Here is a 288358-nt window from a genome sequence, read left to right as displayed (position 1 = left end):
TTTTTATGTTCATATGGGTGAAATCAGCAGGAAAATAGCACATTTCTTCCAAGATGAAAGTTGCAGAGGGCATTGCATTTGTGGGAGAGATCAGGCTCCCAAGGGGTCCCACTGTTCTCTCTCAGCACTACCATGAAATGCAGAAAAATTTGGTAGTATTAGTCTAATTAGGTCTTGATGTTTGGGGATTTTTGTTTTTTCTCCCATAACAGAGAACCAGTGTATTCCTCTTGTGAATTAACCAGAAAATAATATGGCTATAATACAGTAGCTGTGCTTGAGCAGCTGATAAGTATAAATCATTGGAAAGCCACAGGTAACACCTACCTGAGCTCAAAATCTCAGTTTTATCCAGTCATCTGTGTTCTCTTCAGTCTGCTGCTACCTTAGAGTAAAAATTTGGGGACAGTGAGCTTGTAGTGCATTGCTCACCTCCTGAGTAAGTTGTCTCAGATCCACTGAATCCAGTGCAACAGTTAGTTTGCATGTTCCCTGAATAGCCACAAGCCACTAAATAAAGTTTCACTACAGGACTGTAAGAAGTACAAACAGTGGGACTGTGTCTGCATAGAGTGGATTAAAATCCTGGCAACATCTGAATCAAACTCATCAGGCTGAATTATTCCTAAGCCTGTGGATATAATTAATCAAAAGAGAATCCAGAATTGCTCTTTGCAATGTCATTTTAGGGGACTGGCTCCTTGGCCTCATAGTGCTTTTGAAAATATAGCTAGATTCACACAAATAGTGGTCTGCATATGATTAGCTAGGAAGCCTGTAAATGAAATAAAAATGTTGGCAATTGATATATTTTTTGGAATTAATCTATACATTAGTTTGTTGTTGAAGTGTAAGGAAGAGCATGGGCTGTGTGCAGAAAAATGAAATGGTAAGATCACAGTTATTAAAAACATAGAAAACATCGCTGAGCTCAGTACCTTGTACAACCAAAATAAGGAGCCATACAAATTTTCACACTGGGAGCTATCAAACACTATCATGGTCCATTTGAAACTGTAATACACATGAAAGACATGCATGATGAATACCTAAGTTGGAAAGCTGAGAGAAGCAAAATTGTCTGGAAACCATAAAACTAGAATTTGCTTAGCCACGTAACATTTGAGCTGAATCAAAGAGATTTGGTGCCTCAAATCTGCTAAAGCTTACAGATGTTTTAGCTTATGTCCCTCCCCTGGAGTTACAATATCAAAGAATTTGAGCTGCTATATCCAATTTTCATAGTTGGTGGGGTAGGTACTGTCACATTCAGCATTTTTATAAGTGACTGAGCCATCTGCAGAGAAATACCACATAGGCATCTAGAAGAGCCATTATCATGTATAAAGGCACCACTGTCTTAATGTATTGACACTGAAATTACTTTAAATCTCAGAAACATAGTCCCTTGCTGCTGTGGAAAATTCTACCAGAGCACCTGAAGTATCCAAGAGTGTGAGTGGAAGCTACACAAGGTACATTTCTCTCAGGAGTTTTCCACTTACAAAACTGGCATTCATCATGAACAACATGCAAAGGTTATTAATCATTCTTACAGATAACCAGACTGGCAGAGGATTGGCTTGTTCTGAAAAGAATGCATGAAGATTACTTTGATAGGCTGGCTCTTATTTTGTGGCTGTTTTTGATGTGTTTTACCTTTTCTTAGAAGCTAGCAGAAAATACATAAAAGAGTTGTTTCTGCCACTGGACATAAGAGGACAGAATATGTTTTGAAGGGGTATTGTGATTGACACAATCAGTTATTATCTACTCAGAAAACAGATTGCAATCTCAATCTCAATACAATCTCAGAACAAGGAGGATCCTGAATTGGACTTGACTTTTTCACTCCCCTCTTGGATATTACAGCACCTTGAGATGAAGTTCAGCTGGTGCAAAATTTTAAGTGGGTGCTGAGATGCTTAGGGTAATTTTGTGCACAGTCTGCAACTGAGAAAACCAAAAAGCAGTTAGAGGAGCATGAGTTTTGTCCTGCTCTCTCTACTTTCTCTTGTCCTTTCTGCTTCTTTCTTCCCACAGGCTGGGAATATCTGCAAAACAGATGACAGAGAGCCATTTTGTAGGCTTTGTGTCCCTTGAAGTCTCTGCTTAATAAGAAAATCCATATCTTTCTGACTGTTTTGATTAGGTTCAACCTAGCTAAATAATTTCCCTTCCTCTTTCCTTGTGCTTTTTCTCATTTGCTTTTATGGCACTTCCTTTCTTCAAAGCACAGTTCCCTGCTGTGTTCACTGTTCTCTCTATTTTTTCCCCTATTTTTCTCCCAATGTTTCTCCATTCATCTATTCACTTGCCTTTCATTTTCCCAGTACTGTACCCTTATGGACCTCCTGCTGTCTCTGATATCCTATTATTTCTCCCCTGCTTTGTCGATAGATATCAGGTTATATACAACAGGCTTGCAAGAAAATATTAATGTAGCAAGAGTACTAAAAAACATAACATTCCTGAAATACTGAAAGTCCAATGTCTTACAGGAACACAAGGCCTCCTTTTTAGTAGAGGCTTTGATGTTGTGGGCTAAAGTGCTTTTCTTCCATTAAAATAAATTTTTTTTCCACTGAAAAAAAATCCAGAAATAGTGCTTAAATCCTTAAAACAATTTATGTTCCAAACCCACAATGTTGTACAGGAATCTTTCAAATATCCTTCGTTATTTAGGAGGTCTTGAAAGTTCAGAAAATAATTAATTCACAAGTTTCTGTCACCTCTGTATTAACCATGTTCCAATTTACTTATGTCTGATCTCTTTGTACTTTGGTCTCTAAGGCAGGTCAGTGGTTTTCAATCTGTTTCTGACATGCTGTCAGAAAGGTGTTACAGATTTTTCTCTTTTTTTTTCTCTATTGGATAACTTACTTTATTTATATTTAACATTTAGTATTTATTAGATCTTGAACCATTTTCTGTATTAACACTGGCAGGAATATTTCTCTCAATCTGTCATATTGCACTCATTTTTATTATTTTCCCTTTCATTCCTATCTTGGTATTGGTAAAATGTAAATAATTCTCATGCAAAGTTATTCATTAAAATGTTAATTTTTAACCATACCTAGTATCATCCTCTCAAAAACTGTCAGAAAATAGTTACAGTTTATTGTATGACTTTGGAAGAGATCATGAAAGCTTTCTTCACTGGGCTTGGTAGAAGTCTCATGGGACTGCAGCTCATATGAAATGATAATGACTTGTCTTTCATTAAATTCCTTCATTTTACGCTCTAAGTAATACATTGTTGTCTAGTGCTGTGATTGAAGGAGATGAGTGTGGAGCTGGTCCTTTCCTGGGCTGATACAGGATACCAAAATACAGTCAATTATTCTGTGATTCCCATACATAAAATACCAGAAATAACAGGTAAGCAAAGAAATATTTTCAGTAAGTGCAAGACCCTGGGATGGACCAGGTCTGAGAGTCTTCTCTGTACCAGCAGTTTGTTACTCTACCTTCTTGCTGCTCCAGCAGTGCTGCAGTGGGAAACGTTTTGTGCTATTTAAGTAAGAATCAAACCTAAAACAGCTGATTTTTTGACCCCACTCTCACATATCTATGTTTTCCATTAAGGATGGACTGTTCATAACCAGGTATTGATTCAATAGTCATTCCACAGGGTGCTTGGACAGACTGCCTACAGCTCAGTGCTCTGTGAGAGGCAACAGTCTACAGCCTGCAGATGAAAGCTTCTGCCAGGAGCCACATGGATATCTGTAACCCATCCTGATATACTGTCTTCCTTCTGCAAAGAGGGCAGGACTCCGCTGAAGCCAAAAAACAAACATTAACTCTTCTGCATCCTGTCTCCAGAAAGTACCAAGTTAGGTTTGTTTGCACTTCCTTCATGGAATATTATTGGTTGGAGATTGATTTCCTCCAGGAATTTGAAAATCTGTGAAGTAAACTATATACTGGCGTTCTTTACAAACAACATGTCAGGTATTAATAGTAAGAGCAGCTTTAGCACTTGTCTTGACATTAGGGGAACTGAGGATCAGCAGAAGCAAGGGGTACAGACAGTCAGCAGGGAGAAAACACTGATGAGAAGCAGACAAGTAAGTCAAGAGAGAAAATAGCAGGCCAGAAGCTGGATGCAGAGAGAGAAAGCACAAGGGGTTCTGAAAGGATGAGGGGAACTGGAGGATAAGGAAGGGAATCTCCTTGTTTAGCTCTAGGCTGTGTAAAATGGGAGGTGTGCAACCATCAGGCAGACATCCAATGCCTGTCATGTTTCCAAATGCTGGAGTGCCTCCAGAGCAAGTTCTCTTCTTTGGCAACAGGAAGGTGTCTTTGGAAACATTTTTACCCAAGTTTAGACTCGTGGAGTATTGTTTAAAACTAGCAAACAGACTTAACTATGTGACTTCTCTCCATTGACAGACTGTAGAGGGAAGGTGGGAACTTACTTCTTTAAGCGCCTAAAGTTTCACTGCAAGTTGTGTGCCAAAGTCAAGCAGACAGATTGTCACAGAATGGCAGTAGAATCTGGTTAGCAGGTTTGAAATCCCTTGTTCACAGCTGAGAAATTTTTTTTAAGACAGAAAGAGGATGACAAATATTCCTAGATTTCTCCAGTAAAAGTGACTTTTTAGGTCCCAGATATCAGCTTTCATCTCAGCTGCTGTCTGTTAAGAGCACACTTCACTCTGGGTAAAATGTTAAAATTACAGAATCAAACATGTGTAAAAACTATGGGGAAAGGTTCTTATGTGGTTTTTATCTTGTTAGCTCAAAATTATTCTCAGCACTAAAAAAGAAGGGTTCATGCAGTGATTAACAAGGGATGCACTTTCCTGTCCTGGAGGAACCTTGGCCCCAGCTTCTCAAGTCCTAGACCTCAGTAACCTAGCTTCCCATTTTCCTTGTGCCTGCCTTTCAGTCAGGTGTCAACTATTCCTCCTGCCAGGACTGTACAGGTTGAGGCTGTACATTTCACACAGGTCAGCCTGAGGGAAGAAGAGTAGAAAGGATGGTACCAAACACTAGGAACAGAAAATGAACAAGCATTGGGATTTCTGTCATTCTTGTTTTCTTCACTGCTTCCTTACCACCAAAATGTAAGTTGTTCCCATTTTGCTAGTCTCACCTGTCTTCCTCCACTTGTTTTCCTTCATATGTGTCCAGATGTTCAGTAAACCCATAATGCCTGTTAAAATTACAGTGAACAAAGGAAGTCAGAATCAGAGGCACTTTTCTTCACTAGGAGAGGAGTTTGCTGTCCTATGCCCTGTCCTTTATCTGCTACTAAGGCAATTTCTCTCCTGTCTTTTGGAAGTATTGGTTCGCTTTTCACTAAGCAGGAATAAAATGAGGGGTCTTCCTCTCTGTTCTCACATTATTCCCTTAGTGTTTCCAATAACTCACATCCATACAAATTACTGTGATGTGTATCAAACAGCCATAGCCAGAACTTGCAAGAATTGAAGGGATAACAGCAAAGCAAATCTATTTAACTATGAAGTTCACTGCATGATCAGATTTGATTAGTTAAAGGAGTCCAGTCCTATTGTTCTGAAAATTTAAGGTATTTAGAATTGTGGAAAGTTGCACCAAATCTGAGTTATAGAATACCACATAGATAAATCAAAGCTAAATCATGCAAGTCTGACAACTTCCTCTTTTCATTAAAACAGATGTTTTAACCATGACTTTTAAATTAACATTTTTCCTAGTGCATTTAAAAAATCACTAACAACTATTGTTGTTAAATCTTTCTCTGCTTCCAGGTTCTTATCACCAATGAGGAAGATAAAACAGGTAATAAAACAGAGGGAATGTTTTTTTCAGGTAACCAGTCCACTCTCATGAAAAATCATGAAAGAATGTAGCTTTTTGCTTATTGTTGATAAGAAAGCTCTCATCATATTCCATCCACATCCTGGCTGTTCCTTCTTTCTCTGTGAGAAATGATGTGTGAAAAACAAGTTTATGAAATGGAAAGAGTAGATGAAATAGGCTGAGAGGGCACTAAGAAGTTTGGCTGATAGTTATGGGAATATCTTCATTTGTCCTTCTGTATTCCTGTGGAAACGACAATGTCTGCATGTTCTCTGACAATGTATAATGGAGTCAGAAAGCATCTATTAATGGAAATTTCTAATAGCATCATTTAAATCTGGTCATGGCCCAGAGACTGACTTCTGTCTAGCACAGACTAACAAATTCTATCTGTTTTCTAGATGTGCCTTTAATAACTTATGCTTGATTGTATGTTTGATTATTTATCTTAGTAAACAAAGATGTTAGCAGGTATATCAACAATGAAAACCTCTGTCATTCAGATGTATATACAGTATGTAGAGAAAAACTTCACCCATAATTAAAAAAAACAGGTAGGTGATTATAGGGAGTAGATAATGAAACATGCAAGGGATTTATAAATCTATATAAAGTTATGTGAAAGAAAATTGCCTTTAAAGTTTTGGTTTTTTTTTTTTTTAAGAGAAGAGTTGATATTTGAAAACTCCTGCAGATTAAAAAAATATTTTGAAATGCAGTCTCTGAATCTTATCTTGATACGCCTTAAAAATATGTTGGGAAAATGAAACTACACATGCACAGAACCAGTTTAGATTTCTGGTTGTGAATCGTCTGAAACCAAAGAGAAATTAGGCAAGTAATATGGAAAATAAAAGCAGCACCTAGAAAAAAGTACTGTGCGACAATGATGCTAGGAGATTTGGGTTGGGATTATTTTTGGGGGGAATACATGGTAAGTAGTTCCTTGAAGAAATTAATATGGAGTCCATATAGGGTAGGTGACTTTGGGCAAAGTCAGACAGCTCCTCTGGAACATAAACAGACATGATCATTTAACATAAATTCATTTACTGACCCACAAGGGAAGGAGAGGCACTTGCCATAGCATGCTGATATGTATCATTTCAGTTTGTGTGGGGAAAGAAAAAGTAAATTTTCTTCTTCTTGTACCTGCCAATATTTTAAGTTGTTATCATGTTTCAGAGTATTTTGCTCCTGTGTGCCTGTCACTGCAGCAAGTGATGACAGGCCTGTTTCATGTCTGACATCCAGCATCTCTTAACAGTACTTTGAAGAATGATTCACATCAACTCTATATAAGATTAGTCAGCTTGACAAATGCAGCCCATCTACTCAATGAGTGTCAGAGGCTCAGCCCTCTAAAACTCTGGACTTAACAGCTGTACTCAAGCATAGAGAGAAGGTCATAAATCTTCCAGGGATGTGGGAGCTGCAGTTTATTTGATAGCTGCAAGTCACTGAGGACTGCACTGAACTCTCTGTGAAAGACTCTCATTCTTTCAGGGTAGGACTTGGACCAAATCCAGAATTGTACTGTGCAGTTTAATTGAATGAATGAAACACAGTGTTGATTTGCCAGCTGTTATATTAGAACCCAGGCTTTTAATTCCTTGCTCACAAATGACTCTCTGCATGCAGGCGGGACTAAAAGACTGTTCCACTTAACACCCAGCAATTCAGAGCCTGTAGGGAGTTCCAATTCCACACAATGCAAATACCTGGAATAAATTGCAAAACATTCCCTAGTGTGTAAATGAAACACCTTCAGAGCTTTTAAGAAGTAACACAGTCTTAAAGACTACCAATCACATTCTACAATGAAATATGTGCAAAAGATATATGCATATATACATATGTCATAGTGAGATACTTTAGTCTGGTCTTTGACTGCTATGATTTGTCTGTCTATTCCAATTTTGAATCAGAAAAAGGATTAATTCAAAATTCTCTCATCTTCACCCTGTCCAGTGTCATGAATTCCAACAGGCTGTGCCCAGTCTGGCATCTTTTCAAATGAACTCCCTGAATTGCTGAAAATGTGACAGAATCTAGAACAAAGATTTAGGTAGGCAGAGGAACACAGCTTGAAGGCAGATAATGGTGTTGAAATGTAGCTGTCATTTCCAAATGGAAAAATTTGAAAATAATTCTTCATCTACCTGTCAGAATGGTTTAGATGAAAGAAGAGAATAATCTGTACTTCTTCCATAGGTGAAGACCTGAGGAGGTCTGAGCTCTTAACTTTGTAATCTGTTCTAAGAATGTAGCATTAGAAAGTAAAAATGAACTTTAGGAATTAGATGTTTTAGCCACATGCATAGTTATTTGCATCTTGAATAATGGATTTCAAGGTCAGGTCCTGGAGACCAGCATAGCTGTTGTATTCAGTTCAGTCACCAATGCCACACTTTATTGACTATAGACCATAATCCAGTTCCCTTTCACTGCATATAGCTAGATGCAACACTGTGTAACCTCTGAATGAAGATAGAGAAGGAAACTTATTAACTCTGAATACAAAAGATACATACTTGATATCATAATAGTTCATAAATTTTTAAAATCAACACCTTTAAAACCAAGAAGATACTGTGTTTTCAATAACATATTATAATTGAGGGATATTAGAGTTCATTTGCATATGTTAGGGTGTTAGGATAAATAAACCAAACAAATTTCATTTGCTGTTGCATCTTACCTGGAGGCAAAATGTGCCTCTGGCCAAACACTCAAAGTTTAGACCTGTTACATTATTTGAAAAGCATTAAGCAACAGTTTTAAAGCCAACTTCTAAACATATAACCCACACATTTAACTGAGGGAATAGTAATTTTGCAACAGAGACAAAATTTAGGATGCAGATTTTATATTCTTTAGTAAAATATCACTTTTTGTCCTACCACTGCAACATATGTATTATGATTCAGTTAAATTTCTATTTCAAAGAAACACTCATCCTCACAGTGTGGATGATGTGGTCATTATGTCTGTCCAGTAATTTCTAATAATGTTGATAACCTGTGTCTCTGTCACTTCTCATGCATCATACACTGCTGAAAAGACAATTATTTTTATCCTTGGTAGTCCATTTATTGGAGGTCTTCAAAGATATCAGTAAATTGGTTTTCAACTGTTATTTTCTCTGTTTTACAGAGAAATTCAGCAGATAAAAAGGAATGTATGGATGCCCCTAGGAGTATTCCACTGGATACTGGTACTGGATAGTTTTCTAGTCAATGAAGTAGTGTTCTGGATCTCTTAATATGACTGCAGTGGGAATCTAGACATTTAGCACACTTACAGACACATATTTCCACACACTCATGTAAATAATCTGAAACATGTTGAAAATATATACTTGTAGAAGACACAGCCTAAGTCATAGGAGACTTGGAGAGGCATTTTGCTTTCAGATTTGTTCAATTTGACTTGGTCAAGTCATGTAGGGGAAAAAATCATCATTTTTTTTTCTGTCCTTTTGCAAAGTAATTCTTCTTTCAGTAACATGACCAGTTTCCAGCATGGGTACTGAACAAGACAGCATCTAATAACACTTTTTTCCTTGTATGTAGGGATTGGTATATCCTCTTTTATGATTCAGCATTCTTTTCTAGCTTATAGAGATCACCTGCATGCTCTTCTTTCTCCTGACAGACTCAGAATGCAGCACAAGCAACCTGTTAATATATAGATATACATTACAACATTGAAAGCATCAAGAGCAGTGCTGGATGCCGAGAATTATGAATTAGGAGGTATCACAGATTATGTTGGCCGTACGGACAGTCAGAAACTAAAGCCAAAGTGGAACCACAGCAGCAGTGGAAATAACGTTCTTGTGCCCAAACATCCCTGGACACCAATGGGAATAACAATGAGGAACACCATCTGCTGAAATAATCTCTTTATACATGCTTGGCAGACCTGCAAAAAAGGAGGGGGAAGGAAGGGGTGTGGAGAGTTTCTAGCCAAAATTTGCAGCTAGATAAAGGTAAGCACAGCAGATGTTGTCAGCACTTCACTCTTGGGGTTTTGTTTGCCCAGCCACTATTTTTTAGTAGGAGCTAGAAAACACCATTCAAAGGTCCCAGTGAAATAAGCCTGGTACTTTTCAGCAGTCAGGTGTTAACAACACACAAATACATGCTGCTGTGAAATAAATTTAGATTCTAACAGAATCCAACTGCAATAATTGAGATGGAACTAATGTGATTGTGATTTCTGCAAGGTTGGCTAAACTAAATGCTTTGTAGAGAAGAGAAGGGATATTTTCTCCTATAGATGCATGGAAGTTCAGACCTCCATCATTTTAAACATTAGTCCTTGGAACACTGATAGTTGAGCTCACAAATACATAGCAGAGATCTGTCAGCTGAAAACCAAAATAAAACTCCTATTGGACATCTTTCCAAGTACCAGAGATATAAAGCAGATTTACAGAGCATTGTACAGTTTTACAAAGGATTTAAAAGAAACACATAACACTGAAACTGTACCCCCATAAACATTATTTTTTCCATTATCAGTAAAAATCTGCAACCTTTGGTTTAGGGTCTAAGTAGTTTTTGGCCTTGCCTTTGCTAGAGCTGACCTTAGCTTGCTTTAATGACTGTGTTGTGGTCAATGGACTGGCTAATGCCTCTCTACTTATTCCTTCATTTGCAGGAGTATTGTATGAGGCAAAGGACTGACAAACCTTGGTAGTCATTTTAGGACATGGCCCTTTGTGTCAGGTGTGGCAGATGGAGGCTTCTGTTCAGCTTTCATACTTCTTTCTGGAAAATATGTGAAATAGCACCAAGGAGACACGAAAAATTTGAAGGCTATTACTGATGAGATATCTCTGTATTAATCTGAATAATTTTTGTAACAAAGTTAATTGTTAAGACTGTTAAGATATTAATTTTACTAACAATAAATGCTTAGTTTCAGGTATACAATATGTTTCCCTCTGCTCATAACAACAATTGCAGTGTACCAAGACCATTTACTACCAATTTTATGCCCTCCTGGAACAGCACTTTAAAGAATTATGCACATGTGAATACATTTCTGCTGAATTAGCCAGAGCATGGAACATGAGTTTTATGTTAGATTTATGCTGGTGTGCTGACTTTATGTCAGCTGTGGAAAGACAGATGACACGTGATAAAGCCTGTTAATAACACAAAGTTAGCATACTAGAAGTTTTGCATTAATTTGAGCCAGCACTGAAAGACAGTCTGGGATCAGCACTTTGCTCCTTGCAGCTGCAACAGTTTGATCTGGTACTGGGAACCTGGAGACAAGCTTTCCTAAATTTGCAGTCTTAGAAACTCTGATGTTGCACTTCTGACTGATATCCTATCTTGCTCCTTTTCAATTCATGTAGGCTCTGGGATGTTCATGACAGAGAATGCTCCTTTAGATTCAATAAGTAGGGGGTATTTTGATTAATATGCTGGTTGTTTATCTCCTCAGGGCTTTTGTTGGTCACCTTCCCTTCTTTCCATCTCTGTTTATCATTCTCCTTGATTTTCTCCTTTCTGATTTTGTTTTTCACTACTTATCTCTTGGTCATGTCTCTCTCTTTCTCTTGCTTTCCCTGCTTTTTGATGAGTCTCTCTGCTCTGGCTTTCCTACAACCCCCTCCACCCCTCCTTCTTGCTGCTCTCTCTCCATTTGCAAGCTCTGCAGACTGCTCATCTGCACTCCTTTGCTGAGGAACACAGTGATGGACTGGCATGCTGCTTCTGGTTTGAATGAGACATTCATGTTTATGGAAATAATTGTTGTGGGGATGGCTTTGCTTTGACTACAAAGCTGTAAGTGGTGCTAGTAGTTTAGCATTTTCAATTTCCATTAAGTGAGCAAATGAGAGATAAATAATGCCATTTACATAATGAATATAAATCCATTGGAATTTGATTATATTCAACAAGTACCTGAGGAAAAATGTGTAACTATTTGAGAAAGGTTAGGCTGTCAATATAAAAATGTATTCATTTGAAATTAAACCCCAAGGAGACTAATAATAAAAATTGAAGAAAAACAGAAGATATTGTAAGTAGGGAGGAAACTCTCAGTTTGTAAAAATCAGACAAATCTTTCTTGCCTCTCTGGGGATGGAAATTACATTGAAAAAAGATGGTTGAAAAATAAAAAAATCAAATCCACAGGAAACAAATTAAAACTGATCAGAGTGGGATACCGACCTTGTAAAAGCTGTAGTTACCCTATTCACACTACTGGACGTACTGCTGTATCACAGGATGACTTTTGGTTATCTCCATGAAGGAAGCTGATGACTTTGATCCAGCCTGTAAAGCAAAGTCAAAACATACAAGAAACATGAATGACAAGAAAAAATGACATTGTAGTTGTTCCCGCCAGAGCTAAAAGGAATTCTTTCTATTTGGCAATTGTATCACAAGAGAAAAATAACATTTTAGGATTGGTAATATATCCAGAGGGCTAATAGGGTGAGATTGCCACATTAGCAGAGGAGAACAATAAAATAATGCAGTGCCATCTGAAAATGTAAAATGGAAAAGATTTTTATGGAGGGCAAACCTTCATCAATGATTATATTTCCTAAGGGGATAATTTCATACTCTGTCTGTGGCTGTCAAAGGACAGAAAACACTCAGGAACTCTACTTTCATCCATCCTTTCCCTTAGCAGTCAGTGAACTTTCAAATCACCCCTCCCCTTTGTTTGGGCTATTTAATCCAGATCATAACCAGAGAATTTTATTCCTGCCCTAATCTCTCAAGCTTCAGTATGAGATGTGCACAGACTTGTTTCTGTATCCCCCAGTTCTACCAGACTTCAGAGACCCAATGAAGGCACCTAAATGAGGAGCCATTGCTCTCCATTATAGCCTGGTAGAAATACCAACACTAACAAAGGTGACTCAGCTCTTAAACTGGTTAAATCTATTTTAGGATTTCTCTGTGAGAAACTACAGGGGACATGTATTCCTACTTATTGTTCCAAATTGACTGAAATTAGGACAAATTGATTGAAATTAAGAGGTCCTGAAATAAATATAATCTATAATGAGGTTCTGTAAAATCAGCAATTCCTCTCAGGCGTTTTTCATCCCAGCCTGCTGGGAGACGTAGGCTCACACAACACGAAAATCAGAGGGTGTGTTGTCTCTGGATCCAATTCAAAGCATGCTGAGGTAAAGGAGCTTTGCCTGATTTCAGTGGGCTTTAGCTGGTGCTTCTGCAGAGGTGAGCCATCCCCCTTCTCCTGCAGGGAGCGAGGTGTGATGCCTGCCCGACTGGCAGGCATTGTGTGCTGCAGCTGGCATCCCTTGTCATGGGTAAAACAGGTTTCTTTATCAATTCTGCTTGCTTGTTTGGTTTGCTTTCCTGTTGTACTTACACTCCTGCCCTAATCCTCAGCAGCATCTACATGTTGTGTGAGCTGTTTGCATATCCTACTGACCTTTCTGAAAGGCAGGATCCCTCTGCACTGCTGCATCCATGCTGACAGCTTCAGCCTGACTTTTACATCTGCTGTCATCTCACAAACTACTTTTCATTACTCTTCAAAGAAAGAAACCCTAATGACATGCCTTATTCAAAACCAAATTATCCTGGTTTGGTTCACAACTGCTTTACTGAGCTTGTATAAAACCTTGTGCTTGTGGAATGCATAGTAGAAGAAGAAAAGGGATATAGAAAAGTAAATGCTTCACTAGTTTATTCCTCCCCAATCTTTAGTTTAAGAATGAGAACACTATTTAAATGCCAGATCTGATCAACCACTGAACCACAGAGGTGAAAACAGATTGTAATTAATCTGCAAAACATTTTTTCTAAGGAAAACTTGGGAACATTCATTATTGTTGCTTGTTCTGTGCTCAGGTTTCTGGTTAGGCTGAGGCTCTGTCTTTCCACAGGTAAAATTTATATTGGCACAGTACAGCAAAAATCTCTCAGCCACTTCAGCAAAGAAATGTAAAAAAGGATTGTTCATCCTCTTCATCATCAGCAGGTTTTGCTCTGGTACTTAACAATATTTTTATGCACTGTGATCTTTCAAGCTCGAAAAATGTTCTTTTTATGTATTTTTGTGCAGAGTGTTTTTTTTGTAGAAGTCTCTAGGATTTTAGGAAGGTAAACTGTAACAACCAGAACTTTACCAGAGCTGTAATTTGAAGTAACAAGCATTTAGCAATAGCAGTGATTCACAGAAGTTTGACACAGAAAATAACTGGAACTCAAGAAACATGGAAAATGCCAAGCACTGAGCAATGTTAAATATAAATATTTGAGCTAGCACAGGCACCAGGAAACTGAATTGTAATTCTGTTAGTATGTGGTACATTTCCTAACCTAATACCTCCTGCTGACAAGCACAAATGAAACAGCCCAGAGAGATCTGTGGGCTTGCAAATTTATATTAGTTCAGGTATGGAATATAAACATGGTCATGGGTTGTGCAGTTTTGATTGAACTTTTTATCAAATTCAGGCTATGGTTGGAGTTTTCTGCTTGCATACAGGCTGTTCTGTTGACTACCTTCTAATTTAATTTTACCTTGCCATTTGTGAGTGTCCCCATCTGCAGTCTTTCCCTTGTCTGTCACTCAGTCTCATCATAGCCCCAGGCTGTCTGTCCCATTTCTCCAATTTTTAATATAAGTGAAAACCTCCTTGTCTGAACAATTCTTTTCTCCCCATTTAAAAAATCAGGACCACCTCCTGAGCCCACAGCCAATAACATTTTGAGCACTTTCCTTTTTACAACACTGAATCTCTAGTACCCAGACTTTGTTTTAGTCTAGCTCCTTATCCATGGTTGTTCCCTGCCCCTCAACCTTGCCTCAGTGTCAGTACATGTCTACCTGCTCTGTTACATTTTTTCCTTTGGGACTCTGATTCACGACTTGATTCTTCTTATCCAGATGCCTAATGAGCATTTTTTTTTCCCACTGTAGACATTAATTTCCTTCTTCTATATTATCTCTTCCACTTTTACCCTCAGTCTCTACCTTGACAAATGAACTATTTCAATCCTCAATTCCAGATCCACTTTTCCCACAGCCTGCAATACAAGCTTCCACCATCTTCAACCTCCCATCTCATCCCATGCCTCCCACCTTGTTTCCATGTGCTGTTCCATGGTCACCCCTGCCCTCCAATGTTATTTTAACTTCTTGCTTTATGAACAAACCAGAGTATTTTTACAGATTTCTTAGGCCCAGTAAGAAAGTTCCTACCAAACACACAGGAGAGAAAAGGCATCTAAGATCCATAACCTGGACTTGGCACAATGAGAATAGATCACAACTATGATTTTGAGAATAGTTTTTTTTCAACCACATGCTAGACCTGCTTCAGCTGGGATTTTGGGAGGCTGTACCCTGAAAAGCTGTATGAAGAGGATATCTCTGGAGCATAAGCTAACTGTGGCATTTCAAAGGCCAAAGCTGAGCAGCTTTTTACATTGAGAGAAAAGGTACTTGCCTGCCAAAACACACAAATGCACACATGCATGATGGGTCTTCTAAAGGAAAAAAAAACCAAGGCTGATTTTTTCAACATGAGCAAAATAAATGTATTTTCTCGTTCCATTAATGTTACTAAATAATTTACAAGCTGATTTAAAAATAAATAAATCTATTGGGCAGAAACAGGCTTTCAGCTTGGAAAATTTGAGTTAAAACAGCTCTATCAAGGAAGACTTGTAAGCATTTTTAAAAAGTCTTTTCATAGGAAGCATGAGACATAGTGATTGCTAACTGACAATAACAACCCCAAATCTACTACTTTTCTGATTTTTTGAAATTATCATCTCTCTCTAAATGTATACAGCAATCTGATAACAAGAAGGTGTGAGAGACTCTTAAGTTCTAGGCTTTCAGAAATTACTTAGAGGCACAGGTCGAAGCAGAAGGTAATATTTTCTTTGTAAGAGTATTGATGAAATAGATAAACCACATACAGAGTCTAATCTGGAAATCTGGAGATGTATAAATTACTTTGAAAACAAAAATGAAAAATAGAAGAGAAAATATCGTTCCAAAGCCTGCTCATTGATTTAAGCATTTCAGATGCCAGTAGGAATAATAACAATGAAAACCATCTGCTGATCTCTGCAACTAATTCTTTATCTATGCTTGAAAGACTTATGCAGAGATGGGAAGCTGTGTAGGAGACTGCAGACAAAACCAGTTGTATATGGCAGTTGTTTGGAGGGTTCCACTCACAGGAATCCAGTTGCCATGTAGTTAAGACCTTTCCTGGGACTGTAGATCAGCTTCTTTTAGAACTACTGTCATCAAGATAATAACACATTTCTTGTGGTTTAATTCACAAATCAGTAGTTAAAAATAAGATTCTGAAAAGTACGAGGGTTCAGAAAAGGACATCGACATAATTATTTAATATATACTGACCTAAATATATATTGATGAATAAACGGAAAATTGATAGAGGATACACCAGGTTATTTTTCCCTCCTGTGGAAAATTCCATAAATCCCTGACATCAGCTGGCAGGTTTTTTATTGTGTGCACTGCCTCAATCCAAACCAGGCTGCTGTCAGCTTACAGCAGTTGTGATTTCTAAATATTTTTCCCAAAGTTGTAGCATATGGAATATTTGGGCATGGTCTATTTTCATTCACATGAAAAGAGATTTGACTGTAGAATGGGGAGAAGGGTGCTGCCAACCAAAGGGAAATAAAAACTGGAGATGATTTTATTAGGGTGGCAGAGGTAAGCTTTACACCACTCCCACACAGTTATTCACATGTTGAATAGTCACTGCTGAATAGGTTAACAGCTTCTGCTCACCACCACTGATCACACAGTGCTATTGCACACTAATAAATGTAATTTAGTCACACAGGACCACGGGCTTGGCACAGAACTGACGGTGGAGGCACTCAGGACTTCTCTGAGCTTGAGCCAGTTTTAGCAATAGTCAAGGGACTAGTGGCTGTTTTATAGCTTTTGGGAAGGCAGCTTTCTGTGTGGTAAAGATCCAACAGACCTGGCTAGCTGCTGTGTGATGCACAACAGCCCTTCCTGCTCACAAGGGCTGCCGAAGGATTTGGGGTGATGCCCTGTGAGTAAGAGTAGGTCTTGTTAACAAAACATGTTAACGTGATGGACCCCAAGATCAAGGAGGAATGTACTCCTACCAGCACTGTAGTTCTCCTCTCAAAGAGTGCAGGATGTCCAGGGCTCACAGAATCATGGAATGGCTTAGGTTGGAAGGGATCCTAAACATCACCTAGTTCCACCCCTCCACTAAGGGCAGGGATACAACCCCCCTAGGTCATGGACCTTTCCCCCTTCCTGCACACCCCTCTGCTAGGGGACAACTGGAGCTATTTGCTGTAAGGTCCATAGGGACACTGCAAGAGTGAGCATAGCTCCAGGAAAAAGGTGAGATTTTACTAAGCTGTCTTTCAAAATAATTTAAAGAACATTATTGAGGATATTATCTCAGACTATAACAGTTAATATTACTGGAATTGACTAATAGCAATTAGCTGTATTTTGGTTTGATTGTTATAATTTTGATTATTCTAAAAATAAATATGTATTCTAAAAATATATATGTATATATATATGTATGTATATAGAGCATTCCCTTTTGTACACAGCAAGATTTTAACCATAACAGTAGCAGGGATGTTTTCCCACATCCTTCAAAGAGGAAATAACAGTGAACAGAAATAACAGATAGGCAAATACTGATTTTTTAGTGACAAACATAGTATTGTTCCTGTTATAACTGCAATCAAGAACAGAGCTGGCTTCCTACAGGGACAGATCAGTGCTTTTGGACTGCAGCTAAGCAATTCCAAAAGATTTCTGTTGATTCATAACTGTTAGGTGTAAGATGTGAACTGAATTTATTGTAAATCCTGACATCAACTCACAGGTAAGACTTGGTCCAACTGGTTGTTTCTAAAATGCTGCAGCTCTTTGTATGCTTATGCTTCTATGGCTGCATATGTCTCTACCTATCGTGTCCGTAGTGCCAGGTTCTGGATCCAGCCTGAGATCTACCTGGGGCCTGGGAACAGCAGAAACCACTCTCTTCCCATCACAGGAGAGAGAGAAGGGAGCTTAGGTTCAACCCCTAAAGAAGAAAAGCTTCTTTTTATAGTAAATGTTGTGTTTTAAACTATTGGGTCAGGTCAAGGACTTCTTTTGTACAATGTGGAAGATGACAGATCTGTAATTGTCAAATTCTTTCTGCTTGCTACAACCAAAAGAGACTGGAGTCTACTTTTCAGCAACTGAGGAGTTAGAATACTTACTTCAAGTGCTCTGATGTCACTCTACAAACTGACCAGCAGAATATATGAGAATAAAACCTGTCAATGAAAAATTCACACAAGTAGAAACCCTGTGAAAATACCTCCTTGCTCATTTTATCCTTCCTGCTTTCCCAGGTGTTGTAACAAGAGGCATCCTGCAGTGGTGGCTGTGGACTTTTTGTTTGGACCTCACAAGTCAGATTTGGCTTGGAACCAAGCACTACAAACTGAAACAACTGGTCCAATCCTTGTGTTGTTCACTGATGCATTTACCTCTCTACATTGCAGCTCCCTGCTTGGTGACTCAGAGTAAGTCCTGGTGGCTAAATTGGTTGTGTTGGTGGCTTTTCAGCTGTATTTTTCTCACTGGTATTAATCTTGAAGATTATCTGGAGACAAAGTCAACAGAGACACTTTTCTGCTATTCCTACAAAATAGGGGTTGAGAAATGTCTCTTTTGCAGACCAGTGGTCCTCCTCAGAAATTAAAGAGCCAATCTATCCCATATCATTGCTGTCCTAGATCAGTCCTTTAACAGGTGGTGGAAGAGCTTTCCACAATAGAAAGCAGCAGAAGTATCAAGAAGAGCATTCTTCGACAAGCAGAACTTTGGGATCCTTTTGGGCAGAGATGGGGGCAAGTCATGATGCCTACTAAATAAAATCAACACAAGCACTTGTCCCAGCCCTGCCTGAGCAGATCTGTGTGTATTTCAGCACTCTTCCTCTACAAATTCCTTTCAAGTGTGCTCAATATTCAGTAAAAAGACTATGCACATCTGCTGTTCCAAGAAGCAAGTTTAATTGCTGATGGGATTTTTTCCCACCAGCATTTCAACCCATCTGCATGTTGCGATTACTGAAGCCTAATTTTGTTTTTGTCTACTTCAACCTTTTCAAGTGATATTCATTAATCCCATCTATGGGATCTCTAACATGTGGGAAATCTGCCTAGAGTAATTACAAAGTATTTCCTCTGTGCTTAGTTCTCATATAAGAGCATGTGAAGATAATGAAGGCTGATTGTAGTGTCATCATTCCATTGAGGAAATGAATGATGCTGTTCAAATAACAGCTGGCTTGTTACATAAAAGAAATGACAGATCAGAATAATAAAGACAAACTCCCCTTTAACAGATCTTTCTAATTTGAAAGTCTCAAATAATTGTCTGGAATCCTAGAAGTACAGAACATCATGCAAAAAAACCCTTAAATTTGCTCTCTATATGGTTGTGTATATACCCACATAGATATAGATGACATAGATAGATGATATAGATATAGATATAGATATAGATATAGATATAGATATAGATATAGATATAGATGATATAGATATAGATATAGATAGATATAGATATATTTATGCACTTATGCACACATGCCTAAAAACATATACTATTTTAAAATTATTTTAAATTATATATATATATGTATAAGTAAATGTGTACATATATATATATACAGCTGTGAAACAGCAAGGAAGGCCACCAAGAATAATAATTTTCAATCTGGAATATCCATGAAGAAAATAAAATACAATTTAGAAAAATTACCTTGTTTATTGTGAAGTGGGCATCTAGGAATGTGAATAATATGTATTATAATTGAATTTAAGGTGCAATGAAATTTTCACCATATGATAATAATTTACACAACAGTAACAATATAAAAATCTTGTGGGGCCTTAATCTCCATCAGGTATGTATATATGCAAAAAGCAACAGAGATTCTTCTGTTTTATATATGTTTAAATACAATTTATATAAAAAATATCGCATATATAGTCATCATATACAGATATATATACATATATTTGTATATACAAATAGAAAACCTCAGTTGATAAATGGTCTGTTTTGAAGTCCTTACTACTCCACAGATTAAATTTGCAGTGTCCAGTGCATAGTCTGTGAAGTCAAAGGGGTAATTTCACTGTGTCTTACTGGCTGAGGGTGTTCCTAGGTAGTCTTCCAGTTTAAACCTGAGAGTTCAACTCCTTTGAGAAGGAAGATAGAACATCATATAGCACTATCAGACTACAACATTTGATTTCTACTGGAGTTTGAAATAAAGGCCAATAACAACCAAAATCTGATATGTTTCAGGTCTAAGAATTTCCTTGGATGATCCAAGGAAAATGTCAGGGTGTGACCTCAAATGATGCAGAAGACAAAATTAAAACCAGTAATAACATCAAGGTATAATGAAGCACAATGGTGAAACCTTTGAGACTTTCTCAGCAATGCCAGCTACATTCCTAAAGATATTGGAAAAAATTCTTCACATAGTCTCATTTTATGTTTTCAAGATGATTTAAACTTGGTTCTTGCAAACTGCAAATAAGATGGACCAAAATAAAATTACAGAATAATCCCAGTCCAGCCTCTTGCTTCAAGTAGCATTTGCTGGGATGAACTCCAAAGGGTGAAGTTTATCCCAACCTGTCTGGCCAACATGTTCCACTGTTTAACTGTCCTATTAAAATGCTCTACATTGTGCATTTATGCATTAATATTTGCCAATGGGATAGCATAAGCTAAAATCAATGCTTAGAGCTTTAAAAAAAGAACCCCAAGTAGAACATAAAATCCTGTTAAAGGCAATAAAGTTGTTCAAATTGAGTGTATACAATGTCTTCATGAAAGTCTAGCTTCAGGAAATGTTGGAACAAAAATGCAACTAGATTTAATTATATTTTTATTATTATTCATAAATGGAGAAAGAGAGATCTATATTGCCATAGCAACAAAATGCCTTGTGTTTTTTCTATATAAATTTGAAAATGTAGTGCTTTCACATGAAATTAAAACCAGAGCCCAGAAGCACAAAAATATTAAAGTAGTGCATTTATAATAAGAAACTGTTAATTTTCTGACCAATTGGTTTTGTCTCCAAATTAAAATATTGTTGAAAGGGATATTTAACACTGAAGACAATTTTTGAAAAGTAACCTTTCACTCCATAGCTAAAAACTATCTCATAGTCCAATTTTTCTCTAAGAGTCACACACATAGCTTTGTAGAAATAGTAGCTGCTTGTTAGCTCAGGGCATAGCTCCTTTTTAAAGAAATGATTGTGTAGACAGAGGTGTAATCTATGCTGCACACGAAAGCTGTTTCTGCCTCTTGAAAATGTAGCTTCTAAAGATGCTGTTAATTACAGAATTAGTGAATAAATTTCAGGAAAGGCTTTTACTGAAAGTCACTTTATCCAGCAAAGAGGTATCTGCATGCATTTAGCACTGGATTCAGCAATCCTGAGTTGTGGACCCCTGCACATACTGAAAGCCCTCTGACCTGAATGGCTCTTATTGCCAAACTAAGCCCAATTGCAAATTTAAGGCAGCAAGAGTTTGAAGCCAAAATCAGAGTGAAAGTAGTCTGCAATCTTTTAGCTGGTGGACAGCATTTGCATTTAGCATTTCAGTATCCCCTTTGAATTCATACATCACATTAAACTGAGTTCTTAATGGTTACTCAAAATGCCTTTTCATTAGCAGCAGACTCTTTGCAGCTCTCATGAAAGTGTCTAAGCAAGGAGACTCTAATAAAAAGCTCTTCTACTTCTTATTCTTTTCAAGTCCAAATCTTAAACATTTCTGCTTTTATTAAAAATCACATCAGACTTTAAGAGTTTGGGAGCTTTCAGGAAGGGATAAAAGTAGGCAATTTTAATTCAAAATTTTTCACCTGACTTGCTCTTCTTGATGTCACTGGAAGTTTACCAGACTGAAATGTGGCATAACTTGTACAAAAGTACTACACTGACACTGTTTTTTAATGAATGTCCCTAATTCATTAAATGACCAGGGGTCTCATCTGATGCACATTTTTCATTTTCAGTAACCAGGATAGATCACTTGTTCTTTTCTTCGTTGATTTGACCAGAGTAGCAATTTCAGATTTTATCTTGAATGTCATATGAAAAATTCATAATTGAGTTGTGAGAGTGAATAATTATATCAAGACCAAGAGAATTAAGGAGATAGATGTGACACATTTCATTTATCGAGAATTTATTTCTTTTTATAGTCTTTTTGTAAGTCTTTTGCAGTAAAAAAAAAAAGAAATTACTGCCATTTCAGCTCTAACATTTAAAAGTTCTTCGAAATTTTATGCATCTGTCCTCATGACATTTCTTCCCTTCTTCACATTTTATTTATATAGTAATTGATGCCAAGTGGCCTTATCATCAATGTCACAGACAATTTTGACTGATGAAATCACCCACTGCTGTTGTTTCAGTTGTCCTATCAGTTACAGAGCAGCCACTGATTGCAGGGTATTTCCAATTGACCAAGGAGATAAATGTACCAAAACATTCCCTGTTTCAAGTAGCAATCCATCTAGGCATATCTAAATTCCAGGGAAAAAAAATTTATGCTATGTGCATTGCAAAATTGGTAATTGCTACCATTTCTGCACTGGACTCAACAAACATGGAAAAGATGGGGTAGAGAGAGAGAAGAAAAACTCTTCTTTAAATTGCTTTCATTTTGGACCACAGATGTGTCTGAGGGTTACTGCTTGATATAAATCTACAATTGGACAGAGACTTTTGCAACTTCCAATAACATTTTCAAAGAATCATAATGAAATTGAATACGTACAGATAAATTGAATCAGAAATAAGATGTTTGAGTGTTTTAGTTCAAAGAAATAACTAAACCCCAAAATATATAAATATGTCTGGTTTAGGTACCAAAACAAGTAAACCCTAGATCTGAAATCAAATGCCCAGTTTTCACCTTATACGAAAGATAAAGTGATTTTTTACTTTGAATATCCCTAGACACTTCTAGTCCTGCCCTTGATTATTTCCTTCTCTGTTTTCCAGAGTCTGAGCACACTTTGCCTAAACCACATCTACACTCTTAGCACATAGCATAGTCACAATCTTGCCACAGCAAGCACGAGGCAGGACTGTCCCTTCCACACTTAATACTGGAAGCAATATGGCCAAGGTCCTGCTTGAGCAATCTGTCCTTTGGTATCCTGGGAGTTTCCAACAAAGAGGATGGGCAAACTCAGGGTACCCTGAGTGCCTGTCACAGCACTCTGCCTGCAGTAACACAACAAATCACTTTAAATTAGTGGGGATGGGAAATCCAGCTCCTGAGTATCAGTTCACTCTTGTACTTTTCCTTATGGGAGGAAGCCACACATGCCCTGCTGAAGTGCACACCTCCATGACTCATTCTGGACACCTAACCTGAGTACTCCAGACACACAGAGGGCAAGATTACACCCTAAAATGGCAGCAAGACGCCTCTCACTTATTTTTTTGTATTAGCTGGTTCAAGTGGCACCTCCTCAGATCCTACTCACCCCACGTTGACCCCAGGTAGGAAGCCTAGTCATAAATCTGAGAGAGGAATTCAGCCCTCAAACTGCTGCAGCAGTATTTGTTTCTTCAGCTAGAGATTAACCAAGCCTTCCACATTACAGATGAATCCTACAGCACTCATCAGAAGACTGCTCAGGCACCGACCTTCTTGAAACCTTTAATTATGTTTCCAGCAGCTGTAAGCTGAAGGCTTTTTTATCAAAAAGTTGAAGCATCTGATCCACTAAGGGATAAAAGAGAGCAGAGTCTGTCCAGGGAATTCTGACCTCCTGATTTGAATGTGATAAGGCAAAAGAGGTAAATGAGATAAGTATGAACTTCAGGAATTAATACAGCAAAGCAAACCATCCCTGAAATCTGGATACATCTAGACTGAAATCCAAGCCAGCCTGACTTACAAACACAGCAAGCTAATGACAAATTTCTAGCAAAACAGCCTTCCAAAATAGCAGTTGAATTTTCCTAGAGAGTCAATGAAGACAGGGAGATAACTTCAAAGGACTCTAGAGGAAGTTCCTGTAACACTAAATTTTTTCCCCTAAGCTACACAGTCAGGGCAGCAGTGGGTCTGCTCTTCCTATGCATTAATTTATTTTCACATGATAAATAAACACATGCAAGATGTGCAGCAGCTCATTTCCCTCTCAAGCCTGGGCTTGGAAGTGCAGCTACTGGATGAACCCTGGAAAACATGAAGTTGTCTCTAAGTTTAGCACATTCATATGGGAAGCTACATGGTGACATAGTGGAGGATGGCAATAGAAATAACTCGGTCTGTTGATGCAGCTCTGAAGAACAGAGTGGAATAGAGTAGAATAGAATAATTTTAATTAGAAGGGATCTGCAACAATTATCTAGCCCAACTGCCTGACCAATTGAGGGCTGACCAAAAATTAAAGCAGGTTGTTAAGGTCATTGCCCAAATGCTTCTTGAACACTGAGAGGCTGCAGGTATCAAGCATTTCTCCAGACAGTCTGTTCTAGTGTTTGACCACTTCTCTATAAAGAAACAGTTTCTTACATCATGTCTGAACCTCCTCCGACACATCTGTGAGCGACTCCCATGGTGGATGTCGTGCCTTATTTCCTTTGCAGTATCCAAGGAGGAATATGCTCTGCTAAACTTCATCTGAGGTTTTTTTGTGCATGAAATTTTTCAGCTTCCTACATGTCTGCATACCTACCCTTTACACACATTCATACAGAAACACCTACAGGGTACCAAGTATATACTTGGTATATACTTAGATCTTTGAGTGGATTATGCAATTCTAACAGGCGTAGGCTATATGAAAACAAAGGGTACCAGCTTAAACAGAAAAGAATTAGGCAGAGCAAGCTCTAGAGAGTGAGCAGACTATTAGTATCAAGTCTTCTCTTTTTACTAATTTTGAAATAAAAAAAAACAAGTTCAAATTAAATTTTGAACTAAGATGTCCTTCCAGACAAATAATAACAAGCCTTTTGGACGGTGCTTGACAATGATTCTCTTTTTTCACCACTTGCTTTTTTTAGCATTTTAAATTTGACAGTGAAAGTAGCACTTTGAGGAATTTCTCACAAAAAGCAACAGAAATTAAAAAATGAGAATGTAATTAAGGGGTGCATAAATATCAAGTCGAAAGAGGAAAAGAGCCACAATTATTATATTTTCCTTCACCCATTGATTATGTCATCAAAGATAATTTCTGTTTACTTTCTGTCCTTCAGTGAAACATTGGAGAATAGAGCTTCTTGCTTGTGTCTAATATATTTCACATATGAGCCATTAGTCTGGTGCTTTTGTTGTACTTCAGGAAGATTTGGAACAAGCTGATTCCTTTTCCTGGTACAAAAGAATTTCCCCAGAGAGGTGTGATTAGACTGCTAAGGATTGCTAAGGGTAAGTCATTGCTTACTTTATCCATATATTTAGAAGTTTGAATGACTAAAAAGACTGAGGCTTAAACTATGTTTAGGGTATAGCCAGTCAAGCAGGGACTTAAAACCATCCCCCCCTCCCCAATTTTTAACAACTTTTCATCTCTGTATTTAACAGTCAAATGTGGTTTGTATAAAAACAAGGTAACCAGATCTGCTGGAGAACATCAGTATATGACAAGTCTCATTGATCTTACACCCTAAGTTCAAACTAAATTTTAATTTTTTTTTTCCTAACTACCAGAAAATACAGTCTTAATATTTTCCTTAAAAAGTTACATTAGACACCCACTCAGAGTCTTAGCAATGAAAGTTCAAGAGAATGAGTGGTTTCTAAATAGTAGGAGATTTATTAATAATGAGACAACAAGGTATCTTAGATGACTTGTGCAAGTCAGGTTTGAGATAAATTGTGACAACCAAAAAACTTCATGCAAGCAGTGCTGGAGAAGTATTAGATATGGTTTTATGGTTTTCATTTGGTGCTATTTTTTTTCCCCTTTCCTTTTCTTTTTTATTTCACTTAAAAAAATCAGTTTTGATTTTGAAGTAATGGAGCACATTTTCTCAAAACTCTATATAAAATTGTGGAAGAATCTATGGTGCTGTATCTCTGTATCTACATGAGTATCTCAATCAGCCTAAAACATCATTGTACTCAAACCCCATCAAAATCAACTGCAAGTTTCAGCAGAAACTGGAAAAAAATGACACTTTCACTGATTTTTATGATTTAATCCATGCTTTTAGCAAACCCACAGTTAATTTCTTACTAGTAGCCAAACCAAAGATAATTTCTTGATTAGGTGGTTTTCTTGATGCAAAGATACAGGGAGAAAGTCAACATGCTGAAACAATCAGGCAAAACAAGCCAGCTGAAAATAGAGGTTTAACATTGCTAAGGTATCTGAAAACATAATCACACTGACACCAGTCTGTAAATTCTGCACATTTCTAGGCATTAACACTAGGTTAATTTTCACTCCAATACAGCTAATATTATGAAGTTATGTTTCCTATTTGTGCTCCAGTTTAAAGCCAAGTAGCTCCCCTCCTTGGAAAACTCCAAAATTGAAAAACAAATTCTTCATGTTCTTCTTTCTCTTCATTATCTCAGAAAATTTCATATGGCTTCATATTAAAGTTAATACCTTAAGGCTATCACATTGCTTATCCATCCTCAAAAAAATCTCATGTCCTCAGCTAAAAATCTTATTAAACATAATGAAGCAGAAATCAATCCATTTATGAAGTACAGAGATATTTTTTAGATAAAAACACCATACATCACAGTGCTGTGCCAAATAATATTTTCCACTGTTACTTTGCAAATTCCTATTTTTTTACAATCACAGTAGAATTCGTGTCAGAAGAATACCCTGAAGACCATCTAGTCCAAATGCAAATTGAACTCCAGCTGTGGTCTGAAAAATGTCAAGTGAAGGGGTACAGTCACACTCTTAGTTCTCCTGCTTATGCTCTCACCAGCATGGCCCAGATGGCCAATCTTCACTGCCACACAGACATTGACACCTTGGCTTTAGCTTTTATATTTTTCTGATTCTCTGCTGCTTAGTGTGTAACTCTGAAACTTCATATTGGGTGTTGGTAGGTTCTCTTTGCAGGTAGTTAGCAAAACCATCCCTTCCTAGCTAGAAAATGAAGAACACCCGTTACCCAAAAAGCAGAAACAATGGCAAGAGAAAGGGGACAAGCCAGGGGGCCAATACTTTATAACCTGTGGCTATAGTTGGACAAGTGACCCCAATATGTGGATGAACCAAAAGTTATAAAAGTGTAAAGACTCTTGACTGGGATCCATCTTGGATTGCATTTGGGTGTAGCTTGGGCTCTTGCACCCCCATGGTGTATCCTTTCAATAAATACTTATTATACTCCTTTTTCTCTGTCTAATCTCTCTTCCAGGTCAGCCTTTCCAGGCATCAGTTCTGGCAACCCAGATGGTATGTTAAGGCATCTGGAAAACCCCTGGACTGGAGGAACACCAAGAAGGGCCCAGCTGCAGTCTAGAAGGTATCAGAGCCCAAGAACCCCTGGGATTGGTACAGAGACTCATGAGTAATTGATAAAAGTGGCATTCTGCTTTAGCACCTAAGTGTTAAGAGGTGCTGACTCAGGATCATTTTGCCCTCTATGAGGACCTCAAGCCCTTCTCAGCAAAGCTGTGACCCAACCAGTCAGCTCCCAGTCTGCATGGCTTAACTTGGTGGTTGTGCTCCAGAACTTTGCATCCATCTTTAATGAACTTCTAGAGGTCCTTGTCAGCCAGTTCCTCCAGCTGGTCAAGGACCCTAAAAATAGTAGAGGTTCTTGCCAGACATTTACTCCAGGTGTAGGTTTACCACTAATTTGTTGAGGGAATATTCCTTAACATAGTCCAGATTGGTCATGAAGAGCATTGGGCCCCACAACAAAACCAGCAAATATCTTATTCCATTGCCTACCTGTTAAACTTTGAACCATTGGCTCCTTGAGCCCAACAGTTTAGTTCATCCAGCATCTGTCACAAATTTGCAGGCCTCTTGACTTGTTTCTAGCACTCATTCCTTCTCCCAACTACAGATAACTCAGAGGAGTATGATTGCAAAACTTAATTCACCCCTGTTCTTTCTATTTCAAACAAATCTGAAGTTGTCTTTAGCAACAAGTTTGTCTTATGCAACAAGATCTAACCTGGAGCATCAGATTTCCTCATTGAATTATTTGTCTTGTATGTTTATGTGTGTCAGTTTTTTGAGGTGTGGTTCTACTCAATCAAAAATTACATTTGATGCAGTAATTCCTGGAAATGAAAGTCTGCATTACACAGTGTTAATGAGAAATCAAATGAGGTGAGAAGGATCTTATCTTGTGGCATTAAAAGTCAATTACATGGAGGACACAGAGAAATGATTTAGTTAAAATAAGAATCCTTTTGGCCTCCTGTTATTATTCAAGCCCAAACTCAAGCGAAATAAAAAAAAATCTTCCTTTTCTTTAATATCTTTGATGAAATCTAAAGAAAAGTTATCATTTGGTTATGAAAAAAATTGAATTTGTCTCTTATATTTCTGATGCAAACAGAAGCAGTCAGAAACCTGAGAAAAACTTTTAAGTGTTTTCACACAGTCCTCTGCATTACTGAGTGCTTGTCTTAGCTTGCAGCTATAGTCTCTAGAAGTTGTGGAATTCTATGGAATTCTTGGAAGTGTTTGAGGCCAGTTTGAATGGGACTTTGAGTGGTCTAGTGGAAGATGTCTCTGCCCATGGCAGGGGGACTAGAACTGGGTGATCTTCAAGGTCCCTTCCAACCCAAGCCATTCTAGAATTCTATGATAAAGAGAGCAAAATATAAAAAATCCTAATGTAAAATGTAAAGTTCTCCTACTAGCATTGTCCAAAAGGACACATTCCCAGTAAAGCTGAGTATCAACAACACAGTGGTGATATAGAATCACAGAACTATTAAGGCCATAAAAGACCTTTAGGATCACCTAGCCCAGCCATGAACCCATCACCACACCCATATTCACCACTAAACCATGTCCTCAAGCACTCTATCCATGTCTGTTTTATGAACACTTAAAAAAAAAATAAATCCTAAAATCTAATACAATCACCCCCCCCCCGGCAAAACAACACATCCTGACACTTGTTAAGTGGGAGAAGAGACCAACACCCATCTCACTGCAAGCTCCTTTCAGGTAGCTCTAGAGAGCAGCACAAAAGGAAAACAGCTTACCTGTACTTGCATCTACACATTATTGTTGCAACATTTGGCATTTGACTCATGCTATTAACTTCTCACACAAAAATTGTCAGATGCACCTTTGATCAAAATATAAAGGCCATCCCCATTTCCACTTCTCCTTTGTTATGTGCTTTCATAAAAGTTCCTTTTGTCTCCTTTCAGAAAAGTTTCATGCACAGTAGATTTTTTGCTAGATTTATGGACTTTGGTCTTAGCCTTTGTGAAACTGAAATTTTGTCTCAGCTGCAGCATCCCTTGTCTACCAACATAATCACAGATGTGCTGCTTTAATGTTCTGCTGATACTGGGAAAATGAGAGCAATGACCTTTGTGATAATTGGTTAGCCCTCAGAAGCTACTAAGACAGAAAGTGTGGAACCGTATGGGGCAGTAGTTTACATATTCTACCCATATCTTATGTTAATTGTGGGCTAAAAAAATGTTTCCTTATAATTATTTAGCCTTATAGTTCCTTTATTTAGGAAATAAATAGGTTTAGAGTTCCTTTATTTTAGTTGGGATAAGCATATAATACCTATCTTTTATTTCTTTTTTTCTATTATTATTTTTTTTAAATTCGGGTGAACTAGAGCAGTAGAAACTGATCAGTGGATTGTGGAAATGGTGCTGAGTGATTCACCATGCTATTTTCTTCTTTTCCAAGGTACTCTCATGACACATTCCCTTTGTATTTTTTGATAACACAAAGAGTTAAGCCATTATCCATGTCATTTCAATAAAAAACCCCCTCATAAACTTGCAAATTGGATCTTTTCAACATGCAAATTGTGCCTTTTCAAATGCCTCAGCAGAGTATCTACCTGAACTATAACAATAAAATTGCAATACACTTCTAAATAAATACAATTGTCATATTCTTCACTCTCAGCCCCACTCTTACAGTGAAAGAGCCCAGCTCTAAATGCTGTTCTTGGACAAGTCATCAGTTCCTTAAACCTTTATAAATATCCATTTTGCTGTGAGAATATATTATATTCAAGTTATTACTTGAAAGGTGATTTGGCAGTGAAGCTAACAGAGAGTGTCAGGTGAGACTGATGCTGTCAGCCTGAAAGCAGAGTCATGCAGCCAGTAAATGCTGCACAGATACAGAGCTGAAACTGCAAGAGCTTCCACTGAAACAGGACCTGTCAATCTGTCATGCTATCTTCTCTGATTAAAAGATTCTGTGAGCAGGCATCTGCAAGTGCAGCAAAGGTTTTCCAGAAGGTAATGATGCAAAAATAAAAACGTGACTGATGTGTCTATCACAGAATGGTCAAGGGCAGCAAACTTAGTTTGGGAGCTTGTTTATCTGCATGTTTCCATGTATCAGATGGCTTTTTGGTGGAAGTTGTCTAAGAGGCCTCTTTTGACTCACTAGTTCCCCAGAAAATACTTACTATATATGCCATCAATATATACACTTCAAGTCCTCCATCTGGCACCTTTGCTGAAGAAAAAAAATAGGCTGAAAAAAACCAGAGAACTCCTTCACTTTAATAAAATGTGGGAAAGAAAACATATTTCTGTTCTTTTTCTTGCTTTTCAGAATTTTTTCTGCATCAGGATTACATTTAGTCCCCTCTCCAAAAGAGGTCTTCTCACAACCAGGACCCTTCAGGGAAATTAAACCCTAGACACTTTGGCTCTAAATCATAGAGCCCTCTGGGTGACTTAGAATAAATAGAGGAAACATCAAAGGAGGATTAGAGGCTGGCTGTGAAGAACATGAGCAGGAATGACAAAAGGAAAAGCTCTAGTGTTAGCTTAGTTATGTACCCACCATGAAAATAACAAAGGCAAAAACCCCATCACCCTATTCATATTTGTTGGATTTATTGCCTAATAGAAGAATTCTCTATATACCTGTGCTACTAGTGTCCTGTTATCCTCTATATCAGATGGGAAGAGACAATTGCAGACCACTCACAAATGAATACATTAAATGTCCTAAATTCAAAGAATAGGCAAGAGTAATTTAAAATGTTTTGTTAAACACTGTAACATCTTAAGATTTAGAAAAATACACACATAAGAGAAAGTGAAAAAACAGACCTCTCTCCTTGACTTTTTCTTCTTTGCACAGCTGTGTTTGTTCAAGCTTCTTGTAAGAAAGCACATAGAAAAGAAGAAGATGGGGAGAAAAAGGGTGAGGAGTTGTAATCAGGGCAGAAACTCCCATTTGGAACTCGGAAGTTCCCCCAACCTGCTTCATGTAGCTGAAATTCTCACAATGCCTAAAGCAGGCATATACAACACCTGGCCAAGCATTCCTCTAGGGGACTATATTGTGCTTCCTACATCAACTTTCATTTGAGGATCCATAATGTGTTACTGAGGCAAACTTTCTACCTCTTCTTCTTAACAAGATGGGAAGCTGGAACATAATGAAGTTAAGAAACTCCTAATAATTGAACCACTTATCTCTGTTTGCAAGGTCAAAGATAGTAAAGTAGTGAGATAGCTGTTCCTGGAAAGTAATGATTAAATGATGAGTTCATAGAAATTAACCATCATTTTCTCTTTGTCTTCTGCAACTAAGCAAACAGTCAGGAATTCAGGTAAAATCTTTATCTGACCAGCTGCTGTTTTGCATCGTGACAGAACTTCACTCATCTGATGGGGGCTGGGAAATGTCCTCCAAAATATTCTCTTTTATGATAATGTCAAAGAACAGAGGAAATCAGAAGCTCAGATTTCTGAAATATATTGATTTATGTCAATAAATTCAGCAGAAACTTATCCAAGTCTTAAGCCTTTTCACTCTGTGTAGGCCTTGCAACTCATAAAATACAATTGATGGAAAAAGTAAACGCTACCTGATGTCAGTAGGAATTTTTTGTTGGATAATGTCTGTCAGATGCAGTTAAGCTTGATCCTGTAATGATAAGAATGCAAATCAGCTGAATTGAGTAATGCCAAAGATCAGTTCTGCTCAAGTGCCTGTCTTGAGCTCAAGTGGCTTGAAACTAATACTTGGGAAAATGGGCATGCATAAGGATCTGAAAGATTTGAGTGGACTACAAAGTTTAAGTTATAGAGCACAATAAGTACAAGTACAATAAGTATAAGTACAATAAGTACAAGTCCTCTAACTTTGAGAGATCTGAATGGACCTTGACATACTTCCTCCATTCAGCTATTAGAGGGTACTGCCTACACCAGAGACTGCATCCAGATAACCATTTTAACCTATGCTGAAGGATGTGAACCCATTTTGGCCTCCACGGTATCATGTGACAATGAATCATGCAGTTTAATTATTTATGATATGAAAATAATCTCTCTAGAGAGAAAGCAATGGTTTCAGTGAATTGTAAGGCAGCTTGGTTAGTCACTCTGTGAATCAGTGCCAAGTACCCCAGACAGTGGTACCACGAGAAAAGGATACACATTAGAAACTATCTAGTTCCACTTTCTTGCTATTAGTATCTCACTGAAGTGTGATCCTGCAAAGTTTTTCATACCAACAAACCTGACTGAATAACTTGAATTCTTATTCCCTGGTGAAGTAGCAGGCATGAATTCCCAGCAGTATGGAGGGATCAGAACAATCCTTTCTAAGTTCCTGCTGTGATCCTTTAATGTGTCTTGCAGCAGGCAGTGAGGAGACATTTGTAGGGCCTAAAATAAGTTTTCCCAGACATGGTTGCTGAACAAACAAGTCCCTGTGAGTGGTTGGGAGAAGCGACAGATCTCTGCACAGCTGTATCCAGGACACGGTCTGCTGCAAGGAGCCATGCTGGGTGAGATGTTAAAAATCCCACTTCTCCATCTGAAGAAGCCTATCCTGTATTCAGATGGCCTTTACTTGCCCCACAATGTCTAATGAAACTTTGGGACAAATGGCATTGGTTTATTCTAGTTAAGAGCTCAGGTTGTGTGATCATTGCATTCAGGAATAAGGGAATAAGACATGGTAAGTCTTGCAAGATTTCAAGCTGAGCTTACAGGTATCACTCATGTTGAACTCCAGAACTTAGAGTGGGTTTCTAAAACAGCATTGCAAAGCTATGCCTCTGCCCAAAATCCTGCTTTTCTACAATTCCTGTTTTCAGCCAGGCACATTTTCTTTCATTTGTTCTGAATGACAGATATGTAACTCTGGATTATGCACACTTGACAATTCTCTGCATCATCATATATGAGGTGATGGGTGTCCTGACTGTAATGCCAAAAAAGAAAAAAACCTCTGTGGCAGACATCCTTCTCCCAAGAGGCAGGAGGTTTGTGCTGGGAAGTCAAAGTCACATAATCACAGAATGAGTTGGAAGGGACCCTCAAGGATCATCGAGTCCAGCTTCTGGCCCTGCACAGGACATCCCCAAGATGATGTGACCATCATGTGCCTGACAACATTGGCCAAATGCTTCTTGACCTCTGTCAGGCTGGGGCTGTGACCACTGCCCTGGGAATCCTCTTCCAGAGCCCAACTACCCTCTGGGTGAAGAAACTTATTCTGCTACCCAACTTAAACATCCCTTGACACAACTTCAGGCCATGAGTAATTCCATCCTAGATAAAACAGGGGTTTTATCAGAATCTTCTGGGAAAAAAAAGGAGAACTACAAAATATTTTGATTAAAGGAATATAAAACAGCAGGGCACAACAGAAAAGCAGAATCTATAAAACTAGCACTGCTATTAGCACTAGATCTGAGCTTCTTGGATAAATGATGCTGGCCTCACTTCAAGGCATCAGGCTCTTGAGAGAACATGATGCCCAGGAACATTGTTTTCAATATTTTGCTAATATAATGCTACTATTCTAAAAAACAAAAACTGCTTTGTGGACTTGAACAAAGGAGGCCAAATTTGTTTGGACTATCTGCTTCTAAAAATTACTTTACAAGCACTTTTTCGTCCTACTTTATAAAAATTCTTGGATCTACTTGAAGGTTTTAGCAGTTAGGGTTTTTTTATCCAAACTTCAACACTAAAGAGTTATTTATATTATAAAATATATATTTATCTTCAGAAAAAAAGAATAAAAATAAATCAGAGGTATTATAGCATAAAGGGAGCATCACTGTCCTCCTTGTAGAGCCTGAAGCCTAAGGGAGGTTGTTTCAGGGAGATCAGAGCACTTGGATTTAAAAGCAATATTCAGAGGGGAAATCAGATGAGTGAATCATCTGCCTGTGGAAAATGATGCACCAGCATGAGTAGGGCCATCACCATTTTTCAAGAGGAAGAAGAAATGTGTCAGTAAGGTGGCAAATAACAGTTCTCACAACAGCCTGGCAAACCACCTGTTGGAGATATCCATTTAAACAGCTGGTTTTTTGTCACTGGCTGCAATGGTGTCACTAATTTAGGGTCCCAAAACTGGTAGCTCCTGACTTTTTAGTGCATTTTAGTCAGGTGAAAGTATTTTTTAATCTCATGGTAAATGTACCTTCTCACACTAACAGAACTTCTGCTTCCATCCTTTTATAGCTGTAAACCAGGGTAAGATTTATTTAAAGACATAAGTGAAGTATTTGATTGCAATTATCTCTAAGGCTTTCATAGAAGGGACCATAAAATGTCTCTGAGGACAGCAGGCTAACCCAGTTCAAACATGTTAATTTGGGATAAAAGAGACATTACTTAATCTATACCTTCTACTTCCTGGGTGGCACAGAGCAAATCTTTCAAAAATACTTATATTGAAATGGCAATTAAAGGCATTCTGTCTTGCAGAGAAACATGATGATGTTTCTCTGAAAATGAAAGTAAGGGTTGTAATATCTCAAATACCATCACAAGCACTTTGCATAAATTTAATGCTGCACAGCCTGGGCATTTGGAATTGCTCCCTGTTCAGTGAGCCAAGTGAGCATTTGACTTCAGTTCTACAACTGAAATGTTATGGTGTTGGCAAAGGCAGAGCAGACCATAGATATCTTCAGGCAGCAGTAAGCCAGCACCCCATCCTGATATTTTTGCTTTTAAAAAAAATCCAAAAATTAAGAGAAAAGATTTTTTTTTCAAATAGCTCATCAATGACTAGTTGAAGAACTAAAGACTTTGAAGATGTGTTGGTTCAACTGCCTTATATAGCATTATATAAGATTGAAACTACCTTAGTCTAATACAGGGAAAGTATTTTTAGGCAGCATGATTCACTAGATAACTATGACAACACACTTCAAACAACTGAAAAGAAACCAATTTTCCTATAAACTATTTTGAAAAAGAGCAGAATTCAGGCTCTCTATAGCAGACATTGTAACTCAGCAGGGCCAGGCTAGCTCAGACAAATCTCCCTGCCTTAAGACACTCCATGGGTGTCTGTATTTACTCTCTGTTCTTGCCTGCAGGTCTCAAAACCAATGCCAAACTTCTTTAGCCTATTTGTGACCTGAACCTAAAAACCACACAGGAATAAAATTTGCAGCATTCATGGTTCATCTAAAGTAAAATTGCTCCTGCTTATTAGGAAGGAACACACTTTTGTCTATTTGCATGAAAACAAAATAAGATAATATCAGTTAGGGATGCTAACTCTAGCTGACAGTGCAAAGGAATGAACCAAGATCCTTGTCTCCATAAATATGCAAAACCACAGAGGACAAAAATAAAGACAGTCTGATTTTTATCAGTGCAAGAGAGCATTATTCTGCCAGAATTTCACCTCTCCCTTGTCTGTCTAGGGAAATGACTCCTTTTGTTTGTTATACTATATGCCAGGCACAGCAACATGTGCTCCCCAGCCTCATGTCTGGAAAACAGTTTTGCATGTTCATCAGAAGAGTGAGAGAGACAGGAGAACAGGCACAGGGGCAGGAAATGGCATTTAGTCCTGCAAAGCCACCATGCAGCCCAGCAGAACTATGGACCCAAATAAGCAGCTCTGGGCTGTGCTTCCTCACAAAGCCATAACCCTAGGGAGAAGCATGGCCAATTCCATCTCCTTGGAAAGAGGATGCCTTGCTTCTTTTTGTTTCCTTGTGACATTGCTCAAGAAAAAATCCTTGAGATCAGATCATTTGCCAGTGGTACTGCCATACCATGAAAATCCCATATTTTGGATCTGCATTATCACACTTTGCCACTTTTCCCAGGATAAATGATAAAAATTTAATTTCTATTGTGCTATATAAATAAAAACAGATTATTTAGGGAAAGTTTTTATAGAAACAAAATAATCAGTAGATACAGTCAACCAAGAATTCATTTGTCCAAATTTAATATTTAGTTAACTTAAAATTGCATACCTGAAACCTAAGCTTGTACTTTTATATTCCCTTTGAAGTAATGAGGGATAGCTACATTCAAAAAGCAATTCAGTCTATCATAAAATAAGATTTTAATCTGAATATTCCTCTGTAGGTGAGTATATCTCTCAAAAGGCAGTATAGTTTAGGATGACTAACTTGGAATTGTATGTCTAATTTTTAGTCTTACATTTTGTCAGATTGATCCACCATGAGTATGCTAATCTAATGTATCTGTGAAAGGCACTATAAAGACGTGGATAAAAAAGAATTTAGAGAAGCTAATGATACTGCAGTTCCCATTACAACAATGTTTTTTCTCCTGCAATTATTATACTTGCAATAAATTTTTCTAGTGATATCTCGTGAAGTGAAGTGCACATGCACCCGAGACCACCAGCTGAGCTGTATAGCCCATAAGCTTTTATGTGAAGAAAGAAGCATCAGGTACAATATCTTTACAGTCCCTTTTTAGCACAGTATTATGACCTAAAGAGCCTATGATATAAATTGAAAAAGAATGTGTGGCAGCATGGATGACAATGGCTCTTACCTTCGCTGCATTCAAGCATCTTGGTTTTAGACATTTATAAATAAATCTCAAAGAATAAACTATAAAAATAAAAAGGAAAAGTGTGTAATATATTAAATTGTCTGTAAAACATTACAGAACATTATCTCAAAACCTAGACAAGGGAGTTGTAATCCAAATGCCTGTAGCTCTCAAATTCTATGTTTCTACTGCATCTAAATCTGAATCCAAAATTATTCCTAATTCTAATTCTAAATCAAAATAAAAATATTTCATAGTCCAAGTAAAAATTAAAAGTTTGTCATATATCCTAGTATTAATCTTAAGAATCTCACTGCCATTATTTTGAAAGGAACTCTGAGAGAGGAGTAGAATGTAATTTTTGCACTACTTAGTAAGACCACAAAGACCAAAGATTATGGCAGCATTTGGTAGAGAGACATGGAGTTGATTTCTATTGTATAGAACAACATTAGTGGCCTCAGATATAGACACAGGGAGCCAGCATTGTTCATTTCAAAAGAAAGAAGATACTGGCATTCCATTGATACAGTCATGAACTTGGAATGTTAAAATACCCAAGGCACATTATTTATGCAGCATACCAGGTGCAGGCAAGCCCCAGCACTGTCCTGACACCAGACACTGCTGACACCACTGCCAGTGGAGATCTGAGGGCAGCAGCATCCAAGACATACATGAGGTCCTTGTCTTGGGGGAAAACTGAGATGTACTTAAATCTTCCAGTCTTTAGGGAATAGCTCCTAGCTCCTTGACAAGTCTGAAAAATTTAAACTTTGTAACTATTAAAAGCTAACTATTAAAGCTAAATGTTCTCAGTCTGGGAGAACTGTGGGCATCTTGCACCTGAGGATTTCAAAACAACAAGAGTTTCTCTCCCTGCACGTCTCCCATCATGCAATTAAAGAAAAAAGTAGGGCAAGCTGACCTAAGATTGAAGAATTGGTAAATATCTGTCTTTAGGCAACTAAACTGAGCCTTTGGGCCCAAGTCAATTTCAGACTAGGAAACTCAAAATGTCTCCACGTAGGTGTCTGTAGATGTCTAAGATCCTATTACAGGCAAAGAAGCCCAAAAAGCATTTCAGCTCATGGTAAGACAGACATCTAGAGGATGAGTCAGCTGCCCACACGTGGGTTTGCAGAGGCATTTGATAGGTCTGTAGGCATGCTTGGTGTCATATGGACCTCCAGGAGACCCTTCTAGAGCAGCCCCAGATGAGATTGCTGAGGACATGGGAAGGGCATTAATGACCTGTATTGGGAAGGAATAATATCCCTCATGATGGCCAGCTGAATTGCATCTCACATCTCCACCAGTTCTGAATCCATCTCCACACATCTTTGAATTCTCCTCCACAGACACCACTGGGTACCACTAAATTTATCAGCCTTGATCTGTCTTAACCTCGAAATGAATTCCATCTGTCAGAACCATTCAAGGAAAAAGTGATGCCACAGTCACACGGAGCCAGTTTTTTTTTTCTTCAATGTAAAGACAGAAAAAAACATTATGCATCATGGTAATGAATGAGTGCAATGTGACAGCTTGTAGGGCAAATGGTATCAAACAGGAGGAGAAAGGTGCTGTTGCCTCCCCATCCATCAAAGCTTTTGGAGTTCTGTTGTCAACATTTTTAAAGAAGGTAGTGACAAGTGGGGAAGGATTCTGTAGAGAGCTGGTCATGGTCCAGAAAAAAGTAATAAAAGCATGGGAGGCATTCTCATGCATTGTTGTCAATGTTCATTGCATGTTCACACATGTTCACATGGAAAGAAATTTCTGCCAGCAAAACTCTGTAAACTATCAGGAAAATGTTCAGAGAGATGCCGTGTTTAAGAACTGATAATTTCTGTTTTCCTTTAATAAAGAGAAGCTAGCACATAGAGGCAGGGAGTTTCAAGCCTAGCTTGCCTGGTATTTTCACAGAGATGTCCCAGGTTGATTCATTCTGCTGCTGAACAAGTAGTTGTCTGCAGGAGGTCAGAGCAGAAGAGCAAATTATCCCCCTGTAGCTGTGATACTTATGACACTATTTAGTGGTGCTAGCACATCAAAGTGTAACCCCCAGAAATGTCCCCAGGCTCTGCATGAAACCTCAGAGACCCTGGGGAATGCACTGAGAGAGAAGAGGCAAAGTCTGCCTTTTGGAAGAGAGAACACTGTGTCAATTAGCACAGAGATCTGCTGAGGTGCATCTTGGTGGCAGAGCTTTCCTTTCATCTCTCACTGAATAGCCAGTCTCCCCCAAAGCCATGTCAGAAGTACAACTAGTAGCACATCCCAGTATTTATCACCAGAAATTGTTAATAAGACTGAAGATTTCCTATAGGGGACCTGAGGAAACGTTCCATTACTAAAAAATTTCCATTACATTACTTTAACAAAGTTAACTTTTAACAAAGTTAAAATAAATCTGTATCATTTAAGGAAGATCTGTAAGTGTCAAAGCAAGATACTCTAGAGTGAAACCCAGTAATAAAGTGTCTCTGATTAAACAGTATAATTTAGAAAAGGATGTTTTCCTCACAAGCTGAGGAATTATTTCCTTTTTGTGCAGTGAAAGAAAGATAACAAGGAGCTGCTGGAATAATGTCCATTTCCCCCCAGCAGTGATTGGAAATTTGCTGCAAAATTTGTGGGCATCTCTGAGGGAATCAGAGGGGATTGGAAGAAAAAACATTGTACATATAAAGTAATGTAATAATTATTAGTTTCAACTCAATATAATTACAAATGAGCTTCCACCAGCTACTAATTATCTTCTTGGTTACAGAGGCCATATTTTATTTAAATGAAGTGGAATGAAATGTTGGTGAAAGCTGTACAAGTAGTGGTAATGAGACAACACATTGGAGGAGATACATTTCCCTTTTAGGCCCTTGGATTAAGGGTTTTTAAAAGTACTGAAAGAAAAAGAACAAATAAATAGAGCATCTGAGAGACCCCAGGTCTAGCTCAGACAGAAATTTACTTTCCTTGAATGTGTAACAAACAGTACACGTGAAGTTCATTTGTGATAGAGCTAGTTGCTCTTGAATTATTTCTGAAAAAAACTAGAAAACCAGCCAAAATAAACTTTTTGGATGGGGACCTTGGATCATATCCCTCTCACCTGTCTTCAGACATTCATGGTAACCTTCAGCATTTTCTTGACTCGTGAAGGTAAGCACATCTTTGTTGGGTGTTTAGATGCCTAAGTTACCTGGGAGGAAGAATTCACCCAACTTCACTTTAAGGAACTTACAAAACATTCCACGTACTGGAGTCAGACCTTTTCCCACCACAAGCATGCATAAACTAATCTCTGTCCAAACAATGGTATGCTATATATAACTCTGAAAACTAATTAGCATTCATAATCCTGGTTCTTGGAATGAACCAAGGATGAAACAGAGCAAGACAAGGTAGCCTGCAGTGCTTGCCAAAAGAACTGCACCCTAAACAGACAAGGCAGGAGGGTGTGATAACACCCATCATCTGAGATGATCCACACTCTCACTTCTGAGTGGGAAGACTCATGGAAATAGAGGAGAAAGGAAAAGATGTGGGGAAAGGAAGTCAGGGAAGGAAGAAGGATGTGACTAGAGTGTATGCAAGGAAAGAAGTTGCAAGGATCACCATTTTTCCAATACATTGCAAAGTATGTTGGGTTAATACTGGACTTAGTGCATCAGATATAAATCCACAGTGAAATTAAAGGATTGAAAGACACAGACAGAAATACCAGAATGATCAAAGACAATTAAAGTCTTGTAAGAATAGCATATCATTTGACATTTAAATGTCAAAATTATTTTATGACAACAAGAGTAGCTGTCAGTGCAAATGCACTGAGCTTTCCATTCACTTTCCAAGTAGCAATTTAATCAGTAGTTTTAATATTTTTCTCTTCATAGACAAGGGGCCCATATTTTGTTTATGGAATTTATAATTCATATTCAAAGTGCCATCCTTACCATGAAACATTCATTCAATAAATTTTGTTAATTAATATTCCAAGCAAGATGAATTTTCTTAGGATCAGGGCTGCTGTGGCTAAGCATGGTCTTGCTGTGAGATGTTCACTACTCCAAGCAGGTTTCCAGCTGAAGTCACAAAGCCTGCCATGAAGTCCACTAGCAGACTGCACTCTGCAGTCCAGCGTGGCTATAGCAGTCTGACAGGCATGAAAACCTTGCTGGTGTCTCACAGTCCAGTTAAAAAAACCCACAGTTAAAAAGACCCAGACACAAGCACAGTATACAAACCCTTATATACACACAGTCTTCTTATTATAGCATAATGAATGTATGTTATCTGTGTTTGCAGCTGGTTCAGCTTACTCATAATTAACTGGCTCATTTCTTGTACATCACACTGGATACATAAATGTAATATCCAGAGAAGTAGCCAAGTGATAAAAACACCAACATAATTCCTATGAAAACAAAAAAAGTGAAAGGCAATATTACTGTGCTGATGAAGATTCCAAGTTGAAGAGTATATATATTTTTGGAATGTTTCTTTCTTTCTTTTTTCTAAAAGAGGAATAGACATTTGGCTTCAATCCTCCACTATTACAGCCTGTTTTATTACACACATAAAATAATTTTTCAGTATTTAGATATCTGAACATTAAGCACCAGATGCCCTACACTCTAGATTTTATAGGAAATATGTATTCTTTTAGTATCTCTGGTGAAATTCAGTAGAAATAAAAGCAGGATTGTTTTCAGGGTTTCTCTAGGTAGCAACCTATGCCTCTTGTGTATGGACTACATTTCCATATGTGATTAAAATGATAGGTGTCTTGTGGTTTATAAAATCCAATCCTATTTACTTAGTTGTATTTTAATTAAATGTGCTTTGCAGTCAAAGTCTCTGTGACTTGTATGAAGAATGCTATAAAACTAAAATGAACGACTGAATGTAATATTGAGTAGGGATTGCAGAAATGCGTTTTAATGTTTTTAAAGCATGCTCATAAAACTTCTTTTGGACAGGCTAAAAATTCAAATTTCCTGAGGAGAGGAAAGTTTTTTTCATTATTTAGCCAGACTGACATACGATTAGTTATTATAGTCTACTCAGAAAATTAAAAAACTCTTTTATACCACTATTACCTCTCTGAGTTTCAGGAATTTCTACTTACAGCTGTTTTCATCAACCATAACAGAGCAGGCTGTAAATGAGTCCCCTAGCCCTGCTCACAGATTTGCAATGGTGGTGGCCCTGTGGCAGGAATGAAGGACTTGGAGCACCGGGTGTTTGAATTCTGCCTATTTTCAAACCATGTGTATGTCTTACATCTGGAAACACAAACACCCTTAAATTACTAGATGGCATTGGGTAGGAGATATATAATTATCTGGAAGTATATTCAGTACTTTGTTCTTTTATTGTTCTTATGCCCATGACTGGAACATGCAGATCCTCAATTTTGATCCCATTCAGATAATGTCACTACCAACACAAAAACAAAAGATGGTCTCTGCCCATAGCAGTATATGATCTCAACAAGAGATTATACAGGGATACAGGGTGATGCTTAGGTTATGCCAGAAGGAATGACAGGCATTAAAGTAGTCACTCTAAAAATATACATCCACTTGAGAATGAAGCGGGCAACGTTCTCCAAAATGACCCTTCCTCTCTAGCGACTATGAAAGGAATCTGGGAATTTGAGAACCTTACAGATGTCTAAAGTAAAAGGAGAGGAATCCCAAGGAGTCAGAACAACTACTGTGAATTTTCTCTGATAAGGACAAAGACAAGGCTTAAGGAAAACTGTTTGCCAGAAAAGAAAGCAAAGGAGTGATTTGGGGCATATTTACATGGAGCCTATTTGTAAGATTGACACCCCACTATGATACCTGGTCAGGCACTTCCCAGTAATGCAATACTGCAATCTATGACTTTGCAATGTAGTTTTTTCAAATACATAACTCGATTTTGTCATCATCTTCTGCAGGAATAAAACAATACTTTGTTTATGGTAGAAACTTTAGCAAGTTGCAGGAGCAGAATGTACAGCTATTGCTGCAAGTAGTGAGCCAACTTCCATGACTCATGGCAAACCCTGTATTATACTGCAGCTGGGAGCAGTGAACAGAAGGTTCATGCTCTTTCTGGTGGCCTCTTTCCTTTCTAAACCACAATTTTCTGTGTGATCCTCTGTTTGTAGTTTGTCTACTACACAGTCACAGTGGACTAAGCCCGCTGTTGACCCAGGCCACATGCTCCCCTGAATATTTGTTGAGAGTGCAGTCAAAGATTGTTTTACAGTCTGACAATAGTTCATGTTCATACAGTGTAAAATGACTAGGCATGGAGGGACTCATCAAGACACAGCAAAATCAACCATCATCTTAAGTTTGCCTCTTTCTAAGCTGCTTGGGTTCTGTGATCCTCAGTTGCAGCTGTGACAGTAACTCACAGGACAAATAGAAAATGTGTGGATCAGGCAGCAGCTTGTTTATGCTTATTTTTCACCTCTACACTGAAGTACAGAGTCATTTTTTGCTTGTCTGGATATCTGCTTTAATCACAGTTCTTCACTTGCAGAGTAGGGGACTTACCAGCTTCTTTCTCAACTTCCTTTTCTATCCTGGTTTACAGAAAGTGAAATAAATTTGCACACAAATACTTCAGTGAGTGTTGAAACATCTTCAGTAGTTTTTTGTGTGCTTTTAGAAGTTTCAGCTGTTAGTTTTAGTATCAAAGCAGAAAATTCTTAAGCTGAAGAAGGAAACTGTGTTTGTGTTGTGAACCTAAGTGTAAGCTCTTCACTCTTACACTTGTGATGAGCATAATAGTCTAACAATTGAAATTACCCACTCACTGCACTTTAAATTTCCACAATACACCCAAACAGTGCATAAAGTCATGAGGGAAATGGTATAGCTATTGCAAAGATACACTTTTAAAAATCTACTAATCCCAGAAGAGGTGAATATTTCTTAACACATTTTTAACACGTTCAGGACACTGTGTAGGCACTGCTTGAGTTGCCTACATGTTCTTTGTCTGTGTACAAATCTTCAGATTTTAAAACTGAAAGTATTTTTAATTGTTGCATCAAGCTGTTTTGTAAAGAAAGCAATGAGCTTTGACAATATTAAATTTTGAGGCTTAAGGGCATAAACAGAAGATGAATGTCCATCCAAAAGGGAGAGGTGGGGAGAGCTCTGCCTGTTTGCCATTGATGAACAAGGGGATGCTGGCCAAAAGAAGGCATCCTTTGAAGGATAAGCTTCTGCTCTACTAACAGCATTCTTCTCTCAATAAATAGGCCAGTATTTAATTTTCAAGGATAGTGAAGAATACAAATTTAATCTTTCATTATCTTGTTCTGCACATCCTAGTTAATTTTGCACTTGGATGGGTTTCAAAGGATTGTGAATGGGTCAATGTTCTGCAGTTGTCTTTTGTAATGTTGCATTACCAGTGTTCTTTCCAGGAAAAACATAGCATCCCACCAAGTCACAAGAAATGCTCAAAGCAAGAATAACAATGTTCTGTTTTAGAAAAGTACTCTCAAAACCGATTGAAAATGGCACAATATTGATGAGTTATGTGAAGGCCCTTGCTTATATGCTCAGCTGATAGAAACTGTGGTCAACATAACACAATTTTTTCCATGTCTTCAGTTTCTTTCACCATTGGACTTTGAAGAGGAACTAGCTAGAGCATGTGGCATATAACATCTCTATTGCTTAGGATTGGTATGTCACTACTGATTACTACATACAAAAAAGCTTGTACCAGTCTCTGGCACATATAAAAACAATAGTGGGATATAAAGCTCAATATTACAGTGTGGGTTTTTTCCTGGTTTTTTTTTTGTTTTGTTTGTTTGTTTGTTTGTTTGTTTTTTAGTTCTCTGTAACTTAATACAATTGTAGGGTATTTAATGAATAGGGGATATTTGAGGCAAATAGTTTGGTTCTTTCTGGTGTGTTATTTAGGGACAGGAATCAGAATTGGTCTGCCTGGTGTCTGGATACTCTTGCTCTGATTTGATGCCTCCAAAGCTGGGTTCTTACCAGTGCTGATGGTTGCCACCATTGGTGGAGAGGAGCAGTTCTGTACCTCCAGGAGAGACAGCTGAACAATGGTGCAAGACATTATTAACCAGCTCAGCCACACCTGGGGCAGGAAAGGAGCTGGAAGGTGACAGAAAGGGCAGTTTGGATGGACAAATGGAAAGGTCAGGAGCAATAGAACGTGGGTTTTTAGGATATCTAGAACAGAAAAAATACAAACTACTTACCTGTTTCCTGGTGCAAGGAGTTTGTGCAGAAAACCTGTTTCCTTCCACTTCAGAAAAAATCCCAGCCACCATTTGCCTGTGCTCAGCTGCCAGGCCAAAGACTCCAGCTGAGAATTGTATATCCTGCAGCATTAGTGAAACTGAGCAACTTCAGGTGTGCTGCCCTTACTCTTCTTGGTATCAAGTGATGTTGTCTATCCATCAGCCACACTCCCCAAGTGTGACTGTGTCTGCCTTCATTGCACACTCAAAATCAACCTGCTGGGTATCCTATGCCCTTATTGTAGCTATAGCACTGAGTAGGTTTCATATATCCACACAGTTTATTTCATCTTCTGTTCCTATTAATGTATATGTGTATCTCCTTAATTCAATGTAGGCAAAATCACTCAATTTCTCTCAGTCCTTCAGCTTCAATTTGTTGCTGGTATTTATCTTGTCATGTTCTAGTAACAAAAGACATTTACTAGCTGCAGTTGCAAGCATTATAAATGGGTTTCTTGCTTTGCTTAATTTCATCAAATCAGGAGGTTTGGTGGTACCCTCATAACAGGAATTTGCAGGGACACAACAGTGAAATAACTTCTGTGTCAGTTTGTTCATATCACAGCAGAAGTTTTTCAGTGTGAGAGAATCTCAGGGGAAATTAGGAGGAACACAGAGCAGATAGACAGTGAAAAAATAGGCATATAACTTACTGATTCCAAGGCACTCTACTGAAATACTAGCTACTTCTTTTTGCTCCAGAGGGAACTGTGATGAGAAATACCTTTACAAGCCCATTGTTTCACTCACTGATTTGACAAAACAGAATGAAAAATTACATTTGGTACCTGATTCTTCCAACTGCCATGCAGATGCTTAATCACAGGTGACTGCAAGAGCCCAGGTGACTCAAGCTTACATGTCTGTTAAGTCCTTCATATTAAGACCACAGATACATAATGGTACTTTCTTCAATTATGCCCCTAGAAGTGGAGGTCAATCTATCAATTAGATTATCACAATCAAACTGTTCTAATCAGTATCACATTATTTAATCAATAAGAATAAAAATTATATTTTTTAAACATAAGAGCCCATATGCTAGAAAAAGCATGGTTGTTTCTTAGAGAGGAAACTTTAGATATCCAAAATCCATACCAGATGAACAAGGACACAACAATCAAAGCAGAACACAAGAATCAAAGAAGGACTTTGCTGTTTTTTCAAAGTGCAAATCAATTGTCGGATACAGCAGTGAGAACCACAAGATCACAAAATATATTTGAGTTAGGTGCCAGGCAGCTATAAAAGCTTTTGTGAATTCATGGACATCCTAGGGCTTCTTACAACAGTCTCTTTAGAGTTGTTTTTTTTCCTTTTCTCAGCACCAAAATAAGCCTAATAAAACCAAAAGGGCTGTAATGTCATCCCTGCTAGTACTGCAGCATAATGATCTAAAATTGAATAGATTAGCTTAAATTGAAACATTTTTTGGCATCATAACAGAGCCATTATGGGATATTTGGTTACCATAGAAACACAGGTAATGGAAAAGGCACTGTCACTAAATCATGAAACATGAAATAGATTAATACAGACATCAGAAACAAGCCTCATGTATTACATTAAAGGACTGATCTCACTGACAGACCACTGTGTCTGGCATGTAAACTCTCACTTTACTGATTGTACAAATCTAAAAGACAGGCTGTGCCCAGATGTCATTCAAATGAAAAAAATTAATCTTTGTTCAATGTTTGGAAATAAAAATAAGTTTTAAGAAATTGCTGCTATGTATTTGTTGCTCACTCATGTTAAACAAAAACTCTTGAACAAGAAAATAGCACTTCCTAAAAGGTAATATTTAACAAAGAGGGCAAAACCACAACATTTACAGCAACACTTTAGCAGAAGCTGTAATTGCTAGAAAGAGATGTTTTTCTAGCACATCTATTTTCTGAGTTCTAAGGTTAAATACCATTATGTTGTTACTGGTTTTTTCCCCAAGGTAAATAAGTTCTTTGCCTTTATCAAACAACAAAGTTGTTGTCTTTGTCAACAACTATACAAACAAGTTTCTACTCTGCTCGACCACATTGAAAAATCTCAGCCTCTACAGCCACCATACAAAAGGTGAAACCCTTTATGAAGATCTGTGTAGTGAGGCAAGGGTGTGTATACTTGTGTTTTCTTTTCCCTTACACAAAATTTAGCATCAGCACCCACATGAGAAAATTTTAAACTTTGAATCTTCAATGAAATTGCAAATGCACAAATCTGTCCCTTTCAAACTTTAATAATGTCTGCCATTCTCAGCCTACCCTTCTCATTCCTCATTCTTCCTTCTCTTGCTTGTTTTTCCTCCAAGTATCCCTTGCACACTGACTTGTCTGCTTTGACAAAGAGGTTAGCCAGTACAAACTATAAACCTTCTTGTAAATAACTTTGCTCAAATAATTTCAAGCATATTTGCTTGGAATTAAATTTTTCATTACTGCATATGTTGTTAATTAGGGAACACAGTGTCCTGCTGGCTGAAGTTTATTATAGCAACATGAAATATAGCAATCATAACTTGAGAAAGAGAGTGAAGAACGAGGAAGGATGCAATCTAATAACTTTGGTGTTTACCCAAGCCTTAGCAGTCTGACACCTAACACACAGCACTTACATGAAGACTGGGGTTATACACATTGCAGGACAGGGGAGATCCAAAGATAGGGTTGTGAGGCACAGGGCATTTATTACACACATGACTGGTCTCTGAAGGGCATTGACAGCTTTGCCATGCCACTCGAGAAGAGGGTCTGGATTTGACTAGAGAATTTAGAAAGTATTTGTTTCTGTATTGTAGTCACACTTCAGCCATCTTCCACTAACAGAAGTTAACAGCAATATGTTAATATTCCTTATTTCTGATTCTACTATTTCATAGTTATAAGAACAATTAAGGGAAAAATTAGTCTTCATTAAAGTTTTTAATTATACTTTCAACTTCCACCCTACTCCTGAAATATGACAAGTCATGTCACATCTCCACCTTGCAGGCAAAAAGAAACCAAAAAACTCCAACCAATCACCACCCAACTTATTTCACAACTGTGAAATAAGGAAGTTTACACTATATGTGTCTGAATTGCCTTAGAGCCAAAAAGGTTGAATTTATTGATCTTCTCTAGTCTGTGTAACGCTGATCTACTGTCAAAAGAAGGGGAGAAGACAAGATGTACTGAGTCTAGTTGTACTGCTGTTAATTTTCTTTATAGCACCCCATTTTGGATTTGGATTGTGACTAAAATAGCCAATAAGACACCACTGTTTTGGATATTGCTGAGCAGTGCTTCTACAGCATCAGGGCTTATTTTTCCCACTCTGCCCCAGCAAGCAGGTTTGGGGGAGCACAACACTCTCAGACAGCTGATCACTGAGTAAAGGGATATTCCATGCTTTTTAATGCTGTGCTCAGGCATAAAAGCTCAGGAGAAGGAGGAAGATGCAGGGACAATTGTGATTATGGTAGTCGTCTTTCCAAGTAGGAATTACATGTGCTGAGGCAGGACTCCCAGGGAGGTGGCTCAGCATCTCTCTGCCAATGGGAAGCAGCAAATCAATGCCCTGTTTTGCTGTGCTGGCAAGTCTTTGCTTCACATATTAAATGCCTTTTTCTTGAGCAGTCTTGCTGTTGCTCTTGTGATTCTCCCCCATCCTGCTGGGGCATGGCTGAGTGACTGGGTGGACTAACCCACCACAAGAATACAGAAGATGCATACAGAACTGAGGCTCCATGATGATATTGTTTTGTATTTTCTGACAAAAGGAGGCAAATCCCAAGGCTGAAAAGAGCATGGGAGAGCTAAAAACATACTCTGTTTCATGAGTAATACCAAAGGTGACTTCCACCACATTTTTCTGTATGGATAGCAACTTAGACGTGACTATACTTCTCCTGTGGAACAGGATTTAGAAACTTTGTGATTTTCCATTTCAGAAGTCCTAGAAATATTTCTGCTTTTTGTAAAGGATATCCTGAATTATTGATGAAATATCCTTTTGGCAATGTTCTTGATGGCTTTTTTAATACTGTTAAAATTTTCTCTGTGGTCAGATTTTTCTTCAGCAAATTAAAGAAAGTAGGCTCATAGTTCAGCTAATAAATATACATAAAACTTCTCTTCATGTCTATAAAATCGAATTGTGGTGAAAGATCATATTTTAAAATATTCAGTTTTTCTCTCTATTGATCCAAAGAAAATCCTTTACAAATTGACTGTCGTTCTACTCTGATATCCTTAGATGATGACTTATAGGTAATTATGGTCAGTTGAGTATTAGAAGAACAACTACTCTATTAGCTGCTTTTGTAAAAATTTTTGCACAAAGGACATTTGTAGTCTGCAGAACCCAATTACTACACAAAGCAAGAATTGCAAGGCAAGGAGTCACTGCAAACAGCTGCAGGGCAAAAAGATGTGAGTGTCTCTGTGGGCAGAGGCAGCCCCATATAGGCATTTAATAGAATCACAGAATTAAAGAATAATTTGAGTCAGAAGGTACCTTAAAGATCATCTGGTTTCAAATTCCCCACCATGGGCAGGTATCCCACCCCCCAGATCATATTGCTCAGAGCCCCATCCAACCAGGATTTGAATAGCTTCAGGTACATGGAGCCCACAACTTCTTTGGGCACTTGTTCCAGGGGCTCAACACCTGCTCAGTAAAGAACATCTTCCTAACATCTAATCTAAACCTGACATTTAGTTTCTCTGAGGCCCCATGCTCCCTTGCTGGTGCTTTGGTCCTGAGGATGGCAAAGGAGACCAGAACAGGGGAGAAGAAAGGACCAGACACTTGAAATAGAAGCAATTCAAAACCGTAAAAAAGCAAATCCGAGATCTGGGATCATATTTTCTAGGCTGAGCAACTGTGTTTACATTGCAGGCCACTACTTCAAGTGTGTGGATAAACATGAGCCATGGATACATGCAGATTTCTGCTCTCCCTGCACATAGCTCAAAGTGCTTTCAAAGCACTCTGTGACCAGTAAATAAATTTGTCAGACCCTCTGCCATTTGGAATGTAAGTATAGCTTACCCTAACATAACCTAACTACCCTGATGAACCTACCTAATATACCCTTAGCTAGCCTAATGGAGCTGCATTTAGGCTAAAAGGGCAGCATGGAGATACTGAAGTTGTAGGAGTACACACCCATTTTTAGCCTTTCAGACCACAGTGTTCTAGCACAACAGCAGGGGACGGGAGATGCTACTTCTGTAATTTCACATTTATTTATTTTAAAGGAGACTGATGTTCAATGGAAATTTAAAAAAAAAATATATCATAAGGACCTTCTTGACTTCACCAAAAATTGTAATCAGCATCATCCAACAGCTTTAAACTCCCATTCCTGCTGTCCACATATCAGCTGCTTCTATTCAATTTCTTTGAGGAGATGACTACATTGCAGCAGTAAATTTCACCATCTGGATGGGGAAAAAATGGAGAATTCCTTCCACACAGAAATTACAATTGAGCACAATTGTGCCACAGAGGGAAGGCAGGAGGGAACAGTACAAATACCCATTTTCATATTTCCATGCACCTAAATATATCATAGCTTTCCTACAAAAACCTCTCACGAGGAGTTTCTGTTTATTACAGCAGCAAACAGCACAGTAAAAAATACTGGCTGTAGGCTGCCATCTGCCGGGTTTTGTGATGAAAGGTCGCTTGCCAGCAGATTTTGGCAGATTTTGCCCTAACACTGCAAGCAGCATGACAGATCCTTACCCATGGGAGGCTGGGGGCATCCCATTCGTGTCAGTGGTAGCTGATGAAATTTCTGGAAGCCAGTGGGTTTTCTGAACCTGACTTACTGCTCCCCAGAACACTTTAAAAGGGCACTGCTTTGCACATATATTGTTTCTGTACTGACACTAATTTTAAATTAATATAATTTGATGCTGTCAGTTTATGAATTTTTCAGCCACACAAACACACACACACACACACACATACACACACAAAATCCCCTTGAAACCGTGTTAATGTGCAAATTCCAGTTTTTGTGTAACTTCACATCACATGTGCAACCTGTAAATTGCTTTCTTGCAGTAGGATTATAGTTTTATTTTCACCAGTTAACATGCCCTAAAGGTTCTACATCTGTTTTCCTGGGCTCTTAACATCATTTAATGACTTATTGCAGCTTAGAACACAAGCATATTATTGGGTTCAATGGCAGCATGTAAGTTAAATGGACCTGTGCTGATGGAGAGATATTGGTTCTTTTATTTAGCTGACATTTATGCAAACATGTGCAAGAGAAGTACTCATAAAATGTTCTAGAAATAAAAGCCAGGCTTGTGTGGATCAGTAGAATTTTTGCCTGACTTCAATGAGTTCAAAATTTCAAGCAACATATATTGGTGTTGGTGCACAAATTCCTCAGCCTGCAATGAGCTCCATGAATTCTCCACAGTGGGTTCAGACTGAAGACAGTGCCATTAGTTTTGCCATGGAAAGTAAGGGACATGGAACTCTCTCCACATTGATCACATTCTCGGAAAAATTCTCTAGTATCATTCCATTTGCAGTGTGTACCTCCATCTTGTGGCTGTTACTTTTCAGAGACAGTCTCATTAATGCTTCAAGTTTTCATCTGAATTTTCACCAGCTTTTTTAAAAGTCTCACTCGCCCTTGTCACAAGCCATATTAAAGTTTGTTCCAAAAGATACACAGCAGAGTAACTGAATATCTAATGAGCCAATAACACAGTTGAATTTTGCAATAATTGAGACTCACAATCATGATGTAATCAAGAAGATATTGTCAAGATTAACAGACCTTATACTAACTTACTTTTGTATTCTCTCCAGCCTTTCACAGAATGGATATAATTCTTTTTAATATGAAAGGGTCTCTCCTGGCTTGCTGGCTTGAGTGCTCTAATGTATCTCAGTGGAAAGTAGAGAAGTTGGTGATATTATAATGTATATGCATTTGTAAGTAGATGTTTGCATTTGAAACATATTTTGCAATTTCTCAGAAAAATGAGAATAGAGTTTCAAGTGAAGTTTTTGGAAACTAAGGGCATTGTGAAATTTCCTGTGGCTTTCAGTGTACACCAAATAAGTGTTTTCAAAGACTTATGCTATCTCTGCTGGAGCCAGAGATTCTAGTATCAATTCTAGTATCTAGTATTAATTCTAGTATCTCTTTTTAGATACACCAAATCGATTAAAATTTAGCATGATGCTTCTCCATTGCTTGAGCTGACAGGAGCCTCCTGAAGTCCAGCCCAAAGGTGAATGCAGAGTCCTTCCTTTGGGATGGGATAACCTCATGTGGCAGGGCAGACTAGAGATCATCTTTGAAGGAATCACCCTGTGATTCAGCTGGAAGGTTGGAACATGACCCATCAATGCACTTTTACACCACACCAAGGTTAAGGGAATAGACTATATTCAGCATTTATGAGACAACCTCTGAAATACTGTGTCCAGATTCGGGTTCCACATTGGAAGACACTGACATGGAGGTAAAAGTGCAACAGAGGCCTCCAGGGAGTTTTGTGGCTGGATAACATGGTGTAGAAGGGGATCATGTCAGGTCTGAGCATGTTCAGCCTGCAGAAGGGAAGACTATTGGTGGGGGTATCTTGCTGCTGTGAACAACATCAGATAAGAAGGTGTAGATAAAGTGGAGTCAGATTTTTCTAGCAGGTGCATGGTTATCTATGAAGAGGCAATAAACAGAAATTGGAAAGCAGAAAAATATGGATAGCTATATAAAAAGATTTTCACTATGAGAGTGCTCAAACACTGGAGAGGTTGTCTCAGGGGGCTGGGGGATCTCCTTCCATAGAAATACTTCAAAGATAGCTGGATGTGACTGAGCAAATCCTGACTCTGGCTTTGAGCAGGGGAGTTGCATGAAACACATCCAGAAGGCGCCTTCTGGCCTGTCAGATTCTCTTCTTTACCTTCTGAAGACTTTTCTTGTTCACACAGCAGTGACAACACGATACAGGAATTCTCTGCTGGCTCTCAGGCACTTCAGCAGCTGAGGAAGAAACAGCCCATGACACTGTAACAGGATATTCCCTCGAAGCTGTCCAAGGCATCAGCTCTACGTGCATGCAATGAGACAATTCCTACCAAAGCTCCATTACAAATGGTTTGTTTCTCCTGTGAGTGTTGGGGAAGCAGCTCCCTCTCTGTTATTTAAACGCTGGGTTTTGACATCATCTGTAAATGAGTTTGCCAGCCTAACAGCACAACAACAATGAGCTGTCACGTTAGCAGATAGGAAGAACAGCTAGTTATTTTCCAGGTAGTGGAAATCAATTAAGAAACTCCCATGTCACTCCAGTTGGTACGGTCTATTGCTAATCAGATGCAAATCTCACCTTAAATAAATAAGCAGACAGGTTATTTCTAAGTCGAACATCCCCATTAATGACCCTAGAGGTGTTTTATACACTACACTAGTGTTTTTTACACAACAGTAGGTCTGAGTCTGGTCTGCACTGCAATTAGGCTGGCCCAAAGTGCCATCTCCTTTTCCTGGCCCATAAATGCTTTGAGAAGGGAATTTTTGGCAGCCTACTGAGTTATTTCTTTCCAATCTGAAGGACAGGAGAATTTGAGGGACCTTTTGAGGAGTTTTATCCCTAAAAAACAAGGTTGCAAATTATAGTTTCCAGTATTGCTGTCAGGTTAAACAAAAAGCCATCCTCAGATACACAGCAGTATTGCATGCAAAAAATAATATAAGACTAGTTTTTTATTATAAAGTAATTCCTATATTCAAATATCTAGGTTTTTATTAATTTTTTTACTATAGTTAATGGAAATACTAAGTAAAATACGTCACATCTGTCATGATAAATGAAATCCTAGTGCTACTTTGAACATCCTAGGCATCTCCATGTTAAACTGAGCATACCACATGCCAGTCAATGGATTTATCTATTAAGTCCTGGGGTGTTCAACATCATTTGTATTTGCTGTGCAAACACCATTGGTACCAGTGTATAAAGTAGGTTTTAGGATGACCTCTGTTGGTAAAAAGTCATAGATTAAAGACATTGAAAAAAAATATTTTTTTTTCATTTCACCTCCTAGAGTGCAAAATTAAGGGTATGATTTAAAAGCAGTTGCCAGTTGAGAAGAACATATGAAATTTAGTATATCAATGCCTGAAATTATCACAAGTAATGACAGCACCATAAATAATATATGAGCACTGATGATTGCTAATTATATTTGGAGTTTCTTAAATGTAGGTCTGATTCCATTAGGTCTGAAATTGCAGGAAAGCAGTAAATTTTATGGAATATGAAGTATAACAGTTTCTTTTTACATATACAGGCTTCAAAGGCTACTACAAGTGCTTTCTGACAACCTCTATCTATAAAAAATATCGACTCTGTGAAGAAATACAGATTCTGGGACTTGCACCCAGTATTTTTTACTGAAGTAGTAATATAGTAAAGACAGATACTTATTTCAGGCAGATGTTCTGTTTTTATTTCATAGAATCTAAATCTTGCCTTGATTGTTGGTTATCTTCTCAAGTAACTATATCTAACAAATATTTGGGTTTTATATATACACCTATATATATGTACAGAGAGGAAATAGGTGACACTAGAGCCATTATTTTTAATTTAATGTAAGCCTTTCAAATTTTAGTAGTGTTCAGTCCTGTAAAAATGTCTCTGGGGTTCAACATACTACTGATCTCTCAGCTTTTTGAGTAATCAATTCTTTGTCCCGGAAGAAAAAAAAATAAAAAAATAAAATGAAGCATTTAGACAGGACATAAGAACACTGGTGACTTTTCCAAGCTCTCTCATTGCCTCCTATGTGAGCAAAGTGTCTGGTAGCAAACACTACTCTGAACTCCTGAAGGAGAGGGTCTTTTGCATGGATCATGAATGGCAGGAATGGAAGAAAAGCAGCACACTCCTTTGATGTTTGCCATGCACAGCTGCTGGCCTGGGTGCTTATAAAAGTAACCCTCACTGAACATAGTGGGTTGCAGGTCCCCAGGTATTGGATTTGTAGCCCTGTTGATCCCTGCTGTGTTCAGATGCTGCTCTCATATCCTCATCATGTGGTTTGTTTAAAACTTGCCTGCTTTAAAGGACAGGATGATGTTTGTTTCGAATATTTTGAATGGCTGGCTGCTTCTCCATTGTCTTACTCCTCTGATGTCATTTGTCACAGGTGTAGATATTTTTTCATCCCAAGTTTATTTCTCCACATCCTGCAGTTCCCTTAGCTGGGAGAAAACAAGCTGTCAGCACCGCTGCAGGGAGCCTTTGCCAGGGCATGGGCATGTCTGCTTCTCTTCAGCCAAGACACTTTATGTATGTTCACTGTGCTAAGACCAAAATGACACAGTCACTTCAAACAGCAAAAGGCAAAAGAACAGTTCAGGAGAAACATAACAGGGCATAGTGCATAAAGGCCAGAGGTGTTGGATGCAAATGGCAAAAAAGACGAGTGTCCTGATTCTAGAACACAAAAAAAGACCTTGCTATTTAGATGGGAAAAAAAAAAAAAAAAAATTAAAAAAAAAAAAAAATAAAAAAAAAGAGCTGGAGTTCAGCACTACTACCATGATATTTTGTCATAAACAAAGTGGCAAAATAAGGGAACTGGCAGTTTCTCAAGGGTATCTAATATCAAGATTTCTTACTGCTAAATCTTTCTGTGAGAAGCACAAAATGTTTAGGCACTTCAAAGGTAACACAACACAGAGGAACAAGACATGAATATTAATGTAAGGCAAACAGAAACATGATTTCAAAAAGGAAACTCAGACAGATAAAGGCAGGGAGATATAGAAGGAAAAATAATCAACAAAACAACTCAACAAGCAGTGCTTTTAGATAAATGGGCTTACACATCTGACTTTGTCCCCCTGTTCCTCCAGTAAATACTTGAGCAAGTAAATTCTGCCACTTAGCTGACTGCTCTTTACTGTTCCTTGGCCTCTTTGAGTGTTCACAGTTCTCACAGTTCATGCAAATCATATCCACTGTCTACCTATACATCCACACAGAGTCAACATCCTTGTCCTTTAGTCTGACCTTTTTCTTACACACCTCAAAACTCTTGCTCTGATATGACACAGTTCAAATCATGATGCTAACTTCCTTCTATTCCTTCTCCATCAGGGAGGACTAATTACTGTTGATCTCTCAGCTGGGTCAGTCTCTGCAGCTAGGATAATCTAAATACTGATCTATGCTCTTGAGAGTAACACCAAATAAACATAGGATGGAAGACATTGCAAATTTTGAGTTTATTTTTCTAATTGTAATTTTTGTTTTTCTGCAAGATAGAAATAATTTTTGCCAGAGGGGCAGCAAACTTCTTTGTTCATATGGCACCTATCACTTTGATACTAGCATTGCAAGCAAATTGCAATGCATGGCTTGCCCCAGAAAGCTGATGGAGTGAATAAAGGAAATGGAAGATGTGGATTTCCCCACAGCATTTAAAGCAACAAAAGTGATGGAGCTAATTCTCACCAAGAGAGAAGATCACACTGCCCTACAGAAACCTATTATGGCCATCAGGAGAGGCTCTGAGATCAATAGATACTTAGAGGGTAGCCACAGTATGAGATAAATGTTTTTTGGAACAGAAAAAAAGTTTTCAGAAAGAATGTTGGTGCTTGTGGAAAGCCAACAGTTGCTTAAACAAGAACAGGAAAAAACCCCATCCCCAAAAAAACAAAAGAGCAAAAACTGTGCTTGCAACCACTTGAAAATATTTGCCCAAAACAGTGAGAGTTTTGGCTGTGTGCACACTTTTTCTGTTTTTATAATAAGTATACATCTGAAAACCATTTCTTTGACCTATTTACAGAACTCAAATTAGAAAAATAGGATTTTCTTCTCTAACATACCCTGTACAGTATAATTAATCCATCAAATAATGACATAAAGACTGTACAAAAATGCAACTTAGACAGACTATTTAACCTCTTTATTGCTTACAAACTAAGCTTATTTTGTCTCCTCTTAGTTGATTAAAACTGGCTCTTTCTTTTAAGAAATATAATTGTACCAGCATGGAAACACCAGGCTGACCTTTCAGCCCCAGTGTAATCACAACCTTACTTGTTCCATTAAAGTAGAAAAACTCTTTCAGGGACTGTGTCTGAAAATGTATCAGTGGGAGTTTTTTGTCTTTTACAACTGTCAGGAAACATAGTGGGATACTTTATTTCCTAGATGAAAATGATGCTTCCATGAATAAAGAAACTACAAAAGCTATCCCAGTAAAACAAGAAAGTGAGGCAGGATCTGGAATAAGCACAGAGCAAGAGCACCAGCCTGAGTGTGAACTGGAACCTACATAACACTGATGAAGAAAAGAAATTCTAAACCTTTGAAACAGCTCCAATCAGCTTGAAATAAACTGGACTGCTATTCTACTAATAATAGTCCTAAATAAATAGTTATGGTTCAAGCAAGCAAAGCAATCAGAGTTCCTTTTCTCTGCTGAATTCATATATACTGATTCCCTTTTATCTGCCTATCACAATGATCTCCTCTGAGCCACAATAATTCACCCTTCAGGACTGAATTCTCCCAATAAAATTTCAATTCATAAACAGGTCCTTTGGTGGCACAACACATTGCCTAAGAGTTTTTCATTCAAGGTGAATAGCAAAGGCAATTATATATAGAAACCATACTAAGAGCTGACCAAGGTCTGGAAGACCTTTTCTCCTCAGTAACAAAAGTCATAAAAATAACATTTTAACTTGTTCATCTGTTCTTCCCTATAGGGCAAACTTTATAGTTAAATGTAGAAAAAGAAATCTGGCTTACAACTCTGTTACAATAATAAGCACTGTTTTTACAAATAAACTGCAAAGATCAATGAAAGATGCATGCTGTCTCGTGATGTGCTGCCAATATTTTAACAAAGAGCTCTAACAATAAAAAGGTCCTTCCTTTGCTGGTGTTAATCTTGACACAGAAAATAAGTTGTAAAACTTTTTCATTATGACCCCAAAAATTCTCTATTAGACTTACAGAACATATGGAAACATGAAAAGGGGGGCAGTCATTTAAAATTAATTATTGCTGCAGATTTTTATTTTGTGTGAAAAATAGATTGGTAGAGAGTCAAAGAACAGGAATGAGGACAAGAACAGGAATGATAATTCAAAGCATAGACAGGATAAACTAGGGGTAGCTACTTGTCTCAATCTTCTGATACAGGTACATAGAGAATGCAGATTTAGCTGAAATTCAGACCTGGACGTTTCAAGCCATCATCCTTCACATCTTAAAGATGAACTGTCTAGGAGAGTGGACTCTCACAATAGGGATTTCCTGAGAGTGTGAATAGCTATTTGACATGAACTTAATTTGAAAATAAAAGAAGTCAGAACCTAGGCAGAATTTAGGTTCCCTAAGTTCAAAATTGCACTTTTCAAGTCCCTGTTTCTCTGCTGCTCAGTCTTGGAGACATCAGTGAGAGTTTCTCCGCCTTTGAATAATGTCCAGCATCACTCAGGGTCTAGAAATTAGTTTTTCCCCTACCAGTATCTAGTGATCATTTCCAGTCAGTAAGTGCACACCAACAACAACTACTGTCATGAATACACAGCTATGTTACACAATTTTCTTCTAAAATGCTGCTGTTGCCACGTTCTCTCCTCAGACTCTACTTCAAATTTCTACAGAGAACTCACTAGTTAAGTCACATATCAAAGGAAAAGGAGATTGAGGTTCATATCCTACGCATTCTTGAGATTGGCTTAATTACAGTAACAGTCTTTCTGAGCTGACAGGGACTGCACAAAGACCTTGCAGTACACAAAGAACATGCAGTATTTTTTCCTATTCTTTAATGTTACTATTTGCTCTCATTTTTAATCAGCTTAATTAAAACCAATACTTTGAGCTTTGTGCACAAGTTAAAATTCATTGCTACAGAAACAGCACGAAGACCATAAGAACTGTCCTGTAATTCTTATCCATGGGTTGATTAATGAATTACTTTAATTTTGCTTTAAAACCGAAGATTTGTATATTTGAAGAAACTCAGGTGAAGATTCATTGGCTCCAGATTTATCTATTACTTTGGCTTTACTCATTGCTGCTTTCAGAGACACCTAAATGGTCTCCACTTTGATACCCTGTGATCTGAGAGCCTCCTAGTTGTTCCTGTTGAGAATTTGTCTGAAAACTCAGGCTTACCGCAGTTGAGTCTGATTTATTTCACAGGAAAACATCCACTCCTCAATAGTATTGCATATGTGTCTTGATAATGTGGTTAGGCAGTAGCCTAGAGATGAGCTACAGGACTTTTCCAGCTCAGAAGCAAGGCCATTATCTTTTGTCTTGAAACTGGTAGAAGAATTCAGCACATCATTAGCCCTGAACATCAATAAATTGCAGTCATATGAAGGATTATAACCACCAGAACCAAAATCAAAATGCTTCAGGACCACAATACATGTAATTTCTCTGTTCTTGCCAAACATTTCAAAACTCATCAAGCCTTTTAGACTCCTTTTCCACCACTGATCAGCAATTCTGAGTCTTTTGCTCCCAGATGAGATACTGTCTGGTATATCATGAGTGTCCTGAGGGTGGTTTTTTGTTTTTTTTTTTTTTTTTTTTTTTTACAGCACAGCAAGGGATGTATAGGTTCCTGAAAAAGACAGAAAGAGAAAGAAAGGAAAATAGAAAGGTGTCAGTTGTATCCTTGGGGCTCTGATAATCATGAAAGGACTTCCCATTTAACTGGTTCTACTTTGGAGTATTGGATCAAATCCACCTTTTATATGTGGAATTTTTACAGTCGAGTTTTAAGCTTTCATGTGGGAGACTTGCTACTGCTCTGCTTCTGTGATTTCAATGCTGTTTCAGGGGAATAAAATGGGTTAAAGCTCAGCAGGCCCTGGGCATGGCTCCCTTTCATGGGAGCAGAATGCTGGCATTGTGACAGGCAGAGAGACACCCAAATCCAAGAAACTCAAGCAATTAGCCAGGACCACAAGAGGTTCACCACAGCAGGGTATTCCTGCTCCAGCTGACATGAGGTACTGGGAGCTGTAGGTGTTGGGAGCAGAGGAGCTCTGTGACCTCCTCTCACTGCCCAGGGGCTGTGGATGCCCAGCTCAGGGACACACAGCCTTCCTGAGGCAGCAGGTCACAGCATCTCACAGCTCCTGCTTATTGCAGGAGCAGCATTTCCCACACAGCTTCTGCATGGGCTTTAAAGAAAATCCTCTTTCCCTGGAAGTAGTGAGCATATCTTGGGAAAACAGGGTAAAACCTGAGGACGCATCACACCTCTGTTCTCCCACTTCAAGGATTATTCTTACATGTATCTACAAACAAGCTAACTGCAAGTGCAGGTAAGAGAGTAATTTCACTGTCTTAGCTCAGTGATTAGGTTGCAAACAGAAATCAGCCCCCCTGACCTCCTGACTCTGCTTTAAAGCCACCACTGCAATCACAAACTGCTCAGAAGTACTTGAAAATACAAGTCACATGTGCAATATCTCACTGTGGAAACAGAGAGTATTGAATAAGGGCAAAGACACATTACTCCCCTGTAATACTAAAAAGGGCTGGAATAGGTAATCAGTCATAAATGAGATTTCCAGTCTGCAAAATAAAGGACCTGAGTCAAGAAAAGCCAAATGGCAGGATTTGCAGTACTCAGGACAGGCAGAGTAAATGTTCATAACGATGGCAGGATGCACATTTACCTGTGCAAAGATCAGCTGATGCACAGCTACAAAGGACTGCATTCCCTGGCACAGTTTTACAGTCTACTACTCATGGCACAAAGAGCCTGCTCCCTGCAGTTGCTTTAATGGCTACCACTGGCTGCCCTTCATGGTTCCATGGCCTCACAATAGAAGAGGGAGCAAGAAGTCTACTTTCTGTGCCACTCAGGGCTGCAGATCTCTGCCCAGCTGTAATGGCACTCTCCATCCTTTAATTTTTCTCACTTCTTGCACCCTTTTCCAGTTGCAACATCTCCTTCAGAAAACTTGGTGATCAGAACTCTGCTTAGAGTATTAGCTGTGAAAAACCACAGGTTTGTATGGCAGCAAGATGATGGGGTTTTAAAATGGATTTATTTTTTCTTCTTAATGATTCCTAGTGTTTGATCTGGTTTTTTTACTGCTTCTAAGATTATGAATTCATTTTTCTATCAGAACTCTGGAGCTTTTCTCTGCAGTGGTAATGACCACCTCAGAGCCTGCAATTTACACAATTATAAGATCAGGTTTTCTCCATGTACATTTCTTTACACTTGTCTACGCAAAATTTCATTTTCCATTTTTTGGCCAGTCATCCAGACACATCCAATTTTTTGCTGTCAAAAACAGAAGTGCTGCACTCCATCTAAATATTTGTTTTGCTTTTCATTCTCTATCAATTACTTCCTCATGTAAACTTTTGTAGAATTCATACATCTCCAGCAACTCTGTTTTGCTGAAGCAACAGCTTTCCATCAAAAATATTGCATCCAGCTTTCCTTGGCAATATATTAGAGTCTTCATTTGCTTTGTACTTCAGTGACTTTATGTCTTTTCAATGTTTTGCATATAAATTAAACTGAAAAGGACATAGACACAGCTGGTTTAACTCAATGTGGTTTCAAGTAAAGTTTCTGACTTTCTTCCCTTATTTTCAGTTACTTTGAATAATTATTTGTGCAGTTGAATGGATTGTATTTAGAAGTATTGGTGGGATGTGTGCAATATCAATGTTAGAGATGTTCAAAGTCTTAAAATTTTTAAGTATTTTATCTTTCCCTTCATCATCTCTGCCTTCATTTTAACCACAATATCTTTGGCACACTGGTGTTGAAATGACAAGATCCACAATTGATAGACAATTTGCTGGAACATGTGACTAAATCCATGAACCCAGAGCAGGATCTTTTTTTAAATATTAAATTGTAACTCTTTGAGGAACTGGAATTGCAAATATAAACACTGCACAATGCATGGGGCATTTTTTACCTTATGGTCCATATTGGAGTAACTACTGGATAAGACATAGGATAATCACACTGCATGGTGTTAAAATTCTCTTCAACAAAATTACCTGTTCTTGTTCCTGTCAAATGATCCAGAACAAGATCTGCAGAACAAGAGAGCCCTAGTAAGCAATATTACATGAGAACTGAATCAACAGCTCATTTTGAACACACAAGAACATCTGCCAAACAGCGATACGGTGAAAAAATGTTGTTTTAGTAATTGAAGTAATTAATGATGCAGTTGTTAATACACCCTATTTGTCAGTGGGTTTGTTAACTTGTAGAAAAGATAATTACTTTGGAAGCTTTTGGTCCCAATTTATTATACAATTCACATTTTATTATATATCTATAAAAACCAAGATGGTAAATGCCTTGAAATGCTGACTTCCATGCTAACTTCAGCTTTTTGCAGTTTACCCAGGTAAAAAATTTAGGTGGAAGTGAGGAAAATTATCAATTACTGGAATAAAGAGGCTGCTTGGAACCATGTATTGAGGTGAGCTGTTCTAAAGACTAGGTATTTAGTGAGGGTCAAGAAGTTTCAGAGGAAGTGGAAACAGGGAAAGTGAATACTGCAAAAAAGACAATGAAGATCAAAATTAGAGAGAATGTTCCAAAGCATTCACTCAGAGAAATTTTAAGAGAAATATTGATTGGTCTGAAGGAAGCAGTGATGGAAATATCTGAAAGTAGCAAAGAACTCAATATAGAACAAAGGTCAAAATAAAAAACATGCATTAATAACCAATGACAAGGCTGACAGGAATGGACTGGTTAAAACTCAGGAATAACCCTCATTATTCTCATCAAGATCTGCAGGTCTACAGTCTGGTAAAACCACTGCACATATTAGCTCTCAGAAGAAGACCTGCATGCTAACAATAGGCAGGTGACAGTAAGGTGATACCACAGTGTGTGCTTGCTCAGTTCCTCTTATTCGAACAGGAAGAGTGAGTAATGCTGGGAGGAGACCCAAAATGAAGATATACTGACAAAACTTTGCTGTGTTTTAGGCAGGCTTAAGAAAAAAAAAAAAATTCTGAGGCGAAACAATCACACTAAGGCTTGTAAAAAGAAGTAAAAATACTTCATCAATGCCAGAAAAGAGCAGTGTGAAATGGTGAGGACTCAACTGCTGGTGTACCTTTTCCCTGTCATACACAAGTGACCCTGGGCAGACCACTTAGACATGTCCTTCTGCTTTGTGGTGGTGAGTCACAGGATCACAGAATTGTTTGGGTGGGAAGGGACCTTCAAAGGGATCTGAGAGTGAATGAAATCTATGTGGGAATGACCATGAATGTTTGCCTTTGTTTGGAAAAAAATATCTCCTTGCTCTTTCACAAGGTCTCACGAGTTAATTTCCTGTTTATCTCAGATAACCATGCCTGTGTATTTTGATCACAATTAACAGACTTAAAAAATCCAAGAATTCCCTCTAAAAAAATCTATTTAATGACGGCATATGCACTGTAAATTTTTAACATTTTCATATTACTTCTTTTTGGTTTAGATTTTCAATGGAAATAATAGGTACTGAATTGTAAGTTTGTATAAAAATTGCCAGAGACCTCAGTATCAATAGTGAACATTTACTGATGAATTTTCATAATTATTTTTAGCACAATATTTTAATGATCAGTTTGAACTCTATTCACTGTTTCTCAAAAAGGGAAAATTTCCTACAGAATGTTTTAATTTCTTCTCATCTGAATTATACAGTAGCAAATAAAATTATGTAGAAATATACAGCACAGGTTCTTAAGGAACATTATTGTAATCTTCCTACTAAAACCAAGAATATATTATTGGGACATGGGGTGTACAAATGGTGGAGAGAAGAAGCTTATTATTAAGTAAGAAGGACAAAAATAAGGCTTAACTTTGATATTTATGTTTCAGAGTTTGGGCCTGGGGTAGGGATATACAGACTGTTATTAAAATTAAACTCAAAAGACTTCCCTCAAAAAATTGTAGCTGCTTTTTCTCTGTATGACTGAGCATACAATCCACTACTAGTTCACATGCCAAAATGGAAAAGACCAAATCAATATAAAAGTGCTTTGAAAATGCTGAAGTAAAAATGCTGCTTATGCTACACATTTGTGCAAATGGTCATTATTCACAATAGTGCCTGGATTTTACAGACTGTGTGAAACTGTAATGTTCATTCATTTTGTCAAGGAAGTGTGGACCAGTTCAAAGACACATGAACTCCTAGACAGTTCTGGATTCTATAGAATTACTACCAAATTCTGCATCTAAGAGAGAGTCAGAGCAACACAGCCAGGGAAAGTAGATTTAATATTTTTTTTTTTTTTACAGTTTACTTATTTTCTTTATGCATACACACACAGAATTTTGTAAGATGGCAAAGCTCTGTTCCTTGACTCAACTTCAGCCATTCTGTTCTTGTTCTGATACTTTGAAGATTCACATGAATTTTCACTAATGTTAGCTCGATATTTCTCAAAAAATGTTCACTTTCTTTTCCGGAACACCCCCTCTTGCCAGCCTGCATGTCAATGGAGAAAAATCTTACAGTAAATATTAAATAGCTGTTTCTTCCATCTATAGTATCATACATTGCACCTTTAGAGCTTCTGTGCATTTCATTGACCCTAAAGAACACAATAAACTTCTGTGGCACTGGCAATAAATGAGGCTGTAGATATGTCAGCTAATACCATGACAGTTCACAGTAAAGCAGTTTTCTCTCTGCTGTACACATGTACAGCAAACTTCCAAAAAACATCCATGAGCTTAAGTGAAGAAAAATCCTAACTTAAAATTTCTAGGCTTCCCAAACCTAATTTGAAAATCATTTTCAAGAAATCCATGCCACAGCTTCTATATCTTAGTCAGGTGTCTGGAGCTGCAGTGGAAACTTCCTGGTTCCTCTCACCTGTTCATTTTGGTTTCCTAAACAGATGAGTTCACAGAAACAAGCAGAGTTCAAAATAGTGAAAGATGGGAAATATCTTCACGTTGTTCATATCTCATCAAAAAAGCAAATTGCATTGCTCACACTTCTCTTTATTTAGTTCTTCACCCATGAATAAGTTCCATACTGCTGCATCTTACTAACAGGAATCTTCGAATCTTTTTTTGGGAAAAAAAAAATCTTTTGTAATTTTCCAATTATTTTTTTGTGCGCACACTGCAAGGGAAACTAGAGCGGGCAAAACTCATTTGGTAATCTCACCCTTACTTTAGAATTTCTTTCAGTCTCATTTTAATTCCTCAGCATGGGCTTTTTTTTTGGCATACTATTCAAGCCTGTGAATCTAAATTTGATCGATGCATATTTGTATTCTTCCATAGATCCTACAGCTGCCAACAATTTTTTCCAGCTAATGAAACACATTCTCATAGTCACCCCCCAATGAAAGAAAATGCACTGCAGCTACATGGCTAATGAGAACATATTAACAACATTTGAATGTGCAACACAATTTTAATTATTACTTAAAGACAGAGCTATGTTATAATAGTGGATGTATACCATTAACTATTGAAATTCCTGTTGTTTGCATATTTCTATTGTCATTCCTATGGCAAACTGATTCTGTCCCAAAGAAAAAAATCTCTTCTGCAAAAGTATTTGTATGAATCACAGATCATATCTGGCCTGGAATAAGTGCAGAGTTCTACCAGATGTATGGAAATTGATTTCTTCAATCTATTGAAAGAGTTTTAATAAAGGACTCCCAGGAGATTGTGTGAGTAAGTTCCAGCACAACAGTAGAGATACTTATTACAGCATTTGCACCCTCTCTAAACTTACTCTATACTGATATCTGGGGGGGAAATGGGTAGGAGAATGAGCACTATGCAATTGCTCTTGTACTGGTAAAAATGTTACCAGTTAAGTTAAAAAATTAATGTCTTGCTTAAGATGAAAGATTTGGGTGCAGATTTTGGGTGCAGATTTGTTTTTGTGAGATTCATGGATGAAGATTCCTCCATGAAATAGCTACCATTCTGCCCCTAAATGCTTATTTTACACTGTACTTTACACTATGGGTTAAATTAAGCAAAATTTGCAAACGTCCACACCTGCTGACACAGATTTTTTCACTTTCAAATGTCTGAAGGAAGAGTAAATAATAGCTTATAAATCAACTATCTCTGTAGTTTATGGAGAAAAGCAAGGCTTCTTCCATATGCCCTCTGATATCTTTATCAGGATGACACAGAATGTCCCTTGGGAATGTATAACACAGAACTCACAAATTGCCCTCTTAAAATAATCTGTTTAACTCCACAGAAATTAAAAGGAGCTGGCAGGATGTATAACTCACAGTTGGGTGTCCAGTTTTGAGATTTCTGCACCCAGGGGTATGAAGCCATGCCTGAAAAGGAAATGTTTATCAAAGGATTCAATCCCAGCATGGCCTGACTATGGCCTAGAGAACGAGAGCAGTCCTTTAAGTTCTGTGAAGTAGTTATGTGGATTATTAACAAAAACTTGCATTAATTAGGAATTTATGGAGAAGACAAAATAATGTCCCAAAACCACCTGAAAGGTTGGCAATACAGCCCAGAGATGTCTTAGGAGTTAAAATAAATGAGTTAAAAGTTAAAATGAGTTTAAACTTAAAAGAAGGGAAAGAATACCATTACCTTAATTATATATGATGAGTACATGAAATATATGCCAGAATCCTCTGAATCTTCAAGTATGTCTATTTCACATTCTCTCAATAAATAAAGCAGGATTTAACCCCTATATGCTCTGGATGATAAATATATGGTAATCCTTCAAATGAATACAAACAGGAACAAGAGCAGGTGAAATATTTGGAACTACATTGGAGTCTTAACAGTATGGTGTCTGGCATTCTAGCAAAAACTATTTTTTACACATAGTTGCACAGGATAATGTTAGAGGAAAGCTCAGGGGAAGAATACACTTGTCTTGTTCATGATACAAAGCTCCTAAACTTGGGGATTTTTTTTTACACTGACAAAGTGCAGACTCATAGGAGTTGAAGAAAGTAATTTTAAAGACACAGGTACACACATGTACTTATTTCTTAGTTATTCTTAAGCTGCTGAGGGCCACTTAAACCCAAAATGTTGCTGCTAAATGGTTTGGGGCAGGATCCTTCAAAAAGTCAATCCACCTTGGGGACCTGTGCCTGGTTCTGTTGTGTCACATCATGAGGTGGCTCTGCATTAACAGGGATCCTTTTGGTCTTCACTGGCTACTAATCCTGCCCATTGGGCAACTTGAGAGCAGGCAAGGAGGCAGCAGGAGGCTGTTGGAGCTGCCCAGAGACTGTTCCCTGGATGCTTTCTCACCTCTGACTGAAGTGAAGTGAGGTGGGGGTACATCTGTTTATTAATTTAGCTGTGCTTTATGGGTGCCCTGGCTGGTAAATCACATAGTTCTCAGTGTCACAAAAACAAAGCTTTGACACCTTCCCACACCAGATTTTTAGCAGCTTGTCTCTAAATGTGTGTGAGTATGAACTACATTTTCACACTTATTCGGATAGCACCTGGCATGGTCAGTCATATTCTAATCTCAATATTTACTTGGAATGGAGAAATAGTGAGTAACATCTGAGAGGCAGAAAGATCCTCCCAGAAGACTGAAATCCCTGTTGTTCTCCCACTTTAATTCTGCATAGTTCTTTCCTAGGCAATGTACCTCAGGTTTTTCTTGAAGCCAGATAAAATCGTTGCCATGAATGATGTAATTTTGACAGATATCTTGTCATGAAGAGATAGTGTTATGATTTCAGGTCCTATTAATTTGATAATATATGTCTGGTATATGTAAGAATAGGAACTATATTAGGAACTATAATCACAGAAATCTTTCATTTGCTTCAATCAAGATACAGTCAGTCACAGGACTACACAACAATGGCATTAACATGGTCCTGGTGCTAAGGCTATAAACATGACTTGGTTGCTGGACTTGAGAAATCTGGATATATTCTTCTGGAAAGTGGTACTTCTGCATGAATCTGCTCTCTATATGTTTTTTCCCGCTGGAATATCAATAAGGTTGCATTGGGTCAGGCTGAGATGGAGCTCATTTCCCCAGAGCAGCCCTCCCATGCTGAGCTTTGCCCTGGTAGCTGGAAAGGTGCTGACACCAGCCCAGTGCTTTGGGCACTGCTGAGCAGCCCTGGCACTGCCTCAGTGCCTCTGTCCAGCCTTTCACCCTCACCAGCAGGATGGGCATGGGCAAAATCCTGTGAGGGGACACACAGGACAGGTGACCCAAACTGACCAAAGGGGTGTTCCAAACCACATGAGGTCAGCTCAGATATAAAAGCTAAGAGAGAGAAAAAGGAAAGGATTACATTTGATACCAATTACATTTGTCTTTTGGAGCAACTGCAAAGTGTGCTGAAGCTGAAGGGAAGTAGGGAATAAAACCTTTGGGGTTTTTCTTTTGTTTCTGAAAGCACGACCTTCACTTTTGTGTTAGCAAACTGCCTCTATCTCGACCCAGGAAGTTTTTTTTCATCCTATAATCTCCCCACCCTGTTCTGCTGAGGGAGTGATAGAGTGGCTTATGGGCACCTGGAGTCCAGCCAAGGTCAGCCACCACCAAAGACCATCAGCTAAATTTCATTCTGACCAAAACATAGCAGTGGGGTGAGTTTGCAAAGCCTGAATATACAAATACATTCAAGCATACTTTTAATAGCAGTCTGATAATCACACTCAGAGAATTTTTTTTTTTTTTTAAATTGTGATTGCTTAGAGGTTTTAATTACTGCCTATGGTCTCTTATGGTAATTACTAATTTGTGTGCTCCTGTCTTATGGTACTCAAATGTGATTTTAAGGCTAATAATTTTTGAGTGCAGTGTATGTAGATTGTATATTTGTAAAAAAAGCCTATTATAAAGAGGTTCTGATTGAGTTCAATTACTCAGGACTTGCATTTATTGAAACAATCTCCTATTCATAAAAGAAATTCATGGAGTTCTTTAATCTCTTCAGCAAAAACAACAACAACAAAAAAATTCTTAGCATTATCTAGAGTTATCTCTGGTGGATTTGGTTTTGCTTCAGCATGGTAAATTAGAGTTTGGGCTTGGATTGATTAGTAAAGCCAGGGACTCAAGATCTGAGTTTGTTGCTCACACAGGAGGTCCACCCATGTCAGAGACAAACACCTGCTTTAAGTTACTGAAGGGAAACGTGAGTTACTGCAGTGCAACTGAGAGGATAATCCAATCAATTAACCAAAATGCTGTAATGGAATTCTTACATCTTGGGCTAACTTTCACTCTAATTTACATAGATTTGCATTCATTATACTTTTCAAAAGGCATTTCCATAATTTAAAAGTTCATTATTCGGTCAGTGATCCCACTGGGTTACTCCCGAAATAAGTAACACTGTAATATTTACAACCCCTATCATCATTAGGCTGCAACTACAAATTAAGAAACTCTCATTCCAATGAGTTGAAAACATTTCCTCTGGTTTAGTCTCTTAATATACAGAGTGGCTAAGTCAAACCTACCTCAACTCACTTTTTAGTAGGATCCAGTTACATTTTCCAGTTCTTCTTGATGGTAAAACAAATAGTTTGGGGGTAACATCCATACAGCTGGAGACAGCCTGAACACATGGAAACATTAAAATGCTATTGGGGAAATATAAAGCCCTCAAAAGCTAAAAGCACATACACTGTACTCTGTTCAATAGACCAGATCCATTTCTATTACTTGGACCATGTAGTGCCTGAAGGCATTTCTGTGATTCTCATTAAGCTGAGGACACAGTTAAGATCTGGATATCTCCTGTCATTGTTGTACGATGTTCCACCTCTGATTATAATCCTGCTGTGATCCTTTTGTACCCACTCAGTATTAAAAAAAGTGTCAGGTCCTCACTTACCAAAGTTATTGTTCTCATAACACTTAGCTGAGCATGCCAAAGAAGATCAGAAAGGCAATGGACAGAAATTTCAGAAGCTAATTGGTGACTGATGTTCAGTTTTAGATGAACCTGGATTTCACACTACCTTCTCATGTGTGTGCAGAGATTTACTTGGTGGTACATCTTCCAGAGGTGAACCAAGAAATGCAGGTTTCCTCATTCAATATCCAATTGCTGCTCTTGCAAATTCTTCCCTGAGCCTGCACAGCTCTTAAAAGTAACACATGAGGTCAGTGACTGCAGAGAAGGAGGGCAATTTTGAGTAAACACTGCTGCTCTTTTCTTCAACAGTCCTCTAAAATGGCTGAGTGATAGCTAGCATGCACTCTGAATTTGACTGGCCTGTTTTCCACTCCCCTTTATATTATATGTGTTCTTTCAAGTTTACAGAGGTCCCTATTGGAAAAAAAATACCCATTAACTTGTCCAACACCCACAAAAATCCAGCAATTAAGAAATCTAGCAATAAAAAAATTAAAATGTCAGCTAAGAAAAGGTTACTATTTATGGTGTCATAAATCTCCAAGGGAAAAGAACACATGGAGAAGCTGAAAGAAGGCAGGTGGGAGGCAGAGATATTCTTGCTGAACAATAAAAAATTACTGCTCCTCACTTTTTAGGTTTTAGTCAGAAGAACAATTCAGGCAATTTAATTACCACAGGGGAGAGGCCACAGGGAAGAACTGAGATTGATTGCAAACAAAAATAGGTCTAGCCTTCCACTACATCTCTACTTCTTCAAGATAAAAAACTACCAAAACTCCCCAAACTTGCATCTCCTGAGTACTTTCACATGTAGCTTGCTCCAAACAGCCAAGTATTGCTGTTTGCACAATGTGTGAGACTTAAAAATCACAGGTTGGGATCTCTGTCAGCAGAATCCCTCTTGAAATCCAGCAACGTCTGCCAAGACTGGTCAGACAAGGATCTGACCCTGTGTCTTCTCTTTGCTCACAACATTTGCAGGGAATATAGCTGTAGTGGGATGATCTTGGCACACATCCAACTGCTCTCCCACTCCCCTCCCCAACAGGATGGAGAAGAAAATGAGATAGAAAAGCCCAGGTGTTGAGATAAAGACAGGAAGAGCACTCATCAAATACTATCATGAGCAAGGAAGACTTGAGGAAGATTAGTTCCATTCATTGCCAATTAATATAGAGTTGGATGGTGAGAAACAGAGACAAAATTAAACAGCACCTTCCCCTTGCTCCCCTCTTTTCCCAGGCTAAACTTTATTCATTCCAATATCTCTACCTCTTCCACCTCTCCAAACAGTGCAGGAAGAAGGAGGATGAGGTCTGTGGTCAGTCCATAACATCTTCCCTCAGCTGCTCATTCCTCCTCACCCTTCTCCCCTCCTCCAGCATGGAGTCCCTTCCACATGCTCCAGTCCTTTAAAACTGCTCACACAGGGGTCCTGCCCATGGGTGCAGCCCTTCAGGATCAGCCTGCTCCAGCGTGGCTCTCCACAGGCTGTGCCCAGATGCGTGTGGAGAAAATTGCCTGAGTGTATCAGGAAGTATCCCATCACCTCCACCTTCTGTCAACAACTTCCAAAAAGTATTAATTCAGTTTCTAACTACAGTGTGCTGACAGGCCAAGGCAGTGCTGAAGGAGAGGGCTCTCCCTCAAATCTGTCACCTTTTCTTGGTTTGCATCCTTTTTTAGCAATTCTTACACTTGTGTCAGTGGAACATGTTGCCTTACCAAGTGTATTACTAGAAGTATATATACAAAGTACATATATAATCTTACATTTGGATTTATGAAATGCTCCGACTGCTCAAAGAAAACAGAGGAAGAAGGAGGCTTTATGAATTCTACTCACTAAACCACTCCCTTTGAATTCTCCTTTTTATTGTAAAGACTTTACATTCCTTTCTGCTCACTTTTCTTGTTTATTTGTCAGGGAGAAATCTCTACTCTCTTCTCTCTCTCCCTCTTTCCCCATTAAAATGTTAAATTTTTCCTGTTGGAAAAAATACTGAAACACTACAGCAGATCTCCTTTCACTCTCATCTTGTCTGAATTATTCCTACTCCAAAATTCCTTTATTCTGCACCACCTTGTGTCCTAGATTCCGTGGGTTGTTGGCAGTTGCCTTCAGTTATATCTTTTAATCTTCCCCTGTCACTCACTTAAACTGTTATTTCTGACTTTTCTCACTCACCTGTCATTCACTTCAATCCCCTGACTTCAATTCACTTCCTTTTTCTTCCTTAGTGAGGCAACTTAGACACTCATCATGTCAACTCTTGATTTAATAGAAAACCCAAAAAGAAACAGATACACAAAGGACTAAACTCTGTTCTGCTATGTCTATACATACTAAATTACTTAAATGGAGAAAAGTTGTTTTAAATGCAAGAAGAACTGAGATCCCAGTCTCAAGTGTGCCTCTTGGAGCACTTTGAAAATGGTGAAGGCAGACGAGATCAAAAGGCTGAGTGGGGAAGAATACACAACTGGGCACTTGTACTCTCTTTTTTTTCCTTTCAAGACAGTGATATTTTGCAATGCAAACATTGAAAGAAAATTAAATAAAGCCCTTTTTCAGCAATGGTTCTGAAATTGCATGAGACTTCATAATCTTTCCCTACTTTAAGACTGGGTTTGGAAGAAGACAGCTTTCAAATGGATTAACGTAGACATAAAATCAAATGCAGAAAATTCTGAAGCTTCCCAAAATCTCTCCTCAACACTTTTCTGCTCACAGTTTAATGTAGACTAGTACTTCATATGTCATGGCTAGTGCTGTGAAAGTGTTGCTCCTCAATGAGCTCACAGGCCTTAGCACCTAATTCATTAAACCTTCTGGTTTAAATGCCATACTAATGAACCATAAGCAAATAAAAAAATGCAAGGGCTATATACTTAGCAAAACAACACAAAAGCAGTTTATTCTTTATCAATCTAGGTTTTGAAGTACAAATTCAGGAAACTATTCTGCTGGTAGCCTTATTTTAATTTAGAGAAGTGCTGTTCTGGGTGTTGTGGATCATCCTCAAACAAAAAAAAAAAAAACATGACATGGGACATAATTTCATAAAATACCATTCACTCTTTGCTCCCTTGTCACCTCAAGGCCATAGTACTGATATTTGTTGTATTGACAGCTGAGACACACAGATATTTAACAAATGATCCTTCTCTGCTCTGACAGCAGGTTTTTTTAAGAGCTTTGGAGTTCTGCAAAACAAAAAGGTGTACAATAATGATTTTGCTTTTCCAGCCTCTCCTGCCTTTTGATCCCATGCAGTGCAAAAGGAAAACACCTCCTTTTGTTTATGTTTATATTAAGCAAAACGACAGACAAGCCAACACAGCAGGAGACTACATTTTTGACACTAGGCTGTTGTCTGGCAGCCTGTGAAGACATTTTCTCACACACCTCCAGCTCCCAGCTCTGATCCTCCACATTATTTTGTGTTTTTACTTAATGCAGAATGGTCAGTGGCATGAATTACAAACCAGATATTACAATGTATCCGTAACAAAAGCAGTTTAAATCATCCTGTATTCAATTCTCAGTAATAGCCAAGGACACATCAGCAACCCAAACCATCCAAATCACTTACAAAACAAAACCAAACGAAACCTAACACCAGCATGAGTTATTTTGCATACTGAAGAGGTTCTTAAATGGTTCTTAGGGTTAGTGCAACTATGGTCAATTAATTATGGTGAAAGCAATCCAATGGAGATTCAGAATGCTGAATACGTATGACATTAGTTTTGCAGCTGATATTCAAAAGTGCCAGTATACACTCCATGTCCTAAAATCTACTGCAATAAGAAGCCAATATACACTCTGCAGGATCTGGAGGATCAGGAGAGCTGTTTTCAGCTGTTTTCATGTTTATGTGCCACCCATTTCCCCCACATCTGTACCCAGCAGAAATGAATCCCTGGCAGTAACTGGGTACTAGTGCTTAGCAGATATGAATTACTGCAGGTCCATCTAGGACAGCTCTGTGCAGAAAAATTCAGAGCATAGGGAGTTGATTGTTAGGCTTTTTATGTCATCCCTACTCATCCCTACCCATGCAAAAAGCATGGATGTAACATCAGTATTACACTGAGCAGTGTTTAAAATTTTCTTCATATGTTGATTGCGAAAAGATTCCAAAGAAGTGACAGAGAGTCACAGCCTAGATTTAAACCCACTGCTTTTCTTAGTTTCCCTTTGCAGACCTTGCATGGAGGTTCCCCCTCACCCTAGTTTAAACACCACCACTGCAAATAAAGCAAAAAGATTGAGGAAAATAAGCACACTGTTACTAAGGCTGGACAAAAAATGTGCAGAGACAGACTGACTTAAAATCAGACAAAAAACAAAAAACAAAAACCAGGAAGACAAAAAAAAAGACTCTTTTTCTGCATCAAAGCTGTTTTCAAGAAGACACAGTAAAGCAGATGATTCCCCATCAGCCATCAGAAAGTTCACCCACAGACAGCCAGTGCCCAAGCAATGAGAAGTCATTAAAAAACAAATTTGTTGATAATGGGATGAAGTGGGTTATGGCACGGATTTAAAGGAAAGTTTTAAATTCAGATTTACTCTCTCAGAATTCTGTCTCTCAGAATTTAGGCTTTGGAAAAAAGAGAAGTGTATGGTCAGTTTTGCTTTAAGATATATTAAGCAAATAACATATTTAAGTTATTAAATAATAACTTAGCACTGTGGCAGCCTAAGCTTTCTCAGACGCAGGACCTGAAAATAAAACTTATATTAAACAAAAAGACAAGTAACTTTAAAATGAGCAAAGTGGAGGTGAGGAAAACAAGCTGTCCACAACGTGAAGAATAAAGAGCTGTTTAATATCTTCAGTCTTGCTGAGGTAAGACGTTGATTTCAGCCCTTCTCAAATCAATGAAAAGATGTGCAGACATTTGAGGGAGTTGTGCATTAAGCTTTCCTTTATTTTAGCATATAATCTCATATGTGTTTAGCAATGATTAGTACCTTTTTAATTATAAAATTTTCTAGGATGTATTCATGTAAAGACAAACAAACAAAAAGTTAGATTCTGATATCCTTCTAAAAACTTCATGGTAACTCCTGGTTTTGCCAGAGAAGGTTTCTTTTGCTGATAAACCAATACAGAGTTTAAATATAAATCATATATACCATATGGAATTGCTTGCTCCAAACATGAAGGTTTAGGAGGGTAGGCTATTCCCAAATTAAAAGATTTTAATCTTTTAAAATTAATAAATTAAACATTAAAAGATTATTAGCAAGTATGGATAATTTGATTAATGACAAAATAATAGTAAATAACAACTAAAAATCAGAATTTTTTTCACCCCAAAGAGATTAGCTATTACCTGGTTCAAAACACGTGCAAAGTAATGTGCACAGATTCCTCTGGTCTGCAATCTCAGTACATTAGCTGAGATTTTACTTGTAAAATTACATTTGTTTCTCAAACCTTAGCACCTAAGATCAAAACAGGAGAAATCTTGAGAAGGAGTTGGGGAAGGAGATGAAGGAGATGCCCAGGATCTTGCAGCCAAAGCAGCAACCGAAATCATTGTGTTTAATGCTGGTGATGAGTACTTTGAAGTGGAAAACTAAAAGCAGAAACAAGTGCTCCAACCCACCACAGTAAGCAGTGCCCTCTGCATGTTCACAAATAGAGCAAATCCTTTTATGCTTTTCATCCATTTTCAAGTGCCCTAACACTAAAGTATTAACTTGCAGTGATGCCACTCATTCAGCTGCTGGGCTTTGTTATGGCTGGGATTACTTGAGGCCTTTTTCAGTACTCTGTACCAGAGGGAGAAATGAACTAGCAACAGAAAAGTTGCCTCTTATCTCCTTCAAGTATGTATTGAAAGAAATCTCTCCAAGAAGAAAAGGTATTTTTCCCATATTCATTGTAAGTTGGAGTCTAGAGAGTTTATGAAAATAATTCCATGTTGTGGATTACATAAAAAATGCTAGTACTCATTTCCCCTCCAGTCTAATATTTCTGCAGAAGTAGTTCCATGTATGCATAATTATATACATACATATTCTTTTCAAACCTTTTTAAACATAATTTATTGTATTTGTACTTCTTTTTTTTGGAGACGAGAAGGAGCAGTAGCAGCTTGCCCTTGTGAATCATGAGTAGAGTGATTATTGAAACTGTCCACTGTCCCTCAGAAATGTCTCCTGACTATATCATCTAACTTTAAAGGCTGAGCTGGAGAGTCCTGACTCCTCAATCAGTGAAGAAAGAAAAGCATCTGGAAAGCATCTAAAGAGGAAGGCAAATGTATATGTCATCTCAGTGTTTCAAATAATTCTCTGGAGTTAACTCTTCCCATGGCTCTACAGGGAATTTCAGCTTTTAGCCTAAATTGAATAACTAAAATGTTCTTACTGTAAATGTTGGGAATAACTTCACAAGATCCCAAATATCAGTTCTCAGCTTCCCTTCCTGCTTAAGATCAGATAAGCCAGTTAAATTACACTCTTTTTTTTTTCTCAAAAAAATTATTTTCCTGAATAGCCACCAGTGAGTTAATATTTATAATTATTCAGTACATCATAATCAGAAACTGATGAGACATATAATGCTTTTTGTAAAAGTAACTTAATAGACAAACATTTGGGGTCAATGGTGTGTATTGGTTTGGGATATTTTTTTTTAAACTGATTCATGCAGTCAAGGCCAGAAAACATGATTGCATTTATTTAGTCTACTATTCACAAGCAATAAGAGAATATAGAACAAAACAGAATCTAGAAGAACAGCTACTATTCAGCATACCATATTGAAAAATTCTGAATATCTGACAAGACTAGATGATTGGAATCAAATCTGTAGACAAAACCAATTTCTATGTTGGTTTTTATGGAAGGTTGTATGTCTAGTACTTAAATAGTAAATTAGACAAACAAGTATTTAGGGATCTCTTAAAACTTGGTTCATTTATATATTTGAACTTTTAATATCTACTCTAGAGATACATTCACGAAGTTCATAAAATGTTTATTAACAAAACTGAGGAGATGCAGAGCTTTTGCTCCATGCCGTAAAATTAAAATTCCATATTAAATATCATTTTAGTATCAAATGGACCATAAAATACCCATGAATTATTTTTACATAGACAATATAGAAAGTACAGACTTCTGCCCTGACAATCTCTATAAAAAAGAGAAACATGCTTATGTCCAAGAACTGGCTTGGAACTGCTGTACTGGGCCAGCTCTGAATTATTTTAGCAGATCAGGGAAGAAAGCATGAGACCACATTCAGAGATTAACAGCTAGATGCGATGCCTGAGCTCAGTAAAACACAGATCACCCTGACTTAACAGCCAAAGCTGTCAACCCTTGAAATGCTCTATGAAAATCCCTCCCAGGATAGATAAAACACCATTCAGCAGATTTCAGGGACCTGTGTGGTTGGGCTAAGCAGAAAAGAGCAGAGCAGCACTTAATAATCCATATTCGGGTGCCTTTTGGATACTGTCTGTGCTAGCTGCCCCTGCAGACAGACTTGCTGTTCACAAAGCCTCCAGACCTCACCTCCTGCAAACCCCGAGGCTGCATGGACAGCCTGCATGTAAAACATCTGCAGGTCACAGCATTGTCACTCGTCACATGTGTAGTGTCCCCCCACATTCACCCGTGCTGCACATTCCTCACCCAGCCCTGAGGATGGATCTCTCCAGCCTTTTTCCTGCAGAGGGAGCAGCTGCCCTGAGATTGCCCTGGGCTCCCCAGCATCTCTGTCTCTCCTGCACAGGTGGAGAGAGGAGATGCTTCACACAGCAGTTGCTAAAGGAAAACATTACACCACGTCCCTTCTTGCCTTTTCTTTCTAACTTATCACACAGGTGCACTAGGGATGGAAGCCCCAGGCTCCCCATGTCAGGACCACTCGTCTCCATTCTTACAAGTTATTTTTTCAGCCATTTTTTCTAAAGGCTAAAGATCTGCATTTTCAAAAGCAACCAGTGATATTAGGTTCCTTGACCTTTGTCTAGCTTACTTAGAGTTTTTCTCTGCAAGTAACTTATTTCAATGCTTGGATTGTAAAGCCAACTTAAGTATCTCACCTACCAAGCAGCAGTGTAAAACAAACAAACAAACAAAAGCATGGAGGCTTCCAGACTTTAGTCCTTTTCAAAAAGTCTCTGCCAACTTTAAAAATTAACATCCACTTCCCTGTGCTAGAGATGTGCCTGTTATTCTTTCCCTCTATCCATGCAAGTAAGAAAAGTGTCAGAGATAAAAGGAAAAGGGAGAAAATACTAAGCAAATCAATCTTTACATGTGTCCCTTAAATGTCTCACCAGATAAACTTTCTGAAGATTGCCACAGGCTTTTACTGGTTGTGTTTGGTTCCAAAGGCTGGGAGACTCCCTATATTTTGATTTCTTTGCCTTGCTGGTGACCCTGTTACAAGCAGCTCATGCCAGAAGTGTCTTATGAAGAATTAGAAAACACAAAGCCGGCTTGGAAGTACATGATACATAAAGGCCATGGCAATAGGGTGCTGTCATGTTTTCCTTAAAATATAAGTGGTAAGATGCCCATTGACTTTGCTGGTGACAGGATTTTATAGCATGTACACAAATATCAGGTTTAAGTGCTGCCCAGGTCTCAACTTCATTCTTTGTGAATAAGAAAGACAATAGAAATTTTTTAAATCTCAAAGCTAGGATTGATACTTTAGTAATATCTCATGTCCCCACAAGAAAACCTTGTATATCCTTGTGGGAGTTTTTAATGAGTGCCACTAAAACCTCATTCCCCTCAGTCTCACTCTGATAGTTTGCTATAACTTTTTAATCTTAGCTGAAATGGCTTAGGGCAGCTATGTTATGTAGAGCATCTCCAGGATATCAATGCAGGAAGCAAATTATATAGTTGCAACAAAAATGAGAGGTAAATGAGTGAGCTAATGTCAGAGAACAGGTATACTCAGCAACAGCAGAAACATATGGCAGAGAAATGGTAATTAACCAGATTTGAATCCATAGAAACCATCAACATAGTGTGTAAGTGCAAACTATTTCATATTCAGAACTGATCCATCTAACATCTTTTAAATTTGGTTCCTACTGGCAGAGCATTTGAGTGCTCACATGTGAAGCTCGCTGGGTCTCAGGGAATCTTTGTATTAATTACTTCATTTCTACGAATATCTGACTGCTACACAGGTATTGTTTGGAGTATTGGCTTTGCAGTAGGAAGCTCCAGACAGTTTGAGGCCTGCTAATTTGAGTCTTCCTCTGTAGTCATAAAAAAAGCTTACATGACCATGGACTAAATTCATTAAGCCCTTGGCTTAGGGTCCTGGGATTTGAATGTGGGAATCAGCTTCAGATTCAGACATTCCAATGCAGATTCCTGCAGAAGTGGCCACACCTGGTATTAGGGGAAATCTAACCAGTGTGGCCAAGGGGAGCAGAAGAGCACTTCAGAGAGCAGCTTAGGGATGCAATCCAGCTGTCTCAAGTCAGTATCTCACATCTGTAAGGCCCACACAGGTGCCTCAGATTCCCAGGATTGGTTCAAGCAGTACAAGATACTTAAGCTGCAACAACAGAATCGGGGCCCCAACTATTCAGCATCCCTCTCAATCAGTCACAATGGCTGTACTGATTATCTCTCCTAGGGTTCCTGTGGGAGCACAGACAAGTAACACACAGGTGGGATTGTGTTAGTGTGTGAGTCTGGAGCTTGGTAGGGTGTTCACATGCACCAAACATCTGTTTGAAGAGAAGCTCCCAAATTCTCAATCGCTTTTTCCAGTCCAAAGTGAACTAAACATCTATGTGTCCATGATCCTTTCCAAAATGTGTTTGCATTGATTGCAAGTATTTATGACAATCACCTACTTGTTACTTTAGTGAGGAAGATAAAAAGAAGTATTTACAGGCAGGGCATTAAAAAAAGCCCCAGATACATTTTCCTCTTTTTTTTTTTTTTTCCCCCTGCTTTTGGACCCTGTTGATATGAGGTAGGTTATGTGTCCACTTTGTCGACACATATTTTATATATATATATATATATAGGTACTTTAAACACAGGTTAATGTCACCCAAAAATTTGGAACACCTGTCTAAATAAGTATTCATGTCCATGATTGAATACAGTTGCTATCCTCTCTGCTTGATGTTGGCTGTGCTGTGACACTAGCTATAGTCACTGATACTTTCTAGACACACCTTCACAGATTATTTAAAGGAGTTTGCTTTCCACATTATCTCATCTGGCTTCAAGACTGTTGAAGATGAAGAAAGGAGAAAGAACATTTGCAGGTTTAAACAAGAACTGGGGCCAAAGGCAGGGGGGGAAAAAAACCTTGAAGAAATGGGCAGCAAAGCATTAAGAATGTGACAAGACTAAAATACACTGCAAAGCTATTTCCATGACTGTTCCAAAATGACTGTTCCCATAAGCAGCAGAAGGGTCCCACTGCTGGCTGCCCTTCTGCCCCCAAAACCTCTCCAGTGTTACACCTCTACATGCCCAAAAACCCTGCAACATCTCCAAAAAGACGACTGAGATGGTTGAGAGCCACATAGTTAATGCATATCAGTCAAGGCATGGGGCAGCTGAGCCTGGATCCATCTCAATTCATCAAAAGCTTTCAGTTCAGGCTCTCATTTGGGCCCTTTCCATCCACTGGGCATTTTCACACAATCCCCAGGAATGTATCTATTCTGAGATTTCCACATCTCTGCTATGTTAAGCAGATGTTGGCCGACAAAAGCCTGACAAGACAGAAACAATGCAATCACAGAAACCTGTTACTGGCAGGAAAGCATTAAAAAACAGATTTCAAAGGTATTTCCTGAGTCAATGGGGAACAAAATTTCACCAAGCCTGGAGGATATGTGAACTGAAAGTAGAACATTTCCCCCAGTAAAAACATTTATTTCGTACACATCCTGAAGCAAAAATTATGTTTGATGGCACACTGATGTCACAGAGAAAGAGTAAGAGCCATGTCAAAATAAATGGTGCCAACATAAATGTTGTTTGCTGGGTTTTGTCTGCTTAGCATTGCCCAGAAAAGGAAAATCCTCATAGTTCATCCAGGATTTTCTGGATTTTTTCATAGGAAAAGGCAAGGACTAAATATCTACCACACCCATCCATGGATTCACAAAAATAAATTACATACGAATCAGAAAGGAAACAGTAAAAGACAGAAAGAAGGAGAAACAGAGAAAGATAATCCTCTTTTAGGCTGGCAGGTAAAATTTAAAGTGGAGTCAAAGTCACTAAGGAGAAAATAGTGTCAACATCCAGTATCACTATACAGCCTTGCTATGTATCAACAAAGAATAGAAGAGGCAGTTTCCCTGGATACAACAGGAGTCAGACAGCAATAAGCAGCAGCCTGTCTCATCAGACAACAATTCTCAATTATGGGAAAGTTTGTTTTCTCAGCAGTTGTTCCTTTTTAAGGGAGAATAGTGTCATGACCTCTAAAAAAAAATTGCAAGACCCAGCAACTACTGTGAATATTCAGTGGCTCTGCGATCACAGTGCTTGTGTTGGACAAAGAAAATTGAGGGGTTGCACTCTGGTAGCACTCTGTGGGTTCCCTGCTATCACACCTCAGAGACAAAGCCTTCTGGCATTTGTCTTTGCATTTTTTGATCATCAGTGTAGACTCAAAATTATCCTATCTGAAGTTTCACTGAAATCCCTTTGGAAATTCACTTTAAAAAATCAGTACTTTTCTGTTGGTTTTGGTTTGTTCTTTTTTTACAGACTTTTTAGTCTGGAAAAAAAAAATAAATAAATAAATAAAAATAAAAAAGGCATTTCTCTGCTTACAGAGCCAGCCCTCTTTTTTCACCCTGAGGAATTCTGTCTATGTTTTTCTCAGGACTACATCCCTGGGCCTAGGTCTGACTTTAAGCTGTCTCTTCTGTTTTCACACTCACATGCACACCTTTCCTCAGTTATGCCAAGGACCTTTGCCTGTCACAGTCCTTAACACACAGACAGAAGTGGTGGCAACAAAGAGATACCTACCAAATGGCATGGAAATGGAGGAGGATCCAGGATAAAGTAGATGCTTTTCACCATGAGAGTTAGAGAACCCTAAATAAATGTCATGAGCAGCCCAATTTTTTAGATAGAATTGCACACATTTTCAGCACAAGCAGCAATTACAACCCTTATAAAAACTCTTTTGATCTGCTTTTTTCTTTCCCTTCCTTTTTGCCTTAGGCAGAAAAAGAGGGGAATTCTTTTCACGGATTTTGAACACCATAAATGAAAGTTTCACCATCTCCTTAACTGAAATCCTTTTACGAACATATCATGAAGTGATTCGCTTGTGTCAGGTTTGAGGTAAAGCTAAAACAAGACTTTTCCAAAACAAAATAAGGAACAAAGAACTTTTGCAATTACAAACATGTTTTTCCTTCTCTTTTCCCTCAGACAATATGTTTTCTATTGTGGCTATCCCTGTGAGTTATTTTCATATCCTAAATTTTTTTTTTGTCCTGATGATTATTACTTTGTTATGTGCAAGATTACAAAGAATATATGCCAATGAGCTTTAAATAAAACCTTTAAACAGAAAAGAAAAACAATTATCAAACTCGGATCACTCTGCACAACAAACCACAAAACATATCAAGGGAGTGATCAGGCAAGATGGGGTGTACTTACTAATAAGATAATGGCTTTGTGAGCAGAGAATTTACTTCAAGAGTAAGCACTTAACTGTTTGGGAGGATATCAGTCATTAGAGAGATGCTTCTCCAAGTTATTGCTGTAACTCACCTTTATATGAAGTGAAAAAGGAAGCATCAAATGGATACAAAACAGGTTAGCTGAAGTAAACAACTTTGAGTTGCAGAGCTTTTTTTGGTCACAGTTAACCTTCTTTTTCAAGGAGATGTTGGCAGTAGTATTGTACCCAGGAATGTCTGGATTTGCACAGCAAAGATGCATGTGGGCCTGCACTGGAGGTGGAAAAATGCTGTAAAAATGCAGTTGTGTTGAGTGGATAAATTAGTCAAAAAAAGACAGATGGCAGCAAATAAACTAACAGCTTTTTTCTTCTTCTTTTTTAGTAATGAAGAAATTACAGTTTTCTCCATTCTGGTCCCTCTGAGAGGTTTCCTCCTACACCCACAAAGACTCTATGGCTCCCATTTTCTAAGTCTCCATTCAGCACAACACACCTGAATCTTGTCAGCTCGACAGCTGCAGCCCACTGGTATCTGATTGCTGGAGTGCCCTCAGCAACAGGCTTTTCAAATAGCTGCCAGATTTCTGCCAGCAGAGAGGCTGGCCTGGAGATTTAGGCTTTATAGCATTCTTTCTTTAGTCACTAAATATTTCACTGGAGTAATGCATTTCTCCTCCACAAAGACTGTCATGTTTAGACTCTACTACTCTACAGAGAATAAGAATAATATTGAGCCATTTAAGCACTGAGTATTTTGAGAGAGGCACTTCAGATAGCTCACAGAATCACTGAATGGGTAAGACTGGAAAGGACTAGTGAAGATCCAAGCAGCCTGATCACTGCTCAAGGAGGGACCAATGGACTACCTTACTCAGGATTGTGTCCAGGTGTCCAGGTTGCTTCTGAATACTTTCACAGAAGGAGACTCCACAACCTCTCCAGGCCATCTGTTCCCTTTCTCTGTCATCCTCACGGCAAATAAGTTTTTGACATGGGTGAATTATTCCCATTTACAAGAGGAGTCCTTACCTAAGCATGATTGTTATCTTTTCCTAAGTACAGCTGCAGGATAAAAGAAAGCCTGGTAACATCTGAGGGCACAAATCCATATGTTATCTTCATGGTGGTTACACATTGTAAAGAAATAATCTGTTCTTCCCACAGGTGCAACTCCTCCACAAGACTTAGTGAGATGCTCTGTGATAAACTTGGGTGGCACAGATGTTTACTTTGCCTGAAAGTCAACCAGGAAAATTTTAAAGACATATCCTATTGCCCAGTAAAGTTGTTTTCACAGTAGCTGTCACAGGATTAAGAGGGAAGAGTAAGTCAGCTGCTTCAAAAGAAATACAAGGAATGTCAGTGAACATAGATGCATTATCAAATAATAAGAAAGTTACAAATTGAAATGCAGAGGTTCATACATAAAATTGCAAAATTTGACCAAAAACTCATGGATGGCTTAATATGCTACTCATAAAATAGCATAAAACAGCAGCATTGGTCTGATTTCCTGTTTCATGCCAAACTGTTAAAGAAAAAGATGCTTTTGGAAAATCATGAAGTGTCCTTCCAGAATCTCTCAGTGTTGAAATTAATGAAAGACCAGATCATTTCTGACAATCCACATCCATCAGTTTTTATAGAAGATCCTCTAATTACATATAAAGAAAACAAAAAAGTAGGCTCATTTTAAGCAGAAGCTGCTACCCTTTAATTTAGGACAACAGGAAACAGCATTTTTTTTGTTTTGTTTTAAATAGTGAACTCCCAGTTTCTCTCTTTGTGATGTGCACGAAACAATCTTGCAAGTGTAAATTTTTTAGAAACAGCATTTAAATTTTTCCATAACAAAACACTTGAAGAATGAATCTTGCAGACTGACTTTAAAAAGTCTTCATTATTTTAACTGCCCAATTTAATAAGCAAATGATAAAATATAACAGGTATTTTTTAATAGATGTTCATTGTCAATTATCTCTAATAGAGCAAATAACTAAACTTTATGATAATTCCCTAAAGTTGAGACACAATCACTGCTCTCCACTTTTAAATATGTCAGGAAGCAAGCTGATTATTTGATCCAGGCATTCCATTAATATGGCACAGGAAAAATATAAAAGAGTATATTTATGCATGTATATAGACTTCACTGGCTTGTAGCTCAATGTAATTTGCCTCTTGAGTACATTTTGAAAAGAAAACAATAAATCTGGTGTACACAGAGATAGAAGTGACCATTAGAAAGCAGGTAGAGGAGAATATAGCTTTATACAGTATTGTATAAAATACACAGAAATATTTCAGAAAAGATCAAGAGAATTGCTGCAGTCCTTAACCCAGCTAGGGACAGGGAAATTGCCTTATAAAGTTCCCTTTTTCTTCTAGGGGATCCCACACATGGCCAAAACCTCAGGCATCCTGCCTGGAAAGGGCTCTGTCTCAGTTCCAAGGGTGGCAATCCACTCAATCCTGTGATAAAGCAGATAAACTTCAGACCTGCAAAATACACAAATGCTTTTAGAAGGAGCAGCAGCCCCTACTCATGCCAGTAGCTGCAGCCAAAATAATGTGCCTCAGAAACCATCAAGAAAAGGAAGAATTTAATTCTGGTCCTACAAAAGAGCAATTCCCCACTTCCTCACCCCCCAGAAAAAGCAATCAAATTAAGACACACACAGAAAGAACATTTTGAATTATTAACAAAAAATGATGTGATAGTTGGACAGCCTCACATGGCATCTATTTGTATTACAGCAACCATATAGAACTACAATTTGCATTTTGTATAGAATTTAGAAGACTTAGCTTGCACTCTTTCCCTTTATCAGTATTCTAAGTGTATGCAAAGAAAATACAATTGATGACTACATTAATTCAATCTAAAAGGAAAATAAAAACTCCAATTAGACTGGTAGCAAATAAAAGAGAAACTGGTATGTTCACTTAGCTGAATATTACACTGAGCTGTTCATTAACCCCACTACCATTTCTCAGCATAAAATGGTGATTAAGCATTGCAGGTTTAAAGAAACAATTCATTCACTAAATATATTTGAATGGCATTTATGGAAAAGAAAATGACCTTTCATTGAATGGTTTTAATGAATTTAACCTGAACAGGGGAGACTCTTGCTGGCTGACAGACTTTTGAGGGTAAAGAAGGGGTAAAGGAGAGGTGATGCTATGTAAAAAAAAATTGTATCAGTTTGTTTTAATCGATGCAGTCATGTAAAATTTTTTTAATATTAACTATTTCCATAAGTGGCCAGTACACTCTGTGAGACATTCTGGGCTGGGATTTCTCAGCCACGAATTCTGTGTTTTGGATCAGACCAGAACACACAGGGGCAAGACTACTCTAAGCTTGGAAGCACTTATGCAAGAAAAAAGCTGAGTATTAAAGCCAGTTCTTAATGGAACTAGAAAGGCTGAATCAATTGAAATTCTAAAACATAACAACAGCTGAAGATAACTAAAGGGAGAACAAGGATTTCACCTTTTTAGTACTGCCTCTCTGTGTTTATTTTCCTCTTCCACCTTTAAATTAAAAAATATCAAAAATTAATTAAAAGGCATTTCTAACTCTTTATTGATTGTATGTGCCTGCAAGGCCTGAGGCATTGCCTTAAATGCCACAAGGAATGCAAAGCCAAACAGAGAGCTTAAATATGAAACTTGGGAGAAAATCTACACTTATTGAATCCAGGCCAGCCATGGTGATGGGGATCTGGAAGTGCATTGAATTGCACCAAACATTTTCATTGGTTTCACTTAATTTTAGAATTTCTTGGTTTTTGAAATTTCATTTAATATCTTCATGTTTCATTTCCTGTCTTTCCATTTCTAGTAATTTCTTGATTTCTCAAGTTATACTTTACACAGAAAGCCCCCACCAATAAATGAAACTGAATGTCTCTCTCTACCATTTTTTCCCTGTTTGAAGGAACCCCTTCTCCTTAGAAGAGAGTGCCTTTCCCCTGCAGAGGCAAGGAGGTGGTATCAAATAACATCCAGATCACAGCCATGCCCTCTCCTAGATATTGCAAAAGTTAACTCTGTCCTGGCAAGAGCCAGGACAATTTATATTAGAAGGAAAAAAAAAATTAAAATTGCATTTTGTCATTATCTTGTAAGTTATTTTCCTTAATGACCAAGGGCACAGCTCAAGGCATGATAAGGAAAATATATTTTAATGACTGCAACCAGTGACATTGAAAGCTGCCTTTTACTATCATGGGTCCAGCCCCTTCCTGCTGTGATCTGTGGTATCCAAATTCCTGCAGTCAGCATATACTGTCACACCACACTCTCTATAAACCAACACACTAACCACAGTAACACCTAAAACCAGGAACTTCATACAGTTTCCCATATTTCTGCTCTTCTTGGACATGGGATACAAGGGATGAACAGCTCTCCTGCTAAGCAGTTCATAGAACCATGGAATTTTTTGGGTTGAAAGGGACTTTAAAGATTATTTAGCTCCAACCCCCCTGCCATAGGCAGGGATGCCACCCAATGGATCAAGCTGCTCAGTCTGGCCTTGAACACTTCCAAAGTTGGGCCATTCACAACTTCTCTGGGCAACCTGTTCTAGTGCATCACTGCCCTCACAATAAAGAACATTGCCTATCTAAATCTATCCCCTTTCAGTTTAAACAGGCGTATGTTTGTACCTCCTTTACTCTAAATTACTCTAAATGCCCCCTGGAAGTCTCTGACAGCAGAAGTGGATTTTTCTGGAAATAAACAATTTCCTTTGCATGGTGGAAGACCACACAGCCAGTAGAAATCAGTAAAATCTAAAAATTATTTGTATTTAAAGCCAGTGATTTACAAAACCTACAACTTGACTTAATTATAAGGACAACGGGGAAGAGCTGCCCTCAGCACAGTGAATGCAGAAAAGGGACCCGACCACAGTCTGAATGTGTAAAGAGTAGTTGAAGAAAGGCAGAAGAAAAGAAGTGGTAAGTATCAAGAACCTTGTGGGCTAGCTGCCAAAGAGACATCATTTCTGCCAGCAACATGACTGGCAGTAAATAATCGCTGAGCCAGCCTGACAGTGCAGTAGGAAAGTGAGGAGACTACCACATTTCACTGTCCAGCACAGATGCAGCAAGCCCAAGGCTTGCTGCTTGGCAAGTGAAGCACTGCAATTAATTACTGGCATTACAGGGAAAGGCTGAGGGATGCTGAACATCAGCTTTCTTCCCATTTCATTGGTCAGGAATACAAAAATCTGACATCATTGCTGGAACGTGAGCGTGGAGAAGATGAAACCAATAACCATGATATATGATGTGTCCAACCTCTTGGCCAGAAGCACCAGTGAATAAAATGCACAGGAGAGTGATGTTCTGGTCAGAAGGTAACTAGGCAAACACATCAAATTCTGTCCAATGCAACCAACAGGGCAAATCCTATACTGGCAGAATGAGGAAAGTTCATACTCCAATGCCAAAGGAACTGGGACAGCAGAACTTGTCCAGCATTTATTTGTACTGGCTGTTATTTGCCCAGTCTTGTTTTGAAAAGCTGGCAGATGAAGGCCACTTTCTATCCATTCTAAGTGTTGACACATGTCTCAGGTGACTTAGTGCATGGGTAGACAAAAAACACTAGTCCTTTTAATCTGACTTAATTCAGTAGAGAGGGATTTGTCTGGAAATTTGTCTGGGATTTGTCTGTTTGACTCCCTAAACCTTTTAGGACTGGTGGAGATGATGTATTGCAGTGCAACTTCCCCATCCCTATCTGTGTGGAAGTGAGTATCTTCCACACAGACAAGCTGAGTGCTGAAGACAAAAAAGTTCAGATTTTGGTCAAACTTAGAGCTAAAATGAAACCAAAATAAGTATCGTCCCTTTAAGCATTCTGCTCACAGGTTGGTAGGTTGAACAATGAAGCTCATGGGTACTACAAATACATGTGGAAAATTCAAACGCAAGTCCTCATGTGGAAAATAATCAGTAGAGCTGCACAGATCCATTTTACAAACATCCAACTAGAAAAATTAGAAAATACTACTCTCAGTCTCTTTTTAAAAGTAGTGTGGGATCACAAACCCATCACTCAAGAGTCCAGGACTAGCTGATGGCTCAACATTAATTTTATAATTTAAGAAAGAATTCAACCTCAGCATATCTTTTGGTAAAGTAATCATCTATCACAGAATATATTCTGTGATGGATGGGACTCACAAGGATCTTCAAGTCCAACTCTTAAGTGCATGGCCCATACAGGGATTGAACCCAAATGCTTGCCATAATTAGCACTGGGCTCTAACCAACTGAGCTAATATCAGGGTCAATCAAAGACTCTTCACACTCTATTACCTGAAGAGACAGAAGTTAACTTTTAAAATCTATTTCTTTTGGTCTCATTTTTTCTTGTTTTAAGAAGAAAAGAAGTCACCAGGTTTATAAAAACTCCATTTACTTAGTTTGAAATCAGAGGCTTCAGGAACATCAGAAAGAAAATTTCCAGTCCAATAAAATGCAAGAGCACTGAATATCTTCCCAGCATTACAGCACATTGTTTTCATCACTCTCCTGAGTCTCCAGCTTCTCTCTCAAGCTTGCAGAAAAAACCCTGGTGATACCTGTACAAGACCTCTTCAGCACCATACAAAAATTTATAGACCAGAACAGCAAGGTAGTTGTAATTTAACCTGCACCATGCATACAATTCCCAGCTGAGGCAAACCAGTGTAGTCCTGCTCATCTTTCTAACACTCTACAGCAGCATAGCCTTTATTGTATCAGGTCAGCCAGGGTTATCACTTTGCAGCCTCACTAATGGGCCTTGCTGATCTCAATCATATTCCTGCTCTATCTGGACAGCAGTGAAGTAAATCCCCAGCAGGGCAGGCTCTCCCTTCACACAGCCACTGGGGTTTATTGAACAGCAGAACACACCCGTGGGCTGCACGGAGACACCTTTTTCCCACGCTGAGGACAGCAGTGGTGTTGCAAAGAGCTGCTCCATCATGGGAGGTAAGAGGCAGGCAGCAACTCCCAGGCTCATGTTCTTTGAGTGCTCTGCATAAAACCATCGAGGCTCTGTGGGAATCAGAGCTCAATCTACATGCAAGAGAACAGGATTGACAAACACACCTGTTTTGCTGCCTCAGCATTGAGCCTGATCAGAAGATAAATGTACTTGCTGAATAGCGTAACCATTGTTATTACTGTGGAAAAAAAACCCACTGAAGTAGGATGATGAGAGAAAAAAATTAATACTTTGATTGCAAAAACCAATAAGGGTAAATACCTGCTTCTTGAGGAACTCACCAGGGAACATATTTGCCCTTGTCTATTGTGATGTCCCAGCCTTGAGGGGAACTAGTGCCCAAGATTCCTAGATGCCAGTGGCTGAAAACAACTGAAGTCAGAGAGTCTGCAAAAACTCAGAAGTTTTATTAGTAAATTACACATTTGGCATGGAAATTGGTATGTTAGTCCCTGACCTACTATTTAAGCACATGGTAGTGGGTTTTGGATAAAGGGGTAAGATAAGGAAAAGAGAGGAAAGAAAGGATAGGAGGAGGAGAGAGAACCACTTTTGATTTCAGTGTCCGTCCAACTGATGGGATGCCTAGGGTCCTGGAGATGCTGCCTGGGTCTGGTGGGGGTACTTTTTATAGATAGAATTCCCTGCCCTGAAGATAGATTTCTCACTTTCTTTGCAAATCACTCATTATGCATAGCCTGTTCCTCTGGAAACAGGCCGAAGGGCTCCAGGGCTCTTTGGTGATCTTGATCCCTTCCTACAGATCATGCCCACTTCTCATTCCTGCACTTGCACTGTGTTGTGCTGTGCTTATTTTCAGGAACTAGGACAAGGATTTTATCTTGGAAAGTGCTGCACTACCTCTGCATGGCCCCCTTCTCCAGCCACATCTTACTCTCTCACAGCAGATTATTACTCACAGTCCTTGCTTGGCTGCACAGCCATCAGCTATTGCTCTTTGAAACATAAACATTAACCTTGTACTTCTGGGATTCTACATCTCTTTACACCTTTATGGGCATATTTCAGAGATCACAGCCTTGACAAACTGAAGGGAATAATAACTGAAATGCTCTCCAGTGCTAGGTGAAGGGACACTTTGGTTTCACAAGCTTCACAAAGTCAGCACCTTCAGTTGGCATTTTCTAGCAATCCAGATTTATGAACAATTCATGATCTGGCAAAGACATTTGGATTAAAAGATTATATAAACAGTTTTTCTGAATAGTCAGCTCTCTTGGCTTCAAGTCAAAGATGCTACAGAGAAAGAGGATTTAAGAGGACATTCAGTGTATATGATACCAGAAATATGCTATGTGGTAACACTATGTAGCTACAAAGTGCTACAGAGTGTAACCAAAAAGGGCATTATTGTAATAATGCAAAATGGATAGTGCAGCCTGTATATCCCTCCCTGCTTACCATCTACCCATACTTTCAGTACCAAACTGGTGTTTATCAACCCACTTTTTGTTTTCCATTTAGCACAACATCACTAGAAACAGCAGATACCCTGGAAAGAGTTTGGTGATGGTGAAACCAGGGTGGTTGGTATAACACAGAAGATAAATATTTTTGTACATTGACAGGGATAACCTTCAGTTCAGAATTATCTCTCCTTTATGACTGAGTTGACACAGTACTGAGGGAGAGGGAACACAAAACACTTCATTTATCAGGTGCTAGACATGCCATGAACTATCACAGGCAACAGAACACTCCAAAGAACACTGAATCCTCCAGAAACAAAAGCCAAAACCATCCAATTATTTTAATAGCAAAGAAGTGATTTGTCACCTGTTTACTTGCTGAGACCCAAAAGTACTTACATGCATTGAAATTGCTGATAGAAATGCATGCACATTTGTAATATGCATTTTGCACAGAGTATTGTGAATAGCACAACTCGTGACTGCCACTGCAGTGTGCTGTGCTCGATGGCTGTGGTTTATTCACAGGCAGGAGCTGTGCCTGGCTAAAGGCTGATTGTTTACCAACTTCCTCCACTGCAGGAGGGCTTTTCCTAAACTGTCCTGGGGTTTTCCTCTGATGTATGCAGGCAGGAGTACACTGGTATAACCCCTGGCTTTAATAGCAAGGTGCAGCACATATATATCTGATAGATGTAATAGTTACCTCAGCAGGAACTAATTTTATTTGAAGTATGACAAGAAAGTAAAACTAGACTTTCTCTGCAGGAATCTAGTTTACATGGGCATCAAAAGACAGCAGTTGTTATTTTTGCAGAGCTAGAGTTTGATGAAAGGCCACAAGCTGGACCACTCACATCAGTATCTGCCAAACATAGCAGGAACTAATTGTACTTTTTGTAGCTGACTCTTCATGCTGAGAAATAAAAATGGAATGTCATCTTGTCCCCTTGTCTGTCAAGACACAGCAGCACAGAAATCTCTTACAGGTGCTTCCCCAAACAGGAGAATTTAGCAGAACCACACAGGACTTTGGGCATGGTCATTCTGACAAAGGCAAACCAAAACCTTAGTAATCATGCAGCAAATTTCCCTTATGGACATTAGCTCTTATTTGAATATCTGCCTTATGCAAATAAATCCTTATACAGTCTCAGTTTTGGTTTGGTTTTTTTTTTTTTTTTTAATTATCTTCAGGATTATTTCTCCTGTGCTCTAAATCTTCTCCTGGGAAAGTTTTACATTACAGTTCACTGAGAGAAGGGTCTTTCAATCCACAATGTCGACTCATGGAGATCATCTTGCATTTTGTGTTTAATGTGAGCAATAAGGCTTTACATACAGGTATGAGAAACAAAACAAACCAAAAAACCCCAGAAAAACAAAAAAAAAGGCATATTTACAATCTAAGAAAGAACAAAGAGAATTAATCTAACTTTAGAAGTCTAAATCACTTAAACGAACAAAACTACAATCATAAGCTAGAAAGCTCATTAAAATAAGTTAAAATCAAATTAACATTTTTAAGAGTGCTAATTAACCACTGGAACAATTTATGTTGACGTGTGGTAGATTTTTCATCATTTGCATACTTCAGATCTACACAGAGCTGCTTTCCAGCAAAGAACACCACTGTTCATACAGTTGTGTGTTCAATATTGTTGGGTGAGAAATTTTGATGTTCGTAGTGATACAGGCAGACCAAATATTGCAGTAGCCTGGTCTGACCCTGAAATCTGTAAATTTCCAGCACAGAAGGGCCATATGAATTGAAGTAGCAATAAATGGCACATCTGGTTGAGTGCCTGAGGACAAGACCAAATTCCAGGACAGGGAATCAGAAACACCTTTTCTAGCCCAGGTACTTGCAGAAGGCCATTTAGCAGGGCACACTGTGCCAAACTTAGGCCTGCTCTCACAGGGCTTTGGTCTTGAACTGCCCATTTGACAGCCTGAGCTTTTTCTTTCTTCCACTGCAAACAACAAAGAGAAACTGTAGGTACATATGCCCTTTTACAATTTTTTTAAAAAGTGTTTTATTTCTTTATACAATGTCAACTGCTAAGGAGAACCCAGTAATTCCCATGGCACAATGAGGCAGGTCTTTGGAGTACAGGTCTTTGCCTACAGCAGGTACTTAACTGGCAAGTTTGCTTCAAGTTGGTTGAACCAATTTAAAAAATTCTCCAGGTTTAATAAACTGATACCCTACTGTTCACCCTAGAACATCCCTTTTGAGAGAAAGCACTTTACATCATCCTCACATGTTGTTTTATGTTGGTGCCCCTAGCTACCAAGAAGCATGGAGCTAAAATGAAAATACTAAAGTGCTTCCAGCATGAAGCTGCTCTTTTATGTAATTATGCCTGCTGCTAATAAGCCTTCCATTACAGCCATGGCACAGGTTTTGCTAATCCATTACAAGTGATTGGTTGGAATTTAAAACACTGCTGCAAGCGTACCACTTTTCACACTGAGCTCACATTGTCAGACTTCAAACACTTTCCCCCTCCATGACAAGGTTGGGCTATGCAAAAGCAGCTAAGGGAAGTGTTGAACTTATCACTTGAACTGTCCCTTGGGACTCACCTGGAAAGTATTTTACTGAAAATAACGAGACTGGCTCTGACCATTTCTAGTGTCAGTGTGAACTCCAAACTCAGACATCAGGCTCTAAAAATGGGCTTTGCTGCATAACTCCTGCCACTGATCGGCATTGCCTGTGGTGAGACAGCTTGCCTGAACAGGTGAACTCATAGGTAATTCTTCTTGAAATTTCTGACAAATCTCCTGTTATAAAAACTCTAAAAGAAACTCTCATAAAAACTAAGAACATTATGCAGTACCTTGAACTGTATGCCAGTTTGGTTTGTTCTTATGCATTACATGAAACCCACAGTGAAAACATTTTCAATTTTTGAAGTGACACTCTATTTAAACCTTGACCTGTGACAGAGCTGTTATCCATAGACCACTCAGTTCCAAAGCCATATTCACATGTACACTGCAGTTAGTTAGCTGACAGCCTGCAAGCCTAAAGAGAGGGGAGATTTAGCTAAATCAAAGTTTCTCAGATAATTCTGGATTTATTTTTTTAAGTCAAATAAGCATTAAGTAAACAGGTGTGCAATAATGCAGGTGTCTACATGTGGGTCACCTTCTGCATGTCTGTTAATGTCAGTGAAGCTTAGACAGCCAAGCACCTCACCTAAGAGTGGACATGTTCTCACCAGCCCATGTAATCACACCTTTGCACCACTGGCTGTAAGGAGCTGATGTTCATTCAGTTGTTTACTCATAAATCTCTGCTGCCCTCTCAACAGTACTACAGCATCGTGCAAAACCTGCCCTGGCAGCTGCATGAGTATCTCCCAGCTTGCACCACATCCAGAGCAGCCCTGGGTAGATGTTCCATACAATAACAGCCCAAGCAGCACCCTACACCTGGGAATATTGAACAGAGCATGCAGCCATAAATGTGTTCAGACTTAAGCAGCAGTGCAGAGTCCCAGCTCTCCTGCCTATCTGAGCATTTGGGGGCTGTAACCTTAAACAGCATTCTGCAGCTGATGAACTGAGAGAGAGCAATTGGTTCTCCTTCCTTGAATAGTACCTTAATAAAGAATCCAATAAAATACAGCAAAAACCTACACTAGAAATTATCTAGTTCATTTTTCTCCACAGGAATTATTATCTTTAGCATTATCCCTACCTTGTACTACTTTAAGCAGCAGCTAATTAATGAAATAGGGAAAAAAAAACCAAAAAGAAGTCTCAGATTCAGTTGCACATCACACGTCCATGATGCCAGGTGGATGCAAGATGCAAGTGATGCAAGATAAATTTCTCTTACTTTAGCATCATTTAGCAAACACAACCTCTTTTATATGATATTACAACCACGGAAGGGGCTTTTTAATGTGCAAGGTGAACACACTGCCATCTTGTGTCAATCACCAGGTTTGCTGAACTTGAGCCCAACACACTCCACATACTTCAGCAAGGCTCAAAACAAATACAACATTCATTAGATGGGCTGCTCTGCTTGTTCCCCTCCAAGGGACAGAAGGATGAAGGAATTTCTGCTCCTCTCATTTGCCAATGTGAATTAGAAAATGCAGATTTGAAGGAGCCTTGCTTAAACCAGGGAGACTTTAACACAGGGGGAAACACAGCTTCAACTCTTCAAGAGTTTCAATTTCAGCTCTTTGAGGCCCTCTAAATTTGAAATACCACCCATTTGTGCACAAGCAAGCTAATGAAATAACCCAGGTTTTTTTGCAGATGTTTTGTGGGAAAACGGAATTGGAGCCTGCATGGAAGTACTTGACACCATCTAGGAGAAGCCAGCCTGGCTCAGAGCATACCACTCCAGGCTGCAGGACACGAGTTGGGCAGCATTGCAGACCACAGGTTGCTGAATTTTCTCACCACAAGCAAATTTTCATGCCCAAATGATTCCCATGGATAGGGAAATATGATTTGGCTCAAGATATAAAAAACAGCATCGCCACTCCTAAATTTTCTTACAGTTTTGCTGCATAACACAGTACTGGGAGAGGGGGAGTCATGAATAGGCTAAGATAAATTCATTGGTTAGAGATTGAGAAACCTTGACTTGTGACTAAAAAAAAAAGTGTCTCTCAGTGTATGTTGGGATTGGTAGTGGAGACTGTAGGTATCTGGAATTTGGGGGGCAGGGGGACAGTGGTTCATTGGTTCATTATTGTAGATGCTGTCTACAAGAAATGAAGTCTGAAAACTACCATGTAGAGGGCCATCCACACCATACCAATCCAAGGTATGTGCCTTAAGAGAACACCAGATCTGCACAGCACCTAAATCAGATTCTGAATGGCTCTCAGGGAAGCAAGCAGCAGAGAGGATTCCAGAGAGCTGTGTGAGCAGGCAGTGTGACTATCCATCCACAGCTTGTACTTGACGACTGAGGTCCTTATATCCTAGTGCTCTCACCTATGGTCTACCACATGATTACTTACCACAACACTAGAAATCAAATTAAATATTTTTACCAGTCTTTAACTGAATACCAAAAACCAAGCCTATGTTTGGTTGTTGAGACATTTTCAATTTTTATGATAATTTTTAAAGTAAAAAGTAAAAATAATGTTTGGCACTTTGTAATTCAGCAGACATCATTCAGTTACAAGCAGGAGAAATTACAGCAGTGCAGGTGAAGTCCTCCCACTATGCCAAAACAGCACGATCTTCCCTTGTTGCCCCCAGCTATCACAGCCACAATCCCACTTCCCAAATCTGTGAGCTCTCCTACACACCAACCCCCCCAAAATTCCCTGAGAGCAAAGAGCACCCTGAGCTGCTTTGCAGCCTCACTGCAGCTCTTCACGGTGCCATGCACAAGCTCACACACAAGAGCCCTCCTACTCCTCCCAGCTTCCTCTTCCTCAGTTTTACCCACCAAACACTCCCCCAAATTCCTCTGATCCACAGCCTATGTTTTTTCACTGCTTCCAAGGATGTGAACACAGAAGGGTACAGAACCATGCATGAAAGGATTTGGGGAAGCTGCTGACCAAAACAATTTGGAAGCCCCCACTAAGACATAGTGCACATTCCAGCTGCGTTTTCAAGAGGAGCAGAACCGAACTCAAAAATATTTTCAGCACTTGATTTCTAGCAAAAGCAGAGAAATTTTGAGGAACACTCCCCTCTTTCCATAGTTTTTCAGGGGTGGGCATATAGTCTCATCACTGGTACTGAATGCTCAAGGGAAATAGCATGAGGAGCTTGATGAAAAAATCACAGAGTCTGATATTGACTACAAAGGAAAAGAGAAAAGGAAGAACCGTTGTTCTTGCATATATTTAGGCAAACAATTTAATCCTGTCAGAACAAATATTTTTCCCAAGATGAAAATCAAACAATTTCATATTTCCACACTTTATCTTAGACATGTTTAGCTGAACAAAAAGGACAAAAACTCCTAATAAATGCAACATCAGATTTTTTATTTACAAATATATGGTAATTCAACAACCATTCTCCACTCAGTTTGCAGAGGAAAGAGTGATAGTTACACTTCCAAATGGGAAAAGAAAACTCTCTCTCTTAAATGGATTCCACAGAATATTATGCCAACACCACTGAGCAAACAGATTATTCTTTGTATTTAGGTTTCAAAAAAGCACATAATTTTAGAAACCAGAATATGGAAAGCAAACACATTTGTGTGCATTTAAATGCAGCTTCATATTAACCTAGAGAACTCACTTTCAGTATATGTCAAAAATAAAGACAGCAATTGCAAATATATATTTATATTAGCTATTTCTCTAATGCTCATTTCATGAGCTTAGAAACAAAATACCCTCTTCATATACCACTGGAAAGTCAACTAGTTGATTATAAGCCTCAAAAATATTTTGAAGTTATTACTGAAAATATACTTATTCTCTCTTGTGCTCTCAGTACTTGAAGCTGAAAATGTGAAAGCATTTTTCCCAGCTATTTCCTTCCTGCAATTACTTTCTTATAAATAAAAATAGTTATATGAGGAATACAAGGTATTGCTATGAAGACTAGATAGGCAAGAGTTACTCTTAGAAAAAAACACACATACACACAATATATATATTTATAGATCTACATCAGCAGCAATCACCTCTTCTTGTATCTGCAACAGTGGTTTCATATCTTCATTTGCTTCACATGGAGGTTGGTTGTCCAGCTGTTAGGGAGAGACAAAAGAAACTGTAAGTGAAGTCTAGTTACTGAAGAATTTTTGTGACAACAATTAGCATTTTAAAGTTAATATAGTAATTTAAGAGTCAAAAAGCATTTTAAAATTTCAAATACTTATTGAAAATGGCAACATACTAAGGTATACATTCTGAATCGAGCAATCCAAATTTAATGAACAATACAGATTTGAGCTGAATCCAATTATAGCACTGCAAGTATTTCAGACCAAGTCATATTCCACAGAACATGCACCTTACCAAAATCTTAAGAGTTATTTTTAATATTAGCACAGAGTGATAGTTTTTCTAAATTTACCCTTCAATAACGAAATTAAAATTTGCTAAATAACTGTAACAATGTAAACAACTTTTTTTGTCCTCTCTGCATATCTTTGTAAGTATCTGCCAATACAGAGGTGTTTCACTAGAATGTTCCAAGTTTAAACCACAGAATTAACACAAAAATGTGCAAAATTGTCACATAAAATTACATAAAATTCCAAAGTGAATATTAATGACCCTACAGTTTATCAAACCTTTTAGCCAACATGTTCACATTCCAAAATAACAAATAATTAGCCAGGTTGATGTCAAATGCCAACTGAAAAAATAGTAATCCGCATCACAGGCCTGTGCTGTGCTGCCAATGCATTTTCACTGCAGTAACTGCATAGCTGGTTTTTGTGTTATTCAAATAGCTGATTTCAATTACTAGTCACTAATTTGAATACTTTGTTCTGTACCTACAAGTTCTTACAACTCCTGATTTTACTTGTATCTCATACAATTATGTTTTGAGGTGCCCACTGGCCCAAGTAGATGCAGTCTGAAGGGAAGGGAATAGAAACGTTTCCTCACAGATCAGCTCTGCTTCTGAAAGGCACTGCTGTGACTTTATGGGCTGTAACGTCAAAGAGAGACTAAATAGCAATTCATCCACAATAAAATTACTTATTCAACTCATCCAGCAATATTTCCCCCCAACAGAAAAGAAAGAGACAAAAATAACATGAGCAAGCTCCAGAGTGAACCTCTCACACATTTGGGTGGTTCAAATAGGAACACAGTCACATCAGTGTAGTCTTGTCATCAACAAGGAGACACATTCTCCAAACACTAACTTAGACATGGTATGACCCAGTGCCCTGGATCAGGTCCAGATGGGAGTGATTCTCTTCCTCCTTCCACTGATCACAGTGGCATCCTTGCATGTAACATCAGCCTCTGTGAACGTGCTATTACCCTCACGAGGTGCTGCACTTTCTGGTTTTTCATTTCTGTGACTTCTCTTCATGGAAGTCAAAAACAGCCTGCAAACAGCAACAGCATCAGATGCAGAGCTTCTCTTTTCCTGAGCTAGGTTTCACAGCCAGCAGCTGCCCAGTTCCTGCTCAAACAGTGTAGCATGAATATCCTGTTCCCTTCACTGCCTTCCAATCCACCATGAGAAAAATGTGCCAGGCTCATAAAGAAACATGGAAATTTTTCCCAGGAAGTAATTCAGAAATTATTTCCCTGATTTTTAACATCCTATAGGAATTCCACATTTGCTACATAAAAAAGGAGTATAAAACTCCTGACAAAATTATCAAAATTAGGAGGTTGTTTACCATCATTTATGACAGCAGAAAAAAAGACCTAAATACCACTGTACAAAGCCTTAACATCATGCTCCAGCAAATCAGAATTCTGCAAACCATAAGAAGGAAAAAAATTATACTGCACCTTTTAATTAAGATCTGTAAGTAAATCAATTCCTCCTGAACTTGTACCTAAATGAATAACCAATTACAGACCTATAATTCCAATAATAATAGCATCGCAAAAAGAAACCAGCATTTGTGCCATCTGCACAAGATAAACTAATTGCCTTCCAGGTATGTATTAGGACAGAATTAAATACATATTTCAGCTTGCTTTTTAAGGAAATGTAGACACTTTTTCAAAAAGGCTTCTCTGTTATCAAGACAAGCCTGTTTAGCACCTGACAGCTCCTTGACACCACTTTCTCAGATCTGTGAAGGAAGGAGGATGACTATACCATGTTGTCTGCTTGAAACAGCATAGTAACAAGTTGGTAAAATCAGCTACCAGCGAGTAAGAAATTAGGAATGACTACCCTACAAAAGACAGAAACTGGCAATCAAACCTTGCTGAGCCTATTCACTAACTTAAAGCTAAACATGAAAGCTATCAAGTGGCTCAGCTGTGCAAACACTTGAGGTTGTACAGCACAGAGAAGAACTACAATCATGCACACTTGCAGTTGGATTGCCTTACTTTTAAATCTGATATAGCAGTCGTTGCAGAAGAGTTGGTTGTTTCGGATCCTGACTTCAGCTCCAGAGCGGGATCCACCAAGGTCGCATCCACAGGCAACACACTGTATCACACAAGAATAATTAGCAACTCCTTCCAAAACACTAAGAAACAAAAATGCTGTTCAAAAGCAGCTCAGATTAAGCTCAACAAAGCCTGAACCATAACCCCACAATCACTAGAAGCAAATGTACAACGATTAGTAGATCAAAATGCAACCAACTCTGAGGAAGTATTTTAAGGCGACGACTGGACAATGAATAGCAGAGATACACCAAGTAAGCAAACATAAAGCAGATGGTTTTTAGAGATTAGTTCATTAAATCAGATTTGAACTTTGGTTTCTCTGAAAACTAAAACTGGTTTGGCACAAAAAAAAATTTGTTCTCTAGATGGCAACAGGAATTTTGGCACAGAACACCTGGGTGTACTACTTGCAGATTTCCATGTGGCACTACATGCTGCTGGTGTCCTCAGTCCCTTGGCACTTGAAGCAGCAAATACTCAGGCACTCCCAATTTCCTGAGTTTGCATCATCGAAACAAGTTCTGGTTTGAAGAGATGGGGCTGGCTTAATTGTTCTTGCATAAACACATAAGGGGCTTGACCGCTGCCATGCTAACATTCAACTATTTAGCTAAGGTGCCTAAACAAGTACTTGTGAATATCGACCACATCTGGAAGGAATGTAATCCAAAACATAATACTCCCCTTACTGAATTTACAAAGGACAGATAGTTTCCTTGCTTAACTGAGTAATGAATCTTTTGGATGGCAGTCTGTTCAAGAGCTCATAAATTTTCAGAAATTTGAAAAACAGGAACTTGAAATTTTCTTATGTAGGTTGTGAGCTACAGGTGGATTGTCTCACACAGAATATGTCCTGCAGAAAAGGGAATGGCAACTGATCACTGGGTTAGTCCTGTCCCTCCTGCTCAGGTAGGCAGGACCAGGAAGAGCCTGGAGTCAGTCCCTAGTAGTACACCGGGTGATGCACTTTAGCTGGGCACAGTAGACAAGTGTTCTGAACTAGACCCACAAACCTCTTTCTTGAAGTCAGTGAAAATATAGAGTCCAACAGCACTCCCAAGTCATAGCCTAATTCCAGTCCATTCTAGTCTGAGGGCAGGGGAACAGGACTGCTTTGCTATCTTTTGCAGGCAAACATTTATTCTTTGAGCTCTGCAAATGCTGCAAGCTGATGGGAAATCATGTAAGTAGGTTTAGGTCTCAGAGCTGGGCATGAGTTAGTACACCTAGTTTGTGACTAGGGTTTCTATCACTAAAGACACGTTCTGGTTTTGTTCTGGGTTTTAGCCTGCACATTGAACTCTTCCAACATGCCCTTACTTGGAAAACACCACATGAACATTGTCTGCTAAGGTTAGCTTAGAAAGGTTGGGTCATCTTAAATGATTCAATTGACAGGGTCCAGGCTGAGATCTTTTTTTTTTAGAGAAGCTGCTTCTCTGGGAGAAGTGGTTCAGCATTTTCTGATATTTTGCCATCTATTAGAAGAAGGAAATCTTTGATCTCACAGGCAATGTGCTCTTCTTACTTATCAAAGTCCTACTTGTTAGTTCTGGCATTTAAGAAAGACTTCTAGAGCCGAGTGACAAATGTCTGTAAATGGGACTGCCTCATGGAAATATGCACGCACCACGCTGTCAAGAGTAGAAGGCAAAGCAGGTGATTAGTAAGAACCCCTGTGAGCATAACACTGAGTAGCCATGCGTTCTCCTGATTAGTTCCTGTTCCTTCATGATGTGACTCCCAGCTCTCACCTTAAAGCAATGTAAATGATAACAAAGACCAAGAGACTCAATGATCATGGCTGCTCCTTTGCCCAGAATGTTATTACAGTATGAACAGATTTTCTTCCCACTGACTGACCTAAATATAGAATGAAAAACCTTAAAACCAGCTTGAAAATGTTTAAAAGACGAAAAAGAGTTATCAAATACTTTTTGAGATTAAAAATAAAAAACACATGGGTAAAAACTGGATTATTAGGCTGCCTGGGGGAAGTAAACTGGAAATTAATATTATTTAGAGTAGATCTAAAAGCCACAGAAAGCTGAAGTGTTATAATTTAGATCAAATTTACATAGGAACGAGTTAAGAAATTCTGTCACATTCTTGGCACATATTTCATTGTATAAAATACCTTCTACAAATAAAAAGTTTACTGTTAAGTTTGGAGGGTAAGAACACATGTTTTGTGCTCCTGCCTTCTTAGTTGTGGGGAACTATCCAGAAGGCTAAGTTTTAGCAAGCACCCCTTCCGGTCCCACCATCTGTACCTTGTTAGATAAAAGAAGGCTAGTCCTGGACATAAAATATTATGTTAATTCTTTGAACATAAGCCATACAGAGGTCAGTTTCCATAGATCTACCAAGGTGTTAGCAAACGGAAGTGAGAACAAGCTAAGCAAATATGGTTAAAAGGTAATTTTCTTACATCATAAAGAATGCAAACGACTAGCTTAAAAAAAATATATGGGGTCAATTTATCACTAAGTGCCCTAAGAGTGTAAGAGCCAGTGAAATAGTGTTCAGAGTTGTTATATATAACACATGTAATTGTGTGTGGGATGATTCTCTGGAGTACTACCCCAAGTTATTTTTAAAATGTTTCAAGTACATAAAACAGCAGAGTTATCTACCCTACCACAGCTGAATTCCATTTTTGTTTCAAAATATGTTGCAATTCTTGATTTCTCCTCCTAGATTAAAATCAACATCCTACTCTGTAATTCTCCAGGGTCATGGGTTATGAACATTCCTGAGTGCTCCTCAAGATGATATTGACCACATGCCAGGAAGTGAGGAGGAGAGACCAAGATGAGGGTCATAAAGCGTGGGTTTCAGGAATCTTTTGTTAAAACAAACCAAGGAAAATAAATGTCAGAAATGCCATCTGGAACAGGCTTTTGCTAATCATTTTGGTAAGCAACACACAGCTCGGAGACTGCAGACTGATTATCCAAGTTCTTTTGTTTTTTTAACCAATGTCAAGCAGTGATGACAAACCTGGGGAATTTTCTGAGTGACAGGAGTAGGGAGGTAGTACCAGCCTGTACTCCCACTTGTCCCCTCCAGCTAGAAAACTCCAGATACTTGTTAATCAGTGTTATGGGCAGAATACTGCTGTAAGCCCAGCATATACACAAAGTCTGCTTTTTAGCGCTGTCCAACATTTTTACCTTGCTGGAAAAAGGGCACCCACTCACCTGCTGCGTGTCTGGGACCCTGGCTGGGATGCAGAGAGAGGAGACTGAGCCCGGGGAGCTGTCTGGGGTGTGGAGGGGGCTCTGGCAGAGGTGGCCCCAGGAGGTGCTTTGCTGGAGGAAGGAGTACACATGTAAGCTCGGTTGGAAGTGGACACTGGGCGACTAAAATCCTGACTAGAAGATAGAGATGAAGAGGATGCAGAGTGGTTCAGCCATGAGTGGTGCCTCCATGACCTCATTCCTGAAGAATCAAGGTTGTCCAGAGACTCCCCTCTGTAACAGAGATACAAGCACCTCAAATGTAAATGGCAGCACAGATGGAGCAACAGAGCTATATGTGGATTTTTTTTAAGAGAAAGCCATTATCCTTGCATCTTTAGAATTTCCTAGGATGAATATGTTTGTTTGATCACTATGAGCAATATTCTTCATGTACCGATTTAAAATGTATGAGTAGCAAATTATCCTTTGTGTCCAGCCATAGTTCACATGGGAAAAAACAGGTGAGGCAAAAGAGGTGGCACTTAACAACTTAATAAAACCAAAACACTTCACTGCAGTCTTATCAGGGTGAATTATATCAAAATCCACAGTACAGCAGCAGACCTCAGATAACAGCTTTGTTTATGTTTTCTCCAAGGGATACCAGATCAAAAATAACAGTCCACCCAGACTGGATAGCATCATCCAGGTACAAGGTGTTGGCCCAATAACCAAACACTCTCCTGACTGATAATTCGGCTATTTCCTAAGTGACAAATCCAACATTCATATGTTAAATAAAGCAAAAATAAACTATCCAAACTTTATGGCATATTTCTGTGTTGAAAAAGGCATACTTCTAAGCCACAATAATTCATTTCCAAAACAGGTTGCCATGCTGAAATTCTTAAACACCTCTGTCAATGACAAGAGACTATTGATTTCCTTGCTGCTATACCAACCAAGAAATAAGCAGCTGAGTTATTTACAGGTCGCATCCAAACTTACTTGCAAAAAAACCCCATTCAGTCCCAGCTGTAATACAGCTACTTTCTTCTATCTGTGCTGCTATGCTGTCTACCTTATGGCACTTCACAGACTATTTGTTTCTATGCTCTATGTAATGCAAGCTAAAGTTCAGAATAACCAAAGAAAAATGTCTGATGAGAGACAGAGTCAATTTTTAATGTGATTCCCACCTCCTCATACTACTGCTGTACAGACTGACGGGCTCCTTATGTATACTGGCACTGCGCTGCCTAATCCAGCTGCTGTCCGTGTGTAGAGATGTTTTCTTTCTCATTTCCTGAAGGATTTGCTGTCTCTCCAACTCTGCTGCAGACAGGTTTTGCTCCTTCTGAGACTTCTTCTGGGACTCACCCATGTTCCAGGACCTCTCTGAATACTTGCTCTGGGTACCTGTGCAGATAACATGTGCAAAAATCAGCTAGGCACCTCAAGGCACAAAAATCGCGCTGTCAGCACTCTGGCTATACTTACAGGAGCTATTGTTCATCGCTCCTTTCACAACTTATTACAGTTCCCTTTTACAGCTGGGTAAATCTTGTCATTACTATAATTTTTTGTTTGTATTTCCATTAATGCAGCCTTTTACATAATGCTTAATTTAAATGCATTTTCTTTCACTTCCTAATGTGTATGCATAGACATTTGTGTGTACATGTGTCTCTTTTTAAAAGAGTATCACCTTTTAGTGCCATAATTTGGACTCTTCCTCCAATACAAACTGAACTGTGTGTAAAATACTTAGTTAAATAATAGGATACATCCTTTCTCTTAAAGAGTTCATACTCTTTTCTTCTGTAAGTTGTCTCTGTTTACAAGAATTTCTTTCTTTCTTCAATGCACTAAACACACTGCTTTATATAGATATATAGGGGAGAGGAAAATCTTTCAGTTATTTGGATTATGTGTTAACTACTGAGTTGAAATGAAGTTATGGTATAGATGGTCTTTGAAAATTTGAAAGGGGAAACAAATAAGTAATCTTTCTCCAATAGGTGTTGACATGCCAGAAGGCAACAATAGACCAGTACCTATTCTTCGTAGTAAAAATAATTAAGAAAATTATTCAGTAATAAGTTATTCAATTGAAATGCCAATCCTTTTAAATGCTCCTCTGACTATAGATTTGCTCTTGGATTTATTGGTATAGATTATCATTATAAAATACTGTTGAAGTTTACTTTCTCTTAGTTTCAATGACAGTGCTTAAATGTATGAAAGCAACAGTTTTAATCTGCAATATATCACCCAATATATCTGATTTTCTTTGATTACTTATGATTACTTTTTTTAGTGGTGTTTTAGACACAAAAGTAGCTTGCAGGCATTTTTGACTGTGACATATTTATGAAATTGGTTTGTTTGTTCTGCACATAGTTTCTCTAACATAACAAAGTCATATAACTAAATTGGAGTCCAGGACACAAGCCATTGTGATATATGGAGAGCTGATTTCTTGCTCTGTTATTCCTACACTAACTGAAATTAAGAAGACAAAAAGTTCTATTAAATACATTCATCACCTTGGTATGTGCAAATTTCTGCTTGTTGAGAGAGTAAATGTATCAAAACTATATATATCTTCAAATATATAACTGCATTATTTATTTAATCTCATGTAAAAATCAGTCATTAAAATTTAGGTATCTAAGAGCCATTTCTAATCACTGTCTTCAAGAAGATAGTTAATCATATTTGTCCTCAGCTTTTGCATGATTTCCCTCCTGCTGTTGAAAGTTCATTAAATTGGGGCATAGTGTGAATTTACAAAGCAGCCATCAAAAAGCACTCAAAAAATTAATTTTCTTAGGATGACTATATGTACAACTTTTTTTTTCCTCTTATTTTACTCTCCTCCCTCCCTACCTGCCCAAAAAAATTAAATATAATGGAAATTATACATTACTTACCATTTCTAATTCTGTTGAATTCATTCAGTTCTGTAGTTGACTTTGACTTACTCCTAAGAACACAAAAATAATTATTTCTCTGTCTTAATTACAAGATCTCATTACAGACAAAGCTCTTATCATTGCAGATGATAGAACCAGTCCTCTTTTTTTTCCCAATCCCTCCCATCAACAACTTATGCTGTGCTTAAAACAAGACGTAAGAAATAACTGAAGATCAAGAGGATACTAAGACAAAAATATCTCAATATTTAGAAGTCAACACATAATCACCAATTAAAAGTTTAAATTTTGTACTCAAAGTTACAGTGCTTCAGGTATAAGGAACTGATCACTGTACTTGTTTCAACACAAACAGGTAAAAAAACCAAGTCCCTTCCTGTGGAAGCTTTGTGGAGACTACAGTCAGACAAAGCAGTGAGAACTTTCAGAGCAGATTCACAATTGATTTGGTTTCATGAGAAAGTTAAATCATACTTCAGCACTGTAACTAGAGTGTAAGGAAAACACCTCCTCAAACCCTTTAGGCAGATTGTTTTTTGAAAAATGTATTGCTCACTGATTATACCTAGCAGCATAATATTTTAATGAGTTTTAGCCAAGAAATGGCACTCAACAAATATTAGATACAGGAAGACAAATGGCAAAAATTGATTTTCTGACAGTACAGAGCAGGAGCTCCAGCAACACCTCTGTGCTGTATTATTAGTCTCAAGTAGTGCAGCCAATTTTTAGTTTAAAACAGCCCACAAAAAAAGGATTTTAAAAGAAATCCTTTGCTTAGTCCTAACTCAAAGCTGCTAAATGAATATGTTTACACATATAGCATTGGCCGCACAGCCGTGTTTTGAAGGAGTCTTGTCCTTTATCTGAAGACAAATGAAGCATAAACTACATCATATCTTGCTTCCTTAAAGTTCTTACTCTCTGTCCTATGGTGTGGACCTATTTTATTATCTATTTAAGAAGATGCAACAGTTCCACAGCTGCCTCTAGTGAAGAAAAAAGCAGTGTCCTCCTCACACATATATTCAAGACATAACTATTTAGCACATGCTCCTTCTGCAGTTAGATCTTCCATTAGTTACACATCCATTAATTGTACCTTGGAATTTTTGGAGTTCCTCTTTATGAAAGAGAGGTATGCTCACTTCAACTATGAGAAGTGATTAAATACACAGCAGAAGTCATCTTTCAGAACTACTGTGAGATGTGATGCAAAACAAAGGCTTGATTTATAAAGCAAGAGATTGTAACTTAAAAACAACTTGTGTAAATTACAAGAGCAACGTGCACTATCTCTCTGATAAATATGCTGCTGCCTCTTACTTCCCTTCTTGTTTACTCTCTCAAGTTGCTCAACCCTAATTGGGATGACTGCACCTTAGTTTGTACAGTGCACTATGACACAACCACAAGATATCTGAAATTATTTTCCAGTCAGGTATGTTTAGTACCACCCACATATTTACCTCCTCACAGTTTTGTTTCTCTCTGTAGAATCCCATTGACTAACTGCTGCTTACAACACAGCATTAATTTGACAAAAGTTTGGTCTCTTGTTTTTTCCATATGAAAACATGCCTTAAAAACTGCAAAACACAGCAGCAATCCAGCATATACACTTAGCTGCATGGCCAAGGTTTATCAGAATTTTAAGTTTTCTAACAAAGAAATGGTGATGTTACAGTTGGTGTTGAGATTCAATATCAGACATACCTGTCACCAAATGACTGACCAGGTTGCTCCTCAATGGTTTTAGAAACTTCATAACGCTCATAATGCCTGTTGGGAAAAAAAAAGAAACATTATGCTCATATACAGAAAAAGACATACATAAACATAAACAGTTTCTAAGGGAAATATTCAAAATAGATCCTTAAGGTAAAAAATCCCAGTTTGAATTAAATCCCCTAAGCAGGTAAAATTCTAAGTATTCTTAATTTAATAGACAGAAATACAACTGATAAAAGACGGCAGAAAAAGAAAAGCTCTCAGAAAAACTGCCCAAAATTATAACTTTGTGAAGTGATAAGGAATCCAAACATAAGCATGCCGGAATGGCTATTGCTAAAGATGTTTCAACTATATATTGATTCAATTTCTTATTACCTGTCAATGACAGGATGGCCAGCTCGATCCTCTATTGTTTTAGATACTTCATAGCGCTCGTAATGTCTAGAACCAAAATAAAGATAAAATACATATTAAAAAAAATTCTAGAAATTCAGCAAACAGTATCCCCAGAGAAAACTGAGAAAGTTCAGATGTGTTAAAAGAATCCCAAAGACTGAGGTGCTGCAAAAATTACAAGCATCAGCACACAACAATAATTATCTCATTAATTTCAAATCCAGGAGGAAAATTTTGTTGAACCACTGCAATTCTCTAAAAATTACATTTTTATTCTAGACGAGTGTACAGGTGCAGTTTATAAACTCACAAAGTTCCACATAGAACACCATTCAGCTGCCTGTCCCCTCCCTCAGTGCACTTTGCAGCAAGTATAATGCCTTTGTAGGTGTTTGTATAACATTTCAGATTTCAAGTCTTATCTTTGGATATCATCTTACAGCAAATATTTAACACCAGATATTTTAAAGGCCAGTTTCACTCAACTTGCTCCTTTACTATGAAGCAAAACCACACATGTTTAGCAAAACACATCCTTTGGCAGCAATCTCAGAAGCAATGAAATCCCCATGGACTAAAAAATGTATCAGGGATTTAGATATGCAGATATTACAGCAGCTTAATAAGTTACTGCACAAAGTCTGATTTTCTTGCAACTGGAACAAGCTAAAATTGTAAAGTTACCCAGGTTCTGCTGCCAGGAAGAACCTGTTAAGCCATTTTGTAGCATTGTGTCTCTGCTTTGCTCAGCAGGCGTATCAAGCAGCAGCCATTTAGATTAAACTGAAGTAACTCTGGGTCTTACAACCTCCTCTGCAAATATATGCACTTTTAAAAATCATATTACTTTCTCCTAAGGCTTAGCTTGATACTATGTGTTCTCGTCAGCCATCTCTTATTAATGACATGAGAAAATGTGAAAAAACTCAAGAGAAATCACAAGTCATACACAAGGCAGTAAGTTAAATGCAGACAAAATATGGAAAAGTTACTGGTTTAATCAGTTTCAGACAGATTAACCTCCTGTAGCAGTAGTCTGAAAACTACTGGGCAAGAACATAAACTTGAGAACTAACAGGCGGGGATTTATTTGTTTATTTACTTTTTAAATTAAGCTGCTGAAGAAGGTAATAGGAAAAAATATATCCGCAGCAGATATTTCTAAAAGGCAATGATATGTAAGCCAGTAATGGTTCGATTATATTCCATGATATCTCTCATTGACAAATTAACCCAGTAGTTAAATTGCAATTAAGCTTTATTGTTACAATGTTTAATTAAAATGGGAAAGATATCTGAAAAATCAAGCACGTTTTTTGGAAAAGTGTTAACTTGGTATTTCTTCTGGAAGCCCTGTATGTTGAGTCACGTGTTCTCAAAATTTACAGGCTTGTGTACAATTCTTACAAAATTTTCTCATTAAGTCCTTCAGATTGCATTTTCTTTGGCTGTAATTACTGTATTTACACATCCCATTAAAAAAGAAAAAAAAGCTGAAGTAGGGTAGTAGCTGAAGTTGTGTTACACCTGATCCTGCTGCCTTTGGAAAGGAAGCCTATCGTATGGTATTTTGCACCTTCTGATTGCAGCATGACTCTTACATGAACATCCTTACATGTCCAGGACAGACACAGCCCTATTAGAAACGGATTTGAGTCTGCAGAAGGAAGAGACAGTACATCCTAGCACAAGGGCACACCTTTGGTACTGAGGCACCTCCACCGAAGCCTCCCTGTGCCTTTCCTGCCGCCTCTGCTCCTCCATCTCAGCCTGATGCCTCTGCTCCTCCATCTGGGCCTGCCTCCTCTGCTCCTCCATCTGGGCCTGATGCCTCTGCTCCTCCATCTGGGCCTGCCTCCTCTGCTCCTCCATCTGGGCCTGCTGCCTCCTCTGCTCCTCCATCTGGGCCTGCTGCCTCCTCTGCTCCTCCATCTGGGCCTGCCTCCTCTGCTCCTCAGCGTACTGCTGCTCCCGCTCCTTCCGCTGCCGCTCCAGCTCCCGCAGCTCCCGCTGCTCTCGCTCCAAACGCCTGGCTGCCTCTTCCTGCATCCTCCGTTCCTCCTGAAGCCTCCTCCTCTCTTCCTCCTCCTGCAGCAAGCTCCCTGCCAGCTCGTTTTCTCCATCTCGTTCCGGCTCCTCAGGAGCATTTGGCTCAGGGCTTGCTCTCCAGCTGGACACAGGTGGAGCCTGAGAAGTGATGGATGTTGTATTTAGAGTAAGAACGGTCTGCTCCTATAGCAAAGAAAAAGAAAAAGTTTTTAGGAAAGGCACCTGTTTTTTAAATAGATTGCTCATTCAGAAAAGGTAATTTATTCTATATGGTAAGAATGTATAAAAATCATCCCCAGCACTTCCAGTGCAAGACACAGGAGACAGTTTGGTTTCACATTCTCCTAACTCATGGCCACAACTATGTGAAACATTCTGCTTTCCAAAGTATCACTTACTTGTCAAGCCATCCCTTCCCCACTTAAATACCCAGGGAAAACAAACCCTTCCATGATACTCAGCATTTCTCCCTACTGCTTTGACTTGGAAACCTGAGACCTACTTAAGAGTGTATACACAAAGATACACACTGCAATCCATATCAGACCAATGAATTTCACATGAATCCTCATGTGGAAGCATCTCCCACTCTCTTCCATTCTCCTACCATTTCAAAGTCAAGCCTCAGACCTATCACTCCATGACTCTTCTCTCAAAAATGAGAAAAGGCTTTTCAGTGGTCAAAAGATATTTTAGTTGCAGGGAAAAAAATAATGTTTATGGGTCCATTAAAACCTCTAATGACAAAAATTACAAAATGGTTTACATTCTTGTACAACAAAGTCTTCTAACAGCTCAAAAAGCTTTCTTACTAAAGTTCTAAGTCTTAAATTATGGTCTACTTATTCAGGACTGTGTAAACACAACTGATCTAACTTGGATGCCTGATGCAGCACTTACTTAGCAGTAAAGATGAGATACCTCAGACAGTTCTCATACTCAGGAAAAAACTTGCTCATCTTCCCATAAACAATAGCCACAGAAGTCAGCATCTACAGAAGCTCCACACATTCAGTATTTTAAAATACATAACTGTAAATCTAAAGTTGATTTGGTATGTAAATTTATCAGATGAACTGTCTGCTAGTAACAAGCCAGACACTTACAAACATGATTCCTGATAAAGTATTGAAGCAGAATTCCAATAAGTGGCATCAGGTGGTAAATAAACAGCAAAAGTGACCATTTATGATCACAATAATTATTAAATGCTGTGACTTCTTGCCAACATATTTTTCATGTTAGTTACCTAACCATAAGGAAGAGGCACAAATTCAACATATCTCAATACATCCCACCTACTATTTCCATCCTATTTTTGCAATTTCTTTCTGCCAGGTCATGGACAACAATTTATTTTCCAGAATGAGAAGATAAATGACATAAAAAACCTAATTATTTGCCTGCTTGCATGCACCTAGTATAAGGGAAAAAAAAACCCCATTAAACTAGTCAGCAAAGCTTTGTTCACAACCTACCTCATCAAAATACTTGGAGCTCTCTTTTTCTGCTTCTTGTTTAGCTCGTAGCCATTCTTCCCTCAGTTTCTCTTGTTCTCGTTGATATTTCTCCTGTTAGGTTGGATTTAAGTTAAACATACAAATAAGAAACATAGTATTTTTCTATTTTCATTACAATGTACATTGGAATTTAATGTACTTTTTAACAGACCAAACAGACCAGACAAAAAACATCCCTGAGCTCCACTAGAACATTAGGTCTGACACAAATGAAATCCTGGCTCAAATACAATCCAAAGGAGTTCAGTAATTGATTTTTGAGACTCCAGGCTTATTTTACACGCTAAATCTCACAAAACCCAAACTCATAGTCCCTGCCCTCCTGTTTAGTTACCATTTGAACAAAAACCCCAGCTATCTAAGGTATTTCTGGAAAAACAGATTGGCTGTATTAACTTGGGATTAGGCACATTAATATGGTAAATATAAAGAGATCACTAAGTGAAATAGTGGGCAAGAACTCTCATTCTTTTGAAATGTTACCTAAAACAAAACCCAATTTCTGGACCTTGAAATTTGTCTTTTGACTAGATTTGGTATGAAATCAATATACTGTCTTAAAGCATTACTCAAAGCACATGGTAAATGTTTTGGTGGTTTTTTCAGTCATCACTTTTATCTTGGGAAAAGCAAAATATTTAAGGATGACAAAAGTATTCCTTCTAAGATACTGGAAATAGGAAATGACTGCCTTTGCTTCCTTTTTTTGTTATTTGAAAATTCATTTCTAGGATCATGGGAAAGAGAATGATCATCATTACTCTGGTCAAATTTATCACTTCAGGACTAAAAAACAAGAAACAAAGAAAAATGATGGCAGATGGCTGAGCTCTCAAGAAAGGGGAGACAAGGTTTACACTCTTTAAAGCAATCTCTTCAGGTATCAAATGGACCATCCAAACCATAACAGAGTCCATAGGTAAGTTTAGGCAGGTACAGCTGCTGCCCTGCAGAGTTTGCAAGCTACGAGGAACAACAAAAGATTAAACATTCAAAAAGCAAGAGAGATTCTGTGCTTGTACTTTGACATCACAGCTTGCTGCTGAATACAGCCAAAGAGGGCTCGTGCACAATAAATGATATTCACTAATGTGTCTCCTAGCCATCAGACTTCAGACAAACTTTAATTTACTTTGCACAGATGTGTCTTGCTGAACGTGGTTGAATGTGCTTACACTTCACTGAGCTGAGCTCTTTGCAGAATTTTTGTGCCATCCTAAGAGTATAAACAATGCCTATGCCCTCTGCAACACCCCCTCCAGCTCTAGCTAGTGGTTATCAAGGTGGTTTTGCATTAGCAGGTTCAGCTTTCTCACTCAGAGATCCTGGGAACCAGCTTGATTCCAACTGACTAGCTGATTGCTAAAAGACAGGATTCTAGCAGGCACCTAACCATGGTACTGGCTGCCACCTCTTCATATACGAATAGAAGGCAGTATCACTAATTGAAGGTAAAACTCAGGCTAGAGGCTAATTTCCTTAAGGGGAAAAAAATACAATTCATATTCAAAAGTGAAGACCCCTTAGCTCTTCACTTATCCTTTAAATTCTGTTGTCATTAAGAACATACCAGCCCCAGAAGACTGAGCACTTCTGGCTGTAGTGAACATACACACTGTGTGTTTGATTTTATGAAGCTCACCAAAGCATTGCCCTCATTTTTCTGTATAACTCCTACTGTGTGCAACTGTGCAGGCCAGAAAATGCAGCTGAGAGTCTCCCAGGCCATCAGGAAGAAGAACTGCAGAAGTCACGAGCTACTTTTCTTTCTTTGTTGGTACACACAACACAGCCCACCATTATGAAGATGAATGATACCTGCAACAAACGGTCCTGCTCTTTTTGCCATTTCTCCTGTCGCTTTCGCTCCTCCTCTTGATCCCAAACCCGACGACTAGGAGCACTGATGGATGGGACTGGGAGCTAATATAGCACAGAAATGAAATAACATTACCCTCTTTCCAGGTAATCAACACTCTACATTTTAAAACATATCTTTTAGAGTGAGAAATAGAAGCCATTATCAACACTAGAGCTTTATAGTGACAAGGACATAAATTAGCCTTTTCTTCAAACAGACAGAAAGCAACCATGCCTTGACAAATCTTAGCCAGTACTCTCAGGTTTGATCAAAATTTTAAAGCAGGATAAAAAGCAATGAAAAGCAGAGAGCTTCTTGAAAAGATGAGGATTTAGTAGTTCACAAATAGTACTTACATCAGGCATTGCGGGCTCTGGGCCTCCTGGGAGATTTGGAAGGCAAAAAAGAGAAATCATTAGACCCATACATAAGTACTGCAAGACTTGTGACAGGTCTGAGCTTCAGACTAATTTCTTCTTCCTTAGTAAGACATGCTTGCATTTGCCCTGCTGAACTTTCTCAATGGCAGAATTTATTAGGTGCTTTCAACTAATGAGCTCAATTGTTTCAAAGCTTTGCATGCTTACAAGTGCCATCAGCAATTGCTTGAATTAGCAGTACATCTCCCACTGTAGCAACACAAAGGCTCTTTACTATACCTCTCCTATTATTGTTGTTGTTATTATTATTATTATTATTATTATTATTATTATTATTATTATTATTATTATTATTATTATTATTATGAAACCCAATTGTTTAGCATGACTAATACCCAGAACACTGCACAAGGGTAGAGAAGCTATTCATCTACTGCCCTTGGCATGAATTAAGACCAACTGACATCCACTGGCAACTTCTCTACCACAAATCCATGTATTTCTGCTCTCCAAATTTCCTTTTTTCCTACTTCCAAAAGCACACTTGAATTCAGTGAACTTGTCACCATTCACCACAAAACTTTTGCTATTTGAGGCTATCACACTTGGCCTTAATCATCCTGAGACAAAATAATTATTAGAGAGATGTGTATTATGCTAATTTATTAAAAGTTGAGAAAATGGAGAGTAACACAAATTTAAGTATAATCATTTCTTAAGCACTGTTGCTTGACAGTGTATTACCTAGCTGTCCAAATTTCAGTTAAAAAAAAAAGCATAAAATAAAAAAATTTCAACATTATTCTGAAGTATAATCACATGAGGTGGATAAAAGGTCAAATTTAGGACACAAAAGACTCTAATGAGTCACAGGTTAACATCTGTTCTATATATACACAATTTTCTCTTCACTGTCAGATCATAGCCACAGAAAAAAATCAGAAAATCAGTTTAAACTACTGCAATTGTGCCAGGAGATATTAAAGGGAAGCATACATAGTACCTATTTTTGCTCCCCTCTTTTCTCACTCCTGTAAGCTTATGCTGGAATTTCATGTAATTGCATAGCTAAAGTGTCAAAAGTTTAACAAGCTGTACTGAACATTCACTCTAGAAATACAACCTTGTCCTCCCTCTAAAGCACAAGTGAAATACCTCAAATATTGTTATAAAAATGATAAAAAGATAAACCAAATTTCTGCCAGCCATAAAATAAAAATAAAACAACAACAACAAAACCCCAACATCAACAAATAACAAAATACCACCATATTGCAGATACAGCAGAAGTATTTAAAAGCAAACAGAACCACAAACACAGATAAATGCTGTGGCACTTCACAAATCACTTCTGACAAAAGCCAGAAACCACCACCACTAAAAGTAAAATCCTGGCCATACTCAAATCATTGGCAAAACTCAACTGAGCTTCCAGTGGGCCAGAATTTCACTCTTTCAGGCTACAGCAAAACCCTGAAGACAGCATAAGACATACAACATTAGTGGAAGTATGTGAGCTGTGACATGCAAAATGCTGAAAAGCAACCTACAAAACCAAAATTGAGTGTCTCGTTTATTGCCTTTTTAAAAAATGCTAGCATATTAAATTCAAAATTTATATTGGTCTTCTTGGGATCTTGTGACACCACCACATGGTGGAAAGCCAGAAGATGTCTTTTTACACCAATTTACACAAAAGCACAGAGCTGTAACTCAAATCCAGAGGTAAATACTTCATCAACAGCTCTGAGATCTTCTCTTAACCCCTGCTGGAATATTCACCATTATTCTTGTTTTGTAGGTAGTAGCAAACCTGAACAGAGAGTGCAACCCTTCTTATTTCTACCCAGTGGAAAAAAAAAAAAGTATGAACGACACAGAAGAGATTTAAACAGCTATAGAAATAAGAGAACACACAAAGACCCATTACCACAAAGGTAGACCCATGAATTGTAAGAATAACCTGATGACCCTGGGGAAAGAAGGGAAATTAATTATGTTGCTTCATTGTAGCTGCAGAAACAACACTGAAGAGGTAGAGCACCCAGCACCAGACTTGTTAAGGGAGAGTGTGCAGCAGGAACAATTTCATGGAAGTACATGAAATGTTAGCTCTTTGATTTACCTTGTTCAAAAAATTGTGACCGTCTTTTTAAGTTTTTCAAAGATATAGGTTCAGATGCTATTTGAAAAATACAAAAAATACAAACAAGTCAATGAGGTGCCTTTTCTTTTACTGACTATAACCACTGGATAAGAAACTTCTGTTAGATCTCCCATACACTGCAACATCACTTCAGAAAAACAAAAAGCCCCTGAAACACAAAGCAAAACCTTAGGATATTACATCATATACTAATTAGGATTTAATTTTGTCAGCAACAATGTCCAACGCAGAAGTGTCAAACTTGGACCCAGATTCTTCCTGTCTAATTTAAGCATCCTTGACTTTGGGATGCCAAAGTGGAATGAGGAGCCTAATGACCATTCAAGGTCACCAGAAAACATCTGCAGAGGTTAGGTGATATCTTGGGGAAATTCTTCTATGAATTGCCATGCGTATTCAAGCTAAAATGGAATATGAAGGATTATTTAAGGATTATTAATCCATTAGGAAATATACGTACCTGGTTTCTCTCACTGCTGCCAAGTAAGGCTATGACTGCTCATAGCATCATATGCAATTATTATTCCTATCAGAATCATCAATATTGTTCTCCAGGAATAAAAGCAAAGTAATAATAGTGAAAATACCCATTAACCCCAAAGCCTCACAACTGAAAGAGGTAGGCAAAAATAGGAAAAAACTGAGTACTCTACACTCTTCCTGGGCAGTGAAATAAGTCAATACTCACAATAACGCAGTCTCCACACAATGCAGCAGCAATCACAATAAATCACGTGCCTCCTTCTTTCACCCCTACCCCACATTAAATTTACAACCACTAATGCAGAGACAGGGGCTTTGTCTCAGCTTTCTTGTCAGTTCTCAAACTGCCTTGCAAACTGTGGAAGCAAACTACAGCCAGTCTGGATGCAACAAGACCTCTGTGATATCTGTCTGGCTTTCAGTTCATTAAGGTCTCACTTCATCCACTGTATAACGCTTCCAGCCATTCCAGTTTAGTGCCTGTGCTTGCTGCAAACCACACAATTAGCAGATAAATAGCAGCAGTGGCTTACCTCTTTGTTCATTAGAGCCAAGATCTCCTTGCATTCCATTTATCAATTTTGATTCTGTATCCTAAAATAAAATAAAATAAAATAAAATAAAATAAATAAAATAAAATAAAATAAAATAAAATAAAATAAAATAAAATAAAATAAAATAAAATAAAATAAAATAAAATAAAATAAAATAAAAATAAATAAATAAATGCCTTAGGCTCATTAGGTTCATGAAAATTTATCCAGCTACGCATCTTTCCTGACAGGAACTATATGCCATGAAACACTTCATAACATTTTCTACAAAGATACAAAACAATCTAAAACTTTCTCAATGTAATTTATAATAATGGTACTGCATGTATTTGAGGAAATCAATAACCAGCTGTGAACTGCTGCGGAAATGAAAAACATTAGCTTGCAAGGAAATGCCAGAAGCCAAGATCTTCCTATTTCAGCTCCTTGGCAGGCAGGTTTTTGTTTACAAGTAATTTGAAAGCGCATACACGCCTGTTCTTTGGGGCTGCAACTTCCATTTAGGCTAATAATTCAGGGTCAAAATCTTCTCTGAAGAATAAACACTGTATATAAAAAGACAGTCTGCACACGTTTTAATATTTATCATTCACCAGTGTTCTCTCATAAATAGGCAGTAGCAAGTCTTTAAAACATCTTTTTTACTTTAATATATACATGGCTACATCTCCATATTTCAGATGCAGGGTCCTATGCTTGTACTTGTGTAAGTACTTGTTAAGGAACAAGTTCTTTTCTCCTTCCTCCCACTATCAAAATATTACATTTTTTCTTCCTCCCCCCAACTCACATGAACCTTCAAAAACATACTCACAGAACTCTGAAGGCTGCTGGAGTAATCTCTTTTTGTGGATATGGTGGAAGCATTTGAAACTTTTTCTCCTGAAGTTGCATCAATCCATTTATTTTCAGATGTACCTATAATGTTGGTACCCATACTGGTGAGATTGAGGATTTTATGCCTTACATGTGGCAGGGAAGGCAGGTCTTTGCCCCAGTCTTTTTGGTATGTGGAGGATCAAGAAATTAATACAGACAGTAACGTCAAAGAACAGAACAATAGCTAGTGAAAACATTAAAATAACACAAAAAACACACAGAAGAGGGAGACACACAAATCAGGTGGAATTTGTGAAGACAGGAAAAAGGGCATTTATAGCAGACCGCCTTCCCCAAAAATGAAAGTGTTAGTCATAAGCCAGGTAAAAGTTTGCCAGATGTTTTGCTGATATGTGCTACAGCAGCTGAACATTAGAAAGGGGTTAGCATTCATTGGAAACTATTTAATTAGTGTTAGTAAGGATTGAAAAAATTCTACCAACTTTACTCACTCAGGATACAATGAGACTCATACACTATCCAGGGAAGGGTCATTTTCATGTCCATGCTCATCAGGAAGCACAGAGAGGGGAAAGAAAAGGCAGTCTAAACTAAACTAGCAAACTGGTGAGGCAAAGACAAAAGATGTTCTTCTCACATACTCCACCATTCCTCCCCTCCCTGCTGGAAATTTTATTCAATTAAGTTTTTTGCCACTAATCTCACTCTTCAGTTGTATTAGGTCCTATAAAGTGATTAGTTTTTGTCTCTTCCTAACCCTACTGTTTTTAACTCAGTTTGCTGGTAACTTATTTACCTAGCTTCCCACTAAAATAATGTTTTGTATTTTTACTGTGAAAGAAGTCACTGGTCACAGTTCCACCTCTACAAAAATTCTTCTAGAACTTTGAAAGGGTTTCCTGATTAAAACCATGGCAAGTCAAGACATGCTACAAGGCTCTCAAGCCAGGATAGAAACTCTCCCTACCCAGAATGGGTAGTACCATTCTGGAGAGATTACAGCACCACAATATTTGGGTCAATGGCCAGAATCATAACACAGAGGTGTTACATCACCCACAAGTTCATACCTCACTTCAAATGCTCCCTGAAGAAAGGAACACAAAATCCTCCTTCCCTGAAAAAAGGGAGCTGGTGATTGAGAGGGCCTTAAAAAATTATTATCCTCTAGAGATCAGACCCTCTTCATTCTTGTGGTATAGGAAAGAAAATGTTAGATTCCTTTTTGTGCTGGTTGCATGTTCTTTTTTTTACCTGTCCGTGCTCTAAGAAACAGACCCGAGCACAAGAGTGAGGTCAGTAGTTCAATGTTTTGCAGATTTGCTAGTCAAGACATTTCTAACACACAAGCAGTTAAAAAAGCCAAGTTGTGTTAAAATGCAACAGACATGCTGGCAAACTACTTATCTTAGATACGTATTACTGCTGTAAGGGTAATAAGGACTCTCAGCTGTCAGGTGCAGCAGAGACAAAGCTTATTTGCCTTACAGAGCACACAGTATCTGCCCAACGAAACAACTCACCGTTCTTTCCATATCGTCTGACATCCATGACCAGGTTTCCAGTTTCCAGTGCTCTGCTGATGGCCTCTTCCCACTGACTGTAGTCCATATGTGAAACCTTTGTGCCGTTGACAGCAATGATCTCATCATCTACATGCAGCTGACAGAGTGCTGCAGGGCTGCCTGCAGAAAACAGAAGAAAATTGTTATGTCTCCATTCATATCTTTTTCTTTTTATCACAGTTTTGATTGGAAGAGAGTGGATTGGGGAATCATTCAAAGAAATACTTAATAGTGGATATTTAGAAAGTCTTAAAAATCCACTACACTGTAACATAAGCTCAGTAAACTCAGTATCAAAGTAACTTTTCAATTTAGAATTTACAGGAAAAATAAAGAAATCAGTCTTGTGGACTTGTAAGTCTTCAGATTCTCACAAGCCCATTTAATAAACAACCTCTGTGTTCAGTCTTCCCTTCACTAATTCACCTTTATGATCTGTGATAGTGAGAGAGAGGCAGCACCACAATGTCTATAGCCAACAATTAGCTGAAATTTGGTCAATGTTTGGGTAGTCCTCTTATTTGTCAAAAAAAACAGTTCGCACTTAATTCCAATAGAAGCTGGATTTCTCATATTCTCATTTACATTTTCTGAGCTCTGCTGACAAGAGCATGCTGCTTTATTGCTTTGCTAGAATAGTTTGTTAGCTCTGTTGACTGGTAATTGGACTCGAGATATTGCTGGGTACTGTCCCACTAGACTTCTCTGGATTCTACTTATTTTATCTATTAAGAGCAAACTTAATGGCAGGTTGGACTTTGAATCTACTGATATTTTGCAAGACAGGCTGCACTTTATACTTTTCTTCATCTGCTACACATTGACAGGCAATCTCACTAGACTAAGGAAAGAGAACATAGAGGATCAGTTCATAAAGTTTTTCCCTATTTAATTCAGAAAATGGATGAGCTGAGAAACTCAGACTCTCCAAGAAAGATTTTACAGATTACATATGAATGGTTCTTCCATTAAGAATTACTCCCTTAGCAGAAAAGAAAATAGAAATGCCAAGTAAAAATATAGTTAAGGATTGCACAATAAACTCTCATGTTAATAAAACAAGTTTGAATTACACAGTGGAAAGTATTTTCCAAAGTAAGTAGTGAAATCCACAGATCTTACTTAAAATATACCAAGAACAATGCTCTATTATATTATTAGAAACAAATGTGGACAAGTATGACAGAAAAATTTAGACACCACATGCTTTTTATCCTTAGTATCTTTTGACTCATAAGGAAAATGCTGTTATATGTCTGGCTCATCCACGAAGGATTCAGATGGAGAAGGATTCACACAGGAGAAAGTTAAGAAATTAAGAAATGCTATGATTCCTAGTACTGCACCAAATAATGATTCATCATAGCTCACTAAAAAGCCACATTAGCTACTCTGCTGGAAGAACATGGCTCCATATATCTTTCTGCATCATACTTAAAATACAGACTAAAAACTTAATTTGTAGCTATCAGTGGAAATTGCTTTGAAGCAGTATTGCAGAAGAAAAGGCAGGGTTTTCATCTGGAGGAAGAAACATGGACAATAGCTTAATTGGAAAAAACTTGCATCTCTAGGAGTCAGGAAGATACTAAAGAATCATGGATTTTCAAGACTGTTAATGGAAGGTACTATTAAGAATACTATCAAAGATACTAATACTGAAGTGACTAATTTAAACAACATCATGTAACATTTGGATCATGTCTGATATTTAGTACCATATAGTTTAACCACATCTGGACTAAGCCTACTAAGCCTTATGCTCATGTTGCAGAGAAAGCTTAAGGCCCCAGCAGAGTGGTCAGAACTCTTAAGCCCCCAGCAACCAAAAAAACAGTTGTGTTCATTTTATTCAAATAATTTGTCAGGGATGAGACTGGGCTCAGAGGTGAGAACAGTATACCTCAGCTCAGTTTTAGGGAAGGGAGGGAGTGGAAGATTGCACAGCTCTTCCTATACTATTACTAGAAAGGCATATCCAGGCCACACTCCAACCATACAGATTGAATGAACAGCAGCAGCCTCTACATCTGGACCTAAATAGCCAGAACAGCTAACACTGCTCAATTTTTGGCCTGTAACTTTGCCAGCAGCTCTCCCTCCACAGCCTCTGGACAAAAGAGCTTCTCAAGAGGGCAAACCAGGGTGCCTGTAGTGGGCTTCTGCTTCGATTCACCTGCAGAGAAGCTCACAGATCCTGGACAGAAACTCAGGGGCCAAAAGTTGTATGGTACCAGTTGTCCAGCTCCTCTAAGACTATAGGAATTAAAAATAATTTCTTTATATTCCTATAGAGGATTTTGTTTTCATTATATAAAATATGAACTACTTTTATGTTTTTCATAGGTTTCCTTGAAGGTGAAAGGCTTTTCTTTCTTACTAGTCCCTAGCAAAAAAAAAACAAAACAAAAACAAAAACACCAAATACTCATTTTCCATATGTTCTAAGTTATCTCTAACCTATCACCATCTGTTGTTGTTACAATAGATCAACACTATCTCAATGAAAGAAAAAAAATAAAACTTGAAGGATATGAGTCAAATTTACTTTGTTGTACATGACTGCAAGTGTTTGATCAGACATGCACTCCTATATCAACACAATCTCAAAAAAAATTATTGCAAAGGGAAAGTGAAAGGGGAAGGACTGAAACAATAAAGATTTTATGGCACTGGGGAAGTTGGCAGAACAATGTCTAGATTAATGACTTTAAGGCTTTCTATTTGCCTAATTTTTAGTGGAAAGGTTGAAAACTCCTGTAAAAAAAGACAACTATCCTTTTCTATATGTAGTAAATGGGTCTCACTGAAATAAAGGTTATGAGCTTAACTCTTACTTAGCTTTTTGAGAACACTTTTATATACATATAACCAAGCAGTTTTCTTAGTGTTTTTTTAAAGGATTAGCATATGTAGAGTACAGAGTCATCTATAAGTAGTAAAAAATATGCATGCTGGGTATCATCTCAAGAAAATCATACAGCTAGTTAGGAAGACAACACAATCAGAGAAAGTATTCCTGGAAGGTTTTTCTGGGCTCAAGAAAGAAAGGTGACTAGAACAGTTGGTTTGGATTTGCCAAGCCTAAATCACCCTTGACCAACCTGATTATCTTCAATGATGAATTGACTAGTTCTCTGTGGATGGGGGAAGAGAGGTGGTTACAAACCACCTTGTCTTTAATAAGACCATTGACATGAAATTCCACAGAATCCTGGTATCAAAATTGGGATGGTATCTGGCAGAACAACCAGATGGATGAAAAACTGGCTGGGCTGTCAGGCTCTGTGGGAAGTGGTTAATGGCTCTTACTTAAGAGCCCATGGGCTGCTTACTAGTGGACCTACCCTCTTTAATGTGCTCACCAACAAGCAGGAGAAGGAGGTAAAACCCTCATCAAGTTTTCAAACCTTGTCAAAAGGAAGAAGATGGCCAATACACTGGAGGGCAGGGCTGTTCTTGAGAACAGGAACCCAACATTCAACAAGGCCAAATGCAGGGCCCTGTTCCTGAAAAGAACTAATCCCAGTGATGGTACAGGCTGGGCATTGATGGGCTGGAGAGCAAGGCTGGGGGGGCCCTGGCAGTGCTGGGGCTGTATGAACACAACATGACCAAGATATCAAGACAAGTGACTATTACATTCACTCAGCACTTCTTATGCCACGTTGACAACACTGTGTCCAGTTTTGGTGCTCCTCTGTAAGAGACATCAATAAACTGGGACAAGTTAAATGGCTTCCCATTTACTGGGATGGTCAGGGCTGGAGCAATTGACCTGCTGGAAAGGCTGAGGAATATGGGCTTGCTCAGCCTGGAGAAGAGAGGCTGCAGGGGAACCTAACAGGAATTCCCCACAGTACATACCAGGAGATCCCTGAGAAGGGAAAGCCTGTTCTTTACTGAAATTTATGGCAGGAAAACACAGCACAGTGGTTATAAACTGGGACAAAGATAAGTCTGACAGGATACATAGGGAAAATTTTCTGAGAGGATAATGCCCAGAGAGGCTGTGCTGTTTCCAAACTCAGAGGGTCTCAAACCCACGTGGGTAAAAGCCCTAGGCCACCCCGCCTGAATTCCATCTTGACATGTGTTGCTCTAGGTGATCTTCCAAGATTTCTCCCAAGCTGAATTATCATATGGTTTATCCTTAAAAATAGGAAATACAATATTTCCAAGTGCTGAGCTGAAAGCATCCATTACTGTTCCTATGGGCCATCTACCTCTTTCATCCGTCATTTATTTAAACGGAGCTACAGCCATCGAATAAGGATACAAGATGAGACAGTTTTTGGAAGAAAAAACATGCTGAACACAGGCTACAAATGAAAACACTGAGATATAATCCATTCTCAGCTCAATCTATACTTTGTGCCCTTCCTTTTGAGAAATGGTAATAAAGCATAACCAAGATAACAACCACAAGGCCTTCACCTTCTCCTTGGGACAGAGCCCATGTGAAAGACCAGCAGGAACATTCATTACCCTCAGATTTCTCTTTTTCAGCTGCCAGTGCAAATGGACAGACCCCTGCCTCAAGAAGGGTTACTCTAGAACAAATTTAATTATGAAAACTACAGTGAAGAAAAGCCTCTTTGCTTCTTGAATTTGAAAAAGAAAAAAAAAATTCAATTCTGCTCATTAACTGCTGTTAAATGGTATTGTTTGTTCTCTAGAAATCAAACTAACTAAATTAGGGCTAACTAAATTAAGTTTCCACTTAGTTCTCCTTTCTCAGGATGATCTTGTGTTAGGTGGAAAGAAGGACACAGTTCAATATCCCTCAAGTATTACAGGCAATGGGAAAGACCATTGTTTAGAAAACAAGCATTATATGTAATTTGCTTGGGTTTTTATTGCTTTTTTTTAAGAAAATTGAGCTTGTTCTCTGCAGAAGACTATTAAAGGTTAGAAATAGACTTTATATATGCCATCTCAAGACAAAAATGTTTGCTTTCCCACAGTATTAAAACAATTGAAAAAAACTGCACTGGAAATCAATTTAGAAGTTGTACATAATATGAGCTGCCTCCAAAATTCAGCATGACTAAGAAAAGAGAAATTGAACACAGAGTATTAGCTCCTATATTTTCTCTTCATGTCTTTACAAACCATGTGAAGTGAACTGAAAGAAACAGTCTGAATATTAGAAGTCTGTATTTGCCAGTAAATACTGCTCTGTAAGAGGCTTGGTGAACAAATAATCATAATCCTTGATTAGGAAAATGCATTTTGGTATTCCTGAATTCCACCTGTTCCAAGAGATGAGGATTCACAGAAATACATCAGCAAGCTAAAGACTTTTCAGTTCTGCACCCGATGTTTTAAAATGTTTGCAGCATTCTTAGCAGCTAATGCCTCAATTTAGAAGCCTCTGCAAACTAAACATAAGAACAAAAATTTGTGCATATATACACATTTACCTTCTTCAACTGTCTGTACAATGGCTCCTGAAGAACTCCAATTTGTTGTAAACCCAAAGCTGCGGCTGTGGCCAGGTCTCTGGTTTATACTGATTCTCATTTCACTGAACTGTTCCTGAAAAATAAAACATGACACTGCAGTATCTGGTATCACAGGAATCTAAATGAGGGAAAGTTTATCCTCTAAATAAGTGAGGCTGCTCACAATGTGCACTTTAATCATCTATTATTAGCATCACAGACAAAGGAAACAGTATTGAAGTCAGTTAACTAACTCATTTGCTTTTTATTCCAGCAGGTGTGTTTTCAGCTTACATTTATAGTTTCTCTACATGTATCTTTCACTCTGCATTTCTATTATGTTAAATGTTTTGCAACACAATACTAAAAAATTTAAGAACTAGGAGGAAATTAAACCCCTAAATAATTCTTCATAGATCGTCTTGTGAATTTGTGACACGTACTGCCTCCTCAGAGAGTATCAGAGATGTGAAAAAGCTAGATAACCATAATCAATCTTTTTTTTATTATTTTGCATATCCTACCATGAGAATCATCAGTTTCCTTTAGGCTCAATGCTGCAACTAGGTTTATTCAAGTGCACAATCATCTTCTTGATTTTGTGTGAAATACTACTAGCTTGCTACGGATTTTGTAAAGACACCTTAGATAATTAAAATAATCCCAAAATCAGCTAAATTTGGATTTTTTACTTTAATGGACATTTCAGAATCTGAATCAAAATCTAACATCACCATTTTAAACAACAAGAATATCTGAATGGGAAAACATTTTGTAACACTTGCTTTCAATCCCACGCTATATTAAGGGCATGTGTTGCATACATTAACATTATAATGTGAGATCATTAAAAACTATTAAAATACCCAAATGCATGCTATGCACTCCATCAGCGTGACACTGACATTGATATAAAAACAAAAAAAAATAGATTTTTCTGTCATACAACATTAATATAGATATATTCCAGCAAGAGGTGCATGGAAGGAAGCCTGCATTTTTTTACACATGCATTAAATGTATGCCTACATTTTAGTTCCCTAGTGAACCTGCCCTCCTGAAGAGTTGGATTCATTTTCCCTAACTTAAAATATTTAGAAGTCTAGAGACCTATGCCAATTCCTCCAAGCTCCTATGTTGGTAGGATGCAACAGGCAGCTACAGTGAGCACTGCACAAGCCGATGCAGCTAGCCAGAGTCTCAGGGATGTGCAGCCAGAGGTGGTTTCAGCAGCACCCAAGTACTGGATAGAGAAGAAAACAACACTGCACGTCATCATCCCAAGGTATCACCTCATGTTACAGGAATGTTCCTGGGAAAACACTCCCCATTACAGCCCAGGGTAGAAATTAAGCATTTTCTTCACAATGCAGCTACTGGCTTGCAAATGCTCCCATACAACCAAAGTCCTTAGGTGAGTGTATTAAAAGTGAATCTACTACACAGGTTAGCACACTGGGCTAGAGAACAAACAAGCCTTTAGAGTTTGAGTGTGCACCTGGAAATTACTATTGGTCTTAATTTATTTTTTCCACAATCCCAACATGACTCTTCAGACCTATCTCCTATTAGAGAATGTGACTTTGTACACTGAACTTTATCATTTTTATAGACCATCTCTAAAACAGTGCTCCACAGATGTGGTGTTATGGCCCTGATGACTAGTGAACTATGTCAATCTCTCAGACAATGATTTACAAACACATCAAATGGAACCTGCATTACTTAACTTAGAGCTTGTTAAGTTATATAACACAAATAAGATTTCTTTTAACTTAAAAAAAATTAAATACCCCCCATATTACTCACTTGTAAGAGGAAAAATTTACAATCTCATAACTAGTGACAGGGGAAAAACAAATGGACCTAGTATATGCTATTCTCATTACCTTCCTTAAACAGATACTAAGAACTTATACTGAATCAGTCAGTTTTCACTCATTAAAACAGAAATTCCTCTGCCTGTTTTTGCTACAATACAGAAAAACAGATCATGATCTCTTTCCTTATACAGCAATCACATTTTCAAACAATTATGATAAATTCATTACAATGGCCAAGAGGCATCAGGGTATTAAACTGCAATGCATTTCTTTTCCACAAGTGATTAGGAAGAAGTATATTTGGAAGTGAATGAATTTCTAAAAAGGTGGTATGGGAAGTGATTTCATAAATCAGCATCCATCTTATGACCTTCACCCAAGCACAATTAAGTTTTACAGCAGGATCAGGAATGCAAATCTGTCAAGGGTTATAAACTGAATCATCAGATAGTACAGAAATGTACCAAAAATTAAAGCTATTGTTGGTGAAACATGCAATCAATTGGAGGAAACAGCATATAACATACATTTTTCAAAAAGAACACTGAAAGACCCAACCCCTTATCCAATAAGCACATGAAAAAAGAAATGGTGATTTACTTAATTAGATTCAAGTAAATAGCAAAAATAAACCCAAAAAAAAAAGGCCACACAAAAAAACCAAAACCAAAAAAAAACAAACAAAAAACGCCCATGCCCACAACAAATGGAAAAAAGGATAATATGATACTGATATTTACAGCCGGCCTTTGAAAAGCTGACCTTTATTTTCCACCACCAGTTTAAAAGTGCAAATGAATGCTACAGCATTAAATGATATGTAAAATACCTATTCTGAATTACAATGATAAATAAAATGAAGCACATGACAAGTGGGACAGGGAAAAATTCAGAATTTTTTTTTTCTTTCCCAAATACTTTCTTTCCCCTAAATTAAATCAAAGGAATGAGCAGATCTCTGGGATGTCTTCTTACTATCAGAAAAAGACTTGGCATTAGCTGCACTTTTAGTTATTTTCTCTTTCATTCTGATGTGGCATTCAGTTACACCAAGCAATCACACTATTTCCACACTTACCATGGACTTTGAATCCTTAGGCCCTGTTGAACTCGCAGTTTCTGCAGAAGATGCAAGTGAGAGAGAATCAGGAGGGATGCCATACTCTGGCTTAGGAATACTGCTTCCAGCACCTCGGTCTTGGGACACTAAAGGTAATGCCAAACTAGGAGGAGGTGTTGACTGAACACCTTTTTCCTCCTCTTCCTCCTCACCTCTGCTTCCAAATGCACCAGTGGAGAGAGAGTGTGCAGAGTCTGGTTGTGAAAAGGACATGCTGGTGAATAAAGTTTGAGTTCTTTTACTTTTTTCTACTTCTCCATTGTATTTCTGAGCATCATCCATCTAGAACAAAAATGACAGCTTGGTAAGTAAGTGCTTAAAAAAACCCAAACAAACCCTTCAATCTTTCAGTGATCTTTATATTTAAAAAAACCACCTCCCCCTTTGAAGCAAATTCCGGTTCCTGTACCCATTGTTAACTACCTACTTAGAAAAAGGTTTTGTTCTCTTGAAATGCTTGCAGAGCAAATAGTCCAGACTTCTTAGGATAAACTTGTTAAAGTCATCTGCTTAGTATTATTTACATTCTTACCACTTTTCAAATTGAAATAAATAAGGATTTAAGAGAAAACTATGAAAATCATCACAGTAATGGGGCAGGGGGGAGTCAATTTCATTGCTTCAGTGCTTTATAGAATAAACAAAATTTAGCCTAGCATAAAATTTCAATTACAACAAAGTCAGCAGAGCAGAGGTAATTTTTATCACCTGAAAAATTTATCTTTAACACTTAATTATGTTAACCTGGCTCCAGATAATTACCTCCAACAACAGTTGTTTTGATAAAGCACACAAAGGAGACCTAATAAAAAGAATACTTTACCAAATAGTTACCAGCTTTAATTCTACGAGTGTGTTTAAGCAGAGAAACACAAGTAAACATCTAAAGCCATGACAGAACTGCCTGCTCTATTAATACAGCCTTCATCACACAGGAGCCACTTTTTAAATAAAACCAAAACATTAAAATTATTGTTCCCCCAGCTATTGAAGACCCCACATTTACAAACTTCAGGAGCGAAGCGGAATTTTACCGTGAACGACCGTGGAAGTGACGAGATTCCTCTTGAGTGGAGACCAAAAGGTCTTGGTGTAACCACAGATGTTAACCTGGAGGTATCAGTTTTCTGGTAAGTTCTCGGGAGAGAAGCTGAAACGTGAGCTGACCCAGTTTGAGCATTCACGGGGTAGCGAGTGGACAATAGCGCCGGGCTCTGCTCCTGCTCCAGGCTCTGCAGCGGGGCAGGAGCCTCGCTGGCAGCCGAGCTCTCCAGCAGGCTCTCCCTGGCTGGCTGTGTGCCATACACACTAGTGCTGTAGGAAGTGTCTTCCTCCAAACGGTGATCTCTGCCTGCTGACCAATCCTTTGCTGCTGTGGAAGGTGCTTTTTCTTCACCGAACACATCATCGTTCAGCGAATACGTCCAGTTGTGCTCCTGTTTCTGCTGCTCGTAGGAGTCCTGATCTCTCTCCTCCCTATTAAAATAGAGCCTGTTAAAACACCAAGTGACCCAACAAACAGGCAGGCCTAAAGTCTTTCAACTAGTAAATGTTTAAGGCAGAGCATAAGCCAAATAATACATCTCCAGTATATGAAAAAGGAAAAGCCTCATTTAAATATATTAGTATTTTCATAAATTTTTAAATATTTCTTCTTCCACCTACTCCCCAGTTCAGCACTCTCATAATACTCAGACGTACTACTATCACATTATCGGGCTGCCACCACGACAGAAATCTTTGTCTAGAAAATGATACAGCTACACATAGCTATAAATGATATAGATACACATAAATTCAAGCTACACATGCTCAGAAATTCAAATTTATTTAGGAAAGAACAGGAATAAGATAGTCCCATAACACTGCCTGAATTGTGTACCTGTGCTGTTACTGCTGTTTCTGCTCTATGAACATGCTATGCTGAATTTTAGATACCTAAATAAGACAGTGCCCTGAATTTCAGAAGATTGTTATTTTAATTATTTTAATTATTATTGATAATTATTCAGCTATTATTGATAATTATTTGAATTATTAATTCCTTTGTCATTAATGAACAACCACTACAAGGATAATCTAACACATCAGTTATAAGATTCTTATCGAAACTGATCACTCAATATAATTAGAATCCATACTTTTATTCAAGCAACTAATTTTTGTCCTCACAAATGGGTAAAAAATTAAAGAAATCCAAAAGATTAGACTTATTTATTTTATGAGTACATGTCATGGGCATATTACCTTTGGCTGAGTCGTATGTGCATTTGAAATAAATAAATAAATAAATAAATAAATAAATAAATAAATAAATAAATAAATAAATAAGACTGTCACCACTAGAAATGGTACTGTGCAGTTTACACTTTTTACTCTTCAGAAAGTAAATATGAAAAGGAAAAATTTGGGATGAAAGGGAAATCAAGTAAAAGTTTACAGCTCTGTGACATACATTAAAATTCCGACTGCAGTTCTCCACAGTGGCTAAAGAAATAGTAAATGCAGTGGTAGAAGGAAGAGAAATAGTTAACTTCATCCATGAGTAAAAAAGGCAACTCTCTAGATCAGTGGAATTGTTTTAACTAATTGAAAGAGAATGTTGACTTCTCAATACTTTTATTTATGGATAGCAGAGTAAAATATCATTAAGAGAGAAAACTGTTTAACATTCTAAGCAAACAGTGCATTAGAACACCATATTCAGCCCTTCAATTGTCTAGATTTCTACATTTGCTTTTGCAACTAAAATTGTCAAGATCTCTGCAGAATCAATTGCAACTTGCTGCTAAAAGTGGCTCAAACATCCAAAGGAATGAAAATGCTCAGATTTAAATTCTTAAACATAATACTCTCATTGGGACCATTACCTCTCCTGCTGCATTTCTTTCAGTGATTTGGTAGTCCTTCCAGACACCTCAGAGGCTCTCCTTTCAATTTCTTCTCTCTCTTCCTTTTTCTTTTGCAATTCTGAAGTGTAACTCTTTCTACGACTCTTCCATTTTGCTAGATCCTATTTAGAATAACATGAATGTACACCATCAGATTTTCTCAAGGTCTGATAGACTTACAGAGTCATCCCATTATAGGCTATTTATTGCCCTGATTTTATTTGCATGTCTGCATCACAGCCACATTTCAATGTACCTTCCCCCTAAATGATACAGGGATTGTCATGCTCTAGGTAGGACTGCAGGCTCACTGCCTCCTTAAGTTAACAATTGTAATTATTGGACTATTTGCTACTTGGCCCATCTTTTCCCCCTTTAACGTTTTCAATTTTATCCTACAATACTTCACCCAATCACACATAATTGAAAACTAATACAAATGCCACCTGTATTTCTTTGTTAAGAGCTTTAGAGTTTGGGATATCATTATTTTTTCAAATCAGTACTATGTTAGACTGATACACTAGCTTTAGAATAAATATGCCTTGAACTCTAAATTGAAAAGAGATATTTCTGTAGTTTCTTCATTTCTGTAAAACTGCAATACTGTCCATGAAATACCAGAACTGAGTTAAGGAAAGTACTGAATATTAGAACTGAGATGCATTAAACAAACAACTTTGAACTTCTTGTTTGGTGCCTTGTTCTTAATTTCGGCTTCTTGTGGATACTCATTGTCAAGCAAGGATTTCAATAAATTGAAAAGTCTTCAGATATGCTTATGATGCTGTGCAAAGCTACCATACAGCTTACAAGCTGGATTTAAGACAGAATTATTAAGGGATAGAAGCCTCAAGAATTTGCACAAGGAAGTATTATTTCTTCCCCTTTCTGCCAGAGGATTAAATACTCAGACATTCCAATCATTTCTCCAAAAGAAATATTCAAAAATTGTAGATAACACAAGAAACTATGCCCTAACTTCTCTTTATGTCCACAGAAATCATGCCTGAAGCTTTATTACAATACATACAAGTCTTATCCTAAAGCATTAATCAGAAACTTGGGATGATATTTTAAATAATTTCAGTTCTGTACTAAACAGGCATCCCCACAAACTCTAGTAGCTGCATGAGATGAACTGTTTCAGAAGACAGCCCCATGAATTTCTGCACACATCCCAAAGCTTGTTTCCTAGGGACACGGAAGGCAGGGGACACCCAGCCCTTAAAGCAGGACGCACAAGGACAGGTGAAAAGGAATTCTTACTTCTTGCCACTTTAGATCTTGCTCTTGTAGCTGTTCTTTTATCTTCTGCAGCTCTTCATAACGGATTTTGCGCATTGTCTGCAGCTCCTCTACATTGACATCATTCAAAGATTTACTCCTAGAAAGGGAAAAGAGAACTCAGCTTTATAACATCCCTCATTTACACGAGTGAAACCTTCAGAGAGAGAGAAAGATTTATATTAGTTCAACTGAATGCTCATGAGTGTTATTTTGCATGGAGCAGGAAACACATGGGCAGCTGAATGAGAAAGACTGGGATCTGCTGTAGTGCCAACACACAAGTCATTAGTTGGGTATTTGAGCAAACAAAATCAGGTTAAGGGAATAAGCAGCTCTGTACATCTCCACGCTGATCGTTCACATTGAGCTCCTCATAGAACACTGCTACCTCTGCTTTAACTTGTTATTCTCTTTATTGGTATTGTTTCATTCTTTGACCCAAAAGGCATCCCCTATCCCCAAACTGAAATTCCCATCCTTTGACTTCTCCCCTGTAACAGCCCCAGTATCACCTCCTGCTCTTTCCTTCCTCAGGCTAGTCATAAAATCAAATCAGTTATTGATGCACATTTCCAAAATATTAAGAGTCTTGCATTGCTAAATGCTCATGGATGTCACAGGCTCCACTATGCTGACCCTCCCCAAACCTCTGAGATGCTTTCTGTTCAAGCTGGGATGGCTAACACAGCCATCTTCCTGCCAACTTATTCAACATGGCTACACTTCCCCCCAAGAGCTCCTACTCTTCCAGTTCCCTTTAACCTAAATTCCTCAAAGCTCCTCTTTTATGCTCTCCCCTACCACATGCAATTTTTTCCTTTATTCTTTCACACTACAGTGATAAACACAACAAGACATTTAGTTTAGATACAGGACTAGTCTCCTGATGAGACTTGACCAAAAGGCTCTGAGACAGTAAGCAAAATGCATGTGTTTCATGATAAGGTTCAATGGTGTAATACAAAGAGAAAGCTAGGTTTCTGGGGATTGGGATTTTCTTTTTTGTCTGTTTTTTAGTATTAAAAAATAGCTTTGTATGCATTTGTCCAAAGTATGAGCTATAGAGGGATGTAACTAAGTTCTAACAGGACTTGAAAATGTGGCACTTCTCTGATATGATGGGAAAATCAGATAAAAACCAAAACAAATTCAGCACAGAGCCTTGCTCTAATCTGTTGCATTCCAAGAGATCTCTGAACTAACAAACCAGACTCTCACTTCCTCCCAAGAGGCTGAACTCACTTTCACTAGCATAAGACTGGCCTCTGGCCTCTAGAAATAAAGGCTTGGGCATTAACTCGATGTATCTGTTTGCTTATCTGTTTTCTGAATGAGAAGAGTGCCAAATTCAGCAAAAATCACCTGACTGCTATTGCATAAACTCTTTTCTTGTACAGTTCTTTTCCTCATTTTTTATGCCTAAGTTATATCACAAATAGAACTGGTTTGGGGTAACCAAATACCACATAAGGAGGTATCAAATTTGTTCCAGATGAGTTCAAGAAAACTTACATAACTATAGTTTCCACTTCTTTCTCTTGAGTTACTATATCTGCCTGCAACAAAACAGGAAAATCTCGATCCAAAGAAAATCTAAGCAAAGGTATATTCATACCATGGAACTGGATGTTCATTTTAATTTCAGCCTAAACTGAAAAACCTAACTAGTCACTTGAGTCTTCTGAGTCTCCCTCTCCTCACCTAACTTTTTCTGAAATATTTCACACTCTGGAAGCATTTAGTCATTTACCAGGTTTGCCTCAGGGTAAAAACAGAGAAGCAAATAAACAATTAAATAAATTTAAATATTTTTTTTAAAAAAATAATTAGAACACCATGCATTCTCAAATACTTAACATGCCATCACACAAAAAGTGGAAAAATTATTTCTGAGTCACAATTCGTCATAAACAACATCTAAGTTCCCATGACAAATCTATAAGCTTACCACTGAGCATACAATAACCTGGAAGATATAAAATAACCCAAATCCATTCACCAATCCCATGATAAATACCACTGCTGTTAAGTATTTTCAGATTCTAGCTGAATAGCCTTCAAAATAAAATATTTGTTAATATTCATTTACACTTTTTGAATGTTTTAAAGCCTAGCTTAAATACAGAACAACACATTTTTCACTTCAGCAGGAATAAAACATTAGAGCTGATTTAGAAATTGCCTGATAACCATAACTTGAATACACAAGACAGGAGAGAGAACTTTTGCCATGTACACAGCTTTTATCTCGTACATTCATTATGTAAATTGCAAAGAACAGAACAACAAAGCATCATGCACAAGTTTCCAGCATGAGTTTTTAGCTACTGTGCATGCATAAAGATGAAAAGAGGCCAAAAAAATAGCATTACAATCATCCAAGCTTTTATAAAACTTACCCTTGCTCATCAGAAAGCTTTTGAAACAGTCTGAGAAATCAGAAACCAAAAAAGAAAAGATTCAGTGTCTTTATATTGATAACAACATTAACACCATTAGTAGACTGGCACTCTCACTAAGTGATGGGGAAAGCTTGGGAACCAGCCAGCATGGAATAGCACATCAGGAATTGGACACCAGTCAAAAAACACACCAGGACTTGCATGATGGGCAAAGTTGGGCAGAATTGTCAGAACAAGGCTGCCTGCAAGTTTCCAACACTTTTCATTTAGCAATACTGCACAAATAGTGCCTTGTGTTATTTCTGCACCACTTATTCCAGTGCTGCTGAACAGCATTATGCTCAAAAGAGACTCATTTCAAGAAATTAAAATTAAAGCCAGCTTGAATCCCAACAAAAAATGTGGCTTATAGAATTCTTTTCTTGTTACTCCAACCATTTCTGATACTAACTGAAAGTAATACTTGGTGTGTACCAGAATAAAAGATCCTATATAGAAGTTTAGCACATTAACCCTTGAACACAACTAATCCTGGGAAATTCAAGAGGATTTTTAGCGTTCTTGAATATGAGTATTTCATAATGCAGCTATTTAATTCTACTGAATTCTACTGAATTTTTAAAACATGCAATATTTCCAAGCACTTCAGAAATACTTCTCAGTGAAGCTCGAACTTTGTTAACAGTATTAAGCTGAAAAATTAAATGCAGCAACATCAAAAAATCAACTGGAACACAGAAGTGTCTTAGTCACAAAGTAATGATGCACAGCTGGGAGATCTGCAACTTGCAATGCCGTATTTTCAGATCTAAGTAAACATGTGGAACCCCACTCTTCCAAGAAACAGTATCCAGTCAGACAAGAGAAATTTTGAGGATACTAGGAAAGAATTAGGGGAAAGATTGAATCAAGACTGTATGAAAGTAAGGGGATAGTGTTGGCAGAATAAAATATGCCACAGTAGACTTTAATATTACATAGACACACAACTTGCATGCACCAGGACTTTAGGCAGGCAAAACACTTTTTTTTTTCCCACCTCATCTAATAATCTCAGAACTGTGTCAGGACAGTTTACAAGCATTCATAAACTTAGGTGCAAGCAAGAATATCAGAATGCCCATTTTCAGAATTTGTCTTTAAAACATTGATGTGTTTCAGAAATAATTTTACCTATTACCTTGTAGAATAAAAGGAAATATTTCTAGCCTCCATAGTCTTTTGAATAATAACTATTTCTGTTCAACCACGGAAAGAAACTAATGCAGAACTTGGAGTTTGAAGGAATTATAACATATTTTCTCCAAAGTGGCAGACTAAAACTAGAAAACTTCATAACTTTTTGTTGAAAATATGGTATTGCAGTCATGAGCTTCTATTCAAAGCAAATAAAAAGCTAGTTTGAGGACGACACGAACAAACAGAAGACTGGCACTCTATGAATGGTTCAGCACAGGATGATGCTTTTCTGAATGGGAAGGGTTCAAGGGCACTCAATCTGTGCAGGACACAACCTGACCTCTCCACCATCTGCCGTTTCTTGTGTCTAACTTTGCTGGCCTCCCTGATTGCTTCCCACTTCTTCCAGTCTTCTTCACTGCATGGACCTGGGATAAAATTTACTGGCTGGACGTTGCCTCCCACTTTCCAAGATTCGATCTTGCGGGTCAGCATATCGTCCTTCTTATGGTGTAAAGACGGTGACAGCACTCTGCCATTGCTCTTCCTTTCCTCTGGTATCGCATTTTTCTCAAGCAAACATAGAAATTTGGACCGGATCTCTTCTGGAAGACTCCATGGATCAGGAAACAGTGCTGGGTGATACTTGTCAGGAGCGCCTGATAAAGGCACCTCTTTTTTTTGAGAGAGGACTTTACGAAAAATCATGTCATCCTTTTCCAAATCTGGAATCACAGTTTGGCCCTCTCTGGGTTGCAGAATTATCTCACCCTCTAGAGGAGGCTCCTGCTCAGATAATTTCTTTAAATACCGGGGATCTTGAAGAACAACTTGATTCACATGGAAAGCCCCAGTTTTCCGAACGAACAAATCATCGTTTTCCAAATCTGGATATAGATATCCATTTTCCTCATCTCCTTGCTTGCCTCCTGGTATAAAGGAAATATTCTTTCTACATTTTATGAGCCTAGGGCCAGAAGTGGGATCAATTCTGGTCTCCATTTCAGAAGACACGTAGTCAGTGTATTTTTGCAGAGCCTGAAGTAACGAAAACTGACTGAAGCATATAAAACAAAAGGAGGGAAGTAAAAATATCATTAACTAGCAAGAGACAAGCAGATCACAACGTATTGCAATATACATTTGGTTTAGACTTGCAGTATCCCAAGCAGAATGACGACACCACTTGGCATTCACCACCACTGACCGTAGCGCAGCACACGCCAACCAACGCAAAGGCATCCCGGCATCCTAACCTGCTCAGAAACATCACACTTACATGCTCACACACAAAGCCAATAGCCCTATGCAGCATGTTACACTTTCATATTTACAGGTTTCAGAAGGCCAGCAATTTATGGCTACATTTAAAAGAGAAAAAAACCCAAACCCAACAAACCAGCAAAACACTAATAACCAAAAAAGCACAACATCACAGGACATGGTTTAATTTCATTTAGCTGTTGCATATCCAGCCATTTCTTTTCGATGCATCAAGAGAACAGCTCATGCAGCAGTATCAACCTGGGCTGATCAGGAGACTCCAAGATTTTTCCTTCTGCAATCTGTGACAATGAGCTTCCCATATATTCAGCAGTGGGCTTATAATTCTGATCTCTTCTGCAGCTATTGTTCCAGTCAAAACTTGGTCTTGGTTGATTAGCAACAATGGCACAGCTTTGTTTGTAAGCTAATTCCTCATCCTCAGAATCTGATCTCTTTCTACTTTGCAGCAGCACAAAGAATGAGCAGAGGAGAAAGAAAAAAAAAACATGAAGTGTAGTCACAGTGCACAGTGGCAACAGTGCAACAGGTACAACAGTGTAACAAAAAGAATATTTCAATTATTTTAAAAAATGAAAAATGAAAAAAGAATAAAACATCCTGCTGCTACACTGGCAGTAAAAATTTAAAAATTCAGCGTCATAGAACTACATTTTATTTAGGCTTTGCACATAGGACAGAAACAGGCATGCATGAAAACGCACCTGAACCCTTGAATCTCTTTATACCAGGGTTTGAAAGAGGATTTCTTGATTTTTTTCCATAGCAATTCTTCCTCTGGAGTCCAAAATTTAGGAAGAAATTTGTCAAAAGCAACAACTGTATTTGGCGCTGATGAGCTTAGCTTGCGAAAATAAAGATCATCTTTTTCAATGTTTGGGATGCCTACTTCTTCCTCGTCCTCATCAAAACACCCAGATAATTGTGAAGGATTGTTAACTCTTGGTTTGTTTTCCTCTTTAGTATCCAACTGCCTCTGCCTCCTCTGGTTACTGTTCAAAATATCCAATCAGTTAAGATGTTTTAGGAGCAACTTGACATAAGGAATGCAAAAAGACATGCTTTTTGGCTCAGGAGCTCAGCCTTGTGAATGAAGCATGTTAGTTCTCAATTTCATCACTGCAGCACCAGAAATAATAAGATATATTAAATTAAAAAAAAAAATTAAAAAGAAGTTAAATGGTTATGTCAGCATCCTAATCTCCTCCAACAGAAACACAAAATTTGACAGAAAAAGCGTATCAAATTATCAGCTGTGTTAAAGTGGCGATTAGAAGACTAACTTTATGGAGTTATTTAAGGGCTGCGATTTAGGTAAGGCAATAGTTACTGGATCTTGGATTAGTATCTCTGACCTCTGTGGTTCAAGCATTGCAGCTAGTGGACCAGCTGGATAACTTTCTCGCGAGCAAGATTTAGGAGAGTCATTGCGCAACATGAAATGATGTCCAGGTGCAGCAGAGCTTACAGGGCTCTTTTTGACTAGAAATCTACGATTTGCTAAGTCATCCAAAACAAGGTCGGGCAGCCTTCTTTCCTCTTCTGAATCAGAGCCACTGTCATACTCATAGATGATCTGGAGGGAAGCTGGATTTGTGAGCCCACTCTCTGCTCTGCTATTTTGGCAGGAAGCTACAGGATTCGTTTCACGTCCACTGAGGTTGACCGAAACAGGAATAGAATTAACACAGTGAAGTCACGAAGGTAAAGGTGAAATTCAAGAACTGCCCACTAATCTCATCTGTATGCATCAAGAAGCTGGACAACCGAAATTTGGAATTTTGGAAGCTTTAACAAGTAATGAAAACTGTAGGCCTATCTCTCGTGAACTTGCATTTAAGACCATTTAAATACATGTGGAGTCTGGCCAGCTTCAAAACATTACTCAAACATTGAAAACCAGTGTAAAAAACCAAAACCAAAAGCCAAACCACACAACCACACCAAAACGTCCCCCTCAATAAAACATGGAAAATCAAATACTTGATTCTTTTTTGCAGCAAGAGCAGCTTTTCTTTAATTAATAAAGAAGTAACTTATTTAAAAATTCTAGATCAAAGCCCACTTCACTAAGACCAAACACCAGTACCTTGAAAACGTTCCATCTGACTCAGTGAAAACGGGACTTGCCCAGCTCCTCCTGTTGTCCTCATTCCTCTCTGTCCTCCTCTTCCTTAAAGGGGCTGGCACATATGCTGTCTGCTTGTTTTTGTTGGGTAGGAAACGGTTGAAGTCAGTGATTGGTTTTGGTTCAATCACAGAAATCCTACGGTAAGACCTGTCGTCTTTATGGGAATCATGCATTTTGGAAGGCAGTTCCAAGTCCGTGTCACTGTCGCAACCTTAGAAGAAAGTGGAAAAAAGGGAGGATACAAACATCATTCTCTAGACATGTGCTTGTAGCTAAAACTTGGATCAAAGTCTTCTAAAATCAATTTATCTCTGTATTTAAGATGTTTCAGCTGCAAATTTGCTGAGCTACTGACAGGACAGCAGGAGAGGTATTTTTAGAAGTCTGTGGCAAAGCTGTGATAAGATCCATTAAACTCAATTTGCTTTGCATGATCCTCCTGCATTTGTTCCATTCTTTCATTATCACTGTTCCCTGCAGGAAACAAAGTGCTGGCCAGCAGACTGAAGACAAAAAACAGCACTGAAATTTTTTAATTAAATAGTACCTGCAAGGTAAATTTACTAACAAAGACAAGTTAACAGAAAATAATATAGCAATGTGCTCATCTCACCAGATTAGTATCTCGCAGAAGCCCAGGGTACATCGCATATGTAACATGGCTAAGTGTTGCCCTGCACAGATCAACAATGCTCCATGGAGCCTCTGCTCACTGATTTTGTTATTCACATGAAACAAAGTCCAAAATCTCACAATCTTTGTGACTTCAGTCACAACTTACAAGTTGGCACTGAACTTTAAAACCAGCAGAGAAACAAAGACTAGAGTGCTACTTTAGGGATCCAATGTCACTATTTTACTGTTACCTTTATTTTCATGACAAACTACTAGAAGTAAAAAATACTATTCAGTATTTAACCTAGGTGGGAAAAACCTTATTGAATATTCACAATGAAATAAAGACACAGCGGTTTGACACAATCACCCTAAGAACAAGGCAAGGGACTTTTGCAACTGGTGAATTTTGTGTAATATCATCCAGACCTAATTTCAAGTCATTTCTCTTACAGAACTCTGGGAATATATCCTGGACATACACACACTCTGATGTGCCAGTGAGAGCAAGAGTTTCAACAACCCTTCCTAGGAAGATCCGTGTGAGCATTGCTCTTTTTCTGCCAACTGTTAGAGGTCAATATTTGCTTAAGCAAAATGAAACTGCACCAGTTGCAAAACTAGAGTTGACTTTTAAGCTGGTTTAAGTACTGGATATCCAAGTACCAGGTCCATACATTGTCTTCTCCCACACTCATAAGATACATGTCAACAAAAGAATTTAGAGAGGGAAACCATACCTTCACTGCCACCTTTCAAGGTTATATCTGATGAAAAGCTCGTGCAGGATCTTGAACCAAAGGAGTCCAAGCTATCAAAGGAGTCGTCTCTTCTATGAGTAGCTGAAGATGAAAAGGGCTCTCCTCGGTCCACGTACCAAATATCGCCGTACCCACTATCCCTGCCACTCCTGCTCGGCTGGCTGGACTCTTCAAGTGCCTACAAGAGTAAGTTTTGAAAAGTCTTCTTCAGTAATTTAGGGTGCAAATGCTACTCATGAGCATTTTGAATTCACAAACAAACTTCAAGAAAGACTACAGCAAAACCCTAAAACACATACACAGCAATACATACAATAGCTTGAACAGGAGACTTGAAAAAAGGTCTTAAACTTCTTTCATCTCATCCAAAGAGGATTGAGATAGGGCTTTTCACAATTTACCACATCAGTTAAAGCAGATGGATTCTGAAATCCATATGGGTAGCAGAAGAACCAATGTAAGCTAAAAAGCATCCCTTTCATATGGATATTGATAGCAAGAAAAACAAATAAAACTAATTACTATGTTCTCCAAACTAAAAAGAAAATGAAATCCCCAAGAGACTGTTTAGAATTGCTGCTGTATAACAAACTATGAACTTCAGGCTATTCATTTAGTTTCCTTTTTTTGGATTCCTTACCTTAGTCAATGCTTGCCCTAACAACTTCTCAAATGCTTTAAGATTGAGGTACGGACCATTATAATCAGGGTCACTTTGAGCTTTTCTCCCAAGCCAGTATAATGTAATCAAAACCTAAAAACAAACAGAATAAAAAACTTGTATACAAACTTAATTACCTTCCTCTCAAGCCATGTGCCAGTGTAAAAGAATCTCAGCATGCTGTTAGAAATGTTTCCACAATGAACTGCAAAATCTTGCATATAGTATCAGCTATGATTGCCACCAAAACCATTTAAAGAGTGTCAAGATGCATCTCATATATTTCATGTAAGCAGATATAAGTATCATTATTCTATTATTACAGTGATTTGGGAAAGTAAGCTGCACAGTCTGATTATTATATGGCAATAAGTGCATAAAATGGCATTTATATGCATCAGATAAATGAACAGTTGAAGAATAAGGTAAATACGATAGTACCACACAAAGAAGCATTTAAAAATAATTAGCCACAATTAATGTCTAACTGTCTTACATTTTTCACTCTTCTGTTGGTTTCCTCTGGTCTGAAGCAGGGCAGAGAACGAGAAAAAGAAACAAAAACAAAATGTTTTAGAACTGCTGACTTAAAATTCAATTATTATTCAAGATGTAAAAAGTTTCAAGACCAATTATTAGTCAATCTAAAACATGTAACTATGACTGCTCCAAAAGATGTAAGAAGCATTTCACTTTAAATACAGTCATAACTCTGTACTATTTCAATTGTTTCATGTTAAGTGAGAAGCTAGCCAATCTATTACAGTTTTGTTTTGAGGGGTACACAGACAGGCTCTAGGCATTTTTAATTAGCTCTCATTTAGTTACCAACAAAATAGAAGTAGAAAACAAGACTCTATTAGCCAGGGAGATGGCAGATTCATAGAATGGTTTGGGCTGGAAGGGCCCTCAAAGATCACTTACTTCCAACCCCTCTGCCGTGGGCAGGGACACTTTCCACTAGACCACATTGCTAAAAGCCCCATCCAGCCTGGCTTTGGACCCTTACAGGGATGGGGCATCCACCACTTGTCTGGACAATCCGTGCCAGTGCCTCCCTACCCTCAGAGTAGAGAATTTCTTCCCAATAACCTCTCTACACAACTTCTCAGTTCAGTCATTCCCCCTTGGTCCTATCACTACATGTCCCTGTAAAAAGTCCCTCCCAAGATTTCCTGTAGGTTCACTTTAGCTGCTGGAAGACTGCTGCAAAGTCTCCCTTGAGTCTTGTCTTTCCCAGCCTGAACAACCTCAAATTTTCAATTCCATATCAAAGGACATTCAGTTGTAACTTTTCCCTTGATTGTATTGTTTTCTTAAGTATTTGCCTTAGACAACAGAAAACACTTCAGCCAAGAGTAAACTTTTCTGACCAAGAAAAGAGAAACTGAAACTGGGACATCTGGAGAGATGATGTAGGGCTGAAAGGATGGGCTTGGGTTCTTTTACACAAATATATGTTTTTCAAAAAATATTAAATACATATGCAATCACTAACATTAGGGAACTTATACATATTTATTTATACATATTTATTTATACATATTTATTTATACATATATACCCAGTCTGAAGCACACCTTGGAAGTGTGCCAACAGACACTCATAGTGGTCCTCTTCTCCACCTGCTAATTTTACAAGCAAGAAGAAGAAACTTCTTGAATGAGAGGCTCCAAAAGTCTCCTATTCCCCAGCTGTAAATATTCACAGCTGGACTGCAGACAGTGGTTGAACAACATTGCTGCCTTCAGTACCAGCAGTTATGGAAGAGCAAATGGCTTAAATACACCAAAACAACTCTTCACCCGCTCCAGATGTTGGTTTGGAGCTGGTTCAGCTGCAAATTTCACACACAGCACTGTGTTGTCCAAACAGAAAAGCAGACTTCACATACAGCAGCAGATAAACCTATTCAGAGCTGCCTAATGTGCCAGACCAACAATGTGTTAAGGTACTTATCCTGTTTCTGTCTGTCTAGGAACACACTAGTCAATGGTTACAGGGAAAAAAAAGAGAATAAACTAGTCAGGAAACAGTTATGAGTTAGTGTAATGAGGACAGGGCCTGGTCAGCCTAAGCATCACTCTTCATGGAAATAGAATAGCAATGAGATGTGACCATCCCTTCCCTCCTCCTCTTTCTTCTTATTCTGAGAGCACCTGCTCCCAGTCAGTGGCTCAAATTGCCTTGCCCATCCCCACATCATAAAGAAACCAAGGCTATCAGGAACACAAAGTCCTGAGATGGGTCTGACCTGCACAGTCCTTGCCTGCAGCTTCCTTAGTATCTCATGCCAGAGATGCTTCTGGCTTTGCAGCCAGAGACCTCTTTCCCACAGATAAGGAAGAACCCTCCTCCTTCAATGTGAAATATTTACACTTTTTGTTTGCCTTTTAATCCCTTCCAAAACCCATTGCTATTTGTTATTCACTCGACACTAGTTTGGAAGAAAAAAATTGCCCTCTTTTTTCCAGTAGGCTGATTTTTCTGCCAGTGTCCATGCTGCAGGGCACACCATAGCTGTGACCTAAGGTGCTACTAGAGACTGGTTGTTTTCCCAACCATTGAATGGAAAACATTACACATATATCAACATTACACTTCTCATACCCAAAGGAGAGCATTTTAAAGGTTAGCATTCTTTACCCTCAATGCCTTTTGTTCACAACATTTCTGCTTTTTTTCGCCGTTATAAAAGCAGAGGCCCTTGCTAAGGACCCCCTAGAGTTTGCTTCCAAACTTCAGCAGCCCAGTAAGGAGTGGAGAACTTTGCCCTTAGCTGGCAGGAGCATGTATCCAAAAGGCTGCCAGCCTTCATGTAGACCAAAGCTGCAAGACTGAACACAATGATGTCCACTTCTGTTTTCCTTGAGCTGTCTGGGATAATTTCAGTCAACCGTTTTGCAACAAGAGAAATATTTAGCTGTCTTTATATTTCAGTAAAATTTCCTTACTGGAATAACCATAAATACGCTAGGCCTGTGTACTTGGACTAAAATCAACACAAAACTTAAGACATTCAAGTAAACAAGTCAGTTTGAGACCAAAAATACAGGCAGGGAGATATTTCACGGACTCGAATGACAGACCCTGCTTCATTCCTGTTTACTCCCCTAACAAGAGAGGCAAACAGACAAGTTGTTTACCCTTAATTCGTGAAGTTTCTTCACTTGCATTACTACTCTTCCCCTCTGAACTGCATCTATTGGTTTCTAAATCTTTTCAACAGTTTTTCACAATAGACACAGTCTGAGCAGAAGAGGAGAAGAGAAAAACCAAGAGAAACTCTGTTGATCTAGAACACTGTTCCTCATTTTTATATGCATGTATTAATTATTTGATGGTGCATAACCAAGGAAAAGGATGATTCTGAATGATGAATGTACTGTCCTAGAATATGTGTTAAATGATAGGATTATAAATTTTTTTTGGTCAAAAAAATCCTGATTAAAGAAGCATTGTTGTTACACTACTAGAAGATCTTAAAATTAATTTTTGACCTACAAATTTCACAGCTACGTCTTCTCTCGGCATGCAACTTGCAGAAGACGTAGTTTGGATCTGCTTGCTAACATGCTCCACTTGAAATAAGAGCCTTTAAAGCTTTTATATGTACAACCTGTCCAAGGTCATCTGTGTTTAGTTGCACATGCCATTGCCCAATTCCTTTCCAGGACACTTCATTTAAAATATCTATTGGGTAAATATCTATTGGTTATATGTGTGATACAAACTGAAGAGCTTCTAGGAGGAACAAATTTTTCCTGAGAGTATCAAAATAGAAAAAAAACTAAGGATTTTAACTAAATGGTAGTAAATGAAAACACAAAATGGAAGAATTCTATTATGCAGAAGTTCTTCATGAAGTGTTATAAAAATGTAACTACTGTGCAATCTATGCAAATAATTCATCTGAGGTCTTGTGTATAACTCTGAATAATTATGATTCATAGGAGGGGACAAGACAGAGGCACCAACCTCAAGCACAGCAAATTCTTTGCTGCTAGAGGAAAAAGCATCACCCTACAATTTCTGACAAACTGTTACCTAACAGCAAACTCCTCCTCTCACCTCCAACTCCCCTTTGCAATCCTGGCTCTAAATACACAGGGCTCCAACACTCAGTTTCTCACACTGTATTTGAATAAACCATTTAGAAGATGGAGTACAAGAACTTCAGTAAAGTAGCTTTTTAAACACTCCTGGACACTTACAACCTTATTTTAAACACGTCTATAGCACTGAAGTGTGCACACAACTGCTTGTAGAGACATTTCTCATACAACAGCTAACTTATGAGCTGATGGGGTAGCTCACTTGCTAAAGTATCTTCATCAATGCAAATAAATGTCAATACTGCATTTGGTTACTGTGAAAGAAGTCTGCTTTTTCCTGTTTTCATCCAGAGTTCTCATAGACCCCAGTTGATGCTAATCATTTTCTTTATGAAAACTGGTGTAAGCCCATTTCTGGTTTGCATGGGCGAATACTTTTATACTGAAAGTTTTAGGTGGGCTGCTACTTTGCTCAGAAGGGCACAGCCAAGGCTGCATCCTAAAACTAATCTGCTGAAAGATTTCAGTTCCTTCCCACATGGCAATGCAACACTACTTGCTAAATCATATTGTGTATTTTTAGACATTAATTACTCTGTCTTCCCACAGGTTCTTTTATATCTCCTTTCATAAACAATATAACTTTGCTCAAGATGTCTAAACTAAGAAAAGGAAGCTGCTAAGTAGAGGAGTTAAGATCTTGCTGGAAAAAAATTATAATAAATACTTCATCTACTCCTGCCACAGTCTCAGCATTTATGCATTCATTCTGAAGCTTAAAAGAAAACAAACACCAATCCACCTATCCTAACCTCAATACCAAATTCCAGCTAACAAAGAGGTCTCAAAACTGTAAAAGTAGAATCCTAATTCACAAAGGGTGAACCTTAGATGTTGGCAGTGGTATTAATATAGGTTTACATACAACTTCAAGATTAGCCACCCTGGAAAAGATCTAATCACACCGCGTGAAAGTCTAAAGGCCACGAGATAACAACTCGTGGGGGATATTATAATAGCAATTGTGAAGCACAACCACATAAATCCAAGTTGAACACCGATGAAAAAAGATGTGTAATAACCACCTGTGGAGAAATAATACCTTCTGTGTAAATCATCTCATCTACGTCAATCCTTGAGCAAACAGAAGGAAGACAAACGGGACAGGAATAGCTCTCACTTGTTGGTGCGTGATACACTTAGAGACTAAATACCTCTGTTACATTTGAACACAACACAACACATATTGACAAACATCACTTCCAGCCAGCATGGACCAACAGATGTTTCTCTAATGAAGACCACTCTACAAGAATAAAGCAAAGTGACATGGCAGATCAGCACGCTGAGCCATAGCTCAAGGAATTTATTCTCAGCTCCACTGTTTGCTCAAGGTTAAACAGCAGAATTAGTCATCAAGGCCCTAGCCTGACAATACAAAGGCTTTGGCAGCAGCTCTAGCTTAAGGATTTCCTGGTCACCCTCTCTTCCAGCCACTCCTGTTTGCTGCCCCCATGGTTATGCCAACACAACCCTGAATCACACTGCGGTTCCACGCTGCCAGAGGGCTACACCTGTTTCTATGGGCTTTCCCTAATATATATTTTCAGTCACCAAATTAGCTTGTTGGTCTGTTTTAGATCATGCTCATACAAGCAGCTGCACCAGCACTGTGTCAGAGACAACATGCTCTGCAGAGGAGTGGGCAGAGGGCTTGGTGGAGGAAGACTCTGCTCCAGACACCAGTACTGTGAGAATCCCCATGTGATGACCCTGAGACAGAGGCACTCTGTGCTTCTCATTCCCATTTCTAAGGAGTGAGGAAAGCTTGCTGGGATTATTGTAATGCATTTTAAGGCATTTAAAATTAAAAAGAAAAAAAAAAGTGGACAATCCTACACCTTAAAAGAACTGGCAGGCCACAGTACTTTTAAGAAATTGTGAACTAGAATTTAACCAATTATAAAATATATCCACTGACACCTCTAGACCCCTCTCCAGTGCCTCCATACAAAAAAGCAGTGCAGTTTAAGAATCTAGATTTTTTTTATTATTATTATTTCAAAACTTTTAAACAATAACTCAATAGTTTGGATTTTATTTTTCTGGCACACGATAATGGTTTTGTTTCCCCATATCCTAATATGTATTAAATCCCAGCAACTAGCAACTCATGAAGTCAAATCTACTTTAACACTTCACTTTATTATTTTTCAGGAAGAACAATGTGGATGTGGAGACCACAGCCAAGATACCAGAAGTCTGAGCAAAATTCTGGAAGATTATTTTAAAGCGTCCTGTTCAGAGAAGGGTCTGTTTCTCATAGAGAAACACATTTAAATATAGTTATCAACTGATGATTTAAAAAAAAACAACAAACCAATAAACAAAGAAGCAAGTTTGAACAGAGATTCCTCCTCCCCAAAATGGGGGTTAGCTGCCAAGAATACACATGGTCCTGTCCAAAGAGATAAGACAAATCTGAACCCATTTACGGGGAGAAAGAAGGAACAGAGACACTCCCACTGATAGAAAGGAATGTGCCAGTGACAAATGCACCCAGCCCAGTGACAAATCCATCCCTTGGTGACGAATACTTCAGAAACCCCAACAACTGCCAACCCTGTTCTGTGTCCCTTCCTCTGAGCTACAGATCTCACAAACACAAGACTTGAAGAGATTACTGTTTAAAAAGCAGTACTGGTACTCTCCCTTTGAGCTTCCATCCATCAAGGCAGCAGTCACACCTCCAAGATGCCCTTTGAAGGGCTTGAAGAGCCCTACCAGCTGACTGCAGAAAAGCCCACTCCCCAGCTCCTTGCCGAGCTCCTGGCACTCCAGCCCTACACCAACCAGCCTCACTTACGGTTCTGAGGAAGATGTCAGAGGATTTGAAGGACTCCAGCACCCCCGCCGGGTGTTGCTGCGCAGGAGATGAACGCTGCCTGTCCAACTAGCAGCGGGCTCGTGCTAAATTTCAACCTCTCTGGCCACCTACTCAGCTGCTATTAATATTGCTGCTATCGGATTTCACTGAATTCCCACGTGCTGCTGAGAATAGAAAGGCTCCAGTGGAAGATGTGGTTGCTGCATGGGTACAGAAACATGAGGACATTCCTCCAGCACTTGGATTCTTAGCAAATTGATATTCAACCCCGAGAGCCACAGTTCACTGCTGAGAACGCTGCAAATAAACCAGCCAGGCTACGGCTGCAGAGTTAGAGAACGGCTTTTGGAAACACACCTTTCTATTTGACTACAAAAAGCACACACATTTTCCATAGCAACACATCCACGGGCTCCAATGGCACTCACATCATAGCAGCCCAGAGTGTCAGGTATAAAACGACAGCAGAAAGCGTTTCTCCGTGCCCCTACGGACCCCCTGGCTGGCAGCAAGGAGCTCCGTGGGCAGGATGAATGAGCAGCCCGTCCCCACCCCGTGCCCCCACCTACTAACGCTGAGGGGTGGAGGAGACATGCTCAAGAAAGGCAGAGAGGCAGCAGAGCCAGCCAACACCCTCCGTGGGAACACATCACCATCCATGGCTTCAGAGCCTCCTGAGCATGGTGCTTCCTCGCTGATCTCACCCATTATGCCTCCACGCCATCCTGAAATCCCTTATCAAAACAAAAACAGGCACTGCTAGAAGGGTGCATCAACCCCGGCAAGTCACCAGACGATAACATTATCCATTTCCTCATGCTCTTTTCCGACCCCTCCCTGGGTGGTCCATCTCTGCCAGCTTCCTCATATTCCAGTCTAATCCAGACCTTCTCCCGAAGAGAAAACTAGTATCATGTAAGGAAGAAGGCACGCCTGTCAACTAAAAAATAAAAATAAATCCCCGAGATGAACAAGCAGAAAGAGCCTCAATATAACTCCTTGGCTCTTGTCTGAGGAGGGAGCAGGGCAAGTGGTGTGGAGCACTCACTGCAAGTTGTTGCTGTGGCAAAAAGGAGGCTGATAGGGTCATGCATCTTCCTGCTCAAATATTAACCTCTTTTAAAGAAATTACAGAAAGCTCTATTAAAGAAATTTTATGAAAGAAAATTAAAGTTGGTCTGGGTGATCTCTGAGGTCTTTACCAAAACAAATACTTCTAAAATTTGTAATAATTAATGTAGATTTTTTTTGATTGGTCCTTTTTCATGACTTTTTCTTACTCCATTTCTAACCCTGTCTAAAAACTCATCAGCTTCACTAATTACAGGCAATTAAACTGTGTATCTCTTGTATTGTTTAGTTTGCTTGTTTTTTCCAGGACAAAACTAAAATGCTTTGCCAATCTGTATTGGGCACCTTCAATTCCAGATCTAGACTGGCATCTATCAAAAAAACATGCCATCCACTGAGTTTTATGAGAAAAGATGGACTCTCTGCACAAAGTATTAAAAGCTGTGCACTTGATTCTCAGCTCACAGAGTGTTAGGAGTTCTCAAATCACTTTGTTCACATTTGAGAGGACTTTTTAATTTCAGAGGTGAAATAAGCACCTTCTCAAGGAAAAAAAGCACACTTTTTTTAAAAACCTATACATATTTCAGTTGACCTTTGCACAAGGATTACATTAAATGTTCCCCCCTTCTACCTTTTTCCTTCCTTGTACCTCAAGAATCAACACACTTGATCTCATCCTGTTGATCATCAGGATCATTATCTACATTAAGTTCTCTTGCATTTAGTTATAAAAATCCTTGACCTTCATTCCCCCACACAAATCTAGACCATATTGTATAAATTTTGTAGATTAATTTGAAGAGAAGTCAACATGGGGAACATACAATTTCACTCACAATCTTTCCAAAACAAATAGTTGGTATATCTGGGGAGTCACTGAAAAAAGTATCAAAATAGATAATTAAGAGTAAGTTTTTAGAAATATAGTCAAAACCACAAAAACGTGCAGCTGCTAGCTTGCTCAAAAATAGTTCAAGAGCATTATTTAAAAAAAAAAAAAAAGCTATGTATAAAGTCTATTATTTGCTTCAGCTAAGCTACAGCAACCATGCCAACTCATAGCATTTTTTTTCAAGACATGAACAAAACTCATTTTCTCTACTGCCTGATGCCTCTTTGTTATTATTACGTATTTCCAAAACTTTTCCAAAACCTTTCCTTTCTACTCCCAGGTCTCACACCTAACTGGGATATTTCAACATCCCCACCTTCCACACACAGATACCAGAGGTAATGTTTTAGAATAGCCCTCAATACTGACCACATTAATTCCCACCAAGCCTTGATGAGACATGTCTGTAACAACTCTAGGTATGGATAAACAAGCCACTGAAAGGTAAGTAAGGGTGAAAAATTTTCCATCTACCAACTACCTCTAACAACTCCCTATGTGCACTCTCTTACACTCAACCCCCAGGATTAACACAACTGTTCAATTTGGATAAAGCATTCAGAGGTGGTCCCTTGGGAAGAGCTAGGATTTGGCAGGTTATACAACATTTCTTACTCAGAGAGAGATATTTTTATAGCCTCTGTATGCAGGGAAGAGGAAAAAACCACCCCAACAACCTCCTTCATTCAATCTCCTCCCTTGGTCCATGCCTAGGGAAAGATCCAGTAAATGTAATCCTTTGTTATCCTTGTATCAAGCAGAGAGACAACAATGCAGAAGTGCCTTGTGTATAAACAAAACAGTTTACCACAGCTTATAACACTCAAAAGCAAGGTTTACTCAATTCCTCAGGGTATGCAAAAAAATAAAAAAACCTCCAGAACTCAAGGCTATGCTGCATAATTTATATCAGATATTTGGCAATGAACATATCCTCTGGTAAAGAAAGAAAGATAACTGATGACTTACACTGGGTATTGCTGTGTTCATACTTGTGCTTACATCCAGTTTCACCATTCCAAATAGGCATCTGCTTGGCTGCTGTTGTTATAACACATATTCAGCAAACAATTCAGCACAGAGGTGACTCAGAGTTACCAGCAGAAGCTACAGATGCCCTATTCTTGGCCCATAAAAGTAATCCAGGATTCAGCCCACTCCAGTCATCTCCTCAGGAAAGCCAAGACCCATAAATGCCACGTATATGTATGAGGGATAGTTATATCTTCTGGAGAAGAGGCAGACCCCCTGCATTTTGGGGATACATGGAATTTACAGCAGCTGGGAGTCACTTCACAGGTTTCCAATGGCTCACTTTTTCCTCTAGAGCAATTCCAATGTAGTGCTGGCCAAACTGTTGCACAGGAGCACAGAGAATAGGGGCAGCGTATACGCCAGACCCTCTTTTCATTCTAAACTTTTTCTATATTATTAAAAAACAAATGCTTTTTTGTTCTGCATTTCAAAGGGGGACTACTAAAAGCACAGCTTTTGGGAAAGAGTCATAGAGCTAGAAATTTGAAAAAATTTAGATCTATTGATAGAGATACAGAGCAAAGATGCAGAAATGGAGGTACAAGAGCAACTTAGTCCATGATCAAGATTTTGGACACAAAATAAAGTGATGCTGCATTTGTCCTTAAATAGAAGTAAATCATGACTGAATCATTTAGTTTAATCTCTACACTTGGACTAAAAGCTTTAAAAACTACTGGGTTTTCTCAGTAATATTCTGGCAAAATATTTCATGAGCAAATAAGAAGCACTGAAAAAAAATTATAATGCTTCCTTTTTGGAATTTTGCCGTATTTTCCCTATGTTTCTTTGTGTTACCTTAGCAACACAGAGAAACATCATCACTCATCACACAGAGCACAAGAGTATGAAATAGACTGAACCTGACTTCTCTCTATTAAAGTCCATTCTCTAATAACTTAAGGTGATCAGATGTCCAAAATGAATGAGATATGCAGACACAATTGAACTTTATTATTTCCCATGTTTTCTTGATCTGCCTGCATTTGTAAAAACATATTTAAAGTCACAAAAGAGCTCCTCAATTAATGCAAAATCAAATATTAATCAATGCAAGGTTAACAAAAAAACATACTGAAAGAAGATGTATTCCCTTGAACCAGCTCTCCCAGAAGACATGGTGTGAAGCAGCAGCAAAATTTAAACCGAAAATAAGATACAAAAATCAAGCAGAATTCACCAAGTGTACACTGAAGGAAAAACATGCCCTTTTCTTTTAGGGAACAGATAAGATCTAAGACAAGTATATATTTTTTTCCCCATTTCATGCAATTATCACCTCTTGAAATATCCACAAGTAAGGGACCTCCTTCAGGATTCAGCTATTCTGATTCAGATTCCTTATGGCTTCAGATTTATATTTATAACGTTTGAAATATCTAAATTCAATTTGTTGCTATCAATAATACTGGATAAATATTACCTTTTTTAATTAGCTTTTTTTAGATGAAAAACAATTTTTTCACCCCCAAAAACTCAGTCCTTTAAGGCTACTTGGAGCAGCCAAGTCAGAGGGTATTTTTAAACATTTGCTCAAAACATTAAAGTTTTTGGGCCAGGTTTTCTGGCCAAGTTTTTAATGTTGGAAAAATGAATACTTCTTTGCTGTAAAGTGAGAGAATGGGTAAAAGTCCAAATATTTGCTCTGCCAGAATGTTAGAAAACTTGTGTGGGAGGCAAAAAAAAAGGGGAGGTGGGAGAAGGAGAAAAGTTAAGCCAGTCTGTCCATATACCTCTGAAGTTGGAGAGTTTGCATTCATTCTGACCATCCCAACCAACTGAAACCAATTGTCCTATTAGTCACTTAGGAGTTTCTGTTGTAAAGTTAGAGGAGTCTGAGAATAAAAACTTGAAGAAAATTAATGATATGGGAAAACAATCCTAGCCAGGGAACTATAGATGATCTCACACTGCTCTTTCACCAGTACTCATGAAGCATGTAATTTATATCACAAAACTGATGACTGAGGGAAAAAAAAGGCTTAATACACCAATTAAGACATCACCAAAATGCTCCAACAAGCTATTACAACTAAGTCTGCTGGTAGGGAAGGAGTGAAACAAAATTATCAGATTCTGCTCCAAGTGAGGCCATGGCAATATTCCCAACATCTTTAAGGAGTGCATGAGTAAATGCTAAATTAGGAACCTTCCTTCTCATGAGAAAGAAGATACTACATGCATCAGGTCTTGGAAATTACAGTTAGCCATCTGCAGAATTTCACCAGCTGCCCAGCCAGATGAAGCACTGGAGAAGTGGGCTCCTTAAAACACACATGGTGGTTGTAAGCTATCCTTCCCAGAAGTCAATCAAACCACAGAGCCAAAATAACACAAAAGCAACCCTCAGGCTCTTGACAGGGTTATTCTACAAATTCTTTGTCCAACAATCCTCACAACTTCTACATTAAAAACAGGCACTCTTTTTAACCAAGGGAAGATTAACAACCACCTTAGACTCTCATCTAGCTTTTGAAAACTAAGAGTGTCTCAAAACCTCTGTGAAGCACAATCAGTACTGCATTTAATCATTGGAAAAATTATCAAACTAATGGTTAAACTGAAAAGTGTGTCAATAGCTCCAGTTTACCACAAACTGCAGCTTCCCATGGGACAGTATGCATGCTGCATTAGCAACTGCTACAAGACCTGTTACCTTGGAATTCTCTATGGAAGTATCCCTTTTAATCTCAAGTGTTTGGCCCTATTTTATTCTAAAATCCCAGCACCAACAGTGCTGTCACTATATCTATAGTTTTACAATTCAGTGAAAAGCCAAGACTTTATCACCATCCATCAATTAGGACTGATAATCTAGACAGGGTGAAAAATTAAAAGGCATTTAAATTAAATTAATGGGATGTTTCTCCTCTTAATTATACTTAATTCTACCTGAAACAAATTACAATTGCAGAAGAATCACACAAAAAGTCATCTCAGTGGTCTCATGACCAATGTGCAATAGTGAGACTCAAAATAATTACCAAGATTTCCCCTCCTTCTTTTCACCTCCAGGCTAACAGAGCTACAAGAAGAAATTAACTTAGTGTGGTGGAGGAATACCTACTCCAATGAAGAGAGGATACATCAATCTCTGCTGATGGCTTTGGAATAGGTTGCCAAATCACAACAAAACCCAGCTGTTTCTTGACAGGAAGGTAACCAATAGAAAGTACAGGAGAAAAGAGCAGGATGAACATACCATCCCCCTTTGACCCACAGATAGTGCACATGGATGATAAGCTTGAGCATTATCATCAAGTTTGGTTGCCAGAACTGTTGACCACATTACCCACACAACACTGAAAGCATTTTGCCACTTTCTTACTGCATAAAGTTAGACATGGAAAAGGACATGAAAAAATAGCTGGATTGCTCTTAATGTATTATCTTCTCTCCATTTCACTGTTGATGCAGTTAGTGGTCCACTTAGTCTGCCATGGTAATATATTTTAAAAATAAATTTAATAGAAATCCCTTTTGTAGTATTATGGGTTTTTTAGCAAGTGAAGGTACAATGACACACAACAGCCTTCATCATCAAGAAAACGCATTTATGGCAGAGTAGGACATCACACAAATTTCCTAAGATACTAAAAAATAGCTCATATTGCCTTTCTAAGTTATGCAAACATCATCTTTAGTAAAGGAAATCAGTACTACCAAAAGCAGTTCACAATATAATAAATCAGCCATCTGTTGCATGCTGATTTATTTGAGAGAAACGATTCAGAACTGCTCCAACAGTGAGGTATTTACTGCTCAAAGAGGAAGAAGATAAGTATGAAGCCTTCTGCCACGATGCATCTAAGGCTCTTCCCTGTGAAAACAGCACATTGAATGCATGTAAAAATATGTGCCCCTTTTTTTCAGGTAGGAAAGAATCTGTGGAAGCTTCTGCTAGGGAAAGAAATCCAGAATTGTTGCATGAACTCCAGACAGAACGTCAAGCATGTAATTACTTGAAATATTATTAAAAGTAACATAGTTATTACTTAAGGCCCTGAAGGAAAAAGCCTGACACAGGATAGGTACACAGGTGAGTATACTTGAACGTTTTTTTGCATAATAAAGTTACCAACAAAAACTGTGCAATCCTTCAAAAAGGAAAGCCACAAGGAAAAGAATAATAAATTAAAAGCACAGAGATATCATTCTTTAAAAAGAGAAAAAAATTGAACTCTCATCTCAAATGCACTCCCAAATTTCTTCTCCTTTTAAGCAGTGACATTAAAATTGATGAATGCTGATAGCATAGAAATCAACAGATTGGATGTGAAGTAAATAGGCCATTTAAAATACATAAATGCACATTTAAATTAAGCCTGGGCTGATTTTCAATTTTTAAAATCTCATACGCACTTACTTTGAGTGTCATACCAATTCCCCTCAAAAATAAATTCACTAACACATTCATGATTACAGAGTAGCTTACAGAAATAAAAACTGTTTTCAATTTCTACTTCCTTCACACAGGCTTTTATTTTGCTAATTTTAGCTTGCATAGAGGATCCTGTGTTTCATGGGTACAGCCAAGGCTTGCCAAAGTTCTTTCACAAGTTGAAGACTGGCCAGTGAGCACCACCAGTGGTAACAGAGCTTTAGTTAAAACAAAAAAGCAATTCCCTTTGAAAAATTAAGCATATAATTATCCAATGAACATAATATCACAGTATTTAGTCTCTTAGGTAATTACTAATTTTATTGCAGGTACAAAGATTAGAATGGATTGAAACTTGTTGTATTTAACGAGACAACTTTCTGCCCTCTCTCTTCTAAAAGTCTTAGGGTGACCATCTGTACCCAGTTTGTCTTAAACTCTTCTCTTGGGTCCTGTATCTTGCTGTGTTGACCATCACTTAAAAAAGAGTCACACACTTTCAAACTCAGGCCATAAGCTAATCTCTGCTGTGTCCTCTACCACTAGGGAAAGTACAAGGTAATATTTTCTAAGAACCCACTAATTATTTTTTTTGTGCATAAGGATTGGAGCATTACACACTTTAATAAGCAAATGCATAGAAACCTGCACAGCTACCTTTTGTAATACTGTTAAAGACTAACCTTTCATAACTGTCATCTGCTCTCTACTTCAAAGCATGCACTCTTTGAAGCTGACCTGGTGTTGCTGTTTGTTTTGTGAGTTGCCTGGCAGAGACATCTGAGCAATAGAAAATGAAAACAGCGGGAAAGTATCTTTACTGGCTATCCCAATTTAGCTGAAGGGTTACAGAAGGCTATTCCAAGCAACAGCAGCAGTAGCACACAGGCTACCTACAAACTAGAAGGAACTAGAAACCAAGCAGATGCCACCTCCTCTTCATTCACAATAAAAGCAGATTATGGAGTTTTTCACAGGTAAAGTAAAAAATAAATTAAAAAAAAAAAATCTCAAGGCAAACATTTTGTAACTTAAGGGAGTCTTCATAATTTAAAATGGCATTTACAAAGAAGTCACATTACCAAAAGTTGAAGTAACCTGAACTAATTAGCTGGAGGTAATTCATGTGTGAAAGTAGGAAAAAACCTCCAAAGTTTAGTAGTTTTCTTCCACTGTGTTCACCGCTGCTTACTTTAGCTTTTAAGGAGGACAGTCTCTCCTGTGACTGCAGATGCACAAATAACAGTAACATGTTCCATTAAATGTTGAATGCCAAAGCCTACATGCAATTAAGCTTGACTAAACAGTTTCTAGGAGCTTGAACGTATTTGCTTTCCTGACAAAAATTCTGCAAACAAAAGCTCCTTCTGTAAGTAATGTACACGTGCCTTTGGTACACGTCCATCAAAAAGATTCCTGCCCTGGGAGATGAAAACAGGCTTCTCTCTCTCCCCTGTGTGACTGATCAGACAGTAAAATAAGTAATTTTAAAATGATGGGATCCACACAAACACATTCTTGGGCAATAGGCGACAAGAATAAATTTCAAGTGTTCACTGCCTCTCCATCTCTCCTGAACCCTAATTAAGACAGAATCATAGAATTGTTTAGGTTAGAAAAGACCTTAAAGATCATTGAGTCTGACCATTAACCCACCACTTGTAAGTTCACCACTAAACTAAGTCCCCAAGTGCACATCTACAAGTCTTGTAAGGATGGTGACTGTACAACTGCCCTGGACAGCCTGTTCCAATGCTTCACAAGTGTTTAATTGGAGAACATTTTCCTAAACCCCAATTCTAAATGGCAAAATTGTTTGGCCATCTGGCACAATTTGAACCCTGTCATTTGTTACTTTGGAGAAGAGGCTGACCCCCACCTGGCTGCACCCTCCTTTCAGGTGTTTGTAGAGAGCAATGAGGTCCCCCCCAAGCCTCCTTTTCTCCAGGCTAAACACCCCCAGCTCCCTCAGCTGCTCCTCATCAGAGTTGTGCTCCAGACCCTTCCCCAGCTCCATTGCCCTTCTCTGGGCACACTCCAGCCCCTCAATGTCCTTCTTCCAGTGAGGGGCCAAACTGAGCACAGGATTCAAGGTGTGGCCTCAGTGCCGAGTACAGGGGGACAATCCCTGCCTGGCCCTGCTGGCCACACTGCTGTGATCCAGGCCAGGATGCCACTGGCCCTCCTGGCCACCTGAGCACATGCTGGCTCACGTACAGCTGGCTGTCAACCAGCACCCCCAGGTCCTTTTCCGCCGGGCAGCGTTCCAGCCACTCTTCCCCAGGCATTGAATCTTGAGACCCAAGAGCAGGACCTGGCACTTCATCTTGTTGAACCTATTCCAACTGGCCTCAGCCCATCCATCCAGCTTGTCCAGATCCCTCTGTAGAGCCGTCCTACCCTCCCAGATCAGTGTTCCTGCCCACATTGGTGTCATCTGCAAACTGACTGAGGGTGCAGCTTTCCTTCCCCCCCTCCTTATCTGCCCTTTCACTGCAGTGCCCCATTGTGTAAACGCACTTTCTGAGAGAAACAAGTACCAGTCTTTCATTGCAGCTTTTTCTCCTGATAGAAATCACACTGTCCATTAAAGGAAGGAATTTTAACAAGCAACTGCAGCCCACACCTGACCCAGCACGGAGCACCTGCCTTATCCTCCTGTGCTGGCAGCCTTATGTGCACTGAGAGCAGCTGCTGGCCCCACTGCTCACACAGCACCCAGGCAAGCAAAACTCAAGCACTCAGACTCGTGCTTTTGGTGCCACCATGCCCTGGATTTGTAGATTTAAATCTTATCCTAGCAATGAAAAAAAAAACAACCGAAAACCAAACAACAATACTGAACAAAAAATAGAAATAATTTAGCAGTTACATCATTTAGGTCACAATCACGATGCCAGACTTAGTACATTACCTGGATAACTAGGGATTTCTGTATAGGTTACTTATCAAACTACTTGTTGAATACATTCACAAATTATTCAGACAATATTAGAGAAAATAGAATTAAACTAAGGACTTTGTTTACAGCTCTGAGAGGAATATGCTTCAGAAAAACAAAATGTTGTTTATAAAAAGAAAACCCTTATGCAAGAGATTCTGTTCCTCTTGAGGGAATAAAAATATCACAATGAAATGGCAAATACTGCTAAACCACCAGCACTAAGTAACTTTTGTATGATTTCTCAACAGCAGCCAAGATTCAATACCAGAGGCAAGCTCAGATTTCAAAGAATAAAATGTTCTGCACACAGAGAGGGTTTTGCAGGACAAGTGGAGTATCATTACCAATGCATCTCAGTCTGTGCTTATTCAACCTGTGTGGGTGTGCCTTCTACATAACCATCTGATGTGTGATTTTACAGTTGCACTTCCCATGCCAAAATCAGTAACAAAACCTCCTAAATTAACTGATCTTTGGAGAGCAAAAGTAGCTTTTAAGTAAGGGTGCTGAATATAGCATAGGCAAATACATGTACCAGCTTATTTCAAGACTTTCAGCCATTCTTATTCATTATTCTTCTGAAGCCTTTCGTGAAACCTCCAACAGCTTAATGAAAAACTTTCATATGTTAAATTACTAATAATTAATGCTAACATTTTTTCTCTGTTATTGCACAAGCTGGTCACATAGAGAAATATAGAGACCAGTCAGATACTGGTCCGGATTAAAAGACCTACCATGATTTTATTCATCTTTTCAGATAGCTGTACACACAATGTTCCACATTTGCTGAAGCTTAACAATAGCAGATTGCTTGATTGATTCATAAAATCAAATCAATTGCTTCCATATGATTTGTGTTTGTTTTTTTCCTTAGTTTTGCTTCTTGAAGTTTTCCATAGAGCTACAAAAGTTAGAAGCAGCTTTTACTGTATGCAGCCATTCCAAAACCACACACAGGAACATCTACACAGGGCCAGATCAAAAATCTGTATCTAGCCCTGGATCTCATCCTCAGGCAAAAATAGAGCAGGAAAGATGCTTCTCCCTTGTGGACTCTCTAAGCTAGATGTGTTTTCCACATACTAAGTAACTCTTAAAAGATTTCCCCTCTATAAATTTCTCCACTATCCCTTGAACACAAGTAAACCTTGGTTATCCACATAATCTGTTGGCAAGGAAGCCTACTGCCCCTTCATTGCTTATTCATATAACATGGCATGCAGTGACCATTTGAATCATTTGTCCACACACCTGCTAGGGGTTCTTTTGTTTATTTGTTTGTTTTAATTTTGCAACTTTGTCCAGCTCTCTCCTTCATCCATCACCTCTCATTCAGGACTCTCTGTGTACTTAATTAACCCTGCAGGGGCAGCTACTTTTAGTCAGAGAGATGTCACGAGGGTGGAGACATTCCAGATCTGCTTTTGGGGGAATTCGGGCAAGTGAGAAAGTGAGAAAAGGGAAAATGATCCAAGTGCTAAGCGTCATATGGTATTACAACACCAACAAATGCCAGATTAACCACAGCAGCACAGTACAGTGCAACAGTATTATTCCTATTAGCTATTTCTGGAGTAAGGTTGGGTCCTTATCTTTGTTTGCTTGGTTGGTTGTGCTTTTGTTTGTTTGGGGTTTTTCTGACTGGCCTGAACACTGCCTTCACAAAACTTCTGACCCCTTTATCTCAAGCCTGAGCAGTACTAGCTATTCCAGAGCTCATAATTTCACACAGAAAACTGAAATTGTTCTGATTTTCTTGTTCTCATTGAAGAACACAAAGAACACAGTTTCTGAAAAAATAACCTGAAAACTACTACTAAAAGCTGTTTACAAGAGTAGTTAAGACTGGTATATTTGGACAGATTAGGATTAGTTTGTGGAATTGTACAGTAATTCTCTAACAGCATAGATCTGTGTTGAAAATACATCACAGCTCCAATTCAAACCACACATAAATAAACTCTGCCTTCTGTTAGCTCAGGCATTTTTAGCTAGTGCTTTACCAAGTACATCCCTCAGCCCCAAAAATTATCACAGTTGACGGCATCTTACAGCATCAGGTCACAGAGTTAAAAAGAATACATTACTGCATCATAAATCTGACAAGCGTATTTCAGTGGTTATTCACAGGGAACAAGTGGCTGTCTGCAATTTAATAGCCTCTGCAAGAGCAGAAGTATTTTGAACTTGGACTCCCTTTCCCCGCCCCAGTTAAATATTTTATCATATAACGCATTGGAATCCACGTCAGTTGATGCATATCTGTACGTACTGGGTTCAAAGGTGTGTGCGTGTTTACATTTGCAGGGGGTTTTTTTCTGGAAGGGAAAGGAAAGAGGAAATATCATCAGCATTAGTCAGCCTTCTCACTCTAGTCCCAGAAACCAGCTGCAGCAGCTTTCAAAATTCAGCTTTCTGAGTCAGGTTCTGATACCAGGCTCCCTCCCCGGGCAGACGGAATCGCAGGGAGGGGATGCATACACTGGAGGGCAGGGCTGCTGGGAGGACTGGCTCTGCAGGAACCAACCTCAAATGACATTCAATAAGCACAAAGTCCAAGTCCTGCCCCCTGGATGGACCCAATTCCTGGAACTGCAGAGAGGGGTGGGGAGCTGGGCCTGGCAGTCCTGCCAGGCTGAACCTCAGCCAGCAGCCAGCTCTGGCAACACTGGCCAGCAGCACCCAGGGCTGAATGGAACAGTGCAAGAGTGTGCAAAATACAGCATGGTCAAAAGGCTGACAGACCTCAGCATCCCCCCTTTCCTCAGCACTTACTATGCCACCTCTGTAATGCTGCTGTCTCCAGTTTGGTGTCTCACAGTACAGGAAAGATATTGATAAACTGGAGCAAACTGAATGGAGATCACCAGAACATTCCCAGCTGGAGATCCCGAGCTTGATCATCCAGCTCGTTCAGTCTGGACATCAGTACTCCAGTTGGGTTTTCTTTTGTTTTTGTTATTGGGTTTTTTCCTTTTGTTTCTTAAGGACAACAGATCTCTATCATTTAAAAGAAACATGCCTTTGTGTGGTTAAGCCTGGCTGCTATCTAGGGCTCTTTATTTCCAACCCCTCCGCCCCTTCTTATCATCTAACCATGTGGTGAGACATTATTTTGTTTAATTGGTTTCAGTGACGACATGAAAACAGCCCTGCAACCCTCTGGGAATGCAGTTTATAAGAATATTTGAAGTTTGTTATTTCATTACCAATTGCATTCTGTAACATTTACAGAAAGAAAAAAAAAAAAAGCATTAATGTCACTTTTAAGGATACAATAAGTGCTCCAATTAAGCAGCAATACCAATTAGAACACTGAAACCTCTGAAAGCTCAGGAATAAAAATGGCCAAAAGTAGGGTTTTGTATGAAGTACAACCAAAACCTGTCAATACCCTGTTCAGCTTTACTTTCTCTATTTACATAGTATGGTTAACTGGCAAACTCCTGTATCCATGGAAAACTGCAAGAAGTCAGCTTCCCCCACTATTTAAATATAGAAGCTCTTCCTGTTGAGTTGTCTGCAGAAAAACTAAGGAACTTCAGCAATTTATATTAAAATACAATTTAGAATAATACAATAGTGAACCTGCATATCTGTTTCTGTGCAACTGATGTTAACTAACACAAGCTTATTTTAAGTCATTCAATTTACAACATCAAACACAAACACTTTTGTGTATGGAGGAAAAAAACCACCACCAAAAAATGCAGGCTTTCTCTTTACCTTCTTTTGTAAGGTACTCACTGCTACTCATCAAAAAATGCTGTCTTCCCTCTTATACATTGTTTTATAAACTGCTTTTAATCCTGGGAAGTTAGAGGATTAAAATGAATACAGGTATTTAAGATTTAGATGGATTCCCAAGGGAATCCTAAAATGCTAGAGACACTTCTGTTAACACAAACACTGAAAAAGCATTGTAAAGGCCTTCAGTAATAATGGTTTTATAGCCTCTCCCTCCACCAAAAACAGTTATCCCAGAGACACTTTTGAAATGTAATAGGATCAAAAATGAGGACTCTGAACAAACCAACACAATTCAGCAGAAAGCTACTGCAATCTTCTTCAGCAGATCATTCACTTCTGTAGCAGAACTCCCTGAATTCCAATATAAGCCTATGGATCTGTGTCACTAGAGATACCTGAATTGCTTTTGATAACACTAACACATGCTAAATGTATTGTTATCCCAAACTGTTCAAACTCCTCCTGCACACATGTAGGTACAGAACTCCAGAGTTCTGCACTCTGACAGCAGAATCATCTTCACAAAATAGATAAACAGCAAAAGCAAATGCCATCAAAAGTATAACCTCATAAAGGAACTGTAAATTATTAACTGTTAAAATACTCAGCAGCAAAAATGGTCTCTCTCAAACATTATTCGCAATGACCACAAAATAAAGCAGACAGATTAAAAAGCACCACACCCAACACTTTATAGACTTTACACTGAAGAACTGGAGGTAAATTTCTAGCAGGTATGGTCCAAAGTCTGGAACATATTTTATTGCCTTCAACGTTTTTACTGGAATGATTTACAGTTAGTGCAGATTAGTGACAGGAACATGAGAATTTTACACTTAAGCATATCAGTTTCACAAGACTGAAGAAAACTCATTTTTTCTTTATCTCTGCAAAATTGTCCAAAGTACTAAAAAAAGTAAAACATGTGAAATCACTGATCTTGAAATTAGTTATATCCTTAAAAAAATAAATACAGCAACTTCAATACTTAGAATATAGCTATACTCAGGAGGAAAATACATTTCTTTGACAATGCCCATAGCAAAAAAAGAATTTACACACTTACAAAGTTGCAGAAACATTTCTAGAGTTAAGCTGAAGTGAGGGTGCTGCACTTTTCCATTTCAAGGGAACTGTCACTAGGAAATTTAGTTATCACAATAAAGTCCTATTCAAACCATATGTGTAAAAAATGTTATTTCCCTGAATATAAATGGGGGAAAAGCCGCATCCATTGTCCTAATTAAATTTTGGTTAAATGGTATGCATTTCAGTTTTCAAGACCCACAAAAAGCTGTTTCTTATTTGTTTCACCTCAGCTTGAATTCAAAGACAGTTTCTAAAATGCTGAAGCCTTTGGGATGGTTGACTCTTCAGTCACATAGGTATAAGCAAAAGAGAATTTAGGCAGGTACAAGTTTTGGTCCAATCATTTTTGTACTTCATGCACTGAAACTCTTGGCTTTCATCCATCTCACAACTTTCTATTCTACACAAAATAAAAAGGCAGGAAAGGGTGGTTCCATGTTGTGTGAGTGTTTTGAGTTGGTTGGGGTTTTTTTTAATTTTGAGGGCACATTAGAAAATAAGTTTTTCAACTCATTAAAATGCATGTTTCTTGGAAAAAATCACAGCAAGTTCAGATTCAGCTCTGTCATATTCTCTTATTACAAGCATCAAATTCACTCTTATTTTTAGGAATCCTATTAGACCTGCACAGTTAGTGGCTGCATCCAAAAGGCCAAATGAGGCAATTTCATCACAGAAAGGAAGCACTGGAAGTATTGTAATTTAAATTACAGGATAATGAAGGTAGGTACTAGAGGGCACTGTGTTTAGCTTAAGTCATTGCTAGAACCTTCTGACAACCCCTAAAAAGGAGATGGTTTCTCCCTCTAATAAAAGACAAGAGTGGTGATATGCAAGGTAGTGATTCTGCACATATGCTTAAAATACTTAAGGTTGGTGCAATAATTCACTCTTATATAATCAGAGGAACACCCCATGAAATATATCCTGCTCCAAATAGAACAACAGGTGCAGAATATGTGCTTACAGCCATACCACACAGCAGCTATTTAATTTTCTCAGGTTTTATTTTGAAAGCATCTATTCTCTGAACAACTTTTTTGTTGGTATTTTAAATTCAGAAAGTATTGTCTCTGAACTGAAATAGAGAGCCTGTCTCAAAAGCTCAGCTGAAATGCAGGAACACAAGGATAAACATGGCATCTAACAGTTGTTACTTCTCTCCAGTTGGTTTTAGCTTTATAGAGCTTTATGTTACAGAAAGCATGGCATTTTAGTTTTTCCTGGATTGCTTTTTGTTTAGGTATTCATGAAAAAAATATTATGCTAAAGAAACATTAAATGGATTAAGTTAAAAACTACCCAAAATTTTGAAATGCCAGGGCCAAAGTCAGAGCTCTGTTATTTCATCTCATGCATACACTTAGTCCCACTTTAGCAAAACTTATCCAACAGAGTTTTCTGTTTGCTTTATAGAAATAACTCATTACAAGATTGATAATAAATATGTGTGAAAAGTGCAGGCCAGCAAAAAGATGAAGATGATCCAAATACAAGGTTCTGCAAGGTAATGAGACACTTCCAGCTATCCTGGGAAAAAAATCACAGAATGGTTTGGGTGGCAGGAGACCTTAAAGATCATCTAGTTCCAGCCCTTCTGCTATGGGCAGGGACACCTTCCACACCAAACCAGACTGCTCAAAGCCCCATCCAGAGTGGCCTCAAACACTCCCAGGGCTGGAACATCCACAGCCCCAACTACTCCAGTGCCACACCATCCCCACAGTAAAGAATTTCTTCCCAATATCCAAAACTAAACCCATCCTCTTAGTTGAAAACTATTACCCCTTGTCTTATCTCATGTGTCTTTGTGACAAGTTCCTCTCCATTTTTCTTTTAGGCCCCTTTTATGTGCTGGAAAATCTCCTTGGAGCCTTCTCTTCTCCAGGCTGAACAAGCCCAGCTCTCTCAGTCTGTCCTCACAGGAGAGGTGCTCCTTGTACATCTCCATTGCCCTCCTCCAGAGTCACTCCAGCAGGTCCACATACCTCCTGTGGTGAGTGCCCAGAGTTGGACACAGTGCTCCAGGTGGGGCCTCAGCTTTTGAGTTTCATTCAAGACATACTCTAAATACAACAATGTGGTAATAATATTAATGGGAGCCAAGTATTTTAATTTGCTCTATTATTGAAAAATGAAATCAGTATGGTAAAACTTCAAGATCAGAATTCAGGGCTGTAGTAGCTTTAAAAAAAGTTTGCTATTTAGGATTTCGCAGTGATTTTTTTTTTTCTTAGTTTAATATTTTAATCTATTAACTCACCACTTTTTAGATTTAATATTAGAATTGAATTATATTCTTCAACTGGAGATTTAATTTTACAGAATTATAAATTTTTTCATGTAGAAGAATTAATTTGCTTCAAAGACAAATTTAGACTCTCAGTGTTCAGGCTGCCTTCTTTAAAACTGATAATTGAGATAACAAACTCCATCAGAATGGACATTTGGTGTCTGCTGATGTGAACTCTCCCTTTCAACTCCATGGTATGATTTTATTAAGAACCCTTCCACAGCTGGGAACAACTGGGTGTGTCACCCCTAAAGAGCTGGGTAAGGAAGTGCTTAACATTTTTAAATAGCAACCATGCTGACAACTGAGAGTCACTAAGCTTGTATTACATTCTTACTTTGACAGAATCAAAAAAGAATCAGATGAAGTATTAAGACAATCTTGCATCAGTATAAGTAAATTTTTTAAACCTTCACTAACTGCTGGCTTTTAAAACAACATCTTCAATTAGAAATTATAAAACTCTGCACCGAAAACCAAAAATCAAATACCAAAAGAACTGAAGAGGAACACATATGCATTTATACAAGTAACTAGCCAGTGAACAAGATGATGTGCATATGACTGCCAGAAAGGGTATGTGAGGAATAAGTCCATCTGGATGATCCTTCTTGGAACACATGACATATACCACTGAGCAATAACTTCTGCAGATTTAGAGAAAGACTGAACTATAAATCTCAGGCATTAATCCACACTCCCATTTTCACTGGCAGAAAAGGAACCATCCATGCCAGGACTGTTTTTCCACACCACCCAACTTGTAATCTTGCTGATCTGGCAATGCAGAAAGTTTGCAAGGCTTGGAGCAGCAACCAGTAATTTTAGTCAGTCTTTTTCACACAAACTTCTAAACAATAAAATTTTAAGGAGCTTTTTCTTTGCAAAAAGAATAATCACATAATCACTTGGAACTAAAAGTCTGGGTATGTAAGAGGATTCTTGCTTCTCTTGTCCCAGATTACTTCTAGTAATTATAGAGGAGGGTTTCACATCATGTCTGTGCATCATCACAGTTTCAAGAGAATACAAGTGGAAGTTGTAGCCTCCTCACCAGACAGAAAGATTATTTTCTTGGAACAGATCCTGTTCATGAGAGACTGAGGGTCTTGACCCTAACTCAGGTGACCCAAGACCACCACAAAGCAGAGTCTGGTAACTCTGAATGGCTTTGCAGTGGCGTTGATTAGGCAGTGCTGTCAGCAAAGGCACGGTGAAAGGCAGCAAGCACACTCAGAAATAAAGCACAAGGAGAAAATAACTTTTCCTGTAGGGAAGGGAGCCTGCCCAGGTGGGACAGGATGGCAGCCTGAGGGCGTGTGACTGCCCACAAGGCAAAAAGGAGATAGCACACACAAGTGCCAGGCAGCAGAGACAGCAGAAGCAGATGGAGCACTTCACAGAGCTCACCCACTTCAAAAGGTGGGTGTTCCTCCTGAGGACCTGCCCAGCACCAGAGGTGTCAGATCAATTGAACAAGTGTGACAGGGACAGACATGCAACCGCCCAGACAGTGGGAAGGACTGGTTTTGCTCTTACATAAGATGAAAACTCGTGTCCTCCTTAGCAGCAGAAGCAGACCCACCCTTTTAATGGTACCTCCCTCTGATCAATTTTTGATATCCAAGGCAAATCAAGCACCTTGTCATGCCTGACAGCACATGCACGTGTCCTACCAGCACCCTGCTCTCTGCCACCCCAGCCTGTTAAGCTGACTTTTCTAAGCAACAGTTTATTTAATCTATTTTGGGTAGATAAAAAAAAAGCCCTGTGCTAACAGTGGTGCAACAGGGAACACAGCAGTCCTCTTGTGGTGTCAAAATACACACTGCTTCAGGCACTCATTAATGTTATCCCATACAACATATCACAGCTGCTTTAAGATGTGGGCAATTAGCCTCAGGTGATAGCAGCAAAATGAATTTGCTTAGGAATGTTAGAAATCCAGAAGTTAAATGCAATCTTTTAAATAAGTCAGCAGATAAAATGTTTTTCTACTTTGTGACAAGAAATTTACTTCTAATTACAAAAGTAGGGTTAAGAGAGGATAACATGGAAGCAAGACATGAAATAATACCCCTTTTCTTAGGCCTGGCATCCTATAGTTCTGAAGACATTTGCAATTAATCTTGAATGTATGAAATTACTCATTTCTATTAAATAATAAAAAGACAAATCAGATAAAATTCCTGATCAGCATTTCCCTCCTGACACAAACATAAATCTCTCTGAAAATCCTCTGAAGAATAGTTTGCCCTCTGGGTAATAAAGTTATTTCTATAATTAACTTTTCAATGGAGAGAGTTATCGTGGTGTAACTTATTTCCTACATTTCTTGGAATAAAACTTCCCTTCCATCCCTCTCCAACCTCCTAAATACATCAAAAATGCTAGTATAGTTAGGACACCACTTTACAGCATGCTCAGATACATAAGTTTTGAATTACTCTGGAAGCATTTAATACACACTGTGGGACTGTCATATGATATATAATGTGTGGAGAAGCAAACTCACACTGAAACAAATTACAAGGACATGGTTGTATGGCTGGCAGCTCTTTTGACTCTAACCCAGACCCCCCGCATTGCTGTCCATAAGAAGCACTCAATAGTTAAATCTGCTTTTTGGACAAACACTAATTAAACCATTGCTGAGAAGGTAGGATGTAAAACCCCTGCAGCCTCGTGACAACGTGAAGTGCCAGCCCTGCTCTCTGCTCAGGGAGAGGGAAGGCCTGGCGGTGCTGAGGGGACCAGGAAGGCCGGGCTGCAGAGCAGCGGTGGATTCACGGCTGACCTCCCCCGGGCGCCGCGCTGCGGCGTCGGGACGAGCCGGACAGCATGCCTTGCACAACAGCTTGCTGTCCTGACCTCCCTGCAGCTCCAGCTTGTTGCTATTGGCACTGCTGAACGCTGCTGACTGCCTCCAGCCCTTCCCAGCCATACCCTCGGAGCAAACCTCCACCAAAATAACTCTTGCCGGGGCTCTGCGGGTAATTCAAGCACGGCAGAGGTTACCAACCCTCTGGCTTTTGGCATGACAGAGGAACCAGCAGAGAGAACACCACTGTCCTGGAAGGGTGCCAAGTCCCTAAACACCAGCTTAGTAAGAAATCACATTTTGGGTATGAGTCAAAGACTGGAAAACACATTGCCATCTCAGGTATCAGACCTCAAAACAGTATGAACTTTCAGTCTGAAACCAGGCAGAGAGCATGTCAACAGCTACTGCCTGATCCACCTATGAGAGATTTCTTTCTAATTAAAGCAGTTACATGTCATTTCACAATATTTTTTTCCCTTGTATTTACAGAAGGATTACTGCCTGTTCCTCTTTGATAAAACTGGTAATTTAAGACAGGAATCGATCCTTTGCATTTAACTTGACAGGTTACCAGCAAAACCCACTAAAGATTTTTCTTTCTTTTTTTTTGAGACAATAAATTCATCCTTTTGTCCCAATATAATAAAAACAGTTTATACTGTAACAAACCAAAATGCCCTAGGATGATTTTTGTCTCAACCCATTTGTCTTAAAACACCTGTCTACACAGTAAGGTCTCACCTTAATCTCTCAGAATCTGGTAATAAAATTCTTATTAGGACCAACAGCAGTCTTGAAATACGAAAACCCACTAAATATATTTCAGAACCAAGCCACTGCTATTTCACAGGAAAACTCCTATCTCCATAAACATGCCAACTACCCTTTGTGCAATTCAGTACTTAATTTCTACTCACACATGCACACCTTCCCCTTGACAGGGGATGTGACACTCAAGGACAAATGTCTGGTTAATACTTGGAGTAGCAAGACCAGCAGTCTTTTAGGAGCGCCATACCTAAGCCTCAAATCCATTTGGATAAGTATCAGAAGTACCACCTCAGCCTTTCAGATTTACATTGGTAATCACAAATCAGAATGAAAAGCCATGCTTTTAATATCATTTAACAATTTCGCTTCAAGTCCAAAATAAGCAGAATAGTTTCCATCTCATATTAAATGTGGTAAATATTCATTAACAATTTGTTTGCTTGTAGGGTAAGTATTATAATAATGGTTCATTTTTTTAATTACATTTCTGCAAGTCTTATCCACTAGCTTTAACAAGGCTTAAACTCTCACCACAGTATTCAGAACTGCTCATACCAGATTAAAAGAAGAATTTTCCATAGGCAAACATTAAAAAAAAAAATAGACTGTGAAAGAGCTTAGAGGGAGAAGGGAAAGGAGAAAACAAAACCACAAAACTCACTTGACTGTAACTCGATTGGACAAATCCTGAAGATCTCCTGGGTGAAAAAGCTGAGCTTCTTTCAGTCCAATGTTTTCGCACGCTTTCAGAAAAACATTTATATTATCCTGCAAAGAGAAGTAGAAAGCAGTTGCTCAGTTAAGAGCACTAAGCAGGTTTTGCAAGATGATTAGTGCGAGCCTTTAAATGTCAAAGTCCAGCTCACGTAAATAATACTGGAAAAGCAATCTTCTGGATCCTGAGTGCTGCTCGTTTCCCATGCACACAGGCAGGCTGGGCTGCGAGCTCAGGCACTGAGGGCTGTGTTAAAGATTACCTGGCACAAGGCACAGTGAGCCAGTAGGCAGCAATCTCCACTTTGATGTCAGCTCTGCTCAGCAAACAAACGCCCTCTTCCTAGCTTTGCACGACAAGCCTCACCTCTTGCCTTTAAAAATAACTCCAGCTACTGACATTCACCACCCAGAAACTCTTGGCAGGGGAGGAAGAAGAGGAGGGACTCTTCGTTTCTATGCTCACAGACGGATGAGGGAATACTGCACCTGGAGTCTGGGTTTGGTTGCTGAGCAAAGCTCCGAAGAGACAGAAACCAAACTGCACTCAGAGCTGCTGCTGCCTCACTTGGGGGGGTTTCTCCTTAGAGATCCTCCCCTTCCCCTTCCCACACCCCCCCACAACTTCACTCCAATAACAAAATATAGGTGCAGCACCCACTCTGCACCTGCTGCAGCATGGTTCAGCCCATGAGAGAAATGCTAAAAAGGAATAAATCTAATGATATAGGGAGAGATTATACAACTTGTGATCTCTTTCCACTTCATAAACAGTGGGCAATAGGCAAGAAATTCCTTCTCGTTAAGGCGGAATGCTATCAACAACAAAAGAATGTGCCCTCTTGTGCACTTGCTTCCTTCAGCTGCCAGCCAAAGGAAAAGGTACATGGAGTTACTTATTTCATGAGCTACACACAGCCCTGTCATTTAAGGGTTTGTAAGTCAAGGTGCTGGCAGCAGAATTTCATAGTACAGAGAAGTTCTGCTTTAGCAATTTAACATGCTTTAAACTTATTTTTGTGATGCATAATCACTGGATGTAACAGTTATTCCTTCATTTAAAATTAATTAAAAAAAACAATCTACAAAGAAAATAACAGCTGCTTCTAATATAGAAAGTAAATGAATCCCCACAACCTTCTGTTTTGAAGGTCCCTAGGATTCTAGTATTTCTTATCAGTCTGTAAACATGGCTTAATTCAAGGAAAATATTTGAGCAAGGTATTCCTCATGCAGGCTGCGGGCTCTGCGTTACCACATCTGAAAGATCCCAGGTGTCTCACAGTGAAGGTTGTGCCCCAAGGCCTGATGTGAGTGCCATGGCTGCTCTGCTGCAGGGGGGTGCAGCAGATGGCAAACGTGGGGCACACGAGGTGGTGGCAGAGGAGAGGAGGAAGCTGGGAGGGATGGAGCACAGGCAGCCTCACCTGTGCCCAGGCACTGGCCCCTGCAGTGCCCAGGGAGGAGCTTCATGCTGGGAGATGCAGCCTCAGAAGGGGCATTTATTTTTCCTTTCCATGCAATGCCCCTTTTTTCTTTCCATGCATTATGGAGAAAGCTGTCTAGATGCCTCAACTTTATTCAATTAATATTTGAGTGTCACATTAGTACAAAACAAGCAAGGTACATGAAAAGGCATTGTTTCCTCTGCATAGAAGAAGCCACAGGCTACAGTCCCATTGCAAGAAGAGGAACTACTTGCTAAACAACCAGTGTTCAGGGGACTAGGGAGTCTTAAGAAACTGTCAAGAAAGCAGCAGAGCAGAAAGAATGAGTAACTCCAGCCATGAACTAACACCAACACCAGTGAAGACAACACGGTCTGATTGGTCTGACCAATCACCACCACAGTTCAGAGCAAACTCCCAAGCCAGTGGGTTATGTCAGCCACAGGACTGCAAATGAGCACACTGTAAACAAGGAAGAAGAGTCAGATTTAGAAAAATAGATGTCGTCTACACCCTGAGAGCAACAAAAACAAAGCAGAGGAGTTGCTCGTCAGTGGATGCTTGCCTGCACAACCACCAAATGGCTGGCACATAAGAGAATCAATTTTGAAGGTGTTTTAGCAATTAAACCTATCAAGCATCAACCTCCTGATAAACAGCACTTACAGCCCCTGAGAAGATCCGTGCTGACAGGAGTCAAGACCATCAGGAATGGGGTCAGAAGCAGGGAGAGATAACTTGGAAAGCAGAACACTGCTAGATACAGTGCAGTCGTGCAGGATAAAACATGGTTCAAAATCTTCCTTCCCTCAGCTCCCAAGCCAGAAGTTTGTTCATGCCTGCCATCTCACAGGTTACTGCCCCAACACCAGCTGCTCTGCAGTCAGGGCCTGGAATGACCCTCACAGCATCAGAAGGTGACACCCAATGGGCTATTTACCAGGTCTGGATATTGACACAAATATTAAACAAATCAGCACTTCTAAATACTGTCCTTGACAAGTTATTCTTGACCATCCCTAATAATAATAGTTAATCAGCAAAGCCATAGGCCTCAAAATAGATAGCAGCCATTTTAAACTCTACCAGAATAATGAATGGGAAGATTCATTTTAAATAGCACCACAGAAATAAGTAGGGGGAAAAAAAAAAGACAAGTTATCAACCTTGCAATTAAGTTTATCATTAGGAATGTGAACGGGAACATTTTTCAGTGATTAATGCACTCAAATATAGAAACCATTACACTATTTCTTCTACCAATGTAACAAGACTAATGGTCATTGCCACTGCAGCTTCAAAGTACATGCTGCAATCTGAATCTCATCACACTTCACAAAAATGGTTCTATTTAAACAACCAGACCTCAAAATCCTGGAGAAGCACAATACAGTAGACCTATCTCCAGGTGACAAAAGTCACTGACAAGATGTACTTAAGATAAAAAAATTCATACTTGCATCCATCATCTTCCTCTGCCACCAATGTGTTCTCAATCTCTATAAACATGAGCAGACCATTTAAATTTAATAAATAAACAAATCAGCAGAGAAGAAGGATTATGAGGATAAGGGAAGATGAGGGACTTTAGACATACTGGAGAATTTGATTCCATTTGTCTTGGGTTGCAATGCAGAATGTGACCAAAAGTATGTATTCTACTTTCAAACCAAGGCACATTATACCAATAAAGTGGATCATGAGAGGCAATACTGGTGCCACCTATCAGCACAAGAGAAGCAAAACCAGAAGAGGAGAGAAGAGCTGCCCATTTCAAAAGCAAGGATTTATCACTGGGGACATCAAATACATTTTGGGTAAAATCATCAAGTTAATTTTGTTCATGTTATTAAGAGAGCTCAATCACTGCATTTCCCTTAGCATCTGAAGCTGGAATAAGCATCATAGAATTACAGGTTTTAAATCACAAGAAAAATAAAGCCTGAAGTCTAAACCACAAAATTCAAAAGTAATTCATTTCTGGTATGCTATTACTACTTCTAAGTGTCTTAGTGAGAGGGGGTGGGGAGGTTTGAAGGAGGCTGTGGGAAGGGCTGCTTTTTTCCCCAAACAGTGTGCATGATAGAACAGCAGAGCATTTCAAATGTTCCTAGCATGACTTGAGTTTTCCACATGCTGTACATGCTTATACTAAATGCACAACATAGAACACTGACTAGATAGAGATATTACTCTTCAGAATTCCATTTTTGCCTCAAACTTCAAAGTGAACCGCACCCGAAACCTCTGCAAAGTCATAACATAGGAGAGATGGAGCTGCCAGTGGGAAGCAGGTCATCCACAAGCAGGCTTTAAAATACTGCTGTTCAGGGAAAAGGCAAAAAATACAGTACTCCTTCAGCTCTGTACCTGACCTTCTGGTCCCCATGGGGCATCCCTACACACAAACCCTTCCCTCTGCCTGTTGTTAAAGCATTTCCCTCTAACCAATGCTTTGAAGGAGCCAAGATGTCATCTCAACACTGAAAATGAGACTGTAGACTGAAAATCCACACCTTCCTTTAAAAATAGCAATTTTAAAGAGCAACTTTATAAAAAGGGAAAAAAAAAAAAAAGAGGCAGTGAGCAGTGGTTCTGTGTTGCCTCTCTGATCAGCTCCTAATCTGTGTCGCTTTGGCAAGAAGTTGAAAAGAAAGACAGAGAGCATTGGTGGGGTACAGGTGGTGGGGAAGTACAGAGGTTCCTCAGCACCTAAAGAACTGAGGAAAAGGAGCACTTCTAAACCAGAAAAAAAATAAACTAGCATGAGCAACAGGAAAGCAAGAAAAAAGACAAAGGATGCCAAAAGGATCAAGAAGAGGTTGACCTTAAGTAGGAAGAAAACCCCAAAGCCACCTACCTGAGAAAGGACATAGAGTGTGGAGTGTGTAAAACAAAAATCTTAAAAATGTCTAAAGTAAAAGTTAATAACAGAGGTGTCCCCATAAGAACATGTAAATACCTTCTTATTTTGACTACTTACATGCAAGGCAACATCACACTAAATTTGACTTATGTAATACAGCTGCAATTTTATTAAAAAACAACCCTCATTATCATGATTATCTGGGTGGGGCGGGAATATTAATTCTAAAAAGTGTGTAAATACAGTTGCTTTCTTTAGGGTGCAATCATGCTGTGTGGTAAGCCTGGTTTTCTCCCCAGTTAACTGTTTTCTCTGAATCCCTGCATATGCTCCACAACACAATGAAATCTCGTAGGCATACAAGTTATGGCACATTTTTCAAATCACTTGGCAACAGGGAGAAAAACAATTTAATTAACATGGCATTTTTCTGTTTTTCCTGGGTGCATCAGCCAATAAGAGACAGTACTCTAGGTTGTCTCCTATTCTGATATAAACACTGTTTCAGTCAAACCCCTTATTTCTCCTGCTATTCAAGCTCTAGTTTGGAGGGGAGAGTTGGGGAGGAGGGTGCTTGGGTGTTTTTTTTCTGGGTTTTGGGGAGGGTTTAAAGCAGTTATTTTCATTGTGTGAAGGGGATGGTACCCTATGCTTGCAAGACCATGAAGCATATTTGCACTAAGTGTTACATCATCATCCAGACTATGATTTGGTGCCAGAAATTGTTTTCAGTTTCCAGGCTTTCAAAATTAAAAAAAAAAAAAAAAAAAAAAGACAAAAACCACCAAGTACCTGTAGTGCCTAGCAACAATAACTTTTGGCATTTAACAGACTGACGCTTTTTTTTTTTTGCTCACAGAATTCTAAAAATCATTTGAGTAGATCACATTTAACAGGCATTTTTCCTTAGTACTGCATTTATCAAGACATTTAGTCATCTTGAAAGCTGTCTCCTTCAACTCCACATTCATGACAAACCCTCTTTATTGGCACCCTCACTCCCTTAAGTAAGGGCAATTTCCATTTAAAAAAAAAAAACAAAAACCTGTTATTTTTTCGAAGCAGAAAATATTTTGCATAGACGCAGCATTATACCATCCACTCGAGGCGGCTCAAATCAGTTTAATGCAGAATTTAGAGCTGCATCTGGCAGCAGCATCACTGCACAGCTATGCATTGTTTGTATTCAGAGGTGGGGTGAAGGGAAAGAGCCCAGAGCAGGAGCTGGTTGGGCGGGTTGGGCGGCTGGCTCTTCCTCGGAGGCGCGTTTCGGTCATTAGCCCTGGCTGCGGGGGCAGCAGGTGAGAGAGAGAACAGCCTGAGCACAAACCCTGTGGTCTGACCACAGGCCTGCGAGCCAGGAACTCCCCATTACCACCCTGGCCTTGACTGGCAGGATGTTTAGTGCCCATTACCCACCCAGCCCATCTGTAGTGCGTGATCCCAGCTCCGACTGCTCCCTGCATTTCTCCGAAGGTCAAGGTTTCAACCTTGAACCAAATGCAGAAGGAGGAGTGGATAGGATACCTAAACTGTTCTTCTCCTCCCTTTCTGGGCCCAAAACTAAAAATAGTAATTAAAACAATCATCCTGCAGACATAATTTGACTTAGAGTGACCTCAGGGCTTCTGTTCAGTAAATTATCCCACCTAAAACAGAGTGCATAGAGCATTGCATTGGCCAAAGATCAGAAACTGCATTAATTGCCTTGCCGCTCCCCTCTGTGCACCCTTCATTGCTTTTCCACACTGGGTAAAACAATAAATTACTGTGATCCTTGACACAGGGATTCCCTGCTCCAGCTCTTTGCATGATTGCAGATACTAAATCTTTAATGATTCACTGCCAGCTTTCCTCTCAGAAAGCAGGTGCTCCTGCTGTGAGAAGGCAGGAATGAAACTTTGTGCACAAACTTTGTGGTTACCTTGGTGCTGTATCAGTAGCTGTAGATCAGCCAGGAAGAGGAGGAGCATTCCCCTTGCCCATTGCAACCATTATGGAAACCACATTTTGAAGCAGTCTCAGGGAAAGAATCATTTTGCTTTTGGACTAAAAGGTCCATCTGTCTCCTAAACCCCAATTCCATCTGCAGTGACTGCAGCTGGTTATGGGTCTCTGGACAACCAAGGTGTGTATTGAAGGATCTTCCCCAAAATTTGGTGTTCAGGTCCTGGCACTGCCCACCACCATGTGTAATGCCAGCAGAAGACACCTCTGCTCAGCCCACCCCATTGCCTGCAACCTCTTGCAGCACGGAACTCCACAGCTTCTTTACAATGGGAGCAATTAGATTAAAGAAAACACACAAGTGGGTTGTTGGGTTTTTAAAACAGGACTTCTGAGGTGGCAGCTTTTAAGATGTTTAACATAAGAAAATACCAACTGTCTTCAGTGACTTGAAATGCCTCCCAGGCTCACATCTCTAGCCATGCTACAGCATAACCTTCACTGTGACACTACAGACATGCATCACAGCAACAACATGTACCAAATGAGCTTTTTATTGATAAGAGAGTGAATATCAGGTTGTAAACTGCAGGTGTGTCTCTGGGATGTCACTGCTACCAAATAAGGCCATCTGGAATGGAGAAGGGCAAAAGTACAGCATGTTGGCAGACAAGCCTTGTTAATAGAGCTCATCCACTCACAGGCAATCATGCTCTAGGGAAAGTATAGGTTTGGAAATCCAGTATGGAAGAACTAGCCTGGGCTATTTCCTTGTTTAGACAAGCCTTAACTTTCCCACCAGTTAGTTGCATTCCAATCAAAGTCAAGGGAAAAAAAAAATTCAAGTGATATGCCTTACACCCCAAACAGTTTATACAAAACAGACTCTGAAAGCAAAGTGTGCTGAATACTCAAATGCCAAGTCACCCCACTAGACAGAACTGGAATGACAGTAATCCACTTAAAGGTGAAACTCCCCTGAAGCCTAATGAGTAATAAAAGAAGTAAAGACCTCTTGTTCTTGAAACATGAAGTTTTGGCAGAGGTAGCTTTCCTCCTCCACCCCCTTTTTTTTATTTGTATACATAAGGTTTTTTTTGTTTTGCTCACACAGGTTAACAACTTGATATAGGTGAAATTCAGCTACTTCATTCTTCAAGTCACACAGGACTTGAAACAGAGCCTCAGATGAGGATTCATGTAGCCTCTGATTTGTGGACAATTATTTAGTACTTCATTCTTCCTAAGAGAGCATTCAAGAGCAAGACATCTTTTGTTTCTTAACAGGAGCATCTTAGTACTGCATCTTATCCTTCCTGCCCTACATGGGCTTTTACCCCATGCTGTAAGAAGCTTTCCCAGCAGCCTGGGAATGAGTTGGTTTGGAGGTGACCTGCCTTGGAGCCCACCTGAACCCCTGCATCATGCCAGGCTTCCTCATGCCCCTCCCCATCCTCCTGCCAGGCAGACAGCAGGCTTGGCCAGCCCAGCTGAAGCAGCCTGCACTTGGCAGCACTTGTTGCTGGTGTTGTTGTTAACAGTTCTCCTGGAGGAGGGTGATTCAGCACAGGCACATGGGCGCGGAGGTGTTCAGACAGGCGCTGGGAGATGTGCAGTGAGGGTTCTGTACCAAGCACAAGGGTGAACAGCACAGCTCCACCACGGATAGCACAGAGACAGGCAGCACCACTGCAGTGCACATCTGCTCTCTTGGAAAAGTGCCGTGGATTTTAAACACCTTGCATTGACAAACATCTGACAAGCCAGGTAGGGGGCAGAGGGGGAAGCCTCCAGTGCCCACCTTACGAAAGTTTAACACAAAAAAAAACCACTGAGTGCTGCAAGGAATCTCAAATCTTCACTTCCTTGGCAAAGGAAGGAGAAATCAGATTATGAATGTGACAAGTATGAGTTAAGGTGTGTACTTCTACATGGTTGACATTTTTTTCCTGTTAGGAAGGAATGTTTCTTGACAAACACAGACTCAGTCATCAGTTACTTCAGAAATAAAAATAGCATACAGAGTATACCACAGATTACAGCTGATTGAATTGATAAATGGAAATTTCTTGCAGTTCATTTAGAAACCATATTTATGTGTGTTAAGTGACAGCAAGCTGAGGCAAAAAGAGTAATACTTTTTCAGAGCTTTGGTTTAGAGCAGGAAGGAGGAGGAAAATTTTCCATATTAGAAAGTTCTTGCTGCCAATCATATTACTATATAGTCAGTTGACAAGATTTTTAAAAACTAATTAATTAGTTAGGATTTTGACATCTTGTCCTAGTAATACACTAAAAGCACTGGTTTGGAAGATTTGGTATCATTTGAAGCATTCCAAAATACTGCTTTTGATTCAGAGATCAACCAGCAGGCACAGCACTTACTGTCTCCATGACAAGAGCCCAGGGCAAGTCGCTGAACCCCCATTTCTTGGTGTCTGCATCCATACACTTGCTCCTCACTTATGCCTCCTAGACATATTTCACTTCACCATCACCCACCTAAAAACCTGTGAGCTTCAACCCCAATGTCTGGGTTGCACTCTGCCTGATCAATGTCTTGAGCAGCTACTAAAAACTTCACAAAGAGTTTGCATCAACCTCCTCTTTCTCCACACCCTACATTTCAAAGTGTTCAGGCAGCAACAGAAAACAATTAAAGGAAATTCAGAGCTAAGGCTGAAATGTACCATATGTTTTCAAGCATAGGGGCACAAAACATCAGTAAACCACTGCTGAGATTACATACTCCCACTATCAGGCATTGAAAGACTACAGAACAATGTCATCTCTAGCTATTAATAACCATACTTCCTTTCTAGCACACAATCCCTTTTTCTTAATTGTCTGCTAGAGGTATTTCCATACAGGCCACATTCCTCTTTCCCAGAATACAGCAGAAAGAGCACCAAAAATAATTTATAGTTCCATATACATTCCTATCAGGTCTTGCATTGCTCCTGACATTTGCTAATTTACCTTTTTTTTGTTGTTGTTTACAGTGCGGTCAGTGAGAGAACTGGATTGAAAGTCAAGATTTCCTCCCCACCATACTATGACTTCCTTATTAACATCAGCACTAAAACCACTAAAGCTCTCACTAACCACACTCTACTGTCTTTAGGTATAGAACTGAAGCAATGGTAAAGAACTCTTTGTAAAGAACTCTTGTGAACTCCAAGATCTGTCACATTAAAAATTTCTTATTTCTATAAGAAGCAAGACTTTTCTTAAACTTAACTATTTATAAATCAGATTTCTACAATGCTTCATAAATTTACAAAAACGGTAAAAAAAATACCCAAAACTTTTTTTTGGTTTTCTATTTAAACAGAATTTTTATCCCAGTTACTGTGGCCATCATGTTCCCAAACTTGAAGAAACATCTGCTTGGGAGTTTGAGATAATGTGAAATTCAGAAGTTACAGTTGCCAATGGAAACACAGTTACTAATTTCCAATTGCAGTTTTCTGAGCACTGACAAAATCTTACTAAAATACATTAAGTAAGAAATTTAACACTGTTTGATGGCCATATTTAAATACAGTGCTGTGTTTATTCCCAGCTGAAAAGATTTTTATCTCATACTAATAACATGGGATCATAGAATGGTTTGGGTTGAAAAGGACCTTAAAGATAATCTTAGTCCAACCTCCTTGCAGTGAACAGCTCCATCTTCAACCAGACCAGGTTGCTCAGAGCCCCATCCAACCGGACTTTGAATGTTCCCAGGGATGAAGCATTTACCATCTCTCTGGAAAAGCTGTTCCAATGCCTCACCACCCTCACAGTAAAGAATTCCTTCCTTACACCTAATCTAAATCCTCTTTTTATTTAAAACTATTACCTCTTGTCCTATCACAACAGTTCCTTATAAAAGTTTGTCCTTATCTTTCGCATAACCTTCCTTTAAATATTGAGACCTGGAGCCTTCTCTTCCCACTCTCTAAGCCTGTCTTCATAGGAGAGATGCTCCAGCCACTCAACATTTTTGTGACTCTCCTCTGGACGTGCTCCAGCAGGTCCATGTCCTTATAGCTGGGTGCAGCACTGCAGGTGGGTCTCACAGAGCAGAGCAGAGGGGCAGAATCCCCTCCCTGCCCTGCTGCCCAGGACACCTTTGGTTTCTGGGCTGGGAGTGCCCATGGCTGGGTCATGTCCAGCCTCTCACCCACCAGCACCCCCAAGCCCTTCTGGGCAGGGCTGGTCTCATTTCTTGCATTAATTACATTAATAGTGGGGGGTGCCCCAACCCAGCTGCAGCACCCTGTGCCTTGCCTTATAAAAAACAATACCAGATTAATTAACAACAGCAGCTTTTATATAGCTTACTCCATCCATGTATTTGTGTACTTGCCCCCATTTTTCATCAGGGATGGAAAAGAGAAGTTTCTTTATAATCAATTTCTCATAACAGACAAGATACCATTATTACTATCCTAGCCCATACTAGTCAAATTCAAGGAGTGGAAGTTTAAGACAAAAAAATAATTATTAAAAAAATGTATAATGCAAGAAGACAGAAAGGATGTACCAATATAAAGACTATACTAAAGACGAGAAAGTGAACAGCAAGAGAAAATAATCAGCATGAAAGAATGAACTTTGGAAATAGAGGTGCTTTGAAAAAAAAAATTAAATCAAATTAAGCCTCTTATATCATCAGATTTCTTAAATTTAAGTAGAAACACAACTAATTTGATTCTAAGTAATCTTGAGAAGGAAGTTTGTAGCTAAGTACTAAATAAAACATACAATTGAACTAATATGTACAATTCATGCCTGAAAAATTGTTTTGAAAGTATCCTATAATAAAGTAAAAATGTAATCTTCTTACCATTCCCCTACAACACAGGGGAAAAAAACCACACCACCAAAAAATCCCATCACCCTGTCGAGAAAATTTTCCCACAGAAAAGGAAATTTTGGCCAGCTCTCCTTGATGACAAAAGATAAGGAAATACCAGGGCGGCTCCATGGTTTGCAAAATGTTAGGCACAAAGGCACAGAAAAATATTTTTATTTTTTATGTTCTCCACCCCTTTCTTTATCTCCCCTTTCATTTGAGTTTAGCTTTCTATCCTATTTTTCTCTTTTTACCTTTATTATTCCCTCCTTTCCTGGTTTAGAAGGCACATGGCAAAGACCAAGTAAGACTGTTTCAGGTGGCTGCCTTGGTGCAAGTGGTGTTAATATCTCCTGATACCTTCAATAAGCATCTTTTAGAGTGGTGTCATATTAACATTGCATTAAAGAGAAGCAATGATGATGGAGCAGCAGATGTCAGAAGAATTTTTTTCCTGTTGAATCAGGAAAACAAATGTTTGAAAAAATCTGCATGGAAAAGCATCAAGGTGCTCTCCACCCTAAAGGAACCCTAATTCCCCACTAGAAAAAAAATCCCATTCCACAGTATTTCAGATAAACATTTCCAAACCTGGGACTGCCTAGAGATGTGCAGCTTTCTTTGTATGTGTGAATAGGAGACAAAAATTCATTTTAAAAAATCCCTTTTTCAAAGCTGAGGAACTTTATGAAGATGACATCTTGTGTTCATGTTCATTCAGCACTCACACTGAAGACTGAGTTAGCAACATCTCACCTTGTTTGAAATCACAGGCCAACTTGAAACCAAAGTGCTAATGTCATTTCATTTACAGCTCTGAAAAACCCACAGTTTTCTATTCTGCCCTGTTGTATGATCACAGCCCTCATGTCTCTGATGTGAGAAAAAGCTTCCCAACCACAGTGCAAAGCATTGCACTTCCACCTCATTCACAGGAGCTGCAAGCAAAAATAGAAGACCAAACTGGGATATTGCAAGGCAAAAATTGGTATGAGCAAGATTTCCATTCCCTACACCCCTCTCCAAAGGGGACACTGGCTCTTAGCTCAGAATTTGCTTCACCACCTGGTCTCAGCTGGAAGCATACCTTAACCAAAATTGCCTTGCTGAAGAGTGTGCACTTATCCCTCCTGAGCAACAAGCAATGTTTTATTCTGACAGATATATTCAGCTTGCATAAACAACTCATTCATCTTCCCACTGTCTCATGGCATCTTGTGACTTTCACTCCAGTTTATGATTCTCTGTGTTCAGCCAACTGAGTTGAAAAGAGGAGGTTTTTGGGGAACAATGGTGCTGCAGCCAGAGATGCACCTCTGAAACTGCTCAGCAAACCTCTGCTGATAAATATGTCAATAAACCACAAAATCCTCCCCCTTGTGTGATTATATTCACCTCACCTTCACATGCTGGGATTCAAGCTGAAAACTCTATTTTTGAGAAAAAAAAAAAATTTCCTCTGGGTTGCTTTTGTTAAACATTCATTTTATTTGTACCACCCCTACTGAAGAAGTCTACCCAGGAAGTCTAACAAAAATAATTTGGCAGCATCTGATTCTGGCAAGATTTATCAATTAGAGTAATTTTCTTTAAACACTATCTCTGTTTCACACAAATAAGGACCAGAAAAAGTGGATCTTTAAAATAAGAAAGTGCAGTCTGCACTTTTTCTACTGTTCATAATGAAATCTCAGCTTTCACAACCCTCTGACCTTTCTGTTACCCTTCCCATATCCCCCAGAAATGCCTGAGGGCTTCAAGACCTGCTACTCTCTACTGGTTTGCTGTACTGGGAAAAAATATGTGCACTGCTCTTTATGCAATCTGTGTATTTTAGACTGAAATATAATCAGAAAACAATTTTATTTTTCCAGAAACTATTTTAGTGCAAAGGTCCTAAATAGCATTTTAAAAAAAATAGTCAAAATTAAAGCAAAAACCCAACAGGAAAAACTCCCTTCAGGAAATCTGTGGGAACATGGCTGGCTCCAAAATCTACCATGTGCTGTTAAAAATCAATCTGCTGCAAGCAGCAACTTTCTGCAACTCCTGTTGGAATTAGAACTTTGCAGCCTGCAGCTGGCACACCTCACTGTCCAGGAAGCCACCACAAGAGATGTATGGACATTTCTTCAGTCACCTGTCCTGACCACAGCTTCCCTACAGCCACTCTGGTACTTGCCCTACCCCCAGCAGCTGTTTTCCAAACTGGAACAGGAGGGAGCAGGCAAATGCAGCTAAGACAAAGCCTGCATCTCACCCAAATGCCTCAGGAGAGAGCTGGAACAGTGAGGCTGGAGCAAAAAGTTGTTATATGGATACCAAGTTATAGCCAGATCCAACTCTTCCTCCCAAGTTCTTACAAACCCTCTACACAAGCTGCAGCCCAGATTTCCCATGCCATGCCAAACAGAGGAGAAGTTTAATCGGTATTTTGAACTTTCCTGGTACCAGTTAAGCATTTTTCATTAACTGAATGCCAAGTTTCATTTCAGTATTTAATCCTCAAAACACATATATTTGTTTTTCCATTCCATCATGATTAGATCTGAACCACTGCAATCCACACCTGAAAATCACTAGGCAGCAATATAATCAAACTAAAGGTAAAAGCTAAGGCTTGATCTGAGTTGTGTAAGATGTTCCTACTAATATAAAATCTCTATTAGATCTTATGATAAGCAAGGTGTCAAAAGAAAACAAGACAAATCAATAATGCATTGACTTCATTAAAAGCAGCACCTCACACTACTGCAATACAAAAAAAGCTCTAGCACACAACATTCCATATAGAACAGAATGTTTCATTGTTCCTATAGGCCTTCACTTACTATTTTCCTCAAACAGTTTGTTTTCAAAATAACCATGCACTCAAAGAAGTGAGATAACAAAACCTTTCTGGAGATTCAACCAAAGACATCTATTCAACACTGTATTTCTGCACTGCTGAAAAAAACTGTCAAATAGTTGAAGTGAACACAATGCTTAAACAACATACTTATATGGAAATAAAATAAATTTACTCCCTAGGGAGCAAAATCAAAATTCAAGGAATTCCTAGAGGGGAAGAAAAACAAAGGGGAGGGGAAGCAGGGGGAAGAGAAACAAGATGTCTTTCAAAGCATTTGTTTCCTTCTGATAATCAGACTGCCACAGAACTCTCAAAATCATGGGGGGTTTGTTTCCTTTGAATTAGAAAAGTCAGGAGAGAAATGGATGCTAATTAGGCAATAGAGGCATAAAATGTTTTGGAAATGGACGTCAGGATATGAGTCTAGAGGAGCGTGAAGAAGCTGAAGACAGAACAGGAAAAGATCTCTTTCTTTTAGAAAAAAAACATCTCTCAATATTAACATTTCCATCTGGATTTAAAAAACAGAAACAAAAAAACAAACAAACACAGAAAAAAAAGAAAAATGAGAAATATAAATTCACCCCTTCTAACAATGATTTCTATATCCCATGAAAGCTTGCTAGGGAGCAATTAGTGTGAGACTCAAAGGCATTGAAGACAGCAAAAGTGAGAGCCACAGAAGTATATGTAGCATTTATGAAGCCACAGAAAATACTAGAAGCACATTTGTGGGAGAAACAACCTACAAGCAATGAAAATATTTCCAGAACATATCAAGCAAACCTACCACTGAATTTCCTAGTAAGCTTTTTCTGTCTCTAAATTCTTTCAACCACAGTATCCTGAGCCTGCCAGGTATCAACGTCTGCTTTCTTATAAATGTGAATCCCCATAATTTTTAGTTTAGCTGGGATGAAACCTGGGCTCTTCAAAGCTGGTATAACTGAGGAGGTTCCTCTCAAGTCTGTGAAAACCACTCTTCCACTATTGTCACCATAAGCACCATCTTCTGAGTCCATGCCAATATGGTCTTCATAATTGTTGTCTTTTGAAACTGAAGTGTTGATGGAAAACCTTTTCCACAGGTTAACACTAAACATCATCTCTCTCAACTACTATCTTTAAGTTGTATTTAACAATAACATTGGGTGAGCCTGATTTACAAGAATCATTCACATTTTTGCCTCTTTATTTTTAAAGACTTGTAGGAACTACAAACAACTTCAAGAAACAACAATACACTACAAGTAAGATATAAATTACACACCAAATGAATACTCTGCATTTTTACATCTGGAAATAAAAATACATATAAAAACAAGAGTTCTTGCAGTTATGGTTCAAGACAGCACTTAAATCACCACAAAAATGAAATCTAGCTTATGGTTTTCTGATTTGAATCTAATGGCTACTTCAGAAGCCACGTAGGCAATCAAACCACTGATCAAATAACTGTGCTGTCCTCCTCAGGATTATTTTGGTTTCATTTGAATTCTTTTTTATATGCCTCACAGGAAAAGAATGTGCAGCAGTCCTGTTTGCAAGCCTAAATACCTGAGCTTGACTGGGACAAAGGCAAGTAATACTTTCTACATTCATTTGATGTGGAAATGCAGACTCTCAGCTTGTGCAACAACTTATGGCAATTTAACATAATTTTATGACCTCCAGTCAAGTTAACTACACTTATTCTCTAATGAGCTATATGGTTGACCAGCAAAAGCCAATGTTTGTTGGCTCATCCCATTAAAACATGTAAATAGAAGTATCTAGAGAAGTTTTGCATTCTACTCCTACTAAGAAACCAGGTAATTTTCTCTGATGTTGAGCTTGCATATTTATCATAAGATGGGAGCTTCAATTTGTCACAGGAACCATGCCTATGTATGTCCCTGCTCACCTTGGATCTTTTAATATGGGACCAGTAGTTTTTGTGGCAGGACTAAATAGTCTTTACACCCTACGTGACATAAATAGCCAACAATGTTGTCATTGTGAAAAAAATGATGAAGAAGGAATTCTTTGAATTCATTCACAGAAGGGTTTCTGATGCTAAATGGCAGCAAAACTTATCCTAGTCTCTGGGCAGCAAATTTTCCAAACAGCATACAGAAAATCTTTTACATTTCCTGTGAAAATTATGACATAGATCTCCCACCTCTACCCCCAGCAATGTGATTTACAGCCAAAACATTGGCAAATTCCTCAGCTGAAGCCTGAAGAGAGATCTTTGCATCATCAGAGTTATTTTAATGCAACCAAAGCTTTGCTGTGGGTAGAGTGAAACAGGTTCTAAAAATACTTTAACTACACAGAATATTTCCTACTCTGCCCATTCCCTAAGAAAGGGATATCAGAAGTGGCTTCTGAATGTAAAATAGGATGGTGGCCTTTAAATGGAGACAAGTACTGCCACAGAGGTTTGTGCACAGGAGCCAGTGCTGGATGCATCTGGGGATGATGGAGCAGCTTCATGCAGTGACAGGATGACTGAAGTTACAGATCCAGATTGGGTATCCTTTGTGGTCTAAGATAACACAGAAATGGTACCATTTTGAACAAAAAATGAAAATGTAGCTAAAATTTTGAAAACTCCTTAAAAACAAAAGATCACTTGATTCATATGCCAGATATTAGATTCAATGCCATTACTTACCAAGCCAGCTATTGGAGTTGGCAGAAGATTAATCTTCTTAATGATGCCAGGTTTGATCTTGTTAATCAAACTAAAAAAAAAAAAAAAATCATATGATTTTCTGGTAAATAATTTACTGTACCCAAGTATGAGCATCAATGCTTATTAAGAAATACTTTGCATGTGGTCCTAACTTAACATGATTTGAATAAGTTTGAGCTGAACCTGTTAACACTCCCAAGAAGTGACAAGCAAGAACAGATTGCAGAAGCAAAAAATGAAACAAGTCACACATAGAGAGGTTTCTGGGAACAGCAAAGTGAGAAAAAAGAAAATGCCTGAGGAGGTGCAGGCAGAAAAGGATCTGTGTTTCTACTACGTGGGTGGTGATATTAATTGGACTCAAATTTCCTATTTATAGATTCTCTTCTCATAAAGGTTCTAAGCAGATGTCAAAAATGTACCAGAATATTCATTTTCAGAGTTCAGTGTGATAGCACTAGTATTCCTGTAGGGGTGAAAAATAAAATCAGTTTTCATAATGCTACCAAGTCCAGTATGCTGTGTGCAGCAATTTTTTTTGGCACATATAATTTACATGCACAAGTCATTTTCCACCTCAGTCAGAAGAGATTGTACCTGATATCACTCTTCACATAAAATTCACAATTAAGCTGAGAAGATGGGACAGACTAACACATCACTATTGAACACATAAGCTCAAATGAATACCTCATCCTACAGTGAGGATGAGGCACAGGATTCCTTGCAAGTTTATATCCAGGTTTTCAGTCATGGAGGTAGGGAAATATTGTGGTTCACCAAATTACACACTGAACCACAGGGTCAGCAGAGAACAGGGACCTCAGGACACCCTGCAGACTTCATCTGCTTCTATACCTTTGAGGATTTTTTTACTTGCTCTCACTTCTTGTTGCTGCTTGTCTGGCCAGACCCTTTACCCCACACAAAGCATCAGCAAGGTTTTGAGATCTGCCCACACTAGTGCAGAGACAAGACCTGGAGTTTAAAACTCAGTTGGGGGAAAAAGCATCTTTTGCTCAAGCAGAAAATGTATTTGGAAAATAAACACAAAGAAGTGTTTCCCCCTATACACTGGAATGAAGAATACATTTCTAGATACCTACAGGAAAATAAAAGAGCTGCAGGTCCTGAGATTTTTCAGTAACACTGAGTTGTAGAAAACAAGACACGTTTGATTACTTTTCCCACCCAAAAAAGTGACCTGTTGAGGTGGAATAAAAAAAGTTTGCATTCCTCCCCTTTTATTTTTAAATCTTCCAAATGCATAATTTTTATTTATTTTACTGAAGAACATGAAGTAGCATGTGACCAGAAAAAACTTTAGTTATGTATTTCTCTAGTGTATGCACATTAGAATTAGTAAAATGTAAAAGGCTTTCTTTTGTCAACTACTGATTGCTCAGCCAACACATGCACTTGGTCATTGAACAGGACAAACAGACGGATGCTGTAGGAATATGTGGTGCAAATAGAGGTCTTATCTGCTATGGTTTAAGCCAGAATGCAATCTACAGAGATAATATATCCACCTAAATTAGCCATGCCACAGATGAACCAAGGAAATGCACAGTGCAATTTCTAGTTTGTCTCAAATAATTGAGATTTTGCACTGTACTGTCATCGGTGAAAATTGGACATGCGAAGATTTTTGCCATCTGCTCTTTCCTGTTTCCACAGAATTTCTATGAAAATCACTCCTCCTTGGACTTCAAGTATGTCAGATTTAAAATTATGACAGAAGAACAGCTATTTTAGTACAACACAATAAGGCATCTTTTGCTTCAAAGAAAGTTGCATGCCTCCTAAGGCAAGCTGCTCAGCTGAAGAAACTACAGAATGATCTTCTTGTATTATTATTAATTAAAGATAAATTTAACTGATTTACATTTGGCAGATGGAGCTTCATTCTCTTGCCAAATAAGTGTCAGCAATAAAGTTATCAGAAGATTAGTATGTATCAGTCAATGGCCAATTCTTAAACATCTGAATACATTATACACATCCCACTAAACACATAGCTGAAGAAATACCTTCTTATGAAAAGTATAAACTATTTTTATTGCCACATTCACACTCAGTAACATTTAATTACATAAGTAATGAAAATAAAGCATCCAGCTCTACAATATTATTGAAAATGAATTAATGCCCCATATCACAGATAAATTCAGAAGCAGGTAGCAAGATAAGACTGGGAGGACAAAGGGTCCAAAGCAAAAGAACACACGGCAGTATTCATAGAAGCAGAAAACTACATATAGGAAAAGAAGCTCAGAGAACTGACCTTTCATAAATATTTTCTGAAAGTTAGCTTTGCTGAACTGATTTTGGAGTGGCTCTGAGATATGTGGGGTTTTTCTGTTGCTGTTTTGTTGTTTGTTTTTGTTTTTTTTTTAGCATCCCAGGTAGTTCTCTAATGAGATTTCTCTTACACTGGTTCTCTAATGACATTTACAACTTCTGTTCCTTAAAACACTAAGAGATTAGCACCACTTCCAGTCCTGGAAACCTGTTCCAGTAAGTACCAAGCCAATTAGATATGTGGATGAGACTTGATGAGTGGACATTTTACACCTCTGACTCAGTCTAGCAACGAAACCAGGCAAGTCTCATCATTGCCAAGCCTACAGTATATAAGCACAAGGAAGCTCCTTACAGAAAGTGCTCCAAAACAAGCTGAGTGTAAAGTCCTGTGATAGGAATAGGTAGTTTCAGGATTTATAGAATCAACAAAGGGCAGGGGATGGAGGACAGAAATCCAAATCCAAACAACAACAGTGGGTATAGGGGTAACAGAGTGCTTTCATCCCAGCCACAGCCACACCACCTTGCAGAATTTGAAGAGAAAGCCCAGAGATATCCTGGGCATTATAACCAAAACCAATATAATCAATCAACAACAGCATGATCCTCTCAGTATCACACAAAGAAACGTGTGGGACAACAAACAGAACACATAGATCTGGAAAAAAAAAAAAAAATCAGAGGCCTGGATGGAAAGAGGCAGCTGATGTTAACCTGAAGGGTTTTTGTACAGGTAACCAATACTCACTCGCACAACAGGACTCCATTTTCCAGAGCTGCTCTAAAGTCTTTGGTTCCAAAGCTTTGCCCAGTAACTGCCTATAAGAATGAGAGTTCAGAGTTAATTGGACACATAGACAAAATCAGGACTAGCAAGAGAATCTTAGTAGTAGTTTAAAAAAAGAACCAAACAAACCAACCTCAGTTTAACACTTAGTTCATACTACTATTTTCTTACATTAATTTCAAAGCAGCAAGTATTTAAAAGCCAGTTCTTTATGCCTCAAAAGAAGTCTGATCCAACATCTTAGAACAGTTTCCTCTAGTGTAAGCCAATCTTCAGGTAAATTCTGTGGGAATACTTATTATTTTCTAAAGCAGTACCAGTCACATTGAAAAGCACAGAGGAAATTTCAAACAGAAATGCAAAAGAGAGAGAAAGTCTTTTATCTCCTCCTTCATGTTACACTGTGTATACCCATGATATCTAGCACAAAGCATTTTAGTAGTGGGTTTTTTGGTGCCACTTTGCACCTAAGGCAGTGTGACTAAAGAGCCACTCCAAGTCCACATTGCCACGTGCACAGCAATTCCCATTCCTTGGAAACTGGCAGGATTATACCAATGGGACTCCTTTGCATATCCAGAGTGAAAAAGCAGTGAACAAGAAAAGTGTCTTATAAAGGACTTAAGATACCCAAAACCAAAAGAATGGACTGTAAGTTTTCAGCAAAGTGGTTTTCAAAAAAGACCCCAAAACCCAAAAAACCAAAGCATTTGCTCAAGCCTGTACTCATTTGGAGCTGCTGCTAGATCCCCCCTGTGCATACATCCCCTGCAGGAACCAAATTTGGCAGATTTCTTGTGAACCCCAGATTAATAACCCACATGCAAGTCAAAAAAGGATACATTATTCTGACATCAGTCCAAAAGAGAGGTTTTGTGCTAGCTGAAAACAGAAATCAAATACTGGGAATTTTATTTATTTGAGCTTAGAGGTCACCACGTTCAGCCACCAGCTAATTATGAAACACCCTTTGGGGATCCTGGCTGTCCTCAATCCTGTGCAGGATTTCAGGCACACAATTAAAAGTGCTGTGGAACCCTCATGCATCCAGAGCAAAGCTACTGGTTACCACAATTAAGGAAATTAGGACTGAAAAAAATGAGTTGTGCTTGTTAAAAACAGCAAAGGAGAGGATGAAGCTCTTTTAGGATCTGTTAAATTATTACATTATTACCCTATCATATATTTTAAATTCCAAGAGGAATGTACACTAACACCTGAAATCCTACAAATTAATTAGCTTTAACATAGGTTTTCTTTTCATTCAAATGCTGTAAGTTCAATCTTCCTATTGAGAATAAAATTAAATATTATAAAAATCTTATTTTGTGTTTAAGGGTTTTTTGTAACAAATAGTGATAGAAAATGAGCGATGGCACACCAACTCAAGATGAGAAAAATTTCAAAATTCAGGGAAAGAAAGGGTGATTGTGATTCCCCTAGAAGAACTGTGCTTTATACAATATTCATATAACAACAGTCTGTTACTACAGAAAACTAGAAGTTCTATCTTAGAAATAATCACTTAAAAACACAGAATATGAAAATTATCTTTGTCTTGTCTATGGTATGGTATTTTGTTTCCAAACCTATATATTTAGTGATAATGATTTTGAGGAAGTTATCCAATATAAAATCATAGCACTAAGACTTTAAAAATAAATATTTATGTTCCCTAGGTTATAAGGAATATGAGGAATAGGAATACCTAGTTTAAAATTAGGCCCTTCATTCTGCAAGTTAGAAATTTGAGATTTGCATGCCACACTTTAGAGCTGTACTGTTAAAAGGGCTGTAGGACTGGAGTCTAAGTTTACAGCTGTGTTTCAAACTCCAAGCAATTCTTAAGAATCCTAAAATTGTTCTTATTTTGGAGTTGCCACTGATACCTACAGGACTACACAGTTGAAATGTTTGGGTTTATAGAGAGTTTACTGGCAAGTCATGCATGCAACAGAGGACAAGGCGTTTCCTTCAATGAGAGCTGGGCCCATCCCAAACCTGCAATGTCTTCTATACCCACAGTCAACCTTCACTGTGGAATTCCTCTTTTTTTTTTTTTTTAATTGCAGTATGTAGCTAAGGCTCACACTCCAAAAATCATTCAGAAGAACTGAAGACAAGTTAAACTTCAGAGCAGCCCCTCCAGAGCACAAGAATGCCACGCTGCAGTGCATAATCCTGTTTCCTGGAAGAGCAAGAGTCCAATTTGAGTACAGGGCTGTAAATGCCTCTATTAGACTTGCAGACCTCTTAAAATTACATTAGAAGACATTACACTGGAAGCATTTTGACTAAGTTATTTGTGCAGCTGCTGCAGCACTCAACACTGATTAGCTATACAGGATGGAGCTGTCAGACTGATCTTGTGACCCACTGATTTTGACAACTATGTGGTTTGTTGATATTAAAATAAAAGCACTGGCTCTGCCAAGTTAGGTTTCATTAATATTGACTTTCAAAGGATAAGTAATAATTAAGTAATTAGAAGGTGTTCTCAAAGAACAATTTAACACTGCTGCTTGAAACCAAAACATTTTCCAAGTTGCACAACAACTTGAATTTGTTGATGTCACAAAAGTAAGTGCTCCATTTAAAAATCTGCTTTTGTACAGAGACTGAGGACAATTCTCATTATGGACTTTCATCTGGCTTATACCCAGTGCAGAGCTTCCAGCTCAACTGGAACTATGATAGCCTACCCAGTAACCAGGTATCATTAAAAAAATGCCAAACACAAACTGGCTCAGAGTTCCCTGGCTTTTAAGAACTTTATGAAGTGAATCCCACCCTAAGATATTACATCTTCAAACTATGTCTACGATTTCTGAGTCACTGTTTGTTCATGAAAACTGCTTATACTGGGTGTGGTACTCTTATGTAATAGGCATAATTGATTTTGGACAATTTTTCAACCACTTAGCCATGTGAACAACCAAATAATAAAGAAAATACCTTACAAGAGTGGTTTCTATCCATCTTTGAACAACATCCCTTTCCAAATTACATGTCTCTTTTCTCTCCTCCATTCAGTTGAATATATTTTGCTTTTTTGATAGAATGAGCTCAATGGCATAATTAAAGGCTATATCATAAAATCAAATTTAATTGCTGCTATAAAATAGCTATTTTTTTTTAAAGATAGCGTCCCCTAATACTTTGGTAATTTGCAAATGCCAGGTCCAACCAATTTTCTTCAAACAGTATGCAAATCAAGTCTTTATTTAAATTTAGGCATTTTAAAAATGCTTACACACAGGGCTAGTTTATTTTCAGATTTGCTGTGATTCTTGCAGGAGGAGAAAAATCAAGAAATGACCAAAGACCAACCATTCTGAGCACGGCATGACATCAAAATCACCATGGACTGAACAAAAAGCACATAGCACAGTATATGCTGATTATATGCCTGAGTACCAAAATAATCATTGAGTACGTGTCTTTAACTTGCTATACTGGAGACCAAATATAGCTGATCATAAAGTAGGGCTTCTTTGCCTTACAGTCTGTCCAAAGTTAAAAGAGTTTTTTCAGTGTTAATAAAAAGATACTAGGGGATTGATTACCAGGTTGTTTCCATGGTTTACACAGGTTTGAATGGCTTTAGCAAAAAGGCAGCTCTACCACAGGCCAGCTGATATTTACCACCATGTGAAATTCGAAGCAAAGCGACCGGCAGGTTTCTCAATTTAACTTTGCTGTGATGGAAACAGCCAAGCTAGACTCTCCCCATCCAATGCAAGGATCACACCACATACCCAGGCATGCTGGCTGACCAGTTCTCCATCACAACAGAGACAAGGAGGCAGTGCTGTACCACACCCAGCCTGCAATCTGAGCGATGCCTTGGCACAGGTACTCACCGTCCAGCCTGCTCTCTCCAGCTCAGAGCTCTTCTGCCACCCTCCCTTTAGACTACACCACTCAAACCATGCTAGGGCCCTGTGCATCAGTTTGAGAGGAGTGCTGCTTGCATCAGCTTGAAGCACACAGCTCCCTGATACAAGGATGTACGTTAGAGATGGAAGGAAGATTCAAGATACTGAACCACACACAGGAGCAGCTGCCTGAAGGCAGGCTTATGCCAGGATCTCATGGGGCAAACAATTACTCAGAGGGCAATTAATCAGATCAACGTTGATTTATCTATTTCAGGTCCCCAGCATGGCCTGCAGCAAGAAAAGACAAATTTTGCATGCTGAAGAAAGGACTGGCTGTTTTCTGCAGGGAACTGGGACAATGATGCAACAGTGATGCAATGGTGCCATCCCCAGTACTGAATTCTGGCACACCTGCCAGTTCCTGTCACAATGCCTGCCTGAGCAGATCACCCATGTATGTATGAATGTCTGAACTGCTACCTTTCCAACGACTTTTCTTCTCCCTACCCATTACCAAAAATCTGGATCAGACTACATAGCAAATGGCTTTGTCTTTAAATAACCCCAGTGTTGCATTCCTCCATTTGCAGTACTCCTTTGGCTATAACTACCTTCACACAATGCAGAATGGCACTGCTCCTGCAGGATGAACTAGGAGATAGGCAACACCTCAGCCAACAAGCAAGCATGCAGGCAACTCCCAGTGTGCTGGCATCTGTACAGGGTGGCCAGGGCTGGAAGTAGATTCACAACATTTTCAAGTAATAAAATATTGAGTTCACTCCATTTTATATCTAAATGTCAGAACATGTTATACCTCAGCTTGACAGATTTTTCATGTCCATCACAAAAGAAGAGTAATACCAAAAAAAGAAGTAAAAAAAGCAGTAAGGATTTTCCTTCCCCTGCATTCAGATGCACTACCCAAAGTCCTACCTCCCCTTTTCATGGCTATTTGCAGTTCCATCTAAATGCCATGCAGTACATGAGCTTGTCTTTGAGCAGCATGTGTGGTAGCTACCAGAAAATGCTCCCATTATGCTTTGAAGTAAATAGCTTGTGTTGTCTGGCATTTGCAGTCTTCCCATCCAGTCTTCTCCCAATTTTTTAAAACTCCTCCCTCTTTTTTAAAAAAACCCAAACAAAAGAACCCCCATAACATTGCCTCAATTTTCTCCTGTAGTAATTTGCTTTATCCAAATCTCTCCCAAAAGACATAGGGTGGTAGGAGCCACATTTAGAGGGCTGCTGTACACAATCTCAAACACAAGTTCAAAATCATTTGGGTAGAAGACTTTTGATATTGCAGCAGAAAGCCCAACCATAGCAATGATTTCTCAAGGTCAGGCAGTAGAAAAGAGCAGCTCATTTTTGAGGCCAGCAGGATCTGTCTCCTGAATTTTGAGCCCCAGGAAAATGTACAGAAAGAGTGGGAATTCATAGCTCCCATCCATGGGAAAACACTACTGGCATTTCATTTCTGGTAGCAGCAGGGATGTCAGTTCCAAAGCAGGCAAAGTCATTGTGGGAAAAATGCTGCTGTTGTGGGAAAAATGCTGCTATCTTCCCTTCTGAATCAACCATTTAATTCACAGTCCAACAAACTCCTGAGGGGTCAGTCAACAAGTGCTCAAGAAGCTGGTACCCACAGAGGCTCTCCAGCAATGAAACTATGACACTGCCCAAACTAAAAACTGCACAAGGATCAAGAGCAAGACCTAGGTTTCTACAAAAAAAAAAAGCTATGTATTTCAAATCCCCACACAGCTAAAATCCATCTGAGGAAAAGAACTGGGAGGGCTGGATTAAGAAAAATATCTACCAGAAAAATGTGTTGTATAATCTAACTGAAGAGCAAAAGTAAGAAGGGGGAAGGAGATGAATATTTTTGCCATTGATCATTTATGCTGGACCATGTGACTGTTCCTCTATCTCCACAACAGTAATGTTTTCCAGTTGGAATAATTCACTCTCCTGCAAGTCTCAGTGCAACGCTGTAGTCCCCTGTTTAACCCCATACCCCAAATCCCTAGGCCTCATTTCATTTCAGAGAATGTAGAGATTTTTCAGTCTTCAGCCCAAGCTGCCTTTGATAGCAAACCAGAACAGATATTTATAAAAGGAAATGGTTCATTAATGAAAAAAAAGAAAGAAGTCTTAACTGTTATTTTCTATCATCAACATAATGATGGGGTCTTATTGTGGTATGCCTTCTGGACAAACATACCAAGACTCCTGAAATAACATACAGCTACATTCTTACAAAAGATGAAGAAAAACAATAAGGGGTGAGTAAGAAGGGCAAAGATTACTGGTGTAGGTGTGAAAAGCACAGATCTCTGTTAATCAGATGCTTATACTCTGCTCTTTTCAGCTTTTCTGTCAAACCACATGTAGAAACACAACCTGAAGTATGAAAGCAAATTTTTCCATCCAATGGATTGCAGAACGCCTGGCTGGGTGGAACAATGCTGCAGGGAGAGCAGGGATAAACGTTTGGGATCCATCAACTCTGTCAGGCTTTTCCCCCCACAAACAAGACCATCCCACAAAAGAAAACAAGATGAATAAGCCCTCTGTTTATCCTGATGATGTACTGACAGGTATCAAGCTAGGAAAACCACCACACTTTACTTTGTGTGACAGTGTTGCTGTATGTGCAGATATGGGCAGCATCAACTAGATGGAGGCAGGTGTTCCAGTAATGCAAAGATTGCCAATGCAGAGTGAAGTCTGAATGAATATGAATCTTTAAAAACAAGAAATCATTGACATTTTATTTTTAATTACATAGCTACACATGATTTCTTGGGAAACTATTAATTCTGTAAACCCCATTTAAATGCACACAAGCTCTAGAGCTGCCACCTTCAGTGATGCATGCTGATTTCAACTTTAACCACATATTCACTTTCTCATATGTACTTAAAATTCATTTCAGTTAAATAAAAGTGGGTATTTATTCACCTTCCCAAGACAACAGAATACTAACAGAATACTGCTAGTATTTTAATACTAACATCAGTATTTTAATTAGTATTTTAAATTTTTCCAGTTGAGCTCCATACTAGTTTAGTAGTTTGTGGTAAAAGAATTGTGGCATTGGGCCCCTTAACAGTAAATGTTCCTTATTAAGCAGAGAAAAGGATAAAGCAGCTATGGGGAAACAAACATCCAAACATTCTGTTCACCCCTGAAATAAGCAAAAAGGAAACACTGAAATCCAGAGGAGTGCAAAACCCTGTTTTATTGAAAGTTGTCTTTTTCAACTAATTCAGAGTAAAGCAGTGGGGTACCAGACTTCAGTGCTTCTTTCTGACTGAGAAAGTAGTTAAACATACCCAGGGAGCAACAATAATGTACGAATGGTTTCTAGAAAAATCATCAACTGAGATAACAGAAGAAATTACAAGGAAAAATTCCAGTTTCACTACTTAGATATCTTCTAATGACCATGTTTTATAATATATGCACTCTCTCGCTAGCCGGATTTTGAACTTGCCCGTTGTAAAAGTCAGTCATTCCACGCACCATTTCTTATTCTTTTTTCTGGAATATTTACATGTTCAGCACTGCTCTGATTCTTATCTGACCTCAAGTTGTTAACACCTTTCCAAGTTGGGGGATAAGCAATCAAGAAACAAATCCATTCATAGTGTTGCAGCTGGATAAGTGAATACGTGCATAGCTACATCCTGTGTAGTGTCCACCAGGGCCATAAAAAAAAGCTTGTACTGGACAGAATATCAGTATGTTCTCAATATCTCCCTCCAGATGTTGAAACAAAAATACCAGAAGAGTATCAGCAACAACACAGCTTAGAAAAGAGGGCTTGGGAGAAGACTTAAGACACAGAAGGCTGGATGAGCAGTCCAGTCACAGGAGAAAGCCATGATCTTCCTGCTGTCCTGAAATTGCACCAGAGCCTCTATTTTCACTCTCTTCCTTGTGCTCATGTGAAGGGTCTGCATTTATGAAGTGTCCTGCAATCATCCTGCATCATTTTGCTTCACTATAGCACTAAATATATATTAAAAAAATCCCAACCCCATCTCCATGTAACTCCCTCACACACATCCCACCAGCTGTTCCCCTCCCCAAAAATAAGCATATCGACCTAAACAGGAGGTCCAAGCATCACAGAAGGGTTGCTGGAGATAACAAAAGGAAAACATTCCGATTTTGTGCAGATTCTTGAGAGGCTTGGCATGCCCAAAGATCCAGTGATGCAGCACCCTGGCAGCCAGGCAGTATGTGACCAATGGGACAGGGAGGCACTGCCCTCACAAAGAACTTCAGACAGCAATAATAAAAAAATTCCACCCCAAAAGCCTCTATGCAAAATGATTCTGTATAATTTCTTTTGCTAAAGGAAGAAAAAAAGAAGCCTATGACAACAGTAGCAGTTTTCTTGCAGGGGAACAAGAGAAAAAATAAGATTGCTTTTAAAAGCTTCAATGTAAATAGAGGCATTACTTGCAATATTAACAGATAAAACTTTATGATAATAAAAATCATATTTGCCTATAGCAAACATTTAAAAATTACTAAAGCAAATACTGGCTTAGCCTTTTTTTTTTTTTTTTTTTTTTTTTTTGCTGTAGATGTAATAAAATAACATTTGTCTTACATTTTTATCTATTATTTTATATTTAGCATTTTAAACAATGTCTACATTTCACTGTAATTGAATTTCTAAATATTTGGTATTGCTCATTTAGAACAAAAGATAAATGCAAACTATAAAAATCCTTTGGATCTCTGTATTTTCTAAATTCAGTTTTACTACTATTATAATTCCAGGTTGAAGTCTGTGCAGGCTCTCAATTCACTGGCATCTATTTTTACAGGAAGGACTGTAAATAAAACAATATCTTTGCTTATGCCGATTAAGAAAAGCATGCTAAAACTCTGGTGCTATTTGCAAGCAGGTCCCTGTTGGGATTATTTATATCAGTGGCAGAGACAGAGAGATACCAGATGAAATGGCCAAGAACAGAGCATGTTTCTGCCCTAGATTACAATTCTCTCTTACAAACTGCCTTGATCCTGTACTCAATACTCTGATTTTTCATATATTTTAAATGCTTCTCCATGCTTCTCCAGAGACCAGCAGTGGTGCCATGAGCAAACCAGGAAGCTAACCACAAGGTCTTGAAATGACATTCAGCAGCAGGAGGAAAAAAGGCATTAGATAAAAGAAAATGCACACAAAGGGGAAATGCTTTAGATACAATTGTTTTCCCATATTTAGCAAGGTTATTCATGAGTGAAAGTAGTTTCTTGTTACTACTAGAGATTTGTCGATCTTTTCAAGTTTTTCAGCCCTTACAGGAAGCAGTACTTGGAGCAGCAGATACACAGAGATGCATTGAGCCCACTTCAGCCCAAAGCATTCACCAGCACTCCCCCTCTCTCACGCTACATCCATTTGCTTGCAATTGGACTTTGGGGAGCCAACAGCCTTCTCTGTGCATCTTCCCTCCTGTCCCCACATCCCCTGACTTTTATAGCTCTCTCTCCTACACATGCTGGTTTCAAAGCCACTTCATGAGCACCTCTTAGCTCATTAACAAGGAAACAGATGGACAGCGAAAAAATAAATTGTGCGGAAAAAACATTTAACAGGGTCAAAGACACCATAAAGGCAATTAGTGTCATGTACAGACCCTGGAAAAGTAGTCAGAACATCACTTCCCAGTAATGGCACTTGGCATTAACTGCAGATCTTAAACAATGCAGTTTAGAAATTTCAGTGTTATCTAGCAGCAGTTATGTAAAAATAAACAATCAGGTGGAGGTCACTGAAATTAATGCTGACTTCAGGTGGTGAAATACTATGCTCTTGTCTGGAATTTGAATAATTCAGGAAGAAGGGTTAGCTTAAAAGAACTCCACTGATCTGATCTGTCTAAATTTAAAAAAAAAAACAAACAAGATTACAAAGCTCCTGTTTGGTAGCTGGGGGCTTTCTAAACTACATTTACTTTTCATAATATAAGAGTAGGTAAGAACTAAGAGAAGCTACATAGAACAGTGACTAAGAAAAGCTTTATTTCAGGGTTTTCCTGGTTGTTTTTTAGGAACTTTCAAGATAAGGAGTTGAAAGGAATATAAACACATACAACTAATTATACTGGGCTATTTGAAATGCAGTGTGCATGGCCCAGGTCACTACACTGGGAGCAAGACCTCCAAACACTCCCCTTGCCAAGGCTGGCGGGGATGCTGCACTCCAGGGGAGCTCCTGCATCCCGGCAGAGGCCACTGCCACTGCTGCACAGCACCATCTAATGGGAGACACCACACAGGACACAGCCTCTGTGCTGCTGTGCAGCCTCCTCCTTGGCAGCAGATGAAAGAAATCGCCTCTGGCAAAGAAATTAAATAATTGCAGTCAGAGGAGGAAGAATGGCTCTGGAGGAAATTGAAGTCCAAGGGAGCCACAGAAGGATGGCGTGCAATTGAAAAGATGACAGAACAACTACAGGAGGCAGAGAATCAGTCTGGGCAAAGAAACAAAGAAGTTTAGGCTCAGCAAGTTTTGCTGACCACGACTTGTCACTGATTATGTGTTCTAGGAGTTCTAAAAAACGAATGCTGCACTTTCAGAGCATTTAAATATAAGGAATATTTGGTGAACAAGTAGAAAGTCAAGTGTCTTTATACTTTGAGAACTCTGAAATTAACACATTATTGGGCTTAAACACACAGCTTTCAGCTTTTCAGAGGATCCTGTTGTAGCTACACCTCCTTCAAGACCCTTCCATCATCTCACAGCAGGCACAGTGCCACCCTGAATAGCAACCACACATTATTCATAATTATAGCTATATTCCCCCCTAAAAAAAAAATCCTTCACTGTTAGAGATATATTAGCCTTTACAAAAAATCAAATGTCGTTTCTAGCAGAAATCAGGGATCAGGCTACTAACAACCTCAAAAACCAGGGCTTCATCTATTTAACTATTTAACACGACTTGAAAAGGTCCCTCTTTAAGCACCACATTGCTCTGTCACATGTTCCTATCTGAACATTTTGGTGAAGCTGATAGAGTATTTATTAAGCCAAGCATTACTAGCCAGCTCTTATTCTCCAGGGATCTCTGCTGCATGGTTTGCAAAACCTCAGACAGCAGATGCACTATCAGCTGCCAGGCACAGGCAGCCCCACGCAGGGATAATTGCTGCACTGCAATTAAAGCATTAAGGTGAAGAGCATGGAGGTCCAGAAGGCAAGCCATGAGTGACAGCTGCTGCTCTCCCAAACTCTATTGACACTTCCCCCTTCCTTCTTCAGTATCATCACTCATCACTCCTCTTCAGATCCAGGGTGAGCATTGCACATACCCCAAGTGTTACTCAACCACCTGCAGCATGACACTTCCTCCAGCCATTTTACTGCTCCTCTGCAAATGCAGCTTTATTTATTTAATTATTTGAGGAGCCAAACTGGTTTGACAGAGTGCTTGCCTCCTTGCTTGGGTGTGCAGAGGAGCCCAAGATAAGAAGGACTAGCAGCCACACAGAGCTGCTATGTACACTGCCCTGAGGCAGGATTTAATTACTAGTCAAAAGCAGTCTATCTCCCCCTGATTACATAAGACAATTATAACTTGCTTGTATGTATTATGACATCCTTGCAGAAATGTTCATGACTCTTTGTAAACAATTCCATATTCTGCAAGGAGAGGCAAAAATTTACATCACAGTCTCCATATTCAACCCATTAAGCATTTAAAATGTGAATCCTTGATATCCACCTTTTTATACCATTAGAAAATTCCATGTTGATGAAAAATTTTTTGTTGTTATTCAGAGGAAAACAAGTCAGCAGTGTACTGAAGAATTTATCTGCATATGGCAAATACATCTTGTCTCAAAGACACACTCTGACCTAAAGTCCTGTGTAAAAAATGTTCAATCAGCAGTGGGCTGGTTCACATATATTCACAATCTCCCCTAATGATACATCTACAGTGATAAAAAAAGCTCCACAAAACACACACAAAAAAAGCTATGACACACAAACAGGCAAATTGCATTAGAAGAACATATCCAAAGCTGTAAAAACAGTCTTGAAAGACTACTCTCTTTTACTCATTTAGTATGTTTGTACCTTGTAACTAATTTTTAGGTTATGAACAGATGCATGTTCTTTGGGCATTTTTTTGTCCTCAGCTTATTTTGTCCTTAAAAATAATGAGGCATTGAATGGAAAAATACCGTCAGTAATTCATATAGTTTTTCATAGACAGAATTGTCTATGCCCTGGAAGACAGAGATTTTCTTCTGCCATAGGCAAGATGCCTCAAGTATTTTGGGTTTGAGCCACAATGGTTTTTCTGTGACCAGCTGTTTTCCAGGGCATGCACTCTCCAAGAATGTCTGAAATTTTGCCTAGCACCAGACAAAGCACAGACTGCCCCAATTTAAACATTTTACTCCATACATGTTGCATGAAGTTATGCCAATTTCTGCTGCTTGATCTAGTAAGTGGTTGGGATTTCTATATGAAATTTTTTACCATTTTATTTAAAGCTCAGTAATAAAGATGTTTCTCCTACCAAAAAACAAACAAAACTGCAAAGTGCTTTTAACATCAGGTTCACTGCTTTAGAGCAGAATGATGTCTCTGGGGATTTTTTAATTCATAATTCCAGAGAGAAAGGAATGATACTTCATAGCACTGATGCTATTTCTGATGCAAGATTTGATTCTGGTTTTGGGGCCATCACAAAATCATGCATTTTATTGATTGTACATACTCAGATCATTTGTTAGAACAAGAGGCTGGACATAATTTCAACTTGAAGCATTCAAGCACGACTTGCACAGCATTTACAGACTAACAAAGGAATTATCCCACTGGGTTAAACTAGTTGTCCATCCCACCCAGCACCCTCAGCCTGAGAATGACACGTACCAGGTATGTCAGCATGACTGCAGGGTGGGGAGGGAGGACACCAGTACTTTCATATTTAGAGCAGAGGTGTTCTAGCCTTCTCTATAATTAAATGGTAAAAAACACAGATAGGGAGAGCAACACAGCTTTTCATAAACAGTTCTCTTGCATGAGAAATTATTACAGAAAGGAGAAATGTCACCCACCACTTCCTCCTGTGCTTATACACCAAGCTTTTTAAAATACCTTGTTGCTTAAGGATTTCTTTGTTTGCACTATACAACATATGGAGATGTGCATCCAGAAGAACTCGAACACAAGCCTAAGTTGTGATCAGTCCAAAGTGGTAAATGCATGTAATGCCTTTTTAACTAAGGCGTGTACCCATGAATATGGTACTAAAAACTGATGCATCTGTTGCAGGACAGTATTCTCCAAGCCTGGTGCCTCGGATTGAGAGCCTGTGTGACAGCAAGTGGGAATTCATACACCACCTGGGAGTCACTGCAAAACTGATCTCATATCTCTTGACACATTCTGACCTCTGCTGTTATAAAGTGGAATTTATTTTGACAATTTTTTTCTTTAAAACACTGCCCTCAGTTGAATTTCAGTATCTGCAATTAACCAGGGAAAAGAAATTATGGGAAAATCACTTTTATTTTACACCATGAAACAAAGTTTCCACATTTTTTCCCTCCCCCTCATGTTCCTACCATCCTGTCATTTATTGTAACCTGCATCATTTAACTAATTCATAAATATATATACTTTGCTTTTCAGGGTTTTTTTTTGGGGGATCCAGACACTCTGTATGCTCCCAACCATCTTCTGGAAATAAATCGTTTTAGGCTTTTTTGACAGGTACCAGCAAAACCACCCAGCACATGCCAAAACAGAGACTACCACTAATCTGAAATAATTCATAATAATTTTAGACAGCACTTTTTTTCCAGTGTAAGTTGCACTTTGATGATGACAATATTCTACAGTAGCCTACCAAGCTCAAAATTATATACAAGTCTAGGACTCTACACTGAATTCTGACAGTACTGGTAAGGAAATAAATGATATTCTAAATATGCCCTACCTTAACAGTCAGTCAAAGTGTGAATCTGAATGCACAATGGTGTATTGGTTGGCAAACTTTTGAAAGCAGCAAAACACCACTTTTTAAGTTATAAGTACACTTAGAGGGGAAAAGAAGAAAGAGAGGGTGCCCATCATGATTCTCTGCTTCCAAACTTCTCTTTCCCTTTTGGATAAGAAGTCTCCTCTCAGACCTTATCTTGAAGATTAACATTTGAACCTGTACTGTACTTATCACAAATGCTCAAAGAGCATTTTCTCTCCCTTTCCCATCATAACACCTGTCACACTTCAAAATAAAATTGAATGTACAGCTTGTATGATTTCCACCAGACTTGCTGACTCCCCATGGCTCAAGAGATGATAAAGTACTTGATCAAATATTTATAAGCAGTTTGAATTCAGGCTATCTCCCAGTCAGAAAACACTTTTGATTAAGGAATAGAAAGATAGCAACACAGTGCACAATGAGTGTTTCAGCACTAAATGCTAATTTCATCTTTATGTCTAACTAGGGAAGACACCCTAACCTAAAGTCAGCTAGATCACCTTTATAACAAAAGAAATAGTTTGTTCATTTCTTTTCAGTACATTTTCACCATTAACTGTGTTTTTTCTAAGCAATACTGCAATTAATGGAGTTTTTTACTGTTCTGCATGCAAAAACTTTATTTTCACCTTCTTGCGTAGTAATTTGAAAAAAATCTTTGAATACTTTGCTTCTGCTGAGAGAAAAAGAGAAAAATTTGCTGGATTAAATGCAACTGTATAATGTAGATAAACCACTGAATCCTAAAGGATCCTCAACTACAGCTGCAAAGCAAACAGCCACTAAAGCCCAGCATAGCACTTTACTCCACCACACAGATGTCCTGTGGCAGCCTGTTAGCTTACACACACTCCCTCTCTCCACAAACATCCTCACACATTGTTTTGCCCCAGTTAATACCATCATCTGCAGGAAACCAAACCAGAGTGGACCCCCCAAAATGTTGCTGCACCTCCAGTAACTGATACCTAGACTGTTAGCAAGGATGGTAAACAATGAGTTTGTTTACCAAGTGCCCTGTAAGATTTAGCATTATAGACTTGTTAAAAATATGGAACTGCTTCAAATAAGACATGTTAAAACACCTCAGCTTCCACTCAAATTTTATTAATAATTAAAACTTTTTTTAGTAAATATAAGAGTTTTGGATGATATAAGGAGGAAGCCTCATGCTCTCTTTGTAAAGAGACCACCCAGCAGCATCCTGCAAGTGGTCTCAAGGCTTTATTGGTTTGATTAAACATCTGTCAGATTCTTTAATACTCTTGAAAATAATAAATAAAGTACTGTGGTTAGTTTAATTTTGTATTCTGTCAAAAATATGATGAGAAATTGAATAGCCTAAACCAAAGCACACCATGATTAAACAGGAAGTTTGAGAAACCAATTCACAAGAATAAAAGTCAATAAAATTTACACAACTAGCACAAAAATGGGGAAATTTAGTTTAAAAAGTAATTAAGACAAAATACAGCATAAATTCTATGGTCCTAGAAGAAACAAAGGACAGAGCAGGCATGAGGAAAGTAAATAAACAGAAAATGAAAAGATGGTTATGATGTTCAGTTAAAGAGCTGGCAGATGCTTCAGAGAAGTGTAGGACTGGGAAAACAACCACTGAGAGTGTAAGTGTTGAGGTGGCAAAGCCTGGAAGAATTTGCATAATAAAAGTTCTTGTCTGTTCTAGAGCATGCTCTAAGCCATTAACAATTATCTTCAACTCAAAGGGCTGGAAAGGTCTGACTGACTGAAAAAAAAATTAAAAATTAAGATGCCCTTTTGAGGTGTGATGACATGAGAAAGAAATCAGAAAAGAGTCAAAAAACAATTTTAGACTATTCTCCTCAACTTTAGCTTCTAGAAGGGTATTAAATATTGCTGTCTTACCACCAACACAAGGACACAGCTTTTTGAAAGGAAGGAACACTTTGGTCTGAAAAGACACTTTTTTTCCTGCCTTGGCAAATATACTGGTTTGACACAAGAACAGCAGCAAGTGTGCTATAGATGAACTGAAGTTAGGCAACTGGAAAAAAAGACCTTGTCACTTTATTCAAAGACAGACTGTGGAAATGCAAGGAGATAAAAAGGCCATGACATGAAAGTAAGAAGAGCATACATGTCAAGAGCAGGTTTCTAATGTGCCAGCTGGGATAAGGTACTAAACTAGATCCAAGAGAAATTATTTGAAATAACTCTAGTGTGTTCTTAACAGAATTAGCTGATGGACAACAGCCATATTATTTACAAACTCAACCTGAGACATTGCATGAGACAAAATAATTCCAGTTCAAGTCCTAAGTTGGAGCATTGGTGCAAAGTTCAGCAAGAAAAATTCAGGGTTGGCTACAAAATCTTGTTCTTTAAACAGGGCAACCAAACATGTGAATAGGATACTCCTGTACATCTCACAATGTTAACTTTTCTTTTCAACAGACAATGCCAGTTTGTGGTCAGTCACCCTCATACTGTCTCATGCAATGACACTGCTTAAAGTGGTTATTCACCAGCCTGCATTTGTGAAGTAGGTGTCCTACTCTTAGCTTGGTTCATGCTGTTTCATGTTTTGTGCTTCCAGAAAAGACAAGACTTAGGAGTATGAGGACTAGTTATTGCAAAGAAGAGATGAGAGGGAATACTTTTGTAAATTTATCAAAGCAAAATTTGCACTAATGCATTTACTTTGCAGCAAAGAAGATTTTCATGCATTAAGGAGGAAAAGTTAACCTGGAAAGTGAAGTACCAGTTTTCAAGAGTTTAAAACATATGAAGATATATAGATATGCCAAGAATGGTCTAGCTATAAGAATATCCAATTTTACAAAAGACTAGTCATGAACTACATGACCCCTAAGCTTCTCTGAGCCACATATGCAATTTCTACATAAAAGAACTTATTACTCACTCAGTCTCATCATCTAAATCCCAAACCTAGTAAAAATTCTTAATTAAGCATGTATGTATCTCCATGATTTAAGGCACAAGACAGAACAAAGTGAGTTTCAGGGAGAGTTTTGGTGGTGTTTTGGAAATGAGTTACTTCACAGCAACTGCTCAAAACACACAATAATCTAGATGCAAAAAAACTCTGCAAATAAATTAATTTACTTTAGGACATACACTCTAAGTGCCAAAGCAGAAATTTAAACCTGTAATGCTTACCATGACATGGCATTGTTCAAGCAAGAGAAAAGAAAAACTGTATACACATGGTGGAGGGGACTGACACAAGTACTTCCCCCACAAGTACCTATAATTATTCAGATCAGGATAATTGCCAACTCTGAGGGCACAGCATCTAAGTGCCACTTACAGTGCCACATATAACCCAAACACCAGGCTCTGTAACTCTAATGTTGTGGTAGAAGATGCACAGAGAGCTAGGACTGACTAGAATTTGAAGGCTACATGCAATTTATGCCCTCTAATGAATTCTTTAATCAATACTTTTGTATGGTCTGTTAATTCTCATCACTTGCTGGGGGTAGGGAGGAAGAAACTGATTGCTCTTTATGTGCAGGTTATTAGTGTGATACTGCTTAGAGGTGACCCACCTGTGGTTCTCTAGTGACCCTGGAACCTCTGGAGACACCTGCAGAGGTGGGAGAGTGCAGGGTGGGGGTGCTGAGGATCCTGTACACCACTGGCACTTCCTACACTGCCACAAACTACATGATACAACAAATTTAAAAAATCTGCTTTCCCTTTTCCTTGATGGAAGATGTCTTGAGCTGGTAAAAATGACTGACCTACAAGCTCTGAAGGACAAAGGGCTCCTTCTGGGCACCTGCAATGACAGAGGAATGTGGGAATGAGGGAGAGAACAGTTACAACCACAGCAGAGTTTTCTTTGAAGAACCTCCAGAAACCACATAAGAAAAATAACTTTTGTTTTGTTTTTTTTTTTTTTTTGGAAAGGAATATTCAAAGTAAAAGCAGGTCTGCACTTCATTACATTGCTTTTGGTCATAGGCACATGAATCCACCTGCTCAAGGTATTACTTTAGATACATATTAAAAGGAAAGGAAAAAGAAAAATAAAAAGAAAAATAAATCAAGTTTTTGCCACCTCAAGGAAGAACATGCAAACCTCAACACAGCCTTGCTGCTGGAGCTGCAGACAGAAGAAACACAGGACAAAAGCACAGAACCCTATAAGATGTGCTGTTCATGTTTGCATATGAGAAACAGTGGGGTGGGAAGATGAGAAGAGGCACTTTTGTTTGTGCCACATCCTCTCCAGCCCACACTGGCAGAGTATCCAGCACAGCCCTCACACAGCCCTGCCTCAGGTCTGCAGGAGGGACATGACATTTGCTGCACTTGGTCTCCTTTGTCTGTCCCCATAATATGCTGGAAAAGTTGAGATAATTGAGATAACTGCTGAATTCAGGGAGATCACAGAGAAACCTGCCAAACTGAAACAGCCTCAAGGCTGGTAACTAAATACACCATGACAATGACACTTGGCACCAGAACCTCAAAAAAATGAAATGTGTCAAACTAGTAAATCAGAGGTAGCCCTTCAAGGTTTTGTTTGGACAAAGATTTGTAGCAGTCATCAAGGCCACACTTTAAAATGTACAAAATTCATACCAATATGTATCTCTGTCAAAAGATATGTCCACTGTCAGTTTTTGTATTAGATTTATCAACAGATGTCAAAAGACAGATCTGGGGTCAATGAAGTTAATTACCCATCTTCCATTTAATTACTCTGAAAAAAATGAATTAAAATTAAAAGGCATATCACAAAACTATGAAAAAGTTTATTAATATTCTTACCTACATGCAGGAAGAAGGCTACAACATAACTACCCAAAACACATTTTGCCAAAAACAAAGGGTACAATAAAACAATTCTGAAACATATATTCAACATTATTTGAAAACATCCTATTATGAAACAAAAGATTTCCTTCATAAACAGTGCAATGGTAAATTGAGAATCCCTGCAAAATATCTTCTGAATCCTTGGAAAGTTGCAACATTCTGCAATAGAAGACATTGTTACTTTAACAAATATGAAAACTTAGCACAAAGTAAAACTGGGTTAAGAAGTAAACACTTTGATGTCTAGTGAATTTTTTTGGGAGTAAACTTGTGATACCCATATCTCCATTAAAAATGTTTTAAAACCCTACATGGGAAAAATGCTATGGCTGAAAATTCTTTGCAGCTTTTTACTAGGAAGTAATTTTGCAAACATTATAAAGGTCTCTGTGCTACCCAAAAATATACAGCAGTGTTCAGAATAACTAAAAGTAATTGACACAAAACAGCAACTCAGCTTCTGCCTTGATTCTGTTGGTTTCACATAAATAAACATCTGTGAAATTCATAGCATCTGAGCACAGAATACTTTTTTCTCAGTATGACATGGTAAGGGATATTTTAAGATGCTGGAATGTCATTAATTTGTTCCCCTTAGCTCAGCAATTTGTAAATCATTAGCTCTAGAGCACCAAAACAAAGCAGAGCCTGTCTAAGCCCATTTTATCCAACTGTGAGTGTCTAATTTAAACCCCATTTAAGATCTAATGCCAAACCCCAGCATACATCATTTATCCTAAAATTGAGGAGGCCTTCTGATGGCTTCTTGTGGGTACATATCATATAAGAACAACTATTTTATTTTTCTGTAAGCCTGACTGTCAGCCCTTTCAGTTTCCCAAGATTTCAAACAAGAACCTACATTTCTGCTGGTAGCCAAGTCCCTGAGGAGCAAGTTTGAGATGTCACTGTCAAGCCTTCTCCTACAGTCATTAGGAGGGGAGGGAGAGAAGAATACAATTAGGCATAATGCTATTTAACTACCTATTTTTCTGGCTACAAGAGAAATGGGGTCCTCACTCCTTATGCAGGAAGGAGCCTTGTGCTGTCAGTACTTGTTCTGTCCTGTTCCTGCTGAGTTTTACAGGAAATAGCAAGGGCTGGGCTCTTGTGCTCTGACAGAAGGGTCACAGAGCCATGGCAGCTCTGCTCCTCTGGTCTCTAGAAGAGCTTGTGAGACTCCCCAAACAGGGCTAAAAATGAAAATACATCAGGACAAGTGGAGACCTCCGGAATGTTTATGAGTGTCTGGCTCCAGGAAAGAAGCTCTCCTGACTGCAGACACTACTTTGTGTTTGTTTGTTTTTTAAATTTCATGAAACAGAACACACCCAACTCTTCTTTTTTTCATCCTGAGCAATTCATTCAAAGTCAAAGCTTCTATTTTATTTTATTTACTCCTGGGCTAGCCTGAAAGGAGCAGTGAGAGAGGTTTAAAACTGGCTACATCACTCACCAGAAATACAAGTTTTCTGCTCTTAGGCACCTATGGAATTCACTTGTTCCAAGTGCTTCAAGTTTGAGAAAAAAAAATCTGGGCTACAAAAATTCCTTACTTTAATTAATGACTTGCTTTAATTTAACTTCAAATTAGCTTAATCACTACAAAGGAACAGCAAAAACAAAAAGTTCAGCATCACATGATATTTAAAATAACATCTTGAAACTGGGAATGCACAGACTGCACGGTCTCAATCCTAGCCAGCTGTCTCTGGTGGGGGTTTCTGTCCCAACAGCAGGAAGGAAAGAAAAGAAAGCCCAACACAAATATTTGGATCAGAAAATTTTAATTCACATGTAAATGTGAACTGGGGCGGGGGGGAGGAGAGGGGAGAGAATTCTACAAGTCTTCCTTACCTAAAAGGTTACAGAAGCCAAAGGAATATTCTGGGAGAGAGAAATGAAAAAGTATGATCCCAAATCCTCCATTCCTCAACAAAAGTAAAATTTAAGCATCCAATTTCTAACTTAAAAAAAACATCTGAGAGCTCATTTTCATTTTGAAAATTTATCTGGAAGGTTTTTCAAGCCATTATTTACTATTAAAAAAAAAAAAAAAAAAAAAAAAGGAGCTTATGGTTACTCTGGAGCACAACACAAGGTAAACACTTTCCATAACCTCAGAAAGACACTTAAAATTTACTTTCCCTGGCAACTGTTTTTATCACCAGTTGGAAATATTTTCTCTCTCTTTTATGCTTAAAAGAAAAAATTCAAATTGACAGGCAGGCTGCTGTAGCAGGTCTGAGTTGCAATGCTCCTGTTCACCTCAGCAGGGCAATTTCCTCACTCTGATGGGCGCCACTAAAGCAATCAGATTGTTTAACATCCTATGCAAATTCCTGGAGATGAATGCTCAAAACTGCCAGCACAGACACACAGAAATCAGCGAAATCAGCAATATGGTAATTCTGCTGAACTCAATGCAAACATCCCTAAAGGTAATCAACAGGAGATGGGAAACAAGACAAATTTGGGTACTGTAGCACAAGTTACAGCAGAAGGTCTACATGATGATATTCAAAACAGAAAACCCCACTCCACCGACTGTTTATGATCTGAAACAAAGAATCTTTACCTCCTCCTAAAAAGACCAATAAAACAAAAGCCCTCCTCCAGCCATGAGTACATCTTAAAATTGTTGTGGCAGACATTCAGAACTAACCACCTTGAACCTTCTCCCCCACAAATTTAATCTCTGCAGAGTCAAGCAAATATTAATAATTGAAAAGTACACAAAGTGATTTTACTAAGGGGGTAATTAGCAACTTCATTTCAGTTTAGCAGCTGATTTTGAGTTGGCTTCAAACCAACAGGAGCTTAAAAGAACCTATTACAAGGGTAAGTTTCTGAATAACCTTGTGAGTTACTCGCTGCAGCTTGATGTGGCCCTCAGACTTCAAAGGCCTCTTTCATAGGAAAACAGGACAAAGGCAGAGAGGACTTTATCATCATTTATGGTAAATAAGAGACAAATCCTCTACACACTAGAAAGCTGATGCAAGGAAAAGACTGAACTTTGCATGAGCTTCATCAACATTTTAGGAGCCCCATATTATCCAGTAGTTTTTTGATTAGATGATGCCAGTAATTTGGCAAGGCAACAGCAAGTAGTGCAGGAGCACAGCAGCACACAGATAAAAAGCTGCTGCTGCTTTGCTATCAGCAGAAGTTTGTGAGGACCCATCACCAGACTGCAGTGGAGCACGCGCCCAAGCATCTTCCATCCCACACCGTAGGTGAGCAATCCAGAGCCTCCCCTCCTGGGCACACAGAGCTCAAACTCTCAGTTTTCTACTGCTCAGCCTTAGTGATTCCCTTTACCCTCACAGGGACTTACAGGCAGAACTGGCCATCCCTGGTATCTGTGTTTAGAGGAATTGCATGTTAAAGTCTTAGCACCAAATACACACTCTGCTGTTAATTAGACCATGCAGAAACATAAGGATCATCCCCCTACCAGAATTCACTGATGGAAAACCAGCAAGGACACACAGCTGAAAATTTACATCGTGTGAAATGAGAAGTACAAACCCTTAAGTGGAAAACTGCCAGATGTAATTTTCACAATTACCATTTAATTTAAGAAGCAGATCAAAAGGAGCACATCATTTACATTTTCAAACATTAAGTTTTAAAGATCAAAGACCTCTAGTATTTCCAGACTGCATATATGTAACTTGGTTCAAGTAATGAATCTATGCAGAGGGAGAGCATGAGCTGCTCATTTGTTCTGTGCAGCAGCTTCCCCATCGTCTGTGACTGCAGCATGTGATACCTGCAACAAGCATCAGCAAGCTCCACTGACACCAAATATGAACAGAAGCAAGGGGTTTTAAGGTCTAAAACAGCATTGCACCAATTTTCTCACTGCTGGGGAACTCTCTCCCTGAAACTAGTCATTGCTTCTGAGATTTTTTTCACAACTTCAGCTATGACTTAACAGTACTTATGCAATGCTCCAGAGGTCATTAAAGATTCCACATTACCAAAACTGTGTTTTTGTGGCAGTGCTGTTGCCTAATTACACTAAAAAGTTCAATAGAGAGAAGTGCACTATGTAAATATTCCAGAACATGTCACTTAAATTCCATGTAGCAATGAAATAATACCAGAGGCAAAGTTTTAGTGACCAGTGGGAGCTACTGCAACAGATCCTGGTCAAATTCAGTGTAAAGTAGAAAGTGTCCAGGAACTTATATCCAGGAAACAATTGAACTTTTAGTTCATACTGAAACCTCATGCTTACTTCTAAGCACCTCCCAAAAAATCCACAGCTCAGAATTCAATATTAAAACCAGATTTTTCTCAGCAGAAAACCAGAGAGTATCATTACCATAAACCTATGCTAAAAAAAGACACGGTGGTTCAAACTGAGGGAGTAAGCAGGAGCTGCCTGTGGAAGTTGAGCACATGACCAAAACTACTCTTACTAAGTTGAGGAACACAACACCACCACATATGTGCAATGGGCAGCTGTGTTCAGTACTTGATTGCTGGAGTTACAATAACATTCAATCCCCAGTCTTCCTTACTGCACACAAAGATCCTCAATACACCACACTGTCTGTCAGAGTGGTCCCAGGCACGGGATGGATTTTTAGCTGCATGTCCCTTATGTTCCCATTTCCCTTCCAAATCCCAGGATTAATATTACTTTAAAAGTAGAGAGGGGGGGACATACAATATTAACATTTACACAAGGACTTTAATTCTTATAATATGGCATTAACATCTAATAAAGGAAAGAAAAGGGCATATGAAATCCACAAATCTCTAAACATGAGGGGGTTTAAAGCAGCTTTCTCAAGAACAGCTTTTGCAACAGACACTTCCCATGATAAGGGTGATGCATTCTCCAAGACTGTAAAGCTCTTGAAAGGATGAACAGCCATTGTATTCTTGCAACAGTTGAGGTACCTATGTACTAGTACTTTGGTAAACAGGTCTTCCTGACAGATAAAAGCAGTTACACTGAAGCAAGTTTGATACTTCAAATCTTCTCTCACAAAACATAAAAAAAAAAAAAAGTGAGCAAGATCCAGGCTCTTAGATGAAGAGAACAACGAGCTATGCCTGGCTGCAATTAATGCATAGCAACCTAATCTCAAAGGAAATTTATATTTCATAATGCTGTGGGCATCCTTGCCAGACCTATACTGGCTCACATGGACTTCTGTGTGACAGCAGCCATGCTGCTTCCAATTCCCAGCCTTCAGGTAGGCAGACATGGCCAAAGCACTTAGAAGTCTTAATCTGCATCTCTGTCAAAAATTAAAACCACTACATGCAACTTAAACAACATCATATGCATTGATAGATTAAATAATTGGTAAAATTCACATCTGCATCGACTAGCAGTCAGCAGAAAAGTGGGAATAAATATTTCCTGTCTCCAGGGAAAAAAAAGCACATACACTTCTTTACGTGAGTGCAGAAACACTAAGGTTGAGATGAGAAGAACCTGGAGATCCAGATTTCATCTCCACATCCTGCCCCAGGAGCAGTGTGTGTTCAGCTGAGTGCACACAGGATTCACCTGCTCCCATTCTCCAGAACAGGGCAAAAATAAAGGTAAGACATGGCCAAGCTACAGCCACAGCAGAGCTGGGTTAGGGATAACACTAAGGAAACAATACAAAACAAAAGGAGGGTGAGGAAGGCTGGCATACCTTTAGAAACAGCCGAGACACACCAAGATCCTTCCCACTTTTCATTCCCCCATACCAGAAACGCAGCGTGACGAGATGTCCTCTACTCCCAGAGACACCTTCCTCTATCCTACCTCCTCAGCTAACCACAGAGGGAAGAGAAAATAATCAGATGGGTCACCACTGCAAATCTGCACGGCTGGATCACATCTAGCCCATCAATGCACCAGGAGATTTACTGCCAGCTTCCCAGCCACATCTGCCCAGATGCTGGGAGCTGCTGCATCACCACAGCCAGCCTGCTTGGGTCCTGCAAGACACCTGCCTGCAAGCACACTCCAAATCCTGCTGCTGAAACGTGCATGGAGGTAAACATTCTGTGTTCTGGCAAAATTAACCACTACACTGAGAACCACATAGGATTTAATAGTATTATCCTTCTGGACTACAGTGTACCCAAATATGTTTAGGGAAAGAACATTCACATTTTTACATTCAATCCAAAGGAAGAGAGTTTTCACAAGGAAAGATCAAAGATTCCACTGGAAAATGGAATAACAAGATTTTAGTTGTCATAGTAAAGAATAAAAAAATATTAGAAATTCTTAGTTGCAGAGGTAAGAAAATAAAAAAAGGAACCATAAGCATGAACATATAAGCAGTTTTTCAGACAGGTATAACAATAGGCTTCCATGCTCCATGGTAAGTAAAGCAGATGAGATACTAATTTTAAAGTATGTGAAAAAATTAAAATAAGTGTAGTAATACATTCAGAAATTTAGAGTAGTCTGAGACTGCATTCCCCCAATCCTTTAAATGGCTACATGCAAAACCAATGCAAAAAACCAAAAAACAACAGATTTAAAAGTTGGCACATTCTATGAAATTTAAATACTTACAAGGTAAGAAATTCATGAAGGAAAAAGTAGTTATTTACAAATAACTTTAGGTGCACATTTCTCCTCGTCCCTTTTCCAAGCCTCTCTTCTCTGTCATTTCTTCAGAGCACACAGTTCCCAGCTCTCTCCACTGACACCTGACATGTAGACCTTCCTGGAGTCTGAGATCACTTTGCCAGACCTTCCCCAAAGTCACAGAGGACTTTGGGATTTTATCAGACACATGAAAGCTAGGTCATTAGTGAGCAACCCAGTCTGTGCATTTTAATGGGATTTGTCTTTGCAAACTCCACACATAAGGCTTGTAGCTGTGAAGCAATACCCTCTTGAATAATCATCGAGTTGATGTTTATTATATCAGGGATTTTTTTATTTTTTTTTTTTATGCCTCCACAGCATCAGGCAAATGTCTGTGAAAGATATCCATCTATACCTGGAGCTCATGCCTTCATCCTCACTCCATTTCCATTCAGTCTGAATAAGATCAGCTACAAGCAGCCTTTCTATTGAATGTTGAGAATTTACAATGTAGATGCCCACCTGACATTGAAAAAAAAAAACAAACAGCAAAACAAAACCACCCACCCCCCCCATTACATACATACACACAAAGGTGAGACCCTTGTAGTTAGTTAAGATAGTCAATGTCACTTTTGTACAACCCCTTATATTTGCAAAAGAACCTGCAACCAGTCAAGCCCTGTTTTATTTAGGATTACATTTTCAGGTGCATCAAGTGCCAATGGTACTGTTTAGGCAAACAGAGCATGGTGACACAAGGAAGAAAAGGGTTTTCCTAGTGCAAAAATACAGTAATGCCTTTGTGCCCTGCTTCACCCGACTTTAAATAGTTTCCAAAGAAGCATTTCAAGGCAGTGCATCCTCCAATGATGTACTGTCAAACCTGGATCTTTATTTTTTTTCCTCCTCCACAACCACTTTGACATCTGGCTTCACAGAATCATAAAGGATGGAAAAGATTTTCAAAGATCATCAAGTCTAGCATTCTGCTTCCTTCAATGTCAAACAGATAGTAACTAATAGAAGTAGGATACTTATGCCACAGTTTTGGAGGCATCAGCAAATGACACAGTACTGCCATGACTGACCCAGGCTATGTGGTTACCACTGGCATAAAAACTTGACACTGTGCACCCATCCAGCACCCCCAAATCCTCACACCAGCTACACAAAAAGCATGCTGGAGCCCCATGGTGTACTGGCTGGTTTTTCATCTGCTTCCTTAAAGTAAGCAGAAAAAACCATCTCACACTTGTTTCTGTTCTTTATCACATCTTGATTTATTAGCTGACATGGTCATTTGACCACAGAAAACCTCAGATCAAACCCCAGAAGCTAGACTTCTTTGTTCCTTCCTGAAGGAAAATGTAATAAATAACAAATAGCAGGGTCAATAAAGCAATTCCAGGAAAGAATTTACAAATAACACTGGAAATGGGTTTCGGGATTAGATTGCCCCTGTGAAGGGCAGGTGATGACAACTGCAGAACTGCTGGGTGAGCTATCCCAATTCCTCTGAAGGACCATCTCCCAACCAACACCACCTCAGTGGGACACAAGGACTGTCTCTGCCACAGTAGAAGTGTATGAGCATATCAAATACTTTCAAATGCTTTGGCTCAGAAACTCCTGGCAGAGTTTCTATTTAAAACAGCTCCAATTTATTTATTTATAAGCCTTATGAAATTCATCCTGAAGAAGTTATTTATGGCTAGAAGCCAGCCTCCCTAATCCAGGTGTCTAGCTTATACCTCGACCCTAGGCACCCAGCAAACAGATCCTGAGTCATGTAAGGAGGAGAGCCAGGCAGTGAGCAGAAGCAGGTGACTTGAGAAACCTCCAGGGAAAGAGATGGCTTGTCTGAGTTCAGGTGTCTGCCTTCTGCATCCCACTAGCCAGCTGCAGCCCAACAGCTGGCTGCTGCCAAAAGACCACCTCCATCAACAGTGCCTCTTCCCTGGCTGAAGCACTGGTGCCCTTCTTGCCTTTCAGGAGCCAAGCAAACACCAAATACCACAAAACACTGATTTTCCCCGAGCCAATTCACCAGAGCATCAGACACCACTGCCACAGCAAAAGGAAGCAGAGAAAGCACAGACCAAGCACGGGAGTGTCAATGACACCTTGCTGGGATAACATCTCAGCACTAACACAAAACCACACTGTCGTGGGATCTGCTGGAGGAGGACAGCTTGGCCCAACAGCAGATTTCACTGTTTGTGCTAGCTGAACTGATCTCAGCTATGCTAACTCCTTTAAAGCTGTGATACATTTCAAGGATTTTGACTTTTTTGGCCAACACAGTATTTCCCCACGTTAGTATATTATGTTCTTCTCTAATAGTAACAACTGAAAGCTGAATCACATCCAGATACAAAACTGAGAACTTTCACATGAGCTGGTACCAAAAAAATGTGCCAACATTTGCACAACATGTGCCAACATCGGCAAAAAAGTATAAAGCAAGCCTTTCAGTCTTCATGCCCTTCTAAGATAATCCCAGATGTTTGGTACCATGAATGGAAAACACTGTTGAAATTAGACTTCTTTATTCAGTATAGCACAAATGAAAGTTTTACAGCTAAGTATCCAATTGGAAGCTAGCACGCCATGAGTCAGAGCCATACATCTTTCTTTTCATTGGAAAAATAAAAGATTAGCACCAATAAATGCTAAATTTACAACACTTTGCAGAAGCTCACAGCATGAAGAACAACAGAACCTATTTTAAAGTAACTTATTCATACATTCCTTTAAAGTTAGCTTTTCATTTGGATTGACAGCATTCAGAAATGTGAAAAACAGCAAAACCAAAACACTCCTCCCAAGATAATTTGGATAATAGCTGAGGTGTGTCGAGCACACCTTAGACCAGCAGAAGCATTTCTAGTACACTGGGTCTGAGAGCACATGCTGTTTTTCATTAAACTGCTGCAGCTGGAAAGCCCATTTAGAAAATGATAGTTAAGAGTTATATTAGTCTTGTTAAGCAGAAAAGGTCAGGGTTGGTTTTGTTTTTAAAAAATGTCCTGCAGGAGTGGATAAAGGAACTTTAAAGTGGAGGAGTGGTAGGTACAAGAAACAGCTGGAATGTATCTGGTTCTTACAACACAATAAAACACAAGTGTTTTCCAAAGCTCAGCAAGGTCACAGTCTAACATAATATACACAAGTGCTCGTTAAAAACTTAAAAATCTGGACCAAAAATAGTGCCTGACAATGAAAAGGTGCTAAGAGTGAGTCCATAGTAGTTGGGGAGGGGAGGGGCACAACATGCTAAACATGGAAATCATTATCATCTCACCTTGTCCATAAACTATGGGCAGAAAAAGCATGCCTGACCTCACAAAACTGCAGAAAGAATCAGGACAGAGTTCAAAAAACAAACAAACAAAAGGAGAGGAGAAAAACAACAAAAGTAATGCCACAACTAACTCTAGTTGCTCACTACAAAACACAGACCAGAAGAAAACAAAAGCCTGGTGAGCATTGTCTGTAGTTCCCCTTAAGCTGCAATACATTTTCCCAGTATAGAAGACATACCCAATTCTATAGTCAACAAGTTAATTCTTTCTGAAAGTGCCTGCAGATGCTGCTTTCATGCAGAGTCTTAAAACAATGCTCAAAAGTACAAAGAGAAATTTCATAAAGGAAACTACATTGTGAACTCAGCTCAAAGTTATGCATGCCCATCACACAGGGCTACATGAAGACAGACATTTCATTATCCCTGAGAATTTCTGAATATAGACATGAAAAATGTATAAACCCACCTTGCAGAAACCAATTTTACTCTCAAGCAAAAATTAGTCCCATTTTTTTCTCAAACATATCACAGACACCTATCCTGAGATCTGGAAGCAAGGGGACAAAGAAAAATGTTCAGCCAGATCAAAGGGTTTTACTGTCATCCTCTCCCTCTAACACATTGTTGCTAGCCCTATTATATGGCATTTTACCACAGCACTTTCATAGTCTGCAGGCAATGGAGAGAGCATTATTTCCAGGATTAAAATTCCCACAGTATTTACTTCACAACATGTACATTTATACATCAATTAATACTTATACATCAACTTAGATTTATCCATGAAATAAATACTCATTGCCAAGAATATACACACAGTAATAAAATATTGATGCAGCCACCTAAAGCAGAGCTAAATACAGCCCTTATGTAAACGTGAGCCAGGACTTTGGCAGCTGTGCTGTAAGAAGTTCTCCAGAAACCAGCCCACCCAGGTTTTATGACTTGACAGAATTACCCAGTATTAAACATGGCTTAGGGAACAGAATATATAGATTTTGCCTTTTCATTCACACATCTTTCATTCTAGCCCTATTCAGGATATTGGCTGGCTCTCTACAGGCTATGCAAGAATACATTACCCAGAACTAAGAAAAAAATTTCAAAACTATTAGTTCAACTTAAATAAAGGTACCTACAAGAAGAGGATTTGAACAGTGGAATTAGCCTTCTATCTCTACAGTTATTATCCCCATACCAGACTGCATGCATTAGATTCATGCTTGAGGGAGAAACAAAACAAAATAATCACTGAGGTAAGATCTCTATGCAAATACAGGGGAAACATCACTGCTAGACCTCTAGCTGCATTTGCAGAAGCCATAAAAATATACAGTAGAAATGCAAACTTCAAACAGCTTCAAAAAAAGACATTTGGTGACCACATGTCAGAGACCATTCCCTGAATTTGATTGCTTTACTGTTGGTCCAAGCCAAAAGATTTCAATAAGTTGTCCTGGCTCTCAAGTTTTATCCTCAAACAGACTCTTTCTACCAAGTTACTTTGCAAATCTGCTTCTTCAGTCTTCTGAGCAGGTTTGAGAGGTGGGGGCAGGGGGTGTACACATATATATACAAATTTGTTTTGTCCTGGAAGAAGAAAAAAAAAAAAAAAGGCCTCAGATAATTTTCCAACAACTACTATAATGCAATAATACATGAAGCTGTCAATACACAACAGCATTAAAAATAAATAATTAGGCAATTCCACTACCTAGTTAATGGTCAGACAGGAACAGCAGAGTTATCTTTAGTTGCAGTCCAGAGCTGAGTTTTCTTTTGCTAACACTGTCTATTAAAATTGATAAAAACCTTATTCTGCTATAGAAATCCTCATGGTGAAACAGCTCTCTCCATCATCACTGGGTAGTGTTAGCACCAGCAAGAACTCATGCTGCAGTGTCCCTGCATGAGGAACAATTCCAGGCTCCTGATTCTGACACTCTCAACACACTCTGATGAAATTAGTACCTCTCTGAACATCTGGCTTACAACTCTATAGGAGTTCTTAGAGAAAGAAATGCAGCTCACAAGAAGAGCTGTACTAATTTGCAATATTAATAGTTACTTGGCTGAACACCCATTTTTCACTTCAGTGGATTTGTTGAAGTTGCTCCACATGCTTTCCTACAGCTTTGCTGCTTCACTCCAACAATTCATTCAGGCACACGCCTGCTGGCCACCCTCCTGCAGACTGGATCTGTACATTTCAGGGGGGAAAAAATTCAAGCATTATTTGCCTCAAGGCACTTTAACTAAAGATTTACAGACTTTGTGGGTCAGGTTTCAAGTTGCTTTAGAGAACAGTTTCAAACCATAGACATTTACCAGAAGATCAGAATATGTTTAAAACACAGAAGTAGAATCAAAGGCTGAGACATTTTACAAGAAAGCAGCACACACTTCTTTCCCCTCGGACTCTTCAAGGGGCATCACTCCTAAAACAGTGAAGCATGTGTTGGGGGAGAGGGACTGTCTTGCCTCCATTCACAACTTGGTGCTGGACTGCAGAAAGGGAGAGGCAGACTGCCCTCCCACATCTTGAGGCAGGAAAACAGACTCGGCAGTCTGGGATATTTAATAGCTGGGGGAAGAATGCTTTGGTTTGGAGGAACAGCTTTTGGCTTGCTTAAGTTATAATATGGAACAGAACACAGTAAAACAATTTTAACCCAGCTATTTCTAGCTTTGGCAAACAAGCTCTACCTTTCATAGAATGAGAGAAAATCCTGAGCTGGAAGGGACCACAAGGATCGAATCCAATTCCTGACCCTGGACAGGACAGCCTCAAGAGTCACACCATATGCCTAAGAGTATTATCCCAAAGTTTCTTAAACTCTGCCAAGCTTGGTGCTGTGACTATTTCCCTGGGAGCCTGTTCCAGTGTCCAATCACCTTTGGGTGGAAAACCTTTTCCTGATATCCAGCCTAAACCTTCCATACACAACTTCATGATATTCTCTGGGGTCCCATCCCAGGTGGCAGTGCCTGCCCTCCATTTCCCCTCATGAGGAAGTTGTAGACTGATGAAGTTTCTCCTTGGTCTTTTCTTCTTTGAGAAACTATTTCCAAGTTGTGGTATTAGAGTGTTTTATTCTCAGCATGCCCCATCTGCCCAGCTGAGGTGCCAGGTGAAGGCTGGGTGAGCTTGATCAGCATCACTTGCTCCTGGCAGAGCTCAGAAAGAGCCAAAAGTCTCACATGCAAGAAGCCAACAGCACCAACCAGTGCTAGCTTCTGTAGAAAGGACACCTGAGAAGAGCTGGAGTTTTGCACAGAAAATGGCCATTCTTTTCCCCACAGAAGTAAACATCCTCAACTGGCAGCTCCCCCAGTGACTCCAACTCGTGTAACCGAGACAAGCAACATCCCCTCCCAGTTCCCAACACATGAAACACAAGAGGTTGGGGACCACACTTTAAGAGGTCTTTGCACTGGGAAGAACACAGACCTTCCTTGTCTGCATTATCATAAAATATGCCTCAACATGAACCTGAAAGAACAAAGTCTTTCTTTAAGTAATACCAGGTATCAGATGCAATTTTTTATTCTTATTACTCTTAATCAAGCTCTTATGCTTTTTGGGTTTGGGTTGTTTGAAAGTTTGGGTTTGGGGGGTTGGGGTTTATTTGGTTTGGGGTTTTTTGGTTGGTTTGTTTTTTGGGTTGTTTTTTTTTTTGTTTTGTTTTTGGTAGCATAAGAACTAAGAACAAATATTTGAGCTCCCATGAGCCAGTGGCTGCCCCACAGCATGGAGAATTCAACTGGGAACAGGCAGAAAAGGAACCTGACCAGAACACAGTTTTCTCTCACCAAAAACTTCAAAAATATACTTCAAAAATATATATAAGCTAACATTTTTTTATGGTTTTGGGGTATTTTTTACTCCTCTTGGGACCTGACAAATACAGCTGCTCATTCCTGTTACTAAAAAGCCCTCAGCTTCAAGGTTGGAGGGGGTTAAGTCTCAGAGTCCAAAGAGCTCTCCATTGAAATATGTTAACAAAGCGTTCATTAGTAAAGAGGAAGAGTAACAGTTTACAAAAATATTTTGGCTTGTTCCATTAAATACATAGTAGCTAGTGTCTGTATGCTTTCATCTCCTCTAATGTTAGGGAGAAGCTGGTTCACAAAACCTTACTAAAACATCAGAAGTTCAAGTTTGTAAATATTTGAAAATCTGCCTCATCTTCAAAACTAATTGTTTAATCATTAGGACTCACCAAGTTTCACTCTCAATCATGTATATACCACTTTGTTTCACCAAGACTCACAAAATCTTGGGACATGCCTCATTATCCTAAAAATACCATTACTCTTCCATACAACAATGGAAATGGTTAGTCTTGGCTTTTTAATCCATCTGGATGTAAAGAGCAGAGAAACAACGGTTCTTCTGAAACACAAGCCTCATTTCACAGGGAAATAAATATTTACATTTTCCTTTACCATTATGGAATTCCTAGCATCCTGTTTACCAATACCTTAAGGTTTGCAAGTTACTCGCTTTAAAATAAAATGTTCCTCCAAGAGGTAAGTTTAAAAGTTACTTTAAAATGAGAACAGCTTTCACATATCAAAGGATAGCCACACAAATTAGATTGGGCAGTGGGGGGAAGCTGAGCATATGCTTTTTCTGCCTATATACAAACAGTGCACACTTCATACTCACATCACTTTGCTAGAACTCACACACATTATTGGCAGGCAAAGACACAAAACTTTTTGTAGGAATGGTACAACCAGCCAATATCATATGAAATGTAATAATAATTAAAACAAATCCCCAAACCCTTAAAATAGGATTTTCAAAGACAACATTACCTCACCTTAATGCAACTTGTTGAAGTAAGCTTTGTCAATTTAAAGAAAGCCATGCAAGAAAGGTATACGTGTGAGAGGAATGTTTTAATTACTTAAACTCTCAGCTAGCTCTTACAAAATTGACACGTGGGGAAGCCAGGACTGCTATAATTACCTACATTCACAGAGGACACAAAACTGACACTTGTGGAGGTCATTTACAATACCCTTGACTTTGGTGCTCTCAGTTCAACATTCTCAATAGATTTTAAGCACTAGATGTCATTGTTTTACAGAGGAAACAAAGAAACCTGAACTCAGGTCTTGACAAGCTTATAAAGATGAGGGGTAAAAGTAACAAACATCCTTTTTTGAATATTTCTTCTTTCCAAACTTACTGACAACATTAAGTTTCATCTTAATTGCTTAAGCACAAAGAAATAAAGTGAATGTGTTAAAATACATCTAAACCAGCATTCTAAAGCTCCTCTTTAAAAACACACCAGGGCGTGTTCAGTATTCCTAACATTTCTCAGCTTCCACGCCATCACCTCGCTCGCCCAGCCGACGTGCCCCGGTCATCCCCAGGTACAGGCAGGAACAACCTCCCTCCCCGGGCTGCAGCGCTGTGACTCGGGGCAACGATACAGAAACACGGGTATTTACGTCAAGCGCTGTGTGAAGTCATACAATCATGTTTAAAAATAGGAGAGAAGAAAATGAGTGTTAATTTCAGGTTGCTGTCTGTCCCGAACTCTTTCGAGACAGGAAGGAGTGTCTTTAATTCAGAGTGTCTCGGAGCAAGCGCTACAGAAGTAATTTACAAGACGGCAAGAAATTATAAGCCTTAATGACAGGAGGGCAACCAAGCCAGCCTTTAATTTGGATTGCGAGGAGGGGTCGGTGGCGATACGGCACGGACAGATTTCTGCAAGTTGCCACGATACTTTCTAAAAATAGCAGTGGGCAGCTGCCGCCAAAGAATTCAGGTTTGGGGCCGCGTCCGCGGAGCCGCCGGCCGGGCAGCCCTGCCGGGGGAGCGGGGGGACCGGCCTCGGTACCGAGGGGCCGGCACCCAGCAGCACCGAGAGACAACTCACCTCCAGCCACCGCCGGGCTTCGGCGAACGCCGCCTGGAAGTCGCACTCGGCGTCCTCTCTCCCGTCCATGGCCAGGGCGAGCGAGCGGGGGGCGGCCGGCGCTCGGCGGGGCGGGGGCGCGGCAGCGGCCGCTGTCATTCAGCCGCCTCCTTTTAACGCTGCCCGCGCCGTCTCCTCCCCCTCCGCCTCCTCCCCGCGGAACTCCCCCTCGCTCCCGGGAGCCGCAGGAATCCGGAGCGCCGCGGGCCGAGCGGAGCGCCGGGACCCCCGGGGCGGCCGGAGCCGGGAGGGGCCGCGCCCCGTCCGCCGCGCTGGCGGCTCCCTCCCGCCGGGACGCGGCGCCCCTCGCTCTCCCGGCCGGTGCAGGCCGCCCCCGGCCGCTCCCGCCCGCCGCATACCAGGAATAGCTGGGGACAATCGCACCTTTCAGGGCCGGCCCGCCGCCCCGGCCCCCGCCACCTGCCGTCCCGCCCGGCCGGGACTGCCCGAGCGCCGCCGCCTCCTCTGCTCCGCGCCGGGGGCTTCCCCGGCCAGCCACGGCAGCGCTGTCCCGTTTGGGGACGAAGTTAGGAGCCTTTTCCACAGTTACGGGAGACACGAGAGATCCACACTTTGTTTCGAGATCTTTTCGTACAAAGTGGCCGAGGCGGAGGTGCCCCGGCTGAGCTGGAGCCACACGGCTCGGCTTCCATGCTTCCCTCCCCAGCCCCGCTGGCCTCACTCTGGTTAGCTCACGCCACCCACACTAGTGCCCATTGCTCTGGCTCAGTCGTGTCCCTGCCCCCGGCTCACTGCAACAGGTTTTTTGTGGCTCCTCCACCTCACACGCTATCCCAGGCTCAGAGCTGAGCCCGGTCTCTGTACGGCCCGACCCTGGACCTGGGCGGGAGCTGCGCTGAGCTCTGCCCCCTGCGGTCCCCAAACCGGGACAGGTTGGGATCCCGCTGTGCTGCAGCCAAGGGTCATCCATCCTGACCGAAGCACGGGAGCCAGCAAGGAGATGGCTTGCTGCCTGAACACAGTGAGACCTTTCTTCCAATGCAGGGGTGGACAAGTGCTAAGCAGAAAATTTCAGGATCAGGGAAAAGAGCCATTTTCTATAATACTAATCCACAGGGTTAGCTTGTTGTTTTGGCTTTGGTTTGTTTGGGATTTTTGGCGTACTAGATTTCATTTTGACATTGTATTTAAGCTCTCTACTCCTACCTGAAAGGAGGCTGTGTCGAGGTGGAGCTCGATCTCTTCTCCCAGGTAACAAGCAACAGAACAAGAGGAAATGGCCTCATGTTGCTCCAGAGGAGGTTTAGATTGGATATAAGGATACATTTCTTCAGTGCAAGCACGGTCAGGCATTGGCACAAGCTGCCCAGGGATGTAGGGGAATCATCATCCCTGGAAATGTTCAAAATGTGTGGATGTGGTACTTGGGGACATGGTTTAGTGGTGAATATGGCAATGTTAGTCAACATTGTGCTCAATGATCTTAGAGGTCTTTTCCAACCTTCATGATTCTATGATATATTCCTACTTTAACTTTTTGTAGTATTTTTTTCTTTCCATGTCTTCTCTGTAAGTAAAACTGAGTTGCTGCACACAACTTTTGCTTTTATAGCCCATGGCAGAACATCTGTAATTTTCAAAGGTCTACTGAGAAAAGATAAATTAAGACTTGTACTACACACAAATTCACTTCTCCTGAGATGTTTTCTTGGGAACACATCTTCTATTTTACAAAAAAACCTTCTTAGAACGGGGAAGAAGAATTTTAGGAGATCAACAAGCCGAGAAGCTATGAGCCATCAGTTTCTGCAGTATATGGAAATCAGTGTTGCTGGTGTTACACATAGGAGGGAAAATGCAGTGACTCTGGCTGAAGTAAGTTCCATGGGTGATGTTTGACATTTATTAAAGTTACAAATGCATAGAAGTTATGCAGCTACCTCCTCACCATGGTATGATTTGAGACATTTATGCTATAGAGCCAGCAAGGAATAATATGATAACCAAAGCTGTAATTTTGAGGGGTTTTTTCTTATCCTTTTTTCCTGTTCCAAGGCAGATCAGCCACAAGACCAAATACAAATGAAGAATCTGCATTTTTCTTGAATGGGAAGCCTGAACATCAGAAAGCAACCCTCTCATCTCACTGTTTAACATCCATGATTACAAAGGTTAAAAATGTCTAAATATAACATGTATCAGCGGTCGCTGCCGGCTGACATGAGTTAGCATTACCTGAGGTTGCCAAACATTTTTCTGGAGAACTGTAGCAGCCTTTCTCCAGTTTTTAAGGTATTCCACTTAGTCTAAGAATACAGTGCTTGTCCCTAAGTAGGAGCAAGTAACAAAGAATTCTATAAAACAGGCTTCAAAAGAGGTCATGTTTCTCACTTATTTCTGGTTGCTTTCTTTCACTTCTTAATAAATCAAATCACTTTTCTTACAAGCGAAGCGTTTAATGTTTTAGATCAAGTAATTCAAGTAATTTGAGTAATCATGTAATTTGATTAAGTGTTTAAATAGACTGCATGGATCACAGCAACTTTCAAGTTGAAGTTCCTCACTAAGCAAAAAAAGTTCCAACATGTAAATCTCATTCTCAAAGTGAATTTACAATCAACTGTCACAGATAAATTATCTATGTAACCCTGAGCAACCAAAATAGTTTTATTATTCCTTTGCACTAACAATGTAAGTCACCAGAGTCCTAGATCAGAGAAAGATTACATATACCAGATATGACTGCTAATTGTTGCTGTCAAAAGTAGCAAATGCAATATTGTTCTACTTGACAAAAATAAACCCTTTCAATGTGTGTGCTCCTAGGGATAAGTCAAGCAACAGTTTACGTCATATTCTTTTCAAGGAGAGTTCTACAAATATTTGACACAATAATATTTTCTACCGAGGCAGACTTCTTTCTTTAAGGAAAGAGCATATTTATTTTGTAAATGTGGGCTGTTAAGTGTCTTTATTTTCCAAAACATACATTTCAATGTCAGAAAACAACTTTCTTCTTCTTCCATTAACTGAATCATGCAGCCATGTTTGAAAGGAAAGGGCATTATAATGGTTATTAAATTATGATTTCTTAACAAAATGTATGTAAATAATATAGGAAAACTTGCACCAATATACTTAAAAGAGCTTGAACAATCCTGAGTGCTTAATAACACACCAGCTCCACTCAGCTACAATTAATGCAAGCGCAGTACATGCATCATCTCCTCACTCCTACACACCATTTCTGTAAGATGGTGTGTACAGCCAGCCCAGACTGCAGAGGCTGAAAAGGGATTTCCTAGCACTGTGTGCCCATGGCCAAGCCTTGCTCCTCCACACAAAGGTGTCAAGGCTCTGGCAGGGCTGCACAAGTTAGAAAATAGAGTGTTATTTTCCCACGGAGCTTGAGCCAATAAGCAGATTGTACAGCTCAGGTGATGATGCAGACATTGGGAAGTTGCAGAGCCAAAAGCACCATGGGGTCTGCAGGGTTTATCAGCCTCTAATCAGGACCTTGCTTGACTTTACAAGTCAGCCAAGTGTTCATACCTCACTTTTTTAATCATCCATGTTATATAGTTTCTGTCAATGATGGAGATATTCCAGCAGCTTGCAGATCCCTTTACTTCCTGTGCTCAAGCCTGTGCCAAAGCATGGTTGCACAAGCTCTGGAAGGCTGTTACACTGTCCATGTCAGGTGAGATGTATTTCTGCAGTGCAGTCTTCCTTTGGCATCTCACAGCAGTGTTCACTGCTGATGTACCATCTTATATATTAATAAACCAGAAATGAATGCTGAAAATAAAAGAGGGAAACCTTACCCTGCAGAACAACTGATTTGAAAACTATATAGATTTTAAGCTAAATTACAATATTGCCAAAATACTAACCATTCTTATTTGTAAGTTTTTACTTAAGACTTAAGATGTATTTTTCAGTGTGACCACAGAAAACCTCACCCCAAATTTACTATTGTAACCTTATTATCCTTTGTCCCAAATTTGTCTAATCAGTCCTTGTACCCAACAAGGAGCTCCACTTCTGAAGGGATTTTGCAATAAACAGCTGCATAAAACCAGAGACATACCATTTATAACTTAAATTCACTGTAATCTTCTGAACACTGAAGATCATTTATGATGAGACCATTTCCCTAGAGCAGACAATGTAGCTTGCAGCTTTGAACTGCACTTCCTCTCTTTTCTCAACCCTCCTCCCCATCCTAAAAGGGCCTTATCTGTATTAACTATGGCTTACTTGAAAGGCAATCCTCCAAGTCACCATTAGCTTAAAATATGCAATATCCCAATTCAGTGGTGACAACCTTTATTTGATTTTGCTGATATTACCAAGAAGAAAACACAGCTGGTTTGGTTACTAAAGCCTCTGATTTTTATTTAAAAGCAAGTTTCTGGGCTTTGCTAATAAGCATGGCAACATAAAGCAAGTCTTAATGATACTGCATTTTTTTGGGGTGAAAAAGCAAAAGCTTCAGAAATAGAAGCTCATTAGTGTCATTCTTCTTCGCTTTTCCAACCAGCTCACTTATAGAAAACAGACTGTTGTTGTTACTGGACTCTTCAGGTGACATGTTTTAGACAGACACTCCAACTTTTTCTTTAGAGTGCAAGAGATGTTCTTAAGTGATAAGACAGATTCCCAGGCCTCTTTCTTTTCTATAAAGAAGGAAAACTGCCAGAGTGCTTCTGGCATAACCCCATTCATTTTTCCTGCAATGACAATTGATAGAGAATGAAAGCACCATCTGGGACGTGGAGGATTCAGTTTCCTTTGGCAGTGGGTTTGATTGGAAGCAAACCTAAATTATTCCACTTCAAAGGAGTGAATAAGGAATATTTTTCCTGAATGTCAAAAACATGCACATTAACCCAAACCAATCTTCACAAGAATCCTAAAGTGTTAAGATTGCTTAGCTAAGAAACCAAGCCCAAAATCAAAACCAAATAAGAAAATCAAACTCAAAACAACCACAGTGTTACTAATTCAGGAATAGAAACTGGTCAACAGTACCTTAAGATCAGTGGATGGAGTGGCAGGAATGGCACAGGGGAAGGCTATCACATAGCATTCAGTAATGCTACCTGACAAACTAACAACAGATATTCCTACAGGGGAGAAAAGTATATGACTATCACGTCTGCCTTAAAATCTCCAGTCTGCTTCTGTTGTTGCTAAACAAAACTTCATTACAACAATCATCACTTTTCTATAATTTATTTCAGTTAGGTGAGGTACTTCACATTGCTGTATTCACCTGTGTGTGCCCTCCACAGTCCCACCATTTAAATTACTTAATGTGCCTTTTCAGGGGAAAAAAAAATCCATGTCATTTTTCCACATATACAAATAGCAAACATTGGTTTAACTAAAGCTTTTTGACAATTTATTAACATTGTTAGACTTGAGAAACAAAGTGAAGTCAAAATGTAAACATTAAGATAATTTTAAAATGGTAGTGCTCACCAACAGTAAGAATATTTTCTGCCTATTTTCTTCCATATATTTATTTATAAATAATGCACTGAAAAAATGTCTTTGTCACTTGAGTCACCTGAAGAAGTTCTTATAATATTCTTCCACCATTATAAATAAAAGATGGAGATAGCCTCATACTCCAAGTTTTCAGCCATTACCACACCACATACTCCACTCAGAATGTTACCTGTGCATGATACAAATGATAATCCAGCTCTGAAATAGCTCATCTTTATTACGAGGAAATATCACAGACAGAAACTCCCAAAACTTTTAAGGGGATGGAAGGGAAAAAACCCACCACATAGAAATCTTGCACAAAATGCATGCCTGTATAGAAATACCCAAAGTTGCTGTAGGAACAAGCAGCAAAATATAGCAAGGACAAATGCAAAGTTTATTCCACGTATGCTACAATTAGTCAAGATGTTAGGGAAGTATCAAAATTTGTACTATTAACATATGGCAACAGTTTTATTCTTACAATCCATTGCAATAGAGTTGCCTCACTGGAAAAGGCTTTTAAGCTGCAGACAGTGCAATTGCATTAAATCTTAATTCTTCTGGGTCACGTTCCATGAATTTCTTGCAAACTTCTATTGCATCCTAGGGCAAAAAAAAAAGTACAAAAAATCCAAAATGAGAAACAGTAGAAATCATATTTGTTATTAAAAAACCCAAAGCAAACACAACTGAAACATGAAGATTGCTCTATCCAAACTATGCTCAAAATGGATTTTTCCATAAAGGTTTACTAAATAGTGTGCCAAACCTACATAAACTGTATTTCTGATGTGAGCTACCACTACTCAAGATTACTTACAGTGCTCATATGGGCAGCCTGAAAAAGCAAAAGTTTTATGAAGGACCTTAACAATTATGATTTTTGTGACTGAATATTACTTTGTGCAGCAGATGTGTTGTTTCTCTGACTCTAAATGCATCTTAAGTTTGTCTGAACTAGTACTGCTGCCTTCAGAATTTTTTCTTTGTTTCAAGATGAATCTAAGATGGATGGGATAATTGAAAGATTTTAAGTAATTCCTTCATCTAGCTTTAGGGTGCAATCTGGAGAACACATGTTATCAGCAAAAACAGGAAAAAGCCACATATGGAATAAGAAAAGCTTTATCCAATTTCTTCCCCTGTCCAAGCAAGCACAAATTGTTTGCAAACTCTACAGACATTAGTCTATGCTTAAAAACTATAAAATCATTTTGGATTTTGTTTGTTTTAGTCTCTCTGGTTTCTTCCTTTTGTAATGCTAATCCAGCCAGGATATCATAAAACTCAGATCTATGTATTGCCTTCTCTCAACTTCAACTTTGCATGATTCTGTAGGGATAATAGTTTATCCTCCCAACTCAGTATATCCCTTTCCAATGGTTTCTCAGCTCATGACACAAAGAAGCACTCAAAAGAATCTGTGAAAGTGGAGAAGAATGATTATTAGCAAGGGTCAGAAAGGAAAGCAACTTCTGTCTAGCATGATACCTATCAAACTATAAGCCAAAGGAAAGAGAATAAAAAATTTTATGTTTTCAATCTGCCAACTTCTTGTTAGATGTACTAATTGAAAGGAGCAGGAGTATATGAAAATCTAAGCACAGAATATAAGCCAGTCTGATCTTCTGACATTTATGTTACAATACTCTGTCATCCAGAGCCACAAGCTAAGTGTTCCAAACCATCTCTTTTCAAACTTAATTTTGCCTCACCACCCCACTCGCTCTATTCCTCATCCAACTATAAATATAGCTAGACTTGTATAGGAATTTTCATATAACTATTTTATAAATGATGTGGAGATACAGCAAGAATTTTGTATAACACCATTTAAGAAGGTTGTCTACCCCTACCTCTAAAAAAGAATCGTCGCTGGTTTCCCCATGGTTTATTGGAAATGGCTTGCGCCCATCTGTTGAAAGACAAAGTGGGATTGAATAACACATTCAGGAAATTATAAAAGCTTTGTTTTTCCAGTTAAAACTATTTAAACAGATTTTTTGTACTTCACTTTCAAAAATCTATCTCATTTTTCATAAAGTTCACACATGCAGCTAGCTGTTCCCTGGTCTCTCCACTGCTGACTGCTTCTACCAGTATCATTATATACAGTGTGTTGCTTTTAAAAAATAATCCAATCAAAACAATGAAATATTTTTCAATATTTATTTTGAAAACTTCAAAGCTGTAAGTTCCTGTTGTTTTAGTGCTGGTATAGTACTTCAGTTTTTCAAGTAGAGTAGGAAAATTTCGAAAAAAATTTTTGTTTGAAAGCTGTGATCAGGGACTCCACAACAGACCAGAGTAGCAAACCCACCACTCTGAAGAGTCTGGCATCACTGAAAATGTTTTTGTCATTTAAAATAAATTAGCAAACAAACCCAACAGCTCTAAGTAGTAAGTACTTTCACAATATTTAAACAGGGTTGCTTTAGGTTTTTTTTATAGTTTTTTTTTTCTTGTAATGCTTGTCATTCTCAGCATTTAAAAAATAATTTCATTCATACAAATATGCTTCAGGTTACTTGCAAAGAGTTAACAGTATGAAAACATATGAACATATGTCATGGTATCCTAAGTATTTCCTAAACCAAAATCACTTTTGGCTCTGTTTTCCCTGTAAAAGGCTTTTCCCTCCCCAAAGATGCCACCAAAGTTGACAACACTTCCAAACTACATTTTCCATAACTAAAAATAGATCTGATATTAGAAAACCTCCGGATTTATATGAACAAGATGTTGTTCATTACTGTAACTACCATGACTGAAGATACAAGGCAAAACCCTCAGAAAGTGCCAGGGAAACAGAACTGAATACTCTACACTGTTAAGTTAAGTTTACCTTAATTTTGGGGCTTTTTCTATGTTGGCAGAACAACATTTTAATTTCATGTGCCTATAAATAATGTGTTTTCTATGACAAAAACATCATATTTAATATCCACATGCTTCCTTAGCATTTTCTGCATGCCAAAGCCCATATGCTGCCCACGCTGTCTGAAGCCAATGAATCAACTGAATAACCTTCTTCCAATCAACTGAAAAACCTTCCATTTTCCTGCTTTTAAGTTGGGGCTTTTTTTTTGCTTCCTTTTGCTGGTACAGAGAGGTTATTTTAAGAACAAAAGAAATAGTACTATTGACATTCCCTGTACAGCAGAGCTAAATTCCTCTCTTCTAATTTTTTAAGGAAAAATCCAAATGAGGTTTCTCTCACATCATACCTACAGAAAATAGGTAAACATGGTCATCATAGTATGTAGTTTCTGCTCTTTAAGCAGCATAAATTAATGGACAATGAAAATGTATCATGGAAATAGTACCACAACCAAAAAAAAAGTGAAAGTCATCCCTTATGCCTTGAAATTTAGAGCCATGAAATATTTATTGCATCCTACAGTACTTAGTTTTTTGATCTAGTCCACTGACACATACACAGCATCATAAAATAAAAAATGGGTACCTATTGGTTATGACTTATCCGTGCTAATATCCTTTAGATCAACTTAATATTAACATAAGCACTTCTTATATATGCTTATATGTAAGCCATGCTTATATCCCATGTTGTGATTACTTATCACCTACTGTTAAGGGCATTGCTTAATTACATGCTGGTTTTCAGAAGATGAAAATCTTATCACCATAAAATACTGCAAAAGTTATGTTAGGAAAGATCAGTGACTAGCAGTTTTTAAATGCTGATCTGCTTGCTGGATTTTTGAAGAGCCTGCTGGAAAACCTAGTTGCCCAGCAACATATTTAAGATTGGAGTCATTAGAGAATATCTGAGCCAAACTAAGTGCTATGCAATCTGAAGAAGGAAAAAATAGCTGTACTTCAAAAACATAAGGACTACTGTTGCACAGTTAACTGTCTACTGACCATGAAAAGTAGAGGAAAAAATTACCAGACTATTACAAATGAGTTGCAGAATATTACTATCTCTTAGTACCCTGATGACATACCTTGAGTTTAAACATGCAACTTAATAATATAGCTAACATTTCTGAAGTGGCACACAGTTGATTCAATACTTCCATAAGCAGTTCAGGAGCATAAATATAACAAATGTCCTGTGAAATTTTGAGTGTTTATCCATTTTTCTTGCTTCCTGTCCTTAGAAATGCCCATAGAAGTTTGGAGGCAGTCTATTATTCTGTACCATTTTATCTTAATAGGATGGAGTTGAGGGAAGGAGAACCAAAACAAACAAACAAACAAACAAACAAACAAATACACTAAATAAAACAAAAAACCCAACTATGGGAAGAAGGCTGCAGTTGTTTGAAAGAAATCCCCAGACCCCTAAGATGCAGCTGAAAAGAACCTAAGCCCTACATAACATCAAGAAATCTCTCTGAAACTTTGACAGTTAACAGCATCACTACTTGCATGTTTCAAACTAATGGAGAAAGTGGATAAAAAAAGTGTTCTTACCCAATTCATAGAGATGACCACCTACATTAACTAATGCAATAAAATGAAGATCTACTTTTTCATCTATACTTGGCGCCTGCAAGACAAAACAAGACAAAAGGAAATTCTGTTTACTAAAACTCTTATTGTTATATGATTAATGAGCACATATCACCATAATATGCAAAACACCTGGACAAAAGAAATCACAATCGGGAAGCACATTCTGGATGTATACAGAATGGCAGAAGTCAAGTGAGGAACACTTTAGAATACAAAGAAACTGTCTGCAATGCATATATCAGTAATAATCCATGCAGTAAAATATCTGGAAGTATTTCCAATTGTAGCTCTACATAAAACCTCTATTTTTCATAACTGAATTAGAAGTAAATCAGCTCAAATACATAAACATCAAAAAACCAAATTCTTCACTAAACTATCTTTCATAACAAAGTGATGCAGGATTCAACTCTGAACGTGTAATATTTTAGGAATGAAAATACTCACTTGGTCAAAATAATTTTTTCCTCATAAGCCAGCCCCAGTTAACCAGTTTCCTCTTCACAGGCAGTCAAAACAAAACAATCTTAGATGGGGAGGAAAGATAATAACCAGAGGTGCCAAGGCTGAATTTTCAAAGTGCCATCATACTCATCATACCCAGTAAGGACTGAAGTACAGTGACAGCACCAAGTGACATGACATAAAAAATGGTTACAGTTAGTAAAGATCTACCTAGCCAGTACTGTGCTGGCAACTACAGCAAGCAGCACAAGCTTTTGCAGAAGTCTGTGGGCATGCACAGCATGGTGCTCCACCAATACACATTCCCAGCACCTGCTGAGCAGTGGTGTTTGAACCTGTGAGCCTGAAGAGCTATCATTGCTTCTGGGCCAAAAGCTCAACTGCCACTGTTGTGCTCAATAGCAATTGATGGCATTCATTCCTTATTAGTCTAGTCTGGCCAGTCTGCATCTGAACTTTGATCCACAATTCAAGATGATACTGTTTTGAGCAAATGGGGAAAAGGACTTCAGGTTTTCTTCACTATCAAGAATCCAACTTGTGTGAAATGTATTTTATGTAATTTTCTTTCATCTTTTAATTAATGTTAGACTCCAAAAATGTAAAAGCTTGCTAGAAGCAGATTAGAGTTTAAAACAAGTTGTAGAACCTCAAAGTCATATCATCTTTTAAAGACTGGGTTCAAAATTTCCTTTTTGATGATGGCCATGAGAAAAGACTTTAAAAGGTATGTGGCAAAGAACCAGAACAAGAGTGAAGGACAAGAAGTCACCACAAGTCCTTCAAATACATGAAGAAGGCCAAAGAACACAGTGCTGTGGAGAAACTGTCAGCAGCTTACAGAAATTCTGTGTAGCAAGCTCAAAAATGAGAAAAAAAAGAAATATAAAACAAAAAAACCACACAACTTCCCCTCACTGTCATTTAAGATTTATTTCCATGACCAGTTAAAAGTGTGAAAGGCACAAATACTCAGTTTCATCACTGTTTCAAAGAACCTAGAATGGAGAAAAGGCATTCTGGCCACTGAATATGAGGCATCTATCAAAGGGGCAAGAGGATCTTTCCACCAGAAATTCAAGCAGTCTATGTGAAATGGCCTTTGAAAATTTTGTTTCACAGAAGGCCAAACAGAGCCAGGACTTAGCAAAACCTAACAGCCCTAAGAACTTGACTATCCCAGTTGTAAACTTCAAAGGACCATGGGTTTCCATAAAACCACACATGACAGTAGGTAACATCCAATGGCATCTTGTTATTACTGCTTTTAACTACCCAGCTTTTTTACAGACATCTAAACTGTAGTGCTACTAAAGTGTGCAGGTAGGCAAGGCTGAGCATACTTGTCAAATCCCACACTGTCACCTAATTCCCTTTATAGACATATCACTTCACAGCTGTTCCCTTACCAATTAAACATATCAACTAAGAAATCTGGGTTTAAGAAATTTCAAGATTAGGGGAAAGACCACTGCCAGTTAGTGTCACTTTAGGAAGGAAGTAGCTTACCAATTTAAAGCCTACATCTGAACATACTCTCCCTCAGCTCAAGGTGACATGAAGCAGGAGAGTACATCACTATTTCAGAGGATTTTGAGATGTTTAGGAGTTGATTTTGACCACATTTAGAAACAAGATATAGTTGCCCTTTTGACCATTTTGGATGTTATGTTCTTTGTCAAATTCTAATAAACACCCTTTCTCTAGAGAAACACTACTGGCATGCTTGGAATGCTGAGCCTATATATAGAAAGAAGATGAATAAGGAAGCCATCAAAAAAAGCATGATTGACTTTTCATAAAGTTTACTTAGAGACAGACTCCTATAGAATCCTGCTGAGTTTTTGTACATGACTAATCTAAATAACATGCCTTCATTGTGTTATTGCCATAAACCGTGAGAAATGTTGTGTTTTTCATGTTTAATTCCCCCTTGGAGAGAATGAAAGTGCCATGCCATTATTAAGTTTTCTACCATATGTTCTAATGTAGGCAGTCTCCCTCCACTGAGATTTCTTTTCATCTGATCTAGATACCAGCAAATTTGATCTGCTACTTTTCTTGAAAAGTTAGGATTTCAATAATTTTTGACAGAAAAATATTTGCGTACTCATAAGCACAGAGAAACAATATGGTCTGAATAGTCACAGTGACCTAAAAATTTGTACTATAAAAAAATCTGTTGCTTATAACTTAAGCAAACAAGTAACTGGATTAATCTTTCCCAATGTGATGAATCTGATTCAAAATCCCTCCACCCCTCCCCTCCTTAAGGTAAAAACCCCCAATACTTAGACTATTATCCCAATCTAAATGTTGGTATTCAATTTTCATGCATTTGAAATCCTTTGATCTTCAAATGTTGCTAAGCCAAGACAAAACTATTTGTCAAATTTATGTACAACTGGGTTTTTTTCCGAAAAGCTTCATTTCTGGGACCAACTTATAACTGGGGGGAAAAAATGGTCTTGCTCTCATGAATCCACTGAACAAGCCTCACCACACCCTGCTTAAAATTTATTTATGAAATACTGCATTATAAAAGCAGATTCAGTGTTGCATTACAGTTTTCAGGCAACTTCTTCCAACTATATTGTATTTTTATTATTCCCTTACACTTGCTTTTGAAAGGAAGAAGCAAAGCAAGAAGCCTCACAAACCAGTTTAGCAGAATGCTTTGCAATACAGGTAGTGACTGGGAAAGGAAAGAAATGCTACTTGGTGTTAAGTCAAGAAACTGGCATCAGGAGTCTGTCAAGTTACGGAAGAGTACTGAAGACTGATAGGGAAGAGACAATTTTGCAGAACCTTCAGGAATAATAAAAATCAGATACATCCAATTGAAAGATCATGACAAAAGCAGCTACAGTTTTAAGAGAAGAAAAACCTCAGAGGTTTATCTATACAAATTCACTCATGAGGAATTACAAGAAGCCAAAGAAAAACATATTCAATAAAGAAGAATACTAGGCATGGTTTAGATGCAATAAATTCTGAAGTAAAAGAGAAAAAGTGATGCAATTGTCATTGAGTAGATCAGATGTCTGTAACTTCCATTTTGGAGCATGGGATGTGCTTGGACAAATATACTGTGAAGGATTGTGAAAAGCATTGGTTCTCTGTTAAAGTACTGTGACTAAAACAGACCATTGGAATGATGGTCACAAGTTTTTATCAAGACAATTTTTGGCTTTTTCTCACAAAACAGTGACATCTCTATTTAAACCCAATATACTGCAGTGAGTTGAACATGTAAAAGGCAGCAAAACCTAAGGCAAGCAGAGACACTAAAAGAATAGATGAGCTGCAAGAGAAAATAACAAGGATTGAAGAAATGTCAACGTTACTACACAAGCATGCTGTTAGCTTATCTTAGAAATTTGCCACATTTACTGCAATTGATCAGATTTGCACAGAATGTTTCAGGACAGTATTTTCAACAGTATAGTCAACTGTCTTTATCTTGACATAAGAATTTTTTTCTCTTATTTTCTCCCTGCCCTGGCCTGCAAAGGAGGGAAGTGACAGAGCAGCCTGGTGGGCATCTGGTGTCCAGCCAAAGTCAACCATCGTTGAAGTCAAGGAAAGTTTTCAACTAGGAAAAGTGATTTTATTTAAGGAGTCTAGAAAAAGTCTCCCAGCACCAAAACTTTTGCTCTAAATTCTGAAATAATTTTTTTTCCTGTTTGTCAATGTTTTAATAGTAGAAATGTACTCAGAACTACAAGAAAGTTCAACTCTATTTTAAACAATATACAGGATGTTCCCCCCTGCCCCCCCCCTAAATTCAAGAGCATAGATTTCTTAACAAAAGCAATACCAAAATGCTCATACATTTCCCTCATGCAATGATGAGCAGTTCAGCCTCTTTGTACACCTAGTGGAATATCTGAGCTGTACTATACTACTTGTTGAGACGACAGTAAGTACTGCCTTGTCATTCAAATTTTACCAAGCCAACTGAGACAGCTTAAGTGCTTAAAATACTGTCTGGTTTCTTGCATATTAAACTAATTTACAAATAGGCTCTGTCTTGATTTTTTTGTAAGGCATATTATACAAAAGTGTAAAGATGAGAACATTTTGTTACCAGTACATATCAGACTATACAGTATTCACTGATAAATCTTTGTGTATAGGCCTTGCAATTTTAATCTGTTGGATGAAGATAAGACATCAGGGGAATTAAGGCATAATATTTTAAAACCTTTTAGCAGCAAGCTTCTTTTTTGCCAAATAGAATTGTATTGAAAGCTAAACTAATTTTCTGAACATTTTTATAGCAAATGCTCACTACTAGTGAATGAGGACTTGTTTTTAGGTATTTTCTGAAGTTAATAAAACCCTCAGCTTGGTTTTCTGCTATAATGACAACAGGTTATGCTGTAATGTCCATCTTTAGATAAGACATTGTTTATTTACAGTTGAAATAAACTCATGTTCAATTAATGCTTTTGTTCTAGGCAGGCACACTCAAGCTCAAGTCTCCTTCAATAAGTCCTTTCTTAACAACAAGCATAGATAAGTCAAATTCAAATAATATCTCAGTTTCAAATTACAGAAATATGACATAATTTCCCAAGGTTTGCTAAACAATAAAATCCCCTAGTAAAATGTCAGATGTTTGTCAATGTCAGCGAAACAAATGAGGGTAAGAAGCATGAGTTGGGAAGAATTTAAGTCTGTGCTTAACTTCACGCCTTCTCAGATCCCTAAATATGTAACTATCTCCAAATGATAACATCAAGAATGTTCCATAGTTCTGAAATACATGAGAGCTAGATACTTAATAAAAGCAATTACCATTTACATGAAGAGAAAGGAATCTGGGAAAAGGCCCTATCTTGAGATCAGAATAAAAATACAAAAGCTATTAGGAAGTGGAAGAATTTGACACTAATTTTTAATAGCAGTAAAACATTAAGGATTTGCACATGTGCAAAGACACATTGGAATGCAAAAGAAAATTATTTGGACCACAATCAGAGTAGTTATTTCACCTCTGTAAAAAATCCATGCATCTAAAAGAATTTCCATGAAGACAGGTGAAATGTGATCAGTATCAAAGAATGATAAAAACAAAATCAATGCCCCAATTTTGTTAACTTCTACATACCAAAATTTATTTTCCTATCCACATATGCACTAGAAGTGTGATCACTCCTTAGAAGCAGGAAGAAACAGCACTAAAAGACTCTTTCAGTTTGGTGTTTCTGGGCATTTAGAAATACTGGCTACTCTGTAGATATTTTTTTTCCAGATTTTCAAGATAGATTTGTGGTCTGTGAGTGAAAAAGGAAAAGCTTATGTATTTGACGACAGGCTTTTCTTATTGGAACATCTTCCCCTTCAACTACAATGTTTGCCTACAAACTAGATGAAGAAACAAGATGTCAAGTGAGAAAGTAACCAGCCCCTTGGGATTAAAGGAAACATTTTATCATTTCTGAAATATGCAGGGACCATTAACCAAGAGTTAATGAAAGAAAAGGAGACTAGGTTTAGGATATGAGAACTGAAAACCAGATCTCAAACACAGAAGAAATAATAGCAGGTGCAAAAAATTAGAAGCCCCTTGGCTTAGCAGCTCCAAATGAAAGATCATGAAGATGAGGTGAAAAGAAGAGGCTGGATGTGGAGCCTATGGCAAAAAAAAGCACCAGTTCATGAAAGGCAAACTTCTTCTATGCTTTGAAAATGATTTGGCATATGTATGGAATCAAAAATACCTGGACAGCAAAACATGGAATGATGTACTTTTGCTGTCTGACATGGTGGAAAGGGGAGAAAAAAAAACAGGAAGAAAGAAATCCTAAGAATGGTTGAGAAAAGACCCCAACAAAATACGATGCCTTGAAGACTGAAGCTACATGGCAGAAGGCCGGTGGTGTCAGAGTAAGAAAGGACTGAAGATGGACTACACTTACAACAGAATGAAGCCCGACAGATGGAAGGCGTATCAAGGGCCGCCACCGGCGCAGACGGACTGACGGACTGGGAGCCTTTGCAGGACCTACATGATTACGTTTGGCCCAGGAGAGGGATGCAGAGTGACACAATGGTGAGGCCTTCGTTCTGCTGTGGCTAACCTGAGGCTGCGATGAGCATGGTGGTGAAGACAGCGAGGACGATGACGACTACATAAACATTAAAAAAGAACATTCTTAGCCCACTTAAACTTGAAATAGCATCCCTGCAACTGCAGCAAATAGCAACTGCAAAAGTGTCCACTATTGAGCATACTGTCCTTTAACTGCTCAAATGACACACATAATAATCAAGTATGTGTTGAATTCAAAAGAGAAGATGAAAGAACACTGCAAATAAGCAAAGACACTGTTCAAATCTGAAGTTTATATATAAGCTAGAGGTTATTCACACCCAGGGAACTTCACAATATGAACACAAATTAACTGACTCATTCAAGAGACAGAGTGTTGGAAAGTGAGGAGGCAGGGGATTTAAACATCATTTAATGAAAGAAATAGTTAAGAGCAGAGAAGGAATCAGTTTTGTCTACAGCTATAAAAGCTGTGAGCAACAGTTCTTTGGCAATTTGGGAAAGCTAGGATTTAAGATGAACCAAGTAACTATGGTAACAGAACCCAGAGTTTCGTTACTGTTCCATGTCTAAAATAAAAGGAAAGCAAAGGAAAAGGGAAGCTTACCGTGGTGAGGTATGCAACTTCCTAAGTTTTTCACCTATTCTTCTAAAATAGCAGGCCAGTGGCAGTACTGCCATTAACACTCAGGATCCCTTTAGTATCCGTGGAAGCAGTAGGACTATGTTAAACCATTCAAACTGTTACTATTAGAAGAAAGACCATAGAAGTATTAAAAATGACTCTCATCTCCAACTGACAAAGTTATAGTAAATATATTAAGACCAGAAAGGACCATTGTGATGATTTAGTTTTGATCTTCTGTCTCACACAGGCCACAGGACCAAACTTAAAGTTTTGCTAGGATCAGAGCATACTCATAAAACAAAAACAAATGTTCCAGCTTAACAATCTTTTAACTACTGAAAAAAACATCAGAACAAATAATTCAATCAATCCTGTCTATACCTACAGAGACAATAAGTAGCATATTCATACAGTTTACTGAAATTCATAAATGCAGATGCAACCTTTTTAGTCCTGTTCAATGATGACATAACATGAACAGTAGATTACATTATTCATCTGGCCACAATGCCAAACCAGGAGCCCATCTTCAGCACTTCCACTATTAACTCAGAATATATAAAAATTCCTACTGTTATCTAGAGTGTTTCAGAAAACCTCTCACCTTCTGACAAGAAATTAAGTTAATCTTTTTTGCTAATTACATTATAGCTTTTATTTGGCCTCAGAAAAACACTCCTTTGTTTGAATCTAATCTAAAGGGCAATCCAGATTGTCCTGTGTTGATATCTTCTGCTTTACTAGCTATTGATCTTTTTCCACTGCCTGTAGATTTTGGGGTGTATTTTAATCACAGAATCATGAAATGGTTTGGATTGGAAGGGCCCACCTTAAAGATCATCTAATTACAAATCTTACCATGAGCAGGAACAACTTCCATTACACCAGGCTGCTCAGAGACCTACCTAAATTGGCCTTGGACATTTCCAGGCATGAGTCATCCACAACTTCTCTGGGCAACCTTTTCCACTGCCTCACCACCCTCACAGCAGGGAATTTCTTCCTAATGTCTAATCTAAGCCCACTGTGTTTCAGTTTGAAGCCATTCCTGGCCCCGTCACTACATGCCCTTGCACAGTCTCCGCTCTCTTGCGGGCTCCCTTCAGGGACCTGGAACACTGCAATCTGGTCACCCTGCTTTGTCTTCTACACCACTGACAGCTTGTTCAATAGTGCAGGTCTCCCTGCAGAGACACACAGGCTAACACAGTAACTCATCACTGACACCCCACCTGTCTGCCCTGAGACTTCCAGGTTAGGGCAGGCAGAATAGAAACTGCAGTTCCTTAAAGTATGTCCCAAATTATGCATTCAATGGAATGACTCCAGTAGGGCATGTGAAAAGCAAGCATTAGATAGCTTCTCTGAAAAAAAAAATTATTTTCACTCTTATTAGTCAAAATAAGTCAGTAGTGCCAGTCAAAACTATCTAGTTTTTTTGTATTATTTCTTATTTTTGAAGCAACTGATCTTAGTTGTCTTTTTTTTCTTTTTCCTTTCAAGAGTGGGACAATGAATTGGCTCTTTCTGCTCCCATATTGCTGACTTTAAAGAAGGAAGATAGGGTTGGGAATTCTTCATGAAGAGCAAGCATCAAGTAGAAACTGTAGAGCTCAAAGACAACCACGAAATGTTACCAAGTCTGATAACCTGTCCAGAGAACACAGTTTTCCACAGGTTTGTCACAGTTTCTCCTCTAATTTCAAGCATTCTGATCCACCCTCTACATCTCAGCAGCTCCTCATAAAAGAGGACAAAACTAGAAAATCTCCAATACAAAAATGGTACTACATTAATAAAAAGAAATTAATCAATGGTAATACTTCTACAAGACAGAAAGGCTTACAAGAGCTTAATTATTACAGTTTATCTGTACTACTGACTGGGGTTTTTCATATTCTTCCCTTGAAGACCTGATCTATAATGAGACGTTTTACATTTAGACAACGTATCAGATGGCTTAAAAAAATAACTGTTCTCAGCTCACAAAAATTAAAAAGATGACTGATAAAAGACTGCTTCTAGAATTCCTCGTAGCCCATAGACCTCATAATGGAGGGAGGAACCTATAAGATCAGAACCTGCTGTCAGAAATTTAAGGGCTTTGCTGACTAGATAGGTCATGATAAAAGGCAAGACACACTTGTATGTTTTTTGTAAGCTGCAGCCATCATGACAGGATTGACAAGACTTCCTGAAAAAATTCCTATTTTTTTAGGACTCCTGTAAAATTACTGTGAAACAATTTATAAGATTTTTGAACAATACCAAATTTAAGAATTGTTTAACAATACAGGGATGATCACAATATTGAAAGATTTTTTTAGAGAGACTTTTTTAGTTTTGCTATATATATATATATATATATATATATATATATATATATATATATATATATATACGTATATATATTTATATATATTTTTATATATATATATATATTTTTTTTTTTTTTTTTTTTTTTTTTTTTTTTTTTTTGGCTATACTTCTACCATCCTTCCTTATTACACTTATTTTTTTTCTGGCCAATATCACTAAAATAATGAGAAAATATTAAAAATACACCTTGCCTGAATGTAATGAGACCAACAATTACTTTAGTTTTTCAAAACTGAATTTACACCATAGAATGCCATTTAGGGCAACTAATATTTTAGTATTTCTAGTTAGTATTTGTCCTGATTTTTACTTCCATTCATTGCATCTTTTTATCCTTTATTTCCTGTAGTAGTAGGTCCCCTAGTGAGGGGAAACTCTCAACTAAGAGAACTAGAAACTTCCTCTCCATTGAAAATATACTTTTTTGTCTGTAAGAATGGAATTTTAGCACACAGTACCTTATTCCAGGAATTCTGGAAAAGCAAACTTAATACTGGATTATGGCTAATTAACGAGGCTGAAATAATCAGAACATTCTATGCATTGTTTTAATAATAAGCACAAATTAAGATATGTGAAACTGAAGTTGTTTTCAAATGAATATTTAAAAAATTAAATTAGAGTCACATGTCAATATTGCTATGAAATTAATGTTAAATAAAAATTTTCAAATAAAGAATACAGTCATACATTTCACATTTAAAATATGGAAGACAGATCCTAACCTGAGACACTCTATTCAAATAAAATTTATTAACAGCTAGAAACTGCAGAAAAGAGAGAATTAGTCTAACTTCACAAGAAGAAGGGGTCACAGGAGCATATTCCTGTGCTGAAAATTATAACAGTCAAATATCTGAAGTGGTAAAACAAAAGCCCTGAAATAGAATTGAATGTTATTGTCATATGAACCAGTAAGCACATCAATTTTATTGTCTGAAATGCAATACATTATAAAGAAGTTAAAAGCTTCATGGAATAGGTCCAGAAAATACTCAGGCAATTACCATCTGCCCCAATCCAAAACTCACTCCTATACATAGATGCTACAAAAATCTTAGATCTAAAAGGAATTGCATACAAAGTTTGTCAGGCACCAAGAGCTGTGCTTTCACACATACCTAAAAGTGCCCAAGTTTGATAGTGCTGAGGAGCTCATGGCTTGGTTCACGACCAAACCTGTCAGGTTCTAGAAACAGGGATCTCTTTGCTCATCTTGTTTGTGAAACCCAATCCAGCAAATTATTTCAGTCCACGTGTAATGCACTGAAGACCTGACAGGACAAAGCAGCATCTGGTATTGCATGACCATTTCTAAAAAGAAATACATATTATTGTTTAACTTGCTAGTGGCTACAAAAATTCACCTATCTGGAAACTCAGGTTCAGAGCATCCTCGAAGTAGAAAGTTCAAGCCCATGCTACCTTCCTCTTTGGAAGCTTCCCTGCCTATCAGCTCACAACCTGTGCTAAGACAGGGGCTTTTCTTCTTTCCTCCATTTTGAGGTTATGTCACTGTGTAGAATGAAACACCAGCTGCACTGGGACAGAGAGAAAATGAGCTTTAACTGCATAACAACATGTCTGGAAATCTGGGAAACAGAAGACAGCACACTTTCACTCCTGGTCATTGTTTCATAGGCACAAGCCTGGGATCAGAGGTCCTGGCACATGTTCTGCATCTGCTCAGTTGCATTGTTCCATAAGTCCTCCCAACATGCTGTTCAATATAGTTCCCATACAGTAATCCCTGGAGCAGAGATGGGAGAAGGTTGAAGTATCAATCAAAAGTACAAACTTTCCAGCCAAGTGGGCAATATAAGGGTTATTACAGCCTTCAGATTATTCTCAGAGAGGGTGTACTTAGTATCTATCAATCACTTTTCCCCACCACTTTTTGAAGTTCTGTTTTTCTTAAATAATTGCTCATTATTGAATTTAACACAATATTTTAAAGTCTCTGTATTACAGTTAAAACTTCTTCCTTAGTCATTATCATTACTGAATTTTTTACACGCAAATTAAATCTATGAATCACACTCTGAAAAAAATTCTTCTTTCCTTCAGAAGGGTTTTCAATTTCTCAACAGCATTTCAAGCCTATGTTTGTGGTGGTGAAATCTTGAGAGACATTAAGTTCCTTGAAGTTTTTATAAAAAGATAAAAAAGCCAGACACAGGAGGAGTCTGACAAAGGAACAATTCCACAGAGGCAGAAGATGCTTCACAAGCTCATCTCCAACAATACACCACAGAATTTCCATGAACTAGAGACATTGTGTCTATTTCCACTGCAGGAAAAGTTTGTTCCCAACTAGATAGTCCTCATATGCAACAAAAGCTGGACCAATATGCAAATTCTTAGGAAGTTAAGATTCATAAACTCCAGTCTTTACAGATCTACTTGTTTTGCCAACATTACAATTATCAACATCAATATATATTGAGACTGAGTTTACAGACCAAACTGGGCTACATTTGCTAGCAGATCAACATCTGCACCAGTCAGCTTAGTTAGTCCTTCTGCAGCTGGTAAAAAAATATTTACAGTATTCTCCATGTAAATTTAACCCACTATTAAGAATGGACAATATCCTAAGAGTATTACTTTGCTAGACATATGGGTAAAGATAAGAAAAATGGTGAGATCAGAGCACCCCAAAAAAGTATTTTCAAAATTAGTGGTAATTTATCACTCCCTGAAGACTTAAAATTAAGTTCTATGGTCTATGTTAGGCAAAAGTCAAGCTAGATTATCACAATGGTGACTTCTGTGATAAAAAAAAAAAAGTGGAATCACAAAGAAAAAGAAAATTTCAAAGGTTAGGGAGCTCTGCAAAAGCTAAATTACCTAGATTGGTTTTTTCAAATAGTTTTCCCTTCACAAGACTTTTCTTCTGAAATAAATTGAACAGCATTGTTGCACACTAAATACTGTATTTTGGAGTGTTTCCTTGAGCAAAGTCAATTGATGCAACATCAATTCTCTGAGTTGTTTTAGCTTCAGCCATATTGGTAAAATTTTGCAAGTCTTAAGAATTGTAAATTCTTTTAATATTCTCCTTCCAAAGTAGTGGTTTGATAAAGGAGAAAAAAAAAAAAAAGAAAGACAGCCAAATCATTTTCTCTTCTTCCAAAGGGCAAGAGGCTGACTGTGAACTCAGCCATCACCTGTCATACATGGTTATAACCTACTGCTTGCTGTCTCTTACAGAGAGTGCAAGAACAGCACAGGAAGCATTATGGATTGGAGAGATGCAAAAAAAATCAAACCAAAAAAAAGAAAACCAAACAAACTTATGGCAGTTGATTGGTAGAGATGTTGGATGCAAAACTGCAGAAATATTTTTTCAGTTCTGTTATTTATTTCTTATAAACTTTATTTAAACTTTATTTAAATCCATGGGTGGCTTTATGGGTGCGAATATCCTCTATAGTTATGTTTCATCCTAGAAATCAGAATTCCTTCATGCAGATTTTATGGTTAAGCACAAGATCCAGAATAACAATTCTAATGTATTAATACCTTATTAGCAATTTGCTCAGTATAGAAATCAGGTTAATGCATGTCTCAAACACTAATATGTTAGATAACATGGCAATGCAATGAGTCACAGACTAACCAAGCACAATTTCCAAAACGTTTCACATGATCCTAGTGAGCTCTTTTTTAACACTTTTACTCTGTAGACTGTAAAAGAAAAAAAGTCATAGCTAAAACTTTTAGGCAACTTTACCATCTTTACAGGAGAGATTATATGCTTGTTCTCTAATGCTAAGTTAAAAATCATGTATGAAACAATTACATAATTGATTTTATATTCTCTCAAGATGCAGATGTTTCTTTAGAAGACTATGGTTTATTCAGAAGAAACATCAAGGAATATGGGTGATTTAAGAAAAAAATTCACCATATGCTCTTGGCAGGAGCAAAAGGGAAGCTCTTTATGTTTCTTCTCTAACAATAAATTGCAATGCTCCAGGGAACCAGAGATCTTTGAAAGTTCAAGTTTTATAGCAGTTGGGAACAGAGTGCATTGATTCTACTTAGCTCTTGCCAATGTTAGCGACTGTTGCTGTGATCAAAGTCTAACTTGGTGCATTCCAAGCAAGATTATAGTTCTCCAGGCACATGAAACAAGTTTACTGACTACAGTTTGCAGTTATGTTTTGAGTTAAAGAAGAAATCAAGCTGTGGTAGTGTTTTTAGAGGCTGTCAACTTCAATCCATGTTAAAAATATTCCTGATCATACTTGTGAACAAAAAGCATATCTAAGTAAACACACTGATGTGCGCCAGTATTTCAGCTTTTTGTGAACATCTGAGACACGTTCTTATTTGTGATTTTTGACTCTCCCAGTATAAACACCAGTTTTGATTTTCAAAGGCTGATTTTTTATCAATATTTTTGATAAAGGTCTAATGAGGTGCAAGAATATTGTTTCCATTTGAAGTAGCAGATGCTGTGCCTCAGTCCGTTCAATTCTGAGCCTCATTTCACTCAATATACAGTTCTAGTAGCCAAAGTTGTCAGTTGGGAAATAGATGTACAAAGGGTACTAAAATAACCCAAATAGGAGGAGTTACAGAACAAAGGCAATGTTTTTGTGCTCTCCCTTAATAGCAGTTGATACATTTTATTCTGCAGTTCTGTTTTCTTCTATCTTCCTCTTCTTAACAACTAATCTTAAACACTGTAGGTTAAAATTTGTTTAGATCATCAGCCTCTAAGGAAGAGTACATGAAAGTATGAGCTCTTAATTTTCTCCTAAGAATTTAGGTCATGAACAAAATCAAAGGCTCTTATTACTCTCTAGCCAATATCCAACACAGGTACTCTCTACTCTAACCAATATCCAGCATAGGTATTTCAAGTAGCCATATCCCTTGTGTTTATTTGCATCATTTTGAGCCATGCTGTAATAACACTTAAAGAAGTGAATCTCCCAAAAACCACAGATCACGTTATGCTAAGCAGTAATGTAGAAATGTTGCTAAAACTCCCCTGTCCAAAATAAATTTTACCTCCATCACAAAAGTGGTTCTATATGCCACAAGTACCACAGGACATAATAAAAAGTTCACTTTATCGTTCGTACTTTACATCAAAAAGTGACATGGAAAGCCATTGCCAGCAGTTGGTGATACTTCGATGTTGCACTAACAGCTTGCCAATCACTTAACGACACAATTATTTGAGTATTTGCTGTTCACAAAAGCTGATCTAAATCTAGTCTGTTAAACTTTCTCCCCTCTTCCCAGGGGTGTGCCTGTAACCCCCTGTGCCAGCATTAGCTCCTACAAGGCTACAGGACCAGCTGTTTCAGGAAACTGTTTGGGAAGCCCATGAAGATACTGTAGGAAACATGCCAATCCAGAATGATTTTAACAGCCAGAGATTCACACAGCTAGCTAAAACTTCAGATACTATTACCAAAATAGCACTTGAACTTGAAGGAGTTAAGCATGTCAAAGCCTTGAGAAATGCAGAAATTGAACACAAATTATTCTCTGGATCTAATTCCTTGCCTAAAGGTCAATTAATATTTTTAAAATATTTCTGTGGCATAACTTGCAATTTTCCTTACAGTAGAATTGAGCTGTAATGAAGCACAGTTGAAAAAGTACTGGATAGAGATGCCAGTAATATGAGAGCAGAACAAAAGTATCATCTACTCCCATTATTATATTCACATATTTAAAAGGTCATTTATTTCAAGAATCAAGATAATATTTTATACCTGGAATAACTACCCTGAAGCATGCAATTGTTTAATTGAGCCAAACAATTTCTACTGGCTTATTTCTATACAAAGTGTGCCTTTGCATTCTTGTCCTCTCCTATTCTCCCAGGCAACTACATAGTAACTTTATATTATTATTGCAAATGAGGTAGGATACAAAATAAGTTTCTTCCCCAACTCCAAATTCAAAATTTGTTTACTCTGCTACAGACTCTAGACCTGGACATCTTTCTCATTTAATAATGTTTTCCTGTTCTCAAAAAATGTTCCCCTCAGATTTTCTGATCTGTTACTTGCAAATAGTTACTACAAATATTTTGAAAGTAAGAGAATGCAAGATAGCAATAGAAAAAAAAAAGTTAGATATTAACTTAATCCTGACCACTGCTACAAATTAGTACTTTTACTCCCTCAAATATTGCCATAACTTAGTTATTATAGATCACTGTTGATTAGACACTTAATGCAGATCCAGAAACTGTCATTTTAATATTTTTGAAGTGTTGTGGTTTTTCAAACAGAGAGGGTGGTTTTGATTTTTTGCCAGAGGGTATCAGAAATGTTAAGGTGTGTGGCAGCACAGGGTTTCAAAGCTTATGAACCACTCAAGGAGGCATCAGAAGAAGAAGGAAAAAAAACCCAAATGCAAAACAAAAGGGAAAACTCAAAGATGGGTCAGCACAAAGAAATAAAACAAGGATCAGCTTAAAAGTGTGTACAGTTCTGCAAAGAAACAGGTTCTATTTTCCACATCTTAAGCCATTCTAGATATTATAAATAGAAGTGTATGCTTCAGCAGAAGACTCCTGGAAGAATAAAGAGGATCTTGAGTATCTGGTACCTATTCTACTCTCAACAATATCTGCAGTTCAGGAGCTGTCACACAGAGAAGAGTACACTGGATCTTTGAAGCTTTAAGATAAAGACTTAGATCCTTTTTTTTTGGGAGCTTTCGATATGGAATATCATATCTGAAAAGATGTAAGCTTCATCATCATAAACTTCAACAGAAATACTGTTACTGGAATTTTACATTAATTGCCTCATTATGGTACTTGAACATGAAATCAGAATCAAACCACCCTTGAAGCCAATAAGACACTTCTTCTGTGGAACCATTCCCAGATCTTACTGCTTGCTACCAAAGTAATTTTAAAAGACCTACATTTTTTACACAGAAGTATCCATTAAAAAGTACCCATAAGACTGCTTTAGCTATTTATTTGCTCTACTGTAGCAATAAAGTGAGATATGGAGCAACACAATCCAGAAAAATTAACAGAACATGGTCCAAAACCTGGCCTGAAAGATTAAGTGCAAATTTACAACCCCTTTAGTTAGCACACTTGAAATTAATTATAAAAATGAAAACTGCTTAACAGTTCTTAAAGTTTAATCTCCTTGAAAGATAAAAAATCTTTTTTATTTTTAAGAAAAGTAGTTGGATTTTTAAAAACTAAACAGTTATCAAACTTGGGAAGCCTGTTAAAGTACCATCAAGGCAGAATATTCTATAGTTTTCATCTTCAATCCATTTGCTTAGCAATTTATCCCCATGTTCAGCCAAAAAGATCCCACAGTAATGATATATCCCAGAAGCAAACTGATCACTGTAAATTCCAACAGCAACTATTTGGAATCTAGAAGCCCACTACAAGTAATATCTTGCCAAGTGTGAGGCTTTTTTCCCCCTGAGAAGAACTCTTTAAAACATACGAAATTTAGGAGGAAAAAAAAAATCTCATTACAGATTATACTAAAACAGAAACAAATCCTACCCACCAGAGAAGGTGATAGCATACACAAATACTAGGGAGATAGCAGTGCTTTGTGGTATTATTTCTGGTTTTTATTTCTAGCTAGACTTGCTTTATTTTGAGGTTTGAAATATGTATGTACATGAGATAGAAAAAAAAAAAAAAAAAGCAGAAAATGCATCAACATATTGTAAAAACTAAGATTATAAAAAAAGTCTGTGAAGACATAGCAAGACTATCAAGGGCAATCAACAAATAAAGATTTTACTCAGAAGTATTAAAGACTAAATCCTTACCTGGAACATCAGAACCCAAGGAAAAAAACCCAAACCCACCAAACAGTATTATCAGAAGAGAACCTGTCTGCACTCTGCTATTTTTAAACCTTCTGCAGCTCACAATTCCAGAAAATTTAACTTTATCTCGATGGTACGTTTTTCATGGTGGAAGGAAATATCCTTCCTTCCTAAACAAATCAAAGGAATCGACTACTATCCATCCCACTTTCAAAAGTTATTCTGTCTAACACAGATTAAGTTTAAGCAAGACTTGCTAAAAGAGTGAGTGGACAGTAGTATGCAATACCTATCTAAGGGACAGAACTACCCACAGAGTAGGCTTTTCTTGTGAAAAACACCAGCCAAGTTAATCATCCTAAGAAAAAGCAGGCCTGCATGCTTTCTTAATCTTTAAATCTGTAAGAGATCTAGGAAGGACTTTTTGTTCACAAAGCACTAACTATAGAGCACTTACTATCAATAAGCAACTAAATAAACCACTTTACTGAAAGATTTCTATACAACATGCGTTGACTATTGGGACAGTTGAGTGGGTGCATGGAGGCCAAAAACCCCAGTCATAGGAAGGCAACCATGTTCCTTTCCTGTGCTCTTAAAGGAACTTTAAATTCTCAGGAAAGTAATTGTAACAAGTAACAAAGATACAGGAGAAATAGGATTCTCTTCTTTCTTTCCCAAAAGGTGCTAGAAATCCTCAACTTGCCCCGCAGGAAAAGCCAACAACCTCCTATGACCTGCATATGGTAACTTCAGCACCTGCAAGATCATGCTGTTTATCAGACCCTTCAGCCACTCCATGGAGAGTACACAGCGACATTTAAAATGTACCCATGGAAGGGAGAAGAGAATAACTCACTTCAGCTCTCAGTTACACTTCTCAGCATATTCATGTTTCATATTTTGTTTCACTTAAGAAGATTTTTACTTTAAAATAAAGCAAGTCCTCAGGTACCAATGAACAGGGAGGCCTTGCTGCCTTGTTTAACTATTGGTAGGACAGGATTTCCAGGCAATTTGATGTTCCAGTAACAAAACTTGTTTATTTCTTCCCTCCTTAGTTGATGGATGAGAACTATTCTGAAAAAAATGATCCTGGGAAATGTATTTAGTCTTTGTACTATTTCAACTTTGGAAACAAAAAGACAGGAAAAAGTTATTTCACTAGTCTAAGGAATATCCATATTGAATGACTTACAGATAGAGTTATTCAAAACGGAATAATAAATAATTGGCAAGGAAACTAGCTATTCAATATCTGTGTTTAAGAATGGTTGCTAAGACAATCTTGTAATTTTTTATTATGAAAAAAAGTCTTCATCTTTCCATGCAATTATTAATCTTTTGTATTGTGGCTATCTTGATCAGGAAACAAATTAATTAGTGGAAGTTCAAGAAGTTAACTGTCCATTATTAGGAGATTCCATCCTCACTTAGGTGCTTCCTGAATCTTCATGAAGACTCCCAAAACACACAGCCCTTGCATTTTCTTTTCCAATCATTACGTAATATCTGCCAGAAGAATACAGAGATCGTTCCCTACAGTCCATCAAAATAACTAAAGAAGTGTCTCTTTCACATGGATCTTAGGAAAAGATTCAGTCTTCAGCAACTTATTGGAATAATCTTTCAGATCTGGCCAGGAATATCTAGAAATGGACTCATCTGAGAAAAAAAAATGCCAAACCAGATTTTTTTGAGTCTCTTACTTAGAAAAGGAAAAAACACATTTTTTTTCTGACACTTCTTCTAGAAATATAGAACCTCAACTAGTTTAGGGAATGAGATAAGAAGAGAGAGTGTGTAGTTTTTTAAAGGCAATACTACAAAGGAAGTTGAGTATCTATAATGAAAATAGTTAAACCAATTCTCATAATTTCCATTTCCAGACAGGGCAAGGGGCAACAGAAAGGACTGCTTTGTTTTCTCCTACATTGTATAGAAGACACTGCACAAAAAAATGAAAACGTCACTTACTGCACTTAAAAAAAGAGAATGGATGGGTCACTGGAGCCACAGCCAAACACAGAAGTGTTTATCTTTTTGTCAAACAAAGCAGTCCTAGCAATAATACCTTTTGTATTTTTTTGGTGGAACAAATACTGAAATCTGAACCAGAAAGATGAAAAACCGACTTATGATTGAACCAGAAAAATGCTGAATGTTCAAGTGTATGATTATTTCAGGGTTTTTTTGTCAGCGTACAGGTTGTTTTTTCCATACCACACAATCTGTTGGGGCATAAATGCTTATAAATATACATATGAGTAAGAATTTATCTGAATTTGTATTGTATACAAACAGCTCACACACAACTACAAGCCAACTATTGGACTATTTCTTTTCCTTAATTATAACTTTTCAAACTCTCATAAAACAGTTGTTACACTTGTATAGTTACTATGAATCTTGCAGTCTTACCTACAAATGTGCAACATCAAAACCTCAAGTTTCTGTTACTGTCTGTTTTACTCTCAAATGAAGCTTAAAAACATATTTCATATTATATAAGAGCTAAAATCTTAATGCAAACAACCCCCACCATCAAACCCCACAAACAAACAAACAAAAAGCCCCCAAGCTTCAAGTTTGGTTTCACCCATAGCAACACCATTTAATTTTGGACTGATGACACAATACCGAAAACCAAGCAATAATCTCAATTTCATTGTAAGTCTTTAATATATGATTACTTTCATGTCAATTATATTCAACTCAAAGTAGATATAAACAAAGACTTTTTTAAAAAATGGATACCTCAGTCTGACCTTCATGGGCACTGGATTCATGAGTGACACGAATAGCCTAAAATTAAAATACATTTCAATCAGACTTTAAATAAGAGACTTTCAGTGTTGTAAGAACCATTTTTGCACTTCATTTTATCAATTGCATAGATGTAACTATTTTTGTTCAGTGCTTACAATAAATAAGAAAGATAATAAAAAATCTCCACCCCCAAGGGTCTCGGAAGACCATTACTTCAGTTTCATAGCAGCCAATTCAGGTCAAGTATCTGAGAGTTTGTAATGACACTTTTGCACACATGAAACACTACAAGCATTTTTTCATCTATCATTTTGAGCACAAAAAATAATTTAGATAGAAGCTCTGATCAGTCATTTTATGTCCAACATTTCCATAGAAAGTGTCATAAATCCCCACTATTTCTGTTTGTTACTACTTCCTTTAACCAGATGCTAATGGTCATATTCCTGAGGGCTTCACAATATGCTAAAAGTTAACTCTGACTTAAAAATCATCAAAGTTTTCATTTTGAGAGAGGACCAGCATTACCATTAGGAGCAACAGCACTGTTCTCCATCCACCACTGGCCAGATGTTTATGCCACATCCTTTCAAACAGCACTAATGGTGTGGCTAACCACATTATCAGCTAGCTCATCTCATGGTTTAGGATGGTAGGGGAAGATTATATTTCAGCCAAATCAGCTCTTTGTGTGCTTCAACTCCTAAAGGCATGGAGATGTGACTAGAAGGCACAAATTAAAAGAGGCAGCAAAAGGACTATCCTTTCAGCAATAGCCCTAGATCAGCTTAAACGGGCCATTAAACTACATCCTGAACCCACAAAAAAAAAAGAAAAAAAGAATATGCACACATTTCTCATGCATTTCAAAGTAATTTTAAACTAAGCCAGGAATTACTATGGATGAGAAAATTGACAAAATCCATTCTGCTGACTGAGCTATGGTCAGGCAGGAATACTCTAAAATACCAAAGCAGAGTTTCCTTTGTAGCAACTGTTCGATCACAAGCTTACTGTGAAATCAAATTTGTTTAGGTGCTTCACAGAGTCAACCCCCAAGGACAGTACCTGCTCATTCAAGTAATTCTTACACCATTTTAAAAAAAAGTAAAAACTTGATACTAACTTCATAAGTTTCTAGGTATTTGGCCCTCTCTTCAGGAGTCATAGATAATGAATCTTCTAGGAACTTTTTCAGTGAAGAATTCGTTTCTTTAAAAAATTTAAAAAAGACATAATTAGTGTCATGTTTAAATTCCAACTTCATTCACAGCTTACAGAATCCAACAAAAGATCTGAAGATAGAATTGCACTGTATTTTTAAGACACAGAAGGCTCACTGCAAGGTTAACTGCTGTCTGCTGTACTGTGCAATGTTTCAAGTGCTTTAGTTCACAAATTAGTATAAAATATTATTTTTGCAATTATAGGTAAAAATGCACTCATTTTGCCTTTATGAATGGTTATATTATAAGAAAACAGTGCAAAACATATCCTTCCCTCTAAGGCTTCCCACAGTTGAGGAAAGAAAGGGAAAAGTCAACAAAAACCAAACCAAAAAAATCTTACCAAAGTTCATTTTATCTCTGTTGTTTGCAATAGCATGAATTAGACCAATTGTTCCACAAGCATTGTTAATGGTCTGCTTCATGAAATACACTGATGATTTGACATCTTGTCCCTTAGCTTTTATCCTCTCTTCTTCTTCTGTTCTGAAGGTTTCATACTAGAAGGAAAGTAAAAGACATTTCACAAATAGCACAAATTATTCAAGAGAAAACAATTTATAAAACACAACAGCTAATGTCACTTGAAATGTTTGACATGTGGTCCAACAAGTATATATAAACTTACCTGAACTGCTCTATATTGTTTCTTAACCCAATGCCTTCACACTTAAAACATAGTTTTGAATATGTGTTATCTAATCTAACTTCAAAAATAAGTATTTCCTTGATCTGAGCTCAGGTCACCAACTCTCTTCAATGCAACTAAAGGCTTTTTAAGGACAGAGGTGTCAAAATGCAATCAAGAAAACCATAATACTTTAGGTGATTAATCATCATGAAACATTCGTTCGAAATTCCACTGTTACATTTAATTTTTCCCAGGAGTATAAAATAAGATCTAAATAACATCCAAGGCCTCAAAACAGGCCCTTCTAAAGCTGTATTAATAAAGCAAACTTTTATTTTCTGTAGCAAAAATAATTTGCTTTGACTGAACATCTAAAATAATTATTTTATTTATAAAGATCATATTTGACTAAAATCTATGATACTGTGTAATAGTGTGTTGGTTTTGTGCTTTTTTTTCATTGCTGGCTGTGATTTGTTGGTTCTTTTGTGGGGGGTGTTGTTATGGTTTTTTTTTGACTGGATTTGTTTGAGGTTTTTGTTTATTTTCTTTCTTTAAATTTTAATTTCAAACAGAAAAAGAAATAAATAAACCCACAAATGTTCCAGACAATCCTTCCTCCTTTGCCTCTTTTACTAGGTCCTTTTGCAGACAAGAAAAGATAATTCTGAATGAATGGGCTTTTTATACAAGTATGATGAAAGTAAAGTATGAATGCAGAATGTTATCAAGGAACTCTTCCTGCAAACTCCTGGGAAATTTCCCTTGGACTCTGTACAGTCAGTGACAAACAAAACCAAAAAACTTTTCCAGCATCATTTTCCGCATTTGCAAGTTGTCTCAATGTTATGATTGGGCTAAGTAGTAGCAAGAGCATTATAAACCATTTAAGATCATACAAACCATTTAAATTTGGTTTATCTACAGGCTAATAAAAATAGCCTTAATTAAGATACAAATTTCATGGAGTTTAATTGGACAAAAGGTTCAGACTAGAGAGGTGAACAATACAGCTGCCATTCATTCCCTCCCAACTAAAATAAAATCCACAGCAAAAATAAATATATAAATGATGAGAATATAAAAAATACTCTTTTGAGCAAGGAGAACGCAGAGATTTAAAAGAACATAATGTGTAGGAAGACTGACCTGTCGCTCCTCTTTTTTGTACAAGTTAAGCTTCAAAAGCTCAGTGATTTGTCCTTGTATGCTACATATTCTTTTTGAGAGACATATTAAAAGAAGGAATTGTGGACAGATTCACTTCAGCCTTTTTGGCTGACCTTATCACAATCATGTAATACTGTTATGAATTTGAAAGACCAATATGAATACACAAAATAAGCATATTGAAGGTTTAACCAAAGCAAGCTCTTCAAAGTCCAACATAGTGAAAGACAGGGGATGTTGTCTTTCATCTTAATAACATGTCCCCTCTGTCCAAGAAGTGAAAGCCATATCAGCACTGATGACTGAACTGAAAGTGGATTGAAGTGGATTGAAATTTGAAGGTTTGTCAGTGTAACAGGACAAAAACTCAAAAAGGAGTTGCCTACACACTATTTCTTATTTTCCTTATGCTATTGGATCTTTCAGCTAAAATTAGCAAATTGAGCCATTTCACAGTGCTTATTTTAAAAAAACCCTTATATTGCCTGTAATAGAAAAGTGTGAGGCATATTTCTCTGTATTTTTACATTAGCTTTTCTCATTCTGATTTGAAAAGAAATCAGAAATATACAGGCAAAGTTATCAAAAGAAGGTTCTGAAAGAAGCATTTTCTTGTGTTATCTTTAGTGAAGAAGTCTCGAATAAAGCTTGAGTTTCACCTTGACTCTAATATAACACCAAAGTACAAGATTCAAACTTTCATTCCCGTTTAACTTATGGCAAAAGCAATTAACTGATTATTAAATAAATATTTACCTTTTCTGTTATTGGAAAGAGAAGTAGTACTGCACATACAGGTCTTGGCACCATGCTAAGCAGTTCTGGCTCCATACCATAAACATCTACAAATTGCCAGTCAGGATGTATACCCAACTGTTTCAGAAACTGGAAAAGGAAAAAAAAAGCATACTATTAAACAAGTACACTCAAACACTTATCTTTTCAGAAGCATAATGGAGTATCCACAATGTGAAATACATTAAAACAGCCCATGCTTTCTAAAATTTAGGGAGAATAAAAGAGATATAAATTTTAATAAATAAGGCTGAATAAATCATACACAAACTCCACATGTTTTATGTACAGTCTTTATGGAAGGGAAGTGGCAACACTCCCAGCATTATTTACTGAAGCATTAAAGCATTTTGACAATTTTAAAAGTGTTTTGTCACAAAACAGAAGAGCACTGAATATTCACATTAACTAGAAATCATCAGAGCCACCAGTTAGAGCACATATGAACAAAGTTATTATTATTTGACTCCATGGCTTCAGAATACCTGGCATGAGTGCTCGTATTGAAGCTCCTACAAGGAAAAAGACATTAGGAACAAAACCATACAAGATACACATTTTAGTAGGTGTACATTTTACAAGAAAAATCCCTTCAAACTATGATGGGAGTAATGTATTTTGAAGATTGGATGCTCACTTTTAAGCTGGATATTCTTCTTGTACTCAAGTAAACTGGGCATCACAACAACAGCTGCAGAATTAATAACTACAGAGATGATCTGAAACAATTTGAAATCTTTTCATTGTCAGTCTGGAAGAACCTAACTGAATTCAGGAACTGTTGTTACTCTACATACACAATGGCCATTCACAATCACATGAAAAAACTAATTGTACACTGTGGCATATACAGATCTCTGAATGAACATGGGGAAAAGGGCAAGTGTTAAGTATTCAGTAACTGACAAAACAGAAGACACTGTATTTTGAACTTCTATTTGAACTTTCTACATTGTGAAGATAATTACTACTTTGTGAATAGCAAAAAAGGAAAATTTAAAAGAGAAGGGACTACATGTATGGGTGCATTAGAATATTAATTGTACTTCTAATACTTCTCTTATTAAACCAGTAATTTTTTTAATATTTTCATTGCAGGAAAAGTAACACAACTGAAAAAAGTCCATTTTCTATTCTAATATAATTTGCTATTTTGCAATATTACATGACATAAGGCTAAAACGCCCAAAATAAAAAAAACAAACAACGCTCACCTAGAAAAAGATCCCACAAACCAGAAAATACAATGATAAAGGATCCCATTAAGTTACTGGACAAATAAGTGATTTAGATACTCTTGTCCTTTTCTACACCACTGGGGGAAAAAAACCCACCAAGCAACCAACTAACAAAAATAAAGCCAACTCCTTTAAACCCCAAATCAACAAAATGCTAACTAAATCCAAGAATAGTTTAGTCAAACTCCTGAATTAAGAATTTAATGGAACTAAAACTCCATGGATACAGGACATCTTTCATTATCCATGTTATTATACCATCTAGAAACTTCACAATTTGAGGAACTTTAACTTCCAGCAAACAGTTTGAGTTACAAGGAAAAATGATGGTCAGCACTACAGAGAATAGCAAAAGCATAGGCTTAGTATGACAAGCAGTGATCTTAACACACAACCAGACTAACAACTCTGCTGTAGGATGATAAATCAAAAATAAAATACTAAGGATAGACCCAAAATAGGCAGAGAAGATATCTCTCCATGTGTCAAGAAGGTTTAATTCAGGCCTGGAAAAAAAAGATAGAAAATACCCTTCTGAAAATTATTACATAGATTTTAAAAATTGTGCAGCATAAGTCCCTGTGTAAGAGAGAGTGACAGATGGGTAAAAGATGAACAATAGATGGCAAGATTGGAAGAGAAAGTCATTCCTGTTTTAGGACAGCAGGATGTTCAGTATACTTTTTAGACAGCATCACTGTCTAAAAAGGTAAGAGATCTTTACCATTTTCCTTTTCAATTATTTAGGGATTGTTAAAGCAATTTTATTCTACAAATATTTACTGTAAAGAACAGTTAGGGTTCTTTGAGGGCTCACTCATTTTCAGCTGTTCACTTTCCATTAAATTATTGATACTATGTAAGCAAGATTATATAAAATAGCAGTTTCCTATTTCTCTAGATCTGCACAAGAGAGTATCAGAATTTTTTAAGACACTGATTATTACACTGCTGACAATTCTTAATTTATAGGTCTTTGAGCTTTTACCTTGGAAAAGAAAAAAACACTCGGCTACATTACAGAAGTCTTAGAGGAGCTCAGGAAGAACAACAGTAACAGCACAAAACCTCCCACACCTCTGTATCTAGTATTCAGTTTTCACAACTTTATTTTTACAGATTACTGTCATAGTTTTGGTTGTCTCTTTTCTTCTTCTCTTAAAAGACCTTGCTGAAAAACACTTCCTGGTTTTTCACTGGTCCAGCTAGCCAGTAGACAAAAATCCACTCTAGAAACTACTTCACACCCCTCACCCTTACCTGCACTTCCTATGAATTCGTCTTTTTTGCCCCAGTAATCCAGAAGGTCCTTCTTTCTCACTAGACTACTACTGCTTATAACTAGCTAAGGGAGAGTGCAGAGAAGACCAAGACACTCATCTCAGCAGCCCACAGTAAAAACATGAGAAATTAGGCTGAAACACAGGGAAATTTGAACTTGATAATTAAGGCATTTGAAAATAAATTTTAAAAATAACAAACATAGTAAAACACTAGCACTAACTGTCCAGGAGACTGTAGTTTGTGTCTTGAGAAATTCAGAACTTGACAGGTGGCTGAGCAACTTGTTATGAACAGAGCCTGGTTGGTCTGCAGAACTCAAAAGCCCCTTCCAGCCTACCTCATTCCATTCTAAATTATCACAAATTGTAAATCTGTATGTCTAAATGTTGGTTAATAGCAAAAACACCACAATAGGCACTGAAACAAAAACTGAAACAAAATAGGAGTTTGAAATTTAAGTGCAATTAAAGCTGGTGAGCATCAGCAAATAGCTCAGGAACATCACATTTTAAATACTAAGGCATTATACTCAAGACCTGGATTTTTCCACATTTTACTGTGGTATTTTTATAAAAGTTGGATCCATGAAAACATAAAACTGGCAAAATGCACAAACATTTCCAGGCTCTCAGATGCAGAAGTCAAGAGAGCTTCTGTGGGAAGAACCAACTGTTGCCATCCTCTTCTAAGCACAAATGTAAACCAAACACCCACAGCATCTACATTTTATTGTACTTCTGCTGAATGCATTAAAGCATCTCTATATCACAACAGACAGTTAAGACTTTCCTCTGAAAAAATGAAATGTTCCTATGGCTTTAGGAAACTGGAAGGACAGTATGTAAATAAATCAATTAAGACAACCAGTATTTTTGAACGTTTTCATTAAAGCACAAGAATTTTTGGCACTTTATTGAATTTGAGGTAATTTTTTCCCTTAATAGTAGTAAGACAGTGAGTAAAATGTAACTGATTGAATTATCATCAAGAAAGGGGAAATTATTCATTTCTTAAAGTATCCAATCCTTATTATTCTATACTAAAAATACAAATGCACAATATTTTGCTTTTCATTCTTTACACATCATTTCTAGAAGCATGTAACAAAACCAAGTCTATTTCAGAAGTAAAATTCCTTTCTAAAAATAAGGGAACCACCCAAACAATATTTTATTGCTGGAGCATTATAAGGATATATTTCTTCATTCTTTCATCATGACATTTATGTAATTAAAATGAAAGAATAATTTTTCAGTACATTTTAGAGACAGCATCATTTCAGTCATATTTAGCAGCTACAAAAACTTTAATTCTGTACAGCAGGTCAAAAGGCACACCAGGAGCAAAGAGATAGCTGGAACTTACATAAGCTGCATTACTCTTTACCAACTACTCCTCACTTTAGAATGGCCACAGAACAATCTTGTTGAAACAAGAGATGATCCATTATAACAGGCTTCCTTGGGAAAATCAAAATCTATTACAAATTCTTTAATATCCTCAGGTTCTGCACTTTGGGACACCCTAATAAAGTTCAAAGAATACAGCCCATTGCAAATTTTTTTTCAAAAAAATGAGAAAACTTACATCTACAAAATTCTTATCCTTGTAGTTGTGTTCATTACTTTATGGTGTCTAAATGAGCAACACTGACTCACAGTTAGTGTTCCTGTTCTTCATAATGAGAGGTATATATTTTTCACATATCCATAAAGCAGTTTTGAAACTTAACACTCAGAATGCCCAGGCACTGCTGTACATATTCCAACAGGGCATCCCACAGGCAGCAATGCAAAAAAAAGCACTCAGAAATCTGGAAGAACCAGCTAACCCAGGCTTCCTCTGAAACCAGTGAGCAAGAGCTTTAAAATGCTTCCAGCAAAGTCCTGAGGTGTTGATACTGAGCCGCTGCTTCAAAACAGAATACTCTGTTACTTTGTGAAAAACACTTAACAGACCTGTTTCCATGATCTAAGAAGTTACTCATAACAGGGATCAAGCTGGATCAATCCACTCTTTTAAATAAGCTGTTATAAACATTTCTTTTTTTTTACACTTTACTGAAACAACCATTGATTCTATTGACTCTGCTGGTCCTTTAAGAATGGAAAATGTTGAAGTGGGAAACAGTATTTTCAGTGCAGCAAGATAATGTATAAGGCACGAACAACTGTCAGTTGTTTTCCACTTTGTAGCACCCCATTCTGTCTTCAAGACTGTAAGGGCCTCCTTGTAACAAGAACGAAGAAACTGAGCAAAAAAAGAACATAAGAAGGACCAGAAGTGGCAAGTACAAGTTGAGGAATGAAATACATGCTTTTCTTAGCTTCCAATTACTGAATAACATACAAAGATTGAGCAAAAGCAATCTTTCAACTGTTCATATAAATAGTACCCTAAACACTAAAACAAGTTACAATTTTCCCTGTGCAACATATTTACCTATTTAAACTCAGTCAGAAGGCTACATAGCTGAAGATATTTTAAGCTAGAAGAAGCCATTCACTAAGTGCTCTCACAGTGATCACCTACAATTCCTTCATATTTATCCTTGTGCTTATTCTTTGCTATGCAGCATCACAGGCTGAACATTCTCCCTTTGTTGGCTCCATGAAAGGCTTTCTGGGATATTGTCTTTACAGAAAGACACAAACTGAATCCTGGTTTTCCAGCTTCTGAGGCTACATGAATAATAAGGGTCTGTTTTCCAAGCATGTACACTATCCCCAGTATTTTTCACTCTGTTTACCACAGAAGAGTTAAACTCCAATCCCTCATCTGAAAAAAAAAAAAAGGAAGTAAGCATAGCTAGGCATTTTTAGAAGGACATCAGGGTTTCTCCACATCCAACATCCTTTCACACCAAGACAGTACCTCAGTACCTCACCTATGAGTGCTACCTCCCAATGCATGTCACGAATCGTGCATGCTGCATTTTCAATTATTTTGATCACTACGGTTTTTCTTTGGGAAAGCTTGTGGGATGAGAGTGTTTCAGTCTGGGAAATGAAAAGACCTCTAAGGAAGACTAAGGCCTGCTTCCAAGGTACTTAATTTTTCTCTGTATTTGCCTGACACCCTGAAGAGAGGTGTTACATAAATGGATAAAGACTGGCTATATCCAGTTTCTGCCATTTGTTCTATGCTTTGTGAGCTTTACTGTCCCTGTAACTTTCAAGTCACAGCTGTCAATGGTGTTCATGAGCTAAAAAAATTTTCTTTATGCAGCTGACTCACAATACATTAATGGCTTAAAGAACTCAAAACTCCAAATCCTCCCAAAAGCAGGACCAAAGGCCTAAAAATAATGCTGGAAGGTAACTAAGAACCAGCAGCTAAGTCCTACGGGGCAAGAGAAACTCGAGCCACAGCTGACACTCAGTAGTTGAACTCTGAAGGCAGTGCTTGAGCTTCATAATCCTGCAGTCAATTACTCTATCCTTATCTGGATGTAATGAAGGCATAAGTTGAAATGTTATCTTATCCAGGAAGCAGAGATACTTCTCAGAATGTGTAAGATGAAGAAAGTGAAGAGAGAATGAAAAAAGGTGGACCATCAAGAAAAATATCCACCAATACTTTTTTTTTAATCTACACTTCCTAGGCAATCAGTTGTGGGTTGCAAGTCAGATTGAAGCAACATTAGGATGAAGAACAATCAGCTTGTGTTCTGATCTTTCCACTCCAAAAAATTTGCATGCAGTTTTTCTTTTTTTTTTTTTCCATAAGAAATCGGGAACAAGATACACATACATTATACATATGGTAACTGATAAACACGATTTTCTTGCTTTCTCTCAGGAAAATCCCATAAGACACCAGGAAGGAGGGCAGCACTGGCCATGTCAGGCCCCCCAGTGGAAGGTCAAAGAGAAGAAACCATTCCCTGCCATCACAGTACACAAAATGGAGCTTTGTAAATGCTGAATCATCAACTCTTTCTCTATCAGAGGTAGACAACAATTCATTCTGTCAGACTGTAGAAGTGAAGGAGAAAAAAAGTACAATGACAATCTCTTTGCACCACATGGTACATTTAACTCCTGACTTCACTCATTTCAACCAGCACTGTGCACTGCATTGAATGACTCTTCTCTCTTGAAAACATCACTACAGACACGTGGCAGATATCCACCACCACTGGAAATCCTTAAAGCTAAGAAAGAATATTCCTGTTTAGCCTCACCAGCCAGTTTCTGAACCTTCAAATAATTTTAAACACATATGAACAAGGAAAGAATCTATATAGATTAAGGATTTACAATTCCTGGACTTTTATTCTAATAAAAACACTTTCAGATAGAGAAAATCTTCTGAGATATTTATTTTTGAAAGACTTCACGTACCTCTAACTGAGAAATACCATTTTTTTTCCATTATCATCTTGTCCTGAGATGACTGTATGCTCCAGTATCCCCATCATCTGTTTCTCCTGAACCAGTTGAGGGAGGGGTCATTGAAATCTGCTTTCTAGAGGAAACCCCTTCAGAGGTTTCCTCCCAGAAATTTGCCCTAAATCAGGACACATTTACTACATTTCTACTACAAAGACTAAAAGCCTCAAATGTATAGCCTATGCTACAAAACCAGACACATAGACATAGTGTGGTAAGAACACAGTAAAAGCAAATGAACCTGCTTTTAGTGCACTTCCTTACTAATTACTGTTAATAAGGGAAATAAGATGATGGGCACAGTAATCAAAACAGTGTAAGCCCTTAATGAAATAGAATGATAGTTCTAATTACAAACTAACATTAGGGATCTATGCATCTTACAGGTCACCGGAATTATTTTTTTTTTTTTTGGTTTAAGACTTTACTACCACACCCAGAAATAATTTTAACACTAACAAAAGCAGTATGCATTAGGGATAGTCTAACATTCAACTAAAAAAAGTCAAATAACAAAAAACAAACAAGCAACCCCCAAGAAGAAACACTCAGCACTTGGCTCAATGTCTGTCCGAATACATGTATTAAATGACTACCAGACACAAATATTACAGTTTGTAGAGGCATGCCACTGGGTTTCTTTAGAAAGACTTCTAGAATGCACAGTACAGAGTACTACAAGAAATGCCCATCCTTGTAATTAATAGGATTTTCTAAAAATTAGTTTGCAACTTCATTAGAATTTCAAATTATTATTATTGTTTTAAACACAAGCAGGATATGAATAACTTATGACTAACAGCCCTGTTGCTACACAGTTCACCACTGTACTGATGAGATTAAAAGAACAATGATTAATAATGCAAGGTGCATTCATATTCAACACCCACCTTTTTTTTTTTTTTTTTTTTTTTCTAATATACAACTCTCAGTCTAGATAATAACAATACCTGCTCAGTCAAGACTGGAAAATATAGTGAAGGAGGAAGTCTGATTCGTTTCAAGCAGCCTTTTCTACACAGAAACAGTAACAAGAAAATCCATGTGGAGTACAAATTCCTATTATCCATGATAATCTACAACTGATGCATCCATCACCAATGCAAAATCAACGGGCAAAAGAGATGAATTTTAAACACACTTAAAATTGTTCATTTGACATTCCTCTAGGATATTCTCCATACAACACAACCACACAAGATATTTCAGATTTTAAAATGTCACCATTTTTTCCTCCTCAATTTCTACTTTAAAGGTGGTCTTAATTTTCACCATGATGAGCTCATCTCAACATTTGGAAAGTCGGAAAAAGTTAGAAAATTGGAAATTCTTACTAGTTATTTATTCACTTATTTTCTTCCAAATTGGAATTTAGTCTTTGAATTTCAAAATGAAAAAAACAAAACAAAACAAAACAAAACAAAACAAAACAAAACAAACATAGAAACAAAACCAAAAGAGGAAACTCTAGTGCATGTTCAAGATGGGCTCCCAGGAAAGATTGCAGATTTTAACTCAGGAGACTTCTCAAATCACTTCAGAGAAGAATTGTAAAATTATTTGCCCTAGGAAACTATAAAGCACAAAATGACCCAGCATCAAATAACTCTTCACTCTCCTGCAGATGTAGTTTGTATATTACAGCAACCACAATAAAACAAAACCCAAACAAAACATTATTCTCACAGAGAAATTCCCAGTTTCCAAAATATTTCAACAATATAGTTTTAAGAATACAATTTTACTGCTGGAAATTTCAGAGCCCTTTGGCTTAAACACCATCTTTAACATTATGAACAGGCCTGGTGAAATCAACAACTGACCATCAATGCTATGCTCAAAATCGTCAGTGAGAACATGATGCAGGGTTAGAGTGTGTGTGATTTCCTTTCAGCCAGAGCTTATTTAGTGGGAGCATTGTTTTGTGTACTAGAACAAGCTTCCTTTCTCTAGTGTGGGTTCTACCACACTAACAAAGGCATCAACAACCAACCATGCACATATTGTCATGAATAAGCAGCAAAGTGCAGATATGGTAAACTTACATTATTTTTTATGGTCAGCCAAAGAAGACTGAGAATACAGTGATGCAAGCAGATTCGTACATGTGCCCAAAGCTATCATGTACAGGTTCACACTTACCACACGTTATATAAATATATTAATGTTTTAATCGCTAATTAATGAATTAAAACCCACCTTGAAAAACATCAGAGATTTCATTAAATAATAGCAGGCCACAACTATTCTCTTTTTACTGTTCGTTTTTCTTTCAATACAGTAAATTTATGGGAGAGGTTCCAGTAGGTCCGACATGAGAAGACTGAGCGCAGACACGCGTGGAGAAGGAAGGGGGCACTCTCCTTGGACAGGAAGGAGCCTTTACCACATGAAAACGAGAGGAGATGGGCCCAAAGTTGCAGAGACGAAAGGTTACCTCAAATAAAAGCTTCTTACCTGATTCGTGACCTGAAAAGAAAGCAGAAAACAGAAGGGAGTTAAGACCCAGTCGGATCCACGGGATAAGACCTTCCTCCATCCCCGGCACTACCAGCCACCCCTTGAGAGGCGGTGCGGTGCGGTGCGGTGCGGCCCGGAGCCCTCCGCCCTCTCCCCTCCGCCATCCTCCGTCCCGCCCGCCCCACAGCAGGCAGGCTGTGGGACGGGCAGCCCCCCGCGCACACGGCAGCGCCCCACCGCCCCGGCCGGGCACTCACGTCGGGGTTGGCCTCCAGGGGCAGCCAGCGATGGGGCTCCATGGCAGCGGCGGCGGATCCCGGTGCGGGGCGGGGCGGACCCTCAGCGCGGCACTGACAGCGCCTCACGGTGCCGCCGCGCCTCAGCCCTGACCGGGGGCCGCGTCACCGCGCCGCGCCTCGCGGGGGGGCGGGCGAAGGAGGAAACCCCCGCCCGCCGCCCGCCCGCACCGCCGCGCCGCCCCGCACTGACGGCCGAGGGCTGCGCCCGGCGGTGGCCGCCGTTCGTCCCCGCAGCGCTCCGGGCGGCGATGGCCGGGAGATTCCCCCCGGCCCGCCCTCTTGGCTCCCCCGGCAATGGACTCTCCCAGCGGGGCAGCGGGTGGTTCCTCTGTCGCGCCGCCGCAGCCGCCGAGGGGCGCGGCCGCTCGGTGTCGGGGCACGGCCCGGGCTGGAGCCGGTCCCGGCGGGAGCGCCCGCCGAGCGGCCTCCAACAGCCACGCTGGACCGCGGCGGGAAGGCACGGGCAGCGTTCGGGGAAACGCGCCCGGGGGGACGGGGCAGGCCGTGGGGCGGGGCGGGACAAAGGCAGGCAGAGGAACCGCTGAGTGGCAGTGGCAGTAAATTACCCCCGCACCACAGAATATTCTGAGTTGGAAGGGACCCACAGGGATCTCGGAGTCCAGCTCCCGGCCCAGGACAGGATGTCCCCAAGAGTCACGCCATGTGCCCGAGAGTATTGTCCAGACGATTCCTGAACTCTGGCAGGCTGGCGCTGTGACCACGTCCCTGGGGAGCTTCTTCCAGTGCCCAGCCACCATCTGGATGAAGAAACTTTTTCTGTTATCTAACCTAAACCTCCCCTGACACAACTTCAGGCCGTTCCCTCAGGTCCTGGCACTGACTGCCGGAGAGAAAAGATGGGTGCCTGCTCCCCGGCTTCATCCTGCCTGAGGAGACCTCAGTGTAGCAGCAAGGACTTGGGTGGTGAGGTACCCATATGGCCTGCTGAAAGTTACTGCAAGCTGTGTTACACACGATTAAAATCAGCTATTTATCTGCTATAGCTGCAAATCTCATCATACTTCCCATCTCAGGACCATTAAACATGGCATTTCTTGGCCTTTTGGCTAAGGTGAAGCACAGTCTAACACCTACATAGCATATACAATATGATTACATTTTATATATGTACACATACCGGATTTAGTGTTATGCCTTCTTTCATTTCAGAAAGGCTAAACATAAAAGAACACATCATGGCATTGGTGAGGCCATACCTCCAGTATTGTGTCCATTCTAGAACCTGCAGTTCAGGAGGCACATTGTATGCTGGAGAGAGTCCAGAGAAGGGCAACAAAGCTGGTGAAGGGTCTGGAGGGCACATCCTATGAGGCACAGCTGAGGGAGCTGGGGTTGTTTAACCCGGACAAAAAAGGAGGCTCAGGGAGGACCTTATCACTTCTTACAGCTTGTAGCCAGGTTGAGGTCGGCCTCTTCTCCCAAGTAACCAGTGACAGGACAAGATGGCATAGTCACAAACTGTGCTAGGGGAGGTTTAGTTTGGACTGTAGGAGAAATTTCTTCACAGAATGAGTGATTAGACTTTGGAATGGACTGACCAGGGAGGTGGTGGAGTCACCATCCCTGAAAGCATTTAAGGAGACACTGGACATGGCACTAAATGTCATGGTGTAGTTGACATTGGGATGTTCTATTGTAGGTTGGATCTGATGATCTCAGAAGTCTTTTCCAACTGAATTCATTCCATAATTTCTCAGCCCCAGCTGTCCCCAACAGCTGCTGCTCACCACTCTTGTGCAGCTGACCTACACAGCCCCTTGCAGCATTTGCACAGGACCTTGAGCTTTCAGAAGCAGGACAAGGTTTTTCTAGAAGAGCAAGGAGTGCAGGATGAGGAGCAGATGGTGTCTCCAGGTACTGTGGTACCTGGGAGTATCCAAGTGCCAGGAGGCTAAAAAGGAGTACAGAGATACCACACAGCTCAGAGCCAGGCATTGCAGGAGCCCAGTTAACAAATACGCTTTCTCCTGTGTGCCCGAAGAGCTTTTTGAAGAACATGCTGTAGTTCTTTGGAGGGTTTTGATGCAAATGATGTCCCATTCTGTAAATGTTAAATGTACTAGATGAAGTGAATTACCTAATGATGCTCTTATTTCACCCCCTATAATCTCTTAGCAGGATTATGGTAATGCTACATGCCTATGCCTGAAGCTTCTGCTTTGGCATATCAACAATACTGTAGCAATTTATTCATAGCTCATGACATTTCTAATGTCTATACAGTGTCTCCTCATATTAATTTCTTGGTCTTTCTCTAGCTACAAGATGGGCCTGTAATGTCAGATCACCATCTTGGCCATCTGCATTCTCTGTTGTGAAAAATTTTGTGGAAAACACTTTCAGAAGGTAAAATTTTCTAAAGATTCGCACTTTAACTGTGTGGATATACAGACAAGCCAAAATCCATTCATATTTCACCACCTTCCGTTCCAAATTTTAAAAAATTAATGTATATTTATATGCTGATGAAAATAAACACAAAATATTTTAAAATTTTAGCAAGTGATTTTGTAATTACCTAATCACCAAGATATCAAACCTTCCATCTCCACATGTTGGAGATAGAAAGTAAGAAAAAAAGTACCATAATGAGTGTTACTCATAGTGCTAAAGGCACTACTGAGAGACTTAATGAAATCGTAATATGAAAAAATATGTGAAGCTCTCTAGATAACAAAGTATGTATTAGAATTAGGTAAGTTAAGAACAAAGAGATTGTTAAGTTCTTAGCATCAGAGACAGATCTAAGTGATGCATACATTGACAGTATTTTGACAACCATGAGGTCGTAAAAACACACACTGCTCAAAATAATTTGCATACTTAATTAAATACTTAAGAAGGGAGAGGCCAAGATCAGACAGGTCCTAAATGTACCAATGTATAAAGCTCATAAAAACACACCATGTTCCATAATGATGAGTCTTTTCCTGAAATATATTATAGATTCTGATGCCAAAAGATAGGCTGGAAATAAATCCCCATAGACTGATGTCTATAGAGCAGGTATTTGTTAATTGCAGGGCTGGTGGTGAAGGGGACATCTCCTAATTCACTCACCTTTGCAAAGTGCTGTGGTGTATTTATACAGTAACTGTTGCTTAGTATCACTGTGTCACTATAGCATCATCACATATGCACCAGAACTAATTTACATAGCATGATCTCATGCTTATTAGATCGTTCTTTTGCACTGTGCTTGTGTCTCCCCAATTTGAGGCTTGTTGGGGTCTTTGATGAAGGCTTCCAAGGTCTTCCTCACATCTGAACTTTTCAACTTTGTCTTTGGGGCATGCGCAGTTACAGTGTTCCTTGGTTTGTCTGGTCTTAACCGGCCTAAATTCTTTGTTTTGTGGCTAGCTGGCTTTTCATTTGCCAATTTTTTATTAGTGCTATACTTACTTATCTCTAAAGCTACCCACCTGTTGAGCTTTTTCTTTTTTTTTTTTTTAATCTATTCAGCATTAAGCAACTAGTTATCCATATACTAGACATTATATTGTATAAAAAGTTATAATTCAGGTTATATAGGTATCAGGTTATATAGATATATAAAAAGTCATAATTTAGGTTATATTGATATCTTATAACTCAAGCTATACGAGCACATTATAACCTTGATCTAAGTTATGTAGGCATCATTCTTTCACACTTACTGAAAATACTTAGATTTAGTCAGCAGTACTGTGGGACAAGTTATGTTTTACTGCTGTCACAGAATAGATCAGAATAGATCTACTGAGCTTATAACAATATTCTCTCTATATATATTAAAAAGGTTAAAAGCAAGTGTAAAACTGATACTAGAGTATTATTTTTATAAGTGAAACCGCTGAAGTGTCAGTGTTGCCTTAGTACTTCAGCTATAGTCCAAACTTAATGAATATCAGTATGAAATGCTTACTGAACACAGTTCTGTTTGCAGTTTTACAAAAGGTGGCTATTTCCCCATGAAGCTGAAGACATGGTTTGCCTGCACAAGCCGTCCCCAAACCGCACAGTTTATTTGAAGGCGTGTGGGCTGATTCCACAGTCCGCCTGTACAAAGCATGGTCATTCAGCACCGAGTTACCCTATGTGGATCATGTCCGCAGAGCAGGCATCAGCTCCCCTGCGAAGACAGGCTGAGGAAGCTGGAGCTGCCCAGCCCGCAGAACAAAAGGAAACTTCATGGCAACCTTCCAATGTCTGAAGGGAACCTACGTGGAAGCCGGAGAGGAAATGTAGTGACAGGGCGAGGGGCAATGGGTGGGTACAAACTGAAAGTGGGGAAATTTAGGTTAGATATTTGGAGGAAATTCTTTACTGCGACTGTAATGCGTTACCCAGAGAAGTTGTGGATGTCCCATCCGTAAAGTGCTCGAGATCAGGTTGGATGGGACAAGTCCAGTCCATTGCATTGGGGCTGGATGATCTCTAGAGCCGCTTCCAACCCTTAATATTCGACGGTTCTGTGATTTGCGTCCCTACACCTTAGACAACGAGCATCAATAAGGCCCTGTCAGCAAACCAATCTCAGCAAACAACTTGTTGCGGCAGCCGAGGGTGCCTCCCTCCGGGGCGGTTCCGCATTTCCCCGCCCCGCCGAGGCCGGTCCCGCGCCCCGCTCCATGAGGGCGGGAGCACCGGCGGCGGGGCGGGGGCGGGAGCAGCGCGCTCTCCCCGCGCCCAGCCAATCAGCGCGGCGGCGCTGCCGCAGCCTCGCTCTGGGGCGCTCGCAGCCAATCAGCGCGGCGAGCGCGGCGCGGCGGGAGGCGGGGCCGGGCGGGCGCGCGGCGCCATGGCTGCCGGCTCCGCGGGCGCGCTGGCGCGGGCGCTGGCGGCGCTGGGTGAGGGCGGGCGGGACCCGGGCGAGGGAGCGGGGGCTCGGGCAGCCGGGGGCTTCCTCTGGGTGCGCGTAGGTTAGCGTTAATTGCGCCAAATGAGGGTAAATGCTCGCGTCATGGCCTAGGCGTTGTTCAGAGAAAGATTAGATTTATTTAACACCTTATTTAGGGATTTGCTTCTGATCGCTGCTGTTTTTCAGATGGTAGTGGTGCGGCAGATAAGATTCGTTTAATACCTCAAGACTTTTTTGCGGAGCTGGTAAGTAGGACGATAAATGGGGTGGGGAAGGGCTTCTGGCACTCCAGGAAGCCTTTTTATTTAAGCTGTTTTGGGTAATCTTAAGTATGTGGTAGTTTGACTTGACTCGACTCATAAAACAGATCAGTTTTGCTAAGAGCAATGGATTTAGTATAAATTTATGTTTTTATCACAGAAGACTATTAAAAATCTATTTTTGTCTATCATTTAAATGATATATTAAGGTAATGTGTCTAAAAACATTTGGTGTGTTTACTGTAGTATGCTTTTTAACAGTTAATATGAAACTGGTGTGTTAATTAGCAATAGTGAGGAAGAAACTAGTCTTGATTTAGTTCATTTTATTTCCCTGGATTTGTTAGAATTTTAAAATCAGTTATTTCAATTACTTCATTACTCTGCACTCTTCGCTCTATTTGTCCACTTTTTTATCAACAATGTCTTCAAACATGTTTTTTTCACAGTGTGAACAAATAATTCAGCATCTGAACCATAAGATCCCAGGTATAAATACAGCTGAATTGTGTCAGGTGAGTTGGCACACCAGCCCTTGTAAGCAAGAATAGTAGCTGTATCTGCTATTAAGGATAGAATTCCACCTTGATGTGGGGTTTCTTGTGTGTGTGTATATACAAATATGGTTTCACTAATAAGTAATTTATTTTTTGTAATTGTTTAATCATTCTGTTTCTAGAGAATTCAAACATCGGGGGTTGACATTAATATTGGTGACCTGGCAAAAATAGCTAACACTCTTTCATTTCTATTTAGGTAAGCACAGAATAATTTACTTTGCACTATGTCTTTTTTCTTCCCATCACATCTTAATGGTGGTATTGAAAAGTCATACCAAATGTAGGTATAAAATGAACTGATTTGGGAAAAGGGCAAACGTTTGTAAGTCTCAGTACACAGAAAATAACACCTAGGCTTAGTTTGTGTCATTAAAAAGTGTAGTTTCTTAATACATAGTGTCACTTTTTGTAATTAAAAAAAAAAGAGGAAATTGTTTCAAGATGCTATCTGCAAGCTCTGGAACTAGTGGCAAGATAGAGGAAGTTAAGCTCACTTTTAAAGCTAAGTCAGCTGGCCTTTCCCTGGAAAAAGTGTGTTTTGAAAACTTCTTGTTTCTTGGAGATCAGAAATCAGCATTGATGCCTTTTTGAAGGATACAGAGCTTACAGCATTCTGCCATGAGTTAAGCTTTTAAGTAGTCTTTTTAGCTGATAAATTTTTTTATTTTTAGATAAAATTTTCAAAATCTTGCTTGTTCTTTTAATATTTAGTATCGAAACATTTTATGTAACATTAATACAATTCAGGAAAATATATTGGTAGAAATTTAAGATACTACTTTTCCATCTATAAAATACAATGTCTGGAGATATATTCGACCACGCTACTGTGAGGACCAACTCACTTTCTCTTGCATTAATGCCTCTTTAAGAGGAGTGAACCTGCATGAACAAACATAGAGTAGGACTTTTTGTGTGCTTGTTTCTGTAGAGGAAATCAAGTGGCAATTTCCTTTAGACTTGCTGCCTTTTCAGTTGAAGGGTTTATGGCATCATTTGACTCCTGTTAGTACCCATCATACCCTGACCTAGTAGTCCTTGCTTTTGGTGGCTCTTCAATTTCACCTGCTGAATATTTAATTAAATGTCATTGTTTCTAAAGTAATGATACTGTTTAACTGCTCTAGGCACACACCCCTCACTGATCTGTGCCTTCTTCACCTTGCTACAGCGCTCGGGGAGGCAGTGATTATTTTTGGTTTGATGTTGGATGTTGTGCGAGCCCAACAAAGCTGGGCCTCTACATATTAAGACATGTTAAGGTCATATTGTTTTTTGCACATGGATGCAAAAGATCAGTAAGATTCTGGGAAAATGGTAATCACGGGCTGCTGAATTGTTTTAAGGTACACCTAAAGTAGAAGGAAAAGCTGTCTCTTTGGGGTGAAATGAGGGATTGTAGCAAATTGGTGGAGAGTGAGACTGATGCAGTGATCTCTGGATGTTTCTGTTATAGCACAGCAGCCAGGAACAACCTCTCTACAGAAGAACTTGTCAGCAGCTTGGGCAGTGGTGTCAGCACGCTACCAAAACATGCAGTTCAAGTTATTCGTCACGTGTGGAATGAGCAGGGCAAAGCCATTGCTGCGTCAGAAGATGCAGGAGATGTGGCTGCAGTGGGACAGGTAACTAAAGGACAAAGTGCAGCTGAGCTAATAATGAACATTTCAGAAATGTCAGTGTCTCACTGTGTGTGTTGTGTTGTCAGGCAGGCAGTGCTGAAAGCTTTCCTAGATGTGTGCACATTTGCATGTTGCCAAACACCTATCCAGATAAAGCAGCATATACAATAAAGGTTGTCTGCATGCTGAACAGTTTTCTAATATTATTGTTTGGATTATAAAGTCACTTTTTGTACCTTTTTAAAAATTCATGTTTTGTAGTACTCTTAGGGAAGATGAATGGCAGTCAGTCTGGCAGACCATTGTACTGGCTCATTATGTAAATCTGTTTTAAGTGTAAATTGTTCTTTAAAATTGTTAACACTAGCACCTGACTGCTTATTCTTTGTCTCCCTTAAATTTAAACATTATTTTTAAAGATACTTTCTGTCAAATTCCAGTGTTCTCTTTTTTGCTTGAAAAAATAGCAATCTGTTTAGATTTTAAGATTTTTTTTTTCCTGACAGCAGTTTAAATGAGTATAGAAGTAGGAAAGGAAAATCTGTTTTCTGAGGCTTGATATAAACTTCCAAAGGCCCTTCTTCATGAAAGGCTAAAAATTATAACTTACCTGTCTGAAATGTATCTTTTATGTACTTTGATTTATCTAAAATGCAGTTAAGAAATGCCACAGTTTTTCTCTATTACTGCTATTATAAATTATTTGGTTTAGACTTGGAAACTTCGGTTTTGATTTAGAAACTTACAAAAAAAAAGAAAACATGACAAAAAACCGCATGCATGATATTCAAGCTGGGTGTACTCTGTGGATTAAGCTCCTTTTACTAGAGTTTTCAGAAGAGTGTACTTGACTTTTGATTGTACTTGAATAAGGAAAAGAGACAAAGTGAAATGACTTACTAAATTACTTATTCACTATTAAAGGGAAGGGCAGATGATTTGTATTCACAATAAGACCTGAATGTTTATGCCTGTTTTCCGTTCGGATAAGATCTCTAGATGTCGTGTATTGTCTGTGAACTATCCCTCCAAGTGAATAGCAATGGGGGATAGATCTCTCTCTTTGACACCATTTCCAATGATTTTCATCTTTGTAGTTTGTAGATATGAAATGGAAACTGGGAGTTGCAATGAGCTCTGACATCTGCAGGTCTCTGAAGTACCCGTATGTCACAGTGACACTAACAGTGGCAGACCCTTCAGGACAAATAACAGACAAGTCTTTTGAAATGACAATCCCACAGTTCAAGGTCTGTAGTGAGTGTTACTTGAATGTTCAGTCTCCTAAAAACAACAGTGCCATTGTTGTGAGGGTCAGCTGTATACCCTGATGCATATGTCTGTACTGCTTGTTTACTCATACAGTCATGCAAACATGAAGCAATAAATAACTACTTAAAACACAGAAGGTAAATACTTACTTCATAGTATTTAGTTCTACATCACTTAGCTGAAAATATTAATTTAGCAGTAATCAATCATTTCTTTTACAAATAAATGAACAACCAAAGATATAAAATCTTTCAGAGCTTGCCCGCTATCATTTTGCCATATTAAAAATTCATAGAATGTTTTTCTACGAAACTGTTCCCCAGTCTCAAATTCTAAAACTTGGCTTAAGCCTAACAATTGCTAATGGTTAGGAATAGAGATCAGTCTGCTTTATCACCACTGACTCTTAATTACTATGTCTCCATCTATGAATTTATGTAATTTTAATTTTGCATAAGTTTGACCCTTGTATTGTTCCTGTTTAAAGAGTCAATACATCACCTAGAATATCATACAAACTTAAATAGATCCTTGGAATCTGATTGGCAGAAATTTGAGAAGGATATTCTGAATCTTTGGGTGTTGTGAAATGTATTTCTTCTGTTTGAAGCCTATTTAATAATTTGTTGTTCAGCTATTTTAGGAAATGAATGCTACATTTGAGAAGTCAGGATTATTTCAAGTGGGAGTAGAAATGTGAGAAAGGGGTTATTTTATTTTATTTTTTTATGGCACGCGAGCTACTTTTTATTTTTCTTTTGTAACATCTTTTCCTATTAATAGGCAAGCCCACGCTATTAAGGCATCACCTTTGTAGATTTCATAGTTAATGTGTTCAAATGCCAGCCCACCCAGAAAGAAAAGCAGAAACTTTTAGTTCAAGCTGTACATTGGAAGTGAGAAATATGGACAGTGTTTGCTGTCTAACACACTAGTTTGAACTGCAGTTCAAGCTTTTCTACAAGCAACTGAAATTTGTCTCAATTCTTGCATTTTAGAACTTCTTCAGACAGTTCAAGGAAATGGCATCTGTTCTTGAAACGGTTTGAAGGGAACTTTTATTTCCAGTGGCATCTTGGAGGAAGATCAAGTAAACTTTCCATTCTGCACAGGGAATAAAGTGCCATTGTTCAGCAAGGTACGTATCCTCGTCTTCTTGACAGGAATTGGTCAGCATCACCCTTGCATTGCTGTGATGATTTCTTCACTTTTGATTACTTGAAGTCAACTCTGCAGTGTTTGTGAAAACGTGTCCAGCTTTGCTCATCCTAAGTACCCAAAAGATCAGGATATGTATGGAGAAGCATCTCTGTAGACTTCCTAATACCCATGAGTAAGAAACTACACACGTACTCTGTAGTGCAAAAAGACACCTGAAGATGTTGACCGGGAATATACTGAGACAAGTGTAAATCCCATGTTAATATTTTTATCTGTAAAATTAGGATGGGCTTGGACTCAACAGTAGTATTACATATTAGGAGAATATGAAGTTATGTGTAACAAGCATACAGCTACTCTTGAAGAATAGCATTGTCTGGTAGCTGATTGCAACTGTTTGCAGATCTGGCTTCCAGTTTTTTAATAACTGGAGAATGTACATGTCCTAACACCTTGATTATTTCAAATATTTATTTCCCACCACCTAGGCTTATAAAGATTGAATTAATGCATTAAGTTTTTCCAGACACCAAAATTCTCTCAGATGAAGCCCAGAGGCTAATTTTAAATAAAGGTAGAAAGGCAAATTAATTCAAAAGTGCTTTAATGGGTTTCTACTTTTTCATTCCATCCATTGTTAATCTGTGGCATTCTGCTTGATGTTTTGGTCAGCAGTCTTCTTTCTAATTAAATTAAAATATTGATGTAGTTCCCTCAGTTTAACTTCTGAACTAGAAAAGTCAAGAGGAAACTTGAAAATTCAGGCTGGAGAGTACACCAAGTACGTCAGAGAAAGGACCACACTAAAAGATCTCTTTGTGTGATGGATGCATTGTAACAGGAAGCCACTGGACTGTGTTCTGCACTCTTGCCTTAAGAAGGTGGCCTAACCAACAAAATTTTGACTTTGATGTTGAAGAATGGGGGCATTTCTAAAGGGAGTGATCAATCCAATGTGCTTGCCTGCTCTCCTCTTAGTTTTTTTTCCTTGAATTTTCCATAAAACAAAACACACTGCAAATATTGTGGGATGTAATGAAAGCAATACTATTGCATATCCAGATGTGCTGGTGGTGTAGTAGAACAAATAAATCTGAAGAGAGATAATTCACACTGATAAGCAGATTGAAGTTTCTGCTTCAACTTCAGGCTGGTAGAGACTGAGTACCAGCTTTGCTGGGACAGATCCTCAAATGATTTCAGGCGCACTTAAAATGCAAACATCTACTCTACCTTTCTAACTCAAATCTGATTTTTAAATTGGCATTTTTAGGAGCTGTCTGAAAGTCACTGATACAGGTTATGCCTGCCTTTTTGTGCTATGAAAATAAACTGCAGCACATTGCACATACTGCATATGCTACAATCCTTTCGGGAATACCCCTATTTTAGTCATTATGCATGATATGTAAAAACAGTACTTGGAATTGATTAGAAGCCCAAATCAGTGAAACATTGTTGGCTTTGACAAAAGTTTTTGGCCATGGCTGTGTATCTGGATGATTCTTTCTTTATGCTGGTTGAAGTCTGAGGTGTTTGCCTTGTGTCTGGAGAGAGCAGATCAGTCTTTTCTGGGACCCTCCTGGCGTCACAAAATACTCTTGGGAGCACACTTCCCATTTGCATCTTCCCTTGTCTGTCTGCAAAGGCTCAGGGCTGAACACAGAGCAAACAAATGTGTATGGAAAAGTGATGTGAGCAGCTGATATTTTTTGTTGTTTTTTAATTTGCACAAGTTGGAGTGTAAGGCTGCTATAACTGGAAAACATTGTCATGCTTTGGCCTAGTGAATTAACTGTTTTACATCAATGCAAGAGTTCCAGGAACAAAATAAGGTTGTATTTTCTTTCAGTAAAGCTGGAGCCTTACAAATAACTTCCCATGTGTTCTAATGTACATAAATTCTTCATATACCTGGAAATATTTGTGCCTTCATTGGAACTGCATGGAAAAAAGATATAATTAATCATGTCTTAACAATTCAGTAGATATTGGAAAGTAATGAGGAAATTCCCAGTTAGCATTTTTGCTTGCTCCATCAGCAAGAGGAGAAAGTTGTCAACCTTTGTAAAGACTTTTATTTTGTTAAGTCAGATACTCTAGAAGTATTGAATATTTTTTTTAAATGTCCCTGAACTCCAGCATGTTGTAATTCTGGCTGGAAGATGCTTGGACATGTATGTTATACCAATTTACTGTCTTGAGAATTTTCAGAGGAGTTATGATTTAAAGTTGGCCATGTGCTCAAACTTTTGAAATGTGTCCTGATCCCTATCAGCAGGAATTCCTCTACTGAGTAATGGAAGAATTAAGTATTTTATTAAAAGGAAACCAAACAAAAAACGTAACAGTTTTAAGGGTAGCAATACTAATATGTCCAAACAAGTTGGTGATTTGTTTGTCTATATGTGCAGAAATCAGATTTTTTCAAAGAGAATCAGGAGTCCTTGTGTGTTCCTAATTCTAATTGTTGATTAATAGAAATTGTATAACATTAATATTTTTGTAAGTCCACAATCATTAAACATGCAGGTAATAAAGACAAAGCTGATCTGTGTTCTGTTTTAAGCCTATTGCATGGAAGTCTGTCTTGTAAATACTGCAGTGAGTAAAGTTCAGGACTAGACAATTACTAAATTCCTTTCCTTATTATGATTAAGTTCAGACATGTGCAGTCTCTCTGTGATGGGGTACCAAGGAGTTAGTGGGTAACTGCAGGCTGCAAGGACGCTTTGTATCAATTACTTAAAGGTAGACAAAATGTATTGAACCAGGAAAAGACACGGGACATATGAGATTAATGAAATATTGCAGGAAATTACATTCAAGTGATCTTCTTTAACTTCCTTAACTGTATTTAGGAGACAAGTAAACATTTTATTTTTTTCAACATTTGCCTAAAAAAAGAGCAGGAGGAAGGAAGGGGGAATGGGGTCTTGCACAGTCAACAAATTCAGGGTAGGGAGTAATGAAGGAATGCCCTAGCCATGACTGTTGTCTTCATTACATGACATTTTGTTTTTCCCCATAAATTTCAAACACACCCTCCCACTAGCAGAAAACTATTTTGTAGAAAGCTCCACAGGAGTGCACAAATGGCTGGAGTATGTCTGTGCACTAGTGTTTTAGATATTTAGCTTCTGCACACTTTGGCCAAGTTAAAGCATGTCTGTTTCTGCTTCCATAAAATTGTACTGCCTTTCTTTAACCACCTTTTGAAGCTATATGACCTTCTTGTTCATTGTGAGCCCACATAATTTATTTTTTACCTTCCTCTTTTTAAGCCTTTGCACTTTTTTTGAAAACTTGAAGACACATTGCCTTGGATGAATTAAAAACAAAGGTAGAGAGTAGATAAATTGGGGGCAGAATGTTTCTTTTTCCTGTTTGCCTGGTTGGAATGTTTTATTACCCTCTCGGCTGTAGGTATAATGACAGGGTAATTTCCACTTCTTTGCAGAGGCTTGCAGGGTGGTTCTGTTAAGACCTTGCGGGTACTAGAATAACACAAAAATGTGTCTTGAGTAATTTGATCTACCTGCTGAGAAAAAAAATGCCATATCTCTGAAGAGCCTCTACTAGCTGGGAACTGTGGAGGGAAACACTTAAAACTGAGCAGCCTCTATCCTGTCCAAGAGTCTGTGGTTGATGGTGTTAGAGCTCCTTTCCCAGACAGATTTTTAGTACAGTTACATACCCATACAGTTGGTTGGGCTGATAACTTGCTGGGCACTTGCTTCATTAGGAGGCTGGATTGGTACCTGACCTGAGTGCCTTGACCTCAGCTTGCTTGGTATGCTGTTGCAGTGCTTCCTTCCTGAGGCCCAGCCAGCTCATAACTGGATTTGCTTGTCACTGTGAAATTTTGGCCAAATACTTCCTTTACTTTTGCTTTTATTGTACAGCAGTGTCCATACTCATTGATACAGATCTGCTCTTGGCTCTTTTATGAGGTGCTGTGGTTTAACCCCGCCTGACAACCACACAGCTGCTCACTCAGTCCCCCATTCTGTGGGACAACAGGGAGAATAGGGAGGGTAAAAGTGAGAGAACTCGTGGGTTGAGATAAAGACAGTTATCTGTGTGCTGGTAAAGACTTCCTGATTCTTGTTTCCAAGGCTTTTCTGAGAGAAGGTGGACAGATGACCTGGCCTTTAGCTGAGTTACTAGGATATGTATCTTAATTATGTATGACTTTGTGTCATTGAGGAAGTAAGGAAGCTGAGATGGCTGATCTTCTCCATGAAGGAAGGCTAATTTTAGTACTTCTGGGTTTTTTCTTCCCTAAACTGCATTTACCTGCTATGGCTAATTGCAAAGCTGCCCTACCTTGAGAACCCTTTCTGTTTTATATGTGTAAGTACTAAAGTTTCCAAATATTCAGTCTGTTTACATTGCAAATATTGTTACATTTATATGAATTGGAAGTTTCAATGTCAGTTTTCAAATAATGAGCTTTGGAAAAGTAAGGAAAATTCATTATTTCATACAATAAATCTTTGTGCTAAAATAATAATTCCAGAGGACTTTGTCCCAGCATTAGTCACCAGGTGGCACTGCCACATAGTCTTGCCTCGCAGCAATCCTTCAACAGCACATCTGGCTATGGGATAAGGAACTCTGGTTTCTTCCCCTCTGCAGCTTGCATCTGGAATTACGAATTCATGTCACCATAACTTCCATCCCTCTTCTTACATTGTAGGGAAACAAACTAACTCCTCTTTTAATTATTATCAAGATGAGCACAAAGATTTTCAGTTACATAAACAACATCCAGCATTTTAATGATAACAGAATACACACCATTCACTGCATATTTGCAGCATTTTAAATCAGTAACTTAACTATACTAACATTTCCACATTATGACTCGCTCTTCAAATAGTATCATACTGCATGTGGGGCCTATTCTCATCCTACTGTTTTCCCTGTTTATACAGCTCAAGGACGTTAGATCTGTATCTTGATCATAGAAAATGCATTTGCATTTCTCTAGCCAAGGTTTTCATTCTGTTTGACCACTCTAAAATTCTTCTTCCATATTCTGTTATGCAGTCTAGTTATCAGTGTCTTTATGCCACATTTAGGAATACTCTGCCACTGAAAGTGGCCCAGGTGCTTAATTTCCCTGTGCATTACCTCTGAATCTGAAAACTCATATTTAGATGTTCTTGGTATTATTGAAGCTGAAAAGATTTTATCAGTTCCCCATGAATGTCATCGCTTCTGAGTCTTTGGCAGTTTACAGGTGTTTGTAAAAAAATATTCATCTGAGAGCTTGCCCAAATTAAATCAAGACAGGCTTCCTTCCCAGTGATGCTTCTGTGCAGGGAAGTCCTGGATGCTGACATGAAGCTTGAGAATGATACTGAAGTTTACATTTAAAATGAGGAATGTAAGTGCCTGTCTGGCATGAATCACTGGTGTGCTGTGCCAAGCTGCTTCTCACAGTTGGGAATGTGGGGAAATGAGAGATACTCAGCAGTCAACAGAGTCAAGACAACAGATGTCGATTTACCTAGGAGAGAGTCAAGGACGATGAGAAAGAGGATTAAGGAGTTCCCATCTGTTCTTTTTTTTTTAATGTTAGCAGCTACACTGGCACCATTCTTACTATTGTGTTGGGCCTACTAGTGCCCTGTTGTTCATGCTAAGCTGTACCTTTTACCACATTAGTACAAAGTGAAGAAGCTGCAATAACACTTCAATAGTGATACACTTGAAGTAATAATGGCATTTGCATTTTCCTCTTGCCCTTTGAAGTACTGTAGCCTTCCAAAGCATCTCTCTTTTGTGTTATTTCTGCATTCTATTCCAGATTTTCTAACCTTTCTAGCCTGTAGTTCATGCTTTGTAATAATATATTTGTGAAATAATATTAATATGTTCCTTTCAGCTTTGGCAATGACAAGAAATTCTGTCTTAATAATTGGAAATATTAAAGTTCTTTTTGCAGAAATTGCTCTATCTCCTGTAGTCAGTAGCTTTGCAGCTGATCTGAGCTGCTGGCAGCCACCAAACTCTGTATTACTTCAACAACAGGGAGTTGATGTGATGGAGTTTGGGGGGGCAGGGGCCCTATTAAAAAAAACCCAAAATCAAAAACCCAAACATATTTCAAATGCTTCCACCTGGAAAGGTGCTGTGATCACACAGGACTCCAGATTAAGACTTAGTTTTAAATAAAATGCGTTGTGGTTCTTCACTGGATTCAGAGTCTGCTGTGCTGGTAAGTTTCAGGGGATGACTGTGATACCAAAAAAAAAATTATTTAAGTAAGAATCTTTCCCAAATCAAATTTCTCTTTGAAGAGAAATGTAATAATTTAATAAATTATCTCTCTTAATCAGTGCTACATTAAATTGAGTAACAATACACTAAACACAGACATAAAATCTGCCAGGTTGCTTTAAGTTCTAGAGATGTTTATAAAATTTCTAGCTAGGGATTATTCTCTTATGAACTTTGCTCATTCCAGTTTCCCTAAATCTGCTTTGGAGTGGGTGTTATTGGCAGAAGAAATTCAGTCTGTCATTTTGATCAAAAAGGATTAGTGCCATTTAAGAAGAAAACACTAAAACCAACCCACCTCTTATCAGATTAATTTTTCATCATTTTTATTCTTTACAAATTGTAGCAATTGTCCTCTGCTATTGACACATCCCTACAAGAAAGACCAATATGTCTTACTCAGAACTTTAGCATTGCATTTTAAACTATTGCAATCTTTATACAGCCTGCAAAATATACAGTTTTCATTATTTCTAGTGAGGTTTTTTATGTGCTCTAAAAGAAGAGGCACTAAAGTTTCTCTAGCAGCTAAAGCTTAAAGCCCTGGTAATGTGTCAAGTCTACTGAACTTTCTAGTACTCCAGTTGTATTTCCGAAAGTTATTTCATTACAGTCTTCAAATAAGACTGGGTAGTTTAAATTAATTAAATGGTTTTTAAAGTAAAAATACCTATATCTTGTATCTGAAAAAAAAGGTGATCTGAAAGTAAAATAAAATATTACTAGTTTAAACTAATGCAAATGTGGAAATGGGCCTTGAATTCCCAGACAGCTAAGTGAGATCATTCTTAGAAAAGCAATTGAATCAGAAGCAATTCCAGCTTCAGGGCACATTACTGAAATAATGGTCCAAGGTGACTGAAGTTATGCATAAATTATGGGATTGTAAAGTCAAGCCTACAGCTCCTCTAATAACTTAATATTTTTTCTGCAATTAAAATTGTGGCTAGAAAGCTTAAGGGGATGGATAATTACTAGCAATTAAGAGTCTGATCATGTGAGATGCTGAGGTCTCTTTGCTGCTTAAGAAGTTACTGAGAGCTGTAGTTGCTTACTATTCTGCAGTCTAAATCCTTTAACACTGAGTATGAACTGAAGACCCAGATATGATATATGATATGGCTGGTGTGGTGCCATGTGCAGAAACAGCACATATTATCAAGGTATGGTCTTAGATAACTAAACATATTTCCTCTAATAAACAGAAAGAAAATACATTCTCTGTTTTATTTGGAAAAATAGCCTTTACATGTAATACTCCATTGACAAGCATATAAAATTCAAAATGTTCAGAGTTACCTTTAGTTACCTTTATCTGTGATTGGTCACTTCAATAATATCTCTCACTTTAAGAGGTTTTGATCTAATGTCTCTGTTTGAAACACAAAACAGTGGCAGGTTATCAACAATTCAAAAAAGTCTGATTTAGTCTGTGGTTGGTTTCAATTGCAGCATATGCTATGGCAAAAATTGCCCATAGTAATTTATATACTTCAGATCTTCCAATAGAGTGCTCCCTTCGGATTTTACACGTTGTTTCAAGAAGCTTGGCTAATGCTAATGATAATAATAAAGAAGGAATTGTTAAAAAATTGTGGCTTCTCACCAGAGGCTTTGTCTGTCATGTCTCTGGCACGAGTGCTGCATTTACGCTTCTGTTTGGGATAAGCTGGAGAGGAACTGTTCTTTCATCGAGAACAGACATGTATTTTCAAAGCTCTGTGGATAAGGGCTGTGGAAAGTTGCTTTCTTCTCTGTCCCAAAGTTCTTGATTCCCATTACCTGAGCTATAAAGATTATATATTTTATGCTAGTTCCTAACTACATTGTGCAAAGAACTAGAGAAAGATACTTCCATTATCATTATAGTTTATATAGATTATGTATCACTAGAAATTACATGAGAGGCATGTCAGATGTCATGGGAGAGAAATTGGAATTTTTAACTTAAAGGTGCATGAAATGTACCTGAAATTACCTGAACTAAAACTGAAAAGAAATGAGAAAAGGGGACCAACTTCAAGAAGAAAAGTTATATAACACAAGGACTGACTTCCTACTGAAACACTGTTAATAAGATGGTGGGATAAAAAGTGTTAGGCAGATTAAAGGATAAGAAATGATGAAGTAAATGGATAAAAGTAATGGACAGCTAAAAGGGATTACTAAGAAGAATCAATTCATAGAGACATAAAAAGTTGAAGCAAGAAGAAAGCAGGAAAACTTTGGATTAACATCTGAGAATTTGATTTTTAAAGTATTTAAAATATTAGTGGTAGTATTTGTATAAATTAATTTCATCTTCTAAGGGATTTGTATAAAGAATTCAGTAATAAAAATAAATTAAGTCAAAATAACCAGATCTCATACTGTGTTATGCAAATCACACAACAGAAGGAAAAACCAAATAGCTCTACAAAAGAGGCACAATGGTGACAATTGAAGAATGTCACATTCATTTTTCACATTTTAGAATTTAATTTCTACCTGATCATTTGCAGTAATTGAACTGCATCCTTATCAGCTGAAAACAGCTCTGTAACATCTTCAAGTGAAGATTTCTTGTTCCATTTGTATGATGCGAGAGCATCAAGGCAACTGTAATTGCTTAAAAGAATTTTTTTGCTATTTTAATGTGTTTGCATGATTGTTGTCAAGTTTCCTGATTATTATTAAATGTTTGTATCGCCATAGCACCTAAAAGCCTAGGTGGCTGCCCACAAACTGGTTTTGGTAGTTCATATGCAAACAAAAATGAAAAGGGCTCTAGCAGTCCCAGAGATGGTGTTGGTGAGCAGCTGCAGCTATTCAGTATGTTGCAGCCTCCCCCTTAGGCTGCTTCGTTGGAGTCATTTAACGATTATCCCATCTGGAACAATTGCAGAAGAATGTACGAGGGGGTTTTGCCGCTGTTCTAGGGCAAGCCCAGTGTTTAGTTCACTTCCCAGGTAGGTTAAATTGGTCTTTGCGCTCAGGTGACTGAACTGCAGTTTCACGCTCTAGATGACTCGTCTAACCAAGCGTACCCAGAAGGAGCGAGAAGTCTTGCTGCTCCCTTCACCCGAGCAGTCAGTCATTCCCGCTCCCTTTGTGCCAACAGCGCTCTCTCTATAAGCGCTGTCACTTAAATTAGGGGCGGCTCGCAGAACTGAACTGGCAGAAAAGGAGCAGCTCACTGCAGCATTAAACCAGTGCCAGCGCTGCTGCCAGACACCAAATAGCTCTTCTTCCAGATGCACTGATAAGAGACTCACAAATTGTCATTCTGCAATGCTGTTGCACAAAATCTTAAAATACTATTCTCAGCCGAAGGGTTAATATTAACTGTGCAGATTGAGGAAGAAGAATTTTTTTTAGGTTTGTGATCCACAAAATGTGGCCATTATTCTAATTACTCTGGTTGTAAAATCTGCTGTACAACAATGTAGTTCAGATGATCAAGTGTGAAAACAGTCAGTTTGGGAAAGTCCAATCTGGCTTTAACTTGTACCACTGTAGCACATATTAAGCTGGTTCATATTCATATGAACATATCCAGCCTGCATAAGACTTTTTGCGTTAGCTCCCCTGTCCTAAGGGACATTGTAGGATGTCCCTTAAGGCTTGTAGGATGCCATGAGAGAATATATATTTGAGGTCGTACCAAACAATAGTATTAAATTGAAACTTAGAGTCGATAAACCAGAATGCATAAACTATGTTGTTAAACTGGGAAAAAGAAGAGCGAAATTGTTTGCTCAGGAAATGAGCAGAGTGGTTTGTGACCGTATGAAAATACCGCAAATGCGGCAGTTTGTGTCAGTTCAGACTACTGTGGGCTGTGACCTGAGCGCTGTATGACCCTTCTCTGCACAAATAATCATGTCTCAAGTTACACGGAGCAGCTCTTCAGCTCAAGCTACAGATTTTTTATTTGTAGGCAGGGTTAAAACGGTGGCCATAACAACGTGTACTGGGAGTTACCGCCGCTGCTGCTACAGATTTAAACAGGGGGACAATTTGGCAATTACCGAAAGGATACGGATGCTGTACGGCTGGCAAAGCTTTGCCCAGCGACTTTCTCAGGTGGAGACTAGTTACTAACATCTACAGTAGGTGGCGGGTTTGTCGTTGACAAGAGATGTTATCGCGATAGCGACGAGGAAAACCCCCCCGGTTAAAAGCTCAAGCAGGAAACAGCAGCTTAGGGGAGAAAAGGAGAGTTAAAACCAGCCGTAATGACACTCT

The 288358-nt window shown here is 38.5% G+C and overlaps 3 protein-coding genes across 10 annotated transcripts; 1 reads left to right on the top strand and 2 right to left on the bottom strand.

Annotated features, from left to right (window-relative positions):
• Positions 1-97156: 97156 nt before the first annotated feature.
• LMO7 (LIM domain 7) lies at positions 97157-224696 on the bottom strand. Of its 7 annotated transcripts, XM_056483883.1 has the most exons (34): positions 224522-224642; positions 189945-190015; positions 186869-186938; positions 170199-170305; positions 142036-142066; positions 141519-141632; positions 140858-141056; positions 139461-139713; positions 138727-139026; positions 138076-138363; positions 137612-137809; positions 136428-137144; positions 134906-134935; positions 132486-132603; positions 131196-131338; positions 129360-129801; positions 128284-128607; positions 125362-125476; positions 119894-120055; positions 118345-118529; positions 117510-117570; positions 116452-116508; positions 114303-114328; positions 113904-114008; positions 112044-112136; positions 110216-110748; positions 108496-108561; positions 108103-108168; positions 106384-106436; positions 104647-104866; positions 103466-103738; positions 102017-102125; positions 100194-100296; positions 97157-97900 (listed from the first exon to the last, which is right to left on the bottom strand). In XM_056483883.1, the coding sequence occupies exons 1-34, from the start codon at positions 224588-224590 to the stop codon at positions 97878-97880; spliced, it is 5724 nt and encodes a 1907-aa protein (XP_056339858.1). In that variant the 5' UTR covers positions 224591-224642; the 3' UTR covers positions 97157-97877. The 7 variants fall into 7 exon arrangements, with proteins under 7 accessions (XP_056339858.1, XP_056339867.1, XP_056339904.1 ...); XM_056483892.1 differs by lacking the exons at positions 186869-186938; positions 189945-190015; positions 224522-224642 and adding an exon at positions 170404-170484; XM_056483929.1 differs by lacking the exons at positions 136428-137144; positions 137612-137809; positions 138076-138363; positions 138727-139026 and having other exon boundaries at positions 118345-118448; positions 128284-128324; positions 128478-128607.
• A 5538-nt stretch (positions 224697-230234) lies between these two features.
• Positions 230235-268218, bottom strand: UCHL3 (ubiquitin C-terminal hydrolase L3). Its single transcript, XM_056495012.1, has 9 exons — positions 268063-268218; positions 267803-267814; positions 258391-258519; positions 256177-256333; positions 255734-255819; positions 254596-254643; positions 234467-234542; positions 231880-231938; positions 230235-230626 (listed from the first exon to the last, which is right to left on the bottom strand). The coding sequence occupies exons 1-9, from the start codon at positions 268102-268104 to the stop codon at positions 230543-230545; spliced, it is 693 nt and encodes a 230-aa protein (XP_056350987.1). The 5' UTR covers positions 268105-268218; the 3' UTR covers positions 230235-230542.
• A 4662-nt stretch (positions 268219-272880) lies between these two features.
• On the top strand, positions 272881-280397 carry COMMD6 (COMM domain containing 6). Of its 2 annotated transcripts, XM_056494799.1 has the most exons (7): positions 272881-272954; positions 273152-273210; positions 273675-273740; positions 273905-273981; positions 275242-275410; positions 276505-276657; positions 277678-280397. In XM_056494799.1, the coding sequence occupies exons 1-7, from the start codon at positions 272906-272908 to the stop codon at positions 277726-277728; spliced, it is 624 nt and encodes a 207-aa protein (XP_056350774.1). In that variant the 5' UTR covers positions 272881-272905; the 3' UTR covers positions 277729-280397. The 2 variants fall into 2 exon arrangements, with proteins under 2 accessions (XP_056350774.1, XP_056350858.1); XM_056494883.1 differs by lacking the exon at positions 276505-276657.
• Positions 280398-288358: the final 7961 nt, after the last annotated feature.

The sequence above is a fragment of the Oenanthe melanoleuca genome, chromosome 1 (assembly GCF_029582105.1).
Source record: "Oenanthe melanoleuca isolate GR-GAL-2019-014 chromosome 1, OMel1.0, whole genome shotgun sequence".
Taxonomy (NCBI): domain Eukaryota; kingdom Metazoa; phylum Chordata; class Aves; order Passeriformes; family Muscicapidae; genus Oenanthe; species Oenanthe melanoleuca.
Note: the sequence above shows the minus strand (reverse complement) of the source record. Positions and strands in the feature narration are given on the sequence as shown.

Excerpts from the sequence above, each read along its gene's own strand:
- LMO7 (XM_056483883.1), bottom strand. The coding sequence starts at position 224,590 with ATGGACGGGAGAGAGGACGCCGAGTGCGACTTCCAGGCGGCGTTCGCC. Across the intron at positions 112,137-113,903 it reads AGCAGGACCGTTTGTTGCAG|GAGAAATATCAACGAGAACA; the intron begins GTATCATTCATC and ends CCAACCTAACAG. Across the intron at positions 108,169-108,495 it reads GGCCATCCTGTCATTGACAG|GCATTATGAGCGTTATGAAG; the intron begins GTAATAAGAAAT and ends TTTTCCCAACAG.
- COMMD6 (XM_056494799.1), top strand. The coding sequence starts at position 272,906 with ATGGCTGCCGGCTCCGCGGGCGCGCTGGCGCGGGCGCTGGCGGCGCTG. Across the intron at positions 273,741-273,904 it reads ATACAGCTGAATTGTGTCAG|AGAATTCAAACATCGGGGGT; the intron begins GTGAGTTGGCAC and ends TTCTGTTTCTAG. Across the intron at positions 273,982-275,241 it reads ACTCTTTCATTTCTATTTAG|CACAGCAGCCAGGAACAACC; the intron begins GTAAGCACAGAA and ends TTTCTGTTATAG.
- UCHL3 (XM_056495012.1), bottom strand. The coding sequence starts at position 268,104 with ATGGAGCCCCATCGCTGGCTGCCCCTGGAGGCCAACCCCGAC. Across the intron at positions 254,644-255,733 it reads AATACCTAGAAACTTATGAA|GCTATTCGTGTCACTCATGA; the intron begins GTTAGTATCAAG and ends TTTTAATTTTAG. Across the intron at positions 234,543-254,595 it reads CCCATGAAGGTCAGACTGAG|GCGCCAAGTATAGATGAAAA; the intron begins GTATCCATTTTT and ends TTTGTCTTGCAG.